Source organism: Sarcophilus harrisii, chromosome 4 (genome assembly GCF_902635505.1).
Source record: "Sarcophilus harrisii chromosome 4, mSarHar1.11, whole genome shotgun sequence".
Taxonomy (NCBI): Eukaryota; Metazoa; Chordata; class Mammalia; order Dasyuromorphia; family Dasyuridae; genus Sarcophilus; species Sarcophilus harrisii.
The window spans coordinates 358,409,442-358,694,143 of NC_045429.1; the positions used below are offsets into that span (position 1 = coordinate 358,409,442).

The window sequence follows — 284,702 nt, forward strand, 5'->3', positions numbered from 1 at the left end:
CAGGGAGTCAGAGCCAGTTAACAACAAAGCCCAGGCTAAAACCCAGGTCTCCAATTCCTCCCTTAGTACTTTCCTACATAACTGCTCTGTTTACCCGGCCCTATGCCCCACCCCTACACAGACAAAGAATCAAATGGAGGGGCTTACTTTCCCATTTTCTGTCAAAAGCTGGAGCCTCAGGAAGGGGAGGGTGGAGATCAAGCTGCTTAAGTCCCTGTCATTCACCTCAGAGCCCTAATTTTCCATAATTACTCCACAGATAGGAACAAGAAAAGCTTAGGGAGGCAAACAAAAAGGGGGAAGGAGGAAAATCCCACCTCCAGACACCTAGGAGGAAAATCCCTGCCCCAGGGTCCACTCATCTCCCTAAATGTGTCAAGTCTGTCCTATAGAATCTAAGGATCTGGTTCCCTTCCCCCTTCATCCCTTTATGCTCCCTGAGCCCTGTCTCAGGGGCCGGGTGCCCATGCTCTGTGCCAGGCAGTGCCAGCTGGCAGCTCCAATCAGGAAATGAGGTGGCACTAATGCTGGGGGGGGAGGGGATCTGGTGGGTGTCTGGACCCCTGTGGGGAATGGTAGTCTGGGATCAAGGAGAACTGGAAGGTTTGGATAGTAGGAACCTTCAGGGGAATATAGGTTCAAGAAGAGTAGAAACCAAGTTTCTGGGAATATAGGATTTCCATGACCCAGAAGCGACTAAACAGTGTTGATCTGGGGGACTCAAGTGAGTGGAGTGGATCTAAGGCCCTAGCAATCCCACCATTCACTTTTCCACACATACCAACCCCCTTAAGCTGCCCCCAGCTAATCCAACCTGGCTCCTTTAAGAGCTGCCTGGGAACTGGGGCACCAGAGGGGGCTGGCACCAGAGGACCTCCCCCTACCATGCCCTCCCTGTCCCGCCCCCTGCCTGATACAGACACTTCTGAGAGCCTGGACGCTTGGGTTGGGGTCTCTACTGCTGGGCAAGGGGTAAGATCTGGGCTTGGGGGAAGAGACCCTAAGTCTCTGGAGCTGGGGGCTGGGACATGTGCATGCCTGGATTTCTTCTTCTCTAACCCTAATTCAAGTTCCTGGAGTCCCTAGTTGGATTCCCAGTATTTCTGAATTCTTCGGAGAATACAGTTCCAGGACTGGAAGTTTTCGGATACTTGGGTACAAGATGGATAATTCACTGAGATCCTGAAAGACAGACACAAGGAGGTTGGGTGCTTGGATCCCCATCTTTACTGTTTTTCTCCACTCTTCATTTTATGACCCCCACCCCCTGCCAGATCTCTATTTCCTGGGTTCCCTCAAGTCTCAGCTCTAATCCCCAGGCATGCTAGCTTCCCCAAGATGAGGAAACTTAGACTGAGGAATAGAAGCAAACTAATAGCGATGAAATTGGTCTATCGGGAAAGTTGGAGTTTAGATGAAAGAAAAGGCTTCTCTCCCATGGGCCCAGGAAAGAAAGGATCCAAGTGCCCAGCTTACCCCAACCAATTCCTCCCTTGTGTCTCTACCCAAGGTCAAAGTCCTCACTCCCTTCTCATCATAATTTAGCTTCTTTCTTGAGTAGCAAGAACTGGGTCATAAGAAATCAACTGGGTAAACTGGAGTCAATCAATCTATTAACAAGTATCTACTGTTGCCAGACACTGTACTAGGGATACAAGCACAATAAATGAAGCAATTTCTACTAGTGAGTACCTTGAACTCTATTAGGGAAGATAACAAAGATAAAAATACATGAAGCATCAATCCAAATCCATAAAATAGTTAAATACAAGATTGTTCGGGAAGTGACTCAGATCTTGGGAAGATCAAAAAAGACTTCATATAGGAGATGGTACCTGAGCTTCATTTTAAGGGAATTCCAAAACCAAAGTCAGGAGGGAGTATGGCCAGGGTGGAGAGGATGGCCAGGGCAAAGGCAGAGGGGATGGCCAGGGCAAAGGTACAGAGATGGGAATTAAAGTGGCTGAGTGAGGAGTGGAGAGAAGGCCAGTTTAACTGAATCGCAGGCTATAGGAAAGGAAATCATGTTCAATAAGGCTGGAGAGAGGATCACAGATGTAGAGCTAGAAGGGAGTTCAAGATCCATTGAACTCAATCTCCTTATTTAAATGATGAGAAAATGAAGACAGCTTATTACTGTCAGTCTGAGGAAGAATTTCTCAGGGGGAAATCTGTTCTTCATTCTAATACCTTCCTTCTAAATCCAGTACCTATTTCTTCCAGTCATCATCTCCTTTTTATATTTCCCAGTCCTAAGTCCCAAAAAATAGGGCAGAACTGGGAGCATCCTTAGTCCCTCACCCAAACAAGAGCTCCACCCACAGCTTCTTATAATGTAGAATAAGGCAAGCTGGACAGGAAGTGGTGGAGAGAGAATGGGGGTCTAACTAATCTTCCCCTTTCTACCTTGCTCAGCAGGAAATTACTCATCTCCTAACTTTACCCCAGACTGCTTGCCACTTGAAAGGGGAACTGGGCATATTTCATGTAATCTTTGAAACTCCCTTCAAATCTGATCACACACACACACTGCACCCTTTTTCTTTTATTTCTTCCTGGAAATGCAGTGATTCTGAGAAAAAGCCCCAGCACCTCAAAGTCTCAAATACTTTGGACTCAACATTTTCTACAATGCTTTTTCTTTTTTCTTTTCTTTTTTTTTGGGGGGGGAGAGGGGAGGAAGGGGGCAACAGGATTAAATGATTTGTCTAAGATCACACAGCCAGTAAATGAGTGAGGCTGATTTTGAACTCAGTTCCTCCTGACTGTCAGGGCCAGTGCTCTATCCACTGGACCACCTAGCAACCCCTCTTCAACATTTTGTAGTGTTTTTACAAAGTACTTTTCCTCATACTTATTCTTGAGGTAAGTAGAACAGGCATAATTATCCCCATTCTGTGAATGAAGAAACAGCCTCAAAAAGATTAAGTGTGATAGTGGAAAGAGCATGGACTCTGGAATCTGAGGTGCTGAGTTCAAATCCTGATTCTGATGCTTAATACCTTTGTGACCCTGGACAAGTCAGTCCAAATCTGTAAAATGAGATGGTTGGACCCTGTGTCCAGTCTCCAGGGTCACTTCCAGTTCTAGTTTTATGATATGAAAATTTGCTTGTAGTCACACAGCTAGGAAATGTCAGAGCTTAGGATTCAAACCCAGGCTCGGCTCCCTGAATATAAGATTAGTGCGGTTTTCACTTTACCAAGTTCCAATATAATGGATCCTTAAAAAGAGAGAGAGAGATAGAGAGAGAGAGAGAGAGAGAGAGAGAGAGAGAGAGAGAGAGAAGAAAAGAAAAGAAACCTGGGAATTGGACTGGGATGAGGAAGTCGTAGGATAAAATAAACCTTGATTCCTAGGTCCTCTAACCTGATCCTGTCAATGCAGGGGGCCAACCTTTGTCTCTAAACCCATTGGCTCTTCCTCTTTCCCACCTGGCTAGATTAAGTTCTTTAAAGAAGAGAGTCCAACCCAAACATTGGGAATTACTTTCTGATATCTTCCTTCTGTCCTTATTTCAGTGCCATTCTGACTCCTTTCTTATTTGGGCATTGTTAGTGTGTGATCTAAAGATCTGAGGGTTGATGTGCTAAGGTCCCCTTTACCATCAAAAGCAGGTAAAAGAGGAAAAAAAAAAAAACTTCTTTGATTTTTAGACCAGAATGCTACTGCACACCACCTCATTTGCCTACTGATATACATATTTATTTGTATAGGCTATTACCATCCTTATTACCATACTAGTCTGGAACCCAGGTGTCCCATGTCTCAAACAGTCCCTTTGGGCATGGAGGGTTTGTAGGAGTGGGAGTAGTGAACTGAAAGGTCTGCATAAGAAGTATTGGCCACAGTTAGATTTGCTTGCCACATCTGGAGCACATCTGCACCTTGATCTGTGGAGAGGTGAGGGGGATGGTAGAGAATTAGATGCCTGGGGGATGCTCATACAATTTTCCCCCACATCTGGTTTTCTGCTGCAGAAGGTGGGGAGGTTTGGAGGAGAGTGATGGGGGAGATTATGGCCCCACCCCCCAAAGGAGATGCGGTTGCCATGGTGACATGAGGACCAGAGGGGCGGAGATGAGGATGCTGTGAGGGGCGGGGGTGTGGCAAGAACTGAGACAGAGGGAGATGGGAACATCCCGATTGCAAGGGGGAGGGAGGCTCGGAATTCCCAAGCTCCAGGTAAGTGCCATGGCGGGAGAGTAAGGAGACAGACAGTATGCTGAGAAGGTGGGGGCCATGTTATTGTCTGTTGCTGCTTCCTGTCTGAGGAAGAGATAGACTGAGAGGCAGGGGCAAAGCTATTGTGTGAAGACCCCAGCTTCCTCAGTGACATTGAATGTAAAGGATTGGGGAGTGGGGGAAAGGGGATAAGGTTGGAGAAATCATTCGGAAGAGAGGGGTTGGGGTTAGGAGACATTGAAAGGGAGGGAAAGAAGATGAAAAACACTGTGGAAGAAGGGAGGGGCTGAGAACATTAGGAAAGGGGATAGGGACTGGGGACATCTGGAGAGGAGGTCTAGCGGCTATGAAAATATCTAGGAATGAGAAGGGAATGTGAGGTTATTTAAACCACAAAGAAATCAAAGCTGGGAAAAGAGACGCATCCAACAGAAAAGGAGATCCTTTGGGACTTCCTGGATTCCCCTAGAGTGGAGGGCACCCCTTTCCCAGGTCAGATGGAAGGGGACCTAAGGGGGGGACCAATGGAACAAGAACCAGTATGGATTTTTCCATTTTCCCTATCAGCTCATTCATTGCTTTCTCTTTCTTGGAAAAGAAGATATGCTCCCACTGAGCTTATAGTAGAGTTCAGGAAGTTATCCATACCAAGATTTAGGTTTCAGAGGGAGCATGTGGGTTGTGGTGATTAACATAGGGAAACTAAGGATACCTGGGTCTTCACTCCCATCTCTACTCCCATTTTAGTCTCTATTGGAAGGCCATAAAGTGCAGACAGGAAGGGGTTAATATTTGATGTGGTCTGGGAGCTAAGGAGGAGGAGCTAAACTGTTCTAAGGCTTTCTATTTTAGAGTTTCCCAGAGCCTTTGGAGAGGTCTTTATGGTCAGTCCCCTGCTTCTGGGGTATGTTGTTGCTTCAATTTTATTCTGAAAATTCAATCTCTGCTTTCTAAGTGAGAAGGAGGAACTCCAAATCAGCTCCTCCCTTTTCCATTCACACTCTGGAAGATTTGGGGAGGGACTAGATTGTGAAAGATAGGTAAAGGGGAGGGGAAAAGGTGTTTTCCATTAGGGAAAGGGCAACTCATTTTAAAATCTTTGGGAGGGCGGTGATAATGACCTAACTCTTCTGAGGTTTCTGTTCCCCCTAAAGCAAGACAGAGGAAGAAGACATGATCTCTAGTTTCAGAAGACATGATGATCTCTAGTTTCAGAAGGCATGGGAATTTCCCTCACTGCACCCCCCTCCCACGTATCCCCAGGGTGAACCTCTAACTGGGGTTACCAGGAAAATGCACTTATCTGTGTGGGGGGGAGTTAGAAAGGGATGAAGGACCAAACCTGAGTCCTGGGGGTAATGGGGATTAAGATGCTTTATGTGAGAGGTGAGAGAAATTAGAGGTAACTTCTTAGCTTTCACCCTCCTCAATAGTGCTTCCTTCCCTCCTTTTTCCACTGGATTGGACCAGAGGAACCAAAATGACAGAATTGTATAATTGGAAGAGACCTTAAAGATCCTCTATTGCAACTTTAGCAGGAATCCCCAGACAGACACACACATACTATTCCTCTTGAGTGGCAAAGCAATCTTTGCTTGAAGACCTCTGGGAGTAAAAGTTTGTATTTAAGGGGGAAAGAGGAGCCACTACTTCCCACTTCACTTTTGGAAGGCTCTAATTGTGGGAGGGTTTTTCCTTATATCAAAGCTAAATCTCTCTTTCTGCAATTGCCCCTTATTGTTCCTAATCCTATCCTTTGAAACCAAACAGAGCAAGTGTTAATCTCTCTTCCACCGTTAGCCCTTCCAATATTTGAAGACAATTATCATACTCCTTACAGTTTAAACATCTATAGTTCATTCAACTGATCTTCATATGTCATTGTCTCCAGGATCCTTAGCATTCTGGGTACTGAGGAACCCATCTGAGGGGATCTGGGTTCTGCTGAGGGTGGAGTGGAACCTTCAACTCCACTTGTCCTCTCCCTTTCTCATCAGAACTCCTCCTAACTGACCCAGATGCATGAGTATCTCTTCAGATAGTGTTAGGGGAGAAGGGCAGGCACAAAAATCAGAATTGGGATGGATGAAAGCTGGGATGGGATGGGTATTGGAAGTTACCCAGTTTGCTTCAGTCCCAAGGATCAAAGGAGATAAAATGAGCCAGATATCTGGAAGTAAAGAGTAGGAGAGAGCATTTATACAGTGCTTTGCAAACTTAAAACACTCTATAAATGGCAACTATTATTATTACTACTACTCTGGGCAATAATTGCTGGGAAGAATGACCACGTGGGGCCCTGACACAGCCCCTCAGATGTATAGGAGGTCACAGAGGTGAGTTTAGATTCGGGGACTCCAAAAACAAGAGCATAAAACAGGGAGAGGAAATTGGCTTCCGATGTAGTTTCTTCCTGAGCTAGGATGGATTGATTTTATCCAATCTATGGAGGACACAGAACAAGAGGGGCTGATGCTACAGGAAAAAAAAAAAAAAAAAAAAAAAGAAAGAAAATAAAACCAAGCTACTAAACAAACAAGAATAGAGGTCAATGAGATACCTTCTCTTTAAGGATGATTCTCCTTTTGGGAGGAAGATTTAGCTGACACCTGTTAAGAGGTTTTTCAGGTACTAATCCACTTCTTTTACAAATGAGAAGACAGGCCTTGACAGGGAAAATGACTAATTTTCTCAAGATTCCCCAGTAGTAGCAGAACTGAGACTGGAATTGGTCTCTCTTTCTCTCTCAAATCTCTTCCCACTCCAATACAGCCTCCACACAGTTACCAAAGGAACTTTCCTTAAGTATTTCTTAAGTACCTACTATTCCCTAGGCACTGAACTAAACTCTGAGGATAAAAAGAAAAGAAAATGACAATCCCTGCCAATAAGGAGTTTACAATCCAAGGAGAAAGACAACATGCAAATAACTATGTACAAACAAGTTATATAATAGATAAACTGGAATTTATCAGCAGTGGGAAGCCACTAAAATGGCATTGGGGAAGACTTTCTGTGGTGAGTGGGATTTTAGCTAGAACTTGAAGGAAGCCAGGGAAGCAGGAGGCAGGAGGGGGAGCATTCCAAATATGGGGGAAAGCCAGTAAAAATGCCTAGAGTGGACAGATGGCATGATTTGCTTCAGGAATATGATCATGTATCACATTACATTACTCAATAAACTCCAGGGGCTTCCTATAACCTCTAAGAATAATAGAAAATATAATAAACTTCTCTGTTTGGCTTTTAAAATCAAAATAAGATCAGTATTATCAAAAGAGAAAATATATTTGAAGCATTTAGCACAAAAGCCTGGCACCCAGTAGGTACTTAACAAATACTTGTCCCTCCCTTCCTCCCTCCCCTTTATATCCTGTCTTTCTAACCTCTGTCTCTCTGGTTCTCTGGTTCTCTCTCTCCATACATACATATATACATATAGAATATATGACATAATATAAACATTATATGTGCTCACACCTACAGTATATACATGCATACGGATGTGTATATGTCTATGTATGCATACACATAAAATCTTCTATTCCTGAATTCTATGGTCTACTCACACTGGCCTTTTCTCTGTACCTCCCACATAGCACTTCATCTCCTATCTCCACTTTGTATTAGTCATGCCCTAAGCCTGGAATGCACTTCTGACTTAACCTTAGAATCCCTTACTTCCTTCAAGACCCAGAACAAGCACCCAGTCTTTCCTGATCCCTCAGCTGTTAGTGTTCTCCCTCTTAAACTACGTTGTATCTAACAACTTTGTACTTATTTATGCCATATAATTTTGCATGCTATATACTTTTTTTTGCTATTTATATGTAGTTTAATATATATATATATATATATATATATATATATATATATATATATAGTATATATAAAAATATATAACATATATTTAGGCTACATATCTATACTAATACATTGATTTTTGCAATTTGTCTTCCCTAATAAAATAAGCTCCTAGAGATCAGGGATCATTTTTTTTTGTCTTCGTTTGGGCCAAAGTCTAGAATAGTACTTGGCACATAATAGGCACTTAATAATAACTTCTTACTGATTGATAGGTTGATTGATGGAATACAAATCTTCTGACTCCCCCTCCAGGGCTCCTTCTACCACAGCACCATGGCTTTGGGGGCACAGAGGCAGAAGGAGGGCTATAATAAGACTTGACCCCCATACCTCCCATTCCTAGGAAGTTACAACCAGGACCCAGGAATTTTGTCCCTTAGCTCTGGGAATGAGGTGGGTCATGGGATCTCTAAGCACCCTTAACTGGCAATCCTGACATCATCTCTTTGCGGGGGTGGTAGAGGCTGGAGCTGACCTGGCCTGAGTGAATAGGAAGCTTGATTTATGGGCTACCAGGCCCCTGATCGAGGGATGCCTTGTTAACTTGGCTTTTATGAGTTTTTCCTTGGAGCCAGGAGTGAGGAGAAGAGAGAAGAGGATCCAGGGAACTGGAACCTCAAGAAAAATTTAATGAGGATGGTGGGTGGGATAGTATCCTGTCACAGACTTAGAGTTAGTTCATGGAACAGGGAATGAGGAGGAGACATTTTGATTGAGGGTGCCAAATGAGAGGGACTGACGCTGCAGCATGACAGACTGAGGTAGATATCAGGAAGGAACTACTATATCAAGCCTTACACATCATTTTCTGTATTCATATTATTATTTTTTTTTAAAGATCAGGACTGGGATTTATGCAGGCAGGATGGAAATCAGAACTCAGGAGGGACTTCCTGGAGTGGAGAAGTGGGGAAGACTCCAGATTGGGGTTAGATGAATTAGAGGCAATCAGAGGCTGTGTTGTTTTTCCTTCCTGAGAGATCTTGCGTAAGAGGAGATCAGGGGAGGCAGGGAAGGAGAGTAACTGCATGTTATAAAAGCAGGAGGATGGCTGATATGACCCTAGAGGGCTGTTTTTTGTTTTTGTTTTTTACCTTTTGAAGTTTGACTGGCTTTCTGAATGGCTGAAGGGGTGGGGCCCTTGGAGAGAAGGGAGAGTTTACTTCTCTCTCTCTCCTCCCAATCCCCCAACTTCCGGGTACGGATTGGGATCTGTAACAACTTGAGAGGCGGAAATTCTGGTTTGTTTGACTCACCCGCTCCACAACTCCCGACTTTGAAATTGGCATTTTCCTGGGCACCATGGGCACCCGGATTACTGCCCTTTTGGTTCGGCCAGATTGAGCCTACCCCTCCACTGCCCCACTGGGGCATTGAACCCCCCCAATCCTCCCCTTTTCCTCGTGTCTCCACCTGTTCTTGGATAGCCTTCCCGGCTGGGAGCCAGACCTTCTGGGTTCTTGTTGGGGGGCAGCTCAACATTTCATCTCAAGGGTATGTGAGAGTGGGAAGTACTGGGGGGGGTGGAGGGATGGGAAGGACTTAAGTGGGGAAAGGGAGGAGGGAGAAGTTAGTAAGGTAAACGATAGTATGAAGACAGGGAAATATAGGGGAGCATAGAAATAACAAGACAGAGAGACATTGAGAAAGGAGATACAGGGAGATGGGGTGACTTAGGGAGGGAAATAGAGAATAAGGAGAAAGAGCAGAGCAAAGACAGACACAGAGAAATAGCAGGCACCTCCTTGGTAGTTATGGCCCATATTCAGTTAAATGGACTAACCTATATGCTGGACCCATATCCTGTTTCCTGATGTTGGAGTGGGGGGAAGTGAGGCCAAAAAGACTTATTGATTTGCATTTAACTTGGAATTAATGTCAGAGAACTGCCTAAGCTCCACCACATAGGGAATTTCAATTAATTTGATTTAACTTGCAAGGAGGCGGGGAAAATTGGGGGTGGGGGTGGGGAACTGAGGAGGTTAGAATCCAAATTAGATCTGGTAAAGACAGAGTTATGCCCAAAGGTCATGTGTGGGTTGGGGGCCGGGCGGAGGGGGGGGGGAAAGGGGGGACTAATAGAGAGAGAAGATTAGAAAAAAGATGGAGGAGATGGGAAACTGAGTTATCTATGGACTGAATGGATGTGTGGCTCAGTGTCTGGCTTTAGAAGTCCCTGAGAGAGGGGGGGAAGGGAGAGGAGGGAAAATGAAGAGGGAAGGTGTCTTTATCCCAGAGATTCTTTTTTTTTTTTTTTTAAATGCAATTGGGGTTAAGTGACTAGCCCAGGGTCACACAATTAGTGTTAAGTGTCTAAGGACACATTTCAACTCAGGTCCTCCTGACTTCAGGGCCCAAGCAGTCCCTGAGATTCTGAAAAAGGATCCTGGAGAGACTGGGCAGTGTTAGTGCACCCCTCTACAGAGAGGAATGAGAGAGGATATCCCTTTAGCAGGAGGGATGGAATTAGACTTTTGCAGGAATAAGACTTGAATGTGGAAGTGGAGAAGCATCAAGGTGGCAGAGGAGACCTAGAGAAGATGGGAGCAAAGTTGGAGAACACTCAAATTTTAGTTAGAGGGTCTATTCCTCTATAATTTCTATAGTTTCCTCACCCTCAAATCTTTCCATATCATTCTCCTACCCCCCCCCCCCAATTTACCATTCACTTACTTCCTCCCTGAGTTGTGCCTCTTTGGGTTGGGGGAGGGAAGGTGTCGGGTGAAGGGGAGGGGGTGGGTAGAAAGGATGTGGGGAGGATTACTCAACTAGAATAAGTTTTCCTCTGTGTTTCTACAGAGCCTCCAAGTGACACTGGGAGCCACCATGGTTCATTTAGCCTCGAAGCCGAATTCCCAAATGCATGTCCTTCTCCTGTTTCCCTCCATGCTGCTGCTGCTGCTCCCTGGAGGTTTGGGACAGAGTCCTATGCCCAGGATCAAATATACTACAGGTGAGAAGGTCCTTAAGGTCTGCGCAGAGAGAGACGAAGAAGTAGAGGAAGAAAAAGTATGATTGGGTTAAAGATGGAAATGGGAGGGAGAACAAAGAAGAAGGCAGATAGGGAGAAAGATGCAGAAAAGTGAAAATGGGCAGCAACAGAGAAATGGAGGGCAGCAGCTAAGAAGAGGCCAGAGAGGGAGAGGGATGTGAAAAGAGATTCCAAGGAGAGAAAGTAGGAAGGTGGACAGATCAGAATAAGGAGAAAAAAATGGGAAAGCAGCAGAATGGAGCCAGAGAGATGTGGGGAAAAGACACAGAAAGATGGGAGAGACAAAGAAATGGGTGAGGACAGAGACATAAGGGTCAGAAAGAACTGGGGGAGATGGAGATGGAAGTCAGAGGAGTCAGAGAAAGAGAGGAAGGGTGATGGAAGAGAGAATGAGATGGAAGGAAAAGTGCTAGCAAAGATCCATCAGTCAATCAACAAACAATATTCAAAGTTCCAGGCAATAGGCTAAGTACCAGAGATACTAAGATAAAAGTAAAGTCCCTGTCCTCAAGGGACTTGCAATCTATATAGACAATATGTATATATAAACACACATACACACACACACACACATACACACATCTAATAAGAAGGCCAGTTTACCTGAACTGCCAATGTTCATGGAGGGGGAGAACTATATGAGACTGGAAAGGTATCATGGGGCCAGGTCTTATAGAGCCTTAAGTGCCACATAGAGGTATTTGGACTTTATTCTAGGGGTTATAAGAAGCTACTGGAGTTTTTGAATGGGGGAGTGGTATGGTTAAATCTGTACTTTAGGAAAATCACTTTGACAGCTATGAGGAGTATGTACCAGAGTATGAAAAGGCCTGAGGCAGGGAGATCAATTTTACAATAGTCCAGGCAGGAAGTAATGAGGATGTGGACTAGGGTGGGAACTCTTAGAAGTGTGTGATAGAGAGAAGGGAAAAAAACATGTGCAAAGTTGTGAAGATAGAAATAAAATTTGGCTACTGTGAGGTGACAAAAATAGAAGCAAAAAAGATGAAAAAAAGATAGTAGAGGAACAGGAAAAAAAATGGGTTGAGAAAGAGATCAGATTGATAAATGCTACAAGTGATAGTGATAAGAAAGAAAGAAAAAAGATGCAAACATTTGTTAAGCACCTACTATGTGTCAGGCATTCTGCTAAATGCTAGCGATATCAAAAGAAGTAAAAGATAGTTCTTGCCCCCAAGGAGCTTACAATCTAAAGAGAAAAACAAGAAGGAAAAAAAAAGTACAAACAAGCTATACACAGGGTAAAGGGGAAATAATTAAAAGAGAGAAAACACAAGAAGTAAGATCCTATAATAACCTATAAAAGATGAGATTTTAATTGGAACTTAAAGGAAGTCAGGAGATCTAGATGAGAGAGCAATTCAGGAATGGAGGCTAGGCCGTGAGAATGCCCTGATTTGGGAGATGGAGTATCTTGATTAAAGAACAACCAGGAGGCTAGTATGTAGCAGAGAATAAGATTTAAGAAGAGAATAAGATTTAAGAAGACTGGAGAGGTGAGAGGGGGCTAGATTATGAAGGGCTTTGGTTTTATATTTGATCCTGGAGATGATAAGTGATGGAAGTGATGTGGTTGAACCTTCATTTTAGGAAGATTAAATAGACAGCTGTGTACAAAATGGACTGAAATGAGGAGAGCCTTGTGACAGGGAAGCCACTCAGCCGGCTGTTCCAAAAGTCCAGGTGTGAGGAGATGAGAGTCTGCACCTGGCTGATGGCAGTGAGAGGAGGAGAGTAGGGGACACATTGGAGAGATGTTACAAAGTTAAAACTGGCAGACTTTGGCAAGAGATTGGATGAGGAGGGTGAGAGAGAATGAGGAGGTGAAGATGACATCTAGGATGTAAGCCTGGGGGACTGAGAAGATGGTGTTGCCCTCTTTTGTACCAGAAAAAGTAAGAGATGGGGAGGGTTTGTTGTTCAGTCATTTCAATCTGACTTTTCACAAGCCCGTTTGGAGGTTTTCCTGACAGAGACAATGGAGTGGTTGTGTCATTTCCTTCTCCAGCTCATTTTACAGGTGAGGAAACTGAGACAAAGAGGATAAAGTGACTTACTAGTAAGTCCTGATCTGAACTCAGGCTCAGCACTCTATCCCCCGTGACACCTGCTGCTATTACCCAGGGAAGGTTTGAGGGGGTGGGGAGAGAATAACAAATTCTGTTTTGGACGTGTTGAGTGTAAGTTGTCTACTAGACTTCCAGTCTGAGATGACTGAGAAGCAGCTGGAAATGTGAGAGTGAAGATCAAGAGAGAGGTTAGGGCAGGACAAGTAGAGATAAGTATGAGAACTGTCCACAAGGAGATGGTGATTAAATTCACAAGAGCCAATGAGATCCCTAAGGAAAGTAATAAAAAAAAAAGGAGAGAAGAGGTCTCAGAACTGAACCCTGAGGGCCATCTGTAGTTAGAGGATGTGGTCTGGAGGAGGATTCATAAAAAGAAACTAAGAAAGTGGTCAGACAGGTAGGAGGAAAACTGGAGCCCCCAAAACATAGAGATAGTCAAGGAAGAGAGAGAGATTAACATAGTCAAAACTTGGAAAGACATTGAAGAGGAGGACTGAGAAATTGGCAATTAAGAGATCACTGGTGGATAAGTCGACAGCAGATCCTACCTCTCCCATGACACATATTCAAATTTAAGGCTATGAAGCAGCATTAATACATTTGGAAAAACTTCTGGATTTGTAGTCAAAAGATTTGGGTGCAAATTCTACTTGTCATTTACTGGATATTGAGCTAAGCAAGTCACTTCACCTGTCTTGGACTTTGTTTCCAAGGGGGTTAGACCAGTTGACCTTCAAGATTCCCTCCAATTCTAGGTGTATGACCCTATGATCACACCAAGGGACAGAAAACACAGTAGACCAGGCACAAGGGTCACAACCACACAGCCAAGCCATAGAATAGGATTCTGGTCACCCTACCCACTGCCTGGAGGTCCCTGCTGCCCAGACTCTTATCTGCCACTCTGGAGGGATGTACTTCCTGTTGTCAATAAAAGGCTGGGCTATGATTTCTCCTTGAGGCATCTGGAATTGCTCATCCTTCTCCTTTGGGGTCAAAATTAGGGCCTGGCTGAGGCTGAACCTGAAGAGGTAATGGGGACACAAGAATTGGGGCTGCTTCGGCTACTGAGTCAAGAGCTAGGGAAGCAGTTAGCAGAGGAGGACTGAGATAATTCCCATCTCCCTCTGCGGTCTTAGTCATTTGAATGGATATAGTTTATAAAGGTTTGAGTGATTTGAGGGCAGAATATAACTCCCCCAACCCCTAATCCAGAGTCTCATATATAATAGAAGCTCAATGTTTGTCAATGGAGTGAATGTCTACTGCAAAGAGTATAACTCTGTTGAGCTAGCTATATTGTTCAAATGCCAAATGTATTTTGCCAAAAAGACCATCTTATGGAGAACTAACACAGGGCAAGCAGAGCTCACTTGTTGGTCAGAAAAAGCAACACGGACACAATGACACCCTCAAGATCTCTCAAGAATTATAGAATTGATTGGATGACATGGGAGACACTGGCACGGGACCACCCAACATAGCATGCCCTCATCAGAGAAGGTGCTGTGCTCCATGAGCAAATCAGAATTAAAGTAGGTCAAAAGAAATGTGATCTGCAGTTAGGGAATCCACCCCAAATGTTCATATGGACTATTTGTGGCCAAGCATTCTGAGCTCACATAGGTCTGATTAGCCACGCTTGGACACATTGTACCTTGACTCTAACATAGAGATGCCATTTCAGCCCTCTCTAAGAAGGAAGTATAACAAGCAACCAGCCAATCTACCTAAATCTTTGTCTGCCTGGATCAGGGTCAATATCTATGTGTGTCTAAGTCACTGTGTTTCTGCCAGGTTCAGAAACACAGTCTCTGATTGATTGTTCGATCTAGACTAACTTATTTCTGAACAAGATTGTCTTCTTCAAGGTACCTTACAAGGGCTCATTCACATGTTTGGTATTTATATATGTGTTTGTGTATGTGTGTGTGTGTGTATATATATATATATATATATATATATATATATATATATATATATATAACCTATAAACCCCTTAAAGTCAAGGATCTTGTCTTTATACTGTAAATGTGTCATATATGTGTGTATTATGTATATATATGTACACATATATATTTATATATATAATAAAACCTATAAACCCTTTAAAGTCAAGGATTTTGTCTTTTTACTGTTATATATGTGTCATATATATGTATTATGTGTATATATATGTATATATATATAAAACCTATAAACCCTTTAAAGTCAAGAATCTTGTCTTTATACTGTTTATACTGTTTTCCTTAATAGCATTTATATATTGTAGATGCTTGATAAAGTCAAATATTTGTCAAGCATCTACTAGTTGCAAGGCATTATGCTAGGCTCTGCATTATGCAGACAAAAAATATAGTTTTTCTTCTCAAGAACTGGCATTCTAGTTTGGAGAAAATATCTCTGTACACAGATAAATAAATACAAAATATATACAAAGTCATTTGGCATATATAAAGGCCTCTTGTAGGAGGTGGCAACTGAGCTAAGCCTTGGAGGGATGTAGTGTTTACTGAATTTGGATTGTGAATTTAGGATAACATTATTTCCTTTTTAATTAGGTACCTCCGCTTTCTACTTCTTGGGAGAATGTGGTTTACTTACATGTTTTCAAAACTAAATTTAAATTTTCACCAAACTAATCAGTTTTTATTTGTTAATGATAGAAAGGAAATAGAACTGGAAGTGATCAGTATTTGGATGAATGCTTCATATTGATTACTACTTATTATAAAGGTTTAGAACCCCTCCCCACAAAAATGCTCATTCAGCCTGTACTTAAAGACCTCCTCAGGGAGGACTCAGGGAGTCCATTCTTTAAGGAGTTCTAATTGTTGGCAAGATTTTTGTTACACCAAATGTAAACCTACAATTTATATTGCATTTCTTCTTTTTCTAATCCATTGGGCTAAACTTTGAAAGATCTCCTCGGGAATCCTTTTATATCTCCTAAAATATCCTCCATTCCCTAGGCTATCTCCTGACTATTTAGACCATATAGCCTTCATTCTGCCCCCATTTAAAAATATATTTTGTCTTAATATGCCATATAAAATGCCAACATCTTGTTTGCTTTATTTATTTTTTCAGATGTTTAACATATATTGAATTATTTGATGTCTAAGGGAGACGATGGAGGGAATATAGGAAGAAAAAAATTTGGGATTACAACAAGGTTTTGCAAAAGTGAATATTGAAAACTATGCATATATTTTTAAAATAAAAAACTTTTTTAAAAAAGAATTTAGCACAATACTTGGCATATAATAAGTGCTATCCATCTATATATCTATCTGTCTGTTTGTCTAACTCTACCATCTGTCTGTGCAGTGAAATCCTCCAACCTACCCAGCCCCTGAAAACAGTTAAATAATGTGGCATGGGTGAAGAACTGTGACTGAAAGTATCCAAAGTCTTACTCTTTAGCAATTTTCTTTTTTGAACAGAAAGGATACTTGGGTGTTTTCTTAGATATTACTAAAGATGCCCAGTGCTTTTGCCACTGGGCATTATCTGAGGCAAGACTTAAATAGAGGTCTTCCTGGCAGCAAGTTGCAAGCCCTACCTGGTCCTCCACTCAGCTACCTCAGGACCTCATCAGCCTTATTATCCTGGTCACATCAATTGACCTCTCAGCCTTTAGTTTCCTCATCTGCAAGACAGGAGTAATGATAGCATCCATCTCAAAGAGTTGTTCTAAAGCTATTTCCTTTTGTAATTGTGGTAATGATGTGTTGTTCTCTTGATTTTGCTTGTTCACTCTTTAGCGTTTCATTTGTAGCTTATTCTTTCACATTCAAGATTATTTATTTGCACTAATAATAGAGTATTGGAGGAAGGATCCCTCCCTCCCATCCTTTTCATACAGACACATGACAGACAGACAGACAGACAGACACACAATCCTTCTTTCTCAGGGAAGAGAGGCATACTTACAGGGACCTGTTTTGGTTGTCTAAAGCATACTCTAAGGGATGGTGAGTAGCTTGATCCAGGTAGGAGAGGAGGGAGCTCTTGGCAGGCTAAGACATAGGGGGAGATGTCTTTGGAAGGGGAAGCTACATGGTGCTGCTCAAATATCACACCATGTAGGCAGCCACCTACATAAACTCATCTGTGTGTCTGCCTGTTTATGATTCTGTCTGGGGCTATTTCTGCATTTGCTGTTCTGTCTGTGCTGATCCTATAGTTCTCTGTTTTTCTGCATATGCCTTCATGTCGATCTGTAAGAACATCTCTTTTTCTTTTGACATTTTAATATTATTTATTTATTTTTAAACATTCTTTTCTTTTTAAATTTTGAGTTCCAAATTCTCTCCTCCTACCTTCTCCACCCACTGAGAAGGCAAGCAATATGAAATCAGTTATATGTGTGAAATCATGCAAAACACATTTCCATGTTTAGAAGAATTGCACATGTTTAACCTAGAAGTATTGCACATGTTTAATCTGTCAGATTGCTTACTATCTTGGGGAAGGGGAAGGGGAAGAAAGAGAGAAAAATTTGAAACACAAGGTTTTGCAAAGGTAAATGTTCAAAAAGATCTTTGCATGAATTTGGAAAAGTAAAACACTTTAATTTTGGAAAAAATATTTTTCCATGTTAGCCATTATTTTTTAAAAGAAGTGAGAAAAATTATGCTTCAAGTTGCATTCAGAGTTCATTAGTACTTTCTCTGGAGGTGGTAGCACTTTTTCATCATGAGTTCTCTGGAATTGTCTGGGATTGTTGTATTGATGAGAGTAGTCAGGTCTTTTGCAGCTGATCATCATTATTGTGACTGTGCACAATGCTGTGAGAACAGCTCTTGATACCACTGCCTTCCTCCTAACGACCCCTTTGGTTTGAGACATTGAGTATATCTGTCTAACACCCCCCCACACACACCTTGAAATGCAGCTTTTACCTGGTCTCACTGTTGCTATCTTTCTTTATATGCCAAATGTGCAGCGGTAGGAGCCCTAGTACAGGAACTGGTTTCCAATCCAGGCTTTCCAACTAATCATTTGCATGATTTTGGCCAAGTCCCCTTCCTTCATTTCCCTCATTTATAAAATAAGGACACTGGGCTTTGATAAATTTGATTGTTAAGGTCCCTTCTGTCTCTAACATTGTTTCTCCTTTTGTCTGCTCCCTACGGGCCGGCCCCTCCTCGACTGTCCCCCTCCTCAAAGCTCTGTATTCCCCAGCCCCAGGGCTGTCATTACTCTGCCTTCTGGATGCCTGGCCCTCCAACACAGCTGGTTCTTCACACAAAGCAGGCATGGCTGCCAGCAGGATGGGGCAGCAGGAGGGGAACACTGATGCCAGAGCCTGGGTGGGGATGGCATATACTGCCAATCCCTTCCCCGTTCCCCACTCTCCTACTCTTCTGCTGCTTCCTAGCTGGGTCCTCCCCTTCCCTGGCCCCCTAACCACCCCACCAAGCTCTGACCTCTCTCCTCTCTTTGCCCTCTCCCTCTTTCAGGTGATAGGCGTCGTTCTGTGAGCCTCTTTAGCAAGGAGGGACTTCAGGATTTTGATGAACTGCTTCTAAGTGAGGACGGGTCCACTCTGTACGTGGGCGCTCGGGACTCCATCTTGGCCTTGAACATTGGCGAACCAGGCATCCCAGGTCTTAAGAGTATGGTGAGTGGCAGATTGAGAGGCAGGGGGACTGATGGAAGAAGACACAGGCTGATGGCCTCTGGGTGGGTTTTGTGGGGCATTCACTCATAACTAATTATTCAATGTTCTTGCATAATGCAACTAATTAATAAGCTAATTAGAGTGAGCATGCAATCACCTAAGATAATGAATGTTAGAATAATTATAATTATGTTAAAATTTGGCTAAAAAAGAACATCAATTTTACTTATTGATAGATTAATTATAGCCACTATATTCAGGAGCACAATGGCTTGGTAGAAAGAATAGTGGGTTTGAAGGCCAGCTCTTCTGTTTTGTTAGTTGGTGTGACCTGAGGTAACTCTATTCCTCTTTCTGAAAAATGGGGAAATCAGATTACAAAAAATCCCTTTTAGTTCTAAATCTTGTAAACATCCATAGTCACTTACCACAACACTTAAAGAAGAAGTATATGGAGAACTATTATAGTTCTATTTTATATTAATATTAAATATTATAATATATTATGATGTATTATAATATATAATGTGATATATTAATATTAAGAGAAGAATATTAAAAGTGATCAATAATTTACAGTTAAGTTGTTAATCGGGATGCTAATTAAAATTGCAGTTTTCATTGATGCACATTCTTTACAAAATTACTTTTACCTGATGGGCAGGACCTTTATAGGTGAAAGTGGTGGTCGTAGTGGTAGGGGCAGAAAGTTATGGTCCAGTGGTCTAATGAACTTGTGTCTGGACTCCCCCTGCTTCTTCTCTTTCTCCAGATTCCCTGGGAAGCCAGTCACAAGAAAAAAAGAGATTGTGTCTTCAAGAAAAAGAGCAATGAGGTAAGAAGATGTGAAGGAATAGAGGTCTAGAAGGTGAAATCTGGAACATTTGGGACTAAGACCTGTTTAATAAATGTTTGTTGAGTTAACTCGGTCTCTGGCTAAGTCCAGGCCAGGACATCAATGGATGGGTACCTATTTGCCTGCCAGTTTGGCTGTTACAGTAGTGTAAAGATGCCCATTGATAATCTCTGATCCAATCCAATTCAACAAAGGTGTTTATGCATGGTACCATATTAGGAGCTGGGAATCCCAAAATAAAAATCAGTCCCTGTCCTCAAGAAGTTTTATTGGGGACATTCAACATGTACACAGACAAGTAAGTTGCACAGAAGAGAGAGACAGAGACAGTGAGATAGAGAGACAGACAGAGAGAGAGAGAGAAAACTAATAACTAGAAACTTGAGAAAAAGTTTCATATAGAAGGGTCAAACCCCTAAACGAGGCCTAGAAGGAAGCCAGGGTTTGGAGATGAGAAGGGAATGTTTTCCAGGAATGGGATTTTTGCTGTGCCAAAACACAAGGAGTTAGAGCAGAAATGCTGAGTTCAGAAAAATATAACTATGCCAGCTTGGCAAATATAGCATTTGTGAAAGGAAAGCAATATGAAATGAGTCTTAAAAGAGCCAGACTCTGGAAAGCTGCTTGAAAAATAAGGAGAAAACAGTGTCAGGGAAGTCAAGGAAGGAGAGAATATCCAATAGGGATAGTCAACACCGTCAAAATTTAGAGGCAACAAATCAGATAAGAATCACCTGTTCCCCTCTCCTCTGTGTTTCCCTATCTTTTATCCCTCCCTACAATTGTTTCTCTATCTTTCTCAGTGTCTTCTCTAGTCCTTGCTGGTCTCCCCTGTGACCTCTCCTAGCTCCTGTCCTTTTTCTGCATTTTCTTTCTTTTGTTCCTTCCTTCCTTCCTTCCTTCCTTCCTTCCTTCCTTCCTTCCTTCCTTCCTTCCTTCCTTCCTTTCTTTCTTTCTTTCTTTCTTTCTTTCTTTCTTTCTTTCTTTCTTTCTTTCTTTCTTTCTTTCTTTCTTTCTTTCTCTTTCTTCCTTCCTTTCTTCCTTCCTTCTTTCCTTCCTTCCTTCCTTCTTTTCTTCCTTTCTTCCTTCCTTTTTCTTTCTTTCTTTCGGGATTTTGTTGACTTGTCCAAAGACATACATTTAGTAAGTGTCTGACACCAGATTTGAACTCAGTTTCATCTAGCTGCCCCTCTTGCTCAGTTTCTTAAAAAAAAAAAATAATAATAATAATTTTATTCTGCACAAGTATTATTGTATTTGCAGATCAATTTATTTCTTTGTGTGTATATAAGCTTCTTTTCTTTTTCCTCTGTTGTATTTTTTTTTTTTCCAAATACATGTGATGGTTTTCCTCCATTTCTAACTCTGCCCTACAATGCCTTCAACCCCCAGACCCTCCTCCTAGTGTTCTATGGTGGGTCATCCTGTTCTTGGGGGGACTCAGGAATCCAAGCAGATAACATCAAGAAAATATTGCCTTCCCTTGTCCTCCAGACTGAATGCTTCAACTTCATCAGAGTCCTAGTGGCTGTCAATGCTTCTCAGCTTTATGTCTGTGGAACCTATGCCTTCAGCCCAGCCTGTACCTACATTGTGAGTCCTCAGACTTCCTGACTTTCCCCTCTTACCCTTTTCCATTCCTTGAAAAATATTCCCTCCCTGCCCCCCAGACACAGAACATAGGCATCCTCCTCCAGATTCTAAGGCTAGTGCTCTATCCATTGCACCATCTGGCTGCCCCTGAACATAGACATCCTTAAGGCTTCTTCTCAGAGGGCTGTTACAGGATGAATAAGTCTATTACCCAGGCTTACCTCTCTCCTCTCACACACACACAAAAACTTCTTCATCCTCTAAATAATTCTCCCTGCCCCCAAACACAGAACACTGATTTTCAAACCCTGACCCCAGAGGTCCTAAGATTTAGCCATGTCTTCTCCATCCTCTCTAATCCAACTTGATTCCCAGACTTGAGTTTCCATGGATCTGGTTTCCAACCTTTCTTTTCCACCCTTACCCTCCCCCCTCCCCCAGGAGCTGAAGGACTTTTCCCTGGTCCCTATTCCAGAAGAAAGGATCCTGGATGGCAAAGGACAGAGCCCTTTTGACCCTGCCCATAAGCACACGGCAGTTTTGGTGGGTAAGTGTCAAGCTCCCTCTTCTATACCTAAGATTATTACCTAGGATCTTTCTCTTTGGGGTTCTCCAGGATTAGAATTTGGAAGGACATCCACACACACACACAAAAAGGATGGAAGCCATAAGTCCAGTCTCATATGTCTCCATTTCTCAGCCTCTGAATTTTAGAAAGGAGGAGGCAAGAGAAGATCCCAGAAGATCTTTGGAGAAAATGTGAGGGAAGGAGGCTAAAAGGAGAGATGGTAAGAGATCAATGAGATAAAGGGGAAGACAAGTCATGTTTCAGGGAAGCAAAATAAGATAAAAGTAATGAATTAGAGTGGCTAGGAAGCTATGATTAGTTTACATCATCTTAGGTCTCAGCTATCAGCGACTAGAAAACCATTGAAGGCTTTAGGGCAGTAGAATGATATAATAAGATAAATAATTTTAAATTGCTTTGGCTTCTGTAAGTGATCAGGATGGAGAACCGAATCACAGGAAGCAGCAGTATGGCTTAGTGCATAGAAATGGAACTACTAAAGTCTGAATTCAGATCCTAAATCCAATTCTTTTTGGGGGATGGCAGGGGGAGGGAAGCAATCGAGATTAAATGACTTGGCAGAATCACACAGCTAGTAAGTATCTGGTGCTAGATTTGAACTCAAGATTGGTGCTCTATCCATTGGATCACCTAGCTGCCATTCAATTCTTAATAAACTGTGTGACCATGGGCAAGGAGATTAACCTCTCTGAGCTTGAGTTTACACAACTGTGAAATGGAAATAACAATATATGCAGCATGTATCTCATAAAGTTATTGTAAAGATTAAATTAGATCGAATTATATGAAGTTCTTTACAAATTTTAAATTACTATATAAATGTCAAATATATTATTAGGCTTTTTGAACTGATAGAAATATTTTTATGTGGTAAGTTTATTTATTTTTAATACACATTGCTTTTTGAATCATATTGGGAGAGAAAAAATCAGAGCAAAAAGGAAAAACTATGGAAGAGATAAAAAACAACAACAACAACAACAACAAAAGAAGTGAATGTATCAGGTGTTGATTTACATTCAACCTCCTTAGTTCTTTTTCTGGATGCAGATGGCATTTTTTGTCCAAAATCTATTGGGATTGCTTTGGATCACTGAAGAATTGAGAAGAATCAAATCTTTCATAGTTGATCATCACACATTATTGCTATTATTGTGTACACTGTATTTCTGGTTCTGCTTGTTTCATTCAGGATCAATTCATGTAAATCTTTCCAGGCCTTTCTATAATCAGCTTTTTTATATAATAATAACCTTCATGTATCACAACTTGTTCAGCCATTCTCCATTTGATGAGCATCCACTCATTTTCCAATTCTTTGCTACCACAAAAAGAGCTGCTACAAACATTTTTGCACATGTGGGTCTTTTTCCTTCCTTTTTGATTTCCTTGAAATACAGACCCAGTAATGGCATAGATGGGAAAGAGGGTATGTGCAGTTTGTAGCCCTTTGGATATAGTTTCAGATTGCTCTCCAGAATGATTGGATCATCTCACAACTCTACCAACAATGCATTAGTGTCCCAGTTTTCCCACATCCATTCCAATAATTTATCATTATCTTTTCCTGTTATCTTAGCCAATCTGAGAGGTATGAGGAGGTTTTAATTTGCATTTCTCTAATCAATAGAGACTTAGAGTATTTTTTCATATGACTATTAAATAGCTTTAATTTCGTCATCTGAAAATTGTCTGTTCATATTCTTTGACCATTTATCAATTAGAGAATGACTTATATTCTTATAAATTTGACATAGTTCTTTATATATTTTAGAAATGAGACCTTTATCAGAAAGTCTTATATACTGGCTGTAAAATATACAGTATTTATATTTTACTGTATATAAAGTATATATATATATACTTTATATATAGCACAAATTTATATATACCAACTTGAGAAAAAAAAATCTTTACGAACAATTATGACTTGCCAATGCCCCATTGTGACCTCTGGTCTTTTATTCTCAATCCAGTGAAATAGAAGGGAGGAAGGAAGGGAAGAAGGGACGTAGGCAGAGCAATGGTCAAGGGAACCAAAGGAAAACAAAAAGCTGGCTTCCCCAGTCTCTCGTCCACCGAAGGAAGGCTAGAGGAACCTTGCCAAAGCCCGATCACTCTGTCCTTCCTATTCTCATCTCAGATGGGATGCTCTACACTGGCACCATGAACAACTTCCTGGGCAACGAGCCCATCCTCATGCGAACCCTGGGAACCCAGCCTGTCCTCAAGACTGATGCTTTCCTCCGATGGCTCCAGCGTAAGCATCCCTAAATCATTTGGCTCCTGGTGGCCTCAGACCTCAGCACAGGTCCCACAACTTTATCTGAATCCCAACCACAGCATCCTAGGACCCAGATGAGGCAGGGGAACCAACCATTCAGGCAACTTAGCTTCTGGGGTCCTTAGCATCATGGCTTTCACTGCGTGGAGGGACCTAGGCCTCTGGGCTCCCAGACCCTAACCCCATTTCCTCTTCCCCCCTGAAGCGGATGCCTCCTTTGTGGCCTCCATCCCCTCTACCCACGTCGTTTACTTCTTCTTTGGGGAAACAGCTAAAGAGTTTGACTTCTTCGAGAAACTCACCATCTCCCGAGTAGCACGAGTCTGTAAGGTCAGAGGGGACCTTTGGGATAGGATGGAAGGGCCAGTGGGTCAGGCTGACAGGAGGGGGTGCATTCTAAAACATGAGAAAGAAAGGCGTCCTAAGCTTTGACTCTCTTCCCCAGAATGATGTGGGTGGGGAGAAGCTACTGCAGAAGAAGTGGACAACATTCCTGAAAGCTCAGTTGTTTTGTGCTCAGCCTGGTCAACTGCCCTTCAACGTGATCCGCCATGCAGTACTAATGCCTGCTGACCCTCCTGCCTCTCCCAGAGTCTATGCAATTTTCACATCCCAGTGGTAAGAGGCTCAGGAGTTCAAGGGTGGAGAGGGGGGTTATCTGGTAATAGAATTCTCAGAGATGTGACTGGATCTAGTTTGGGAGATCTGGTAATTGATGGGTTGGATCACTCAAATTATCTGGGCTTTTAAATTTTTTTTTTTTAATTTTAAAGAGAAAGCCATTTGGTATTCCAACAGCTCTGTGTAGAGAACATCTAGAAATCTGGTTAACTGTAAGATCCTGGTCTGAGAGAGATCTGTGATCTGGTTCAAAGGGATATGGAGAAATCTAGCTTCCAGCATTCCCTATCTTCTGCTTCTGAGACTTTTCTGACAGCTGGGTTCTGTGTCTCTGCCAGTCTCTACCCCTCCCATTCAGCAGCTCAGGCCTGGGCAGAGCAAGCAAGAAGAACAAGAAGAGAAACACCTCCACCCATCAGTGCCCGCCACCTGCCCCAGGGCCTGAGCCCCAATTAATCCTCATTAAGGATAATGACACTTCAGATCATGTGCTGGGCAAAGATCCTGCCCCAGGCTGGGTGGCCAGCATTTCTGAAGGGATCTCAAAGTGCTGAGCACACTCTTCCTGCTGGAGGAAAGGCAGCCAGCCAGAGGCCCATTCAAACTTGGCATTTGTCTTCAGGCAGGTTGGAGAGACCAGAAGTTCGGCAGTCTGTGAGTTCTTTCTCTCAGACATTGAGAAGGTTTTCGAGGGGAAGTACAAGGAGATGAACAAAGAAAGCTCCCGATGGAACACATATAGTGGCCCTGTGAGCAACCCCCGCCCTGGCAGTGTGAGTTCCACCTTTGAACACTACACACCTGCCAAGTTCCACCTTTCAGGTCTGATAAGTATGGGCCAACCCCTTGTCTCTCTGCCTGCCCAAAATCTGGCCTGCCAGCCCTTACTATGTATGTTGGCAACTCCAAAGAGAGATAGAGAAAGCAAGGACATGGAGGAAAGCCTGAGCCAGGAATCCAAGTGAAGGGAGCGGGTAAAAAAAGACAAAGATCCTGCCTTTGAAGGGACTCCCAAAGGTCACCAGGACACTGTCTTGGGGTCCAGTCCCATAGTAAGTTGTTCCAACTGGTAGGGGTAGTAGCTGTATCTACAGTGCTTTAAGATTAAAACCGATAACAATAGTAATAATAATAAATAATTAGCATTTATATATCACTTTAAGATTTGCAAAATGCTTTACAAATATTTCATTTGATCCTCACAACCCTTACTATTCAATTTTATAGATATGGAAACTGAGAGAGTCAGTGCTCTGCTGGGGTCATGCAGTTAGTAAATATCTGAGGTGGGATTTGAATTCATGTCCACCTAACTGCAGGTCACTCTTATCCCCTATCCCACCTAATCTGCCAAGATTTATAAAGCACTTTGCATACATTTATCATTAACACATGATCTTCTTCCATCTGGGTTGAAAGCAACATGGAAAGAGGAACCCAGAGGAAGACAGTATGGGGAGTGAGTAGGGAGGGAATATTAACTGATAGATTTAAACAGGTAAATGACTTTGCCTATGTTCGGCTTCAGTGCTCGGTGGGTCCCTCCTCTGACAAAGCCTTGACCTTCGTGAAAGAACATTTCCTGATGGACGGAAAGGTTGTAGGGAAGCCCCTGTTGGTAAAACAAGATGTGGAGTACACCAAATTGGCTGTGGAGATGGCGAAGGATGTCAATGGAAAAGATCACTTGGTCATGTACTTGGGCACCAGTAAGTGCTTAGAGATTCCCCTCAGAAAAACTTGAATTAAAATCTCTACTGCTAGACAAAGGGGAGATTTGATATGGGAAGTTATAGATGTCTTCTAGAGATCTATTTATATAACATCTTGAGATTTAACAAGTTTTTCTTTCAACAATCCAAGGGGATAAGCAGCATAAACATTATTTTCTGCATTTTACAGATTAAGGAAAAGTGATTTGCCCCAAATCACAGCTAGGTGGTCCAATGGATACAACACTGGGCTTTGAATCTGGATCTAGCTGAGTTGTTCAAATCCACTTTCAGACACTTAGCTGTGTGACCCTGGGCAAGTCACTTAACCCTGTTTGCCTCAATTCCCTCATCTGTAAAATGAGCAGGAGAAAGAAATGGCAAACTGCTCCACTATTTTTGTCCAGAAAACCCCAAAATGAGGACCTGAATAGTCAGACACAACTAAAAAATGACTCAACAACAACAACAAAGAAATTGGAAAATGTCAAAAATCAAATTCAAATTCAGGACTCTGGATTTTAAGTATAGGGTTCTTTTTCTCCATTATGCTATGATCCTTTCAGATCTGGGGGTGGGAGAAACCAAAAAGGAAGGGATATACAGGGAAGAGAAGGCAGTAAGGATGGAACTTCTTCTTTTGTTCTTTTTTTTTTTTTTTTTTGCTGAGGCAACTGGGGTTAAATGACTTGCCCAGGGTCACATAGCTAGGAACTGTCAAGTGTCTGAGGTCACATTTGAACTCAGGTCCTCCTGACTTCAGGCTTGGTGCTCTATCCACTGCGCCACCTAGCTGCCTCAGGATGGAAATTAAGGAGGATTTTCTGAAGTCTATATTGTATCTTAAGTTACAAGAATTTTAGAGATGACTAGTAGCAGGATAAAAGTTAGACTTCAGAAAGAGAGAAAAACCCATCAACTTTCTTGATAGCTGGAAAGGAGAAGTCTAGGAAAATAGAAGGGTTTTTTTTTTTTTTTTCTCAATAGTATTTTGTTTTTCAAATACATGTAAAGATGGTTTTCAATATTCATTTTTGTAAGACTTTCCTCCCCTCTTCCTAAAATAGCAAGTAGTCTGATTTAGGTTAAACATGTACAATCCTTTTAAACATATTTCCGTATCTGTCATATGTCTCCTGGTTCTGCTCAAGAAAGAGTTATCTTACATGAAAAAAAAAAAAAAGCAGAGAATAAAGAAGAGGGAACCAGGGGAGCCAAAATCCCTTCTCCACATTCTGTTTTTCTGTCTCCCACTAGACACAGGTTCTCTCCATAAGGCTGTGGTAGGTAATGACAATGATACACACCTGGTAGAGGAGATCCAACTGTTTCAGGAACCTGAACCCATCCGAAACCTACTACTGGCACCTTCCCAGGTGAGAAGATATACAAGCCCTTTCTCAAGTGGGGAAGAGATGGAGGGAACTTTGCTAGCTTTGGAAGGGATTGCCTATGATAGTTGGGGGTCTTTCCTAGGGAAAGGAATACTTGGGTTGGGCTTGAAATGTCTGTGCTCAGGATGACATGACTTTCTATCCATCTGTCACCTAGAGAACACTATTTGTGGGCTACTCTGGGGGGCTTCTGAGGATCCCCCAAGCCAACTGCAGTGTCTATAGGAGCTGTATAGACTGTGTCCTTGCCAGAGACCCCCACTGTGCCTGGGACCCTGTTGAAAAAGCCTGTCGTATGTTTTTCAACACCTCCACAGACTTGTAAGTGACTTCCCAAAGCTTCACTCTTGCTCTAGGGATGGGGAATGGAAATGTTATTTTTCAATACCTCTCTATTCTGGTTTTCTTGCAAAGTGCCCTTGCATGGATGTTTTGAGGGGATCTCTTGTTTGAAGTTTACTCTAATTGCAATATATTGATTCAAATTCATTACCTTATTCTTTCAGCCCTTCTTTTTTCCTTTCCATCTTGGTTGTTTTGAGGCATCCCATCTTTGCTGTTTCTACTCTGAAATAACAGGACCTCTCCTCACCTTTTCTCCCCTACCTTTCTGGCTCCATTGCTTAAGATTTTAAAATCTTTGACCCACCCTACTCCTCTTGTTGTGATACCTTCTAGAGCCCCACCTGCTTCTTTTGCAGTTTCTGATCTCCACCCTTCCCTCTCCCCATCTGAACCTTATCATCTCAACTGTTTATCACCTAGACCTTCTTATCTCTCCAGATCTTCCTGGAAACAGGACATAAATCCCGGCAACCCAGCATGGACTTGTGTCAGTAGACCCATGGGCAGAAGTTTCAAACCCCAGAGCCCACCCCAGCTCAGTGAGTAAAGAATGGAACCAGGAAGAAAAAAAGAGGGTGTGGCGTTAGGGGGATGGAGGTTGAAGGATAATCCATCCTTTTCCTTGGCAGGAATATTATTCACTAAAACTCTTCTTGTTCAGTTTACCTGGTTATTTTGGGGACCTAGGCATCTGAAGGTGGGAATTGAACAGGCTAGTAGGAAATAGAACCAGAGCACTGTAGAAAGAGAGAGTGAAGATATTTGGTCCAAGACTAAAAGTTGGGGTAAGGATTGGATGAAAGGGAAAATTTGGGGTTAGAGCAGAGTCCAGAGTTGCATTTGGAGTTGGGGGAAGGAACTATCTAGCACTCTTCCTCCCCACTTGACAATTTCAAATGCTCCCCTCTATTTGTCAATCCTGCTCTGCTTCCCCATTGCCATAGGAATTCATACACAAAATAAAAAAAAAAATAAAATAAAGGAATCCAAGGCCAAATGTCAGAAAGTGATATGGGTTAAAGTTCTTCTTTCCACCTCCTTACTTTCCCTACTTTCATCTTTTTTCCTTCTTTCTCCATATAGTAAAAGAAGTCCTGGCTCCTCTTCACTCCATCTTAGAACTCCCCTGTCCCCAAACCTCCACCCTAGCCACCTACCAATGGACTTATCGAGCAACCCCCATTCAGACTTCCTCCTCAGCAATCTACAATGGTTCCCTCATGCTCCTTCTTCGGGAAGAAGTCAGAGGCCTCTACCAGTGTTGGGCAACGGAGAGCGGCTTTACTCATCCTGTTGTCTCTTACTGGATACAAAGCCAGGAAGACCCCCTGCCCCTGGATCCAGAATTAGCAGGGATTCCCAGAGAACGGGTAGAAACTCCTTTGACTGTTGGAGGACCCACCCCCCTGGTCACTCCCAGGTCATACTGGTCCCATTTCATCATTGTCACTGTCCTCCTGGCTTTGGTTCTCTCAGGGGCCCTAATCGGCTTTGTCTTTTGCCCACTGCGGGCACTCCAAGCACAGAGGAAAATCCAAGGCTGTGGTACCCTGCCTCCGGGGGAGAAGGCCCCATTGAGTGGAGAGCCCCCTCTCCAGCCTCCCAAGGACACAAGGATCCTGAATGGAGGGGGTGTGGATGCTGACAACAACCAGCTGGGGACTGAAATGGCATAGACTGCAATAGCACACATGAGATAATGAAAGATTGTAATGGATATTATGGTATGGCAAAGAGTTAGCCTTGGTTAAGCTGACCCTACCATAGGAGATTGTTGGGGTTACCCTACAATAACAAATGGGAAGGGATGGCCAGAGAAAGCCACCTTCCTCTTATCAAGAGGAGCTCGTCCTCCCTCTGCTACTCTGAGCCACTCTACGAAGTAATGAGGAGCACACCCAACAGCCTAAAACCATCCCTGGGACATGACCCATCTTGCCAGGACACGCCAGCTCTAAGCACTTTCCTCTGACCAAGAGTGTGGGGTGGAACCTTTCTTCAGGAGACTGCCCTGAATGCTGAACCAGTTTGGCAGTCAAAAATCATTCCAAGAGACCCTCCAGAAACAGACTGTGCTAGGAAATCCTTGTGATAATATTCCCAAGCAACACTGCTGTTGACCTTTGCTGGAAACTCAGTCCTAACTTGAGTTAGGACTCAGACCGTATCTCCAACTGGCATTCCTGTCCCACTTTGGTCTGCCGAGGCTATGCAGGAAGCTATGTCTGTGCTCATCCCAGTGTTCTCACGAATGACCCTCGGGTGTTTTCTCTCGACGTTTCACCTCTCCTGATGCAATGGGGAACAATTTTCAATTCCCCTTCCCCCCTCCATAGAATTATGGGGAGTGGGATAATCTGAGCCTTGCACATATCTGGCCAAACCTGGCCTCTCAACTTTGCCTCTGCCCTTCTCTTCCATACCAGTCTCCCCATAGATGCATCCGCCCCTCTCAACTCTTCTTCTTTGTTTTTTTGTCTTTGGAAATGTGTAGGTCTTGCCACAAACAGTTTATTTTTTATTAAAAACACAAAACCTTAAATGTGGCTACTTTCTTCTTGAAGACATGGTGGGGAAGTTGGGACAGAGAATCTAGGTAGGGTATGTGAGCTGAGAAGTTTTATAGTATTCTGGTTCTTATTTTGATCCCCGTGGTTGTCCATTTTAACTGCCTCAAATCTCTTGACTTTTTCCTTCACCAATCGCCAACCTAAGATTATTACACCTATCTGTTTTCTAGGCTACTATTGTAGCAGAGAAAAGTGGTGAATTCATTTGTTACACATTCATGCTACCCTGTTTCAACTGGCATTCCTTTTATTCAACCCTTATTCAGTCCTTTGCAAATCCCCCATGTAGTTTGCTTTTCTACCTACCTTCTTTTCTTCCTCAGAAGATGATTCATGGAAAAGATGGAAACCATTAATTTTTAAGCCAACAAGCATTTATTAAGTCTATACTATTTGCCAGGCACTATGCTAAATATTGGGAATATAAAGATGGGGGGGGGGGGGAGAATTCCTTGCTCTCCAAGAGCTTACATTCTAATGGGGACAGACAGCATGCAAATAACTGTATACAAAAAACATATGGAAAGGGTAAATTGGAAATAATCTTAAGGTCACAACATTAGCCTTAAGGGGGCTTGGGAAAGGCTTTTTGCTGAAGGTAGGATTTTAGCTAAGTCTTGAAGGAAGCCACAGAAGGCAGAGATGATGAGCAAGAGAATTCCAGGAATGGGGGACAGTCAGTAAAAATGTTTAGAATAGGGGAAAGGAGAGTCATGTAGGAGGAACAGCAAAGAGACTGTGTGTGTGGAGTGTGTGGAGAAAGGAAGAAAAACTGGAAAGGTAGGGGGCAGGAAAGTTAGAGCCTTAAAAAGACAAACAGGATTTTCTGTTTGTCCTGGAGGTAATAAGTAGCCACTGGAGTCACTATTGAGTGAAGAGGGGTTATAGTATACCTGTAGTATAGTGGAAGTAGGACAGGAATGAGGAAAAACTTGAAGCAGGAAGACCTAACCAGAGAAGGCTATTTCAGTAGTTTAGGTCCAAGGGATGAGGACCTGCACCAGAGCTACTGAAGCCAGATAAGGAAATATTTAGGAAAGCAGAAGGTCCAGCTTCAGCCCATTGTGAAGGCTTCATCCAATTCATCTTATCTGTTCTTTTTTTTTCCCCAGTAAGTTTTATTGATCTCTTTTGTATTTAATCACAGTCATTTCCAGATATACTCCACTTTCAGATGTCCCTCACCTCCCCATCCCAAATAAATATTACTCCTAAAGGATACACATTATCTCCTATTGACTTGAGTTTTTAGGTTTCATTAAAGAAAAAATATTTAATGCATTTTCCTCCTGTTCTCATGTTAACTGATAGATACAGACAGACAGACAGAACTATGTGAAGAAAGGAAGAAAGTCATGAAAGTAAAAATTATTCCTCTCTAGAAATTCTACTGAATGCAGTTCAGCACTAGTAAATCTTAGGGAGGAAATTGTTTGCAGGATATACTTTTAAGTTTAATATGAATTGTTAACATTTCCTTCATCATTTTCTTAGATCTAGACAGTCAACTAAGCAATAGGTCAAGTTCCTAATTGTAGCATTTTGCCAATGGTATAAATGGTTATACTGAAAATTTAGTAATCAGCTCTTTTAAGCTGATTTCAGGTGGGGCCAGCATACCACTATCAGAGAAGGAGGTTCTTCCTGGTTTTTTTTTTTTTTTTAATAGCCTTTTATTTACAGGATATATGCATGGGTAACTTTACAGCATTAACAATTGCCAAACCTCTTGTTCCAATTTTTCACCTCTTACCCCCCCACCCCCTCCCCTAGATGGCAGGATGACCAGTAGATGTTAAATATATTAAAATATAAATTAGATACACAATAAGTATACATGACCAAATCGTTATTTTGCTGTACAAAAAGAATCAGACTCTGAAATATTGTACAATTAGCTTGTGAAGGAAATCAAAAATGCAGGTGTGCATAAATATAGGGATTGGGAATTCAATGTAATGGTTTTTAGTCATCTCCCAGAGTTCTTTTTCTGGGCATAGCTGGTTCAGTTCATTACTGCTCCATTGGAAATGATTTGGTTGATCTCGTTGCTGAGGATGGCCTGGTCCATCAGAACTGGTCATCATATAGTATTGTTGTTGAAGTATATAATGATCTCCTGGTCCTGCTCATTTCACTCAGCATCAGTTCGTGTAAGTCTCTCCAGGCCTTTCTGAAATCATCCTGTTGGTCATTTCTTACAGAACAGTAATATTCCATAATATTCATATACCACAATTATTCAGCCATTCTCCAACTGATGGACATCCATTCAGTTTCCAGTTTTTAGCCACTACAAAAAGGGCTGCCACAAACATTCGTGCACATACAGGTCCCTTTCCCTTCTTTATAATCTCTTTGGGATATAATCCCAGTAGTAACGCTGCTGGATCAAAGGGTATGCACAGTTTGATAACTTTTTGAGCATAGTTCCAAACTACTCTCCAAAATGGTTGGATTCGTTCACAACTCCACCAACAATGCATCAATGTGTCCCAGTTTTCCCGCATCCCCTCCAACAATCATCATTATTTTTTCCTGTCATCTTAGCCAATCTGACAGGTGTGTAGTCTTCCTGGTTTTTAATGGCCAATCCTTTTTGATACAGATATCCTTTCTGCTATCACAGGGTCCAAGAGATTAACAAGAAGATTACTTTGTCATCCCAAAGCACAAATCCTTTAATGTGATAGAGCCACAAACATCTTCTGAAGTGGCCAGAAGACCCCATCTCCACTCCAAGCATTTAGTTAAAGCAGTTGATGAGCTCCTATTACTCTATCAATACCCACTTTCTCTACTTCTACTTTTATCAAAACCACAATCTCTATTCATGTGGAACTCACTACTTTCATCTTTGAATGGCTTTGGTTGCTAAGAAATTCTTCCTTATCTAGAACAAATTCAATTTTTCTCTCCACCTACTAATTCAGTTCTGCCCTCTGGAGGCAAGCAGAATAAAGATAACCCCTCTTCCACATAACTTTCTATATTCAAAATAATAATACTCGTTCATTTATATATAAGGTACTTTACAATTTACAAAGCACTGTCCTCCCAATAACCCACAGAATAGGTAGTGCAAAACCTTCCATTTTACAGATGAAGAAACTGAGGCTCAAAGATTTTCCCATAGACTCAAAACTAGTAAGTATATATCTAAATTCAATGCTATGCAGCTACACCCAAAGAAAGAACACTAGGAATGAATGTAAACTGCTTGCATTTTTGTTCTTCTTCCCAGGTTATTTATACCTTCTAAATCCAATTCTCCCTGAGCAACAAGAAAACTGTTTGGTTCTGCAGACATATATTGTATCCAAGATCTACTGTAATCTATTTAACATGTATAGGACTGCTTGCCATCTTTGGGGAGAGGGTGGAGGGAGGGAGGGGAAAAATCGGAATAGAAGTGAGTGCAAGGGATAATGTTGTAAAAAACTACCCTGGCATGGGTTCTGTCAATAAAAAGTTATTTAATTAAAAAAAAAAAAAAGAAAAAAAAATAAATTCAATGCTATGAGTGTTAACCTGGAGACAATCATAACATGCCCCCAAAATCTTCAGAGAAAAAAAAATCCTAGTTCTTTCAATAGATCCTTCTATAATATCACATTAAAGTCTAACATACTCTACAGGTGACCTCGTCTAACTTATTAACCATTTTTATGAAAGGTACCATGATCTGAACACTAGATAGGACCATTACTTCTTGTGGCTGCACATTCTTTCTTAATGATCTCATAGACTTCACAGTTCAATTATAAACCTTTTGCAGCTGACTCACAAATCAATATTTACAGAACTGACCTCTCCCCTGAAATTTCAATTGCTTCTAGATCCTGAACTTTCCCACTAGCCTAAAACTGAACAATCTAAAGCAACTTATCCTTGTGAAGGTGAGTGTTTCCACTCTCATCTCAATCAAGGTAATCACAAAAGCCAACCTAATCAGTCAATCAAACACTAAAGGGACTAAAAGGGACCAAAGTTTCATCGTTTTGGGAGGAGTGAAGTGTTTTGATCATTGCACCAAGTCTGATGACTTGCACATAACCTAATCCTATCTATAAACCTGAGCCAGCTAGTTCTGAATTAGGCATTCCTGCATCAGTGAACTAAGTGGGAGTTAGATCCAGTGGTAAAGACCTCCTGGAAGGGAATCTTTGCCTCTTCACCCTTATTTATGAGCTGATAATCTTGTGCATCCAATGATCTTATGAACTTGAAAGATGGGAAGATTTGGAATTTCCATAGATGTTAGGAGCGTCCCCCAGAGCAGCAGCTTTGGGCACTGAGAGACACAGCAAGGTCTGAGCAGATATAAGAAAGCTTCAGGATTCTAGAAGGCCACTGACCTTTAGAGATCAAGAGAGAGTTATAGTAAAGGGAGTTTCCTGACGGCAGTAAACAGGAACTGTGAGTTATCCTTTGACCACATGTGCTTTCTCCATTCAAGCACTTTCTATTCCCAGGAATTTCATAGGGATAGGGAGGAGTGTGTCTCCTGTCTGAGTCAAACATTAAGTACCTACTATAAATAGGAGATGCAAAGAAAGGAAAAAGATAATTCCTGCTCTCAAGAAGCAAATATTCATGGGGAGAAAGTTAGAGAAGAAGAACGCCAAAGGAGTGTAACTGATTGGGAGGAAAGGAGGTGTTTTTGTAATAACATATTTTGAGTCATATTTGCTTGATAAATATCATTTGGAAGCTAATTAAATCTGACTGATAATCAATGGAGACTATACCTGTGAGAGCTCCTGAGTAAGTTCAAGAATAACCCCAGATCTTCAGAGTTACTTCTAATATATTATGGAATGAAGTAGCAGTAAGCCCGACTTTGGGTATTTGGCTTGTCTATGTGAATGGGCATGGGTGATGTATTACTGGAGGGGCTATTATATCATCTTTCTCTGCCCAGCCTATGAGCAATAGTTATTTCTCCACACTTAGTTTTGTCAGTGTCACCAAGATTGCTTGGTCATTTGAGTTCAAAACCTGAGAGAGTTCAGTTAGAAACCATTTCTTATAGTTTCTTCTAAAAAAAGGATAATATTTTATTTTTCTCTAATTACATGTCCAAGACAATTTCTGGCAGTCCATTTTTACAAGATTTTGAATTATTTTTCTCCCTCCTCTCCCCTCTCCTCTTCTGAAATGGTAGATTATGCATGTGCTACCATGTATAACATTTCCATATTAATCAAAGTTGTGAAAGAAGAAAAAGATCAAAAGGGGGAAATCATACACACATACAAAAGAAAAAAATAAGTGAAAAAATTATTTGATTTGCACTCAGAATCCATCAGTTCTCAGGAGATCATTATATACCTCAACAATAATACTGTATGAGGATGTATTCTGATGGAAGTGGATCTCTTCAACAAAGAGAAGATCTAACTTAGTTTCAATTGATCAAGGATGGACAGAAGCAGCTATATCCAAAGAAAGAACACTAGGAAATGAATGTAAACTGCTTGCATTTTTGTTCTTCTTCCTGGGTTATTTATACCTTCTAAATCCTATTCTCCCTGAGCAACAAGAGAACTGTTCGGTTCTGCACACATATATTGTATCCAAGATCTACTGTAACCTATTTAACATATAGGATTGCTTGCCATCTGGAGGAGGGGGTGGAGGGAGGGAGGGGAAAAATCGGAACAGAAGTGAGTGCAAGGGATAATGCTGTAAAACATTACCCTGGCATGGGTTCTGTCAATAAAAAGTTATTTAAAAAAAAAAATTTTTAATTTTAAAAAAAAGAAAGAAAAAGAATCCATCAGTTCTTTATTTGGATGAAAAATAGCATTTTCCTTTTGTGTATCCTTTGTACTACTCTTGGATCATAATGTTGCTAAGAAGAGTGACATCATTCATAGTTGACTATCACATGATTTATCCATCATCTCTTGTAGCATCTATTAAATATGTCTCTTCCCTTCTTTTTCTTGGAATCAGGAAGACTTGATTAACATTTACTAGGTTTATGAATTTGGGAAAGTCCCTCAACCTCCCTGGGGCTGTTCCTTCATTTATAAAATGATGAGTAATACTTGTAGTAACTATCTGATTAGGTTGTCTTGAGGCTCTAATAAGATAATGTGTATACAAAGCACTTGGGAAACCTTAAGTTACTTTAAAAATGTCAGTTATTCTTATTATTTCCCAAGACCATCATGTACTCCAGGTCTTTTGTCCTTATGGCTAGTTTAATAGGTTCCTAATTGATCCCCTCCAGTTTCTAGTCTCCCCCCACCCCCCTTTCTTAGTTTTCCACCTCCTACCTCTGCCATAATCCATCTGACATTAAACTTCCCAAATAATTTCCAAAGGGATGAATACCTCTTTGGACAGTGGTATTCACTATGCAATATTTCATTATTATTAGTCCTATTTTATAGACAAGAGAACTAAGACAGGGAGGCTACTCAACTTGTCCAAGATCATACAGGTAGAAAGCAAGAAGATGAGCATTCTAATCCAGACCTTCTGAGTGTCTACTACATGAGGTTGTCACTCTTCCTTCAAAGTACAGCTAAGGGTCTTCACCCCTTGTACCTCCTGTCCCCATGAAGCATTTCTTGACCAATCTTGTCCTGAGTGATCACATCTTCCTCTGAATTCCTATATTGTATCTCATCATAAATGATACCATATACTTATATTAGCTTATTCTTCTATATTTCATTTTTTTAATGTATTTTATTTTCCAAACTAGATTGTGGATATCTAAGAGTAAGGACTGGTTCTCACACAACTTCAAAGTCTCCAGTTTCTAAGGCAATGCATTGTGAAAAGTATAATATTAAACTAACATTCCTCATGGCTAAACCTTGACTAACAGATCTATGAGATCTATGTCCTCCAAACAAACCAGGAAGGGATCAACTATCTGTTAATTTTCTCTTCCTCTCTTTAGCTCCTGTATTTCTTTTCCTTTGAGTTTTTCCTACTGACTAAACTCTACCCTTTTTTCTCATTAGCTTCAATGAAACTAAGCAAAATATCTTTTTAAGAGCTGGGACCTGGCTTTTTCTTCTCCAAATACAGTTCAATGATGATCTAACAAATATGAACTGATTGCTCACTCTGTATTAGTCACTGCTTGGAACTTTTTATACAAACAGGAAAAAAAAAAGACTCTCTCATCTTAAGAAGCTTCCAGTCTAATAGGGAAGGATGCAAAATGTATGGATACCTGTATAAGTATGGATACTTATGATGCAAGTATGGTATAAGTATGATGCAAAGCAGAATGTGATGAGTTCAAGAAAAGATCCAAATAGTTTAAACAGATATTTGAAGAGGGTAGGATAACAGAAGCTTTCCTGGGGAAGATGGCATTTAAGTAGAACCTTTAAGAAAGTGAAGGATTCAAGAAAAATCCAATAGATTTGGGATGGAAAATGCCACCTACATCCAGAAAGAGAAATATGGAGATTGAATGAGGATCAAAGAATAGTATCTTTAACCTTTTTTTGTTGTCTGTTTTTTCCCCTTTTTGGTCTGATTTTTCTTATACAACATGAAAAATATTGAAATAAGTTTAAAATAATTGTACACATTTAACCAATAGTAGATTACTTGCTATCTTGGGGAGATAAGGGAGAAAAATTTGGAACACAAAGTCTTACAAAAATGAATGTTAAAAACTATCTTTACCATTGAAAAATGAAAAAAAAAAATCACAGAGTAGTATCTTGTGGGAAGAGCAATAAGGGGATCAATGATCATAGAGTATGTGGAAGAAGGAAGGAAAACTGAAGAGTAGGAGTGGGGCTGGTTAAGAAGGGCTTTAAAAGCCAAATAGAGAATTTTTTTATTTGATCCTAGAAGCAATAGCCGTTGAATGGGGCTGTTATTTGCACTTCTTCTCAAAGAATACCATGACACCAAGGATGTGATGCCATGACATGAAAATAAGTTGAATTTAAGTGAGGGAGGGATGTACAAAGCCACCAGTCTCACTCTCTCCTCCAGAGTGAACTTGGTTGAGTGCCAAAACATAGATCAGGATGGGTGGAGATGGCTCTCTATTGAATGGGACATGGTGGTGGGGCTGTACTTCAGAAATAGCACTTTGATAGCTCAATGGAGGATTGACTGGAATGAAAAAAAGACTTGAAGCAGGGACACGAATCAGAAAAAATGCTGCTGCAATAGCTCAGGTGTGAAGGAATGAGAGCCTACACTAGGGTGGTAGCAGAGAAGAGAGGGAAGGAGATATTTATCCATCTAAATTTATAAATACATATCTATAGAACTATCTATATCTAGATATACCCTACCTATATATACGCATCACACACATATATACCCTATAGATCTAACTATAGATGTAAATGTCTATATCTACCTACAAATTTCTTTATAGATATAGATAATTATAGATCTCTACTGATATATAGATACATAAGAGATGCAAAGATAGAATTGACAAGACTTGACAAGAAATTAGATATAAAGGGTGAGAGAATGAGGCATCTAGGCAGATACCTAGGTGATAAACCTGAAGAACTGGGAAGATAAGGATACCTTCAACATTAAGAGTCAAGTAAGGAAGAGGAAAAGGTTTGGGGAGGTATATAATAAGTTCAGTATTGACCATATTAGGTTTAAGATGTTTGAGGAAGATCTAATTAGAGATGTCAAATAGATAATGGAGATGGAGATATGAGACTGGAGTCAGGAAAGACTAAATAGCCGAGTGAAATAATATAGAGGGAGAAGAGAAGAGGTCCCAGAACAAAAGTTTGAGGGCATGATTTGGATGAAGATGTAGCAAAGAATGATTTCTGAAAGAAGAAAAATTAGGAGAGAGCAGTGTCTCTAAGACCTAGAAAAAAAAAAAGAGAACATGAGGGAGAGAGTGATTAATGTATCAAAGACTGAAGAGAGGCCAAAAACTGATGAGGACTGAAAAAGAAAATGGTTATTAGATTTGGCAATGAAGATATCATTGGTATCTTCAGAAAGAAGTTTCAGTTGAATCATGAAGTTGGAAGCCAGACTATAAAGAGTTAAGAAAGAAAAAAAAAAGGAAGTAGAGGCACTGATTGTAGATGATTTTTCAAGTTTAACAATATAAGGGAAGAGAGATATAAGACCATTGCCAGCAGGGATGGTAGGATCAAATGAAGGTTTTTTTGAAGTTGGAAACATGGGTATTGAACTAACAATACCACTACTAGACACGAATCTCTCACAAAAAGGAAAAGGACTTTTATGTACAAAAATATTTATAGCAGCTCTCTTCTCAGGACATAAAATTGGATACTGAGGGGATGCCCATCAATTGGGGAATGGCTGAATAAGTTGTGGTATGTGATTTTGGTGGAATATTATTGTTTTATGTGAAATGATGAATAGGATGCTCTCAGAAAAGCTTGGAAAGTTCTTCATGAACTCAGACCAAGTGAAATGTACATAACAATGTTCTAGAATGATCAATTGTGAATGACTTTGCTATTCTTAGCAATACAATGATCCATGACTCCTCTGAAGGACTTATGATAAAAAATTCTATCCATACTCAGAGAAAGAACTGTTTGTGTCTGAATACAGATTGAAACATTAAAAACATATTCTCTCTTTTTTTTAACTTTATTTTTCTTGAGGGTTTTTTTTGTTTTTTTTTTTTAGGTTTTTATGTTTTCTTTCACAACTTGACTTTTGCATAACTCTTGCAAATGTTATGCATAACTTCACATATGCTTTCTTATTGGGAGCTGGGGGTGGGAATAACGAAGAAAATCTAGAACTTAAAAGTTTTTTATTATAGGTTTTTATTTAAAAGATATATGCATGGGTAATTTTTCAGCATTGATAACTGCCAAAGCTTTTCTTCCAATTTTTCCCCTCCTTCCTCCCACCTCCTCTCCCAGATGTCAGGTAGACCAATACATGCTAAATATGTTAAAGTATATGTTAAATACACTGTATACATATGTATACATAGCCATAGTTATTTTGCTGTACAAAAAGAATCGGACTTCGACATAATGTACAATTAACTTGTGAAGGAAATAAAAAATTCAGTCAGACAAAAACAGAGGGACTGGAAAGGCTATGTGGTGGTTCACACTCATTTCTCAAAGTTCTTTCACTGGGTTGTAGCTGGTTCTATTGATTATTGAACAAATGGAACTGATTTGGTTCATCTCATTGTTGAAGAGAGCCACGTCCATCAGAATTGATCCTCATATAGTATTGTTGTTGAAGTATATAATGATCTCCTGGTTCTGCTCATTTCACTTAGCATCAGTTTATGTAGGTCTCTCCAGGCCTTTCTGAAATCATACTGCTGGTCATTTCTTATAGAACAATAATATTCCATAACATTCATATACCACAACTTATTCAGGCATTCTCCAGTTGATGGGCATCCACTCAGTTTCCAGTTTCTGGCGACTACAAAGCGGCTGCCACAAACATTCTTGCAAATACAGGTCCCTTTCCCTTCTTTAAGATCTCTCTGGGATATAAGCCTAGTAGTAACACTGCTGGATCAAAGGGTATGAACAGTTTGATAATTTTTTGAGCATAGTTCCAAATCACTCTCCAGAATGGCTGGATGTATTCATAATTCCACCAATAATGTATCAGTGTCCTAGTTTTCCCACATCCCCTCCAGTATTCCAAGTTATCTTTCCCTGTCATTCTAGCCAATCTGACAGGTATGTAGTGGTATATCAGAGTTGTCTTAATTTTAATTTCTCTGATTAATAATGACTTGGAGCATCTTTTCATATGGCTAAAAATAATTTAAATTTCTTCATCTGAGAATTGTCTGTTCATATCCTTTGACCATTTATCAATTGGAGAATGGCTTGATTCCTTATAACTTAGAGTCAATTCTCTATATATTTTGGAAATGAGGCCTTTATCAGAACCTTTGACTATAAAAATGTTTTCCCAGTTTATTGCTTCCCTTCTAATCTTGTCTCCATTAGTTTTGTTTGTACAAAAGTTTTTCAATTTGATATAATCAAAATTTTCTACTTTGTGATCAATAATGATCTCTAGTTCTTCTTTGGTCACAAATTCTTTTCTCCTCCACTAGTCTGAGAGGTAAACTATCCTATGTTCTTCTAATTTATTTATAATCTCATTATTTATGCCTAGATCATGAACCCATTTGACCTTACCTTGGTGTATGATATTAAGTGTGGATCAGTGCCTGGTTTCTGCCATACTGATTTCCAATTTTCCCAGCAGTTTTTGTCAAACAGTGAATTCTTATCCCAAAAGCTGGGGTCTTTGGGTTTGTCAAATACTAGATTATTAAAGTTATTAACTATTTTGTCCTTTGAACCTAACCTATTTCACTGATCAACTAGTCTATTTCTTAGCCCATACCAAATGACATTGCTGCTTTATGATATAGTTTTAGATCTGGTACAGCTAGACCACCTTCATTTGTTTTTTTTTTTTTTTTTTTTTTCATTAGTTCCCTTGAAAGTCTTCATCTTTTGTTCTTCAAGATGAATTTTGTTGTTATTTCTTCTAGGTCATTAAAAGTTTTTTGGGAGTTTGATTGGTATAAGACTAAATAAATAGATTAGTTTAGGTAGTATTATTATCTTTATTATATTTGCTCACCCTATCCAAGAGCATTTAATACTTTTTCAATTGGTTAGATCTGACTTTGGGTGGAAAATGTTTTGTAGTTTTGCTCATATAGTTCCTGACTTACTCTTGGCAGATAGATTCCCAAATATTTTATACTATTGGCTGAAATGGGATTTCTCTTTGTAACTCTAACTTGGATTTTTTAGTGATATATAAGAATACTGATGATTTATATGGGTTTATTATGTATCTTGCAACTTTGCTAAAGGTGTGGATTATTTCTAATAGCTTTTTAGTAGAATCTCTAGGGTTCTCTAAGTATACCATCATATCATCTGCAGAGTGATAATTTGGTTTCCTCATTACCTACTTTAATTCCTTTAATCTCCTTCTCAACTCTTATTGCTGAAGGTAGCATTTCTAATACAATATTGAATAGTAATGGTGATAGTGGGCAACCTTGTTTCACTCCTGATCTTATTGGGAATAGTTCCAGTTTATCCCCATTGCTGATGGTTTTAAATAGATGCTACTGATTATTTTAAGGAAAAGTCCATTTATTCCTACACTCTCAAGTGTTTTTAATAGGAATGAATGTTGGATTTTATCAAATGCTTTTTCTGCATCTATTGAGATGATCATATGATTTTTGTTAATTTGGTTATTAATATGGCCAATTATATTGATAATTTTCCTAATATTGAACCAGCCCTGCATTCCTGATATAAATCCTACTTGATCATAGTGTATTATCCTGGAGAAGATTTTCTGTAGTCTTTTTGCTAATATCTTATTTAAGATTTTAGCATCAATATTCATTAGGGAGATTGGTCTATAATTTTCTTTCTCTGTTTTCAACCTACCTGGTTTAGGTATCAGTACCATGTCTGTGTCATAGAAGGAATTTGGTAGGACTCCTTCATTCCCTATTTTATCAAATAATTTATATAGCATTGGGGCCAATTGTTCTTTAAATGTTTGGTAGAATTCACATGTAAATCCATCTGGTCCTGGGGATTTTTTCTTAGGGAGTTGATTAATAGCTTGTTCTATTTCTTTTTCTAAAATGGGACTATTTATAGAACTTAAAAGTTTTAAAAACAAATATAAAAATTGTTTTAAGTGTAACTGGGGGAAATAAAAATTAAATAAGAAAAAAAGAAAGTGATTGAGAAAATATTAATAATGGGAATTAAATTTTTAAAAAAAGCGAAACATGGGTATATTTGTAGGCAACTGGGAAACAGTCAATAGAGAGAAACTGAGAAAGTGGGGATGACAGAGGAGGCAATGTATTGAAGAAAATTGGACAAAATGGTATCACTTGTGCATGTAAAAATGTTTGCCTTGGCAGAGAGAAGGCTTTTTATGAAACTGGGTGAAGGGAGAAATAGATGTCTGAATGACACAAGATGAGGGTGAGGAGAAAATGCTGGAGGAGAATATGCTGGGGAAAGGATTAAGGGAGATGAGGAGAATGGGGATAGAGAATGGAGTTTGTTCTGGAGGATTAGAATCACTAGAATGAGGACACTATCAGAGGATGGTAACATATTAACCATTGACAAACGAGTCCAGAATGCCAGTTGTTGGAGAGGTCTGCTGAGAAAGGCAGATAATTAGATTGTTCAAGGAACTTTGTCATGGCAGGTGGTGATGTTCTGCTAGTCTCACAGCAGCAGTCAGACAAAAGTGACTGGTATGGCTCAGGGGAGCCAGTCAGAGGTGGCAATGGAAGGTATGTCTGTGAAGCACAAATGCTAAACGCCAAAACGCAAAGGCTGACAAAAGGTCCTCTGAGAAACCTCAAGAGAAGGGGCCTGGAGGTGGACAGCCTGGATGTCAGGCTGGCACTGTTCACCACCCTCTCCTCCTGCAGACTCTTTCTTTCTTTCTTTCTTTCTTTCTTTCTTTCTTTCTTTCTTTCTTTCTTTCTTTCTTTCTTTCTTTCTTTCTTTTTCTTTTTCTTTCTTTCTTTCTTTCTTTCTTTCTTTCTTTCTTTCTTTCTTTCTTTCTTTCTTTGTTTCTTTCTTTCTTTCTTCTTTCTCTCTCTCTCTTTCTTTCTTTCTTTTTTCTCTCTCTCTCTCTCTCTTTCTTTCTTTCTTTTTTTTGCTGAGGCAATTGGGATTAAGTGACTTGTCCAGGGTCACACAGCTAGGATGTGTTCAATGTCTGAAACCAAATTAGAACTCAGGTCCTCCTGACTTCAGCGCTGGTGCTCTATCCACTGCACCACCTCGCTGCCCTGAGACTCTTTTTCTTCCTGTGGATTTCTGTGACACTAATTTTTCCTGGCTTTCCTCCTATCTTCAGCCTCCTTTGCTATCCCTTAACTATGGCTATACACTGAGTCTCTCAGCCTTCTTGTCTTCTCCCTCTATAATCTCTCTTTAGTAATCTCGTCAAATCATAAGCTTAACTGTCAATTCCCCAAAGATAATAAATATATAAGCCTATTGTATGTTTACATATACACACATACATACATGGTTGGTTGTTATCCTTGATTCTTGAAAAGCACCAAAATGATAGCATTATGTTGGGGTCTAAGTACAGAGCTTCTGACTGTAGCTGATCACCTCAACATGAGCTAAGAAGGAATAGTCCGCATAAATATTTGGAGCAGAGATGTTTCTAAATTCATGTCTCTTTTATTTATTAGATATGCTCACAGAGCACAGCACCTTTAGGTCAGGAAGTCCTGTGCTGGTATCTCCTATGTCTCACAACTGATTTCAAAATTCCTCAAGAGAATACATAGCACATAGAGAAAGCCCCTGTCTCTCTCCTGGGTTTCCGATCTGTATCACCGTTGTCCGTCTGTTTGTCTTACAGCAAACTTGTGAAGCAGGAACTACAAGTATTACACCTATTTTACAGATGAGGAAACTAAGGCTGGAAGAGTCTGAATGACTTGCCAATGGCCACAGGCTACTACTACTAAGGGTCAGAGTCCGCTCTTTCTGCACGCTGGTTACTAGACCACTGCGGCTCTCCAAGAAAACCTGGCTTCCCATCCCACTTCTGACCCTAACTTTCTGTGGCCACTTCCCTGCTCTCTGCCTCAATTTTCTCACCTGTAAAATGGACACCTGTAACACCTGCTGTACCTCATTAACCCTTCTGCCGCCCACCGGACCTTTGCTTTTTGTGGTTACGACTGGGAATGTAACAGGGATCAATTACATTTGAGTGTCAATTATTATTATTTAAAATTGATGGGCAAACTCCCACAAAAAAAAAAAAAAAACCAACTTTAGGGAAGGGGGATTCGAACCTACGATCGTTGTCCAGCCACAAGGTGACCGACGAGAAGAGGCTTTTTAAGAAGCATCTCGTGACTCGACTTTCATCAATTGCAAATCAGCCAAGTGAAACAAGAAAGACAAGCGGGTTGGAGCTCGCTGAAGCGGAAGGAGGCGGGGCATATGCCCTCTCCTAAGATGGCCTCCGAATCCGCCCATCATTCCCGCTCTTGGGCCCGCCCTCGAATTCACCTCTTCCATACCGAGTAGAGACTCCAGCGCGCCATTGGTCACGTTATCTGTCACTCCGCCCCACCTCCTTTTGAGCAGGCCCGGGGGGGAGGGGGAGGGGGAATGACAGCTTCACTTCCGGCTCCGGCAGTGTGGGGAGCCGGACCGATATGGAGGAAGATGCCGCTGAAGTCCGCTCGCCGAGAGCTGAAGCTAGGGCAGGATCAGCACCCTAGGAGTCCCGGCCCGCAGAGCGCCGGTATTGTCGACAGGGCCATTCGGGGCTCGGGAGGTAGGAAGTGATGGGTATACACGAGCTAGGGCTGCCGGTGGGAAAATTGGGGGGGAAGGGCGGGCTGTCCCTGGGGGCGGGGCCAGCGGCAGGGGCGGGGCCAGCGGGAAGGCCGAGCCTGTTGGTTTGTCGGGGTTGCTTTTGGGGCGTTCGAAGGGTAGAGTGGGTTTGAGTCTGGAGTCCGGGACGGGATGGAGCCTGTGAGGGCGATGCCTGGGCTGGTCGGTGTGAGGTCGGGGAAGGGGAAGTTGGGGACCCGTGGCGTTTGTTTGGGGGAGCGGAGTGGGGGTGGGGCGCGTAAGAGCTGCATGGCCTGGATGTGAATAACGTCCGAGGAGGGGAGTCTGCCCTGATGGTTTATGACAGGAGGGCTTACATAAGGTGGTTATATAAGGGCCAACAAAGCGGCGGGAGCCCGCTCGTTACTGTAAATGAAGTCCGGAATCAGCCCGGCCTTGGTGTGCCCGGGTCTTTGGTGCTGGTCTGGTAGAGATGGGTGGGAGGGGTTCCAGGCCCCCCGCCCAGGCTCCCCAGGGGACGCCAGCGCAGAGAAACCGGCCGGGGCTGAGGCGGTGCGAGGGCTCGGCCTGGAGACCGATGTCAAAAGCACCGACACTGGAGACCTGGGAAGGGGTGGAAGCGGACCGAGCCAGGCCGGTGGTTTGTAGACTTGGGGGGAGATTAGGAAACGGCGAGCGCTCTCCCTGGACCCAGTGTCTTCCCACTGGCTACTTTCCCAGCTTGGGTTGCCCGGGATGAACAACGAGCGGTGTTTGTATCCGGGGCTTCTTGCACCCCACAGTTGAGCAGCCCGGTGGTTGGGTTTCGCCCCGGGCCTGGGCCAGAACCTTACCGGTACCTTCCTTCTGAGGCACCTGCATTTCCGACACCTACCTTTGCTTCTCTTTTGAATCTTCCTCCTAAAGCGTTGAATCATTTCTGAGGAATGTCTTCTCTCTGCCTGTCAGATTAGAAACAGAATCAGAAATAGAAATAGAATTAGAAATAATCAGCAGCTTTAAGGATCCCTTCTCTTTTTCAGAAGTGCAGTTGAGAGCTAAGGAGGAAAAAGGGTAAGATAGAAGCAGGCATAAGAGAAGGGCTAGCAAATGAAGATTACTGTGATTTGCCATATTTTCCTCCCTTCTGAAATTAAACTCTTGATCTGATCCTGCCCTCAGCCAGACTCTCCTTACTTCCTGCCCTGGCCAGTGCATCTTCAGGTTTACTTGAGTATAACAGAAAGTCTGTCTTCTAGAAACCATGTTGTATTTGTCCTAGGAGAACAGCATATTCAGCCACTCAGAAAACAGGTTGGAAAAACAGGGAAAGGTACTGATTTTCCCAGGACAAACTGAAATAGTGCCTGGGCAGCTAGTCGGTCTTCAGGGCCACTCAAATCTGGAGGCCTGAAGGCCGCATTTCCACAGCTGTGCCTCCAGTTGTTGGGGAAGGAACTGAGAGGAAATACGGCATTGAGTGAACTACTGTGGCGTGAACTCCCACCACCCAGAGCAAAAATCCTAACTCTCAAGATTGGAAATTAATCCTCACACATACCTGTGTCCAGAAAGAAGAAATGGTAATGACCCCTTTCTCTTCATTCGATGGGATAGTGAATATCCTGTCCAGATATAGGGAAAGAAAGAAGTGGCTCCATCCTTTCCAGACCCTCTCTCAATATTGCCCAGATTTGTTTATTTTGATTTTTTCTTGTTTTTGACCAGTCAAAGAGGAGATTCTTTGCCTCAGTTGTCTCCTAGCCTTAATCACTGAATGGATGTAGCCTCTGTCAAACTGAGATCTGCTGAAGACCTTGGCTTAAAAAGGCCAAGGTCTCCCATTGCATCCAGGGCCATTTTCAGTGGTCCTGATCTATATCTGGCCACTTGGCTCAGATGGCTCTGGAGGGGAAAGTGGGGCAGGTGACCTTGCACTGCCCTTCCTCATTTAATTCCAATTCACTTGCATGTCATGGCATCAGCTCCCTAGTATTAATGGTATTTGAGAACAAAGGACAAACCACTACAACAATTATTGTCTCAACATTAGCATTTTCAAGTAGTTATACTTGATTCCAAGGTCCTCCCTGTCTCACTAATTTCATTTTCATACTCTTGTATTGCCAAACTTTTGTTTAAATTATTCTCCATTTCAAAAGGAATAGAAAGGGTATTTTTCCCAATCTATAATCCTTTCCTGCTTTCAAACTCTGTTTTATATCCCTTTCTTCCAAGAAAGCCTTCTCTAGAGTAACCTTGAATAACTGTGACCATTCATTACCTCTCTCATGTACTGTTTGCTCTACAAGTATCATTTGCTTCATGGAAGATGTGTTATAGCAAAGTTGAGATTAGGAAGCCAAGGGAAACTGGAAGATAGAGATAAGATGGGGGAGAATTCCAGGCATAGAGGATAGCCAGAGGAAATGCTTAGAAGCAAGAGATGGAATGGTTTATTCAAAGAACAGCTAGGAGGCCATTGTCAGATTAAAGAGTAAAAGGAAAGCATGTAAGGTACTAGAAGAGTGGAAAATTGGAGGGCGGGGACTTGGTTCTGAATGGCTTTGAAGGCCAAAAAGAATTTTATCTGTATTCCTAGATGTGACAGGAAACCATTAGAATGTATTGAGTAGCTGTGTGACATGATCAGATCTGTGCTTTAGGAAAATCAAAGTGGCTGTCAAATGGAGGACAGAGAGTAGGGAAAGGTTTGTGGCAGGCAGAGACCCACCAGGAGACTATTCCAGTAGTTTAGGTGTCTACACCAGGGAGGTAGCACCAGGGAGGTAGCAGTGTCAGTTTAGAGAAGAGGACACGTCTGAGAGATGTTACAAAGGTAAAATTAATAAGGCTTGGTAGTCAACTTGATAAAGGAGGTGAGAAATAGTGAAGAGTCAGAGATGATATCTAGGTTGTGAGCTTGGGGAACTTCTGGACCCTAATACACAACTGTGATAGGGAAATTTGAAAGGAAAGGGAGAGTTTGGGAGGGAAGATAAGTAACTCAGTTTCGAACTTCTCTTATAGGCAAGTGAAATTCAGGAGAATAGATTAGGTCTAAATAAGTTGATTAGAGAATCAGTAACATAGAATATGCAAATTTAATTCTTGGTAGTTGATGAGATCATTATGTTAAATAATAATCCATTGAATGAGAAGAGAACCTGGGAGGGGACAGAGCCTCTAGTTTGCCCACATTTAATGGGCTTAATCTGGATGATGCTCTGGCAAAGATAAGAAGATGAAGTCTGATAGGTGGGAGGACTAGGAAACAATAGGGTCCATAAAACCTAGAAACAAGAGAGAATATCAAGAATTAGAATTTTCACTGGTCAGAGACTACAGAGAGAGATCGGGAAGGATGAAGATTGAGTTTGGCAATTAAGAGATGACTGGTAACTTTGTAGAGAGTGGTTTTATTTTATTTTATTTTTTTATTTAATAGCCTTTTATTTACAGGATATATACATGGGTAACTTTACAGCATTAACAATTGCCAAACCTCTTGTTCCAATTTTTCACCTCTTACCCCCCCACCCCCTCCCCTAGATGGCAGGATGACCAGTAGATGTTAAATATATTAAAATATAAATTAGATACACAATAAGTATACATGACCAAAACGTTATTTTGCTGTACAAAAAGAATCAGACTCTGAAATATTGTACAATTAGCTTGTGAAGGAAATCAAAAATGCAGGTGTGCATAAATACAGGGATTGGGAATTCAATGTAATGGTTTTTAGTCATCTCCCAGAGTTCTTTTTCTGGGTAATAGTTGGTTCAGTTCATTACTGCTCCATTAGAAATGATTTGGTTGATCTCGTTGCTGAGGATGGCCAGGTCCATCAGAACTGGTCATCATATAGTATTGTTGTTGAAGTATATAATGATCTCTTGGTCCTGCTCATTTCACTCAGCATCAGTTCGTGTAAGTCTCTCCAGGCCTTTCTGAAATCATCCTGTTGGTCATTTCTTACAGAACAGTAATATTCCATAATTTTCATATACCACAATTTATTCAGCCATTCTCCAACTGATGGACATCCATTCAGTTTCCAGTTTCTAGCCACTACAAAAAGGGCTGCCACAAACATTTGTGCACATACAGGTCCCTTTCCCTTCTTTATAATCTCTTTGGGATATAATCCCAGTAGTAACACTGCTGGATCAAAGGGTATGCACAGTTTGATAACTTTTTGAGCATAGTTCCAAACTAGAGAGTGGTTTTATTTGAATGACTAGCTTGGAAGCCAAAGTGTAGAGTTAAGTGAGTATTAAGAGATGAGGAAGGGCAGGTATCCCACTTAACATTTTGTAAAATGAATTAGTAGTGCACTTGATTGTTTGAATTATTGTATGAAGTAAATTTAAATTTGAGGTGGGCAGGGCAGTACATATATATTAATGTACATTGTTCCCTACTGTTGTGTCTTACTTTTGTGTCTTGGAGCTATGTCTTATTTACTTTATCTAACTGGGAGTTCCCAGTTTTAACTCCCTGTACCTGGGAGTCCAGATTTAACTCCAAGTACCTAGCACAGGCATCTGCACATAGTGGATTTTTTAGAACTGGAGACATAAGGGCAAGAATCTAAATGACATATATAAGGAAACCTAACCAACCTTCCTAAACATTTGTTCCTTTCTTCCTTTCCCTGGAGTGTTTTCTAATAATTAAACATTGACCTTTGGCCTAACTTTGTTGTGAAAGAGACAGAGAGAAAGGACTCCATACCATACTACCATGATCCCTCATCCCCAGTTCTCTCTTCAGCAGGAGAAAATTTATAGAACTAGTGAGTGGTGAGGTGGATCCAAAGAAGGAAGAAGAGGAAATGAGGATATAAGGATCTGAAGGGCCCTTGGAAGTAGATTTAAATAACCAAAGAGGAATAACTGAGTTGCAGTGGGCTGGTTAAATAGTGACAATATAGATATCTAGCTATGGGGGGAAAGAGAAAGAGAGCATTATGTCAAGTAGCCCACAGGAGATAACCACAATGGGAGAAGCAATGACTCTTTCCCCATTTTGCTTAGGGACTTTCCATTAGATGTCTTCCAAGATGTCAATTCCTAGAACTCTCACCCACCAGCTGGTGGCCAGTCTGCTTCATTTTGGACCATATTGGGAAGACCGAGAAGAAAGTGACATAGTCCCTGCCCAGGGATGTACTGTCAGAATCCAGGCAGAAACAGGGCAAATTATCCCTCCAAGTATAGCTTTAAATCTAGGAAATGGTGAGCAGACTCAGAAGTGAAGCCTGGTAAAATAATTTGAGAACTTCTTAAGGGACAGCCTCTTGAAAACGGCCAGGGATGAACCTAAGACGGGGAGAATTTTGTCAGGATGAAGTAGTATTTGACTTGGGTTTCTAGAAGATAAAGTGTTAGTGTAACAGAATAAAGATTAGTTAATGGAATGGCATATTGGAAGGGGATATAAACTCAGAACTCAAATTGTAGAGACATTGGGCAGAGGAGTTCTGACCTCTTCCCTTCCCACTGTTTCTCTTCCTTTTTTTCTTCATCTCATTCCATCCCACTCCCTGCATTGCCCAGGCATTACGGCACTATGGAGGATAAACGCAACATCCCAATCATTGAGTGGGAACATCTGGACAAGAAGAAGTTCTATGTCTTTGGTTTGGCGATGACCATGATGATCCGAATCAGCGTCTACCCCTTCGCCCTCATCCGCACACGGCTCCAGATACAGAAGGGCAAGAGCCTCTATCAAGGAACCTTTGATGCCTTTGTGAAGATTCTGCGGACAGATGGGGTGTTGGGCCTCTATCGGGGCTTCTTGGTCAACACACTCACCCTGGTCTCTGGCCAGTGCTATGTTACCACCTATGAGCTCACCCGAAGGTTTGTGTCGAAGTACAGCCAGAGCAACACAGTGAAGTCACTAGTGGCTGGTAGCTCAGCCTCATTGGTGGCCCAGAGCATAACAGTGCCCATTGATGTGGTCTCCCAGCACCTGATGATGCAGCGCAAGGGCGAGACCATGGGCCGCTTCCAGGTGTATCGGTGTACAGAGGGCCGGGGGATAGTGGCCTTTGGCCAAACCAAGTATATCATTCAGCAGATCCTGCGAGCTGATGGAGTACGGGGCTTCTACCGAGGTTATGTGGCTTCTCTACTCACCTACATACCCAATAGTGCTTTATGGTGGCCCTTCTACCACTTTTATGCAGGTAGGCAAGGGTGAAGTGGGTAATCAATGAAGGGTGTAAATAATGAATAGTGGTTGTAGTTACCAATGGCATTCTGTAACTGAATAAGGATTAGCTAATGGAATGGTATATTGGAATGGGAAAGAAGTGTGAATTGACCATGGAGGGAATACCAAGTATAGATTATAAACTTCACTTTTTTTTTTTTTAAACAGAGAAAGAAACAGTAGCATGGGGAAGGTTTTATCTTACCTATTTCATACAAGTAGTTACAGAGTCTGAATTTGAATTCAGATCCTTTGGTTCTAGGTCCTGGAATCTTTACCATACCATTATGCCTTGCCTTCTTAGGCTGGGTATTTTTCTTTAGTATTGGTCCTGTTTTTAGATTTGAGGTTTAGATCTAATCTTGTACCTCCCTAACTCACATCCTTGGAATTTCTCTGCTTTACTCTTTCAGGGGCCTGAAGTATCTCTTTTCTAGCCTATCATTCACAAATTAAACTTAAGCTTTTCTGGCTCTGTTGAAACTATTCTCTCAGAAGTCAACATAAGATTCAGTTACCTTTTTTCAGTTCTCATCTTGGACAAGGCTATAGCATTTGAAGTTAACCCACCCATTCCTTCTAAAAAGAAACCTTTCAATATTGCTATTCTCTTGAGTCACCATGCTTTCCTTTTCCTTCTTTTCTCTACTTTATCATATTTCTGCATATAGTAAAGAACAGTATACAAGTTAGATAATGATGATTTTAACCTTGTTACCAACTCTTTAGCTTCTAAGAGCAATCTTTATTTATTGTCTTACCTTGAAATTATTTTTTTCCCTTGACTTTCATAATTATGTACTGTCCTGGTTTTTCCTCTCAATTTTTTTATTGTTGCTTTTGTCTCTTTTGTTTGCTTCTTTCTACTCTCTTATTTGTGAATGCTTCTCAGAATTCTGACCTGGCCTTTTTTTTTTTTTTTTTTTTTTTTTGGTTTATATTCTTGGGGATTCATTTAGTCTCACCTATCAAATGATCTCCAAATTTGTATCTTAGGTGAACTTCTCTATCCGATTGTCCTGCCAACTTCTTAAACTTGGCATATCCCAAATTGAACTAATCAATTAGTTATCCCCTATGAATGAGACCACTATCCCCCTGTCATTCAGCTTGAATTCTTAGAGACATCTTTGGCTCTGTCATCTCCAGTTATCAAGATCTATCAGTATTACCACTGTAGCATTTCAGACCTTGTCTCTACTATCTTATTTTCAGGATCATCTGAACCTCATTATATTTCTCTAGACTCTCCTAACTCATCTTCCCACCTCCATTAAATCCATCCTGCACGCTGCTTCCATATTAGTCTCCTTAAAAAGAAGGATCATGACTCTTCATGAATCAGAAGACTTTAGTTGCACTTTATTGCTTACCAAATGAAGTCCACTCCCTTCATATAACTTCACACACTAGCTAAATTAAACCCATTTCCTGTGCTTCCCTATCTTAATACATTTGTTTGTGCAATATCCTCTACCTAAAATTCCCTTCTTTCTCATTTCTTCTTGTCAAAATCTTACTTCAAAGACCATTTCAGATGTCACCTTCTCAACAAAGCTTTTTCTCATTCCTCTTTCCCCAACTAGAAATTATTTTTCTATCTTTTGAATATTTTTCTGTCTTCTGAATAGCACTTTATTCATACATCTCGTAGCAAGTATTTTGATATAATTACATTTTAATGAGTATCATATACTCTTTGAATGCAAGTATTCTTTTATTTTGTATCTTCCTCAAAATACTTGGCACATAGCAGGTATTTAATAAACATTTCATTGAATGAGTGAAAGGGGATGGTACTGGGATCTTTGCCATCTACTACTTTTTTTCCATTGTTTTCCTTTTCCTTTCCCTACTCTCTTTTAAAGTGAGAAATTGGACTTGTTTCATGCTCTAGCTTGTAAGTTTAGGAGCCAGCCCAGACAAGCCCATTTTGGATGGTGTTGCCAAACCTGATATTCTTTGCCAGTTGCATAATTTCTTTTCTCTGCTTTTTTTGAAAGAAATAGGACATTCAGACAGGATATAGTGTTGCCAATCCAGTTTGCTCTTGCTAGCCTACCATCAGCCTGAGTTTTGGCTCATGTACTGTTTTTTTGGGGGAAAGGTAGTTAGAAACTGGAGAATTGAATTATAGGAATTTTGCCATATCAGTTGTAATTCATTTATAATATCCCCACTACCCCCTCTCATTCTTAAGTAGTATAAGAACATTCCACCAAAACTGGAAGAGAGAGATGAGAGGCAGCAGAAGGTACCTTCTCTAGAAGTAATAGGAATTATGGTAACTCATTCTGAAGAAGAGAACACTGAAGGAAATCCTGACTCCATGTAGGTGGTGAGCCCTAATTTTTTACCTCCATGGAGGTTATGCTAAAAGGAAGTAGCTGCTATTATATTACAGTGGGACTATATAATGAGATTGAGGCTAGACTACAAGAATGCTTTACTAATCATCTAGAAATATGTATATTGAATAAGTGGCACCATCTCCTTCCCTAGAACTTTTGAAGAGTAAATATCTACTGACCTGGGCTTTGAGGAGGTTAATAGTTTTTCAAAACAAAGATTTTGCTGTTTAATTTGTAAATGGGAGGTATAGCAATAAGAAGCATAGGGGTGATATATAAGAAAGAACTCCCCATCTGTTATATGACAATAGGTAAGCAAAGTCATAGAATCTGTTTTCCCCAAGGGGATCTCGTCTCTTCAAATTAGATAATGTGATTACAATGATATTTGGAAAGGGTGGGATGGAAGAAGAAAAGGAAAAGGTGAGGGTGGTGGGATGAAAGATGGCCAACAGTGGAGAATAGTCATCTTCAGGCAATTAGAAGCAAGGAGCATAGGGGAATCACTTGCACGTCTTGCATCTTTTGCTTTTTCTCCCCACTTCAGAGCAGCTCTCCCATATCTGTCCTAAGGACTGCCCCCACATAATCTTCCAAGCCATTTCTGGGCCCCTGGCTGCAGCCACCGCCTCCGTCATCACCAACCCAATGGACATCGTCCGAGCCAGAGTACAGGTAAGAAGTCTCTTTATTATTGTTGAACCCTTTTGAGCGTGACTAAGTCCCATCTTCAGTGATGTCTGTATGCCTTTATTCTGTCCCATCTCCCCATATGTTTCATCATGATCCCTTCATTCTAGCCAGATTCCTTCTTGTGATATTTCACATTAACAGCCCATTCTACATTTAGATAGTTCTAATTATTAATAAGTTTTTCTTAAATGAAACTTAAATCTGTTTTGCAGTTTTGATGTTTCTAGCCACTCAAAAATATAATCTCTTTTCCACATGATAGCCTTTTAAGTACAAGAAGACTCTTTGGACTTTCCTAAATCTCTTCTTCAGGCTAAAGCTTTCTATTTCTCTTTCATTTCTTCCCTTGGTCTAATCTCAAGCTTCAGTATTATCCTCATATACCTCCCAGGGTTGCTCTCCAGCTGATTGATGCCCTCTCTAAAATGTGGTGTTCAGAATTGAACACAAAAATACTGATGTGGCCTGAGTATGGTAAAGGACAGAAGGACTATTATATTTTGAGTCCTAATAACCAGGGAATCTTTTAATGCAGACTAAGGTCACAGTAATTTTTCTGAATGCTGTTATACTACAGATTCTTAAATTTTTATTCCAATGAAATCCCCAGATCTTTGGCAAATAAACTCTCTGAGCTACATTTCCTCATCTATTTATGAAGTTAATTTTTCAAACTCAGACATAAGACTTTACATTGATCCCTATTAAATCTTATCTCATTACATTCATTCTAGCCTGTCAAGACCTTTTTGAACACTGATTCTGTTATCTAACATGTTAGCTGTCCCTCTTAGCTTTGTGTCATCTTCAAATTTGAGAAGTATACCAACTATCCATCCCTATATCCAAGTCATCGATAAAAATGTTATTTAGCACAAAGTGAATCACAGATCTCTTGAGTGCTCCACTAGAGTTCTCCCACAAGGCTGACATTCAACATTTAATCTTTGGTTTCAGTCAGTCTGCTCCACAGTCCATCTGAGCTCCCTTAGGAATGTGAATCTTGTCCCAGATGCTGAGAATTGGTCAGGGAATAGGAGTTTCTATCTTTAACGATTCTGCAGTTTGATAGGAGAAACAGGTCAGATACAAAGACTGGACAGATGATTGAGCTGAAAGATCTTTGGGAAAAATTGAAAGAAGCAGTCAGAGGAAGTTATAGAAAAGGCATCTGAAGAGAGTAGTGTGGAACAGGGCTAGTATTGTCTCATTTCTATAGTACTTTAAGGTTGGCAAAGCAGTTTACACATGAAATCTTGTGAGGTAGGAAGTTAAAATATTATCTCATTTTTCAGAGGGGGCAACTGAAAAAGAAAAGTTAAGTGACTAGCTATGGTCCCATAACCAGCAAGCGTCAGAAGTGAGATTTATCTAAATACCTACTGACTTTTCCACTATGCCAGGGTTAAGAATGTTAGGGATAGGGTTGGGTAGAGAGAAGTTGGGAAATTCTAGTTTTGAGCTAAGGAGAAATCTTCTATGAAGACTTAGGAGAGAATGAAGTCTAGAGAAGGAAGGGTTTTATCTTGCTATATGTCACCCTAAGCCACAGATAGTCTCCTAAAGATGGAGGTGCTTCTTGGAAACTATTCAGAGAAAGAATAAAAAAGATTAACTGTCTTCTAGAGTCCTTAGTAGGGAGTAAAACATATCTTTCCCATTTTTCTTTTTTTTTCTTTTTTTTTTTTTTTATTTAATAGCCTTTTATTTACAGGTTATATGCATGGGTAACTTTACAGCATTAACAATTGCCAAACCTCTTGTTCCAATTTTTCACCTCTTATCCTCCCACCCCCTCCCCCAGATGGCAGGATGACCAGTAGATGTTAAATACATTAAAATATAAATTAGATACACAATAAGTATACATGACCAAACCGTTATTTTGCTGTACAAAAAGAATCAGACTCTGAAATATTGTACAATTAGCTTGTGAAGGAAATAAAAAATGCAGGTGGACATAAATATAGGGATTGGGAATTCAATGTAAGTTTTTAGTCATCTCCCAGAGTTCTTTCTCTGGGCATAGCTGGTTCAGTTCATTACTGCTCCATTGGAAATGATTTGGTTGATCTCGTTGCTGAGGATGGCCAGGTCCATCAGAACTGGTCATCATATAATATTGTTGTTGAAGTATATAATGATCTCCTGGTCCTGCTCATTTCACTCAGCATCAGTTCGTGTAAGTCTCTCCAGGCCTTTCTGAAATCATCCTGTTGGTCATTTCTTACAGAACAATAATATTCCATAATATTCATATACCACAATTTATTCAGCCATTCTCCAACTGATGGACATCCATTCAGTTTCCAGTTTCTAGCCACTACAAAAAGGGCTGCCACAAATAATTCGTGCACCCCATTTTTCAAGACAAAAGTTAAAAAGAAGATCCAGCTAGCCAGAACTTTTTTTTTTTAAGTATCTTTATAAATACTTTATAAAGTATTTAAAGTATACTTTTTTTTAGTGTATCTGTTTATTTGATATATAATGAACTATACAGTCATAATTACAATTCAGCATAGAAACAACATGAACAGATCATCAGTAACTTCTTCCAGAACCTATTCGGATTTTTATGATAATACATATATGTTGATATATTAAATCTGCTAGGTGCTCAGTGGATAGAGCACTAGGCCAAGAGTTGGGAAGAGTTGAATTAAAATCTTAGCCTCTAATACTAGTGCTGGGTTATGGGGGTAGGGGAATCATTAAAAGTAAATAAACAATATAGCTTTGTTGATATGTCATCATAGATAGAATTCTAGGTTTGGAGGCTTCATATCTGGCCCTTGACACTGGCTCTGTTGTGAGCTTCAGTTTCGTCATCTGTAGAACAGATATACTTGTTCTATGTATCTTACAAGACTGCTATAAGAATCAAATGAGGCAATTTTGGTAAAGCCTTCTGTGTATTTTGTGTGTGTGTGTACACATATATGTACATGAATATATGTATTATACTGATGATGATTATTATTATTTATGTACTGATTCTTCTCCATGTTGTTTTTTACAGGTGGAGGGCAAGAGCTCAATCATCTTGACTTTCAAGCAGCTGTTGGCAGAGGAGGGGCCCTGGGGCTTCATGAAAGGTCTCTCTGCCAGGATCATTGCAGCCACACCCTCCACCATGGTCGTAGTGATAGGCTATGAGAGTCTTAAGAAGTTCAGTCTTAGGCCAGAACTGGTGGACTCCGGACACTGGTAATGAGTGGTGGGGAGAGGAGCCTGCCATGCCCTGAAGAGAGGGACGGAGAGAAAGCGGACAACACCCTCCACTGGCCATGCACACAGTCCTCAGCTGGACTGGCTGCCTGGAAAAGGGACACCAAGCTGCTCTAGTTGAATAGGCTTTGAGCTTGGATCTCCAGCTCTGCTGTTTTTAATTCTCTGGCCAAACTGAACCCCCTCATCCAGGCTTCCTTTTCTGATCCTTAGCCAATTCCTTTTTAAAAAGGGACTAGTTAAGGACCTTTCTCAGCTTTCTTCCATCACCATCCTTAGGCTGTACATAGGTTGCTTTTCACTCTTCTTTCCCCTTTGACTGCTTTTCCAGCCTTTAAGGGACCACGGTCATCTCTTGCCCTGGCCCCCTTTCCTAAGCCAGTTGATTCTTAATTCTTTTAGGATGGCGCTGCCAAAAATCTGTAATATCTTTCCCTCCACCATTGGGGGAGTGCCCGTCTCACTAAGGAGGGAGCAGCAGAGAACCTCTAGTTGTCTGGAAAATTCTTCCCTCTTTCTCTGGGGAAGTTGATAGTTTGGGATGAGAGAATGGGAAGAAAATCTCTATGGATTAATTTTATTTTTGTTAAAAATTTGTGAACCAGCCTGTTGTTTTTTAAGTCTGCTAGAACACCATTCCTGCAGCTAGATCCCATATCTGCCATAGCAGTTGGAATGTGTAATTTTTACCTCACCTGTGGCTCCTTATGCTCTTTGGATTCCCTTAGTTCGGTCCCCAATAGGTCTTAGGCAATATCTTTGACTACTGGTTCTTCCCCCAGCCTCCCAAATATTTTTTGTAATGGGCATTATGCCTGCATAACTGAACAGGCCTAAAGTAGCACCTTGAAAAGTTAGATTGATCATGTAGATTGAAAACAGAGAAGAAGCTTGCTGAGACAAAGGAGGGGAAAGCCTGTCATGGCAGGTCACATTCAGCTCTGAACATCTCCAGCCATCAATATATTTCTTCCATCAGTGATTCGATCTGTCTCCCATTGACATGTCAGCTGAAGGATAGGAAGCTTTACAAAGTATTGAGCTGATATATTCTCTTACCCTGTAATATTAAAAGTTAGCACAGACACTAAATCTAAAAGTATGATAATGGTAGTGGGGAGCAGGAAAGGGTTCTCAAAAGAGGAAAGGGTGCATCTTTCCTTTGTCTCCATACACAGCCATTTCACCATTTTACCAGCATGATACTGCCAAGATTTCCTATTGAAACCCTTCAAAAACCTGGGAAATTGAACCACTTCATTTCCCATTGCAACTCACACATAGTGAATGATAATTAGATTCAACCTTGCTGATTTTCCAGTGGGGCTACTGAGTTGGTTCCTGGCATGGTTGCTTTGTGTAGGACCTCTTGCTTCTCCCCACCCAGGAAAGGCTAGGATGCCTTTCTACTGAAGGGTGCTAGCTTCACAACAACTTTGATATTTGTCCTCTTTTCCTTCCCCCCCCCCCCCCCCCCCCACCCAGGTAGCCTGGAAACAACATCTATTTATGTTTAACTTTTCTGTGCATCACTTCTGGTTTCAATATCCATGGCTGTGTCGTCTTCACAAATTTGTCTTGTTCATGTCAGTCTCTCTTGTCCCTCCCTCTTCGATGCTTTGTTGAGGGCTTTCTTCTCCTGCTCTTTACTCCATCTTTGAAACACCCCCTCCCCCCATTCTGACCCGTACGACCCTTAGGCTTGGAATGACCCTCACAATGGAAACAGAATTGCTCCGTGTTCTTTACCATCAGTATAAAGCCCTTGCAGGCCTCTGTCCCGCAAAGACTGATTTCAGGCCCCTTACTCTGTGTAGCTGAGCAGAAATGCCCTGGGAACATAAGAGGTGCTCCCGCTGCCCTCACACCTCTCTTGTGCATCCCTCCCTACAAGCGCCTTGTGTCTTGCTGTTTTTTTGTCCCCTCCCCTCACTTCCCCTTGTCCCACACTGCTGTTCCTGACTGAGACCCGGAGCCCGGCAGTGGCAGGCGAGAAAAGGACTTTATGTCCTCCGGGGTAGCATGGGGAAGGCCGGAATGTGTGGGGGGTGACTCGGTCTGTTCGAGCGAAGTTCTCGAGGGAGGAGGGCCGAGAACCGCGTGGCCCTGTTGTGAGGGGCTGGGCCGAGAAGACGCAGCAGTACTCAGACAGCTGCTCTTTGACCATTTAATACTGAGTGATACGTAATGTGACTATTCAAAACAGGTTTCACTGTTGCACTGTAAGAAGTCTTTGTCGTAAAATTAAACATTTTTATTGTTTGAGCCTCTGGGTCTTGGTATTCGCCCATTTTCGGGGCTGAGATGCTCCCCCACGACAGAACTGTTTGCAGTCTCTTTCCGCCCGCCCCCGCGAGTCACCACCGCTCGCCCTGCAGCTGCGCACTGATCGGATCGCCCAGGCCAATGATGGGCGTTCCATCGTGTCCAATCGTGGGGAGGTGGTGGTGGGATCAACCAGTTGGGTTCCTTGGTAGGCGGGGCGGGGGCTGTCTCGTATTTTGGCGGTTTGACTTTAACATGGCGAACGCGAGCGGCAGTAACGTCGGCGGCAGCAGCGGCGAAGTGGTGGGAGGCGAGGAGTCGTCCCTGGCGGAGGGCTCGTCTACCGGTCGTATTCCGAAGGTGAAGGTTCTGGACACCGTTGTGGACACTTTCCTTCAGAAGCTAGTATCTGCCGGGAGGTAAGAACGGATACGTTCTGAAATCTCGCGAGTGTTCGTATTTGTAGTGGTATGGGAGGGAAGAGGCTAAAAGGAAAATCTCGCGAGACCTTAGGAGCCAGAATTCTCATGCGGTTTCTCCGTGGCAGGGCTCTAGCCTTATTTACCGATAGGGGGCTGTCGGTCCGAATGAGCCGTTCTTTCGCTGAGGCCTTGACAAGTTAGGCTCTGGGGGAACGCCTTCCGAAATGGGGGCCGAGCCCTATGCCTGTGGGTTAAGTCCCCGCCCTCGACAGCAGAGGGCGCATCTGCTCCAGTCTTGGAAGTTCTGGGAGTAACGCCCGTGAGCGGAGTTTTTGCCCTAAGAAGCTTTTCACGCAGTCACCGAGTCGGACTCCCAAAGTGTGCGAGGCGGGAGACTAACCCAGAATCGGGGCCTACGTGCGGGACGCTGCGTTTGGTGCCGGGAATAGAGACAAAAACGAACCGATCCCCCCCGTGAGAGTTATCCATTCTCATCTCTTCTTCCCCGCCCCCTGCTCCGGAGCTCGCTTGTCTTTGCTCTTCGGCCAAGCGCGAAGTGCTAACGCGATGCTGAGGAAAAGCGGTGCTCGCCCCCGTGCGGAGCCAAGGCCGCAGAGCAAGTGCCTTATTTGTGTTGCGAAGTGTTCGGACCCTCCCTGACCCCGCTGAGAGGCGGGAGCAGTTTGCCATCTTCTCCCGTCCATTTACAGGCGAGGAAGCCGAGGCGAGCGGGGCTGAGTGGCTGCGCGGGGCCACATGGCTAGTAAATGTGAGGAAAGTGCCCCTCCCCCGGAAGTGGCTCTCTTAGAGGCGGAGGTCGGGGCGCGCGTCAGGAAGCGGGGAGGGAGCACGGGGGAGGGGGGGGGGAATGCGCGTCTGCGTCTGAGGGTGAGGAAGCCGGGCTGGAGTTAGGCTAGGAAGACTACTGTTTGAGGGGCCAGCAGCAACCGGAGAAGCTGGCTGAGGAGGGGGCGGTAATCAGAACTCTGCTTTAGGGAATCCCTTGTGAAAGCGGGGCCACCGATCAGGAGCCCCCCGGCGGGCACGAGGAGGGAGGGGAGGAGGGATGAAAGCTGTGTGGTGAACTTTGGCAGCCGGAAGGAGCTGAGGCTGTCACTAAGATCTTGGGGAGGTGGAAAACTGAGCTGGTCCGAACTGAGCAACTCGGGACGCAAGACTTGAAAGAAATTAAAGTGGGATATAAGATAAGGGAGGTATTTGCATAGAGATAATATTTGAAGCCATGGAAATCACTGGGTAAGGAAGAATAGAGTGAGAAAACTCGCTCCTCTGCCACCCCCAAACATGCCCACCTCTAAAAATGCTTTTAAACCTCAGCACCCACAAACCCCTCCGTTTCCCCCTCCTTTCCTGGCAGGCCGTCGTTCTGACCGGCCTCTCTCGAAGCCAAACTCAGAAGGGCGTCTGAATACTCCTCAGCACACTTACGGACGCTTAAACGGGACCTCGGGAGGTAGCTGTTCCAACCTAGAAGTGAACAAGAATCTCTCCTTCAACTTTGCTGACGTGGTCACCCAGCCTTGGAAGCCTCCCTCCCGAGGCAATCCCCTTCACTTCTGGATGGCTCTAATTGTTAGGAAGTACTTCCTTGTACTGAGGCAAGGTTTGCCCCTTTGTAACATCCTCCTCTTGTTTCTGGGTCCTCTCTTCCGGACGAACAGAAAACCAGCCATCCCTTTGATAAGAGACTCTTTCGGACTAAACATCTCTAGTTATTTCAAACCTTGTGGCATGGATTTGAGGCTCTTCTGTGTTCATTTTCTAACGTATCTACATCCCTTCTACAATGTAGAATCGACGATTCACATGTGTATTCTAACTAGGGAAAAAGTGCGGTTTCCTCACCAGTTATAGACACTAACCTTTTCTGCTGTCTGGTTTCTAACCCCAGCTGGAAAATAAAATTACTCTTTTCAAAGGAAATTGCCTTTTTCAAAGATATAAAAGATATTGAAAGTGCCAGATCCAATCTTTTTTAATGAATCCTCCTTTTTACCTTTCTTTAGCTTTCAGCGCTATTGATCATCTACTCCTGGTTAGTCTTCCCTTCTTTGGCTTTTTGTGACACTGCATTCATTTCTCTCTTCTCTGTCTCTTCATTTCTTTTGCTGGATCCCTTGTTCATCTCTAACCTATTGACCATGGATATCTTCCAAGCTTTGTCCTGGGTTTTCTTATATTCTGTGACCTCATTAACCACTGTAGATTTGACTGTCATTTCTATGCAGATAAGTCCCAAATCTATATATCCAGCCTTCATCCCCTGGTTGCATCTCAACCTCAACATTTCCAAACAGAACTTATTTGTTTTTCCCCAAACCAACCTTTTTTGCATATCTCTTTCCTGTTTCTGTTGAAGTCATCCTAATCTGAACTACCTTACTGGTTAGCCACCTTTGCAAACTTGAGTCATCCTTGACTTTCACTTTCCAAGCCCCAGGTTCAATTAATTGCTAAGTCTTCTTGATGCTACCTCCATTACATTTCTTCATCTATCCCCTGCTCTCCTGTCACACTGACTTTACCTTAGTTCTGTCCCTTGCTAGCATATTGTAACATTCTTCTGATTGGTTGCCTTTCTCATTCTCTCCCCCTTCTGATCCATATTAGCATTCCTGAATTTTTTTACTCAGAAATCCTCAGAGACTCCTGTCACCTCTGTAATATAAAATCAGGACTCCTCAATGTGGCATTTAAAGTCCGCTACAGCCCACCTCCCCTTTCAGCCTTATTTCTTCTCATTTCCCCTTCATCAAGTCTTTGCCCTACCCCATCTCCTGCATTGGCCTTGGTTCTGATTCTCTCTCACTTTTCCCTTCATCTGTCAGGATTTCTTGTAGCTCCAGCAGCTCCTTTTCAAAGCCTTCCTTGGTTTTTCTAACTGTCTGTGACCTCTCCCTCCTGAAATTATCTTATATTTATTTTTGTGCACCTTGTACCCCCTCCTGAGAAAGTCATTTTCTCTTTTGGTTTTTGCTTTGTATCCCTAGTGCTTTACACTTTGTGGTGGGAAAGAGTAATTAAGCTTATTTTGTTTGATCCTAGAGGAATGGGTAGGTGAAATAATAATAACAACAATAACAATAATATACAACATTTGTATAGCATTTACAAAGCATCTTGCATCTATTATCTCACTGGCTTCTCAGAACAGTGCTGTGAAGTAGGTGCTATCAGAGAGACTGCACTGCCTAAGGAGGTCCTACATTCCCTCTCACTAGAAGCCTTCCAGCAAAAGTTGAATAATCTCTTCTCAGGTATGTTGTAGGCAGCCAGGTGGTTCAGGAGAGAGCCTCAGGCCTGGAGTCAGGAGATCTGAGTTCAAATCCTGCCTTAGACATTTCCTTGCTGTGTGACACTGGACAAGTCCTTTAACCTCTGCCTCAGTTCCCTCAACTGTAGAATGGGGCTAAAAATAACACTGGCCCCCCCAGGGCTGTGGATCACATGAGATGTTTGTAACCTGACACCCAGTAGGCCCTTGGTAATTGCTCATTTCCTTTTTCTTATGGGAGTTCCTGTTGAGATCCAGGTTAGAGCTGAGATTGATTTGTCCACACAGAGCCAGCACCACTGCTTGACTCTCCTGACTCCTAAAAGAAAGGCTCTTTCACCCTTTTTTCTTTACTCTTTTTTACTCATGAGGAGCAAAATGGACTCAGGAGCTTCACTATTCTCAGCTCCTTTCTGCCCCCTGCTGGGCTTGCTTGGTAGAAAAGGGAGAGAAGCCAAAGAGTTTAGGACCAAGCAAAACAAATACTTTAGCCCCTAAATCATCAGGACAAATTTTTGTGGAAATAAATATATCTAAATCAAAACCAGTCTATCAGCATATTGGCACATAAGACAAAAAAAAGTTTAAATAATAGGCCTAAAAACAATTGACCTGAAAATAATTGACATTTATTTAAAAAACAAATCATTTTGAATTTGTTAAAACTTCTTTAAAAAAGAAAAAAAGAAAGAGTTTAATAGCAAATTAGATGGATTAAGTTTAAAAAAAAAAACAACAGTTAAGCTCAAAAAACTTAATAAATGTGGTTGAAAAACCCCCAACTTTTTTTTAAGGCCCAAGTCAAATTTTCCTTGTGCTGTTCAATTTACAGAGGGTTTAATCTGGTTTCGTCCTATCACTGGCTCAGTAAGATTTCCATAGAGGTTGGGAAAGGGGCCATAGAGCCTCATCTTTAACTTTCTAGTATTTGAGATTCTGAAGTATCCTCCAGATACAAACTGGTCACTTTTTCTGCACGTATACATATGTGTGCTCATATGTATATTTATGCAGACATATGTATTATAGATATGTTTATGAATCCCTTGCCTTCAGCTGTCTTTAGAGGTATAGAGCTGAGAAGAAAACACATTCAAAAGCTTAAGCTCTGTTGCTAGTCATGAGAAAAGACTAGGAGGAACAGAAAAAAGGCTAAACCAGACTTCAGCCCACAATTACACAGGATGAGGTATCCTCATCTTCCCCTCTCCAATCCTCTAGCCACAGACTTCTTTTCTAGTGGGATCAGATGCAAACAACAATTTGGTTGGTTTGGCTGTTTGGGCCTTCACGTGGGTCAACAGGATACTTCTTCTTTTGCCAGAATGTGGGAGTTTTGTGACCCATATCCTGTATATTGTTCTTTTTTATTTTATTTTAAGCAAGGAGCAAACCCCTCAGGGAAAGCAGTATAGCTCTAATCTTACATAATTCTTAGATAGAATTTTATAGATCATCTTGTCTGAACTTTGATTTTACAGCTCAAGAAACTGACATTCAAAGAAAGTGACTTGTTCAAGATGATACAGTGAGGTAGTACAAGTGCCCAGACTTAAAATAGGTCTCATAATTCCCATTTAGAACACATTCATTTCAGTGGATTTCATGGAGGATGGCTGATTTTGTCATTCTCGCTTCTTATACTTGTACATGAATGTGAGGCAGGGGATTAAAAATCATTTGAGATGCTAGAGAGAGAATAGAGAAAGACATGTAGCAGCCTTTTCTCCCCGTTGTTGTGCTGGTATGCTTTTTTTTTTTTTTTTTTAATCCAGGTTTGATCCATACAGCCTGTTTCAGCATTAGCTTTCAATGAATCTCGTAAACATTGATTGGTCTGTCAGGAGTTTGACATTCAGGCAGTTATTAGAAAAGGACTATAGTACAAAGGATTGCCCAGTTCCTCTCTGGCAGCTTAGGCTCTTTTGGGGACAGTTCTGTGGCATTCCACATTTGTATGTTAGCTCCTTGTCCCACTCCCAGGACCAAGGTGCTTTTCCTGACTAAATTTGAATATTTCTTGGGGTCATCAGGAAAATGTACTATCTTGTAGTAGTCAGTGGAGTAGGAAAAGAAAACTCAAAGTGGTAGAGAAAATAGCGAATATAGTTCATTTAATTCCTTGTGTCTGAGGGAAAAGAGAGTTAAAAATATACTTGATTTGGGGGAGTGAGGAGGGCAGGGCAAACTGTTAAGAAAACCACAGATAATTAAAATGTTCAGAGAAATAATTTCCATCAACCTAAATCCAAAGCTGCATGCAGCATAGATTTAAATTTCTCTGTCTTTCCCACCAAGATGAGCAGGAAGCAGGAAAAGTGAGAGCCGGAATTCTCAGCCTGAAGATGACTAATGATGGTGTTGTTCATTTTTACAAGTTTGGTAATCAAATCAGTAACTGGGCATGTGCTCTGTAATGGTAATTTAACTCTCTTTTCTCATCCCTTTTTCCAGTTATGAGCGATTTGCCAAATGTTACAAGCGCTTCTACAAACTCCAACCTGAAATGACACGACTAATTTATGACCAGTTTATAACTCAGTTGCAGACATCCATCCGGGTAAGTGGACAAGAAACCCAGCAAATTCCCTTGATTTTCTAATTTTGCTACTAAATTTTTAAGTCCCTTGAGATTAGGAACTATATCTTATTTATCACTAGGCCTACTGCTTCACATATAGTAGATAACTATATATATTAGTTGGATGACGATGAGGAAGTGAGACTATGTGATATAGGAGAAAGGATAATGAGTCACAGTAACCTCTAGGATTTTGGGCTTTAACCTTCTCATTTTAAAATGAGAAGCTTAGCCTGAATGACTTTCCATGTCTTTTTTCAGATGTAAGTCCTATTATCTTATGAACAGTTCTTTTGTGGTTAGTGCCAATCACCTTCTCAGATAATATCATTGGTAACTGAACAGTTGTGGTATACCTAGCCCTTATGTGCTCCTGGTGATTGGTACAGTGGACAGATACAGAAGAAATGAAAGATTTTAGTTTCTGTCTCAGGAGCTCTGAAGAAGAAGATAGTGAACAACATGGTCCGTGGTATGGAAGACATTGATTGCTAGCACTGATACTTTATGATATTTAATTCAGTTGAGCAAATATTTCTGGAACCCTTACTGTGTTTCCAGCCCTGGGTTAAATGTTAAGTATCTTGAGGAATATATTCAATTAAATAGATATAGAATAATTAAGACAGTAAAGAATGTTAAAATAACAGAATATGGATTGTATTTAAAGATATTGAACAAAATCCACAAAGATTAGAATCAGTGAAAGCTTTGTGTTGGAATTTAAAAAGAGTAGGATATAGATTGGCCAGTTAGGTAGCTGGAGTCAGGAAGATCTGAATTCACATGCAGCCTCAGACACTTATAACTGTAACTCAGGGCAAGTCACTTAACCTTATTTGCCTCAGTTTCCTCATTTGAAAAGTGAACTGGAAAATGAAATGGCAAACCACTCTGGTATTTTTGCAAAAAAAATCCCAAGTTGGGTCATGAAGAGTCAGACATAACTGAAATGACCCAGTAGCCACAAAAAAGATTTGAATAGGCAGAGAGGGAAAAAGAGGGCATGTTAAGAGAAGGAGGAATCACAATGTCTCAGGATTGGAAGGGCCTGTAAAGGTCATCCAGTCCAGCTTATACTAGAATGGGAACAACCTGGTGGTATTCCCGAGAGCTTTCCATCCAAGCCTCTGCACAAAGATAAAAATGGAAAACTCCCTGCCTTTAGGGGCAGCCCCACTGCTGGTTTTTCTATGCTGTCTGTTCTTGTGTATTTTCTACCTGTTATTCCTGGTCCTGCCTTTTGGGAACAAGGAAAATAGTATCTTTCTTCTGTGCCAGAGGCCGTCACGTTCTTGAAGACAGCTATCTGGTTTACACTGAGTCTTCTCTTCTCCATTGCATCCAGGACTGTCCAGGACTGTCCTGACTTATATCTGGCCACTGGACCCAGATGGTTCTGTGGGAAAAGTGAGGCAGGTGACCTTGCCCAGGCCTCCCTCACTTAAATCCAATTCACTTGCCTGTCATGGCATCACCTCTCTGATGATCCTCTTGGAGAATGAAGAACAAACAGCATCTTTTCAAGAAAAATCTTTCAAGTTCTTTCAAATGCTCCTCATGTGGTGTGATCTCTGGACCTTTTAGCATCACCCTTTTCTGGATGTGTTGAAATTAATCAATGTCCTTCCTAGAATGTGGAAAAAATGATCCTGGCAATAGTGAAAGGAATGTGTTGCTGAGTAGGAGATGATAAGATTAGTCAGATAGAGGGCCTTAAATGCCAATAATTTGTAGACTTGGTCTGATAGGCAGCAGGAAACCAGTGGAGATTTTTGTGTACTTCCACATCGTTCTCTTCTTTTCTCCTTTATTCTCAGGAAGAAATTGCCACAATTAAGGAAGAAGGGAATCTAGAAGCTGTTTTGAATTCTCTTGATAAGATTTTGGAGGAGGCCGAGGACCGAAAGGAGCCAGCATGGTGAGAACTGATGGCTTGGAAGAGGAAAGGCCCTGAAACCCCTTTGTGTGGTAATTTTTAGGGAATAATTGGCTTTTCTTCCAGAGAGCTACAATTCAAAGGAAATAAAGGATGATAAAGTAGGATTAATCACCTTTATAATTAATAATAATCTTAAAGCTTTTATGTGTGGTACTTGAGAGATAGTTATACTGCCATGGCCCTTGGCTCTGTAAGAAATATACTAACATAGAAAGAGCAGAGGCCGCAGAATAAGAGTAGTAAACTAATATTTGGTTTAACATTTAAGTATTTTCTTCATACGGGAAATCCCCAAAATCTTAATGTGTGTGTGGTTTGTTTTTCTTTGTTGTTGTTGTTGTTTTTGGCTGATGCAATTGGGGTTAACTGACTTGCCCAGGGTCACACAGCTAGGAAATGTTAAGTGTCCGAGGTCACATTAGAACTCAGGTCCTCCTGACTTCAAAGCTGGTGTTCTGTCCTCTGTGCCATCTAGCTATGCCTCTTAATATGTTTATAAACTTAACTTCAGAAATATAAAAGCTATAAACTTACCAGAAAATTATTTAAATTTATTTAAATCTCCTTTACACTGATTTACTTTTGTGTACATTGTTTATTTTATTTTAATTTAAATTTTTAATTTTACTTCAGTTTTCTGGATGATACTTTTTCAGACCAATTCAGTAGAGAGGGTTCCTCTTGTTTAGCCACTTGCTCTATCTCCTTTAGATTCATGAGGTCACATCAAAACTGTCATGTATACATCAAAATCTTATTTTTCAGATGGTCTTAAGGCTAGGATTAAAAATACCTCAGAGACTGATAGAAAGGGTATATGATAGAGAGCTCATCAGAACTCTAAATACCAGTGGGGATGGAGAAAAGGAGAGGAAACCATGGTTAGGGAGGGGCAATGTGGTGAAGCTTGGAAGGGAAGAATGGAAAAATCTGATCAGTCCTAAATGAGATGAAAGAGGGTTAGAGTTGGGAAGAATATGATGGTAGATTTAATAGAAGTGACTGAAAGAATTTCCTAGTTAGGATGGTACAAGCTAGGGTCACTAGATAGTTCTGCCAATATAATAATCTATTGTGGCGTTATTAAAAATGACAGCTGGTAGAAGTCAATAGAAAAAACCTCAAAGCCTCAGTTGAGTTGGGCTTGAACCCAGAAAGTAATTTAGTCATTAGGAAAATACAATATCTTCTCCTCTCCCTATCCTACCTCTACCCCAGATCTCTTTATGTTTATGTTGCCAATTTTGAATTTCCTGACTAGGCGCCCCAGTGGGATTCCTGAAGATGATGTGCGCAGTACGCTGATACCCTACTTCTTACAGCAACAGTCATCCCTGAAGCAACTGGTCCAGGAGCAGGAGAAAGAAAATGTCAAACTAGCTGAAATGGTCCTGGAAGGGCGGAAGCAAGTGCTGGAGTTACAGCAACAGATACAGGCCCGAAAGCAAGCTTGGCAGGCAAGTGTCTTCTTTTCTCCTTTGTGCCCATTGAGTTCCAAATTGATGACATTCTCATGAGGGTGATGAAGATGATAGTAACAACTCTTACTGATATAGTGCTTTATATATGTTAATCTCATCTGATCCTCAGAATAATCCTGTGAGGTAGCTATTGTTATTATTTCCATTTTATAGTTGGGTAAACTGAGGCTGAGAGAGGTTTAAAGGACTTGCCTGGGGGGAGGGGTCACAGCTAGGAAGTGTCTGAAACCAGATTTTTTAATTCAGGTTTTCCAGCAATCTTTATCTACTTTGCCACCAAAGCAGAAACTTTATTACAAGAGCAATTATATATGGTAAGAATGCCAGCATAGGATTCACTGCTAGTTCCTTTCCTTTCCCTATCCCCATCAGTCATTGACATTTTGATGAAGTTTTATCAGAATTTCAAGAATGTTTACATGGGAGGCGTCATGAGAGTTGAAAACTTAACACACAGTGCTAGTCTCAGAAAAAAAGAACGAAGGACTCCTATATTTTGGGTAGGGTATGCTGCCTATTTCTGAGGTGGGAGAAGATGTAAAAGAACATCATTCACCCCAACACAGATAAAAGTCAAGGCTGGAGATCTTTTTTGGAAAGACGTGAGGGGAGATCTTAAAAAAAAAAAAAATCAACTCCATAAATTGAAGATGGGCAAGACAAGGATAAATAGCAAATTGTCTGAAAATAGTTTGGGAGCATAAATGGACTTCAAGTTCAGCATGAGTCTAGACTGTGATGTGTCAGCCAACAAAGTGACCCTAACCTTAGGCTGCCTGGGAAGGCCTATGTGATCTCATGTTCCTTGTCTGGGTTAGGTCACATCTGCTGCCTTGTATTAGGCTCCAGACCCTCCCCTTTGAAAGCATTCAGGGAAGGGAAGTCAAAAGAGAATTCTGTCATGGACACTTAGAAAAGAGAATGTCCAAGATAGGTGGGTTCATGGTTGGTCATTACACTGGTTAGAATTCTGAAGTTTTTGATTAATAACCTCTGTTGAGTGAGATTAGAAGTTTTCTTGCAGAGAGCTGAAAAACAGGTAGGAGAAGAGGGAAGGGGCAGCAAGGAACACAGCCACCTTTTTAATGAATTTATCTATGGATGTGGAGAGAGATGGGATAAAATGATAATCAAATGAGGGAATTTTATGTTAGGGAAAATCTAGATATGTTTGTAAGACAGTAGGGAAGGACTTGCAGATCAGAGGAAAATAGAGAAGATATTAGAGGGGAATCTTGTAGAGCAAACATATAAGAAGAAATGGGAGAGAAATAGGATCATGGGTATATGTAATATATCTGTTACATGGCAAGGAGTAGGAACATCTCTTCATCAGACAAGGGAGTAAAGGAAATAAGAATGGAGAATGTCAAGGGACTTTGAAATGTGTTGAAGGTGGCACCTCTCTCAGAATATATGAAGCAAGATCCTCAGGAGATTGGGTGTGGGAAGGGAAGGGAGAGCTGAGAGAAGAGGTTTGAAGAGCTACTGGCAGGAGTTCAACAGAAAGTCAATTAGAGAAATCCGAAGAACTCTTACATTTTCTATTTTTATGGAGTACCTCAGTAAGAACTCCTTCACTTAAACAAATTCTGCAGCCCTCCTCTCCTGGAATCCACATAGAACAGCCCCTGACCACAGCTGGACATGTTTGGATGTCAATTCCAGCAACATCTGTAGGAGTGCTACGTGCTCTAGGGAAGTGACCCTTTACCATCCTAGTCTCCCAAAATTAAATCCATACATCTTTGAGAATACCCAGAACACTTAAGAAATTCCCAGGTTGTTCATGACACCTGTGCCTGAGGAACTGGCATGTCAGCAAAGCCCAATAAAACCAGCTGTGGACCTTCTCTGCAAGGAGCAACATCCTCTTGGATGCTCCCATACTCTGCTCAGAGGCCATTTCCCTCTTCTTTCTCCCACCTTTAATTAATTCCTTTGATTAGGCAGCTTAGAAATTCTAATGTATGTTTTTTTTTTAAAAAAAGGAAAATGAAAGCAAAATACCCCAAATTAGGGGAAGAACCCACACTCTTTAAACTCTTTGTTGCTATGTGCTTCCAGTAGTTTTAGTAGCTTTGTTTACAAACAAAAATGAATAAACTTTGAGCAGCTTTTTTCTTTTCTTTTTTTTTTTTTTTTTTGCTGAGGCAATTGGTGTTAAGTGACTTGCTCAGGGTCACACAGTTAGAAATTAAGTATCTAAAGTCACACTTGAACTCAGGTCCTCCGGAATTCAGGGCTGGTGCTCTGTCCACTGCACCACTTAGCTGCCCCACCTTTTTTCTTTTAAAAGAAAATTGATTAGATAGAAGTAATAGACTTGCCTTGCTTCAATGAAATTAGATAATATAAATTTGAGGTGGGCCCAGTCTTTGTGGCTGTGTGACTTTTTCCAGCTTCATTTAAACTATATATGAGTGGATATGGATGAGGCAGATGAGAATAATCTGGGATAGAGATTTATAAGGCATCAGGAGCAATAGGACAAAGGAACAAGGGATGTAAGAACAGAAGGCAGTATAATATTGCGGAAGAAAAAAAAAGAGAAGCTAAAACAGGAGTGATAGTCTTCAGAAATGGATAGCAGGAGGTCATAGGTAAGGTTAGGGATGTTCTTAATAGAACTGAAGCATAGGGAGAAACAGAATGCTGTAATGGTATCATTAGATGAGAGAACTCTTAGTCATGGAAGTGGGATAATCATTTGTGAGTGAAAGTGAGATTTAAGGCTACCCCTTTATTTTATTTTATTTTGTTTTGATTTCTTTATTGAAAAACTGTTCATATCCTTTAACCATTTATCAATTGGAAAATGACTCCTTATAGATTTTACAATATTCTTTACATATTTGAGATAAGACCTTTAAGTGAAAAACTGTATATAAAAATTTCCCCTCAATTTGCTGCTTTCCTTATGATCTTGGCTACATTTGTTTTTTTTTGTTTTTGTTTTTTGTTGTTGTTGTTGTTGTTGTTTTGTTTTTCTTTCTTTCTTTTTTTTTTATTATAATAACTTTTTATTGACAGAACCCATGCCAGGATAATTTTTTACAACATTATCCCTTGCACTCACTTCTGTTCCGATTTTTCCCCTCTCTCCCTCCACCCCATCCCCTAGATGGCAAGCAGTCCTATATATGTTGAATATGTCACAGTATATCCTAGATACAATATATGTGTGCAGAACCAAACAGTTCTCTTGTTGCACAGGGAGAATTGGATTCAGAAGATAAAAATAACCTGGGAAGAAAAACAAAAATGCAAACAGTTTACATTCATTTCCCAGTGTTCTTTCTTTGGGTGTAGCTGCTTCTGTCCATCATTGATCAATTGAAACTGAATTAGGTCTCTTTGTAAAAGAAATCCACTTCCATCAGAATACATCTTCATACAGTATTGTTGTTGAGGTATATAATGATCTCTTGGTTCTGCTCATTTCACTCAGCATCAGTTCATGTATGTCTCTCTAAGCCTCTCTGTATTCATCTTGCTGGTCATTTCTTACAGAACAATAATATTCCATAACATTCATATACCACAATTTACTCAGCCATTCTCCAGTTGATGGGCATCCACTCATTTTCCAGTTTCTGGCCACTACAAAGAGGGCTGCCACAAACATTTTGGCACATACAGGTCCCTTTCCCTTCTTTAGTATCTCCTTGGGGTAGTAAGCCCAGTAGTAAGGGCTATCCCTTTAGATGTGGAATAGAAGAATGGGCCATGGGAGTCAAGAGTGACAATTTGAAGTTACATCATCCTGCACATTGAACTCTCCAAATATAAGAATAGGAGTTGGAGTAGAGGGAAAGACTGAGAGCTATGTAATGAACTTCATGAGAAAGGAGATGACTGCCCCCCCCCCCCAAAATCTGGTTTGAGTGCCATATTTGGATGGAGTAAAATTCAGAGGAATAGAAACCACTGAGTTATTGTGTCAGAAAAAATGGTAGTGACAGTAAGGAGCAAGAAATAGTCAACTCTTTGAGAACCACTATGTTGGAAGCAGGGTATGACAGAAGATGCAAGCAATACCAGAAGTTCTAGATGGCAGCATTATGCTATATGAAACAGGGCTTTGTGAGCTCTGGAAGATAAGACCACAAGAGGAAGAGGTGTAAAATGAAAGGTTTGTTAATGGTGTAACACAAATTCTGCGGAGAAGGCACAGATGCGCTGGGACCTGGGAGGAATAATGTTAAAATGGATGGAATGTGAAGTGGGGTAGTGAGGATTGGGGATTGAGGACTGATTCTTGGGAATTCAGCTGGGATTGGGAGAGTAAGAGATGGCCACTGGTGACAGAGCCAGGCAATAGATCCCAGGCTGAAAGCTCATGGTGGCTGTTGTGTCTGGGCTGTTTCTGCTGCTGAGCAGATGAGGATTAATTGAGGAATTGGGGGTGACATGGAATAGGCCTGGAGAAAAGAAGATTTGGGAGCACAGGGAAATAGGGTAGGTAGTTGTCTTCAAGGATCTGATGGTTTGTCATGGGAAAGAGCAGCTGCTCTGTTCTGCCAGCTCAGGCTCGAAGGTAGGAAGAATTTACTAACACTTAAAAGTGTCCTGGAGTAGGACGGGCCAGAGTGCTAGGCCTGTAGTGCTCCTTTTCAGGAACAGTTGAACTCGAGGCCCACTGAGATCTCTTCTGTAAGGAATGATTTTGAATATTACTTTGGTAAAGTCATAAGTAAAAAGGTTACATCAAAGGGAGTAATGAATAGCCCTCATCTTTTAAAGAGCTTTTTAAAAGTATTAACAAATTCCCTTTGGCAGAAAAGTCTGGGAGATTTGGAGTTAAATGGTTGTTACTTGAAATAGTAGAGAGAAGAACAAGGATGTTTATCCAAATGAGAGACAAGTCTTTGAATTGAAGACAAGGAGTTTAGGACAGACAGCTCCAGAGGCAGAACTGGTTGTGATTGACAGTGACAGTTGGGGAGACAAGCAGCTGCTCACAGTGCTGTATACCAGCAGCAATTTAAGTCATTCCTCTTTCTAATCCCTCTGCAGGCAGGGTCAGGACACTTGCAGCAGCTAATAGGACTATTTTAGCCGCTTTCCCTCCTGTGTCTTTGGAGCATAAATTATGCCACCAGCCCACCCCTCTTAGGGGGATGGGCAGAGATTAATTTCTTCATTTTCCTCATCAATCTGTTGAGAGAAATTAGGTTTCCATTAGCTTATGAAGTATTAAGAATGATCTTGAGTGTAGAGGCCAAGACAGCAGAGAAGCAGGTAAAAGGACTATATAGTCTCTCCCCTACTTCTCTCCTCAAAAAAATACCCCTCCTCCAAATCCTTAGAAACAGATCAAAAAAGTATTACACCGACTTCTGATCAGGCAACCCATGAAAAAAATCACAGTAAGTCACCTTTCCAGTCTGGGTCAGCATAGAGAGACAGAGAAAAGTCTGTGTGGGCATTGGAGATGGGGGTCTGGCCAGGAGCACAGGAGTGCAGGGAGAGGCTGTGTGTGAGGGAAAGAGCCGATTGTAGATCCAGTAGAGGGGCTTAAACTTGGACATGGTGCAAGAACAGGTGCTAATAGGCACTTCTGTCACTACCCTGTTCCAAGCTGAGGGGGGACCTGCACCTAGAGGTGACATTCCAGGGTAAGAAGCAGTTGTGAGCCCCAGGCTATGTTCCTAGAAGGGAGTAAAATCAGAAGTAAGCAACTGCTATGTGTGACTGATCCCAGGAGCAAAGCAGAGTCTCAGTCTAGTCTGAAGTTTGCAGCAGAGAATTCAGGGTAGGAATCCCAGACCAAAGGAGAGTTTGAACCAGCAGTTTTCCAACTGGTTTATAATGTCTGGGTCCAACAGAAGTCTATTGAAACTCCACACAAGATGAACTCACAGACCTGTAGCTCAGAACCAAACTCCAGGTCAGAAAATTGCAGACCTCAGGCAGGGAGATGGTGAGAAGACCTTCCTCTCATTTAGACCATTTTGGAAGTCCTGAAAGCTTGCTGGTCCATAGCTTGAGCTGTTTCTGAGAGCTAGGATCACACAATACTCCTAGTTATTCCTAGAAAGCAGCGATAGGAACAGTGCAGAAATTTCCTTCAGAAGTATAGAGCCTGGACCTAATATAAAGTCTTAAGTAAGAAAGTAGCTAGATGAATGAGCAGACAAACAAATCCCATCTATCATAAAAAGCAGTTATGGTGATGGGTTGCACAAGACAAACTCAGAAGAAAAGAATAATTCTAAAACATCTAATCAAAGCCTCAAAGAAAAACACACCTGGGGCATAAATTCAACTAGAATTCTTGGGAGAGATGAGAAGTTTGGAGTTTGGGGGTTTTTTTGAGTTAAATTATTATATGAAACGAGAGCACTAGAAACATAGCTGAACAATATTAGCTATTGCATGTCTGGAAGAAATAAGATGTGGTGATAACATTAGATTTCCTTAATGTCACTGAAAGGAATTGGGGATTCTTTGGTTCCATGAGGGATGCTTACCTTGGAGAAGAGAATATTTAGTGAGATGCAATCCTTGTTTTAAAATATTTGAAGAGCTGTCCTGTGGAAGAGCCTTGTTATAGCTAGGGCAGAAGGAAGTTACAGGAAAACACATCTCATGTTAACATAAGGAAAAACTTGCTAAGTATTAACACTGTCCAAAAATGGAACAGGCTGCCCCAGAAATGTTCTAGAATGGATTTGTGATGTAAGGATGGTTTACAGTAAAGGATCATAGATATCATGATTTTTTTTTTCTCATTGGATCCTCAATGAAGATGGAGCAGAGAATCCTTGCCTTTGCTGTCTAGTATAAATCCAAGTTCAGAGTAGAGGTCCACAGAGGCAAAAGATTCTATTTTTTCCATCACTTTTGATTTGTTTTTCTCTTTCTCCATACCCAGGCTCTTAGCAAAAATCAGAGAGAGCTGGCAGCCGTGCTGAAAGACCCAGAGTGAGGAGGCCAGCCAACTGGATTCCCACCCTTCTACTACTCTCAAGACTCTTTGTGGCTTTGGGGGGAGTGATACCATCTGGACAAGTTAAAGTTAGGAGCCATGGAAGTAGAACCTACAGGGACTGAAGTTCTGAGCTACTTTGGGAGGGGAAGCCAGCTAAGAAGAGGGCTATAGAAAGCCCAGAGACCCAAGGGATTAGCCAGGAGCCAAGGATGCAGGTTAAGGCCTCTTCCTATATTTTGGGCTTTTCTGGTACCATTCATCCTGCTCCCCAGCTCTGCTTGTGATTCCCTTCTGTTTCCACACCACTTGGGAGTAAGGTGGGCCACATGTTTCTGCTGCCCTTGGGATGGATTTCAGTACCTCTCTTCACTGAGCCCGGCCCAGTCCCTCCCCCTCTGCTCATCCCTCCCAGTCCAGACTGCCCCTGCCACAGAGTCCTGGAATCCTCTAATCATGGAATCTGTTTCCAATCTCCTCTGATTGCTGCCTTGCGAGGCAGGCTGATGCCCTGTCATGTTCTCCCCACATCTGTAAATAAAACTTCCTACACTACGCTGTCATTTCTCCACTCCCAAGATGTTTGCCCCTGTTGGCCTCGGCTGTCCCCGATTTGCTCTCCTTATGCTGCTCCCCAGGCTGCCAGGGAGCCTTTGGATCCAGGACTTTGAGTTCATTTTGCAAGGAGGGCGGTCTGGCTCCAATCATTTTTCTCAGTCTGTTGACTCTAGAGTCTCCAGGTCTGGGAGATAAGATGGACTTTAATTCTAGCCTTGTTACTAGAACAACCCCCCAGCGATATCCCAGTGACTGTAGGCATATAATTTTGTCATTTTGCTAACCTTGACCCTCACCCCATTTTTCCTGTTTCATGTCTAGGCCGATTCAGAATAAATCTACATAACTTAAGTAACTTGTTGTATGTAGTCTTCCTTGTGCGGGCGGATAAAAACAAGCTGATAACTCTCTAATAGACATCTTTCTCCCTTATTTTAAATCCTATTTACTTTTACTCCCCAAAATAAGGAAGAAGCAACCAAGGTAGCAGAATAGATTCATTTACATGTTTGTTAAATATATCCTATACATAAATAAAAAGCAAATCTCTTTCAGTAGCTTACAGTTTAGTAGGGAATGAGACAGACATAGAGAGAATGTTAAGTTAGAAAGAAAGCTAAGATAGAAGGAAGAACTACAGAATAGGCCAGAGAAATAATGATTTCATTTTTCATAGATACTGGGAAAAATTAAGATTAGATTGGAGTTAAGCACCATCAACAGCCAATTTCTTATCCACTCAATGATTCCAATCCCCAGGGGGAAAATGTGTTTGTTTACTTGGTAAGTCAGCCAGACTGTCTATCCCACCTCCCTATAGGGTTGATATATATAGAGTCCATATAGACTATATATATACATAGACTATACATATATATATACATAGACTATAGAGTCCAGACAGAGGGGACCCATGTGGCCTCTCTGCCTGAGCCTGTATCAGAAGGGAAAAGAAGATATTTTAGTACAGAATGTTTTTGAGACTTTGCCTTCTATTCCCTTTTGAAGACCCATCTTTGTGAAACTTAACCTGAACGTTCTTTTCTCCCATTATTCACCCCAAGCCCTTCATTCAACTTTCCATCTCCTGAGCCCCAGGCAGTCCAGCGCAAGGCTCCACTCAAGGTCTCGTCAAACTTTTTATTTTCTTATAAACCATACCCTGACTTTTGGCAAACAGAGGGGTCATAGGACCCGGGTAATCAAGGGCATTGCTTGGTGTTTTTCCTCTGGGGTTTGGCATCTTCTCACAGGACCTGAGCCACTAGGATCAGATTCATGGAAATCATAGGCTAGGAGAAGAAACAGAGCTGAACTTCGCTCATTGACCTATTTAAAACCCATCATCCCGAATTCCCTTCTTCCTCCCCTGGATCCCCATTATGCCTATTTAGGCTTCTGTTACACTTAGGGACAGGGAGGAGGTCTTGAAGGAGAAGGGGCTGGGATTAGGAATTGTGCTAGAAGAAGAAAGGAAATGTGGTAGAGACTAATGGCCAAGTGGAGAAGAGAGGGAATGACTGGAGGACTCGGTTCCCTTAGCTCCTTCCACATCTTTGTTCAATATTGGTCTCTGCCTGTAAAAGTGTTGGACTGCAGCATGGACGGCTCAGAATGGGATAATAGGAAAAAGGGGGCCCCATGGCACAACTGCATCCATTGAAATCTTCAAGTCTTCATCCTCCCATCCCTTGAACACTTGATGTGTCCCAAACCACAACATCCTTTGAGGTTTGGGCCTGTTAGTCCTAAAGCGGATAGCCTTCAAATAGAGCTGGCAAAGTTTACCTCAGGCCCACCCTTCTGTGGTCAGCCAGAGGTACGCCCCTGCCCTTGAGGGCCAGGGAGCTCAGAAGATATAAAGGATGCCCTGGAAAAGGGTGTAAAGGCACAGGACCAGTGTGGACTGAACTGCACCTGACCTCCCGCTGGACAGCTGCATCATGAAGATAGTCCTACTTTTCTCCTTGCTGACCCTGGCCACCCTCTGCCTCTGCAAGCAAGGTGAGTGTGGGGCTGAGGGAGGTAAAAGAGTCCTTGTGGAAGGAGCAGGGATCTTCACCCCCAGTACCCCATTCATCAGTTCCTCCTGTGCTTCTGCCTGGAGAAACAACCTAACAACCTATCTTGGATACTTGGATGCCAGCAGCTTCCCCTTCTAGGGACCAGTTGGTAGGATGAGAGCAGTGAGCAGTTGAGATAGTCCCCTCAATCATCCTCCTCTTCCTCCCTTGGCTTCTAGGCTGGCTAACCACATCCCGGTTTAGCTTGAGTGACATATCTTTTTCTCAAGATTTCCAAGGAGAAAATGGTTACTACCACTGGGAGTTCCATTTCTCAGCTTACCTCAGCACACCTCTTAATGCAATCCCTTTGATTTATTCTGTGTGGGGAAAAAAGGAACAGCTAAAGAAAAAGAATGAAGGGATCATAGGAGAAAAATGCTTAGGAGCATTGTTTATTATTGTCTTTTAGATGCTGAAGCTGGTCCCCAAGAGTCTGGCAAAAGAACAGGTAAGTAACGGGGACTTCAGGGAAGGAGGCTAATTTTCATTTGCCCATTCATTTCATGATGAAATAAAAAGGTTCCTGAGTGCTTCTCTGTCTCTGTGCCCCCCTTCCCTCCGTCTTCCTCAAGGACCCCAAGCCCCTGATGTTCTCCCGCCCACGGTCTGTCCTACCTTAGGCAGACTGCTCTGAAGCTCAGCTGGGAAGGCTGAGACTTCTCTTTGCTCCACCCCCAGCTTTCTACTCGATTGGGTTGAGGGGAGGGAGTCTGCGGCAGAAATTGGTTCCCTCCCAGTGGGTTATTACGGAGGGGTGGCCAGCACTGACCTGTCTCTTGCTCCCCAGCCTTTGCCTCCAAGCGTGAGAGTAGTGAGCTGGCGAGGAGACCAAAGCGCCAAGTGTACAACTGGCAAGGGTGAGTGTTTGGCCACCTGAGGAAGATGGACTGGAGATGAAGAGGCTGGGGAGTGGGGAGGCTTCCCTCGGGTCCAGTCAGTTTGTCCTTCCCTCTGGCTGTGTTGTGACCCCTTGTCATGAGATGCCCAGAATAATAGGGATTCCACTTTCCATTTGCCCATCTTTGAACTCTTGAGCCAGCCCTGAAGGGGGAGGTCAGACCTTCATAAGACTCTCCAGGTTGGAGAAGGCTTGCTCTGTTAGAGGCAGGGGGAAGAACAGACTAACCCAGCCCTCTCCCCTAGGCTTCCTGCCCCCTATCCTGACCCTTTGGAGCAGAAACGGGAGGTGTGTGAGCTTAACCCCGACTGTGATGAACTAGCTGACCACATTGGCTTCAGTGAGGCTTATCGGCGATTCTACGGGACAGCCTAGACCCCGGACACCCGCTCTCTCCCTCAGATGTACTCCCCAAGCTGTCTGTTCTGAGACACCAGATCCGCTTCTTGTTCCCAGAGCTCCCCCCACTCACCCACACCCAGTACATTGTCCGCTTCAGAGTTCCTGGCTTTTTCAGAAATAAACATGAGGGGGAAAGGAATCAGCTGGTCTGTCATTCTTTGGGGGGGTAGTGTGGACGTGGGTGTGTGGATGTGTTTGGGTTGGGAAGAATGGAGAGCTTTTTGAGCTTTGCCTCCCAAGCTAGGCAAACCTGGACTTGCCCCATCCTTTGCCCCCAAGTAAGGGAGTTGCCTTGTATCCCAGTCCAAGTCCCACACCCTCCCTCCAAGAAAAGATGCCTAAGGTCTGACTTCAGTCCTTTGTCCCTTTCTGTGTAGTTCTTTGTTCCCGGTCGCCTCCAGGGAGGAGGAAGCAGTTATATTGATCTTTCCTCCTTAGGACGCCTTCCACAGCTGAGCAGACCACACATCTCTGGTCCTATAATCAGGCATGCAAAGCTGTCTTTGGGGCTGCGAAAGAGGCTTCTCAGATCCACAGACTACCAGGCCATCTGAGAGAGAGAAAAATCTTTATTGGCAAGTAGGTGCTAGTAAAGCAGGTGCACATACCAAGGGGGCTGTAACTTATTTCAGTCCAGTTTCTCCCAGGAATCAATCATCGGTTCCTTTTTCCATTTCACCTCTCATCTTGGCTTGGAGATGATCATCTTCTGGTCATTTCAGCATGTCAGAGGGCTAGGTGAGTTTGGTCCCAAAGATTGGGGTTAAAGGATGGCCCCTTTGGTGAAGTCTAAATTAATGGCGTTAGTTTCCTCAGGAAGAGGTGATCATTGAACACCTGAACTCCAAGGGTCCCTAAAGACAGTTATTTCCCCAAAGACTAACCCAGATTCTCTGCATGATCCTGATCTTAATATTTGATAACCTAATGATCTCTAATACTTTCTCTAAATTGTTCTGACCTAGGTCCAGATAATAATCTAATAGATGGGGCCCCTATTAGAATCTTTAATATCTTTATAACACCTTACTCTGACCCAATCTGTGGGATCTTTTCTATACAGCTCAAAAGCAAATTCAGTTTGAACCCATCCCCCTGAGCTGGACACATCTTGGGGACCTGAGGGATCCTTGGGCCTTCTCCCATTAATCCATCCCATCTCTCACCCTTAGCACCTACTTCCACTCAAAACAACTGGTCTCCTGCTCCCTCTCCTCCCCTGCCCTTGCATCCCAGTCCCTCTGCCCTCTCCCAATCCCCATTTCCTCTTCTGTCTTTTCCTCTCCTTTCATACCCTTTCTTATAGGCTCAGGACTTTCTGCCCTCAGTCTCCAGAGCTGAGTCAGGATCTGGGCACCTGGATTCCTAGGTCCTTTATCTACTTCTCTCCTAGAGATGAAAAGACTACAGGGGAGAAGGGTGGCAGCTGATTGAGCTGGAATCTGGGGAGTTAGATGGTGGGAGAAGCACCTTCTGAGGTTCCTCCTCTTATTCCCCCTTGGCCCTGCCTATTGACTCAGGCTGGGTTTCTTGCAACAAGGGGCAGGCTTGGGGGGCACGAAGCAGGGCTGTTGTGAAGATGGCAATTATAATCAGGTTCCCAGTCACAGCAAGACCCATGGTGGCCACAGTGGCTGCCAGGGATAAGGGAGGGCTATGGGCTGAGAGCCAGTCCCGCCGTGCCCCCATATCAGCCAGCACCGCCTCCAGTTGGAAATGAGTTCCTAGCACTGCACAGATGTGGAACAGCTGGTGACTATGGCCTGTGGGAAAAGGCAGAAGCATTAGGATTTTGTGCACACCTCTGGACCTTTCTCTCTTCTCCATTTCTCTCCAAGTTTCTTTCTCCTACGGGTGTCTGTGATTAGTCTCTGAACAGTAGTTTTCTTTCTACAGAAGGGGACTAGATGAGTTCTAAGATCCCCTTTAATCTCCCTTTTAGCAATGACATTTTATGAATTTACAGGCTTCCTCCAACCCATAAACATGACTCACACATGCATCTGCTTAGCCCCAGCCCTCTTCTGAGGTGGAAGATGTTGTGGGGGGGGGATTTTTAAAAAACAAAACAAAATAAACTGCTAGCTATTAGAGAACCCGTGATTCCTGCTTCCTGGGAAAAGCAGCAGGGTGCTGACCTCAGGGCAGACTCTTGGGCTGAACAGTCTGGCCAGTGTGGTCGTGCTCAGACACCCAGATACCTTTCCCCTCACGGTTTATAGCCTCATTACACTTTGCAGCCTTGCTTAGTCCTAACAAATTTCAGGCTTATTGGGATTAACAAAGCTCCTCTTTGGGTGTGGAAATTCTGGGTGGTAGGAAAACTGCTTTGTAAGCTTTAAAGGGCCAAACAGATGGGAGTTACTGCTATTCCTGAGATGCTAAGGAAATGTAGCTTTATGTGAAAAAAGAGGTAATCTTGCAGAGTAGTAATATTTTTATACCATTAAGGATACATACAAGTGGATGAAAATGCGCACTAGTCAAGTAGTGATAATGAGATAGCAGATTATCCACAGAATTTTAAGATTTCAGTGGAGCCCCCAACTCCTTGGGTGGATCTCTCACTCATTTCTGAACCCCCAACAGAGTGGCCTCCAACCTCATCAGTCAGACAAAACTGCTCTCTCTAAAGTTACCAGTGATCTCTTAATTGCCAAATCCCGTGGCCTTTTCTCAATCCTCATCCTTCTTGACCTCTGCAACCTCTGATACTATGACGCATCCCTCTTATAGATACCCCCTTCTCTCTTGGGTTTTCAGAACTCTGTCTTCTCCTGACCAATTCTGAACGATGATAGCTTCATCCGTGGCATGAACACTGATGGGCATCCCACAGGACCCAACTTGCTCGCCCTCTCCTACATAATGTTATTTATTTCTTTCAGCTCTCCCAGTTCTCATCCTTATGCTAATGATTCTAAAATCTACTTAACCATCCTTATCCTCCTTGCTAACTTCTCACATCTCCAATCACCCAGGAGGCATCTCCAACTGGATCTTTTGTAGACATCTTCCCTTCCATACCTTCCTCCCTTTCAACCTCCCTTGGGGGCACCAACATCCCGGCAGCTCCCCAGACCCAAAACTTTGGGGGCATTTTAGATTTCTTATGCTCTCTCACCTCTTCCCCAATCTGTGGTCACAGCCTCTGCAGTCAGTCTCTCATTCTGGCCCACCACCACTGACACTGCCACCAACTCTTACCTAACTTACTGCAGTAACCTGCTGGGGAGTCTGCCTGCCTCAAGTCTCTCCCTGTGACAATCCATGCTCCATCCAACTGCCAAAGAAACCTTACCCTACCCAGTACCCTCCAGTGGCTCCCCATCAGCTCCAGAATGAGAGAGAAACCTGTGGGGTTCAGAGCCCTTCCTAATCTGTCCCCTTCACCTTACCCCCCATCCTCACTGCCTGCCGTGCCCCACCTGCTCTTGGCTCTAGGGACCCAGCCTCCTGCCTGTTCTTGGAGCATTGGATTCTTCCTCTCCCAACTCGGTATCATTGCCTGTCCTCCATATCTCAAATGCCCTTTTCTCTTTATCTCTATCTTCAAGTCCCAACTAAAACTCATCTTCTAAGAAAGCAGTTCCTAATTCCTTTTAATACTAATACCTTCCCTCTGTTAAATATTTTAAAATATTTTTTATTCTTTTTTTGCTGAGGCAGTTGGGGTTAAGTGACTTGCCCAGGGTCACATAGCTGGGACATACCAAGTGTCTAAGGCCACATTTGAACTCAGGTCCTCTTGATTTCAGGGCTGGTGCTCTATCCACTGCACCACCTAGATGCCCCATATTTTTTAATTTTAATAATTTAATTTTAATTTATTCTGTCTAAACATTGTTTGTGCACACTCACTTGCATATCAACTCCCTCATTAGACTGTGGGTGTCTGAAGGGCAGGGGGTGCTTTTCCTTGTATTCCCCCGTGTTTAGCACAGGGCCTGGCATATAGAAGGCACTTAATTCATGTTCATTTGGCTAACTGACCTCACCTGAGGGACATGGAGAAGAACTGCAAATGATAAGAAAGCATTGAGGGGTCGCAATCTGTACAAATGGAGGGAATGTCTGTATCACTAAGATCATGAAGCCATTGAAGGCTTGATTTATAATAACTCACATTTCTATAGCACTCTTAAGGTTTATAAAGAAAGCACTGTCTTTCCAGCAGTCATGTGATGTTGACACTTGGGAGCATTTTGGGGTAAACTGGCAAAATGAGAGGCTTAAGATAGAGAGTCACTGGAGAGGAGGACACAGAAAAGGAGATGGAAGCATATCAGACTTTCTAAATATTTTGTCTGGGGGTGAAATGGGAAAAAAGCACTTCCTTCTCCTCTTTTCTAAGGTCAACAGGGCATAGTCTCCAGTTTCCTGGTTCCATGTCAGGTCATTACAACTGGGAAGTATCATGGGATTTGTGTGTAGGGGGAAGAAGTACTAAAGGAAGGAAAGAAAAGAAAGGAAGAAAAAGAGAAAAAAATAAAGAGAAAAGAAAGAAAAGGAAGAAGAGAACAAAGATGCAAGGGAAGAAAGAAAAAAAGAGAAGGAAGGAGGGAAAGAAAGAAAAGTTGAGAGGGGAAAAAAAAGGGAAGAAAAGAAAGGGAGAAAAAAAAAAGGAACAAAAAATGAATACTGAATCTGGGATAAGATGAGCTGGGTTTTAGTCCTTAATGACACTAGCTATGTTAATAAATCATTTCCCTGAGCCTCAGTTTCCTTGGTAATCTGCATCATCTGTCCTATGGAGATCGTATCAGGAAGGTTCTTTGTAAAGGACTTTCTAAACACCAGCACTGGTTATCTACATTATCAGCTTCTGTATTTATAACATTGTTCTTAGCGGAAAAAGTGTTTTCCAAACAGCCAAGTTATAAACAAACCTTCAGATCATAGACTACATTGGGAAGTTCCTCCTGTTGTGTAGTCTTTATCTCTCCTAGGCCACATTTCCTCCTCTTTCACCTTCTAAGAAACCCAGGAGGTGTCTCCCCCATATTCCTGAGAGGTGTCTCCCCTGTACTCCCAGAGGTGTTTCCCCCATACTCCCAGGGGTGTCTCCCCCATATTTCTGGAGGTGTCTCCCCCATACTCCAGGAGGGTCTCCCCCATACTCCCAGGGGTGTCTCCCCCATACTCCCGGAGGTGTCTCTCCCATACTTCTGGAGATGTCTCCCCCATGCTCCCAGGATGGGGCACCCCCTCACCGATATAGTCGAAGCGGCCAGGTGCCAGACGTTCAGGGAGGTGGGAGGCAAAGAGGAAGCCAGTGAGCAGGGCACAGAGCAGATGGTAGCTGTGGTTGGCACTCAGAGCTTCTTGCCCACAGCTGAAACCCCCACTGGAGCACAGCAGGAGCTGGGGGAGAGAAAGGAACACGGTGGGTGAGGATGACTAGGATTTGGACTAGTGCCTTCAGGCTTGGATCCCTCAGTTCTGGGCTGAGATATGTGGACCCCTGATTGGACTTGGGAGGTCTGGACCCCAGGACTGGAGCTGTGGTTCTAGGTGAAGGTCTCAGAATGGGTTGGGTCTCAGAAGGTGGAGTCTGGGTCACAGGATGAAAGTTGAGGGGTCTCAGAACTGGGCCGGGGGCAGCAGGGTGGGGAGGTGGAAGAGAAAGGGGTTCTGAACGCCGGGGTGAGGAGCTGAGGCTGTGACCCCGGGGGTGGGCTTGGGGCCAGCCCCCACTTTACCCGATAGAAAAGCGGGAGGTTGTCGAAGAAGAAAGGGTAGGCAAACGCCACTGTGCGTAACACCTTACTCAGCCGCGGATTCTCCAGTTCTAGAAACCTGAGGGGGGAAGGTCAAGAGTCATTCTCCAAGGTCCACACCCCGGGGAGCATGAGTCCCTGTTTTCTGTGCTGAGTGGGGGGACATGGAGCAGGATGGGGCAGGAGGGCTCAGCGAGCGCAGCCACACCTGAGGCGGGAGGTACCTGGAATAACAGGAAAGGCAGGTGCACAGGAGGGAGTTGACTGCGGCTGTGGGCACGAATAGCTGATGCAGGGGGCTGTTGAGCCAGGAAAAAGGCATGGCATAGGCTCCATAGGTGAGTGCACAGCCTGGGGGAACATAGGGTGACCTTGTAATTACTCTTCCTGGTGTTCCACGGGGCTCCCAAAGGGGGTGCCAGGGCCCCTGGGCATGGGCTTGGGGAAAAGACTAGTGGAGGAAATCCTGGAGTTCTTGGTTAAAAAAAAATCTGAAATTTCAGGGAGCCGATGATGAGCAAGGCAAGGGGGGCTCATGCCAGGGTTCCACAGGAAAAAGCTAACCGTTAGGACGGGAGGGGTCCAGGCTCACCAAGGCTGTAGAGGCTGAGGGCACCATAGTCCAGGAAGTAGCAGATGTGGCGGGCTCGGGGTGACATGGAGCTGAAGGTGTGGGCGCAGCAGGACGTGAATGGGTACAGGCAGATGAGCAGCAGAAACACCAGCAGCGGCCAGTGGTATGGCTCCGACCAGAAGCCAGGACCCTCGGCCAGGGCCAGGAGCCTCCACAGGAAATACCTAGAACGGAGAATGCAGAGGGCAGGTCCAGAAGCAACATCGAGACATCTTCCTCCCCCAGTCTTTAGAGGTCATAATCCAACACAACTCTTTGTATTGACGTAATTTTAAAAAATTATTTGAATTTAACTTAATTTATTAATTATGTAATATAATAAAATATATTAATAATTTAAATTATTTAAATCTTGGTTCTCCATTTCTTCAATTGGAAAAGGAGAGAGAGGGTTCTGTGGTCCCAGTTCAACATTCTAAGATCCTGCAAATCACGGAACCTCTCTGAAGCTCAATCTATTAAAAGGAGATCATGATATCTATGTTGCTGGTCTGCATCCCAGGAATGCTGTCAGGAAAGTGCTTTGAAATATGGTTGTGGTTAACCTATACTGGATTACTTGCTGTCTAGGGGAGGGCAGGAGAAGAAAAATTTGGAACACAAGGTTTTGCAAGGGCGAATGTTGAAAAATATCTTTGCATGTATTTTGAAAAATAAAAAAAAATATATTTTTTTAAAGAAAAAAGATATATGATTGTTAGATCTATTAGCCTTGGTCTCTATTTTTCAGGCTTTGGCTTCCAAAGGAAGTTAAATTTAGACTAAACACCCACTGACACTTTAAATCTCACCCAAGGACCTGTTTTCCACACTTCATGTATCCCTGCTGCCCACCTCTCTTTGCTCGGTTTTCCTCCTCCTTTCTTTCTCTTCTTCTCTCCTTTCTCCTCCCCTCATACTATCCCCTCTACTCCTCTACTACCGCCCCACTATCCATGATCCCTCCTCATCACCAGGTAGGCAGGAAATGGGTCCAGATGTTGACAGTCTCATTTGTCATCTGGAAGGAGCTGAGTACACAGTCCAGGGCAGAGCTGGTGGGGTGGCGATAACCCGAGATGATTCCATCTTCCCAGAAGACCTAAGGCAGAAGAAGTCAAGAGCCCAGTGTCTGGAGTACGGTGCTACTCAAATGAGATAGGGATGGAGATCTGACAGGATTTAAGACATTTCCCAGTGAGGAAATTCCTTTTATTAATACAGACCTGCACCTTCTCTACAATTTAGAATCATTCAGTTTTTGAAAGTTGTCTAGTATCGTCTGTTATTGGAAAATATTTAGTTAAAAAAACCCAATAAAACACAGGTAATTTTAATATATAATTTTTAAAGTCAACAGGTGATTTGTAACAATCCTTATTTTTCAGTTCTTCCCATCTGTTTGTATTACTTATGTCTCATTTTACACAATACAACAGATAATATTAATATGTTTTTTTAAGTCAATGGGTAACTTGCAGCAATCCTTATTGTTCAGTTCTTCTCACCTGTTTACATTACCTAGGTCTCATTTTACATAGTAAAACATAGGTAATATTAATATGTGTTTTTCCCCCTGTGGGGCATTTGGGATTAAATGACTTGCCCAGGGTCACACAGCCAGGATGTATTAAGTGATTCACATTTGAACTCAGGTCCTTCTGACTTGAGGGCTGGTGCTCTATCCACACCATCTCACTGCCCCCTAATATGTAATTTTTTAAGTCAGTGGGTAACTTGTAGCAATCCTTATTGTTTAGTTCTTCCCACACGTTTCTATTACCTAGTCTCTACTATTATCTTAGTACCACATATGTTAATATGTGGTGTTTTTTTAAGTCAATGGCTGATTTGTAGCAATTCCTATTGTTCAGTTCTTCCCACTGATTTATTAGCCTTTGACACTAGGACACTGGGAGGTTAGGTGGGTTGCCCAGGACCGACCACCCCATCGGTATGTGTCCCAGGGAGCGCTTGAATCCAGACCTTCCCACTTTTGTGACCATCTCAGGCTGCCTCTAATGTCTGAAGGAAACAATGTTACTGTGTAAAATGAGAGCTTTTACTGTTATTACTAAGATTGATACAATGGAAGGAAACTCAGTCTGAGCAAGAAGAACCGGCTCAGATACTGGCCCCTGTGAAGGGAATGCTTTGCACCCTTGCCTTTCCTGGCTTCCTCCAATCCCAGTGAAATCCCACCTTTTGGGGGGAGCTCAAACGAATCCCTCTTTGTTCCAGTGCCTCCCCCTAATTGATTGTGCCCTCTTTATCTCTCTGTTGTCTGCCCTGTTAAATTATGAGCGGGTCCTGGGCAGGGACCTTGCCCCTTTCTTTGGGTCAATAATACCTCGCCCAGAACAGGCACTTCATAAATGTGTAACACCCTCCAATTCAGAGAAATCCTTGAGCTTTGATTTCTTCGCGGACGAAATGGGGCTCCACTACATATTTTATGGGGATCGGAGGAAAGTACTTCCCCCCCTTTACATGGCTGTATAAATAGGAACCCATAAACTTGCCAGAGTCATCTCTTTAAGGATGGTATCAGGAAGGGCTGATGCTATGACAGAATGATCGAAGGATGGGCTGCCTGAGGGACTTCCCAAGGATCAGGAAGAGGAAGATGAAAGAATGGAGAAGTAAAATTCTCTCTGGAAAGAGCCAATTCTCCCCCTAGTTTAGCTTGAGGAGACAGGAGAGAGGAGAGAAGTGGGGGGCTGGATTTAAGGGGACCCCTCTCTTACCCGAGGGACCTGATGAACCCGGAGTAGCTGTGGTAACTTGATGCTCAGCATGGTGGCTCAGTGGGGGGGCACCCCTGGTAGAGGGGCTGCCCCCCCTCCCTACCTCAGTCACAGTCGATGGACCCTGGAGTCCTAGAGACATGGAAAAAGGGGAAAAAACCCATTCTCACCCATAACAGCCAGTTGAGCCCCAATTACAACCAACCCACGCCCCTTATCCAGACCCTGAGCTGGAGGCAGGCAGGTACCTGGCACCTATTACCTTACTGGCGTACCTCTCCCTGGGATTCTTCTCCCCAGGGGCTGGAGAGAAAGGTTGCCTGGGACAGGGATTTGATGTTGTGTGTGTTCAGAGAGAGGTGCACCAAGAGAGAAAGCAGGGGCCCTTTCCCGCCCTGGTTTCCTGTAGGGCTGTGGGAAGCCATGCTTTAACTTCCTTTCAATTTGGGAAGGAGCCCAATTTACTTCCCACCTAACAATTGGTGTCTCTCCTCTCCCCACCTTTCATCCCCGACCCTAAATATAGCCTCTTTTCCCAGGACTGTAGCTCCCAACCCCCCCATCCCTTTCCCAGAGGTCTCAAACGTCTGGACTCATGACCTCTCCCTTTCAAACCCTTTCTTTCCCTGAAAGAAAACCCGATTTCTTTTCCCTTATTCAGAGGGAACTTAGACTGTCAAGCGTCTGCATTGCTCCCCCTTTCCCAGAGAAGACACAGAGGTTTGGTTTTTTGACCCTAATTACCTCCCCTATTTGCCTGGTCTCAGGATGGGGTGACTATCTCGTTTACTTGGCCCTGGGCAGTGCCCATTTCTCTGTGACCACTCCATTCAATCCTCCTTTGTCTATTATGGACAAGTACCCCATTGAGAGGAACTGGGCAGCCTCAGGGGACCTAGGCAAGGGGTCAGGGGCTGCGTGCCTAGTTCTCTCTCCCCTCCCCACCAAGCTGATTTCGGGCATGGGACCCAGGTGTTCTGGGCTCATTAGGCCCTGCCCTACGCTGCCCCACCCAGGAGCAGCCACTCACTCAAAAGGCAGTGTGCCCAGGGCCAGGGAGAACCCAGAAATCATCTCACAGGGGAAAGAAGAACCTAGGAATCAGAAAGTAGGCCTGCAGCTAGGAAACTGGGGCCGGACACTTGGGTCCTCTCTGGACTGGGGAGGAGTCTTGGAAGGGACAGCAACCAAGTCCAGTCTGGGATGGGGAATGGGTTAGGACCCAGATACCTGGAGGAGCAGAGACCTGGGAGGGGAGGCCAGAATGTGTGGGTCCTCTCTAGGATGGGGAGGACCCTGGGATACAGGATGTCTGGGTGTTCTTCGGGAAGGGGAGGGGCTGCACCCGGTCCCAATCCCTTCTGAACCCTTGCCCTCCCCTTTCCCTCTAGGCTCCCCCAGACCTGTGAAGCTGTCTCTCCGGGCTCCGTGGACCCCGTCTGGGCCCAGCTCTGTCCCAGGCTCCCCCACCCGCTGTTCTAGCCTCCTTTCTCAGGCACATTCCTTGGCACAAGTGGAGGGGCAGGGCCAGGCTGGGCAGGAACCGCCCCCGGGGGAGGAGAGATGTCACCCCCTCCACTCCCCCCCCCCCAGTCTAGCCCAGCCCAGTCCAGCCCAGCCCAGCCCTAGCCCAGCCCCAGCACATAAAACTTTCCAGTTCTATTCCTCGTTTGCCAACTCCCCTTCATCCTGGTAGCCTGGGGGTTCAGTTCTCCCTGTCTCCATTGGTATCTGTCATCCTTTTAACTCCTTGTTTCCCCTCCTCGTCTGACACGATTTGTTTGTTCTTCTTGGTCTTTCTGTCCCCCATCCTCATTGTTTTTCTCTGTTTGCTGATGTTCTCCCTGCTCTGCTGCTCATTCCCTCCAGAAAAATACCAGGGGAGTCAGGCACCCAATCCCCCCCCCTCCACTCCTCTCACCCTAATAGACCCCCAAGGCCCCTTTAGGACCACATCCTGTAGCACATCAGTAGATGCTCAAGGGTTGCAGAGGGAGGATGGGGGCAGGATGTGGGGCTCAGTTTACCCAGCCAAGACATGGAACCTATGAGTGTGAGTAGGCAGGGGAAGGGTTAAGAGTGGGGGAGCCAGGCACAAGCCTCGGAGAAGAGCATTGGGTTCAAATGTTTTAATTCTTCTCCTCCCCACCTTTAAATCTTAATATCACTCTGTCCCACAAGTGGAAGTTGCTAATAGTGCTTAGAGATCTTAGCAGATTGGGGTGGAGGAGACACCATCACCATGGAGAATGGGAGGGTGGGGGGGACTTATAAACTACTTCCAGGGAGATGACCGATCCTGAAGCCCGGTGAGGGCGGAGGCATGAGAATGGTCGGGAGAAGAGGGAGGCTAGGGGTCAGAGGACACCCGATTCCTAACTTTGAACTTCGATATCCCCAGAAAGGAGGGAGGAGCAAGAGGTACCTTGGAGGCAGGGAATAATAAAGTCCCTCCCTCATGAAAATATCAACCTTTTCTTACCAGAAGATGGTATGTCTGATGGAAAGGGGCTGATCTGGAATGTGTCTGGGATTGCTGTCCTGTTCCACCAGGAGGGAAGAATCCCACTGAGCCAGTGTTCAGGGAAACCTCAATGGCCTGGCTTCCTTTTCCTAGGCGCTAGGGGCTGGGGCAGGCTGGCAAATTTCTCTACTGGTACCAGAGGTCTGGGCTAGGAGGCAGGAGCTTGGGAGTGAAGGGGGAGGGGGGGGTAGAATGGGAAGAGAGACAAAGGGGGAACAATTCCTGCCTTGTCCTGCCTTGGTGGGACATGGTGTTACAGGACTAGGAGTTGAAGGAAGCAGAAAGGAGGTGGTAATGCAACCAATTGGAGGGCTCAGGCAGTGGGGGACCTTAGTCCCCTAGAGCTGTCAATCTGTACATCCCCATTAGCAGGCAGATCACTGCTGCCTGGCTCTACACATAGCCTGGGCCCTTTGCCCACAGGCGCCAGTCAGCCCTTTTTCCCCTCTCCATTCTGTTGGGGGTGGTGGGGTGGTGTGTGTGCAGGACAAAAACAAAGAGGGGACACCGGACTAAATTTGAGCCTTTCCTAATTAGGAGAGACTTTTTGGCTCAGTTTCATCCCAGACAGAGATGGTCAGGGAAACACTGATTTAATGTCTCATGAAGGTTTGAAATTTTTGCCATTTTGGCTCCATCTCCAAATCTACCTAGGTTTGACAAAGGAGTGCAGAACAGGGCTTTTTTCCTGTAAACCTGTTGCTAAAGTAGGGCTTAAGTTTAGACTGCAGGAAGCACTTCCCTGTGTCATTCTGTATTGTACCACACCCTGCACAGAACTATTTAAACAGCAACATCACTCAAAAGGATATTTATCATTTAATCAAGAATGAGATTCCAGCTTGTGTAGGGGAGAGATGACTGAAGGAACAGTGACACCATCTCTGATTTGGAAGGCCCGCTGAGACCAGCCGGCACGGGAACCTGCTCTGAATACCCAAGTGATCCCCCTGCTTTTGCTTGAAGACTACCAGATGAAGGGAGGAACTCTTGACGGTCCATTTTATTGTCTCCTGGAGGTCCCTCCAACACACCATCATCCGCGTCTCTCAGAAGCTCTGCGATCCATGTTTGCTCCTGACCTCCAACTTCCTAAGGCCCCCAGCCACGGGCATCTCATTTCCCCTCCAGCACTGCTCTCATTTCCTTTGTCTTCCTCTGGCTGTTTGTGGAGGGGCCCCTGACCTTCCCAGCCCCCGTGGCTCCCCTGACTTTGGACATCCCACAGACCTGTTGCACTCCTTTAGGAGTGGACTGCAAATGGAAAACTCCCTAAAGTTAGTGAGAGAAGCCAAGTTTGGATCGTGGCCCTGCCATTTGCTCTGTGGCCTTGCACAGTCACAATGTCCGTTTCCTTAGCTGTAAAAGGATATTGGAATTAGATTGTCTACTGTTCCTTTTAGTTCTGAAATACTACAATTAGGCACCAGTTTCTCCCATCAGGTCGAGCAGGTTCCATTCTTTCTAGATCTGATTCCTCCTCTGTACAATGAGGGGCTAGATGATCTCTAAGGTCCCCTCCGGCTTTAATCTTAGGATGCTGTGCAGAGACAGAGGAACAGGAGATACGCTTTAGGGCAAATTAAAGTACTTCCCTGCCTTATCTAGCCTAGGATCCCATTATATTTGGTTTCCCCTAACTCCTAAGGGGCCAAGGCAGAAGGCTCCCCAGGATTGACTCGGACATGCCTTAAGCTTCCAATCATTTCCCCCTCGGAGGGACGAGTCATCTTGGGATGACACTTTCTGTGGTGAGGATCCTTCAGCTTGCTCCTTGGTCCAACACCCTCTCCACCCCCACCCCCCCCCAGCTGGCCTCTTCTCTTTGACTCCCATTTCTCTGCGCCCGGCTCTGCCCCAGGACGGGCCTGTGCCGCTGACGGCATTCAGGACAAGATGCAGATGTGAAGGGCCGGTACTAATGGAACACAACGCGAGACACTCCTCTGGATTCACCCTCTGGCTGGTGGGAGGGGAAGGGACTAAGCTCTGGAGAAGAGCAGAACATCCAGCCCACTGCCCATTGCCTTTCTTTACCTCTAAGAATTCCATGTGGAAAGGAACTTCCAGGAGGCAGGGGCAGGGTTAGGAGGACTTTATTGAGTGATGTTTCAGTCTTACAGTCTTTGCTGTGGGGTCAGAGAACACCCCGCTCCTGCCCCCATTCTCCCAGGTTTGGCTTCTCAGAGGCGCTGGGCAGCTGTGCCCTCCTCTGGGAACCTCATCAGGGAAGTTGGTGTTGGGATCTGCCGGGGGCAAGAGGAGCAGCAGATTCTTCCTCTCCCTTCAGCCATCCCACTTGACTCGTCTTTCTCTGCTTTCAGTTCCTCTTGTTCTGGGCACTCACTTGACCCTCCCTGGGCCCCCAAGAAGACTGAGCTAGGGGAGGGGGAGTGAGAAGGAAGGGGCACTGCCATGCGCCCAAGGGTCCTGAGGAAAATGAAGAAAGGGGGAGGAAGGTAGGCCTGGGCAGTGTCTCAGTGTGCTCTTGCTGCCGTGATCTGCCCTCGATGCCCTGAGCGTTTACCATGATCTCTGCTCCTACTACCCCAATCTTGATCTCAACACCCCAAAAACTACCCTGCGGGGAGACAAGCCACTTGGCCAAGAAACCAGAAACCGACTTCCTTCCCCAGCAAGTCCCATGCTGATCAGGGCCTGAAGAGGCAGTGGCGAAAGGGAGGCCGGGACAGTTGGGGAGCCACTCTGGGCTTTCTTTATCCCCAGCCAATCAGCCTCTAGAACCAGGTATTTCTGGGTCCCTGAATTGTCACACAAGCAGGGAATCTTTCCTGCAATCCTCAGAGTGGAAGCCTGGCCCTGACCCTGGCAGAAGTTCCCCCTTCCCATAATTTCTGGTGTCAGGGGAGCCACTACTGTCCCCCCAGACTCCCAGCTCTGTCGCAACACAGCAGCCAAAAGGTTATAGCAAGAGGCCGAGGCTAGAACAGGAAACTCTGCTCAGGTTGAGGGTCAGACACAGTAGCCTATGGCTCCTGGAGCTGCCTCCAGTTTCCTGCCCCAGCAGCTATGGGGAGAGCCAGAAAGCAGAAGTGGGGGCCCAAGTTCCGGTGGAACACAAAGCAGGCAGGAGTGGAGTTAGAGCAGTAATACTGGAACCAAGGCCAAAGTCTTGCACAACCTGCCCTAGGAGCTGGGCTCCATTTCTGCCTTCTCTGTAGGCCCCTCTCTCTCTCTCTCTCTCTCTTTTTTTTGGCTCCTGAGCTGTTCTGCTCCCCCACCCCTACTCAGGGTAATGGAGGGAAAGGGAATAGGTACTAGAAGGGGAACAGGGGTCTGGGAACAATACCCCAAACACCCACTTCAAACCAACTCACCACCTCTGGGGGTTTGGGGGTGGGGGCCCAGTCATCCTCTCCTCCCCCCACTGCCCTGGATCTTGGGTAAGGAAGGAGAGGGGCTCTCTGATGTCCCCTCCTTGCAAAAGGTCCAGGAAATGCTCCTCAATCGGCTCCTGCTTTTGAATCAAATAAAATACAATCCCCTTTGTTTCCCCCCTGAGGGTGACGTTGGAGGCTGGGGTAGGTGAGGGTGCCAAGACCTTCCCGATTGGAGCAAAATAAAACGGGAAGGATTAAAGGAACCGGAGGCACTCTCCTGCTCCAAGGTTTCTTCCCCTTCTTTTCGGACACAGGTTAGGCTGGGGGAGGGCACCCCATCCTCCTAGGCCCCTCCTTTGCCCTCCCTGCTGCCTCTCTGCATGACCGGGGTAGGGACCGTGCCTGTGTGTGTGTCTGTTATGTATGAGTGTCTGTGTGTGTGTGTGTGTGTGTGTGTGTGTGTGTGTGTGTTTGTGTATGTTGGGGAAATGGTTGCTGTTGGCGGCCCCGGCTGCAGGGGAAGGGAGGAGAGATTGGAGTCAACCCCAGTGTGGGGTATGGGGGTAGTCTCAGCCAATCTCCTTCCACTGCTTGTAGAAGTCCAGCACATTCTTGATCTCAACACTGGCATGGGTGGCTGCTTGTATCGCTGCCTGCAAGGAGAGAAGAGGAGGGATGGGAGACAGGTGTCACGGGCAAGAAGCTAGGGACTTTCCTTTTTGGGTGTCTATGCAATGCAGGGGGTAGGGAGGACAGGTGGGCAGACCAGAGAACAAAGGTGAAAAGGGAAATGGGCTAACTAAGGAATCATTCAGAAACCAACTACAGCGATAATCCCAGGCCTTTATGGTATGGTAGCTAAAGTAACAGTAGTGTGCATTTACCCAGTGCTTTTGGGTTTACAAAACACTGTACAAGTAAGATCCCAGGAGATCCTCACCACAACCCCGCCAGCTCTGTGCAACTAACATTCCTACTCTACAGGCCTGGGGGGAGGACCCCAGGCCGACTGACTGGGCAGAGGCCCCAGCAGCAGGTCAGAGAAATCCTGACTTGGCCACTCGTTGGCCGTGGCCTGGTCACTCGCCTCTCTGGGACTTGCTTTTTCTAACTCTAGATTTTATTTCTCTTTATCCCCTGTCGTTATCTACTGAAGGATCTGTTTGGAGTGGAGAAGTGATCCTCCTAGAAGAACAAAAACAGGGGAAGCTGAGCTTGGAGACCTCCTGTTGAATGGGGTCCAGCCCCAAGCTCTGCTGATCTACTTACCTGCATGGAGCTGGAGAAAGTACTGGGATCATCCATCTGAAGACCAGTGACAATGGTCACCATGCCACTGGGGTCATCCTCTCCAATTCCCTGGGCCAGAGTCAATTGTTTGCAACTGTCCAGGATCTTATAGAGGGTCCTAAGACGGAGAGACAACCTGTCAGCCCATGGGGGGACTTCTCTCTAGAAAGCAATCTAATTCAGAGAGGAAGCAGAAATGGGATGAGGGGAGACTGGAGGACACAGGCATCCTGTGATGCATCCAGAGAGCTATATCCCAAAGAGATATGTTAGGGGAGAAGGGAAGTCAAGACTGAGTATCTCCGTAGCAGCAGAGCACAAAGCTGACAATTCAAAGAGCTGGAGGTCATATGGAAGGGCTTACTTTTCAACTATTAGAGGTACAAAATTCAGAACAGAGCTCTGAGGGAAGCTATGGTAACACCTTAAAAAGTGGAAGGCAATTTAGTTCTGAAGTGGGAGCCAAGACCTCTGAGAGTTGTTTTCTAGCTCTCAATGTTCTCTGCCACAATCCCAGGAGGGATGGGCAGGTGGCATCTCTTAGAACATGCTTCCTCCCATTTTAGGCTCTGGGGATGCTCAATCTATAACTTTACCAAGCGTCTACATCCTGCCTCTTCAGTTTATGTCGCTCAAAACTCTTCCCCAACTCTTTCTGGCATCGAATGTACCTGTAAAGGAGAGATAAGAGGAGGATGTTTGGTTCTCGAGACTGGGTGTGTTGGGGGAGGGCCTAACAGGACAAAGGGGGTCCTTATGAATCTGAGGGAATCAGTTTTCTATGAGGGAGGAGGAAGGAACCTTGTCCTCAGATCATTGAGTCTGCAAGGGCCACCTGAGGCTGCTTTCCTGCTGAGCTGAGCCCAGCTCACTTTTCCTCTTGATAACATCACCACTTTGGTTCCTCCCTGGGGACGCCCAGAGCCAGGAGGAGAAAAGCAATAGATGCTTTTGAAGTCAAAGCTTCTGAAGACAAGGCCTAAACAAGCCAGCTTTGTGCTGTTTCCTGACAGGGTGGGGTGGGGTAGAGAGGAGAGAGCCAGCTCAGCTGGCTGTTCCTTAATTAAGCGGGGGAGAGAGAGGGGGGAGAGGATGAAGGACAAGGGGAATTCTTTTTTTCCTCAGTGCCAGCCCCCTATCAAGCCCTCCCATAATGCGAACAATCACACAGTCCTAGTCTGTTAGGGGCAGTGCCTATTATGGGGCATGTGTTCTACAAAGCACTGACAGAGGTGAAGGCTTTGAAAGAATGACTATTTAACTCACAGGCACCTATGATGCCAGCCTGCATATACCATTTCCCTGGGGAGAGGTGAGAGGGAGGTAGGAGTTGGGGGGAGAAGGGGGATAGCGCTGTTAAATCACCTCCTAAGACTGATGATGATGAATGATCTAAGGCTCTCACTCTAGCTTCCAATCTCCCCCTACCCCATTGAAGGAAACCTGATAGAAACAGTAACCCTCGACCTAGCTCTTTCTCACTTTAAAATTGCTTCTTCTTCTGGACAAGTATCTGAGTTGGGAGGGACCTCAAAATCCAACCTGTACCTAAATAGACCTAAAGAATGAAGTACAGGTGATGGGAGGGAGACAGGGTGGATAAATTGGACAACTGGGCTGCTCCTTCGACTCTTGGATTTGCCCCATCAAAGAAAGCCCCACCCACACATGCACCAGCTCTCACCTGTTTCCTTTTTTAAACTCTGCTTCCAGGTATCGGATCCCATCCCGAGCTCCTGGATGTTCCTTCTTCAGCAAGTCTAAGCCATCAATCACTGATTCCCCAACGGTGGGAAAAACAATAGCTACCATTTATACAGTACCTTAAGGTTTGTAAAGTGTTTTAGAAATATCTCATTTAATCTCTACAACAACCTTGGTTAGTAGGAATCATAATTATTTTTACAAATGAGGAAATGGAATTTGCCTAATACAACATTTTAAATATAGTAGGAACTCAATAAAAATCTGATTAGGTATCCCTTGCAAACCTACTGGTAAATAGCAGAAACCTCAGACCTACCCTTTTCTGAAGCCAACTTATTACAAGGCTACAGCGAAGCCCCAAAGAGAAGGTTTAAGGGAGGATCATTTTTGAGTCTATAAAAGAAAAGTACCACATGGATGCATCAATGACTAGACAATCTCAGTCCCCAAAGCTACTGGAGACCAGTAGCGACTCTTTAAGGAGGCAAGAACTGTGAAATAGTTTTCTTCTGTGCCTTCAATTGGAGAGGGAGGGACCTGCAGTCCCAAATTCTGATCTCCCATGATCCAAGGATGAAAACTGTGGGAGGAGGGGGTAGGAAGTATTGAAAGGATATAATTAAATCTACTAAAGGGATGGAGGATGAGCAGGCAGAAATGTAAGGGTTTTGATAAAACCATGGATAACAGAGCCATAATGGATGATTAAAGACAACTGGAATGTTTTGGTGATAGGTTCTTAACTAGAAAGTATGACATTAGGAAAGGTCAGTTATTTATTTCCACAAAATTTATTAAGCACCCTTACATACAACACAGTGCTAGAGATTGGGAAGATGAAGACAAACACCAGTCTCCTGGCTTCTCTAAGCTGACACTCCGAATACAGACTAATTCCAAGAGGATCAGAAAAGGCTTTCTATAGGAGGCAGTGCCTAGGTAGGTCTTTGAAGGAAACTAAGAACTGTATGTGGTACCTTGCAAACCTTCTTCATCCACAGTGTGACCTCCAACCCCTCACTTCTCTAGGTCCCTCCTGCATAAGCTATATACTCTCTTCTTTTTCCCATCAGACCCCTTAGCAAATAGTTCCAAGTCTACACTGTCTTTTTCTGTTCAGTACTGGTTTTCTTATCACATCACTGATTGCATGCACCCTGTCAAATCTCTAGCCCTGAATCACTCCCAACATACACTGCCTTTCCATTTACAAATATGCTGCCAATTGAAAGTGAAGAAAACCACGCAACCCTTCTAACTGGGGCCACTCCAAATTTTCACAACTTCAACTGGACCCTCACTGCCACTAGGCAATCCTTTTCCACTTCCCAAACTGTCACCACCCTGTTCAATACAGTGGTTCTTCCAAAACTCTTCATCCCTCCTCAAATCTTTTAAGGCACTTCCTCCCTGCTTTCAGATGAGAATGCTGACTCATATTTTACTGAGCGTCCTCTTCTCTCATTCTCATCTTACACTATTTAGAGGCCTTCTGCCACTATCCTTTATCCCAATCTTGAACTTCCCATGGATTCAATTCCAATCCTGAATTCTTTTCCTGCCAAGACCAACTTCTTTATATGCTAAAATCATCCCATTCCATCCAGTTTCCTCTAACAGATTTTCTTCTCCATCATTTTTCTTCTCTCATCTTTAATCTCTTCTTACATGTTGCTTTCCTGCTGCCTAAAAACATGCCCACCCTCAAAAAACACTTACTCAATCCTTCCACTTCAACAAGTCTCTCATATCTCTTCTGCCTTTTGTGGACAAACTCCTTGAAAAGGAATTTCTGCCTTCTCAACCCTTCTTAACCTCTTGGAATCAGTCTTCTGATCTTATCATTCCAAAGATATCATTCTTTTCAATCTTCCAAAGATCTATTTACCTAATCCAGCGGCCTTTTCTCAATTCTCATTATTTCCAACCTCTTTGATATTGCTGATCACCTTCTACTTACTGACACTCTCCTTTCTAGGTGTTAAGATACTACTTTCTTCTGGTTTCCTGCATACCCATCAGACTGCTTCTTGTTTGGTTCTTCCTCCAGATCATGCCCTTCAACTACAGGTGTTCCTCAAAGTTCTATTCTGGGCTCTCTTCTCTTCTTCTCTATACTATTCTACTTGGTGAATTTATCAGCTTCCAGGAACTTAATTACCATCTCTATGTTGATGATTCTCAAATCTACCTATCTTGCACCATCCCAACTTCTCTGTTGACCTTTAATTTCATAGCTCCAACTGCCTTTCAGATATTTTGATGTACAGATTATCTTAACTCACTATATCCAAAATAGTGTCTTTCCCCCTACACTTTACCTTCTCTAATCCTATAGACACCATCTTCCCAGTCCCTTAAGCTTTTAACCTAAGAGTCATGCTGGATTGTTATCTCTAACCCCTCATATCCAAGTTGTTGCCAAAGCCTGTCAACATCTCCTCAACACCCCTTTCTCTTCCCTGACACTGCTACTACCCAGCTGGAGGTTCTTATCTCTTCACATTCCAAGCCATTTTCCAGTCAGCCAATAGTGATTTTCCTAAAACACAGGTCAGATCACAAAAACCCTCTTACTCAAATCAAGTTCAGTGGCTTTAATTGCCAGGGACAAACACAAAATGCCATTTGGTCCTTCATTAACATTGCCTCTTCCTATCATTCCAGTTTTCTTATATCTTGCTTACTTCCTAGCACATTCTCTTCAATCCAGTAACACTGGCTACCGGCTGTTCCACAATAAGACACTCCACTTCTGGGCATTTAATCTGGTTGTCTACCATGCTCGGAATGTTTTCTGTTCTCTGCTCCGATTATTGACCTCCCTGGCTTCCTTTAAGTTTCAACTCCAATACCACCTTCTACAGGGAGCCTAACCTCTCTGAATTCCAGTGTTTCCTCATCTTAATTATTTCCTATTCATCCTGTATTCAGCTTACTTTGTATTTATTAAGTTAGAATGTTGTTTTGCATTAGACTGCAAACTCCTTAAGGGCAGAGTCTGTTTTTTGCCTCTTTTGGTATTCCCAGTGCTTAGAATACAGCAGAGATTTTAAAATGTTTACTGAATTGAAAAAAGCTACCCTCTAAGAGTAGATGTCCCTCAGGAGTCTACCCTGGGCCCCTTTCATTTCTCCCTCTATACTATATCACTCAGTGATCTTCATTAATTCCCATGGATTCAATGTTTATACTAATGATTCTCAAATTTACTTATCCAGATCTAACTTTTCTACTGATTTTTAATCTTGAAATCTTCAACTGCCTATTAAAAGTGGATGTTTTGGGACATCTTTAACCCAACATGTCCAAAACTGAACTCATTCTCTCCTCTGACATGGCCACCACTCTAGTGCACATCTTATCTTCTCACACCAGGACCAATAGCCTGCTAGTAGGTTTGCCTGTCTCAAGTCTTTGCCCACTCCAATCCATCTTCCTAAAGCACAGCTATAGCTATGTTTCCCTCCAACTCCAACTGTAGCTCCCCATCAACCCCAGGATGAAATATAAAATCCTGTTGGGCATTCAGGGCCCTTGTCATTTATGGGAAATGGAGAAGGATAATAACATGAAGCAATTTTGGAAACGAGGTAGGCTTAAATATCAGAGTGAAGAATTTGTATTTTACTCCAGAGTAGGAGGATGGATAGGGAAGGGAGGGACTGAAATAGGGAGATTGGCTAGGAAGCCTAGTGAGGTAAGCTACATGAAGCCCCACAACACAGTCCTTTGACCCTCTATTAGAAATGGAATCCTGGGCTGAATGGACAATAGAATTGGTCCAGGAGGCATATGATGATGACAGTTCTGCCCTTCCAGCTCCCAAATCCTTACCTGTCCTAGGGATGATGACAATGAACCTGCCACTGCTGGCCAGCTGGCGAATGATGGGGAGGTGCTGGCAGAGAGCCTGAGTATCAGGGACGAGGTATGGGGACATTGCTGACTGAGCCTTGGGCTGCTGCAAACTGCCCTCCAGCTGGGACACCTCGAGCTGGTGAGAGAAGGGCAAAAGGCAGTGAATTGGGTGCCTTCCTATCCCTCTTCAAGGACTAACACTTCAGCAAGAAGGGTAAAAGTTGACTATTAGAATGTTCCTTGGGCTGTATAAGATGGCCATGGTTTTGAGGTAGAGGATGGAGAGAAAAAAGAAAGGAAAGGACAGAATAAGAAGTGGGAAGGTAAGACCAAAGCAGAAAGACTCAGTGAAATCTATGAAACGATGACAAATGAACCAAAATAAAGGAATGGAAGTTAAGACAGCATGGGGAACTTCTTTTTGGGAAATACTCTAATGGGAGAAATGAGGAGGAGGAGGAGGCTAGGATTCCTATTTTCTCACCTGCAGCCGAAGTTGAGCCATATCTCTCATCAGTCGATTCCGACGAGCCTCTTCCTGGGCCTGTTTATAGAAGAAAAGAAAAGATCAGCTAGAGAATAAAAATTAGACTAGGAAAATCTTCTTTACAAAACAAAATCCTACGAGAAATTCCTAGGATCCGAGATAAACAATGGCCTTGTAATCAATTATCTTTCAACTGTTTCTGCTGAGAAAAGGAAGTACAAGAAAGTCCATTCCTAGAATCAAAACCCCTATGCCAATCAGCTAACAATTACCGATCTAGTAGAATACAAAAAATTTGTTCTGTGCCCTCAAAAAACTTGCAATCTAGTTAGGAAGAGAAGGTATATTCATATAAAAATGAAACTAATTAAACAAGGAAGTACTTGCTAAGGACTATTTGGGAAGGATAGGCTTTAAAATAAAGAATGAAAACATTATGGTAGATCGAATTGTTGAGAGAAGGCTTCAAGAAGTGAAGACTTGGAAAAATTTTATCTACTCAGCTTTAGAGGAGAATAAAAGACAAGAAAGCAGGAACACATAAAGTGTATTAAATGAAATCAAATGTCCTATTCTGGCAGGTCTCAGGAGTAACACAATGGGAACTACTACTAGCAAAGCAAGTAAGGGCCAAAAATTGATCCTGAATACCAGGCAAAAATAGACTGGATTCTCTGAGGAATGGAGAGCCCCAAGAAGTTTTTGAGAAGAGTGACATGATTAGAGTAATATTTGAAGAGTAATCTAGCAACATTTGATTAGGATAGATCATGTAAAAAGTTTTTTTTTTTGGGGGGGGTGGGGGGTGGGAAGGGGAAGAGATAGGAAATGACTGAAATAATTCAGAAGATATTATCTATCTATATTATATAGATAAAATTTGCCTTTCAGAAAACTTTAGTTTGCAGTTATTGGTTTTGTGTAGGTGACTATAAGCAGCTACTTAAACTTTTTGTTTTGATGATTAAGTTAATAATAACAATTTTTTAAACAATAGTTTGGAAAAGGGATGATAAAGGCCCAAACTAGGATGAGTGCGTGCAGTGGGAATTAGAAAAATGCTAGATGCAAGAAATATACACAGAAGAAAAAGACAAGATTGTATGACAACATCCCATCAACACATACACAAGGTTCTCCTTTTTGTTAGGGTGAGGAAGAGAAGGTGCCAAGTCACTAACACAGAAACATTCAAGGGCAACATGGAATTCTGGCTATAGCAACTAATTCAGAGACCAGGGGAAAAGAACTGTGTATGAAAGGAGCAGTACAAAGTGGTGACAGAAGCTAGTATTTTACTTCCCTGGTACCCTTAGAGGGGAGAAAGGCAGGCAAAGGTGAAGACCTGCTATGGATGGGATGACAGGTCCATGGATTGTCTGCAATACCTGTATATCATTGTCCTTCAATGCCTCCTATATAAAAGGGCTTTCTCTTTTCCTCTTCTCCCTGTCTCCAGGAAATCTTCCTAAAATTGTCCCCATGCCCATTGACCTCACCACCATGTATGTACCTTTACTCTGATACTTCCCATCTCTTCCCCTATAATGACAGCTCTACCTCTGCCAGCTAGACAGTGCCCCTTATCTATAAGTGTAAGTGGAAGAGATGAATAGGAATTCAGGTTTCTGAAGGGGAAGGGTTAGGGAGAAGGATTAATACTTACCATCCTGAACTGGGCCTGGGCTTGCTGCAACAGATTCTCCTGCTCAGTCTGAGCAATGCTGATAAAGATGCCAACCTCAGAGTTAAACTGCAGGATGCTGCCTTGCAGATGGGTAATGAAATGGCCAAAGCTACGGATGCAACAGATTCGCACTACAGTCTGGATGGATATTGAGGAGAGATAAAAAGAAGACATATTACAGGAAGGGCATGGGGATGGGGAGGAGAGAAAGGCAAATCCAGTCCAATCTCCCCTATCTCAGCAAACTGTGCCCATTTTCATCCCTTTGTGCTTCCAGGTGCACATGTGGGAACCTCAGAGATTCTGAGGAAAGACTAGTGTGGGAGAATTTTAAAAACCTTCTTTATAGTTCTAATGAAAAGATTTCTCCAGTCTAAAGATCTTTCCAGAGCCACCTGAAGGAAAGAAACTTTTTTAAGCTTCTCAAGAAAAAATGTCTTTCACTAAAGTTCTTTCAGACCTAACTTTTTTAGGCAAATGTTTAAAAATCAAAGAATTAAAGCTAAAGCCCAAGAAAATGAATTAAAGGGGGGGGGGGGGTAACCAAATTTAGAATAAGAAATATCTCAAATTTAGTCAAGATCACTGCCTTCTCCATTTCCCCATGGAGAAATATTCCACCTAAAGGCAACTGCCTCTCCAAACCCTTTATTTCTAGAAGAGATCCTAAACTCTTTATTATTATTGTTCAGAGGAGCCAGAAGAGGCCCCCTGGATTATTTCACTAGAGATTAGCAGAGGGAACACCTCTTAAAGGAAGGGTCAATGAGAGATAAATGACTTTTCCCCAAGATGCAACAGCTAGAACAAAATGTTAACTTACATTTTATCAGTTACATTTATCTTATTCAAGATTCCTACATTTTATCACTTGCCTTCTCAATGGAAAGAAGGGAGGGAGATAATTTGGAACTCAAAATAAAATAAAAGGAATGTTTAAAAGATTCCTATGTAATTTCAAAATATCTAGTGTTAGAGAACTATCCCAGGGGATGAGAACACTATCAAGTTAAAGCTCAAGCTCATGCTTGAATTTTGTGACAAGTAATGTTAAATTACTAAATTATTTCTGGTAGAGCTGTAGCTCAAATGCAGACTTCAAGTATCAATATTTTTTCAACAAGAGGATAACAAAAGTTGTCCAAGAGAGAGTTTACTTCATATTCTTCTTTTCATTATAATGTGCTCATCTATTTGAGAGTATGAGATAGAGAGGCTGCTCTGCTTAGAACGAGGTAGTTCTACCCAGAAACAAGGGAATCAGTAAAAGTTCCCAAACCTTCAAGGTCCTGTGATTTGAAGTCTATGTGATTAACAAATGGGAACCAGGGATTCTCTCACCTCCTCCATGGGAGTGAGCAAAGGTCGATCCAGTTCAAAATTGAAGCGTTTATGGGCAGTTCGGAGTGGGGGTAAGTTGCGGAGAGCTGTGTCTTCTGGGAGCAGCAGGGAAGTAGGAAGGTCAGGTCGTTCACAACCCAGAAGGAGATCCTGTACCTCAGGACACAAGACAAGGCCTGGGGAAAGAAGACTATATTAATGCACCCACCCTCAGAATGCAAGGAAAGATCTAGAGGGTGACTCCTTGCCCTCAGGGAACTTCCAAATTAAAAAGGGAAAGATAGTTACCATCACTCCTACTCTCCCAACTTGGAAGTGAAGGAACTGCAGAAGCAAGACTGGAAGTATGGGTTAAAAAAAAAAATCAATCTGAGGAGATTCCTGGGAAGAGGGGAATATCAAACAAAGATGGTTTGAGAAAGAAGAATATGACAGGTGGGGTGGACAGTTCATAGGACAGAGAGGGTAAAGCACTGAAAAGAGACAAGCTTTCTTGGACTAGGGGGGATCAATCCAGACAGCTCCTTCCCAGGCAGCAGAGACAACTGTCTCCCAATCCGCATAGGCGCCACAGTGACATCAGTCAGTTGATCTCATTAGCCCCCCATTGTCTCTTTTCTCTTCCCCAAGGGAATTCCAAGTTGGATCAGGTTTGCTATCCTGTACCACACTGGAGGTAGTGTTTAGGGATGGGAAACAAAAGAGGCTGGAACCACAATGTCCTGTTGTATACTGTAAAGGGTGGAGGGATGAATCTCATTAACCTCTTTACTTTTGGGATTAGGTTAAAATGTAGCTGAGGAGAGCAGGTGGGTGAAGACCCACCTTCTTAATCTGTGGTTCGAGCAATACCACTGCTAAGTCTATATCCCAAAGATCCCTATACAGGGTTTCAAAATTATGATTTATTATCAATAAATATTTGATTTTTATACCTATCTATCCAGGGTCATGTAAAAATTTCTTGTGCAAAGGGTTTGTGAGTGGAAAAAGTTTAAGAAGCCCTGAGTTAAGACAGGATATAGAAGGGAAAGGGGCTGACTTACCAGGCTCCTGGAGTTCTCCAGCAGCTGGCAGAAGATTCAGTAACACAGAGAGACGATTCCACAGACTTTGGGAGCTCTGTAGGGACAGAAAACAAGGAAAAAGACTTAGCAGGATTAAAAAGAAAAAACTAATATAGGGAGTTTTCTATGACCACAGAGGGAAGAATGCATTTACAAAAGAGATGAGATTAGGCCACAGGAAAAACTGATTTCCAAATGTAGGATGATCCAGATTAATAAGTAAAAGAAAAAGTGTTCTTTCCATCCCCAAAATAAATAAATAAATAGATAGATAGATAAATAAATAAATTGTTCTCAAATTCCCAGGGGCAGCTTGTTGGTGCAGTGGATACAATGCTGGGTCTGGAGTCAAAAAGATTCCTTTTCCTGTCTTAAAATATGATCTCAGACACTATCTGTGTGACCTTGGTCAAGTCACTCAACTCTATTTGCCCTAGTTTTCTATGAGATAGAGAAGAAAATGGCAACCTCTCCAAATATCTTTGCCAAGAAAACCTCAAATGTAACATATCTGTCAGATTTATATATAAGGGAAGAATTAAGGACAAAATGAACACTTACAAAATGTAAGATTATATAAAATGAAAAAGTTTTTGCGCAAATAAAACCAATGCAACCAAAAGTATAAGGAAAGCACAAAACTAGAGGGACATTTTGTAACAAGTATCTCTAATAAAGGCCTCCTTTCTCAAATACATAGAGAAGTAAATCAGATTTATAAAAGTCATTCCCTAATTGATAAATGGTCAAATGATATGAGCAGGGAGTTGTTAAAGAAATCAAAACTATCTATAGTCACAAGAAAAATTCTTTTGATCATTATTGATCCGAAAACTGCAAATTTAAACAACTATGAGATACTGCCTCACACCTATCAGAGTCACTAATATGACAACAAAGGAAAATGTTGGGATTTTGGAGAGAATGTGGGAAAACTGGAACATTAAAGCACTGCTAATGGAATTGTGATCTAATCTAATCATTAGAGAGCATTTAATCTATTGTGATCTAATCTAATCACTGGAGAGCAATTTGGAACTGTCCCTAAAGGCAATCAAACCATGCATATCCTGTGATCCAATAATACTACTGCTAGATCTATATCCCAAAGACATCCAAAAAAGAGAAAAGGATCTATTTGTACAAAAATATGTATGGCAGTTCTTTTTGTGATGGTTAAGAACTAGAAATCAAAGGAATGCCCTTCAATTGGGGAATGACTAAATAAGCTGTGGTATGTAACTGTAATGAAATATTATTGTGCTATAAGAAATGATAAGCAAGATGATTTCAGAAAAACCTGGAAAGACTTACATGAACTGATGCATAGTGAAGTGAAGAGAACTAAGAGAATGCTGTACACAGTAATACAGTTAGATGAAGAACTATGAATGATTTAACTATTCTTAGTAATACAATGATCTAAGACAATTCCAAAGGACTAATGATGAAGCACATTATCCTCCCCCCCCCCAAAAAAAAAAACTTTATTTTTTCTTTAAGGTTAAATACGTGCAATTCTTCTACACTATTTCCACACCTGTCATTCTCTATACAAGAAAAATCAGATCAAAAGGGAAGAAGAAACACAAGGAAAAAAAACAAGCCAACAACAAAAAAAACCTATGCTTTGATCCACATTTAGTCTCCATAGTTCTCTCTGGATGTGGATGGCTCTATCACAAGTCTATTGGAATTGCCTTGAAACACCTTACTGTTGAAAAGAGTCAAGTTCATCGCAGTTGACATCATATAAGAAAGAAGTGATATTTACTGAATACAGATTGAAGTAAAGGAAGAAGAGAATTTGCAATTCAAAACTTTAAACCCCAAAGAGTCACAAAGTGTTGGACAGGACTGAAAAATAAGTGAACAACAAAAACCCAGACCTCCATTGTCCTGAAGACAGCTAAATGGTGTAGTGGATGTAGTGGTGGGATCAGAAAAGCCGAGTTCAAATCTATCCTTAGACACTTAATAGCTGTGTAATTTTGTCACTTAATCTTTGCTTGCCTCAGTTCCCTTCACCATAAAATAGGGATAATACTATTACCTATTTCCTAAGGTTTGAGGATCAAATGAAAGATTTGTAAAGCACTTAAGTGTCTGGACTATAGTAGGCATTTAATAATGCTTGTTCCCAGTTTACTCCAGTAGATGAGGAAATGATTAGAAATGTTCCTCTTTAGAGATACTGCCATTTTTTCCCCATTCTCCTAACTAGAATGATCTCAGTGATCTGAACTTCAGCTTCATCAACTTCAGTGATGTATCAGAAAATAGGAAGACAGAAAATCTTACATTGTATTCTATGAAGTGAGTATACATGGGAGTGATAAAAGGTATAAAATTATAGTACAATCCTGGTAATTATCATATAACCATAGAATTCTAGAATGAGAAGGGATCTCGGTAGCCATCTGGTCCACGCTATATCTGAAAAGGCACCTCCAATGGACAAGTGATCTTTCTGCTGCTATTTGAAGCTATCAAGTGAAGAAGCAGCCTTCCCCATTTATCTTTTGTGATAATTGACATAAAGTATAATTTTTTTTCTTTGCAGCTTTTATCCATCCACTGCTTTTGGTTCTATTCTAGAACCCAACTCTAGTTGCTCTTACATGTGACAGTCTTTCAAATACTTGAAGACATATATGTATCCCAATTTATCTCTCTTCCAGACTAAGTGTATCCAATTCCTTTAATGGATTCTTATATGATATGATTCAAGACTTTTAAAAAATCATCTTATATATCTTCAAGCTTGTGAAAATAATCATAACTAGTATTTACACATAGCACTTTAAGGTTTGCAAAGAGCTTTACATATATTATCTCATTTGTGCCTCATAACTATCCTGGGAGGAAGATGCTATTATTAAACCTGAAAGACAAACCTTCTTAAATTATGTTTACGACCTTTTTAAACTATGATACTTAGAACTGATCTGAACACAAATCCAAATGTGTTCTGACCTGCACAGAGAAAGCAGGATTATCACCTCCTTATTCCTTGAAGTTTATTCTTTCAATGGAGTCCCAGATCAAATTAGCAAGTAGCTAGCACATCACACGCTGACTCATATTGAGCTGGCATACATCAAAACCCTCAGGATTGTTTAAGACAAAATGCTGACTAATCATAGCTCTTTACTACTTACTTAAGGAGACTTTTTTTTTTTTTAACCCAATCATAAGATTTTGCAATTATGCCTAGTGAATATAATCTAAACAGGGGTCTTCAAACTCTGGCCACTGGGGGGGTGGAGGGGACGGTCAGATGCAGCAGCTGAAGACGTTTATCCCCCTCACCCAGGGTTATGAGGTTTCTTTATTTAAAGACCCACAAAACAAAGTTTTTGTTTTTACTATAGTCCGGCCCTCCAACAGTCTGAGGGACAGTGAATTGGCCCCCTATTTAAAAAGTTTAAGGATCCCTGATCTATGGTGTTAACCCTTTTCTCCCAATTTGCATCATCTGCAAATCTAATAAGCATGCCCCCTATGACTTTATCCAAATTACCAACAAAAATATGAAACAGTACAAGTTCAAGTACAGATCTCTAGGGCACTCCACTGGAGACCTTCTCTTGCAAACCATAAATGAATATTCTTCGAGTCCAGCCATTCAAAAGGTTCCAAATCCAGAACTAGAGCACCTTTAGCCACCCATTCTTCAAGAATATGCAATATTTTATCAAATGCCTCTGACATACTAATTTAGTAATCCAGTCAAAAAAAGAAAATTAGGTTGGTTAAGCATGACTTGTTCTTGATGAAGCTATTTAGTAATCCATTTCAGAATTTCCTCAGGAAACTAAGATAATCAAATGATAAGACCAGGCAGTTTTTTGATGAAGAAACCAAAACTATATATAGTCATAAGAAAAAATGTTCTAAATCATTATTGATCAAAGAAATGCAAATTAAAAAACTTTGCAATATCATCTTCTACCTATCATATTGGCTAAAATGATAAATGCTCCTCAACTGGGGAATGACTCAACAAACTGTGGTATACAATTGAGATGGAATACTACTATGCTAAGAAATGATGTTTGTTGATTTTAGAAAAACATTCAAAGACTTGGCCCTATGAAGCAAGATGTTATCTACCTGAAAAGAAAAAAACTGACAAACAGAAATCTGTATAGCATGATCTTACACACACACACACACACACACACATATATTTGTGTTTAATTGTAGCCTTCTCTAGGACAGGGTGGGAAGAGGAAGGGAAAAAAGTGCAGTTTTCTCAGTAGAGAAAAGAAAACTTATTTCCTCATTTTATATTTAACTTAAAAAAAAAAAGAAACTTTAAGCTGATAATTTGTAAATGTTATTCCTTCTTATAATGATTTTAGAATAAACAAACAAAAGAAATCATGACAATATATGCCCTTCTCTTGTCCCTTGAGGCACTTTTCCCATTTTCTACAATCTTTCATATTATACCAATGATGGCTCAGCAACCACACCCATTGTGTAATTCACTGAGCCAGATACAATTTTCTCATTTACCTTGGGTATTAACTTCCTAATAGGCAGTTTTGTTCTGCCATTCCCAAAAGCAGAGGAAATATGAAGCAAAATGAAAATTAAACAACCTACACTTTTTTATATGGTTGTTGACCATCACTCTACCCTCCCAAACTGAAATCCTAACCTTGATTCAATCTCCCAGCTCCCCTTTCCCCAGTTAAAAAAACCCAAAAACCTCTCTAACAATTGCTCTTAGCTTTGTTGGCCTGCTTAAACACATCTAGTGCTTTGGCACCTCAGATACGAGTTTTGCAAGATTTTGTATGCCAGTCTTTTGCTGATTTTCCCTCATTTGCTTCTACTTTCTGTAAATATTTTCTAAAATATAATAAAATATGATTGGAGAGTTCTCTAGTGCAGCTTTATCAGTCTCCCCCGATGACTCCTCTTCACTGGAATTGTTTTCCTTTTTAACTTTAAATTTTAATTCTTGAGTTTCTGAACACTGCTGGGCTGGCCTCTATTGAATGTTAGTCCATGGAATCTTACTGAACATTTCCTCTGAAACTACTGAAAACAGCTCCTTCTCACTTCCCATGCTAAGTCTACTATGTCAGATCCTGCCCGGGTTTTCTTCTATCTAATACAAATTCTGAAAAGCAGTGGTCTCTGTTCACCCTCCCCTTTAAGGTGATCATAATTTCCATAAGTATGCAAACAATTTTCCCTATAAAACTCAGATCCAGGGAAGAACTTCCCCTTGTGGACTCCACCACTTTAAGGATCACAGTATCACAAAAGCTTCTGAAAGAGACAGATGTATGGACAATACAAATATCCCATGATGTCTACCGTGACCCCTCTACTAGGTTTGTGATACTCCTAATCCATCTATTTCCTTTCTGTTTGGAGTGTTCTAGAGTACACTCCAAAGATAAAAACTACTTTATTAATCTTTATCTAAGTGCTCTCTACCATGCTTCATCCCTGCTTTTTAGATTTCCCCTCATGCCTTCTTAATAATACAATGAGTCTCAACCTGACCTTTTAGCTATCCTCTTTGTTATAAATATGCTATACATATGCAAAACCACATTTATTTCAGTCATAGGTCTTATCCCATAAAGTCTCAGTGCTAACAAGGGAAGATTTTGGATCCCTGAGATAAAAGCTACGGTTCCTCTTGCTTTTTGCCTAAATTTTGGCTATTTGAGGCCACAGAACTTGTTTATTATTGGTTCCTTTCTTAGATTCTGTGAATATCCAAGTGTTTCGATTGCTAATCTTTCATTGCATTCTCTCTATGGTATAGAGATTGGTGGATCCTTTTTCTAGTCTTTTTTAGTTTAGAGCTCTTTTGAATCCAGCAAATATATCCTTACAGGTCTTTGTTAGGTGAACTCCATCTTTTAAGAGGATTCTGTTATTCCTTTATCTTAAAAGTTATGGGTTCAGCAATACCAATCTCATTCTCATACACTACCTTTTGGCCAGTTGTTCATGTTACAAACTGATTTTTCTCTTCTGTATTCCTTGCCTTTGATAAGAAGCTGTGAAAACATTTTATCTTTGTCCCTGTACGGGAGCTTTATTCCTTGCCCATGACTTTACAATTTTTAGGAATATATTTTAGGTTTCTTTCTGGCTGTATCATTTGTGCCTCCAAGAGTTCATTTAAAGTGAATCATAATCATCCGTGATGATTTCCTTGGGTATTAACTTCCTATTAGGCAGTTTTGTTCAAAATATCAAGTTATCAATTGAATATGTGCCCTAGAACTACCAGGTCCCTAAAGATCTGTTTAGCATCCCCTGAGCAGGGAATTATAAACCACCAGGAGTCCTTCTGTTGACTCATAGTGTTTGGGATTGAAAAGGCAAATACTTGCTTAGATCTTATGGTGCAAAAGACTAAAGTTGGTCTTTGAGCAAAGTTGTGGAATGGTCATCTCTAAAGATTTTTTTTAACTCCTAGGATGACAGGAATAAAAAGCTGGGAAACAGTTATGAGATGACTCGTCAAGATTGAGTTCTCATCCCTTAATTCATCTGCAGACATATCAAGTTGTGCTTTCTCCATCTACATCCAAAGAGAGGACAATGGGAACTGAATGTGGACCACAACTTAGTATCTTCACTCTTTTTGTTGTTTGCTTGCATTTTGTTTCCTCCCTCCCCCACCCCCCTGCCCTTTTTGACCTGATTTTGTGTGTGTGTGTGTGCAGCATGACATTTGCGGAAATACGTATAGAAGAACTGCACATGTTTAACATATATTGGATCACTTGGCATTAAGGAGAGAGGGTAGGGGGAAAATAAGAAAACAAGATTTTGTAAAGATTCACCTTTACAATTAAAAATTATCCATGTATATATTTTGAAAGGAAAAGCTTTAATTTAAAAAACAAAACAAAAAGATTGCACTTTCTTTTGGGGAAGAAGGGGAACTAGAAGGAGAGGGAGAGATGAGACAGACCTGTGCACACATGATGATGAGGTCAGTGTTGGTCCGAAGCCAATCTAGGAAGACTTTCACAGCAGGAAGAAGTCCCTCTGCCATCAAGATGTGAAGTTTCTCCTGGATGCTCCTCTCATTATGACAGGAGCGTCCACTGGAAACACTTTCCTCTGACTCAGATCCATCATCAGATGCTAGAGAGCAGGAGGAAGGACATAGAGCTGAGATGAAAGACCTGGTGTCTGGTATCTTAAACCTGCCATCTAACCTCTCTAAATTCCAGCTAATGTTAGGGTTTCCTCAGGCATTATAGTGAAGTGCAGAGAACATTTGGACTCAAATGATGTGGATTTGAATCTTGATCCTGTCATTTTTACTTGTGTGACCTTGGTTAAAATCATTTAACTTCAGTTTCTTCATCAACAAAACAAAGGGGTTATACCAGAAGACCTCTAAGATTCTTTTAATAGGCAGCTCTAAATCTATGACTCTATAATCTCTGAGCTAGAATGAAGGACAGACTCCTGTCCAGCTTTCCCTTAACAATACTGATATTCAAATAAGCTTCAGTGTATTCCACTATGTGTCAGCTTTTCCAACCCTTTCAGGAGCCAGAGCTATAGACACAGCTGCCATATGTAAGATACAGAACACTAAGCTTAGGGACAAGAGTGATGTAGGAGCAAGAGGAAGAAAATGTTTGGGAGCTGGGGGAGTTGAGAGTATGAAACTAAGGAGAAGTAAAGAACAGAGGAAGTAGTATTCTAGGTCTCTTGTGAGTAAATGAGAGAATTGCCTACTACTACAGACGGAGGGAAGCAGTCCAGACTGCACTAAGGACTGCCTGATAAAGTGAGAAATATTTAAGATTAGGTTAACTTCCCAGAAGATGACAGGATCTCCCATTGGAATAAATTCCATTTGATACAGACATAAGAACCAAGTACCTGGTTCAGGTTTGTCCAAGTCCCCATTGATGCAGGTCCTGTTACCAGCAGAGGTCCGAGTTTCATTTGAAGGCTGTAGAAGGATGTTACTGAAGGTAGGGGCCAATCGGAAGCAGCGTTTAGTTTGGAACATCTGAGTGGACATGGCTTGCAGGTTACTGGCAATACTGGCCTCATTTGGACCCAATGGGCCATTGGAGGGATCAGAAGCTTCTGGCCTGGACCGAGGTGGGTCTAGGACCACAGGCCGTGTTCCCTCCTCGTCTTCCATGTCCTCCAGGTCTGAACGTGACTCCTGGCTGTTCATCTCTGAATCTGTTTCTGCATCAAAAGCTGTACCCCCACCCTCATCACTCTTATCTGAGCCACTATCTGAACCTTCACTGGCCCGGGCTGAGTCATGGCTGGAGTCTGAGTCAAAGCCTTCACTCAGGTCACTGTCGTCACCAGCCTTGGGTGGGTGGTGACGTCGCCGACGAAGGCAAGAGAGGCGGGAGAACTTACGACTCTTCTTGGTCTCACCCACTCTGGGTGCTGGGGGCGGAGGCTCTGGCTCTGGTTCTACTTCCTTCTCCAGTGGTTCTTTGGGCTCAGGTTCATCTGTGGGAAGAAGGGAGATGATTAGAAGTCTGAGGAGAGCTCAGGAGCAGGACTGGGGTCTTCTCCTTCCACCCAGTAGCACCTTTTCCTCAGGTCCCTATCCCTGACCACCCAGAGAAGTAGAGCACCTCAGTTGGAAGGGATGCCAGAGGCCACCTACAATGCATACTTGAATTCCATAGACAGATCTAGATATCTATCCTTCTCCATAACTCCTCCCCCTTTACCAAACGTCCCTTCCTCTGCTGACTTTGCTCAGTCCCTCCCACAGTTTCCACACCTGTCCCATCACTCTGGAAGGCTGGCACAGGGTTCTCTCCCTCTTCCAGCTCTGCCTGTAGCCGGATATTGACATGGTTGATAAGATGGGAGAAGAAAGCCAGGGTGAAGGCGATGGCAGCACTGTACTGCTTTGATCCTAAAATTAGAGACAGGGAAGGGCTATTAGGGTTATAGTGTAGACGCACCCTACATGTAGCAAGTAGCAGTTCATAGGAATTTTTATCCAATCCTCTCAAGTCTCTAATTAATTTTATCTACTCTGTATGCTGAGGTCCCCCCATCCTGTGACCTCCAAACAATGTTATACTTTTTGCTCCAGTTATAGCCTCTATTAATTTTCTAAATTCTTTAGAAATCCTATAAATTTCTTTAGCTTTAGCAGAAATTCTTTCCTGCGCTGTCTTCACACGAGTTATTTCCAGCAACCAAAGCCCCTCCATCTTTTCATTGTAGCCAATCTTGTTTCATTTCTCAAACCTTACCCTGGACTACAAGAAAAAGTTCTCCAGACTTATTATACCCTATTCCCTCAGTGGGATTGGAGAGAATTCTGGTTGGCTGGAACCAAAGTCCTTATTCTTGAGTCTGGGGACATATTGTCTCCTAACTGGAATCTATCTGAGAGCAAGATTTTTTTCCTCCTTCCTTAGATTCTACCACAAAGCTCTGTACAGGAGAATGAAAGGGGCTGCAAGGATAGGACTTACTGGCTCTTTATCTACACAAGGACAAATTACTGCAAAGAGGTATTCTATGGAGCCTAAAATCCAATTCGGGGCTTAAGGTGATAAGAAAATCTGATAAAATGGTTACCTGCTCTCTTCAAGCTGTGAACACTCATGAGACAAATGATAACCATACGGAAAATGAGAAGGTCAGGGAGAAAAGAATAGCCATTCTCATACTCCTCTTCATCCTCACTAGCCAGACTGAGGTTGGGTGAAGAGGGCAGGTAGAAGAGACAAAGGTTGAAGTCCTCCAGGACTGACTGGCAGAGTAATGTCAGCTCCGAGTCCAGGGTGCTAGATGCCAGGGAACATAGAAATGACAGGTCAATGGTGACCAAGAAAGCAGGAAAAGAGTTTTGTGAATGACATCCAAAAAGGAAGCAGAAAAGTAATGAGACCCTATACTCTAAAAAATTGTGTGAGACAGAATCATGTTTCATGGTTCTATCCACATGTAAGTGACTACTTTCCAGAGGGGAACTCTACCTAAATAGGAAAGGAATAGGATACTGTGCCCTTCCCAAGAATGAAAGCTAAACACCAAGAAGAAATTTCCTACCTATAGGCAAAGGATGTTAAAGTGAGAGGAAACCCTCTCTCCTTTCTGGCTTAGGGAAGGGGATTTCCCACACTTAGGTAGAATGTGGCAAGAACATTTCATCCCTTTCAGCTTTCCTCAGTCAGGGAACATTCCTAAATTGAGAAGGGGAAATGTACCTTCCTGTCCAATTTAGAGCTCACAGACTCTTGCACATACCTGCTCTTGGGTTGCAGAAGACTCTGCAGGTACATGAAGCTCACCAGCAGCCTCTTGATATCCTTACACCTGAATTGAGAAGGAACAAAAAGCAGTTGCTGAGGGCTCTGGAGTGGTGACTATAGTTTTACTTCTACAGAATTCCTCTGTCACTCTGCTCACCGCTTCTTGCTGGGAGAGAGTTTGCGTGTCTCACATTTCTTCAGCTGGTGGTACATTTTGGCTGCCTTGTCATACAGCCGCTTGAGATTTCCATAAGCCCCCTCAAAGGACACTTCTGACTGGATGCTAAGGGAGAGGCAGAAAGACATTATAGTTTTAATTTGACTAAGTTAGAGGAAAAAACAAAGTAAGGACTCTTAAGATTTTGGGAAAAGAGACTATATCACATGAGGAAAGAAGCACGAATAACCACAAATTGCTTTCATTCTAACCTTCCATGTCCAGCCAACTCTGGATCTGGAGATCAGTGCCATGAGGAAAAAGAAAATGCCAAACCAAAAATTTCACCTCCTTTAAAATGACTCCCCAGATGAATCAGACAAAGAACACGTCTTACCTTCATCTGACTCCCCTGCCAGAAAATGGTAAAACCAAAGCTATTCTTCCCTACCTAACCATGAACTTAACTCATTTCTGTTCCTAAAACACATTAACTTTGAATCCTATATAATACTTTAATACATATTTTAGCATTTTTTTTGGGGTTTAATGTTGTCATTTTTATTTGGTTCTATTCATCACATGTGTCTGCTCCTAAATCTTCTGCAAGTTTACAGAAGGCAGAAACTCCATTTAGGTATAGATTGTATAGTATGATATGGCCAACATAACAAACAGAATTTTAATCCTATGAACAATATAGTAAGGAACTAATTCAAGTTTCAGAATTCTAAGGCTCCTAATAAAGGGATGGGGACACACAACCACACACCCACACCCACACCCACACCCCCACACCCACAAACCTGCATGGAGGAGTTTACTCACCACCTTAGGTAGCAGTACATGGCTTCTACGTTGTAATACTTGCTGCCTGCCAGGGTACCCAGCTGATTGAAGGGCATACCTGGTAAGGAAAATAATCAGACAGACTAAAGTCAAAATGCCTTGACCAAGAAATGGGAGACTAACCCAAACAACTAACTACTGAGAAGAGAAAATGAGATGGAAGGACAACCAAATTCCGAGGAGAAATTCTCCTTTTGGTAATGAGAAGTTAATTTTGTTTTCTCTCTTCTTTCACTCCTATCCAACTTCAATTCCCCTGCTTCTTTCTTTCGGAACCTGAGTCCCTTATTTCCTACAGGTGGTCTAAGGCATTCCATTCTGCTTCTGTTCCTCCAGGTGAGGCCCAGCTCCTATATCTCTTTCACCATTCCATTTTGCTTTTTTTTTTTGTCCAGGCCATCTTTCCTGTTAATTTCCATCCCTTCCATTAGAATGGTTTTGTCCCTTCTCCATTCAATGGTAACAAGCCAAATATATCTTTTTCTCCAGAGAATCTTCCTTCAAAGAGTTATAAACATGGGTGTGATGGATCTTCCTAGTGATCTCTAGAATCCCCTTTAACATAAGGAGGAAACAGGAGAGAGAAACTAAAGCAAGGCAGAGTAAATACCAAGAGAAACATTTGTCAACAGAAGTTGAAGTTATAAAGTTATAGAGGTCAAGGGAGAGAAAGGGAGAAAGAAAGTTTGAACAGCTTCCTGATCTATTTTCAACCTTTAAAGGGAGCTCAATTGGCAATGTGTTTATTGATTTAGAAATTTTCTTACAAGCAAGATGATGCTGAATAGGAGAACAAATGGAACAAAACTTACCTATCTGAGGTGCCACGGACAAGGCTTGGTAATAGAATCTCTCAGCTAGTTGCTCTGTGTCCACACCAGCTAATTCGTTCTGATATCGGGCTGGAGGAAAATGATGAAGTTGAAAGTTAGCATTAGGTCCTTACTTTCAAAGGAAACTTCCCCTCATCTCAGACCTTATTCAGGGCAGGTGCAGCAAAAGATAAAAAAACCTGAGCTGAAATGCAGGTTATACCTTGGGTCCAATATACTGTGACTGTGGATAAGTTGCTCAATATCCTCCCCCACCTTGATAAACTATCCAAAAAAATAAGTGAGTAGGGGGAAGGGGGGTTAAATAAGAAAGCACGAGAGAAAAAAGAGAGAGAGCTAATTATTATTATCGATTTGTGAGTGGGAGATGGCAAAAACTATTATCAAGGATAATCCAAGCCAATGGACAACCTACAAAATTTCTACTTGGTTTTGGAATATATCATATGGCTGGTAGTAAGGAGTGGGGAGGAGGATGGGAAAGAAAAGACAGTATATTTAATCTTCCTAAATATGCTTTGCTTAGGCTCATATTACATGGTTTATATTCCCTAAGCATACACAACACTGAGTTGGGGACAGAGCAAGCTAAGGATTACACAATTGCAGCAAATAATCCATAAAACAGAAAACAGTCTTGGCTACTTAATAAATTTTGGTCTGGCCTGGAGAAAGGAGATAGAAGTGGACACTCTTTTGAGAGTGAGGAAGTTCTTAATGAAACCTGCCACTTCTTCTCTGATACAGAGCTAGTATATCTGAGGTTCCATGAAGGAAGATAGTAATTCCCTTATTCCCACACAATAATTCACAGGGACAAAAAATATCAGCATTGAAGTGATAAATATAAAATTAAACTGTCTCTAACCTACCATGGAAAAACTTTAACTTCAAATCTACTTTCTTTTCTTCCTCATCATTCACTAATCTTCTCTGCATTATTGAAAGATAGTGGGGAAATGGAGTTATAACAAAGGGGGAAGAAGTAGAAGCAGAGGTTAAAGTCCTAGACCACATAATAAACCAGGCAAAAAGGCAAAAATATAAGCAGCTTAGCTCTTATTCCAGGGCCTCACTGTTCCCTGTAGCTAAAAAGAGAAGATGTAAGGGAAAAAAAAGATGCAGTCTTACACAAATCTCCCAGATACACCAGACATCGGTGGCAAGCCATCTGAGCCCAGTCCATCTCTTTCCCTGAGGCAGATACTGGCTTCTTACAACCTGAGGAAGAAAAGTCTTTGAGTCTATTCTCTGACATCTCCTCATGCCTGTACCATGACTTGTAAGTGAGAGCCCTTTCCTAGGCACTGGAGGGGTGGGGGAAGGGAAAGAGTAGGGGTAGAAGGAAAAGATCCAGAAAAAGGAAGCAGTTTATGTGTCACTGGGAACTCCCCTGGCTAACAGGTAGGAAGGAACATACCCTAGGACACTGAGAGACAAGCATGGACTTTGCCAGGATTTTGGATAGCATTATTAGGAGACTAGGCTGGAACTAGGGGGAACAAACCTAGAGATTTCATTCTGAGGAAGTTTCTTGGAAGAGAAGAGGTTGAAATATGGTTCAGATGGATGGACAGGAAGATGTGAGCAAGGACTAACTTATTCGAAGATTTAGAAGGGGAAGGGAAGAAATTTGGAGTAGGTTTGCCTAGCTGAACCAGAAAATCTAAAAATGAGTTAACATTTATTTGAAAAATGAGAAGAGGAGAGGACCTAAGGAGAACTCTAATAGAAGAAAGCCTGGGAACCTAAATTAAGGACTTGATATTAAAGACAAGATACAGATGCACCCAATACAGATTTGGAGCCAGAGAAAATAATTATCAGTAACCAGGGGATGATGGTAGAATAATCAACAAGTACTCTTTGAGTTAATAAAAGTTCTTAGAACCTTCCTTTTGAGTTGCCTTGATCCTCAATTCAGAGAGCTATTGATTTTGGGGAGGAAGAAATGCTCTTTATCTCCCTTCCCTTGTTAGTGTGCCTTCCTGTTTTAGGAAGCCAGAGGTTAGGATTGTTAGGTTGGGAGCTAGGTTAAAAGGGGAAAAACTTTAATGGAAGAGCAACGAGCTGAACAAATCAGTATTGGGAAATTAATTTTTTAAAGAATAAGTTGGAGAACTAACTTGCTGGGTTTTTAAAATCTTTGTTTACAGAAAACCTCCTGAATGGGAAAGAGGAAGGGGTACAATTAGAAATGAATTTTATATAAAAGCAAAAGGTATGAATAAGTCTTTTTAGTGTCTTCTGCCTTAAAGAATGAGTCTATAAAAAGTTCAAAAACTGACAAGTTATCTATCTGGATTGTCAATCTTTTAATGGGGAAAGTAGGTGAGGTGGATAGAGAGAAGAAAGCCTAACTCTTTGGAAAGCAAACAGCCAACCTAGGAAGGGGTTAAGGATGATAGTTGCCAGCATACCTGTTGGCAGAACAGAAATTTGTGGTACTCTGGAAAATATCTATTAGTAATTTCCAAAGGTTTTCTTAAATAAACACTGGAAGAGAATTCCCAAAATGAAAAGGGGGGGGGGGGGGGGAGAGAAAGCTCTGGCTAAAAAAAGGATCAATATACTTTGTCAGACCCAGAGCCTACCCAAAGCCATCCTTTCATTTCCCCTTTCCTAAGTCAGGTTGCCACCAACCATCCCAAATGAATGGGGAGTCCCTTCTGTTACTTTAGATTTTAACATTTATATCACTGTGTTTTTGTTATGTTTGTACCTCAGAATCTTACCATTTTTAAAAACCAGCAGAACTTCATCCTCAAATTTTGATACAATTTCTATTATGTGACATGCTCTCCTAGCCCACATTCCACCTCCCACTAAAAGAGAAGTCCTTGAGACTCACTGACCTATTAGAGGGTCGGTGACATGAGTCCAGTCAATGCAGCATTGCAGTTCAAGCTGGTAGTGGGACTGGATGTAGAGGAGGAGATGCTGGTAGAAGCCAATACCAGCAACCAGGTGTGTCCTGTAGGCACATTCCAAGGTGCTCCGGCTGTGGATGTGCTGGGGGGCAGGTGGATCAGGGAAGGGGAGGGGCCGGCTAAGCAAAGGGCTCAGGGCACCGCCCCCCACCACCCTGGCCTCTTACACAGGGGGAATATGCCTATAGTTTTAAAGCCCAGGATGAAGTTTACCCTCACCACAACCAGATCATCTTTCTACCCCCTCCATCTCAGTTCTGTTCTCTAGCACTGGTTATCTTCCTCCCCTAACTCTTTAATTCCAGAGTGATATTACTTCCTCTTGATTCCCAACTATGTTTGCCACAGGCTCCTTCCCTACCCTCTGGACAGTATTCCATGTCCTCTCTCCCACCCTCTTTGGCCTTCAACTGGCTTTCCTTCTCTTTCACCATCTTTCCTCCCCCAGCTCTACCTCTCTTCTTACCTTTTTGTTGGTCTTGATAAGCTGGATAACCTCATAGTACACCTTCCTCCATAGCAGCTCCTCTGCTTTCCTCCCATAATCCACTGGATGCAGGAACATAAGCTTGACACAGAGTTCACGAAGCCTAGGAGGGGGCAGGATGGGGGTAACAAAGTTGTCTGAAGAGATGAACTGGCTACAAGGAAACATTTGATAACATACCTACTATACAGAAGACTGTGCTCTCACTTAAGAGACAAAGTCTAAAATGATACTGTGTATCAATGTTCCCAAAAAACCGAAGTCCCAAAAGACATGTAAGAATTTCAATAAACCACCCTTCTCCCTAGCATCCTGTTCTCTTTTTCTCTCCTTCACTCCAGGGTGAAATATAGACAATTCTTCATGATTCAAATGTGATTCCTTTCTCTACTCTATGGGATATGGAAACTGAAGGTGAAGCAAGAAAGGAGGACAAACTCTGGGAACCGTTTCCCGTTTTCTCTTCCCCTCCCTTCTGAAAAACCAGAGAACTTGGGCAACAAGATGAAGTCTTCCTTATCAGGCTATCAGCATACTTCAAAATTTGATGTGGCTTACAAGGTAAATGGGATGGGGCTGAGGGGTGGAAGGAAAGGAGAACTAGGAATTTATTGTTCAGAGGTTGGCCCAGCTTACTTGTTCCTTAGGCTAATGTTCTCTGGTTTGAACACTTCTTGGTAAGCAGTTTTGTTGCAAAGGATGAGGTCAAGTCGATGCACAGCCTCCACCACTGCCCTGCGGGGGAATATAAAACAGACAAACTTTGGGCCATGAGGAAGGGGTGACATGGGTAAAAGAACAAGGATTAGGAAAAAGGGAAAAGGTTAAGGGAGGCACCATTCAAACTGAAGAACCCTTGGAAGCTATCCTTTGCAAACCTATCATCTCTTAGTCACAAAGAAAAACCATTCTCAGTATCTTGCTTTGCTTTAGGGCAAAGCTTCATTGTGGTTGAAACTGGATGTGGGAGTTGCAAAATTATGACTTATTATCAGTAAATGTTTGATTTGTATACCTATTTTACATACCTATGTATCTATAACCACAAAAAAATTTGGAAGAAAAAGGGAAAAGTTTAAGAAGCCCTGTTTTAGAATAGCAACTTAAGAGGGTTGGTGAGGAGAGAGGATCCAAGAGTTATATTATACTAACAAGCAGAATAGCTCTCACCTCAACTACTTTGTCTTTGGGTTGTGGAGGGGGGTCATAGTTGTAGTCTTTACTGTTCCTCTGTGTTCACTGGAAGCAAAGACCAACCCTGCTGAGACTCCTAAGCAGACTAAGTTCAATTCCCCACTTCTGTCTCACTGTCAGTGGTCTGGCACCTAGATAGCTGTTTTGGTGCCAGCAGGGTAGCTGCCAGCACCTGGCTAAATGGCTATCAAGGTCTTTTAATAGGCAATCCAAGAGGTACCTAATATCGAGGAAAGGGACAGGAAGACTTCTGGCAGCACTTCATCCTGCATCAATAATTGTCTCCACAGGATCCCAACTACTGTCATCAATTGTTTTATTCTAACATACTGTCCCCTCTCTGGGTTTGGCTTTCCTAGCTATATGACTACTTCTTTGCTGGATTTTCATCCATGTTCAACTGATACCCACCATATTATATTTATAACCTACTACGTTTGCCCCAAACCTCTTTCCTAGGCCCTTTTCTCTTTCTCGCTATGCTCTCTCATTTGTTGATCTCAGAAACTCCCAAGGAGGTTTAATTATCTATGGAAATGACTTTCAGATTTATATATCCAGCCCCAGTCCCTCTGTCTTGAGTTCCAGTTCTGTACCATCAACTGGCCTTTGGATCTTTCAAAACAGACATCCCATTTCATGGAATCTCAAACTCAGTATGTCCAAACCCAAACCCATTGTTGTTCCTTCCAAAGCCAAGGCTCTTTCAAACTTCCTTATTGTTGCTAGGGTTGCCAGCATCATAACAGTCACCCACACTTGCCGTACTGGTGACACTTTCAATTCCTCATGTTCTACACATAATCTATTAGTTGCCAAAACTTGTGATTTTTATTGCCACATGTATTGGATATGTTGTCTTCACTCATATAGCAGATGTTTACATGTTACAGATGTTTAGGTCCCCCCAAAATTCATCTGGATCATTGCAATCTCCCTCCATTTTCCCTTTAGTCTTAATACATTTTTCCATACAGCTGCCAAAGTGATTTTTCTAAGGTGACAATTTGATAATACCCCTTATCCAATAAATTTCAGCAAGTCTTTATTGCCTCTAAAACAAACTCTCTGCCTTCTTCCCATCTTTTCAGTCTTTTTACACATTACCTCCTTCACACATTCCATGATCTAGCCAGACTGGCCTATTTGCTGTTCCTGACTCATGCTACATCTCTGTTTCTGTGAATACACTGGCTGTCCCCCAGGTCTAGAATGCTCTCCTTTCTCACTTCTGCCTCTCAGAATCTCGGGCTTCTTTAAAGACTCAGCTCAAACCTTTTGAAGGAGGCCTTTCTTAGTTCCCCCCAGTTGTTGGTACCTTCCCCTTTAAGGCTACCTTGTCTCTCCTTTGAATGTATGCATCCTCTATATATTTATGGTGTTCCCCCATAGAAGGTATGATTCCTGAAAGCAGCTTGTTTTTTCTTTTCATCCCCAGGGCTTATACCACATGGAGTCACAAAATAAAACTTTTAAAATGCTTGCTAACTTAATGGCTAGCTGTATATGTGTATGTCAAGAAAGGAGTACCTTAGTAGAGTGCTCCTACATCACTTCCAATATCCCTTTCCCTGCTTACTCATTAATTCAAATGGGTTGGGTTAGGGTTAGAGCTCCTTACTTTACATCTAAAGAAATTCAGGGTCAGAGATACAGGTCCTACACTTATACAAGGAATCTTTCCTCTGTACAGAATCTGAAAAGACATCTTATTCCCAGTTCTTTTGCCAAATGCCTTTGCTCCACATAGCCTCAAACTTCAAGTAGGAAGCCACGCACAGGAATGGAACTCCAATATCTGTACATCCAGGTACTAACAAACCAGTGTGAGCTTTTCAAAGTGGTGGTTTTTAGAAAGGACTAGATTCTGGATGATTCAGAAGAGGGTCAGAACAACTACCAGGTGCAGGAGATTAGAGAAATCTCGCCCAGGGCCTGCCCACGCTTTGTGTGACAGGCAGCGCTGGAGACACATGTGCCACCCCCAGCCTGCTCTTCATGCACTCGGGGACTGCTGAGGGGCAGCTCAAGGTGGGAGCCTCTGGGCTGCTGAATCTGATCACTGGACTATTTTTGGAGCAGCTTGTATCTCCCCATGCCCTCTGGCTGGCACAGCTGAAACAGGCACAATGCCCACTTGCAGAAGAAGACACAATAAGCTCTGACTCTGCTGCTGGGATGCAGCCTGAGCCTATGAGGATTTGTCTTCTCCTGTCCGGAGCCTCCAAACCAAAGCCAACTGCAAGAGCAACCACAGTTCAGGGATGGAGAAAACTCAACTGCAGCCTCACCCTGACCTCCCCGCCCCGTCTCCCCAATACCCCTTACTGAGGGGGAAGGGGACCCGCTCTTCTCCCAGGAAGGGACGAAAACCATGACCGTGAGGTTCTAAGTCAGGGACTGGCACAAAGTCCGCGGAATCAGCCCCGAGGCTGAGAGGAAAAGCAGGCCCCCGGAGCCTGCAGGGCCCCGAACCCATCAGCCGCTTCTCGCACTTCCCCAAGGCCCCCGTCCAATCCCAGCTCAGTTCCCAGAGGCAGTCGGGGCGCCCCGCTTCCGCACCTCCGTCCCCGGCTCTCCCCGATTTCCTTTCTCCCGCAGGTTGGAGGCCCCCCGCCCCTTCCTCCCCACCAAGGGAACGCCAGGGCTCTCGGGGTCACCAACACCGCTCAAGCCCTATTTTTATCTTCCCGCTGCAACTCCCCCGGGGGACTCAGTCCCAACCCCGAGGCCGCCCCACATTTCCTCCACGTGTCCAGGCCATCCCCCACCCCAACTACAACTCCCAGACCCTCACCCTAAGATCCAAAGTCCCGCCCCTCGCAGCTCCCTCCAAAATCCTACCCTCCTCTCCCCTTCTCCATTTGAACCCTTTCCTTGGAGATCCCGCCCCTTCAACGTGGTCCCGCCCTCGGCTGTCTTTTACCCCCTCCCCCCTCCGTACCCCTGCCCCCCTCAGCGGGTCCTCTCCCGCCCCGGTCCCTCTCACCGGTAAAGCCGCTTAGTATGCAGGACCTTGGCCTCGGGCTCGCTGCTCTCCGCTGCGGGGGGGCCCTGGCTCATGGTGCCCGGGGCCCGGGGGCAGCTCCCGGTTACAAGCCCCCGCCGCCCGCCGCCACCGCCGCCGCCGTCTCCGGCCGTAGCCGCCGCCGCCACCGCCGCCGGCCCTGCTCGGCCGCCATCGCTGTGAGGCGGCTGCCCGCGACGGCTCCTCCTCCGGCCACCAAGTCTCGCGAGAACAGCGCCACCACGCCGGCAACTTCACTGTCGCCAGATCTCGCGACATCCTCTCTCTTCCGGTGGCAGGGAATTGCCAATACTAACTCTGGGCAACATGGCCGCTTTTCTAGCTTCTCGTGCTCCGAGAAAAACTTTATTGACAAAGTCGAGGGAAAAGGCAGGAGACAATGCGGAGGGGCGGAAGCTAAGAGAGGTCAGGGCTGGTCGGGTCTTTTAGCAGGAAGGCTGCCTGTGACCCTCTTCTCCTATTGTCAAATTATTTCTGCTTTTAAAATCTGGTTGCAGTAGACGAAGACTCCCCTCATCTTCCAAAGATTTAGGGCCACTGGTTTCCCCTTCCGCGCCTCCTGCTGCATGACCTTCAGTCGGAGGAGAAGTTATCTCCCTGACTGGGGGGAGGTCACCTCACTCGGACCAGCCCAGCAGCACTTTCTCCTTTTTTTTAAGGACTTCTAGAAAAGGGGAGGAAGGATCCTTCATCCCCCTCTTATTTCCCTTCCGTAAGCCCCCCCCAGAGGTCTTGTCGCCCTTCCGCCTTGCGGGGATTCAGCCCGGTCTCTAGTCCGTGTCGGGATGGGAGCCCGTTTCAGGACCCACACACGGCGCGCGCATCTTAGCCAAACCACTTCGGGCAGTCACAAACGCGCCCTCCTGAGCATTTTCTCGGCCGTCTCTCCCGCACAGGGCCCGCCCGCAGAGACCGCTCCTGCCCCCGCCTAAAGCGGCCGCACCTGCGCCCTGCGGGACAGTGGCCCTTTCTCTCGCTCCCTTTTGGCTTTTTTTTTTCCCTTCTGTCAGACGGGAGGGTGGGGCCTTCCCCTTTAATCCCAGCCCCACCTGCTCTGGTCAGACAGGTTTGGAGCTGCGGGGAAAGGGAGGGAGACCCACGAAGAAATACTTGCAGAGCCAGAAGGGAGCGGGAGCAGCGCTTTTCCCGGATGGGCCCCGGGAGCCCCCTTGGGTCTCTCTAGATGGAAAGTAAGGGACCCTGTGGGTCTGGGGTGTGAGCGGGAGGGGGAGGTATGGAGAAGGAAGGGGGAAATCAGCCTAGTCAGTGGTGAGGAAGTGGAAGGAAAAGGAGGGAGGAGGAGGGAGAAATAGGAAAAGGGAGGGAGGAAATGGGCAGTAGTTGGAAAGAGATTTCCCAAGCGGACCACGATGGAACCTTAAACTTGATCAGTCAGAGAGGAAGTTGGCCAAGTGATCAAATGGGCTATTGCCGCGGTGGCCGGATTTCTGCCTGCCTCTTAAATCCTAACCACCGGCACTTTTCTATGGGGGCTATTCACTTCTCTGATATCCAGCTTAATCTCCTGCTGGGGGGGGAGGAGATTGGGAGTTTGGGTGGCTCCAGTTTTCAGCAGGGGGGAAATGGAGGGTATGGCTTTTTGGATCTCTGGAAAGATCCTGAGCAGGAACAGGATCGTCTCTTTGCTGCGGGGAACAGGATGGTGGCTTCTGGCCCTTGGGTGGTAGGCAGAAGGAGGGACTGAAAATACTGTATCCTCCATTCCATCTTTGATGTAAATGCTCATGGCCAAGATCACAGCAGTTTTGTGAACAGAGGGAAAGAGGGAACAGGCCCGAATCAGCAGGGATACTTGGGTTCTGTCTCTCTTAGTCATCCTTTCTTGCTGAGATGTCAAAATTTGATTCTATTTCAGGTTCCCCTTCCCAGGTTCTGCAATTTCCTTTCCACACTTTCTTTCCAACCCACAATGATTCTTAAGATTTAGGGGAAAAAAGGATTAGAATCATAGATATACAGAATTGTCAAATTAGGAGGGAATCTGAGTTAAATTTCCAGAGATGCAGAGATATCTCCTGCAGACCATTTTCCTTCAGTGCTTATCTTACTGACATGGGCAAAATCTTTGAGAGATTATGGGGACCTTTGCCCACCATAGGGGAGCAATAACTTAATTCTCTTTAACCCTTTCCCCTAATAGTGATCCCAAATTTCTCTTTCTCCTTATGATGAAGATTCTTAACAAAATCTATCTCTGCTCTTCCTAGGGTGACGACAGTCCAGTATTATATCCCAGAACCTAGGCATTTGGGGCCTTCCATGCACCAGCATGACAGAACCTGAAGTTTTGGCTATGCTGGAGATAAAGGGGCAAGATGCCCTTGAGAAGAATTTGCCCCAGCCCCTCATCCCTAATGGACTCAGACCAGAGGGGGAAGATGGGCAAGAGCTTGTTCCTTGTGAGAATGAGACAGGGAAGGTTGGCAGTGAAGCTACTACTTTGCCCTGGGTGAGGACATCACTGGATACTGGCCCCGAGCCCAGTGCCCCCTTCCCAGACACCCCTGATTGGCAGGGATGTGATAAAGAACCCATTCTAGCTGAACCACCGCTAAAGTTGGAGGAACCAATTGAGGAAGACGTTAACCTGATGCCTGAACAAGCAGCTCGAGCATTTGTTCCAATTGACCCACAGTGCATTGAGAGGAGACCCCAAGAAGAGCTCATTGTCCACTGTGACAAAAAAGTTGAGGGTGAATGCCAGGCTTTTCTGTTGCCTCGGGCTGCCCGATCCGAAGTCCCTGAAAGGAAATGGGCAGAGGCAGCAGTTGCACCTTCTTCCCATTGTGGGAGTTGTAGAGGCTGTGGCCGAGATGGATTGAGGGCCGTGGCCTCTTTTGGGGCTGCTCTCATCCTCTTCCCCTGCCTGTTATATGGAGCTTATGCCTTTCTGCCTTTTGATGCCCCCCGCCTGCCCACCATGAGCTCCCGACTCGTCTACACGCTCCGCTGTGGGGTTTTTGCCACCTTTCCCATAATTCTGGGTGAGTATTTGTAGGAAAGGAACAGGAATGCCAGGGGGACCACTGGAAGCCCATGGTAAGGGTGGCTTTTCAGGGAGGGTGAAGAAGCTTGATCTAGTACAGAGAAGGTAACAAAGGGTATGTTCGGGTGGTGATGGTAACGTTTAGACGTGGGATGTAGGGAAATCTGGGCATTGACATTCAGAAAGGACTACAGAGATTTTGACTATGAACCTTCCTTCCCCCATCTGTGTCTGGCCTATACCTCTTCTCATCCTAACCTCCCTCCCCCTTTCCTTATTGCATGCCCTTGTTCTTCCGTTTAACACTTTCTTACTCCCCGTTTCCATGATTTGACTGCCCATCCCACCCCAGCTTCTTAGACATTTGTTCTTCCCAAGGACCCAATCCATTTGTGCTCATCTCTTCATACTCTTCCCTCCCCCAACTCCAGTCTTTCTTCTTCCTGCTTTTCCTTGCTCCTTTCCTACCATCTGCCCTCATCTTCCTTCCCCATTCCCTTCATATCATGACCCCATTCTCTCTTAACCCAGGACTCCTGGTCTATGGCCTTTCCTTGTTGTGCTTTTCCGCACTCCATCCCTTTGGGGAACAACAGAGAGAAGTTGAAATCCACAGGCGATACGTGGCTCAGTCTGTCCAGCTCTTCATTCTCTATTTCTTCAACCTGGCCGTCCTTGCCACCTACCTGCCCCAGGATACCCTCAAGCTGCTACCTTTGCTCACTGGCCTCTTCGCCATCTCCCGGTGAGTTTGGGGTGAATTGGGTATTTGTGTAGTGTATGTAGAAAGATTGGCAAAGGGGAAGGGATGACCCAAATAATTCTAATCATTAAAAAGTCCTGTATAGCAATCTCTGGAGAGATTAGAAACAATTTATTGCCTCTCCCATGTGGCAGCTCTTCAGGTATAAAAATGTGGAACAGGGCTATCATGTCTTTCTTAAGTATTCTCCTTTCTGGGAGAAATATCCCATTATTGGAAAGATTTAGTTGATGATTATGTGAGATGATGTGAGATGACCTCATACTATCCTGGTCAACTTTTTTTTTTTTTTTTTTTTTTGACATACTAGTTTGTCAGTGTCCCCCATTTAAAAAAAAAAAATCTTGTATTGAATACAGTACACCAAGTATAGCAAAACTCTCTTTTTTTCAAAGCTCCATATATCTATTAATGCAACTTTAAAACACACTAGCTTTTCTGGCTGTCTATTAGACTGCTGACTCACATTGAGTTCATAGACATGTAAAACTTTCAGGTATTCACATGAATTGTTAAGCCAATCTCTTCTAATCCCCAACTTCTACTTGTATAGATTTTTTTTTTTAACCAAAATGTAGAACTTTACATTTGTTAAGTTCCAGCCTATTTTTTCCCCAGCTTGTTAAGCTCTTTTTGAACCTCCAATGAGCTGTGCAATGCATTAATTATCCTCCTGCTGTTCAGTCATGCTTGGGTCTTTGTGACTCCCTGTTACATACTGTCCATGGGGTTTTCTTGGCAAAGATTCTGGAATGGTTTGCCATTTCCTTCTCCGAGGCATTAAGGCAAACAGAGATTAAAGAACTTGTTCAGTCACAAAGCTAGTAAGTGTATGAGGTTGAATTTGAACTCAGGTCTTCTTGATTCTAGGCTCAGCATTCTACTGAGCCACCTAGCTGCCTCCTATCTTTTTAGATCCCTTCAATGTTACTTAATTCATGTTACCCAGAGTGTCCAAGAAGTTTTTAAAAACTCAAAACGATACTAAGACTTCCGAGAAATCTGGGTAATTCATGCAGTCCTCTAATATTGGCCATTTCCACTTCACTGTATATTGATTTGACCTACAAGATTGTCTTTACTATCAGTTCTCTACCAATAATAATTGTCATATTTTGTGTTTTAAAATAACACAGCATATATATTATATACATATATATATACACACACACACATACATATAAGTAGGATCTATCTTTTGAGTTTTTCTAGGAATTGGGAAGAACTTATGTAATATATATCGCTCCTTCCATTTATCCAATCTTCTTTGTGAGTTAACTTCAATATTTTTACCCTCCAGTATGTGTTGGTTCCAAATATATCATTTCAGTTCCTGTTCTTTAAAATTTTTACACCTCAATTAATCCTAACCTCCTACCACAGTTGCTTTATGGGGAATGAAGGTGGAATTGATTCTCACCCTGAAATCTTGAGCTTTTCCCTGACCTTCTCTCTCCATTGGAGCGTCCTTGTAATCTATCTTTGGCCCTCCTAAAAATGTGGGAGAAGAGCCAATGACTTGCCCATGACATACTTAAATTCAAAGATGAGCTGAAACTGGGAGGTCTTGTTAATATGTTGGCCAAAAGATCTCGAGGGACTTCAAGTATATGTTATACCAAGATGAAATTTGAGAGAATAATCCTATACTTGAATTATTTAAAAAAAAAAAAAAAAGTCAATTGTGCAAATAAAGGATGGAGTGGCTAGGCAACAGCTTACACCAGAGACTGGGACTTTTAGTGGATTGTAAGCCCAATACATAGCTGCCAAAAGATAATGTGTTTTTGGGCTGCATCAATAAAAACTTCTTGCCCAGAATGAGGAATGTGATCCCTCGGTTGTACTCTGCCCTGGTTAGGTGGCATATACAGTATTATGTTCAGTTTTGGATGCAACATCTTAGGAAGGATAATGTCAAGCTGAATTGAGTCTAGAGCAGGGTGATTAAGAAGGCCTGAAAACCAGGCCATATAAGGAAGTAGGGATGCTTAACCTGAATAAGAGAAGATAAAGGAGACATGATAGCCGTCCTCAAATATTTGAAGGGCTATTATGTGAAAGAAAGATCTGTTTTATTCTTAAGGTCCCAACAAGAACAAGGCAGAAGCAGATTCAGGCTTTATCCAGGCTGTCCCAAAAAGTGCAGTTTTAAGTCAGTAGCTTAATTCTTTTGAAACATCCTGTATAATGAAAAAAAAAAACCTTCCTAACTTTAGAGTTGTCTAAAAGTTAAACAGGCTACTTCTGAAGTCAGTGGGTTCCTTTTCACTGGAGATCTTTAAGCAGAGTAGTGTCTTTTAATTAAATATTCTCTGTTTTCCTCTTCCAGGCTGGTGTATTGGTTGACTTTTGCAGTGGGCCGGTCTTTCCGAGGCTTTGGCTATGGGCTGACTTTCTTGCCACTGCTCTCGATGCTGGTGTGGAATCTCTACTACATGTTCCTGGTGGAGCCTGAGCGGATGTTCACTGCCACGGATAGCCGGCTTGACTACCCAGACCACGCTCGAGTTGCTGACTATAAGCCACACCTCTGGGGGTGATACCAGCTTCTGTCTGGTCTTGATGTTCTCTGGTTTCCCTCTAAACTCTAGGGAATTGAGATAATCCAGAACTCTTCACTGAACACTTTGGATATGTAATCTCTGCCCTTTGGCTTCCCAGACTGTGACCTTTTAAACCTTACCAATCCTTGACTCTGATGTTGGGGTGGGTGGTGGGAGTATGAGGCAGGGAACACATGTAGCAGAGGCAACTTCATCCTAAAGCCCCTTGAGGCTTATTAACTGCCTTGATTTTTAGCATTGGTGCAAGGAATTCCTACCTCTTAGAGAGAATAAAATTAGGAAAAGCAAAATCCTTGTTTTTATTAGGTCTTAATTATTTTAAGAGATAACCTATGGGACAATTTAATAAAACATTTTGAAATAAGAGGTTGTCATTTAGTTATTTCAGTTGTCTCTTCATAACTCCTTTTTGGGGGAATCTTCTTAACAAAGATACTGGAATGGTTTGTCATTTCCTTCTCCAGCTCATTTTACAGATAAGGAAACTAAGGTACACAGAATTAAGTGACTTGCCCAGGGTTAACTGGCTAGTAAGTGTCTGAGGCCGATTTGAACTCATGAAGATGAGTTTTCCTGATTCTATGCCTGGTACTCCATCCACTGTGCCCCCCTAACTGTCCAAAAGAAATAGGAATAGGGGCTCTCAAAGCTGAGAGAAATTTTCTTATTACAACTTTATTCTGGGCTTCCCTTTAATATCCCCTTAGTGACCTTTGTATTTCAGCTAGAATAAACATCTCATAAACCCTCAGTTTTAGTGCTCTCACTTTTTAATTTGTAAGATGAGAGCATGAGACTCTAGCTGTTCCAGCTCTAAACCTAAACGAAGTCCAAACAGTTCCAATTTCACTGTTTTGGCGGGGTTGCCATCTTCCCCTTCTAATTTGGGCTGCCATAGTAACCCACTGATCTGTCTGCAAGTGGAAAAGGTCCCAAAGTGAGATGTGGCAGTATATGGCTGAGGTATTGATGTGTGTATGTGTGAAGAGGAGGCACAAGGAGGGTTAGGTGTTTTAAGACTGATCTGGTTGTGAAAAGGCATGTTGGAGAAACAGAACTGGGATGGTGTAAATCATCATGCTATTTCTCCCTTCCTTCTTTTCTGAAGAAATCTACTTGCTCAGTTCAAACCATCAGAAAACTCTGATGTACAACACTCAGTTTGTTTGGAGCACAGAACTTCCAATGGCCACAGGAAGACTCAATGTCCTCTGGGAATGTTCATCCCTGAAAAGCTTTTTTCCTCACATCTCTATTCCTCTTACTCAATATACATCAAGAGTCCACAGCATGATCAAAAAAATAAGTACATATTTCATTTTCACCCTTCTAGAAACCCAAAGATCAGGGGTTATCACAACAATTAATACTTTGATCCTGGTATAAAAGCTCACACTCCCAATCCAAATTCTAGAAAAAAATGGGGGAAAGGGATTCAAGAAGGCCAGTATTGGGCTAGAAGTTAAGTTCCCCATCCTCATTTTGTCATTAACCAGTTCTCCTGCTGTCCCCTTACTCAGTAGAGACCAGAAGAATCTGAGGTTTGAAGGCTCCATTTAAAAAAAGAAAAAGAATGAGGGATATTGGCATTAAGATGAAGACCAGGGTGCAGAAGAGTGGAATGAGGAACATGAGGTCCTTTCTTCCTTATTCCAAGTGAATCCTTGTTCTCATCCTAATATAGTGTAGGAAGATCTAGAAAGACACCCGGGGGAGGCCGAGATCTCAGTTGATTGATTCATACGCTGAGTAGCGCCTATGTCGTAGGAGCAGAAGGCCCAGGCCACCTCCTACCAGCAGAAGCCCAGGGGCCCCCAGAACCATTGCCATGATTCCTAGGGCCAGAGGTGAGAAGGATTCCACTGGGGGGACTCCTACGCCCAAGATAGCTGACCTAAGAGATAGGGAAAAATAAACAGAAAGAAAGCTTTGGGTTTCTCCCTTGTTCCTTCATCAACTTCCCATACTCTCCTTTCCCTCTCCACCTGCCCAACTGAGAATTCCCTTTCCCTCTCACCAACTGAGGTAGCGCTGGTCCCCATAGGCAGGACCAGTAGAGTCTCCAAATGTCAGGTTGAAGGTGCAGAAGTTAACGGAGGAGCCGAAGAAAGCTCTGATGATAGGTGACTGGGGAAGCTGGGTAGCCAAGGCAGGACCAGGAGGGGTTACTTGGCAGGGTAGGGCTGTTTTCCAAGTTGGCTGCTTCTGTGAGAAGGCTACTGGCCGCCACTGTAAGAAGCCTTCTGGTGGGGAATGCCACAGTAGCTGATCTAACTGACAGGAAAAAATTGTGGGGTGCAAGGGGGGGAGAGTAAATATGTAATATCTCCCCACTCCATACCTTTCCATCTATTATCACCTAAATACTTATTAGTAGGGTAAAGGATAGGGAATTTGTAAATGACACTTATAGAGCATTTTAAAAGTTCTAATAAGTGCTTTACACATATCTCGTTTGACAGAAAAAGATGCCTTTGGAGTATTTAAAAAACTGTTGACTACTCTCTCCCTGTGGCTGCTCTCCTCCCTGCATTTTCATGACACTGTTCAGTTGAGCTTCTCTTTCTATATTATCTGACTGATTTTTCTTAGTCTCCTTTGCAAGATTATCCAAATGCCCTCTCTATTCTGATGTGTACCAGGGCTCTGTGCTGGATTCTCTTTCTCTGTGATCTCATTAGCTTCCATGGGTTTTACTATCATCTCAATAGAGAAAACCCTCCACCGAAATATTTCCTATCTCTTAGAAAGGAGCTATACTCCCGAATCACCAACTGCTTGCTGGTTGTCTTTACCATAAGCATTTTAAACTCAACATATCCAAAAGGCTAAACCAACTTCCCTAGTCCTCTCAAGTATACCACTCTTTTAGTCACTCAGGTTTGTAATCTAGGAGTCATTAACTTTTCACTTTCATTCATTTCTCAGGGAAGAGGGAGGAGATGGGAGACAAAACAACAATAATAACAGCTAACATTTCCATAGAGCTTACTATGTACCAAGCACTTTGAAATTATTATTTTGGTCGATCCTTACAATACCCTGGAAGATAGATGCTTCTACCGTGATCTTGATTTCATAACTGAGGAAATAGGCAAAAAGATTAATTAGCTTTCCCAGGATCATGCAATGATGAAATATCCAAGGATGGATTTGACCTCATCCACTGGGTTGCCAAGCTGCCTCAAACAAGAGTTCAAGTCTTTGATCTGCTCTTAGCTGTGTGATTTACAGCAAGTTATTTAAATCTCTCTCAGGTGGATTTTCCTGATTGATTTATTAAATGAAGAGAACATCCTGCCTAAATTCATAGTGCTTCTGTAAGGTCTGTATAAAAGTGCTTTGTAAGCTGGAAGATGTTGGGTAATTTATTATTCTAACACCCTAAAGTCTAGTTATTGCCTTCACCCAAGCATCCCTAATAGGGTCCCATGTCTCCATCCCCTCAATGCCGTCTGACCTGGAAGACTGTAGGGCAATATTCATCATCGATGGATTTCTGCTGCTTGAGCTGGGGGCATTCAGAATCCAAAGCTGGAGCGGCTACTTCCAGCCCGAAAAGGGAGTGGTTCCCTCGTGGGACAACCCCAGACAGGACCAGTTCCAGCTGAGAGGTATCTGCTGTGTGCAAGAGTCGAGGGAGATGGGCGGGATGACCAGAAGCAGAGAATGCTTGAACCTGGGATTAAGGGGGAGAGTGAAAGTGAAAAAGAAGCTGAGAGGAGGGGGTGAGGACAGAGACAAGGCACAAAGAGCCCCATTCTCCCCGCTCCCCATCTCCAAACATTAGTGCTGCTGTCTATCTACTCAGACGGCGGAGACGGCCATCTCCGGGTAGACTCCATTTGTGGTTCCTCGGCCCTGATCACTCACCTTGAAAGCCAGGCTGCCATTGGCAAAGGTCCCCGAGGGGTCCCTTGAAAGACGACCTTGGAATACGGCACTCAACTTGGTGGGGTCTAGCGTGCTGTTGACATCCTCCCAGGAGAAGTCGGCCAGCGGGTAGGGTGAGTAAGGCTTTCCTGGAGACCCATCCTCGGATTCTGAACTGTTGGCACTCTCAAATTCAAAAAGCTGGCAGAGAGAAAAAGGAACGGGAGTCCTATTTTCTGCCTTCCACCGTCCCAGACTCCCCATCTCCACCCTGAGCCCCAGCGGGTCTCAGCCCATACCTTCCCTGCCCCCTCTGCTCACCCTGGGGAAGAGGAGGGCCGAGGAAAAGCGGACGCTGTCTGCAGGGAGCACCGCCACACTCCCTTCGGGGGCGGGAGACAGCAGGGAGCTCCGGTTGACTCTCAGGACACTGTGAGGAGTGTCTGTCCCCACCACGAGCACGGCGGGGGGGCCCAGGCTGCTCCAGAGGTAGTGGATTGTAGAGTTGGCTCCCACAGCCCGGATGTGCAGCAGGTTTACCAGGGGGTCCGTCCGCGCGGGGATGACCTCCAGGGATACCTGGGCCGAGGCGGGAGAGACCAGGAGAGGCTCAGACTTGTTTGTGAGAGGGAGGAGCACAGGGGGAAAGGGACGGGGCAGAAGCGCTGGGGGAGGAGGGGCTGGGAGGACAGCGGGGAGGACAGCGGGGAGGAGGGGCGGGGAGGACAGCGGGGAGGAGGGGCTGGGAGGACAGAGGGGAGGAGGGGCTGGGAGGACAGCGGGGAGGAGGGGCTGGGAGGACAGCGGGAGGAGGGGCAGGGAGGACAGCAGGAGGAGGGGAGGACAGCGGGAGGAGGGGCGGGGAGGACAGCGGGGAGGAGGGGCTGGGAGGACAGCGGGAGGAGGGGCGGGGAGGAGGGGCGGGGAGGACAGCGGGGAGGAGGGGCTGGGAGGACAGCGGGGGTGGGGGTGGGGGTGGAAGCAAGAACCAGCAGGCGGGTCCAGCCCCACTCCCGCTCCGAGGAGTGAGAGCAGGCGGCCCGGGCCGGCCGGCCCGGAGCGCGGCTCCGAAGGGGGCAGAGAGCGACGCCCGCCCTGACGCGGCCCCTCGAAGCGAGCCCCGCGACAGGCGGGGGCCGAAGTCCTCGGACTGCCCCGCCGAGCAGCCCCTCGCCCTTCCCCGTTCCGGCGCCCCCCGGAGCCCCTACCCGGCGCGTCTCCTCCCCGAGTAAGCCGGCGGGGGCGCGGAGCAGAAGCAGGCCCTGGAGCAGGAGCAGGGGGCGGCAGGGGGCGCAGAGCCCCCACGGTCCGGGGCGCTGGGCGAGCATGTCAGCGCGGCCCCGCGGCCGGGAGCGAGTCATGTGACTGCCGCCGGCCGTCGCCGCGCCCTTTAAAGGGCGGAAGCCGCGGCTGCTTCTTAAAGGGGCCGCCCGTGTCCTCCCGGACCCTGCCCGCGGAGAGATGGGCGAGCTGGCGCTGGAGGGAACGAGCTTGTGCAAAGGCGGGCTGCGGAGATGTTCCCATCCTGTCCTGCCCTTCCCGGGCCCGCGCGGGCTTTGGTTGGCACAGGCGCCAGCGGGGATAGTGCTTTCCTTCTCCGGCCCATTTTGCAGATGAGGAAACCGAGGCGGCGTTAGGTGACTTGGCCAGGGTCACGCCGCCACTCAGTGTGTGAGGCTGGATTTGAACTCGGGTCTTCCCCCCTGCGTGGGGCAGAGGCGAGGGAGACTGCCTGGGGAAAGTGTCAGGCGCTTGTTGGGGGAAGGGCGCGGAGCTTGCTCCCCTCATTTCCTAACTTGCAGGCATTAGTCCCAAACTCTGAGTCAGTCCTTGAGCATTCACTAAGCCCCCAGAGGTGGGCCGCCCGCTGGGCCAATCCGAGAGGGTGCAGCAACAAAAGGCAGGCCCTGCCCTCAGGGGGGGCCCAAGCCTAACTGCACCCGCATGCTAGGTATGTGGCAGATGGGCATAATTAACAGAGGGGAGGCCCTGAACGGAAGAGGGCTTCCTGCGTCCGATGGGCTTTCAGGTGGTACCCGAAGGGAGGCAGCAGGGAGAGAAAATGCCTAGCGCCGAGATGGGAGGCCTTGGGTCCCTGGCCAGAAGCAAGGTGTCAGCAGCCTGGAAAAATAGGGAGGGGCTGCATGAGGAAGGGCTTTAACAGCACCGATCCCGGGGTGATGGGGAGATACAGGACTTTACTGAGCAGAGGCCCCAGATTTAGGAAAATCACTTTGGTGGCGGAATGGGAGATGGATTGGAGTTGGGGGGAGACACCCACCAGCGGGCTATTGCAGTAGTCCCAGCGTGAGGTGATGAGGGTCTGCACCAGGGAGGGCCCTAGTGTCGGAGGAGAGAAGGGCCTATGTGAGAGGAGCCGCCTAGGAATTGAGCCACAAAGGACAGAAGGGATTTAGGGTGGTAATTATGAGGGACAGAAAGTCAGAGAGGGGTTTTTGAGGATGGGACAAACACAGGCATGTTTCTAAGCATAGAAAGGAGCCAGTGGACAGAAAGGGATTAGATGAGAATGGGTAATGCTAAGGAGGCAATCTTTGATGCAGGTGAGGGAATGGGATCTTTTCAGCGTGCAAAAGGATTAGCTTTGGTAAAGAGTAGGGCGACATTTTGGGGTGAGAGTGAAGGAGATAGTGGTAGAAGGCAACTGAGTGATTGAGGAAGTGGGAAAAAGAGAGAACTCTTAGTGAATCTTCTGTAAAACACGAAACATGTTTTTCAGCTGAGAGAGGAAGGGGAAGGGAAGCCCTGGGAGGTTGGAAAAGAGACGAAAAGCTTTGGAAGAGTGGAATAGGGCATTATCTGACCATATATTGCTTTTCCACCTTTGGTTTTCTCGGCTTTTCTTTCCAAACCCCTTTCCACACTGACCTTGTCTCTCAAGTCCTCAGTTCTCTCACGGATCATCATCACTATACTAGTCACCCTCTCTTCTCCACGTCTTAGCCTTTGGTGAGCCAGTTCTAGGCCCTTCTGTCTTATAGAATCCCTGGGCTCCCTTATTGTATCCTCACTTACATCAAAGCCAAAAATGACCTAGTATTCATTCTTTCACATATGAAAGGTTACTTTCCAACTCCCAAATTCTATGTCAACCTGTTGCCATCTTCTTTACAACTTGAGCTAAGAGCACAGAGTAACCTCTTGACTTGTCCAGAGTTCCAAAGCCAGAATTTTTTGAGAAATAAAAAGACTTGAATCCAGTTCTGCTTGATTATGAGGTAACTATCCTCTATGGCATATTCTGTATATGGTTCTTATTTATATCTTATATTTACTAACCAAAGAAATGTTGTAATCCCCCACTAAAATCTGTTCCATGACAGGGACTGTTCTTTATTCTTAAGGGCTAGAACAGTATTTGGCCTATAGTAGGCACTTTTAATAAGCTTTTTGGTTAGTCCTGAGAAGGGATACAAAGATTGGCAATCAGCATTCAAAGCAGGTAACTTGAAAGCATTGGTCTGAGTCTAAATTTGAACCTTTGCTTTCTTTACTCTGATGACCTTGGGCAATATGACCTCTCTATGTCCTTTCTTCTTCTGTAAAATGGGGATAATTACTTCTTGTGTTACCCTTTTGCAGGGTTATGAGGAAAGTTCATTGCGTGATGTATTATTAGGCCCTTGCATGTCTAATTAGCACCCCAAGTATGTTATTAGTCCTTTAGGGATAATATAAGGCAAATCAGTCTTGATGAAACTTTTTTCTTCCTGTGAAAAATGAATCAGATAAATTCATTTCCTTTCAGTTCTGTATAGATCTTTACATTCCTTTTTATCAAATGTGCTAAAGGAAAGAAAGGAAGATCATTTCAGCTAGGAATTTTTTTGTGGGGAGTGGAAGAATGCATTTTGAAGGGGAGCATGTTCAAAAGAGGCAGGAAAACTAAGATGTTTTGAGGAAATGAAGCTAATTTTAAGGATATTGTATGTGTATGGAACTTGTCCATTCCCTTTGATCCAGCAGTGCCATTAGTGGGTCTGTACCCCAAGGAAATCATAGAGGGAAAAGGATCTACGTGTGCAAAAATGTTTGTAGCAATTTCTTGTGTTGGCAAGGAATTGGAAAATGAGTAGATGCTCATCAATTGGGGAACCCCTGAACGTGTTGTGGTACATGAAAGTAATGGAATATTGTTCTATAAAACTGATGAACAAGCTGATTTTAGAAAGGCCTGGAAAGATTTTAATGAACTGATGCTGAGCAAAACAGGCAAAACTAGGAATGCATAGTATACCATAACAAGAAGAATGTGTGATGATCAACTATGAAAGACTTGGTTCTTCTCAGTGGTTCAGTGATCTGAAGCAATCCTAAGAATTTGGACAAAAAAAAAAAAAAAAAAAAAAAAAAATTTGGACAGAAAATGGCATCTGTATCCAGAAAAAGAACTAAGGAGACAATGTAAATCAACACATGCTAGGTTCACTTTTTTTTTCTCTCCCCCATAATTTTTCCCTTTTGCTCTTTTTCTCTCCTAACATGATTGATAAAACAATGTATATTAAAAATAAATAAGTTTACTAGGAAAAAAAAGGATTTTATAGTAGTCGAGTATATTAATAAAGACAATGAGAATGGGGAAGGATAGAGGCAGACTAGAGCTGTGAAGTTAACCTATCCAGCTGTTTCCTTGAAGGTTTCATGTAGCCTTAACTTGTAGCCACAAAGCTGAGGTTTAAGTAAAGGGGTGGAAAGAGAAATTTAACCTAAGATTTGGATCCCTTTCTTTTCTGGTAAGAACCTGAGTTCTGGGCAAATTTTTAAGAACCCAAGAAAATAAATGTTTTAACAAGATAAACAGTCTTATTTAAAGGCCCCTAGAATAGGAAAGGGAGAAAAGGCTGTTAAGAGTTGGGAAAGAAGAGAATGGGTAGGGGATAGGAGGTGGGGCCTCCAGAACTTATACATCTCACCTTTCCCCAAGTTTTGTCTCAATCTCCCTCTCTTCCCAACCTCCACTTATTACCTCTTAACTTTTCATGAACAAAGAAATCTTGCAGCTAAAGAGGAAGTTATAGAAATGACTCAATTTGTGAATCATAAGGGCAAAAGGGAAACTTAGAAGACCCAGCAGCCAAAAGGAAGCAACAGGGGGAAAAAAAATCAAAGCTGATGACTTAATTGGCTTCCCTTACTATTCTAGTTGACCAGAGATTTTTTTTTTTTATTACAGATTTTTATTTACAAAACATATGCATGGCTATTTTTCAACATTGACCTCTGCAAAAACTTCTGTTCCAACTTTTCTCCTCCTTCCCTGCACTCCCCTTCCTCTCCCCTAGATGGCAGGTAGTCCAATACATGTTAAATATGTTAAATCCAATATATGTATACACATTTATGCAGTTATTTTGCTGCACAAGAAAAATTGTATCTAGAAAGAAAGGAAAACAAAAAGGCAAGCAAACAACTGAAAGAATGGAAATGCTATGTTGTGGTTTACATTCATTTCCCATACTTCTCTCTCTGGGTGTAGCTGATTCTCTTCATTACTGAGCAGTTGGAACTGGTTTAATTGTTGAAGAGAGCCACGTCCAACAGAGTTTGATCAGATTTTAAATTAGTTATAAAATGTAAACAAGAAAAATTGGATCTAGAAAGAAAGGAAAACAAAAAGGCAAGCAAACAACTGAAAGAATGGAAATGCTATGTTGTGGTTTTACATTCATTTCCCATAATTGACTCTCTGGGTGTAGCTGATTCTCTTCATTACTGAGCAGTTGGAACTGGTTTGAATCATCTTGTTGTTGAAGAGAGCCACGTCCATCAGAGTTTGATCAGATTTTAAATTAGTTATAAAATGTAAATAATAAAAATGAAGATTTCAACTTGGAGAAAGGTAAACAAATGCAGAAGGGAAAATTATGCAGCCCAAGGACTTAAGAAAATATAAGCTCTAGAATAGGAATAGGAAACTTTGGTCATAACACTGGCTTTCTAACTTTGTAATCTTGGAAAAGCCACTTGAAATCTTAATTCCCTCATCTGGGATGCATAGACTAGAGAAACCTCTAAAGTTCCCAAGATAAGAATTATTTAGCCACAGGAAATCAGTTTCCATGAACTTATCTCCATTGTCTTTTTTCCATGGCCAAACAATTTTGCCCTTTCTGGTCAATATCCCATAGAAATGAATAAAAAAGGCTAAAAGCAAGACAGGACAATTTGTAACAAATTAAAAGATCAGGTTGAAAAATGGAGTTTCACTGGAAACTGAATGGATGTCCATCAGTTGGAGAATGGCTGAATAAATTGTGGCATATGAAAATTATGGAATATTACTGTTCTGTAAGAAATGACCAACAGGATGATTTCAGAAAGGCCTGGAGAGACTTACACGAACTGATGCTGAGTGAAATGAGCAGGACCAGGAGATCATTATATACTTCAACAACAATACTAGATGATGACCAGTTCTGATGGACCAGGCCATCCTCAGCAACGAGATCAACCAAATCATTTCTAATGGAGCAGTAATGAACTGAACTAGCTATACCCAGAAAAAGAACTCTGGGAGATGACTAAAAACCATTACATTAAATTCCCAATCCCTATATTTATGCACACATGCATTTTTGATTTCCTTCACAAGCTAATTGTACAATAATTCAGAGCCTGATTCTTTTTGTACAGCAAAATAATGTTTTGGTCATGTATACTTATTGTGTATCTAAGTTATATTTTAATATATTTAACATCTACTGGTCATCCTGCCATTTAGGGGAGGGGGGGGGGGGGTAAGAGGTGAAAAATTGGAACAAGAGGTTTGGCAATTGTTAATGCTGTAAAGTTACCCATGTATATATCCTGTAAATAAAAGGCTATTAAAAAAAAAAAGAAAAATGGAGTTTCAGTTTCCAATTGATCAATGATGGACAGAAGCAGCTACACCCAGAGAAGGAACACTGGGAAATGAGTGTAAACTGTCTGCATTTTTGTTTTTCTTCCCAGGTTATTTTTACCTTCTGAATCCAATTATTCCTGTGCAACAAGAGAACTGTTTGGTTCTGCACACATATATTGTATCTAGGATATACTATAACATATTTAACATGTATAAGACTGCTTGCCATTTCGGGGAGGGGGTGGAGGGAGGGAAGGGAAAAGTCGGAACAGAAGTGAGCTGCAAGGGATAATGTTGTAAAAAATTACCCAGGCATATGTTCTGTCAACAAAAACTTTTAATTTAAAAAAAAAAAAAAAAGTAAAGTTTAATGATGATTAACATGTTAAGGTTTCACAGAAAATTTCCTGTATTAGCTTCTAAAGAAAGCTCTGATAAAGGTGGTAGGAAAAGAAATATTGTGGGGTTCAATTAGTTAAAATTCATATTAAGTACTCAACTTTCACCTAGAGAAAGGTAGAAAAAGATCTAACCAAGTATCTTTTGCCAAACCTGTAGCATCTACCTCACCAAGTTGAATTAAATGATAGAATGTATTACCAAACCACTTACAAACATTAGCCATACAAATGTGAGGTACTACTTTTATCAATCAATCCCAGTCAAGGAACACTCATATTTTGGTCAAGCTCCTTTAGCTGTGACTTGAGGTATTGAATCTAAGTGATGGTTCCTAATTTGTGACACCAGTAATTTAATCCCTCCCAGATGACTGGTGAGGAAACTCATTATCAGATTATGGTCTTTTTGGAAAAGAACAAGTCAGTGACACACCCAATTCCCTTCTTGATGTGTATTTCCCAACACCCCCCTACCCTAGAGACAGTGGGTAAAAAGAACACAGAACAACTGGAGTCTCAAATGACTGAGATTTTAATCACTGGAAGCAAACTTAAATGAAAAGCTTACAATAAGAGTTACATGTCAGTGCCTTTTGCAAACTGAGCTGGGGCAGAAAGAGGCTGAGAGAGGTCTCTCAACCTAATCTCCACCAAAGACACCCATGTTTGCCCTGGCAGCCTGGCTCGGGGAAAGGATGGAGAAAACCTGCTGGTCCTGTGGGCTGTCATTTCAGCTGATGCTTGTGTTGTCAGCTCACTCCTGCCCTCCATCAGGGTTACCCCCTGACTGATTTTGATCATCACCCTTCTTTTTGTGGCCAGAGACAATATCATCAATCCGAAGTAGGAGAACAGCCGTCTGGAGAAGAGAGCCAAGAGCCAAGAGTAATGAGGGGTGGGGAAGAAGCTTCTCTGAAGGCAGCACTGGATCTCTCCCCATCCCCCACCATTAGAAAGATTCCTCTTGGCTGCTATGACAGCCAATGAATCTCTATGGAAGGTATAGGTATCGTATGTGCCGTTTTTCTGGGATTTTTCTTCTAAACTTAATTGTGAGCTGACACCCATTTTTTTTTTTGATTCCCACCCTCCAAATCTGGACTACTCTTTATTTCTTGCTCTAAGAAAGGGAAGGGAAGGAGCTGGAGCAAGCCCTGCTTGGTCAAGGCGGCCAGCTTTGATTCTGATTCTAGGGGTCCCTCACCTCCACAGCAGTCTTGTAGATCTGCAGCTTCACAGCAAGTGGTTCCCAGATGCCCAGTTCCTTCATGTCCACCAACGCTCCTGTCTCACCGTCCACACCCCAGGTCTCACAGTTCTCCTGGGTGTGCTTGGCCTATATGGTTGTCAGGGAAAGATACTCTCTCAGGGGGAAACTTGTTCGGGACAGGAAAATGGGAAATGTAAAGAAGTATTTTTAAGACTTTGAAGAATGGGGCAGAAAAACTTGGTTATATTAACAGGGATTTGGAAAAGAGAAAGATTTAGACAAAATGAGTGGTTTGAAAGATGAAGCAATTTATGAGAGTGTAGGGCAGAAATAACTACTACCTGGGCCCCAAGGGCATAGGAGAGATGGAATACAGGCTGAAGCAGCTCTTCCATTGGGTGAAAGGCATAGGGACTTACCCGAAGAGAAGTGAGTAGACGTATGGTACTGGCCCCACAGTTCTGGATGAGGGTCCGAGGGATGACCTCTAGGGCCTGGGCCACAGCCCGGTATGGCCACTGCTCAATGCCAGTCATGGCTTTGGACTTTTCTGTCAGGGCATGAGCTAGGGCCATTTCAGAGGCCCCACCCCCTGGTACCAGCAGAGGTTCTAGAAAAACATTCCGGCAGACCTGCATAGCGTCCTGGAGGTTTCGCTCCACCTCCTGGGGGAAGAAATGAAAAATGGGGTGAGATGCCTTTTGACCCAGAACATGTCTATATAACTGACCCCTTGGATTATACACTTTTAAGCCCAGTACAGTTAAGAGGATGGCCTGAAGCCAAATACACAAACTTTGCTGTCAGTTTAGTAAGAACCAAAAAACACGACTGCGAGGGGCCAATTTGGGATTGCAGCTAGTCTAGGCCTGCTTGATAGCCATGTGATTATCCCAGCCTCCATTTTGTTGTTCCCCCTTCCCAATATCCTGAGAGCTAAATCTGCCAGGCATTACTCAGGGTCAACATTTTTTCCTAAACTTTTGGGAACCTAATGTATCCCCAATATATTGGGCCAATAAATCCTCCACTAAAGAGAAGTCATATAGAAACTAATTTATCACTTTTCCCTTTCAAGGTTAAGTAATTCAAATTCTTTTATTTCATGGTTCAAGTTTTTATTCTGAGGACTACTTTTTCCCTTTTTAAAATCTATTTTATTTTCTTTGAAATCTAATACATTACCCATTAGAGCCCAACCCAGACTGAACATAAAATTCACAAGAGGGACATTACATTTTATCTCATGCAAACTAACTCTTCTTCACCAATATCTGAGTTGGGAAAAAAAAATGGGAAGGTTTCTACAGGATGCAGTTAAGGCAGCATGGTAAATAGTCATACCAGATATGGTAGTCAGGTAAACTCGAATTCAAATCCTGCCACAGAGACTTATCAGCTGTATGACTAGTTAAATCACACATCCTCCCTCAAATTTTGGTTCCCTCTTCTATTAGATGAGGATTGTGAGGACCAAAAGAGATATTACTTTTACATGCTTTGTAAACCTTAAACCACTATGTAAATATTAAGTATTGACACATCACTTGAACTGAAAAAAATACAAGAGACATGGGCAGAGAACTGAAATCCACTATAAAGGAAGGAAGGCATTTACCACTTTTCCCTGTTGCCCTTTGAGATAGAATAACTTGGTTTTATAACATATGAAGGAAAGAGTGACGGCTCACCGACAGAATCTCTTTGCTAGCCCCTCGAAGGAGAATGGTGCAGGCCTTGGGATCTTTGCATTCTGTGATGAATGTGAAGTACTCATCGCCAATCTTCTTAATTTCAAATAAGCCAGCACCAGTCCCAATGTCATCTTCTCTTAGTTCTTCTGGTCGGCTGGCAATCCGAGCCCCACAAGCCCTGCATAGGGAATCCAATGTTTTCAGAAAGGTTTCTTCTACCCATCCCTCACCCTCTGGAAATATGGTAGAATGTGATGCTGATCATGTTGGAAGACCCCCATTCACCCAAGAATGTATCTTCCCATACTCATAAACAAGATAACCAAGAGTAAAAAATGTATTTAAGCACATGTATACAAAACTCTTTAATTAGACATACTAGCAGAAGAAAGCAGTGATCTAGAAAACCCAAACCTCTGGACAATTCAATTTAGCTTTGTGATGTGACTTGATAATTTTGGCAGATTGATTTTGTTTTACTTAAATTAGCATTATGATAGGCATCGTCTTGAAGTGCACAGGTACTAGATAGAGGGTACCCAGGTACATAAAGCTAACTGACTATTTAACTTCTCTTCAACTAACTGGTATCTGCTGCTACATCAGAGACCCCACCAAAACCAAAGATAGAGGAAGAAGGCAGAGGAAGATGAGGTTGCTGGCACTCACTCACCTGGCGATTCGGTTGTTGTCCGTCTTTCGGACTCTGCGGATAGCTGTGATGTTGGCCCTCATGAGGTAGTGCTGAGCTAAATCTACAAAGCAGAATTGTGGACACATCAAGCGGGAGCTATGGTTGTGGGCTCAAAACTTGGCTTCTCTTCAAACAAGATAAATGTTCTCTCTCAGTGAGAGGAGATCTCCCCCCTATCCCCCCATCTCCAATTTTCTTTAAAGGAATGAGATCAGCTCACCCGAGATGCCTTTTTCTGTAATGACCACATCAGGTTTGAGGTGAATAATATCATCACAAAGTTGCTGAATAAATTCTTCTTCCATCTGCAGGATCCGGGTGAAATCTTCCTCTCGAGTTATCTCAATATCTGTCTATAAGAATGGAGACAGACATGGGTTTAAGCAACCAACCTTTCCAGGAGCACAGCATTCTCTGCCACATTCTCTCCTACCTCTTTTGTCCTCTAGGTAAGTCTGCAGGGCTTTGTTCCAGATTATCACAAGGTAACATCAAGCAGCTGCATAGGCTCCCAGGCCTTTAAATCTGAAGCCTTATTTATCATTTTCCTAATTCTAATGACCTCAATGTAACATTGCCATTCCACCCCTCTCCAAAAAACTCTACCGACTGAATCCTTTTTGGAAGCAGAAATTTTTTTGATATTTAGCATCACTGAATTCCATTGTTCCAGCTGAGGGGCTGATAAGAGCTCATAAAAGCAGAAAGCTGAAAACTAATATAAGTTTAGAAAGGAATAAACAATGTGGAAGTCCTAGGCTGAGTTGGTGGACAGGTTTAGTTATGCTTTAGGCAAGCCTCACAACTGGCTCCTGAGAGGGTGGTGGCAGGAGATCAGTTTAATGATACCTCTACATCCACCAATCTCCTTAGACATCAATGTATTAAACAAATAGAAAACCTTTTCTTGGAGATCTCAGTTTTGGCCCCCCGGGGATATGAATGAAGAGTAGAATTTACACAACCCTCCAAAGTCTAGGATGATCCTTAGTTTCCTTATCTTCTTCCCCTTGAGACATTTCTCTTCTCCCATTAGTTTTAACTATGGCCCTCACCTGGCTTTCTCCTTTCTTGTATTCCAAGGAAGAATCCAGTAATATAATCCGTGGATTCTTAATGTAGCGCCGCATTCGTGGATGAGTCACATCTTTGTTGATCATGACTCCACGTAAGACACAGGAGTCCTCAATGATGCCCCCAGGAATCTGTGCAGAACAAAAACAGTTTTCATCTGTATCACCAAGGTAAGGAAACTGCTTTTCTTCCAAAATATCATACTCCCCCATAAGACGCATGGTTTCTATCCTGTCTTTATGTGAAAAATCACATCTATCCTGTCTTTTGGGGATGGGGGAGGAAAGGAGGAGAGTAATGTGGAAATCGTGGGTCATGACTCACCAAGATATGGTGCCAAGGTGCCAGTGACTCATGTGTCAAGAGATTTTCAGTTATTTGTTATAGAATAGTATATAATATTTATCTCCTGAAGTTCCCTTTTCTATAAGGTAGGTAGAGTTCCATTCTGCTATTGTAGTTAAGTCTGCTCTTATTTCACTTAGAAAGTTAGAAGTTCTAAGCTTTCCTAAAACTACATTTGTCCAAAGATGAGCAACTGGGGTCCACAAAATATAGGAACTCAATTATCTGGGAACTAAGAGAAAGCCTCTACTTCCTCATCTGTAAAATGAAGGGTGGTCTCAATGACTCAGCAGTTTTCAACATGTAATCTCTGAGACACTTTTGAGAATCCAGGAAGTAAAAACTGTTTACAGAGTAATGCTATTTTCACTTTTAATACAATAGACACCAATAAATGTAACCCCATATAAACAAAATGTGATGGTAGTGGGAAGAGCTTCAAAAGAATGGGAAGGGGGTTCAGGTCACAGACCCAATCATTTTGTCAATTGCTGGAATAGGTAACTACTTCTCACTAGAAGTCTATGGTCCCTGTAGGTAAAGGGTGCAAGGGCTCTGGGCTCCCCCTGCTGGCCCTGAGGCACCGCAGTGACTGATCCGCTAAGAAAGCAAGGAGATTGGTATCTAGAATAAAAGTTTAAGGTTTCTGGAGTGGGCTAACCAATTTGGAGCTTAAATTATAAGGACAAGGTGTTAAATACTATTAATCTGCAGTTAACACTGCAAAGCTAAAAACTTTACCCCTTATTTTGAGCTTGTCTTTATGACTTTTTCAATTAAAAGCTCAATAGAAATTAAATGCCTTATGGTGGTATGTGTAGTAGTTGAGTTACATGCATAAGGATGCCCAAAGTCCCAAGTTTCAATTTTGCCTTCTTTTACTAATTTATCTACCAACAAATCTATGATCTTATGCTGAGTGTAATTGCAGGAATAGAAAATACTCTTTGCCGGCCTATAATTCACATAAGGGACAATCTAAATTGTCTATATGACCTGAATCTATACTTCTAAAGAGGAAGACTAAAGTACATTGGAGAGCATTACCTTTTCCACCTTAGCATACTTCTTAATGTCAATCTCTTTTCGGCCATTCTCCTCATACTGTACCATCTTCACTGCATCAAGGGCTATGGTGCAAGCCAAGGACGACCAGCGGCTGATTACCTTAGTACGAATGGCACTGTCAATGATATTCATCATTGTATCACGGTTGTTGATATCAACAGGAATACTGGGGAAGAGAAAGAAAGAAACGTGTTCAGGAGCCAGTTTGGAGGACATTTAAAGCCAAAGCTATTTGTTTGCAGCTCAGGTACCAACTGAGCTATTTGTTTGCAACTCGGGTACCAAGCTATTAGATAAGAGAGGGATCTTTTTTCCTTACTAAGTTATTGAAAAAAGTTTTAGAAGTTAATTTGTTCATTGTTCTATACTTCTGTCCATGTCTCTACCATCTCCCTCATCAGCTCCCCCAGCATCATTACCATCTTTGTGGAGATGACATATATATATATATATACGTCTATTATATGTATCCAGTCCATTATTTCTCCTGATTTTCAGTTCTGAACTACCAACTGCCTTTTGGTCATTTCAAAATTAGATGTCCTCTAGGCTGCTCAAATTCACTATGTACCAAATAAACAGATCAAACCTTCCCTTCTTCCAAACCTCCCTATTTCTGATGAAAATATCACCCGTCTTTCTAAGTTTCCCAGGTTCATAATGGAAGTATTATCTTCAATCTTCACTCTTACCTCACCTATCTATAATCAGTTATCAAAATTTTTGATGTCTATTACCAAGTTATCTCTTGCAGCCCACTCCTCTCCTCTCCTCTCCAGTCAAACAGAAACCACTTCACCACTTCAGCTCAAGCCCCTCACCTCTTGGCCAACCTTACTGGAAAGGCTTCCTAATATACCTCAAGCTCCTCTCTAATGTATCTCATAGTTGCCAGAATGATTTTCCCTTAAGTAATAACTATTTCATTCTTATAATCCCTCTAGTGCCTATAAGATAAAATATTTTCTGTTTTTAAAAGCCATTTACAACAACCTGGTCCTAACCTATTTCATCATCATTCATTCCTCCTGTCCCCCCCCCCCCCCCCCCATCCAGTTATACATTCATCTCTATCTCCGTTCCTTTGCAATCCACTTCCCCCATGTCTGGAATGTATTCCTGGTTCATCTTCATATCAAAAAATGCCATCTTTCTTTAAGATCCAGCTCAAGCACTACCTTCAACACGAAGCCCCTTTTGATAGCTCATTCCCCAAACTCTGATTTCCACATATTATCTTATTATATCTTCAGAGTATCTTTGGGAGGTAGGAAGAAAACAAACATTCATTAAGCACCTAGTATTATATGTCCAGACATTGTTAAAAAATTTTTTTTAACTTATAATTTCATTTGAGTCTCACAATGCTGGGGAGTAGGTATTCTTATTAATCTCATGTTACAGATGAAAAAACTGAAGAGGTTAAGTTCTTAATCCAAAGTCATAAGTTGTGAGGCAAGATTTGAACTCAAGTCTTCTTGATGCCATCTAGCACCCGATCCATTTCTGTCCTGCATAGGATTTGAACTAAGATTTTCTTATATGGAGGAAACTGCAGGATGAACGGACACACACACTCACACACACACACTCTCTCTCTCTCTCTCATATAAACACCTACCCACTCTAAATGGTTTTTCATTCTTCAAGGCTAAATTCAAACCCTACATTCCAGTCCTTACATTTCTCTAACCAACTTTAAAAGCTATTTTTTCCCCCAATCAATTAACAAAAGTTTATTAAGAACTTATGCTATGTGCCAGGTATTGGAAATATAAAGACACAAATTAAACAGAACCAATTATTAAGGAACTCACATTTTATAGGAGAGGGCAATATGTATATCTTAATTAAGTCTATACAAAGTAAAGGCAAAGTAGTATTTGGAACAAAGTACAAGCAGCTGAAGGTGAGGATGTGGTGGAAAGATCAGGAAAGGCCTCACAGAAGGCCATTCAATATATGATCTGTGATGGAAACTAGAGATTCCATCGGGCAAAGTCAAGGGAAGGAATATATATAAGAAATGGGGAATGGAGAGAGATGGAATGCAAGGTGGCTAATTTGGCTGAACTGAAGAGAGGGAAAAAGTAAAACAATATAGAAAGGGGCAGTCACGTGGTGCAGCAGACAGAGCACCAGCCCTGAAGTCAGGAGGACCCGAGTTCAAATTTAGATTCAGACACTCAACACTTCATAGCTGTGTGACCTTGGAAGTTACTTAATCCTAATTGCCGCAACAAAACAAACACACAACAACAATAACAAAAAAAAACCTCCCACCAATATAGAAAGCTGGAAAAGCAGCCTTATGTGTGTGTATGCGTATAGATACAGATATTTATATATAAGATTATGTATGTATATATAGTTATGTGTGTGTATGTAAAAAGATTATGTATGTAGTTCATTAGATGCCAGGAGTTTATTTGACTCTAGAAGTAACACAGAGTCAGTAGTTTTTAATGACCACCTACAGTAGACAATTTTAAAAGTTAATTATAGTGAGCACAGTAATCTATGCTTGTGGTATAGTGTGAAGAAAGCTGGGCTTTTTGGTGGACACCTAAATCTTGTCTCTCATAAATGAGGGTTGCTTTAGTTTTTAGCCTTATTTAACTTAGGAGTTGCTTAATTTTTCCTGGGTCTCATTTTATATCTATATATATAAAAATAAAAGGGTTGGAAGAAATTCTCTATATTTCTGTAAGCTCTAAGCCCTGTAATTTCTAAGAGTCTGAAATTTATTCATCTTTACACCGGGGAGGGCTAGTCTAGATGATCTCTAAGATCCTTTAACAGTTCTAAACCTATAGCCTCAATACAAAAAAAAAAATTGCTACAAGCAAACCACAGGCCTTAAAAACTATACAAAGGTGAATTAATAACATTTGACTAAGGATCTTATGAAATGGTTTCTGCTGCATCCGTATGATGAAACCAACTCCTCTGTATGCTTTTCCGAAAGCCATCCTTCCATTTAGCTATTTTTTAAAAGAAAACACAAACCACAAAAATTCCTCTTCCTTACTAAAAACAATACAAAAACCTTTTAACGGATATGCAGTGAAGCAAAATAGATTTTATTATAAGACACAACTGAATGTATCCAGGTTTTATTTACAGCAAGAATGTCAATATAGATATAATTACATTCCTTCAGGAACCAGCCACTCTGATCATTAGACAAAGATTATAGACTGTGTGCCAGCAGTTTAATGAACCTTTGCTGATGATGTAAAAAAGTAGATTATTAATAGCCCCATCCCACTTTTAACTTTTTTGCCACAGTCATTAGTGACAAGAAAAATGCTATGAAACATGGATCATATATGTTGCTTCCTTTCTGCCTCTCAATCTCAACCATTCAGCAGTTGGTCTTCTGGTAAGAAACCTATTTTACTCATGGTAAGGCTGATCTGAGAGTAGAAGCCACAGGACCTGGCAGAATTTCCATTCTGCTAGGATGGACTTTGAATCCCTTGGTCTTCTCCCTATGATTAAGACACTGGGACAGGATTCTCGTTGAGAGAATATCTGCTGATTACAAAACAGCATCTTTTCCTTAAAGCTTTTCCTCACACATGGTAACCTTGATGCATGTTAAGATCATACAAAATTCCACAAAAGAGGCATCATAGATAGATGTCGCCTTAAAGGAATCACAACAAAACTACTGCAGTTTATGCACCACTATCTTTTGTAGAAGAGAAATTCCAGGAAGGAGAGGGCAGCAGAAAGAGATCTCTAATTTTGTTAGCCTAGATGCTTCTCATACTGTTGTAGATCAGCTCTATTAGCTCAAATACTCATGCTTATTCTTACACATATGTACTTGTGCATATGCATGGTGTTTTTATGTTGTTCTGGCAGAAAAAAATATTATCTTGCATCTAAGTTGATTAGTTTCTGTAAGATAGGTTACTTGTTGAACAGATTTATAATCACTAGGAACCATATAATCAGCAAAGGTGCTTATTATCGTCATGAAGAATGCTCCTCTTGAAAGTTAAAAAAATTAAGGAATTTCCTAAGGACAGAAGAATCTACAGATGTTTCCATTTGTGGATTATACCGAGCCCAGGAACATTATGGGACCTTTTTAACAAGAGCCATCATCACTCAAAAGATATTGGCGTAGTCACACAGAAAAAACTAAATAATGAACATATATAGCCCTAAATTGTAAAATATAAATGGATGGGTAACCTGTGTTAGGTTATATGCACATACATTTAGAAAAGCACTAAACAGATATGCCAGACCCAGAGTACTTTCAATAACATTAAATTGTTCTTTGCCACAAAAGTCTAACTTTTCGATATGAATATGCTATATGGTTGCAAAGCATGGAACTTTGTAATTTCAAGACCACTAAAATTGCAGCAGACTTAAAGGGATGTGGAAAAATGATACAATCTGTGTATAAGGAGACTAAAATATGACTTCCACATGAGAATTGGTTTAAAAGATATTGAGATCACGCATCTTCTATTAGTTTTGTTTATTTCACAAGAATGCAAACTCAATGAGGGCAGAGGCCATTTAGAATTATTCAATTAAAGGAGTTAAAAGAGGCCTTGGACAGTTTTTTAGACCATTTCCCTACCTAAGACAAAGATTCTCTCCCCTTCCCTGACACATGCTCACTTGGACTCTGCTTAAATGTTTACAGGGATTTACTGTCCCACAGTAAAGCATCATTCTTTATTCTACAAGTTTAAATTTATCCCCAAGTTATATTCATCAGTCAAGTTTTGTGTATTAGAGTGATACAGAATAAATCTAATCCTTCCTGCTTAAAATATCCAAAGACGCTTAGATTTCTCCCATTTTCTCTCTAATATCTTAATCTCATTTAACTATTTTTCTTATCACATAGTCCCCAAATTTGTCACCATTCTGGTAGTGCAGAGGATGGTAGACTTACTACCATCCTTAATAAATAACAAAAACATCCACTGCCGAAACAGCCTGCGTATGTGAAATGACAGTTAAGTTCTTTCTTATGGGTAACTTAGATACTATATGCTCTCAACTTACATTCAAAAGAAAATACTTAATTACTATTGTGTGGAATTCTGAATGATCTTATATCCTTTTATATTCATCCATGTTCAGACTACATATCACTTTCTTTTCTAAACCTTCTTTCTTTCCTCGTATAATCCATCCCTCTCCATAACAGAGACAGGAAAAAGAGCAAATGAATGTGTAATACTTTCCTCCTTACCAATTTTCATTGTCATCACAATAGGTCCAGTTTAATTTTTCTTATCTATCACAGTGTATTGCCCCTTTCCCCAATACCTGATTTTTTTAAGTGTGCTGATCATATCATCCAATGCCTTTCGGTAGGCACTAATCACTACTGTTGGGTGCATCTGTTGCTCTAGGAAATGCTCAGCCACTGACAGCATCTCTCCAGCTAAAGGAAAGAAGAGACACATATCAGAGTCAAATTCAATAAAGTAATTATGACTGAGATGAAACAGAACTGGGTTTATCTTGTCAAATATGATACTACTTTTTGAGACTACCAGTATTCTCTTGAAATCATTGGTATCAAATACACCTATATATGAGTCAACTTTCTTATAATTCTCAGTTGAATTATGTCTTAAATTGATTCGACAGAAATTTTTATGACATCTAAGATCAGCTTTCCCTGATGTAGTTTCAACCATTCAGATTTTGAATTACTTTTGATAGTGAAATCCAACTTCCCTTTTACTGAATTAATAACTCACTCAAGTTTTCCTTAAAGCTTAGAACTGATCTTGACCAATGTAAAATTCTGAATAGAGTAGAGTAAGAGTAAAGATGCAGTCAGTCTTGATGACTCCTTAACAAGTTTCCATCCAATTCAACCATCATTACACTAGGCAATAATAATTCAGGTGGATATATAATTTGAGACATGTTTGGCAATACTGTAAAGTAATAATAATAAAAAAAAAATTCGAAGAATGTAGTCCCGAGGTAGAATACCTCGAAGAATGAGGTATATTTTTATTCAATTTTTCTGAGTTGTTCTATTAACAGTTTTTTAAATTAACAAGCATTTATGTTCTCTGTTCAACTTTCTCTTCCCAATGAAAAAATAAAAAAAATTTTTATAATAAACATTCATTGTCAAAGCAAAACAAATTCCCATTCTGGCCATGTCCAAAAATAATTTGTTAAACAAACAAAAAATATTATCTTGGAAGAATTCTGCAATCAAATAGAAATTCATATAATGGTATCATGTAGCAAAATGGTGCATAAAACTTCTGAAAGTTAAGAATACCAGAAATATTATGTGAAGTGGAAGATAATGGCTTTATTTAAATAAGTTACTTCCACATATGTGTATAATGTTTTACTCATTAATATTGTATTATGTTTTCCTTCAGTAATTTTCCTATATCTTACCAAGAATAATCACTGATGTAGTACCATCTCCAACTTCTTCATCCTGAGTTCGACTGATTTCAATCATTGATTTGGCTGCTGGATGCTGGACTTGAATCTGGAGAGGACAAAAACAATACCCAACATTTCTTGTAGAATTCAATCTTTACTTATCTATGTAAACCATTCCTTAAATTCTCTTTCTGGAAAATGTACCCATAGTGCCCTTGCCATTAACTGAATCTTCTTAGAAAAGCATGCTAATATCTTCCATTTTTGATACTGGATCACTTATGAAACTACAAGAAAAGTAAAATAAAAATCAAACCTCTCGGAGAATGGCGTTGCCATCATTGGTCATCACAATGCCACCCATCGGATCCAAAAGCATCTAGGACAAAATTGGAGGACACTGGTAATGTATGTTCACTTAGGGGTAGAGAAACTGCAGGCAATTAAAAAACAATTTGGGTGTGGCTAAAAGAGCTAAACTTACCTTCATCATGGATTTAGGTCCCAGACATGTTCGGATGACATCTGCAATAGTCTGATGGGGAAAATGGTATAGATAAGCAAATCCAATGTGACTTAAAAAATTGCCTACTTGAGTTTAATAAAAGTAATGGATAAGTTGTATACCAATTGCTTATTTGTAATAGTAAGAATTTTCTTAGCATGGAGTCCATATACAAAAAAGAAATCATGGACATTAAGAGGTGAGAGAGGAAGGAAAGAGGGGAAATAATATAAGCTTATATTCAAACTTCCAGAGTTAGCAATCTTTCGGATGAATATGTCAAACTGTTGTGAGACAGAAGGGCCCACACGACTGCTTTTGTCAATGAGGAAGAACACCCAACAAACACAGCTGAAAATAAATGGCAGATGAGTTTGAGGTCCTTTAGAAATATTTTCCTAAGTTTCATATTCCCAATAGTTAAGACACTGAAGGGACTGTATTCCATTCCATTCACAATCTGCCACACACTTGTCTTCTAAAGTACTAGTTTTCATTCACCTCACATGCCATCTTTGGCTTTGATGATTTATGTTTAATGTTCAAGTAAGAAAACATTCAACTATATCATTGAGGGTCGTTGTAATATTAAGTAAAAAAGGTCACACTGTAAGACTGAAACTAAAAACTACAAGTAAGGACTTAAAAATTACCTTGGCAGCACTTATGTTCCCTGATTGTACTTTCCTTCCAGATTCTCGTTTAGTACTCTGACCTGAAATGCATAAAAAAGAAAACAGTTCATGAAAATATTTCATGATTGCCTTTGTTTTTTCACTTGTGATAACGATTTATGGAGCGATTATTCATGATGAGTATTGTGCTAAGTGCTAGGGTTAAAAATACAAAATTGAGACAGTCTGCCCTCAAAGAGTTTACTTTCTAAGAGACAACATTAACATATCAAGGGAGTAGTAGCCAGGTTCTTTCCCAACATCACAGAGAAAAAACCCCATTCTGGGGGAGAGACCCTCAGAGGCTTGAGGTTATTTTTTACCATACCAAACTCCACTGACATTACAAGATTGTTTCCTATTGAATAGTACTAAAATGCTCGGCTGCATAATTCATCAAAACTAGCAAAAGACCACACATTCCAAGTGGGATCGTGTGGAGGTGACCAGGGCCGTGGGCGGTGACAGTGCCTGAGAGGGAACTCCCAAGGTTCCTTCCAGCTCTAGACCCCCGTCCGAATGATTGATTCTCCCTCTGTCACGCGGGTTTAATGCCTTCAAATCTTCCTACTTGCCGCAACCCAAGCTAAGGTCACAGATATGTAGGTCACAATTCCTAACGGGTTCGAGCCCAACTCTGGGCCCCATGAACACTGCGGACAGGGACGTTTCTATAACTCAAATGAGAATGGGAAGAAAATTATGCGAATTGATAAAGGAAGAACAACTGTGTGAGAGGATTAACAGCTCCTAGATCACTTTCACAAGTCACTCTCCTCCTAAGGAACCCCAGGAGGCGGATGTACGGAACGCAGCTTTCCTCCAACAGATGAAGAACCGAGGCTCGGGGAAGCCTAGGGCTTCTTTGGGGGGTCGGCCCTCGGTGTCTCCGATCCAAGGGCTAGAGCCCTGGCGATCTCTCCCAGGAACGAGGTGGGGGGTTGCGGGAGATGGGGGAAAAGCAGAAATCACGTGGGGGTGGCCATAGTGAATTGAGGCGGAGGAAGGTAGCCTGATGGGTGTCCCGGATCCTCTGTGGATGGGAACTCCTGGGGGGCGGGGGGAAGATAAGGCAGAAGAGGGAGTGCCTTCAGGGCCAGAGACCCCGCATTCGCGGGAGATTCGGGCGTTACTACGGACACAAGAAGCGACGCACTGAGAAATCGGTTAGAGAGATTCCTGACGACCAAGGACCTTCCGAGGAGGCTGTAGGGCGGCCTGGCACATCGGATCGGCCTCTAGTCCCCCACAACTTACTGAGCACGAGCACGGGGCGATGGCCCATCATGGCGGCGCGGAGCCGGGAACCGGGAGCTAGGCGAACCGGCGGAACCTTCTGGAGATGGAGCCAGATTGCGGAGCCCAAGCAGCGCTGCCGCTACAGCCCTTACAGCTAAACTTGATGTCCTTTGTGTCGTCGCCAATCCCCTCACACGTTTCATTGACAGGCACCAATATAAGCCAATAGATACCTGCGGTCCCGCCTCTCTCGCCCGAGCGGTTATACAAGCTAGGTAGAGAGATCACCGAGTGAAGGGGAGGGGCAGAACAAGCGCAGGCGCAATTTTATGGCCTCTCCCGGCTGGGCCGCGTGCACACTTTTGCATGCCAGTGCTCTTCACGCAGGCGCCTTAGCTCAGGCGGTTGATTGGTTGGTGTGTCAGCGCGCAAGCGCAACAGCTCCTGGGTGGGGCCCTGGAAGAAGGGAGGGTTTATGCTTTTGTTTTACATATAGCAGGTTTTGAGTTAACTGAACCATCTCTTCCGGCTCTACCAGGCCTCTGAAGAACTAGGAAGATATAACAGCCTTCAATCAGTCGGTTCGAACCCAGCAAAGGTGAGGGAATGAGATGGGGGTGGGGGACGTCAACCGGCACCTGAGACGGAAGCGTGACGTTTTGCCGCAGGGTGACATGGGAATTGTAGTTTTCTGGACTGGATAATAGTACAATCCCGGTACGTTCTGGGGTTTGTAGTTGGTTGCCCAGTTAGCTTTGTGACCGAATCTTTGCCTCCTTAGGCTATTGCTGTTTACGTGATATCTAGTAGTAACTCACAATTTTATGCCACTTTAAAGTTTCAGTGCACTTTTTTTGCAAAAATCCTGGGAGACATGTAGTTGGAGCACGCTCATCTTGCAGATAGTTTACAAATATTTATTAAGCACCGAATGCTGGGCACTGTGGATACAGAGACAAAAACAGAGACGCTCCTTTCTGGGACCTCTCATTCGAATGTGAAAGACAATATGCAAACCGCCGTGCACATACAGGTTACGTCTGGAGGTAGGGAGGAGGAGGGCAGAAGGTGGCTTTGGAGCTGTCTTGAGGGAAGCTACGAGGTAAAGGAGAATAATTATCATTAAGTGTCCACTAGATGCCAAGCATCGTGCTAAGCAATGGAGAAATAAAAAGAGATAAAAGATTCTGCCTTTGAGCGATTTACATGCTAATGGGAGAGGCAACATAAGCAAAGCCAGCTGTATACAGAATAAGTAGGAAAACATTGATGGAGAGAAGAAACTAGAATTAAGAGGGGCTGGTCACGGCTTCCTGTAGAAGATGGGATTTTAGTTGGTCCTCAGAGGAAGCCAGGGCGAGTGGAAGAGAAAAGGTCTTCCAGGGATGGGGCACAACCCAAGAAGATGCTCTGATTTGGGAGATAGAATTAAAAGCCAGGAGGCCCTAGTCATGGGCTTGAAGAATTGCTGGGAATAAAACGAAGACTGGAAAGTCTTAAATGCCAAGCAAAAACATTTGTTCATTGAGTCAGACCTGTGATTGAGGAAAATCTCTTTGGTTCGAGATGGAGGATGGATTGGAGTAGAGAGACATTTCGTTCAAGATGACCCACCCACAAGCTGTTTCAGTGATAGGGAAAAGAGGGGAGGAGGATGGTTTAGGGGGAAAGATGATGAGTTCTGTTTTCAACTTGTTTAGCTTAATATGTCTTTTGGAGCTATGAGATAATAGATTAGCAGAGAGTTTGGGTCCGGATACATAGATTTGAGAACCCTTAGAATAGAGATGATAATTAAATTCAGAGAAGTTAATGAGATCTTCAATTGAAGTGGTGTTGAGGGAGAAGATAAGGAGGTCTAGGAAAGAATTCCTGAAGAGATATCTGTGGGAATAACCTGTATGACAATCCAGCAAAGGAGACAGAGAAGGAGGGGGTAGTCAGACAGGTAGGAAGAGAACCAGGAGAGTGATGTCCCAAAAACCTAGAGAGAAAAGAGTTATCAAGGAAGGGAGACTGAGCAACAGTGTCAGACTTCAGAGAAGGCTAGGAGAATGAGGACTGGATCTGGTAATGAAGAGGGATTATTTGTAACTTTGGAGAGAGCAGTTTTAGAGGAAGAAGATGGGGAGCCAAACTAGGAAGGGTTAAGAAGAAAGCGAGAAGAGAGAAAGTAGAGATGTCTCTTGCAAACCATCTTTTTGAGGAGTTTAGTTAAAGGGCAAAAGAGAATGGGACATTACAGAGATAGAAAGATCAAGTAAAGCTGGGGAAAGATATGTGCCTGTTTGTAGGCAGTAGGGAATGGTCCAGAGTATAATAATAAATATTAGGAGTGAAGATAACAAAGCAGGTAATCTATTGGAGGAGAGAAGATGGAATGGAAGTGCTTAAATAGGTAGAGAGTTAACCTTGATAAAGGGTGAGACTACGTTATCATGAGACATGGGCAAAGAGGAGATGATGGCAGAAAGTGTCTTAAGTGATAGATGATGAGGAAGAGGTAAGATGAGGGAGTTCATAGTGAACTTCAATTTTTTTTTTTCCTTTAAAATGGAAGGCAAGTATTGCAGCAGAGAGGATGGCAGGAGGGGAACCCTGAAAGGTTTGAGGAGAGGGATGAAGGGGTTGGGAAGAGCTGATGTGGAGAACTAGACAGTGAATAGATGAAGGAAGCATAGTGGGATTGCCTAGCAACTTGAAAAGAACATTCCAAATCTTGGGGAACAGCCAGTGAAAATGCACGGAGTCTGGAGGTGGAGTTATTGTTCCATGAACTGCTACAAGACTGTAGGATTGTAGAGTACATGAAGGAGAAAATAGTGTAAGATGACTGAAAAAATTGGGAGGAAACAGCTGAAAAGGACTTTCAGAGACAAATAGAATCGTTTCTATTTAATCCTGGAGGAAACAGGGAACAACTGGAGGGTTTTTTCCAATAATGGGACGATAGGTCAAATGTGGTTGAGGCAGATCTCTTTGGCAGGAGGGACTGGAGTGAGGAGAATATTTGAAGAAGGGATGAACTCAAAGGTGGTGTACTACCCTCTGGTCATGTGATGAAGGCATGTTGGGGGGGGGTAGAGGGGTCATTGTGTGAGTGGAGGTTCATTTGTTTGGTGAATTACTCCATGGTCACAGCTACTAAGTGTCAAGACCAGAATGCTTCTATAATCCTTTTGTACAGGCATCTGTAAAAGTAAATGATAGTGATAGAGCATATTTGTATATCTATTTGTGCACTTTGGAGCTCTGTCCTAGGTATTGTTTGGGGGAAGTGTGTGAGTCAGCCTGCCAAGGTGGTTAGAGAGCTAACTTGTGATACATGGTAACTGAGTGGTGCTGGACAAAGCACTGAACCTCTGGGGATTTTAGTTCTCTTAAGATTATAAAATGCAGATAAGGTGTTGACCTGCAGAGTGGAGGTCGTTTCCCTCTGATTCCCATGACAATCACAGGTCCAATCCCTGTTCTCTGTTTAAATAATCTGAGATCTCACAGATCTTTTTTGTTGCTACATACTGATCTATTCCTTGTGAAAAGTCTGTGTAAAGATGGTTGGGGAGACAGTAGGGCAGCACTATTTTCTCTTTCCTTGTAGGATAGAAGAGGAAGGAAAGGGTGACATTGTCTTAAGTTAGCTATCCAAGAGTTCTTAGCTATAAAGGAAGACATGGAGAGCTACAGGTAGGGATTAATTTACAGAAATTTTCTTTTCAAGAGACTTATAAATCTGGGTTGGGATCAGTATACTTGTGCCCAGAAGCAGATAGTACTAGCGATCACCTCTGGATTATTTGTGTTTCTAGAGTGAAGGTGAGGCAATGATGCTCCCTAAGTAATAGATTATTTAAAAAATTAATGTATATCTGATTTTGTGATATAGTCACTGATGTGGAAATATGCAGTATCCTCCTTGTGGTGGCTCCCCTCCCAGGGGAAATGGCCTCTAACAACTATCAGGGTTATGGAAAGGAGGGTTCATAATTCACTAAGAATTCTATGTAGTTGTGATGAGAATCCTTGAAATAGTACAGAAGTGATGTGTTATCCAGGCCAGTGATACAGCTGTTCTTTCTCAGGAACCAGAACTTTGCTAATCAGATGGAGAAGCCAAAAAGTAACTCTGCCAAAAGAAAAGGTAAGTGGCCTGGAATGGGTCCCCTCTTTTGAGTCCCAGGCCCTCTTCATTACATAGTAATGGTATCTAATCTGCTGTCGGCTGGATGGATGTACATTTTTTTCTGTTGTGTTTATTTGCACATTTTTACTTTTGCTTTGTTTTATCCATTAAATAGTCATACCCCAGAGGATACTGTTTGTGCTTTTTTTTTTTACCTCCTTGGTGTACCTACTCGGAGGTTTTCTTGACAGAGTGATTACCAGATGCATGCTAATAACTTTCAGGCCATTAGACATTAGTATAGGTGGACTGGACCCAGTTACTGATGACTTGGGGTGACCTCTAGATAGCATTCTATGGAAAGTGTGAGACAAACACTGTCCCAGACTTCCATGAACATGACTGTATATGCAGGCAAGGAAGAATGAAGTCTTGTTCAGTGATTTGCCATAGCTAAGCCAAAGTTGCATATGTAGGTAATGAATATATATTTGCATGATGTGAGATACTTCACAAAGCTGTTTGCTCATTTCAGTTTATCTATAATTTGTACCTTAGAATTCTCATGAAAAATTTTTCCAATAGCCCAGTGGGCTTTAGGCCACTTTGGAAAAGGAAATGTCAAGCTAGAGACCTAGAATGGTCTAAAATTGAACCAGTGCCCATTCCCTACTATCACAACTTTGGAGGTTCAATCTGGAATTAAAAACTGTGAAAGAACTAGATCTTAACAAGTCTTTTCCTTCCTATTTTCTGGTAACACCTTTCCTTTCCCTTCAATTCTATTTTACTGTATAGTTTATATGGAAAAATATGACCATTTTGCGTAAATGATTCCTCAAACCTTTCATCACAGCAGGAAAGGCATTATTAATAATAGCTAACATTTATATTACACTTTGAAATTTGCCAACTGCTAGATATCCTAGGTTATCTCATGTGATTTCACAATAGCCCTGTGAGTTAGGCTGCTATAGCTTGTTATTCCCATTTTATAGATGAGAAAACTGAGCTTCAGAGAAATGAAGTGATTTGCCCATGGTTGTACAATAAATATCAAGCCCAGTTCTCACTTGAGTCTTTTTCATCTCATCATGTTATCTCTCTAAGCGAAGGCTCATGGGAGATTTTAAAATGTTAGAGTTATATTTCAGAGCAATAAGAGATTCAGAATTGGAACAAAAATGAATCTAAATTTCATCTCTTTTGTCTTGTACCCATCTTCTAATAAGTTGTCAAATGGCCAAAGATGGCCTAGTCTGGAGGAAGAAGGAAGAAGAGGCCTAGAGAATTCACAGACTGGACAATCACTTTATTCTTCTTACCATGATTAATTTAGGAATTAACTATATAAGCTTTAATAGCTTAACACTGAATTGACTTATGGAATGCACTGTATGGAAGAGTGACTTATGGAATGCACTGTATGGAAGAGTTTGGTTGAGATACCCTCATCTTCCAGAAATAGGGCATGCCAAGTTAAGGTATCCATTTACTTGTGCTCCTATCTTTTTTTTTTTTTCTGCCTCCTTAAAAGTATAAAAGTTTAACTGTAGCCAACATACAGAATGCTATCATGACACAGAGTGTCATGAAAAATGAAAATGGAGGAGGGTAGAAAAAGAAAGAGTTTATTGACTTGAACCAGATTCTTCTGCATTTGGATTAAAAGCACAAGGTACAGGTCAGGAGAGATATGGCCAGAAAATGCTTCCCATGAAGAAAAATAAACCACCTGATGGTATTAGTGGACTTCACTAAGAGTGTAAAAACCAAATTAATAGAAATGCAGCACCCCTTCATAGAAGCAGCGTGCATAACTGTTAGAGAACTGGCCTTGGAATTAGAAAGACCGGAGTTCAAATTCTGATTCTGACATTTACCAGCAGATTGTCACCCTTGGCAAGTCACCCCAGGGACCCTTTGTTTCACTTTCCTCATCTGTAGAAGGGGAAAAATGCATCAACTTTTACCAGGTATTCATGAAGATCAAATGAGATAATATCTGTAAAAGTGCCTAGCACATAGTAGGTACTAAATTACTTTTTTTTTTTTTTGAAGGGAGAATCTACTCCCTCCTGAGCCACTGCATTTCTACTTTTGGTCACTTCTAATTGTTGGGAAATTTTCCTCTACATTGAGCCTAAAACCTAAATCTGTCTACATCTTGCCTAGTTCTTTCCTCTGGGGTCAAGCAGAACAACGCTAATCCCTCTTTCAAATGATTGCCCTTTAGTGCTTGGAGACTTATCTCCCTACCCTTTCCCCCTTGCTCACTATTTTTCAGGCTAGTTTTGTCAATTCACCTACGGCATATTCTTTAGTCCTGTGACTCAGATGCTTGTTTTTCTCTAGATTTCCTCCACTTTTTCTCTTATCTTTCCTGAGAACTGTTCTACATATAATCTTAATAAAGAGAAAGAACTATTACCTCTTATCTTGTCCAGAGGCCCCTCTCAATGCAGTCTAGAACAGTATTCATTATTTTGTTTACCACGTCACATCACTAAAAGAGAACACCACTAAAAGGCTGTGATTAATTAGAACTAACAAGCTCTGTTCTAGTGGTGTCCAGCTGGTGATGAAATTCATCTTCTCAGTAGATATGTGAGGGACTATAGATGTGGGTATTCCACTAGGGACCATTCTACAAAATGACATTGACCCACTTGTTACTCTTCCCTTTGCTCTCCAATCAGAGGGACAGAGGGTATCGATGAGGTGTGATTACCAAGGCTTGAAGGATCTTGCCAAATAGTCCCGGAGTGGAGGGTGATGGGGAAGTCCAATGGAGGGAAATAAAGAGATGGTTGGCCTGGGAGCCATCTTAACAATAGTTTATTAAGCACTGAATTTGTTTTGTTTTTGTTTTTATTATTTTTTCAACTGAGAAGCATTTTCTCTCTCCTTTAAAGAGCTTTTGTAACAAACATGCATAGTCAAGCAAAACAAATTCCCACCTGGGCCATGTCCAGAAATGTCAAACACCTCATTTGAACCAAATGAGGAAGTATGATGTATTCACAATTCTGGTCTTGAGACAGGAAATTCCTAGGTTCTAATCCTGCCCCTGATAAATACATTCTTGAACTGGTAGTAAATTATTTAACTTCTCTGAATCTTATTCCTTTTCTGTATAATAGCAATATGTAGGGCCTACTTCATAGGGAGGTTTGGTCTGAAGATCTAATAAGATGCTGTTAGAAGCACTATGCCTTAAAATACTACATAAATATCAGAAATAACTTACTGTTATGAAGCAGTACTGTGAAGTGAAGAGCTTCTCCCCAAATCTTCCTTTAAGGGAAGTGCTTTGGCCAGCCATCTCTTCATTTCCCATCTAGGTGCACTCCTTTAAATTTCTCCCTTAATGCTCCTCACCAAACATTTTCTTTCTCCTTTTTTGTGTGTTATCTTCCTCCTCTTAGATTGTAAGCCCTTGAGGGCAGGGGCTATCTTCTTCTTATTTGTATATCTAGCATTTAGCACATTGCCTTAAAAAATGTTTGTTGACTGAATAAATAGAATTTTAGGTCTGATTTCCATTTTGCCAGCTCTGATTTCTTTTGTTTCTGCTTACTGTTAATGATTCTTGAAGGAGAGGGTGTTTGAGGTCAAGAGTTGGTACCTTTTTAAAAATACTGTCACACAGTCTTTAAGAAAAAATTGCTATCTTTTGCTTTTATATCACTTTCATTTCCATAATTATTCCCCTTCATTACTTTCCAAAGAGAGGCATTCTCTCTCTTTTTTTTAGTTAATTTTTAATACGCATTGTTTTATGAATTACATTGGGAGAGAAAAATCAGAGCAAAAGGGAAAAACATGAAATTAAAAATCAGAAAAAAGAACTGAACTTATTAGCATGTGTTGGTTTACATTCCCTCTCTTTAGTTCTTTCTCTGGTTGCAGATGGCATTTTCTATCCAAAATCTATTGGGATTGTTTTGGATCACTGAACTCCTGAGAAGAGCCAAGTCTTTCCTAGTTGATCATCGCACATTCTTGCTGTTATCGTGTACAGTGTATTTCTGGTTCTGATTGTTTCACTCAGCATCAGTTCATGTAAATCTTCCCAGGCCTTCCTATAATCAGCTTGTTAAAATCATCATTTTTTATGGAACAATAATATTCGTATACCACAGCTTGTTCAGCTATTGTTCCAGTTGATGGACAGCTACTCATTTTCCAATTCCTTGCCACCACAAAAAGCTGTTACAAACATCTTTGCACATGTGGGTCCTTTTCCCCCCTTTATGATTTCCTTGGGATACAAACCCAGTAATGGCACTGCTGGGTCAAAGGGTTATGTACAGTTCTATAGTCCTTGGGGTATAGTTCCATTTTGCTCTCCAGAAGGTTTGGGTCATTTCACAACTCCACCACCAATGCATTAGTGTCCCAGTTTTCTCACATCCCCTCCAACATCTATCATTATTCTTTCCTGTCATTTAGAGGCATTCTTTTTTACCAAAGAATAGGTGGGAAGGAGGACATTTAAGTAAAACTAAAACCAACATATCATTTTAATCTGATGGTATTTGCAATGTTCTCCTCCTTGTTCCCTACCTTTGCAGAGAAGGGAGAAAAGTACATTTTTTCTCATTTCTTCTGTTTCAGTAATTCTCAGTAGTAAACTAGTAAATCTAAAGTAGTAATTCCAAATATATAGCATTATTTTGTTAGTTTTTCTATTCATCCCATTTATGTTGTTAAAGTCACTGTGTAGATTGTCTTTCTGGTTCTGCTTATTTCATTTTGCATTAGTTCATATAAATCTTTACATGGTTTTTGCTATTATTCATATTCATCATTTTTTATGGTGTGATAATATTCTATTACAAGTATGTACCCAGTTGAATGGATATCTAATTTATCTCCAATTTTTTACTTTTATGAAAAGTGTTAAATATTTTGGTATGGCAACTTTCTATCAGCTCTTTGTAAAATGTACTTAGAAGTAGGATCTCTGAGTTAAAAGTTATACACTTTCTTATAATTCCTTATTATTGTCCAGAATACTTGTATCACTTCATAGCTCTACTACTCAATGAACCAGTGGGCTCTTTTTTGGTGAACTCTAATATTGACCATTTATACTATCTTGTTCTGAGGAACCTCCTCATCCTGCAGGATTACATCTACCTTGGAACTCCTACTTCCTCAATATTCTGTGCCCCTGGGATCCCTCCCTTCCTCTGGTTAGAGACAAGAGGATGGGAGAATGGGCTTTTCCTCCTAGATATTCCATCTAAGGAGGATGCCCAGGGCAGCTCTTTCTTCATTGCCCACTCAGCTGCACTCTTTTGGACTTCTTCTTTGGGATGTTTGCCCATTTGGGTTGCCTTCTCCCTTCTCTATTGAACCTCTTTTTCTTTCAGCATCTTGTCCATTAGATCTGAGTACAAGGACTGTCTTTTGCATTTTTTTGTATCTCCAGTGCTTAGTACAGGGTATGGCACATAGTTAGGTGCTTGATAAATGTTTGTTGACTGAGGATTTTGCCATCTTTGCCAAATTGCTGTGTGCATGAGGTGGAACCTCAGGGTTGTTTATTTCTCTTATTATTAGTGATTTGGAGCAATCTGTCACACAGTCTTAATTATAATGCTCTATTTTTATTGGAAGACACTGATTTAGTTGTCTCTAATTTTATTCCAGTTGAAGAGGAATGCAAACTTTTGCCTCTTTGTCGTGCTAAGCCCTCCCCAAGTTTCATTCATCTTCCAGCAACCAACCCAGCCACTTGTCAAAACAATCAGTCAGCAAAGCTACAAACAGGTAACCTAAAGAGAGAATTTCCCAAATAGAATAGACTTGGGGATCAAGGCATCCTGTTGACATTAAAAAAATTATTAAAAAAATACAGTTCCCTATTCTTTCCCTCCCTCTGTGTACCCTCTCTCACCATTGAGAAGACAAGAAATAGAATAACTTGCACATTTGAAATCATGCCATGTTCCAAAAGATAAAAAGGAAAAAAATTATTCTTCAATCTGTACTCTTAGTCCATCAGTTCTCTGTCTGGAGGTGGATAGCATTTTTCACCATGAGTCCTCCTATTGACTTGACTGCCAAGCCTATGTCTAGTCAATTCTCAATTTTTAATGGATAGTTTGTGGCTTATTCAGTGCTATTGCTTCTTCTTTATTCTTTTTTCCCTCCCTCTCCTTCCCCACCACTTCCCCAGGTTGAGTAATTTCCCTAATTGTTAGGACCTCCCTAGGGGTAGAAATTTAAATCTTGCCAGTTATATGCTGAATTAATTTTTTTAAAAGATAATAACAATTTACATTTCTAGAGCACTTTACAATCTTTAAAGTAATTTCCTCTCAATAACTGTCAGATAGTTAATGCAGGTGTTATCCCCATTTTATAGGTCAGGAACTGAGGCTCTGAGATGTGAAGTGATTTGTCTGAAGTCATAGAGCTAATAAGCAATAGAACTGGGGTTCAAAACCATATTTCTTGACTCCAAGTCCATTGTTTTTTCCAGTACACAAGAATACCAGTAAGTCAGAATACCTAGGAATTCACAATACTTCTTATCATCAGAGGAGTTTGAGACTACTAATTAAATTTAGGTTCTGGATTTACATTAAACATTCTCCTAATCTGGTTACAAAGTATTTTCTGGGTCAGAAACCAGAATCAGATCACAGCAGACATCTGATCCCTGCTCTTGAGGAACTCAAGAGATATCTAAACTTAATTAAAAAAATAGATATGATTACCACAACTAACTAAGAATTGACCATACATGAGGTAGTTGGAAACATTAGAGCAAAATTAGATGATAGGAAAATTGTCAGTGCTAATTGTCAGGGCACTGGAGCAGGTGAGGTGTCCCTCCAGTAGAGTTCTTGAAGCACACAAGAAGTCTTCACCTTCTCACCCTAATCTGTCTGAGACAGGGTGAGTGTGAGGAAGTCCAAAGTGCTGATCTTCTCAGAGCCTCAGTAATCAGAGGAAGATCATTTATGGGACAGCCAAAAATTTGTGTCTCTCCCCTTTTCCCCATCCCACTCTTCCTTCAGGAGTCGACATTAAAAAGCCCCAGGATTGCTTAGGTCTGCTTGAGTGTATGCACGCCAATCTCCAACTTCAAACCAAACTTGCCCAACAACAGATGGCCATCCTAGAAGATCTACAGTCCTCCATGACTCTGCTGATTCCTGGGGGGGAGGGTAAGGACTCTATGCTGCCAGCCATACGTCCAAATTTGCTGTTGACTTGCCAACCTCAAATCAGTAAATGAACTCTGGGACCTAGTCACTGTGTATGCTTTTTTCCCCTTCTCCCTCTGTAAAAGCCCATGGTGTAGGCTCTGCAGATCTTGTTTAGGTTTTTGGTCATGATTGAGTATATATTGAATGCCCACAGGATACATTACATATAGCACTGTACAAGACACTTGGGGTATAAATTTTAGGACAGACACAGTTTTATGGGAGTTCACCATCCTGATATGAGGTAATGTATGTAAAGTGCTATGTAAACAAAGTACTAGGAGTGTTAATTTTATTATTAATAGGGGATAGATGACAGAGAATTTTCCATGTGATCAAATAGGGATATGTTTAAAAAAAAAGATGAGTGAGCATGTTCTAGGAATCTATTCAAGTCCATATTCTCAAAGGCTTAAGTGGGATACCATGAAAAGGCTGGGTTCACATGGATTGTAAGGAATGTAAGGATGAGCTGGGAAATAGCAAGAGATGAGAGTACATAAGTATAGGGCATCCCAGATGAGAAGGATGGGTCACTCTAGTATAAGTCTTTGAAGACAGCAGTCAACCAACCCAGGCATAGTCTGAAATATGTATATTTTTCATCTAGAAGGAAATTCTGCAAGTAATAGAATCAAGGGAAAGTTTGAACCAGTGAGCAAAATATTTTGGAATGGAGAGAGGTTAGAAACTGGAAAGCTTAACATATAAAGTCCAGTGTGAAATCACTTGTAGCCCAGATAAGGAGACAGGAAGAATGGGTGATTCCAGCTACTCTGTGCAGAGATGACATGAAACACTGAAGATCATGTACATAATCAATGGAAATTCCCAATTTGGGAGATGTTTGGCTTTAAATAAGTATTGAGTTCCAACAGTTTTCCATATTTATGAAGAGGATTGAAACTGACTCAGCAGTCTAAGCCACATTAAGTCATCCTCCTTCCTTTTAAGGTTTTATTGCAAGGGTGGTTAGATACTCTTCCCTAAGGTCATTCTGGGCTCTATATTTCAGGGCATGCAGAGAAATTGGAAAGAAGAGTTAAAATGTATAAGTAAAGAGAAAAGGGAAGAAAGTTTGAGGTAATTAGGTTAAATGAAGCACTATCATGGTCTAAAAGCTGCTGAGCTCTGTACAATAGAGAGCCAGCTCTGGAGTCAGAAACTTTCAAGTCCTATCTCTGATGCTTATGCCTGGGTGATTTTAGCCAAACTACTCAATCTTTCTGGGTTTGTTTCCTCATTGGTAAAATGAGGGGTTGGAGTTGGAGACCTCTGAGGTCCCTTCAGCCCTATATCTTATGATTCAATAAATATGAGCCTATGATTGTATGAAATGGCATTCAGAAAGGACCCATCATTTCCTAAAAGAACACAGCAAGAAATTCTTTTTGTTAGTGACTCTGGAAAGAAGTTGAGGCTAGCTGTCAGGAAGAACTTCTATACTAGGCTATTGCACTTGGATAAGGAAGAGAGATCTATGTGAAGTCCTTTGGAGAGAGACTTCTGTCTGTGAAGATTGGATTAGGAGCATTTGGCTTGGAGGTAGAAGAAAAAGTGATCTTTATAAGCCCCTTTTAATTCTTTTCATTATAGTGTAAAGTCTCGCACTGTCACCATTTTTATCTTGGCCAGGTATTTCCCCTTCCATAGCAGCAAAGAGCAAAAAATAATTTAAAATATTTCTGGTATATATATATCAGGAAGAAATTTAATACTAAGATAATGAGATTAATAATTTCACGATTTAAATTGCACTAAATATATATATATATATATATGTATATCATTCTAAATATAGTAACATTAATTATTCCTCAATGGACAGGCCATACTGGTGGGCTTTGAAAACATATTTGACTGTAGGATAATAAAATCCAAAGTTTTTCCAAATTAAGCTGTCCTTTGGACATGTACATTAATATTATAGGTGAAATAGGATGTATGGACAAGGAGATATACCCTTCTTGTCCTCCTTGTCAAAATTTTTTTCCTGAGCTGCCCTCTCTTACCTGCCCTTCCCTCTCCTTTCCCCAATTAGAAGTTAGGAACTGGATTTTTTACCAATGCAGATTGCCAACTTCTCTGCAAATGCAGTCTTAGAGAACTGTCTGAAGCCTTGAGAGGTTCTGTGATGTGTCCAGAATGACAGCCAGTAAATATGAGAGATGGATCTGAAATTCTGGTTTTGAGATCAGCTCTCTACATACTATGCCTGACTCTATATACATTGTGTCTGACTAGTTAAAAAAAAAAAAAATGAACTCTTCCGATAATCCTCTTCCTTGGTAGGACATCTTAAAAAATATCTTGCTTTCTTTTCTAGTTCCCAATCTGACCCTTCTTTTTGGAACCAGATCTCAAGCCTCTACCAAGGACCAAAAAACCCCGCAAAAAACCGTGGAGAGGTGCTTCTCCTCCACTTTTCCTGGGTTGTGTTCTGCCTTTCATAGTTGGGGTGGCAAGGTGTAGCAGAGAAAGGAGGGGGGTAGACTAGTATTTGGGGCTTCCCCCAATGCTCAATTTTGGTCCTCTACACTTTTTTTAGTGATATTTTAGGTGGGATTCACCCTGGTTACCATTTAGAAAAATGTCTCCAGGGTTTAAATTTTCCATTTTAAAGAAAGGAGGGGGGAAGAGGTGAATGGTAGTTTCCCTGGAACCATCTTGTTCACTTGGGGACTCTCAAGATGGCATTCCAAATTCCTGCTCCCTAATCGGGCTTCTTTCTGTGGGGCTCCTCTGCGCATCGGGTTTGCCAAAGAAAAAATGATAGTCCAGTCCCTAGAGGACGGCTGGTGAGGAAAGGGAAGAATTGCTCCCCCTCCCATTCCAGTTGAGAGAGGGGCTCTCCGAAGAAATTTCTAGACCCACTTCTCCGTCCCCTTACGGCTTCATTTTCAAACCCCTGGGTAAGTAGGCTCGAATGCAGGGCACTAACCTTGCCCGGGCTGCGCTAAGGGAAGGGAGATCCGGGAAGACGGCACCTCCGGGCACAGTTTAACGTGGGTGAGGATCGTGGACAGTTCTGCTAGTGGTGGAAAAGCTATTTCTACAAGGAATCTCTGAAACCCTAATAAAAAGTGAAACCCGAGCTCAAGGAACAGAAGGTTTTCCCCACGTTCTGTCTGTGGAAGGGGACAGGACAAGGCAGGGCAGGGCCTTCCTGGAGCTCCAAGAAACTGGAATTCGCCGCCGCCGGCGGCCCGGCCCGGCCCCACCCATCTGCCCTCTTCCCCTGTGCTCCCCGGCTTCCCGCCCACCTCCCTTAGCAGTTTTCTCCAACCTGGGGCATCTGGGGAGCCTAGATGAAGGCTTTGGGAAGTGGGAATCGGGAGGCGCCCCGCAGGCCGGGCCGGTTAGGACAACCCCCCAAGAGGACTGCGACACCGGGAGGGGGACGCCTCCAGACAGCACCGCGGCGGCCCTTCCCGCCTCCCGGGGCTGCAGGGTCCCTTGGCGTCGTCACACCCCGTTCCCGGTTCTCCCTGGGGGCCTTCGAGCGAGGTAGCTCGGCCCGCAGCTGCTCCCGCCCCGGTCGGCCTCCGCCCACAAAGACGGCTTTAGCGGAGGAAAGGGCGACCGGTGACTAGGGCGCAGAAAGCCTCTAGTCACCGGTGCAAAAAGCCATCGCAGGAGTGCACCAAGACAACCGGCCATGACGGGAAAGCGGAAAACGGAACCAGCCTACAAACTACAACTCCCATCATGCACGGAGGTTCATGGGTGGCAGAAAGTGAGGAAGGGACCCGGAGCCGCGAATGAGCTTTAGCGCCGGAGGAACGGCCATCGAGCGCTTGTTTCTTGCCCCACCGCCAGGCGGCGTAAGCTGCCCGAGGTCGGCTTGCTCGGTGCGGAGAAGCGCCGCCACCCGGCGCGGAGGGCGTGCTCGAGGCCCGAGTGTGTAGGCGTGTCTGTGGCTCCGGTGGCAACGGCAGCAGCAGTGCTTCTCCCCGTCTCCTTTTATGCCTGTGGGGAAGGGCGTCCCGTTACTCTCTGCTCCAAGAGGGCGGCAGCTTTGGGGATAGGGTACCAAGAAGCAGAAGAGCGACGAGGTTCCGCTCGTAGCCGCCTGCTTTTCCACTTGGGCTCTCTCCTCGAGGAGCTAGAGATGGATCCTTGGGAAAGATGGGACCATCACTGCCCGGGTCATCGGCGGTATTGTTACCCCACCCCCACCCAATGACCGGAGAGGCTTCTCCCAGCTCCTTGGTTGCCTTGGGACTAGAATCTTGCAGGCCCCGCTCCTGGGGGGGCGGGGTTGGGGCTGGTAGATTGCTGGCGTTGGAGCAGCAGCGGGGCTGAAGCCGATGCCTGCGCCCGGGGAAGGAGGAGAGGAAGGGAGGAGGAGGGGAGGGAGGGGAGAGAGGAAGGGAGGAGGAGGGGAGGGAGGGGGAGGGGGGGGTCGGGAGTACTCCCAGGAGTACTGGCTCAGGCCACAGCTTCCGTGCGCAGGAGACTGCGCTTCCGGCCCTGGCGAGGCCGGCAGGTCCAGTCAAAAACGTCAGACTTTTACTTAACCGAAAGCTGTTCTGTCCCGGCAACAATTTATCACTAGAGAGAGATCAACTTCTCTACCTTTCCATCCACCCATAGATACCTATCTGTAGACCAATAACTCCCAACGCAACCTTCTCTGTTCTAGAGCCACCAGGAACTGTTTGACTGTTTTAACAGGTTATCTCTGACTGACTCCTTAATTCTCCTGTTTCTTTTTTTTTCCAGTGCTACCTTGGATATTGGCATATCTGAAGAATTAGATGTCGCCTCTGAAATGTTGAGGGTGGAGTGAAACAGCGTCATCCCATACACCCTCTCTATTCCATCCTGTTGTTTTTTGCTTCAGAGATCAAGATGTATTTCCTGGATGTGTTGAATTTAAATGATGGTGCAATTTAAACAATCGTCTAGGATTTGTATTTCTCTTTGGGAGATTGAAGTCATTAATATTTTATTCCTAGGTACACCGTTATGTTTTGAGATTTCAAATCATATATATGTATACTCACATATAAATATAGGTACACACATATATGCTTTATTAAGTTCTGCAGATTCAGGTCTAAACTCACATTGTCCTTGAATTTCACACCATCTAAATTTTCTTTAAGCACTTACTACCCTTAAGTCTTTTAATTAGTCTGACAGATAGAGATATGTGAAAAACGTTTTTCATAAACCTCCAAATACTCTCAGTGTGGGAAATGTTTTCCAAAGTCATTCCCAAGTGATGACATCAGTAGCCTAAATAAGTAAAGCGCTAATGTGGTGCATTTTAATTTTTTGTTTATTTGCAGTATGATTCCCCCAGGAATGGTTTTGTTTCTTTTAGGCCCTGGATTTGTGGATTTGGACTAATGTGCATGATTGCATAAAAACATTAGTAATAACATATTCCAGACACCAACTGTTTTGTTTTTTTTTTTTTTTAATGGAGCATGTTATAGCATGAAATTATGTTGCATTGGCCATCTTGTCAAAACTTTAAAAAATGTGCTTTGGAGATGACTATAATATTTAATATACTACTCCTGGCTTCAGATGTCAACCCTTAAGTACAGGTAGTTCCATATCAGCAAAATCCTCCTACCAGGTCCCTGTAGTTACAGGTACAGAAACTGACAGGTCTTCAACCTGATCTTGGCTCCTACATCATTGCTGGAATTGAAGAAAGGGTAGGTGACTGATTTCTTTCTGTCTTAGACCACAGCAGCAGGCAGCCTCAGGTCCAGATTTTTGAAACTTTGTCTGAACAAACCTTTTTCAGGAGATATAATTTTCATTCTTTTGATGGCCTTCCAATAAGTTATTAGCATGAAATAATTTTCTGCAAAATTGCCAATCTTTCCCTAATAATTTCCTACTTTTAGCATCTTTATTTTGTTAATAATGATGACATATCCTCCCAGTCACTGAAACTTGAAAGCTTAGAGCCATTTTTCACTCTTCCTTTTAATTCACTTCTATTTATTTTCTGCATTCTATTTATTGCTGCAATTTCCTTAATATCAATTCCTTCCTTCTCTAATTCAGACCCTCATCATCACCTCTTTAAACTATTGTAATAATTAATCTTAACAGTTCTAGATTCTCCATGCTATTCAACCCTCATCTTGAGGCCCAAGTAATTAATTAGCCTAAAGTCACTTGCCTACTTAAAAAACCTTCATTGTACAAATGTACAAACTCCTTAGTCTTGTCATGTAAGTCCCCCTACAGTTAAACTTCAATTAAGTTTCCAATTTCATTTCACATTACTTTACACACTTTACATTTGAGCCAAACTAGATTACTTATTTACTGTCCCTCATTTTAACCCTGCCCTTTCTCAATGTCATGCCTTTATTCACATCATCTTTATGGCCTGAAAAGAAGCAGCATCTCTCTCTCCTTCCTCCTCCCTCCCATTCACCACCACAAATCTCTGCCAAGTAAAATTCTTTTCTCCCCTTTCAGGGCCCAACTTGGACCTGGTTTCCTCTATGAAGCTCCTTAATGTGCCCAACTAGAAGTGTTTTTTTCCCCTCTCAGGTTTCCAGTAGTACTCTACTGTGTATTAAAATTATTTTGAGTTTTTGTCTCAACTTTCCTACTAGATTGTAAATTCCTTAAAAGTAGGGTCTGATTTCATCTTTGTTTCTCTAGCACCTGGGTGGTATCCTAATTATAAAACAATAAGTATTTGATGAATGATGAATGAATATTGGAAGATGGTTGAAGAAGAAAATTGTTTTTAGAAGAATTCCTTAGGAGAACAATTTTTAGGATCAAGTTACATTGGATCAGTTAATTTCCTTAAGTAGTCAAAAGAAGATTTCAGCTTTGGTCCATTTAACTTGAATGTGGTACATAATTGACCAGAATTATTTCAGGCAAAAATAGAGCCCACAAATCACTGGAAACTTTCACTTGAATTCTTCAAATCACCTCATCTTTCTTTTTTCTCTATTTTTAATACACATTGTTTTAGGAATCATGCTAGGAGAGAAAAATCAGAACAGAAGGGAGGGGGGTGGAACAGAAAAAAGAAGTGAACATTCGCATTCAATCTCCATTGTTCTTTTTCTGTATGCAGATGGTATTTTCTATCTACAATCTATGGAGATTACTTTGGAATCACCTCATCTTTAAATGTCAACAATAATAAAGAGAATAGAACTTTGGCCCTCATCTCAGAAAGATCTGAGTTCAAATTTAGTCTTTGACATTTACTAGCTATGTGATGCTAGGCAATTCATTTACCTCTAATGTCCCCTCCCTCCCAAAACAGAAACAAAACCCCAATAATTTAAAATGGTAATCATCATAATAGTGCGTGTATCAACTACTGAGATAAATCGAGACTTTATGACCCCACCTGTTTTCTTAGGTTTTTTTTTTTTTCTCCAGTAAGAGAATTACTGAAAAAATCTATGTTCACTATCAAATCTCAATGAGAGGTATTCCAGATCCTCTATTTATTCATTCTCTAAGAGGACCAATGTAATCACAAGGGCAATATCTTGGCTTGTTCATGACAGAGCTTCACGAAGTCATGTCTCTCCACCACTGAGCTGCTGCTATATATATATATATATATATATATATGCATTTAGAGGGGCCAAAGCCATCCACTGCATCCTGGGCCATTGCTAGTCACCAATCATCTTGACTTTTATCTTGCATGATTGTGTCAATCCTCAGAACATTGCAGAGTCTCATGAAAGAAGTCCGGAACCGCTCAAGAATTTGACAACGACCCACAAAAGAAAAATCAAATGGATAATGTTTGCTGTCAAGATTATGATATGCAGAAAGGGAAGGTGCTAAAATTAAGGGGATTGGGAAGGGCATCCTGTAGAAGGGTGGATTTTAAATGAAACTTCTGGGAAGCCAGGAGGTAGAGGTGAGTAAGGAGAACATTCACCTGCTGTGAAAGGCCAATGAAAATGCCCAACATTAGGAGGTGAGAGAATCTTGTGGAAGGAACAGCAGTTTCGTTAGATTGCAGAGAATATGGAGTGGTGGGAGGTTTTAAATAGTCAAAGATGTGCTGGTGGTAGGTTATGCGGGACTTTTGAATGTCATTCAGAGGATCTTATCTTTGATTCTGGAGATGATAGGGAGCCACTGGAATTTAATGAATTGATATGGTGGGGATTATTAAGTCGTTTCAGTGATGTTCTAACTCTGTCACCCCATTTGAGATTTTCTTGACAGAGATTTTGGAATGGTTTGCCATTAACTTCTCCAGCTCCTTTTATAGATGAGGCAAACAGGGTTAAATGACTTGTCCAGGGTCATATAACTAGTACTAAATGTCTGAGGCTGGATTTAGGAAAATAAATCTAACTTTAGACCCAGCACTCTGAACTGAATGGAGGATGGATTGGGGTTGGGAAAGATATGAAACAAGGCTGATCGTGCAGACAGGCTATTGTACAACAATCCAAGTGTGAGGGGTAGTAAAAGCCTTCACCAGAATAGTAGCAGTGTCAGCAACAAAAAAGTATGGTAATCTAAGGGTAATGCACAATAATACACAATAAGAGAGAGATGCAAGGTAGACCCCCTCTCTTGCATGCAGGACCTGCCATTGTTCCCATTGGTTCCTCCTGCCATTTGATCACTTTCCTTATCCCCATTTCCATCTTACCCTGATCTTGATGGAAAATGAAGAAGGAAGAGTTAGGCACTTACTGTTTAGGAAGGGCTGCTGTGCTTCCTACAGGAGTTACATTCTTCTTCTTTTAATTAAAGGCTTTTATTCTCTTTTATTATAGCTTTTTATTGATAGAACATATGCATGGGTAATTTTTCAACATTGTCCCTTGCAATCACTTTTGTTACAACTTTTCCCTTCCCTCCCTCCACCCCTTCCCCTAGATGGCAGGCAGTCTCCTCATACATATTAAACATGTTAAAGTATATCTTAAATACAATATATGTGCACACATCCGTACCATTCCCTTGTTGGCACAAGGAAAATCGGATTCAGAAAGGTAAAAATAACCTGGGAAGAAAAAGAAAAATGCAAGTAGTTCACATTCATTTCCCAGTGTTCTTTCTCTGGGTGTAGCTGGTTCTATCATTGATCAATTAGAACTGAATTGAATCTTCTCATTGTCGAAGATATCCACTTCCATCAGAATACTTCCTCATATAGTATTGTTTTTGAAGCGTATAATGATCTGGTTCTGCTCATTTCATTTATCATCAGTTCATGTAAGTCTCTGCAAGCCTCTCTGTATTCATCCTGCTGGTCATTTCTTACAGAATAATAATATTCCATAACTTTCATATACCACATTCTCCACATATACCACCCATTCTCCAGTTGATGGACATCCATTCAGTTTCCAATTTTTAGCCACTACAAAAAGGGCTGCCACAAACATTTTGGCACATACAGGTCCCTTTCCCTTTGATATCTCTTTGGGATATAAGACCAGTAAGGCCTTTTATTTCAAAACATATGAACAAATAATTTTTCAACACTGACCCTTGTGTTCCAAATTTTTTCCTCCTTCCCCTGACTCCCTCTCCTAGATGGCAAGCAATCCAATATATGTCATACATGTTAAAATATGTTACATCCAATATATGTTATACACGGTAAAATATGTTAGATCCAATATATGTAAATATTTATACAATTTATACAATTATCTTGCTGCATAAGAAAAATCAGAGCAAAAAGGAAAGAAAATGAGTAAGAAAACAAAATGCAAATGAACAACAAAAAGAATGAGAACGTTGTGAGTTACATTCTTAACCTTTTTTTTTCCCAAGCTGCTTCTACAATCTTAGAAAAGGGGCTAACCTGACTGCATCAATGGAAGAAGGAACCAGAGCAGTTTCTAGTCTCCACAGAGATTGGGAAAACAGTATTTCTTTCACAGCTAATTGACAGTTAATCACAGTCAATGCCCATTTAATGCACTTGTGTGGGCTGGAGTTTTCAAAGTTCCAAAGTCAGGGGTATTACCAAAGACAATTAGGATAGAATGTTGCCCTCAATGTTTCCAATTTGAAGGAGCTGCAAACTAGTGTGATAATGTTCCCTAAGTATGTGCTAATGACATTCTTTCTTGCTTTAGAGCTCCCTTCTGATCTGATCTGCTAATCAGCCCAACCTGGATCTGATGGGATGGGTGGGTGAGAAGTGTTTGGGAAAGGAGTATCAATGAAACCATAAGATTGTAAATTGATTTCCCTATAATCCATAAAAGATGTCTATTTTTTGTTTGAAATTTTGAAAAAAAAATTGGGTCAGAATCCCCTTTTTAGTTTTGTGGAGCCAGAAATTTATCCTAAAACTGAGAAATGGGGAAAAGAGTGATTGAGATGGCCCTGAAGAGAGGAGTGGTGAAATCATTTTTGAATAGGGAGTAGAGTCAGAACAATAAAATCAGAAAAAGTGCCAAGAAAGGACTTCTTCCTCTATACTGCTGAGCTTTTCCTTGTACTTCATCCCCTGATGTCTTTGGTTCTGCGGATTTTGTTTTTTGTTTTTTAATTGTTTTTAAACAGTAAGGGTGGCTCTAGAGACAGTAGTTAAGCAACAGAATGATTTATTTGTGCATGGGTAGGAGTATATGGGAACATAGAGGAAATGAACCCAGAAGTCAACCAGGACACAGCGCAGCCCCAAGTTACTCAGTAACCTTATTAACATCATACATCCCAATATATATCTAGAGAAGACAGCCAGAGGCCTGTTCCCTTCGGCTAATTCAGAGGTTGGGGACTGGTTTCAGCTGGGAAAATCTGCAAGTTGAAGGTATTTTTGACCATGATCCGATAAGGCCAGCCAGGGGACTAAAGAAATGAATGGATGAGACCATACCCACCTTCAACTCACCTTCTCTTCAAGAACATTCTCAAGTCCTATCTCATGTAAGATAAGGGAGGTCAGAAAAAGATCTTACACTGTAGAGCTCCTGAGTGCTCCATAGACTTAACAAACTTAACATATTCTCAAAATGTAAATTTTTAGGGCAGTTAGTTGGTGTAGTGGATAGAGTACCATCCTTGAAGTCAGGAGGATCTGAGTTCAAATTTGACCTTGGATACAACACTTTCTAATTGTGTGAGACCCTGGGAAAAATCACTTAACCCCAATTGCCTCAGCAAAATAAATAAAATTTTATTTTTAGGCATTCCCTAACTCCCATCCCTCCCTCCTTCCCTTCCACAGCCCCTTAGATGGTCCTATTTCTGTTGATGGTACCCCTATCCTCATAATTTTGAAATCATTTTTGACTCCCTCACATTGTCATCTCTAATTAGTTGCCAGACCTCATCAATTCTATGTTATTTTTCTCTTCTCTCCTCTCATGGAGCCACCATTCTAGTTTAGGCCCGTATAACTTCTTTGCTGTACTACTATAATAGCGCCTTAATTGTTCTTCCTGCTTCCAGTCTCTCATTTTCCAATCCAACTTTTCTACAGCTGCCAGAATCTCTAAGGCACAGGTCTAATCATGCCCTTCAAAGCTCACCCAACTGCTACCTTCTGCTTTGAGGCCTTTCCTCATCTGCCCAATTGCTAGTGTTTCCCCCTGAAATGGCCTTGTATTTATTTTGTACTCCTTTTGTATGTACATATTTCCCATTATATGATCTAAACTTTTTAAAAAATATTTTTCCAAATACACATGAAGATAGTTTTCAGCATTCATTTTTGTAAAACTTTGTGTTCCAAATTTTTTCTCTCTCCCTTCCTTACCTGGCCCCTTCCTCAAAATAGCAAGTATCTGATATAGGTTAAATATGTGAAGTTCTTTTACATATTTCAATATTTGTCATGTGCAAGAGAAATCAGATCTAAACTTCTTGAGGGTAGGGACTATTTAATTTTTTGTCTTTTTATCCCCTGTGCACAAAGTAGGTGTTAATAAATACTTATTGATTGTTCGGAGAACAATCTCACAACCTGCCTCCCTTCTACCTTTCCAAGTCTTCTTAGACCTTTTAAACCTTTCCCCCAATTCTATGATCCAATGACATCTCTTCCTTGTTTCTGATATAAGACTGTTCTCCATGACTGTAATGTTTTCCCTTCTTATTTTTCTTTCTTGGCTTCAAGTCCTAGCTAAAATTGCATCTTCTCTGAGAAGCCTTTCCTGATTCTCTTTAATGCTAGTGCCTTCCCTCTGAGGCTACCCCTAATTTATCCTGTCTATAGAATGATTGAACATAGTTATTATCTTCCCTGTTAGGTTGTGAGTTCCTTGAGAGCTGTTCAGTCATTTCAGTTGTGTCTCCATTTGGGATTTTCTTGGCAAAGATACTGGAGTGATTTGCCATTTCTTTTTCCAGCTTATTTTATAGATGAGGAAACTGAGGCAAACTGGATTAGGTGAATAGCCCCAGATCACATAGCTAATAAGTATCTGAGGCCAAATTTGAACTTGGGCCTTTCTGTCTCTAGAGCCAGTACTCAATCCACTCTGCCACCTAAGCTGTTCTTCCTTGAATGCAGAGGCTGTGGATTTGAACTCAGATCTTTCTGACTCTGAGCCTGGTCCTATATCCACTGGGCCACCTAGCTGTCCCAATCATGCATATAGTAGACACTATAGATAAGCTTATTGCCTTTCCTTTTCCTTTGAATCCCCAGCACTTAACACAATGTCTTATCACCTAGGAAGAATTACCTCTCACTTTTAGAACAAGTTTATAAATTAGATATTGGGACAGAATATTGAAAAAGCATTCAAAGAGGAAAAAGTTCTTCATTAGAGTCCTTCTAGATTCTGGAGACATCGGTAATTGTTAGTATGACAATTAACTATAAAAATGCCAGATAATTTGACTAGAGGTTTTGTTTTTTGTTGTTGTTGTTGTTGTTTATTTTGTTTTTAAGGAGCTATGGGAAAATCAAGAAATGGATACTTTACTATGGCATTATCTAACGATGTTACAAAACATTTATTAAGCCCCTGTGTAGAAGCTTTAATCTTTTAAATGCCTCAATGTAAATATAGCCTAAAAAAAAAATAGAAAGCATAGCATTTCATTTCCAAGAAGAAAAAGAAAACGGGGCTGTCTTTTGCTGAAGTACATAGACCGTTGTAGGCTCTTAATGCTTTTTGACTGCCTCACTATTCAAGGCTGTCTTTCAATCCTGCCTCTCTGAATTCTTTCTTTCTTTTTTTTTTTTTTTGTACTTCCCTTCACAAACTCTACTACACTTTAGCCTTACATTGGCCTGAATGGCCTTTCCCTAAACTTGATACTCCTTCTCCCACCTCTGTATGTTTTCATAAGGTGTTCCTATGACTAGAATGCATTTCTCCTATCTCAATGGCCCCTTTCCTTTAAGTCCAGCCCAGGCTTTGACTCTCCCTACAGTCTTTGCCATCCCCTTCATTTTCTTGGTGCTATACTTATTTATGTAGAATAAATGCTTCTTTAGGACATAAACATGAACAAAACTCATTGTTTGACTTTGTATATTAGCCCAGTACCTCGAGCACAGATTCAATCCACAGGTATTCATTAAGTGAATTAAAGACATCATTGTCTTTACTTGGAGAAAAACAATATGTTGATACCAATGTGTAATTTATAGGAGTAAGGACTGGATTTCATTGATCTAGGGAAGTTTGAGATGATGAAATTATTTCTACTAATGAAAGTAGGACTCTTTTCTGCAACTTATAGAGATGTCCTCTCCAGGGCACTGATTAGTAACTTGCCCAGGGTCACACAGTCAGGATACAGCAAAAGCTGGCCTTGAACTCAGGTCTTTCTGGCTCTGAAAGCAGCTCTCTATCAACTATGCCATGCTGCCTCTCATAGATATGTGTATTTATACCTAGAGGATCAGGAAGACTTTGAAGTGATTCTTAATGAGAGCTAGAAATTTTAAGAGAAGTAAAGGAAAGCAATCCAGGATTGGGGTTGGGGTGTGGGGAAGGGCCAACCTGTGCAGAGGCACAGTGGTGGAAGACAATATCCAGTATGGGAAACAGGAAGTAGGCCAATTTGACTGAAATATAGATTACTTCACATGAAAGTAGATTCTGGGACATTATTCTAGAATAGGAATCCTTAATCCCGGGTCTATTAACTTAAATTTAAAAATATTTTGATGACTATATTTCAATATAATTGGTCTCATTTGTAATCCTATGTATTTTATTTTCTTTTTTAAAAACTATGCTGACAAAGGGTCCATAGGATTTTCCAGATTGCCAAAGGGGCCCTATGGTACACACAAAGACCCTCATCTTGGATTGGTTGGAATCATATTGTATAAGGCCTTAAAGGGTAAACAGAGGCATTTGTATTTTATCACAGAGGCAAGGTTAATGGAGCTTCTTGAGCAGGGGTGAAACCTTTGCTTTAGAATGATCAGTTTGACAGCATTATGGAGGATGGATTAGAGAGAAAAGAGGCTGGATACCAATTAGGAGGCTTGTTGGACAGTCTAGGTAAGAGGTGATGAGGGGGTCTGAATGAAAGTGGTGGCCATGAATGGGTAGAAGGGGACAAATAAAAGAGATGCTATAGTGGTAGAATATAATACTTAGCAACTTGAATTTGAGTAAAGGAAGTGAGAGGCAGCTAATCTGTGACTAGGATGATGGTTATGCTCTGGGCAGAGATAAGGAAGTTAAGAGGATGAGTAGAGGGAGAGATCATAAATTCTGTTTTTGGTGTATGGAATCAGAGATGCCAGGTGAAAATGTCTAGTAGGTAGAGGTAATGACTGGAGCTCAGGAGAGAGAGGAAAACTACATATAGATCTGCAAGTAATTGATGGATGACAATTTAACCCCTGGGAAAAACTCAGAGACTCAGGCTAGTGACTTGCACAGGGTCATATAGCTATTGAGTATCTGATTTAGAGTTTGAACCCTAATCTCTTCCTGACTCCAAGCCTAGAACTCTAAGCTGCAATGTTAAGAAACACTACAATGAGAGACTGAGAAGATAATCAGAAAAACACTGAAAAAAATGGATTTTTTTCTAACAATTTTCTTTGTAGAATCTAAGTGAATAGATAAGAAGCTTTTTTCACTGATGCATTTTTAGTGTGACATTTTTTACCTTTTACTTTTCTAGACTGGCTTAGTAATTTTTGCTTGATAACATCCTAAATTATAATCCTGTTATTATTATCATATTATTTATTAATCCTATTATTCCTAAGCAAAGCTTAAAAAAAAAACCACTCATTTCCTTCTCCTGTTCATTTTACAGATGAGAAATAGGTAAATAGTAAATAGGTTTAAGGTAGATAGGTTTAAGTGACTTATTCTGGGTTACACAGCTAATGTATCTGAGACTAGATCTGAATTCAATTGTTCTTGACTCCAGGCTTAATATTCTCTCCATTATACCACTTAGCTGCCCTAATAACACCAACAAAATTATTATCAAGCAAGATTAAAAAAAAAAAAACCCAGATCTCTTTAAGTCCCAAGAACCTGGACTGGAAGAGACTGGGGACCAAGTGGGAGGTGGTATCCATTAGCTCTCTATTAAACAATGATTATCCAGATGATGGTGACCTGCTCTCTGAACAAAATAAGGAATAGTAGAGGTCAAGTTTCTTGATGACTAAGCATAATCAGATACAAAAACAGGCTACCACTGGAGACTGTGAAGAGGGATGACTATAGTAGCCTTCCTGAAATGAGTTCTGCTTGGAAGTGAGAAAGTTCTTTTCAATAGAAGGAGTTACTTTCCTACCCTCCAAAGTTGGCAGTTAGAAACCTGTGACAGTAGGAAAGACTGAATAAAAATTTATTCCAAGAGCAGGAAGGAAAGGAGAGAAAAGGAAGAAAGAAAAGGGGAAGAAAGAAAAGGAATGAAAGAAGAAGTGAGAAAACAAATTCTCTTAGGGGAAAACAAATTTCCCTAAAAATAGATCAACAAATCCTAGTTATCTGGGGCATCGATCCTATGTACATCCTCTTTTTTTCCATTTGTGAAAAAAAAAAAAAGGTTATCCCTTAAGTAGTGAACACTACTTGTCCTACAGGGACTCTTGTCTTGCATCTGCATTCATTCATCTAGAGGAATTTCTAGGTCCATTTGAAGACCTGCGCACTTTTGTGAACCACTTCAAGATTTTGCTTCCATCACCTTTTCCTAAATGTTTTTCCACAACATGTATCTCTTCCTCTCTTTATTGTTCCAGCAGCAAAAAAAGGTAGTAGTGTGGAAAGGCCAACTTTACCCTGATCCCAATAATCCTGGGGATTCAAATTTGCCTGTTACTTTTAAAGGTTGTGAGGGGTAGTCATGGGATTATGAGTCTGAACTATGAGAAATGAAAGATAATTAGAAATGAAAGAGGGAACAACTCAGGTTGCTGGAATCACAAAGAACCTGCCTCTTTCTCAGGCATTGGGGACTATTCTCATTGCTCTCTGTAAAATTTCTCCGACTACCAGGCAGAATCTGAATTCAGTGTTCTTGCCTGTTTTTAATATAAAGTCAACTGCCTCTTCTCACTCTGGAGTAAACCAGAAATTTCAGGAAGAAGATCACAAATTGTCCCCTCATCCTTCTAGACTTGTATTACCTGGTTTGCATTAATAAGACTGCTAGGTTTCCTTGTTTTGGCACCTTCCATCCTGTGTTTTTTGGGAAGATATGCCTAGAAATTCCTTACCTTTAATTTCTCGACAGGTCAGTTTGGGTCAGACCCTAACCCAGCTCATATAGGAAAGCTTCAAGACTAAGTAAATGGGGAAAGTTGGAAGATAGGAGAAAAATTGAGATAAAAGGGAAGAGGAAGGAAGCTGGGACCTAAGTGGTATGGCCAAGAATGCTGAACTGAGCCAGTTAATCATTAATGCTGGGAGATTCCCATCTGTTTATCTCTCTTCTTCATCTCTTTATTTTTTTTAAGCAATCAAAATATTGAGTAATTCCCCAATTCCCTTATTTTAACCCTGGAGATGACAGTGCCATATGTTTCCCGCAGGTGGCAACTGTCTATGAGTTTGTGGTCTTCAAAGCTCTCCACAGTTAAAGCTTTGGAGATGGAGCACATAATGGAATCTAAGCAGCTAGATTTCTCTGCTTGTCTTTTATTTAATGTTCTTTCCTAGGGAGCTGATACAAAGAACCAGACTTCCCAAATGTAATCTCTCTGTTGATTAATTAGGATCTCTGGTTAGACCATAGACACATCCTATGACTTTGTAACTATATGAGTTTGTAACTGTAACACCTGGATTTCTTGATTTCCCCTTTTCTTCTTCATAGAGTTGGCTGAATGAAGCTCCTGTTCATTCTTAGCAGTTTTATTTCCCTTGTCTTCCCTTGTCTAGACTCTGGGGAGGGGGAAGATGGGTTAGGGGGTGGATCTTTCTTCCAGAGTGGGAGTGGCCTCTGGCTCCCTAATGAAGCCACCCCACACTCCTGCTGAGTTTGTCTTTCAGTCTCAGACTCTTGGAAGCCAGCAGCTCCTTCTCGAGGTCCCATGGCCAGGAATTCCAGCCACACTGCAGGTTTGAGGGTGCAACTGCCCCTACTCTGCCTCCTCTTTCAGGCAGCCATCGTTATCCTCTTTTCATTTTTTGTCCGGTACAACCATGAGACAGATTCCTCCCTCTGGCACCAAAGCAACCACAGCATTATGGACAATGACTTTTATTTTCGCTATCCAAGTGAGTTTGGGGATTCCTAGAGATTAAGCAAGGGATGGGAGGGCAGTCCCCTGGGTGAAGGGAATTCACTGGTATCTTCCACTCCCATGTGGGACATCTGTAACTATTTCTTCCTAGGAATGAAATTCATTTGCCTGGTACTTGTCACTGTATAAATACTGCATACAATTATCTACATTAATGAAGGAGGAATGGTGGCTTGGGCAAATCAAAGACCATTTCTCTTTGACTTGGGGATGAATTCTGTAATGCTTTGGGGGAACAGATTTATCTTCCCAATTATGTTTTGTTTGGCTGATATTAAAATGAGCCTGCATTCCTGTGCATTTGTCTGATGATAGGGGCAGGCAGTTGGAAGGTAGCTGGGGGAAGCCAGCATGTGGTGAATATTTGGCATAAATAATACACAAATTGGATAGCTCATATGCAAATGATCAAGCAGTTACTATATCACGAACCACTTGTTGAGGATCTTGGCATCTAATACTCTCAAACCCTCTCCCCCCCCCCCCCCCCCCACCCAAATAGCAAAACTGAAAAAACAACCTTTACAATTTCAGAGTGCAATAGCGAATCATCCACAGGAATTTTTCCTCCCAGCACTCTTTCAGCGTGCCTGTATACCGATGCCTGTTCATTTGAGATGTCTTTCCCATGGAGAAATAAATTCAAAAAATACTGAAAGGAAAGAAAAGATATTCTTAATCTCCCATCCTAAAGACTAAAGTTATATAGTCTATAGCAGAAGCTTAACTGGGGAGAAAAGCTACTAGACTTCTATGTTGAACCTATTTTTATGATGGTTGCTGTTTAGGTGATTTTTTTAGACCAGTTCTTCCTATCTCTCATGGGCCAACCCCATGACACATCAGCATGGAAGCCTTGACCTGTTTCTTTCCTGACTTAGCCCCCTCTTAGACAGCCTGGTGGGAACCTGTTCCCAGGAGCTCCCCACATTGGTACTCAACTTATTGCAGATACCTGATCAGGTTTAGCTTTAATGAAACTCAGAACTCCTGAACTCAAGCAGTCCACTGACTTGGGCTTCTCCAACAGTACGAACTACAGAGGTGCCCCAACCACCCTGACTGTTTGTAGTAAACCATAAGTGTCTGAAGCAGATTTGAACTCATGAAAATGAGTCTTTTTGATTTCAATATAGACCTTAGATTTTCCCTACCTGAAAAATTAGGAAAAGCCTATTTTACTCCTCTCCTGGGCTGTGAGAATTTAAGGGGATGAGAATGTAATATATAACATTCTAGGGTATTATTATCATAATTTCTCTCATCAGAATTATTGGGAACACTGATCCCCTGGAGGTAAGTGAAACCCAAAAGGATGACAGAGTAGAGTGGGCAAAAATTTGCTTTAGGGAGGGAAGGACAGACTTTAGGCAACACCTGACAAATAAGGGATGTGATAGTAAATTAATAATCACTTTTATATGAACATAATTTTTATATGAACAAATATAAATTATATTACCATATCTTCTGAACATCTGGTTTTGCAAGCTCCACTTTTCTCCAGAGTAACCCATCTTTGCATTTTAGGAAATTATTGACAAAGTCTAACATTTATCTCTTTTACTAAAATTAGAATGATACTGGTGATTTCTCACTCATACATAATATGCATTAGGTGAATTGCCTTTGAAAGGATATCAGTGAAATTTCTGAGCCATCTCAAAAGCCCTCTTTCCACCCTTCCACCCCCCCCCCCCACCCTCCACCCCGCCCCCATTGTTCTGGACTTTTCTACTATGTGGACTTAGGACCTTAAGGGGTGGAATTCTTTTAAGAGAAGCTGAGAGTCCAGGGCTTTGATGGTCACCGTCGTGCACCTATTCCCATGACGTATGGAAAGATAGATGTATCCTTCGGACTCTTTCATTTGGAAGATTAAAGGGAGTTACTGTGGCTGTTGACTTCTCTGTGGAATTGGCCAATACCAATGTCATTGCCTTTGACTGAGAGTCTGCTGCCTTCACTTAGTCTGTGCTCTTACAATCATAGGACACTAATAAAGGACATAGTCCAACTCTCCCAGTACAGATGAGAAAACAAAGCCCCATAGAGGTTAAGTTCAATGTAATAAATATGTATTAAATGCCTACTGTGTACAAAGAATTATATTAGTTGCTGGGAGAGATATCAAAGATGTTATTTTCCTTATAACTTAATAGGAAATGATTAAAATTACTATAATTTATAACTTTAGATTACTGTAACAACCCTAGTTATAGTAATGACTATAATACAAATTAAGAAGCTATGTGATAAATACGTAAAAGATTTTTGTACTGTTCGTGTTATGAGGAAAGATCATATCTAACTAGACAGCTAGCAGGAATGGAGATAAAACCTTCTTACAAAAGATGTCTTTTCTGGGATTAGACTACAGAAAAGGCTGTGACACTGAAATGAGAGAGTTTTCAGTTAGATGTCAGAAACACCTTGATAGCAGAAGTCTAGGAAACCTGAAATCAGGTGTGTAGTGGGGTTAGGAATGGGGAGGCTATGGAATCTTCTTCAAGGAGGAGAATGATTAGTTATTGCATGTGTCTGAAATGTAGCTCTAGGAAAAGACAGTCAAAAAGGGGACTTTTCCAGGATTTCAACCTCTAACTTCCCTGCCTCTTCAGGCCTCTGTTATCTCCTTTTAAAGACTAGACCATGGAGAGTCTAGACTACAGAGAGTAGTATAGCAGCTGATTTAGTTGTGTCCAACTCTTTGTGAAACCATTTTCTTGGCAAAGATACTGGAGCCCTTTGCCATTTCCTTCTCCAGCTTGTTTTACAGAGATGGAAACTGAGGCATACTGGGTTAAGTGACCTGTCCAAGGTCATATAGCTAAAAAATATCTGAAGTCAGATTTTAATTCGGGACTTTCTGACTCCAGGCTCTGTAGTGACTATCCCTAACTCAGTGCTTTCTTGTTATAGAAGCTCTTTGAAGGCAAAGACTATTTCTTTTTATGTTTTTATGTTTCTAGAGCCTAGCACAGTAGCCTGCACTTAGTTGGTGCTTAATGATTGTTTGCTAAAGTGGAAAAGTGAGTCTAATCACAAAGATAGGAAAATTTCACCAGGAGAAAGAATAGTCTTCAGTCACCTTGTTCCAGTATTTGGGTTGTAGTTGAAAGAGCTTTGGGGACATGAGTTTTGATGCCAAACAAACCAAGTAGTGGTGTAAATATTATTGCCATTTTAAAAGAAATGACAGCACTGTTAGTCAAGCAGGAAATAGAATCTTGAACTCTCTTAGATAATTGAAGTCCAATTATCTAAGGTCCTGGCCTTAATGGGAAGAATAGCGAATCTTTTTCACTGTCTGTATATTCAGAACCATTCCAATGAATGCATTATAAGTATGAATTAAAAAAGAATCATGCAGTAGGCCTGAAAGAAATTGTTCTTATTGATTCCTTACATCATTTCCCACAACAACTGCTTATTTTTCTGACTTTGTTTCCAATCACACCCCAACTCCCACTTTTAAAGCAGATGATATAGTTTCTTCTTAACTGAGAACTCAGATGGAGGTCATCCAATGTGAGATTCCCTCAGGCTCTTCTCCATTTACAAAAATTTCCCAGTATTATCATCTTCTCTATCTTCCTTCCATTTAATCACAGAAGAACTCATAAAGAAGTCTCTAGTGAAGACGCCTGGGGGTCTGTGCTTTGCCCTGGGTTCAACATTATGATTTGGATAAAGACATGCTTATCAAATTTTGCAAAGAACATAGCTAAGAAAGATGACTAACCCACTAGGTGACAAAATCAGTTTTCACAAATATTTATACAGGTTAGAAAATGGATGAATTTAATGAAATGAAATTTAATAGAAATAAACATAAAGCTTTACATTCAAGTTCAAAAGGTTGAATTCATGAATACAAAATGACAGACACATGGTTACACAGCAATTTGTCTGAAAAAGATCTCAAGATTTTAATGAATTCCAAGATCAGAATTGGTCAACGATATTATATAGTAGTTTCATTGAAAGGAGAGCAATCAGATTGTTGAAGAACCTCATTATGATGCCATAGACAGACCTACCGAAAGAACTGAGAACCTTTAGTCTGGCTTGTATGGGACATGCTGTCTTCAGATCCTTGAAAGGTAGTGTTGTGGAAGAGGAATTGTTCCATTTGGCTTCATGGGTAGAATTAGGAGATATGGGTAGAAATTGCTAACAGGTAAGTTAGAGTTGCTATAGAGAAAAAACTTAACCATTAGAGTTATTAAAAAGTAAAAAGAGCTACTTTGTTAGGCAATGGGTTCCTCCTAATTGGAGTTTTTGAAACCATTATTGAATGAATATTTTTTGGAAAATTTTCTTCAGGTGTAAGTTATGGCTTGTGAGGTCTCTTTAAATTCTGAAAAAAAAATTCTAATTTTTCAAAGCTATCTCTATTTTTTACTAAAGTTAATCCCTTTATTTGGCACCCTTAATTCTATTCCTTCCAGACCTCACTCCAGTAAAGATTGGCCTCTGTAATGCATCTTCAATCTTTTCTTGTCCATAAACAAGATCACATCTTCTTCCATCCAGCTACCACATTATTTCTTTCCTTCTCCTCACTGTCTATCCATTTCAATTAAGTCTGACTCTTCCAGTCCCCATTCAAGGTTTTATTGGCAAAGACACCATACTAGATTATTTTATAGATGAGAAATTGAGGCAAACAGAATTAAGTGATTTGCTCAGAATTATTTAGCTATTAAGAGTTTGAGGCAGATTTGAACTCAAGATGATATCTTCCTTCTTATAAGCTCAATGCTCAATTGGGCCACCCAGATATCTTGAAAAAATATAAATCCTTTGTGACATTCTCTTCCTTCTCCTTCCCCCCTCCCTTCTTCCTTCCTGCCCCTACTTTGTTGAGACTACTTTCCAAAGTCACTGAGGCAGTTATGTAGAACATACCTGGAGTCAGAAAGGCTTAAGGTTTTAAAACCATAATTGAATGAATATTTTTTGGAAAGTCTTTTTTCAGGTGTAAGTTATGGCTTCTGAGGTCTTTAAATTCTAAAATGAAATTCTGATTTTTTTCCAAAATTATCTCTATTCTTCACTAAAGTTGACCATCTTACCTGGCAGGCTTCATCCTATTCCTTCCAGACCCTTGCTCCAACAAAAATCAGCATACTCTCTCTCTTTCATTTTCAATCAGATAGCCCTAGTGCAGAAGCAATTCTCTTGACTTTCTCCTCCCATCCAGCCACTATATTATTTCTTTCCTCTTCACTATCTAGCCATTTCAAATCTGGCCTCAGACTCTTGGCTGTATGACCCTGGGCAAGTCCCCTTATCCCAGTTGCTTCTCCCCCCCAATCATGAAGTCACCAATGATTCTGAATCACCAAATCTTTTTTTCCCCCCAAGTTTTAACCTTTCTCAGTCTCTCTAAAGCATTTGACATCATTGACCTATTCCTCTAACTAGATATTTCTCCTCTTAGCTCAAAGAGAATATACTGTTAACTTGTTTAATCACTTCTCTGTTTCTTATAGTTTCTTACTCTTCCTAACTCTTTAAGGCAAATGATCCATAAAGTACTGTCTTATGAATGCTCTCTTCCTTCTTTCTGTTCTTCCTTTCCTTGAATTTCATTCACTCTCAGAGCTTTAGCTTTTACTTTAACACAGTTAAATTCCAAATCTAGCTACATCACTGGCCTTTCTTCTGTATTCAGACCCTCATCTCCAAAGGGTTTCAAAACCTCAACATCTCAGATTCATTATTTTCTTTTTCTTTCTTTCCTTCCTTTCCTCCTTCCCTCCTCCTCTTTCTTTCTTTCTTTCTTTCTTTCTTTCTTTCTTTCTTTCTTTCTTTCTTTCTTTCTTTCTTTCTCTCTTTTCTTATTTCTTCTTTCTTTTTTCTTTTCCTATTTCTTCTTTTTTCTTTTCTTTTTCTTTTTTATTGTTTATAATTTTTATTTGTTTACTTGCTTGCTTGTTTTTGGCCAAGCAATTGGGATTAAATGACTTGCCCAGGGTCACACAGCTAGGAAGTGTTGGGATCCTCAAACTACAGCCCGCGGGCCAGATGCAGCAGCTGAGGACGATTATCTCCTTCACCCAGGGCTATGAAGTTACTTTATTTAAAGGCCCCCAAAACAAAGTTTTTGTTTTTACTATAGTTCGACCTTCCAATATGTTGTCTGAGGTACAGTGAACTGGCCCCCTATTTAAAAAGTTTGAGGACCCCTGTGAGACCGTATTTGAATTCAGGGCAGGTGCTCTATAAATTCATCATTTCTGAAGCTGCTTTTTCCTTAAAGCCTGTTCTTCTTTTTGACTTATCTCTTGTTTTTGTCAAGGGCACCACCATACTTATTCTTCTATGTGTATAATCTTGGCGTTATCTTTGACTCTTTCTACTGCTTCATCTGTCATAGTCAATCAATGACAAGGTCTGTCAATACTCCCTTTAGAACTACTCTTGCATCTCTCCTCTCCACTCTTATTTCCACAGCTGTCATTCCTTATCACCACCCACCTGCACTATTGCAGTAGTCTCATAATTACAACCATGTTACATGCTACTCAATTAACCTCTCACCTCTAGGATAAAATGCAAAATCACCTGTTTGGTGTCCAAAGTCATCCTCCTCCCTCAGTCCCTTCCACATACTCTTCAGTTCAGGGGCCCTGGCCTCCTTGCTGTTATAAGAACAAGCTATTCTATTTCTCAGCTCCAGCAATTGTGTCTGGCTGCCTCTGGCTCCCCAGCTTTCTTTTAGTCCCAGCTAAAATCCTTTTTTCTATAGGAGGCCTTTTCCAACCTTTTAAAATTCTAGTGCCTTCCCTCTTTTAATTATTTCCTACTTACCTTATAGATAACTTATTTGTACATATTTGTTAGCTTATGATCTCCTCAACTAGATCATGTAATGACTGTCTTTGCCTTTAAAAAAATATATCCCTTGTGTTATTATTAGCACAATGAGTGTCTGGCACATTTTTGTTGTTGTTCAGCTGTTTTCAGTCATGTATGACTCTTTGTGACCCTATTTGGGATTTTCTTGGCAGAGATATTGGAATGGCTTGCCTTCTTCAAATTATTTTACATTTGAGAAAATGGAGGCAAAAAGTGTTAAGTGACTTGCCTAGGATCACATAGTTGGTTAGTATCTGAGGGCAGATATGAATAAAGTAAGCTGAATCTTCCTGATTTCAGGTCCAGTATGCTATCCATCTATCTTAGCTGCCCAGTGTATGACATATGCTTAATAACTTAATAACTGCTTATTGACTGATAGATTCTTGAAAGGTCTTCTTGCCCCCATTCTTTCCCAATCCCGAGCCATTCTTGAGGTTCCTACTTATGTCACATTTCCTCAAAAAGTCTTCATTATCTTCATATTGGTTACTGGAATTCTAACATCTTAGTTTGCCATTCAAGGCTCTTCACAATTTAGTGTCATTCTGCTATTATCTCATAACAGGTTGACCATTCTGGCTCCTGAACACACACCTCTCCTCTCACTTAGATGCTTTTGTTTACACTATACCTTATGCCTATCATGTTCCTTCCCCCTCCTAAACTGCTGAATAGATGCTGTATGTTATAATAGAAAGAGGAATGAATTTGGAGACAAAAGACCTGGATTCAAAATCTACTTAGTCAGTTACTAGCTGTGCAACTTTGGGACAAGTCTCTTAACTCTGTGCCTCCATTTCTATATTGTAAAGTGAAAGAATCGAGTTATATTACTTTTAAAGCTTTAAATCTGTGTTGCTGTGAATTCCTTTCAATACCCATTCTTTAAAGTCTAATTGAAATGATTCCTCATTCATGGTTTTTTTGACACCTAAAAATGATGATGTTCTTCCCGCCTCTAATTTCATGTATCACTTTTTGTACTTTTCCAATCAATATCGTATCAAAATTATGTGTGTGTGTTAACCTACTACACTGAGAGCTCCCTGTGGGTGGGGTTCTCTTATCGAAACTGAATCTCCCTCAGCAACCATCCTTAGGTTCTGCACATAGCAGAGGCTCAATAAATACAAATTGATTTTCATTGTGGCTTCCTGTATGCAGGGTTTTAAGCTTTTTTTTTTTTTTTTAAACTTTCCCTAGGTGCCAGGAGATAGATAGTAGAGTGTGGTTACATCTGGGTGTGTTTGCTACAGGTAGAGTCTTGTTTTCTCAATAACTGGAAAGGTAGGAAGAGAATGGATGTGATGGAACAAGAAGAATATTTCGAAACCTGGGCAGGTCCAAGTCTATGGACTTATAGTCAGAATTGTGAACCTCTCTATGGATATGATGAATCTGCCTACATTTATATTCAATTATTAATTATATAAAAGTAAATTTCATCTGTTTTTTTGTTTCCTCTGATGTGGGTTTTTAATCCCAACACAGGCCTCTGTTCACAAACTTCCCCAAAATACCTAAACATTTCTCTTTACCTCACTTTCCAGAATCACAGAATCTGAGTTGGAAGAGACTTCAGATGTCATTTAGAACAAGTGATGATTCTAAACAGGAAACCATTCTTCTACATACCTGACAAGTGTGGGGTCATCTGACCCTTCCCAGATACAGGTTTCCTATGTTCTCTAAAGTTTTTCTCTTATTTTCTTTACTCTGTTACATGGACTCCTCCAAACTAAAGGTTCTTAGCATGGCTGTGTAGAAGGGTCCTAGGTCTCCAGAAAGATGACATTGGGTATTAGCCAAATTTTTATGGTCAGATTGATCAAAATACATTATCCCGTGCCATTTAAAAACCTACAAGAAACAAGTAACACATAACTTTGTTCTGTTCAGCTCTCCTTAGGCCCAGAAGTTGGACATAACTGGTAGATCTCTATTAGCATCCACATGTATAATAAAGAAAACCCTTCCCATATAAATCCATTCTTAGCATTTCAATCTATATCTGGAAACTTTCCTCATTCAATGGATTTCTGGAGAATACAAACTCATTTTAATATCTGTCTAGCTACAGTAGGAAAAGTAATTTTGCTCATAGAAAATCATATATTATATTCTAAAGCTAAATAAGTTATTATTAACAGTGTCTCTGCTACTTTTTTGAGGCAAATAATGAAATTTTATGAAATAGGCATATAACTGGAGGCCAAAAGGAAATATACAAAAATGGGGACAAGAGGAGAAACCTAGTAGTATTAAGGCAGAAGGGATACAGACAAAAGAAAGAACTTCCCAAAAGATAGGAATGCTTGAGTAGAGGAATGAGGGAGAGGAGAAAGGAAATCTCACGAAGTTCCATCTCTTAGAGTGAGAATGAAGATGTTGGCACTGGATCAAGGCAGATGAAGGTTATGCAATATTTAAACAGCTGACAATGTGAGAGATATGGGGACAGAGAAGGTGTGGTAGGGAATATTCCCAAAAAAATAGTTCAAATTTTCTTGCCTTTCAAAGTGGGATGATAACCCAGTCCTTTCTTTGTTATCCCAAAGGGTCTATGAATAGATTTCAAAGTGAGGGAGGGAATCTGTGAATTTGGGAAAAGTTATATTTTCACCTCAGTATTTCAATGTAATTGGCTTCTTTTGTAATCCTATGTTTGTTGTGCATTTGACTAATTTTTTTAATTGAAGCTTTTTATTTTTGAAACATATGCAAGGATAATTTTTCACCATTGATCCTGTGCATTTAACTATTATTCTTGCTAGAGGGGTCCATAGCACAAAAAGGGTTAAGAACCTCTCCTTTAGAGGGACCCAAGACTCATCTGAGGGATACTGGCTCAAACTGCCAGGCCCTGGGAAATAGTCAAAGGACAAAGTGAAGTCATTCACCCCCCACCCCTGCCACACTTGGGGAGTTTTATAGGCTCATTGTGCAGCTCTGAGGCAGTTCAGGCCAGCCTAAAGAGGAGAAAGCAACATGGGGAAGAAGGGCAGGAACTGGAGGGCCATTCGGGGCGTGGTGGAGGGAAGAGGGGCAGAGGGAGCACTTTCCTTTTAATTCGGTGGGAATCAATCTAATGAGGTCTCATGGTGTTTCTTCCAGATCCAAGTGTCTGATCTCAGATTCTTGCTTCTCCCTTTAGGTTTCCAGGATGTCCATACCATGATCTTCATCGGTTTTGGTTTTCTGATGACCTTCCTACAACGCTATGGATTCAGCAGCATTGGCTTCAACTTTCTCCTCTCAGCCTTTTCTTTGCAGTGGTCCACTCTGGTCCAGGGTTTCCTCCACTCCTTTCATGAAGGAAAGATCTACATTGGTGTGGAAAGGTGAGAGAGTGTGATGAAAGACCAGAAAGAGTTCTCTCTTCTCTTTTTCTTTTCCTTTAGAGCCACATTCAGGAGTCCATATGGTAACTTGTAGGTACATAGAACCTCCCTAACATCTATTTCTCCAGAAAGCTTCCCTGAATAGCCCATTTTTAAACACAAAGCTCTCTTGTATAGGTGAGGAAGGCAGAGGCTAATCAATTTTTGTTTTAGTTTGTTGCCTAATCCCTAGGCCCATTGCTTTATTATCCCACTGCTACTATTTTAAAAAATCTGTTTCTTTTAGCTATAGCATAGCTTTTTTTTTTTTCTATTTTGTTTGATAACTCATATTCTTTTTCCTCTGCTCTCTCTCCACCCCCAATCTGTTTCTTTGAGCTCTCCTCCAAGACTCTGATTTTTTTTTTAAGCTCCAGTATTAGAACTACGGTCAGAAGATCTGGGTTCAAGTGTGACCTCTGCCTCTTGGTTGGCAGCTAAAACAACCCTGAACTATTCACTATATTTCTCTCAGCCTAAGTTTCTTTTTGGTCAGATGATGAGAACATGGCAATATCAATTTCACAACATGTAGTTAAGCTCAAATGAGAAAGTTATTTAGAATATTTGGAAATTGAAAAGAACATTATTTCCTTGTAGCCCTGGGCAAGGATCAGTTTTTTCTTTCTTGAAGTGTGTTTTTGATTATTTCCTATTCCTACTGTGGAACACTCTCTCCTCCTCTTACCTTCCAACATCCTATTCTTTCCAGCATGATCAATGCTGATTTCTGCACTGGAGCTGTTCTGATTTCATTTGGGGCCGTGTTGGGCAAAACTAGCCCTGTACAGCTGCTGCTCATGTCTCTACTGGAGGTGACACTGTTTGGGATCAATGAGTTCATCCTCCTCAATCTTCTTGGGGTGAGAGCCTAGAATTATTTCTTCTCCCCACTTCCCTAGGATGTGACTATAATAATAATAGGGAGGGTAACATGTTAGATCTGAGAAGTTTTCAGGAAAAAGGGAGTGATTGACGTTTACAAAAGGGAAGGGAGGTAGACACTTGGTGCAGGGGACCAATCTCATTGAAAATCCGGGGGTGGAAAAAGTGAAAATAGAGGATTGGGAAGGAGGAAGGAGGCAGAACATTGGCCCTTCCCTCACTAGTTTCTTCCCTACCAGGTGAAAGATGCTGGGGGCTCCATGACCATCCACACCTTTGGTGCCTACTTTGGGCTTGTTCTCTCTAGAGTTCTTTACCGATCGCAGCTGGACAAGAGCAAACACCGGGAAGGCTCTGTGTATCACTCAGACCTCTTTGCTATGATTGGTAAGGGACCAGGGCAGGCCTGAGAACAGAGGAAGGCTCAGTATGGCTTACATGCCCTAGTGGGAACCAACACTTGAGAAATGATCCTAATGTTAATGCTCCATTCAGACACAACCTTTAATGTCTACTGGAAGGATTATTAGGAAATAAAATTAAGCTTCTGTGAGAAGCTCATGTGAAAAAGAGGTAAAGTATTTATGCCATTTTAAAAAAGTTTTTCAAAAATACAGTTCTTACCTCTTTTAAGAGGCAACTTTTGTATAAATGTACAAAACATTTTAATTCTATGTAAGGAAAAACTTAATGCTGTCCAAAAGTGGAATAGGCTACCTCCAGAAGTCATGGTTTCTCCATAACTGAAAATTAGCAAGCAGAGGCTGGGAAGAGGTAACATGATGTTGATGTAAGATCTTTGGGATCTTTGTTTTAATAATTTCTAGGATCTCAGTTGCACTTCCTTAAGATTCAGTTCTGGGGACAAACTTCATGAGTATGACCTCTTCATTTACTATATAGGTTTGAATGCTTCATCTACCATTTAAAATTTTTGCCTATGTGTGGTAGTATTTTCTAATTTGAAGATAACCTCATGCAGATAACAAAAATGACCAAAGGCTATAGAGATAATAGAAATAATTGGGAGCTCAGAGAACCTGAGCACAATTTTTACTCTTCCACTAGCCTTATTTGACCTTGAGCAAGTAACTTTACTTTTCTTGAGATTCATTTTTCCCATCTGTAAAATGAAGAGGTTGAACTGGATGATCTTGAAGATGCCATTTTATCTTTGAGTCTGTAATGCTATTATGAAAACAAAGCAGGAACAAAAAACAATAATGGATGTACTTTTCATGTGCTGTTTCCTAAACACATTTTCTCCAGATTGCTTTTATTTTTAATTGGTGGCAATCTAGCCTATGCTTACAGCTCAATTAGGAGTTGATTGCAGTTTGCAGCTCTGGTGTCTCAACAAGATTCCAGGGTTATTGCAGCCTTTGCCTCAGTGCTGGAAATTCCAGGGTCGAAGCTCTATGTGAACTTGACCAAGTTAATCATTGTAACCTTCCCCCTCTACATGAAAGTATTTAGGGCCTTATTATCTGATTGTGGTTAGTCAAGCCACCATAGTGGCCATAAAAGCCTCTTTTGTTCTCTTCACTCCATATATTCCACTCAGAATAAAACTCCAAAGGTAGAAGATGACAATTATCCAGACTCCTCCGATTTCCATGAATTATCTTCTTCTCCCATAGGCTATAATGTGACATGAGGCAAAAGTATGTTCCTTGCTTCCTTTTCTATCTATGGAGTCCAGGACTACACCATGAGACATAGTGAAAAGATCACTGAGCCTGAATTCTGACCTTATAATTTGCTAGCTATGTGACTTTAGGCAAGTAACACAATCTCTCCCAGCTTCAGTTTCCTCATGTGTTAAATGAGAATATTAATGTTTTGTACTCTCTACCTCATAGGGATGTTTTAAGGATAAAATATAAAGTCCTTTGTAACATTCATATGTACCATAAATGTGTTGTTATTCATATGTTTTGTCTTAACATTCAAGAGGAATTATTCACTAATTCCTTCAGTTAGTCCCTCTCCAGATCTGTTTCTTTTAAGCATGTATTAATACAGGACATCTCCGTTTGTTTTTGTTTTTCTGTCTCTCTTAATATAGATCATAATACAGACCTGAAGTATATCTTTTAATACTATTTATATTCATTGAATATTTATTTATATTCCCCATTCTTAAGTCTAAAAGAGGATCATAGAATATTCTACATTGAGATCAATATTTACTTGAAGTGTTTTGCAAACATTAAAACTTTATTTAATTGTATACAGTTGTATTTCATGATTGGTACAGTAAGACAGGCAGTATAGGTGAACTGTGGAGACAGGAAAAGAACTGCAGCAGTCAGTGGTACTAAGAAATGTACCACTTCTCTTGAATGTCAGTGGCTCACATCCACCTTACAAAAGGCAATTATTTTCAGTGCTGGGATTTGAAGACTGGTCTTCATCACATTGCTTGTTCAGGATGTGGTAAGAGGAGACTAGGGAGAGAATAGGAAACAGGTGGGTTCTTGTCTCAGAGAAGCAGCACAGCTGTTGGGTTTGTTATTCTATAAATTTAGTTTTGAGGCTGTGGGTATGATTTTCAGGGTACAGAAGGGAGGAGGAGCCATGTTACTGAGCTGCCCAAGATCTGGGATCATGAGATTAGTAATAGTGTGTCATAAAGTCACCAGAAGCTACATCTTCTACAGTATTTTCTACAGTCCACTTTTAGATAGCATTATTTTTCCTTACATAGAATTTCAGAAAAATTATAAGGTCAGAATTCAGGCTCAGTGATCTTTTCACTATGTCTCAAGGGGGATGTCTAATTGAAAGACTCTGGCAGACACATAGATTTATATCTTCCGTTTCTTTCCTCCAAAAAACATTCTAAAGTTTTTTTTTTTTAAACTTACTTTATGTGTATGTATGCCCCTTGAGAGAAAAAGTTCCTTTCTCTTGCTTTATAGGAACCATCTTCCTGTGGATCTTTTGGCCAAGCTTCAATTCAGCCATTACTCATACTGGGGATGGTCAGCACCGAACAGCCCTCAACACATACTACTCCCTGGGGGCCAGCACCTTGAGCACTTTTGCCTTATCAGCCCTCCTAAACAGAGAGGGAAAGCTGGACATGGTAAGAGCATTTAGCAGGACTAAACTTCCTAATTCTATGAGTTTGGATGCTATGAATGCTTCTCTTCTCAGCCCATGCCATTAAAGGAACAGAGAACAGCCATGGGAAGAAGGGAAGTACTGGGAATGCAAAAGGGAGCTTGAGGATTGGTTTCCACCATTTAAATGACTGAAAGATTCTGCAGGAAGATAAATTTGTATGGGCTTCATCTACACTTATGGCAATGGAAAGGATTGGTGTGATAGCAGGAAATGTGGAGATCAGATTGCAAAAGGGATATTTAGAAATGGGAAGAACCATAATAGGAGAGTCCTTGGGATGGGATGGGATGACAAAAATGTGTGGGGTTGAGGGGGAGCTCTTGATCACTGAGACGGGATGGATATAATGACTTTAGAAAGACTTTTCTCCTGATTTTCCACTATCATTTTAACTCCTCCTTTCTCCCATATCCTTTAAGGTCCACATTCAGAATGCAGCACTGGCAGGTGGGGTGGTTGTGGGGACTTCTGCAGAAATGATGATTACGCCTTTTGGGGCTCTAGTTGCTGGATTCCTGGCTGGGACCATCTCCACTCTGGGATACAAATTCCTCATGGTATAGTAGTCACTTTCTTCATCATGGGAAAACCAAGAGGTTGAAAGAGTCACCTAAGTCTAGGCCCCAAATGTCCCCAGCCCATATATTTAGCAATTAAATCACCGTGGGCCTGGCTCTTCTTATGGTAGGGAAGAAGGGAGTAGGAAGGAGGAAGTATGGTATAATAGAAAGAGCATTGTATTTGAGTCAAAAGAACTGGGGTTACATACTACTTAACTGTGTGTGACCTTGGGCAAATTAACTGAACTCTTTCTGGCCCCGAGTCTTCTTATCTGTAAAAGTATAGTATTTGGCTGGTTTTAATATTGATTCTGTGAATGGAGAGATTGGGGAGACCATGAAGAGTATGAAACACAGTCCAAAGACATTTATTTGTACAATATCTCTCCCTGGTGTTTCTCAGCCCATCCTTGAGTCAAAGTTCAAAGTCCAAGACACATGTGGAGTCCATAATCTTCATGGGATGCCTGGGGTCCTGGGAGCCCTCCTTGGTGCTCTTGTGGCCGCGTTGGCCACCCATCAAACCTATGGAGAAGGGTGAGTTTGTCTACCCCAAGAAGAGGATACTTTGTACAAGTGGTCAGTTGGGTAATGTTTCTTTGCTCTTTTCCAGACATAGATGCTTTTAGGTTGTCTTTTGAACATCTCTTTTTGGTATATATCATAATACACTAAACTGCTCCAAGGTACCTACTCTTAGTCTCCTATACTCACCATTAGTCTATGCACCTCTCTTTCTGGAATTTTTTTGCCCCAGTCCCAAGTTTTTTTTTTTTTTTTTCAGATTGGAAAAGATATTCCCCTTGGTTGCTAAAGGCCATCGAAGTGCAACATCCCAGGCTGTATATCAACTTTTGGGGCTCTTTGTCACCCTGGTGTTAGCTTCCTTGGGTGGAGGAATTGGAGGTGAGTAAAGAGCTCTCATGTCCACTACCTACTATTTTTGACTCACTATGATTCTGGGGGATAAAAGAAGGGAGGGATGGGTACTAGAATGAGTATAGAAGATGAAAGGAGTTAAGGGTTAGAGAAGAAAAGGGTTGCCACCCTGGAATCCATGGGAATTTTCTTGAGGGAGATGCCATGGGGTAACAACTTTATGGAGTTTAGGATGAAAGAAGCAGGAGGGATGCCAGTTAGATAGAAACCACATTGAGGGGCTGATGGCAGGATGGAGTGGTAGAATTTCTATTCTCATATTTTGGAGAAGAGACTCTTTTTGATATATAGAGTCAGGGTATATGATCTCCAAAGGTGAGGATCATAGCTTTCTACGTAACCTTCCAAGCTTTGCCCTCTATCTCCACCAGAGGGCAGTTCAATCTCAGGTAATAGGGCTGGAGGATAGAGGCACCGTGAATGGGGATGGGGAGAAAAGGTAGAATGAAAATGTCAAAAACCTGGAAATGAACAGAACAATAAACCCAATCCCATCATTTTACTTTTTGTTTTTTGAGATCGAATCTCCCTGTTCTGCTCAGTGGCCACTCAACAGTCCTGATCCCCTTGTTTAGATAGAAATTTTTGGCTGACTCAATTTCTGATCTATCCAATCCACGCCTTCTTGGGTATCCTGGTGACCTTCCTCACTGGAGCTCACTATCTTGGAGCTGGCCTTGGTGTGGACATCTGTTTGACTCTAGCTCAAGTGCTGTTCAGAACTCCCCCACTCAAGTGACCCGCTAGCTTTGGCTTTCCCAGGAGAAAGAATGACAGAGGTATCCATCACCATAACTGGCCCCATCATTTTTAAAGATGGGGAAACTGAGGCCCAAAGAAGGAAATGACTTAACTGGGATCAACAGAGTAAATTAGTGGAAGAGCTAGATCTAGAACACAGATGTTCTAGTCCAACATTCCGCTATTTTACACTGCTTCCCAAGAGATCAGAGCAGCCATGCAGAAATCGGTACATCCACTTCCCTATTCTTCATGAGATCGATAGAGATTTCCTTGTTTGAAAGCCTCTTAGAGATATAGACTTCAGGCAGATCTGAACTCTTCCCTTGTGCTTGACAGAAGAATTTGATCTGAGAATTCATTTCCTTTTGGTTTTCTCAAGTCCAGGATACTAAATTCCTATTCTTTTTACTTTGCAACTCACTTTCCTTGTTATTTCATTTTCTTTCTCTTCTAGTCTTTGTTCTTGTGGTGTCCTCCTTCCTCCACCCCTTCCATGGTGCCCGTTTGAGGAATTTTATGCCCTTCCCCTTCTCTTCTCAGGACTTCTGCTGAAGCTCCCCTGCCTGAGCTCCCCTCCTGATTCCCAGTGTTATGAGGACCAGATCTATTGGGAGGTATAACACAATTGATATTTTGAAAATGTGTCCCTTTGGGCTCTTTCTTTACTAGCATCCCTGTTCTACTCTCACTCTTATGTTCTCATTCCCTCTTTTTTGTGGCTTAAATTCTTTTTCTTAAATCAATTCTTTTCATTCTGCTGCTGAACTGCCCCTCCCCAGCTCTCACTCATGTAATTTTTAATAGTATTTTGTTTTTTTCTAATTATATTCTCTAATTATATTCCCATATATATGGGCTCTTCCTTTACCAGTATCCTTGTTCTACTCTCACTGACAATACATTCTCCTCCTCATTTTCACTTTTTTTTTTTTTAATGTGGCTTAAATTCATTCTCCAATCAATTCTTTTCCTGCCCTTCCTCAGCTCTCACTCATTTAATTTTTAATAGTATTTTGTTTTTTCTCATTATGTATAAAGGCAATTTTTTACATTCTTTTTTTAAACAAAATTTTGTTTCAAGTTTTTCATGCTTCTTGTCTCCTCCACTCTTCCTAAAATAGTAAAACATTTGCTACAGGTTATATATTGCAATTGTGTAAAACATATTTCCACGTTAGCCATGTTCTCTCTTGTCTTACATGTGGAAAGGGTACCACAGAGATGGGAAAAATCACTTCCCACTCCCAAAGCCCAGTATCTTGTACTCCTGACCTCTCTTTTTTCCCCCCCAGCTCTCTCTTTTTATCAGCTACCATTGTTCTGTTCCAGGTTCCTCTTGAGCATGAAGATGAAGTCCAGGGACACTTGAGGTCTGAGGATACAGAGACTCAGGCTTAAACTGTGAACCTTTGCAAGACTTATCATTCTTGTTTGGGGAACAGGGACTCCTATGGGACCTGAGGGATGATGAGGATGCATTATGACTCTTGAATATGGGAGAAGCTCACCTCTTTTGTTGGGAAGTTGTTTGATCTCTCTTGCTGCAAACAGAAATATTCACCAATTAACAGCAGTTCTTGATTGAGAAGAATTTCAGGGACTGGGCCAGAAAACCTACTATGGGAGTGATACAGGGAGAAATGAGACAAAAGGCAGGGAGAATGGGTGTGAAAAGAGCAGGCAGGAGAGAAAGGGCTGTGAAGGATGTAGTATCATTGGGCTGGGTGGAGTCATCATAGGGCAGGTAGGAGTGGAGGGGGATGACATGTCCATGGGATGATAAACACCCCTCCCCCTGATTTATCTGTCTTTCTAGTCTATCTGCTTAGACCTTAGAAATTGATTTATTTATCCCCTGTCACAGAAACACGTTAAATGTTTAACCTGAGACTACTGAAAACTGAGACTATGAAGGCGATTAAATCCCACATCATTTGTACATATCTGTCACTTCTCCTTATTCAATTGAATCTTGGAAGGCCTTCCCATGACCTAACCTCCTTCCATTCTGCTGAAACGCCATATTCCCTAATGTGACAACGAAGTCCATTTGCTATGAAATGAATGATATAGAAAACGGAGCCCCAGGAGATGCCAGACTGGATTCATGGACCCCATTGCTTGACTGAACTGACCCCTAACCTGATTGAAGTCCCTTTCCCTTGGTGGGGAGAATGAATGGGGCATTATGCAGACATTGGAAATGCAGAGATACCCCAGGAGTGGGGGTGGGGGGAAGGACCGAGGGGGAGGAAAGGCCTAAAGGTCACAGAGGCCCCTTCTCGGAAATCTCTGCTACATCACTGACCCATAGTGGTCACTAGAGGGAGCGCCGAGGCAGGCAGAGGAGGACATCAAGCTGGGGTCCAGGCCCAGCTCCCTTTCCAAAAGTCATTCCGGGCTTCCTCTGCCTCCACAAAGAAGGCTACATTCAAATTCCAGTCCAGATGGGTGAGAACATGGGAGCCAGCTCTTCCTTTCACTCCCTTGTTTCATTGAGTCTCCCTTTGGAAAATGTGTCCTACCAACTCAACTCCATCCTGTCTTTTCAATTTAATTCAATAAACACTTATTAGGTGCCCACTGGCAGCTAGATGTCTCAGTGGATAGGGTGCTGGGCCAGGAGGCAGGAAGCCCTGAGAGTGCAAATATGACCTCAGATACTAGATTCTGAGCAAGGCACCGTATTAACCCTGTCTGCCTCAATTTCCTGCAAAGCAGGGATTATATCAGAATCAACTTCCCAGGTTTGTTGCAGGATCAAATGAGGCAATATTTATAAAGCTCCTAGTCCAGTGTCTGACACATAATAGGTGCTATATAAATTCATAGGGCAGCTAAGTGGCTCAGGGAATAGAGTGCTGTGCCTGAAATCAGGAAGACTCATCTTAAATTCAAATCTGAGTTTAGACTTACTAGCTCTCTTAATGGGAGCAAGTCATTTAACCCTGTTTTCTTCAGTTTCTCCATCTGTAAAATGAACAGGAGAAAGACATGGCAAACCACTCCAGTATTCCTGCCAAGAAAACCCTAAATAGTGTCACAAAGAGTTGGACATAATTGAAATGACTGAAAAACAAATGTAAATCCTTATTTCCCCCTTGTTCCCTTGTATAGGATCAGGGATAGCTTGAGAGAGGAGATGGTGCTTAGAGGAAGGGAAAGATTTTAACACAGGCATGAGAGCATGGCTTGGAGAAAATGAGATCCAGGACCAGCTAGCAGTGTACTTTGGCTGGAACATGGGAGTGTTTTTGTTAAGAAAAAGGCTGAAATGAGGCTGAACAGGGAAAATTTGTGACTGATCGTAATAGACTATTTGGTCTGGAAATATCTTAATTCAATCCCTTTATTTTGCAAATGGGAAAACTCAGGTCTGGAGTGGGGAGAGACACAGTAAATTGCCTGATGACACAATGGCAGAGCTTAGATTAGAATCCAGATTTCTTTACTCAAAGACCTGAAGGAACAAGAACCTTTAACATAACACTAGAAAGCAAGGAATATGATTTTTTTTCAAGTGCTCTTTGCAAAGAACTGTCAAATGCATTGAAGATTCGAGGATGAACAACAGTTCCAGCTCTCAAGGAAATGACATCTTTCTAGGGGATACACACATAAATGGATAAGTGAATACAAGATAATTGGAGGAAGGAGAAATCTCCTCTTAACCAAGTACCACTGGCAGTGTTCAGAAGGAAGGACATAATCTGGGTCCCTGACTTTTTAGATCTCACCATTACAATGAGGAAGAAAACTATTATTGACAAACACAGAAGAAATACACAGAAAGATCACAAATAGTATACCAGTGATTATAGAGTTAAATATAATATACTCCACAAAAGTATAGATATTTGTAGGATAAATATTGGAAAGGAGAGTAAGACAATATAAGGGGAGAGCAGGCAAGAGAAGAATGTAGAAGGAGACCTGTCCCAGGCTGAGGCTAAGGAAAGCTACTGTCTCTCATCAGGTCAATCCAGGAAGGCTGTCTGAAGGAGGGGGGGGGGGGGGGCAGCAGAATAATTCAGGATGGGAAATAGAAATACAGAAGGAGGAAGGGATGTATATGATACAAATCACTTAATAGGATATAGAAGGGCTAGGTCAGCAAAAAGGCTTTGAGATAATGGGGAGAGGATGGGGACAGCAAAATCAAATCAAGGCATCAGCTCTAAACTGAATCCTGATTGCCTTATAGTCAAATTTTACAATTAAAGAGTCAGTGGGGAGGAGGAGGAGGAGGAAATGTGGACATTTCTCCATCATAGTGAGAATTAATTCTCTGAGCTCAGGGACCTTGGAGGATTTAGAACTATAAGGTACCATAGAAATCATTCCATCCAGACTCATTCTATAAATCAGCTGAGAAGCACAGACTAATAATTAGCAGAGCCAGGGTGAAGCTAGTGTCCTCTGTGTGACTCCAAATCCAGACCTCCTTCCCTACACAATACCATATATAATGTAGGAGGACCTTGTCTTGTCGTCCCCTCTGGTTCTGCCCCCAGTGCCCAGGACAGTGTTTTCCCTCCCACTTCAAACCCACATATTAGTCTGCCTTCTCTTTTAGCCACACCATTTTCTCTCCAGACTGGCCTTTCCATTCAGGCTGGGTCAGTGGGTGACAATGAACAAGGTCAACGAGTTGAACGGGAGCAGGGGGTTGAGGGGTGTTTCTTCTTCACCTCTCTAGGACAATTAGGCAGGCTGTCCCTTAAGATGTCCTGTCTGATTACAGCCATTATTCCCAACAATAAGGGACAATTGGACCACTCACCCTGCCCTTGAACTCACTCTCATTCCAACAGTATGGAGCAGCTCCTCTGGGCCTAGCTTTGGGGGTTGCAGGGAGGAGGAGGAGGCTGCGGTGGGTAATGAGGGAGGAGGAGACAGTCCCTGCCTTTGGGGAGTCCAAAGTTCGATAGGAGAGAAGGGACCCCCGCCTGGAACACTGATAGAAAAGAACATGGGGATAAACGACATCAATGGGTGGGAGGAGGTTGAGTGGAAGAAGAGCTGGTCAGGGAGAATGTAGGAAGCATCCTGGAAAGGGGTACCATGATTCAAGGTTACTAAGGACGGGAGGAATCAAGTTAAGAGAGAATCTGGCTTGAGGTGCATGGGTGGGTGAAAGTAAGATGTAGGCCAGGTTTTCCTGAATGGAGTAAAATTTGACATGGGGACCTGCCATCTCCAGCGGTCCTGATCTCCAGATGGCTCTGGAGGGGACCGTGTCACAGCATTCCCACCCCAATGTCATGATCTCCCAGGACAAACTAACAACAATGAGAGTTAACCGTTACGGAAGATGCTAAAAGTACAGTGAAGATACCTTAAGGTTAAGTTCTTGGGGATAGGGGTGCTGGGAACCCCAAAAGAAAGGTGGGGAAGCCCTACTTTCTGTGAGATTTAATTAAGAGGGAGTCAAGGCCCAGAAACAGAGAGCTGGAGAATTTGACCTCTTGGGGAATCGACTTTCCAGATTCCAACCAGCGGCCTGGGAAAGGACCTGAAAGTCCGGCCTATTGGAATTCACATCACGACGAACCAACCAGTGTCCCAGATAGAGCGGCATTAGACACGGCATGGGTGTCCAAAGTGAGGACGATGGATGGAGGGAGAAAGAGGAGGGAAAGAAAGACCAAGTTGGCTGGGCTTGAGACCTCTGCGTGGTCTCCCCGGGGTCTGCCCCCCTCCCACCGTCTGGCTCACCCCAAATCTCACAGCTTCCGTCTTCCTCCTCTCCCTCCCTCCCCCTCCTCTCCTCCTTTCTCCTCTTTCTCTGGCCTTCTGTGTTTGTCTGTCTCTCTGTCTGTCTTTGTCTCTGCCTCTCCCTCAACTCGTCTGTCTCCCCAGCTCCCTCCTCTCCCTCCTCCAGACCATCTCCCCCCCTTCTCCGGCTCCCCCCTCCCCCATTCCCTGTAGGCCCGATAAACAATGCCATCCAATGTCTGCTGGAGACAAGTTGGGCTATGCAAATGGACCAACGGCCTGTGAAAATCTCTCCCCTCCCAGGTTTCCATGGCCTGAATGGGGAAGGGTGGGGGTGGGGGAAGGCGGTCATTCTGCATACGGATGAGCTGCTGCCCCAAAAGCACTCAGGACAGACCGCCATTGTCTGAGGCGGCTGTTCGGGAGTTTAATCAAGCAGCCCCTGAGAAGAAAGACTGAGGAACAGTTTATTTCTACCCGGCCCATCTTCAGCCCTCCGAGCCCGGAGCTCTGCATTCCAGAACTACGCCACAAACCGCCCTTCCCCCACCGCACCCCACCGCACCCCACCGCACCCCTCCATCTCTCTGTCTCGTCTGGGTGTCCTTCCCCGTAATGAAGGACCTCCTTCCTAAGATCTAAGGCTTTTTTAATCTACGTAACATTCAGAGGAAAGGAGGACAGTGGGATGAAATGAAGGAGAATGGGGGTAGGAGCTGTTCTGAGGAGCTCTTTTGGGGCTGGATGGGACAGGGGGAGAAGATTGCAAACACTGTCCCTCCCTGGAATTTCCCTCACTCTCTTACAAAATGAGATCGGAAGAACCTGAAGAGGTCGAACCCACTAGCTTATTTCTAAGGTTCCTTCCAGCTTCAAATATAGCATCTTGGGTGTACATAGCTCTCCTTTCCTGGCATCCGGGCTGCATTTAACGCCTGCATTGACACCTCCCTTCTCCAGAGACAGTGGCCCACCTTGTTCCCAGATGTGGTGTCTACTGAAGATTCTCTCAGGCCCAAAATTGTAGGCTTTCAGTGTTTCTTCTCCTGAGGAAAAATGCCAGTAAACCCTCCACCCTGTTTCCCTGAGTTGCATTTCTAAGCTTGCAAGCCCAGCATCCCATCTCGGCTTGATTTCCTATTCCCTTGTTGTCAGGGATTTTACTGAGGGATAACTAGAAACCAGCTTGGGAGAGATATCAAGATATTTTTCTGGGAAGAAAGCAGGAAACTCTGGAGCTGGGGCTGAAACTGTCCTATTCTTTCTTTTTTCTTAAATAGCTTTTTATTTTTCAAAATACACTTAAAGATAGTTTTCAACATTCACCCTTACAAAATCTTGTGTAGAATTGTCTTTTATTATTACTATTTAGTTAGATTTTAATGTAAAGCTTTTTATTTTTAAAACACATGCATAGAGAGTTTATAACATTCACCCTCACAAAACCTTGCATTTAATAATTTTTTTTCTCCTGCCCTTCCCTCCCCCTCCAAACTGTCAAATAATCCAATATATGCTAAACATGTGCAATTCTTCTATACATATTTCCATGTCTTTCTTAATGAACTCGAAGGGAAAGAACATATTGAAATAAGGCATGATGCTTTCCACACAAAATCACTTAAAAGAGATAGGAAGCTGCCTTCTCTCATCCCTCCCCAACTCCAATCCCCAAATCTGAATGCACAATGGTACTTAACAGGCAGCAGACGCTATAAGTACTCCCTTAGAGAAAAGCATCATGGAGGACATAGATTTTACTTCTGACATATATATATATATATATATATATATATATATATATATGTATATATTTGGTTGTAGGATGTGTGATCTATGCATCTTATCACAGAAAAGTATCAGAAGGAAGAAACACCTGCAGGAACATTCCATTATAGTTTTGCTTATTGGAAAAATTCTTCATTTTTCTCTTTCTTGATCTTCCTTCCTTCTTCTTCCTCTACTTTTCCTTTTCCTTCTCCAAAAAAAAAAAAATCTGCGATTCTATCATTTGTAGGCATTCCCTCTGCCTAGGAAGATTAGAGCCCCTTCATGCCATATTTGACTATTTCAGGAATTGCCATGATGCCAAATTTTGAGCCTCTTAATATTTAGTTGGTCTCAAAGGGCACGGTGGCAAATGCTTATAACCTTTGCTGTTGGGGAGGTTTGAGCTAGATGTCTTGAGCTCTAGAGCCCTAGATTGCAATGAGCTAAGCTAATTGAGTGTCTCAACTAAATTCCGCACACATCCAGGAGACCGTCAGGTAATCTAAGAAGAAGAAAACTGTCTAAAAGCAGCTAGCAGTATAATGGATAGAGTGGTAAGACCTAAGTTTAAATAAAACCTCAGACATTTAACTAACTGCGTGACCCTGAATCACCTTTCTCTGGGTCACTTTATATCTCTCTGCCTTCTTTTTCTACAACTAACTGTAGGTATTCTACAATACCTCCTTTTTTTTTTTTTTTTTTGTTTTTGGTGAGGATCAGATAAAATATTCGTAAAACGCTGCCATCTATTAAGCACATAGAAGGTGCTTAATACATGCTTATGTCCTTCTACTTGACCTAAATTCCACTTTTTTAGTCATTGTTCAATTTATTCTACTGTTAGAAAAATCTAGTTATTGGGAATTCCTTCTTTACAACAAACCAAAACCTGTTTTCCTTTAGCCATGTATTATGTTTATATGTATGTATGTATAACTGTATCTATCTCCCTGTATATAACATCGACCCATTGGTTCAAATTCTCTGCTGCCAAGCAGGAGTCAGCTTCTATATGATGATTATTTTTTAAAAACGGTATTTTATTTTTCTAACTACATTAAAGACAGTTATTAACATTCATTTAAAAATTTTGAATTCCAAATTTTCTCCCTCCCTTTCCCCTTCTCTAAGATGGTAAGCAATTTGACATGGGTTGTATGTTTATAATCATGGAAACATATTTTCATATGAGCTGTGTTATGAAAGAAGAAACAGACCAAAAGGAAAAAATCCTTATGATAGCTTTTAAGGAATATGAAAAGAACATTCAGAGTAAGAACTGGAATGGAAATTAGAACACTGAATGTTAGGACAAAAGCACAGAATGTTAGAATTACTTTCAAAATAGCTCAAACACCACCTTTTCATATTTTTAAATTTTAGTTTCTTTTTTGATGAATGAAAATTTATTTTCTTTCCCTCCCTCTCATGATGGAGAAAAAAGAAAATCAAAACCCTGGCAGCAAATTATACATAATAAACCAAAGCAAGTTCTCAGATTGGACATATTAAAAAAAAATGTCTCATTTTGTATCCTGAGTCCATCATCTATTAGGAGGTGGGGTAGTCTTCTTCATGAGTCATTTTGGAATTAAGGTCGGTGATTGCATCAATCAGGGTTCCTAAGTATTTCAAAGATATTTGTCTTTATAGTGTTTTTACTGTCTAAAATTGTTTTCCTGGTTCTGCTTATTTTACTGCATCTACTTCCCAAGTTTCTCTGAAACTTCCCTTTCATAATTACTTATATAGTATATTGATATTACATTATATCTATGTCTTATAATTTGTATAGTGATTCTCCAATACATATCTCCCTCACTCCTTGCTTTACTTTCCAATTCTTAGCCACCACAAAAAGAATCTTTAATCAAAATATAGTATTTTCATCTTTTTTTTTTCTTAGTTGTTGTTAACTTGCTTTTTTCCCTTGTGTTCCTCCCCCTTTTGATCTGATTTTTCTTGTACAATTATGGAGAATATGGAAAAACGATTAGAAGAATTGCACTTTTTTTTTTTTTTGTGTACATTAGATTGTTGTCTAGGGAAGAGCAGGAAAGCAGGGAGAAAATTTTGGAACCCAGGGTTTTACAGGGGTAAATACTAAAAAACTATCTTTGCATGTGTTTTGAAAAATAAAAAGCTATTTTAAAAAAGAACCTCTATATTTTTGTGCTTTTGTGTCTTTTTCTTCTTTCTTTGATCTCTTTGGGAAAAAAACCTAGTAGAAGTGTCCCTGGGTCAAAGATCACGCACAGTTTTTTTAAACTTTGGCAGAGTAGTTCTGAATTGCTTTTCAGAGTGGCTAGACCAATTCATACCTCTTTTAACAACACATTAATGTGTCTTTTCCCAAAGTCCCTCTAGTATTTGTCATTTCCCTTTTTTGTTACCTTTGCCAATAAAGTCTACCTCCCACACAAAGTTTTTCTTGATCCCCATCCAACTACTTGGGGCCCTCCCTCTCTAAGCTACCTTGATTCATTTTTAGAGTTTGTTTTGTTTACATTATACATGTATAACTCATCTCTTTCAATAGAATAGAATTTCGTTGAAGGAAGGGACATTTTTCTCTTTTTATTCTCAGTGCTCACACAGTACCAAGCACTTTGTCAGCTTTTAACAAATGCTTATTGATTTATTGAGCCAATGATGGTGATTAAGCCCATTCCTCTCATTTTACAGCGTGGTAATAGAATATTTCTCTGGTTCTTTAAGGTTTGTTGTTCTGTTGAGTTTGACTCTTTGTGATTCCATGCATCATGGCTTATATTATCTGTGGCATTTTCTTGGCAAAGACACTAGAGCAGTTTGCCATTTCCTTTTCTGGTGGATTAAGGCAAAGAGCATAAGTGACTTGCCCAGAGTCACACAACTAATAAGTGTCAGATTTGAACTCAGGTCTTCCTGATTCCAGGCCTAATACTCTAGTCACTGAACTACCAAACTTCCTGCTTTAAGGTTTATAAAGTCCTTTTCCCATAACATCTCTGAAAGGAGGCATGACCAACATTATTAACCCCATTATACAGATGAAGAAATTGAGGTTGACAGAGACAGAGACAGAGAGATGAGAGAGAGAGATAGAGAGACACAAAAACAGAAATAGAGACAGAAACAAACAGAAAAGAGAGACAGAGAGAGAGCGAGAGAGATGAGAGATATCAGAGACAGAGACAGGCAGAAAGAAGAAAGAAAGAAAGAGAGATACACAGAGAGAAACAGAAAGATACACACAGAGCGATACAGACACACACACACACACACACACACACACACACACACACAGAATGATTTGGTCTAACTAGTAGATGGCAGAACCAGAACTCATACCAAGGTCTTTGGTCCTCCATTTCTCTGAGTTTCCTGCCATCCCACAGAGTTTGCTCTTTATAAAATCCTGAGAACTTTTGCCTCCTCTCCAATGATAGCATAAGTTTTGATTTTCACAAATATGACCTCTTCTCTCACTGTCCCCTCCTTCCTGGATGCCCAGGTGGTCCATCCCTACCTCCCATAGTGATGTCTCTCACCCACTACAAGTTTTGTCTACCCCATCTTCATCCTCCTAATTTCTGGCTATTTTTCAGAGAAGTAGACTAGGCTTTGGATAGAATGTCATTTTGGCCATTTGAGGTGAGGGTAGATCCCACTCTGGCCGTAGCATCTCAGAGAGAAACCATTGCAGGTCAAACCAGGAAATTGTCCTGATTCAAAAATAATCATCATAATCTCCCCCTCTTTCGTCTGTTTTTTTTTCCTAGTGCAGTAGCTTTCAGTCGTCCCTTCATGGTTTTTTAGCTGGAGTCCACCCCCTTTCATTTCCCCTAGGATGGGAGTTTAATTCTGCTCCCCCCACCTCCCCTTCTAACTCAGCACCATCCATCTCCATCTTTTCCGCGTGGAGGAGTGTGGATGTCTGGACACTGGCCCACTTGTTTCCAATCCCTTTCTAATTCATTTCACTTTGAGATTTCTCCCCCGCCCCAGACACTCGTCTCATGAGTTGCTGTCTGGGGCTCCGTTCTGAGGGGACAGACAGAGTTATCCGCCTCCTCCTCCCCCTCCTCTTCACCCCAATTTCTCACGCTTCATTTTGTCCCAACACCATTTCAAGGAATAGCAGCATTGGAGAGAAAGAGGGATGATAGGGGAAGGACGGCATCACTGGGACTGGAAGCTAAATGGCCAAAGTCTAATTTTGGCTTTACTCCCATATTGTTTTGAGACCCAGGATTGGGGTATGGAGGAGAAATCATAATTATACCTCTTATTAAACTAATTCATAGATCTCCAGTGCTTTAAAATTAACAATTCATTTTCCTCATTACTATCCACTAAAGTAGCTAATGTCATCACTATTATCCTGCTTTTTCAGATGAGAAAGCTAAGGCCCAGAATGGTTAGTAAATTTGCTTAAGATCACACAGCTGGTAATGTACCTCTATCTTCTGACTCCTTTTCCAATGATCTTTTCTGCAGTCACATTCCCTTCCCTATGCCTTTTGTTTTTTCATTTGTTAAAAATGGGTTTTGGACTAGAAAATCCCTTAGACCCCTTTCAGTCCTGACATTCTATGATTCTATATTTTCTAGCTTTTGAATTGTTTCTTCCATTATTAACCATGATCCACGTTATCCATTAAACTCCTTGGCCTCTGTGTCCCAGGAGCTACAGTCTGTCATTCCTAGTATTGGCTAGCATAGTGCAAAATTTTGTCACTTACTCACTGAGCCCTTTAATGACCTCTTCAAGGATGCCCCTTCTGAAGGTAGGCTTACTGCAGGGTCAGCTACACTTAACTCCAGGAGTACATTGCCCTCACTTCAATTTGAAAGAAGCTGTTTTTGTCTTTTTGGGATTCCCTGATTTTGAAGACTGGAGTAGTAGCCTTTTCAGTCCCTTTCTTGGTTCTAAGAGATGGGGAATTCTCAGAGAAAGAAGGGGGAAAGAAACTGAACTGGAAAGCCATATCTGCTCTTAACAGACCCCCAGTGGCTTAACTTTAAAGAAGTTGGGGGATTAAGAGGAGGGATATGTGTATGTGTCTATATGTGTGAAATATCCAGGACTGTCTCCCTTTTGACACTCTCCTGCTATTTTATTTCTCATTCTTTTTCTTCACTGATATAATTCATGGTGGTGGTTGGCCAGTGGGATGTTCTAAGGCTTCTTTCTCAACCTTATTGACCTTCTCTCTCCAAACACCCACCTTTATGTGGAGATGAGATAAATCAACCAAAAGAAAACTCTTAAGCAGATTTCAATTTTAAAGGAAATCAGGTTATTGTTAAATTATGTCCAACTCTTGATGACCTCATTTGGAGTTTTCTTGACAAAGATACTGGAGTGACTTGTCATTTCCTTCTCTGGCTCATTATACAGATAAGGAAACTGAGGCAAACAGTGTTAAGTGTCTTGCTTAGGGTCACACAAATAGGATTTGAACTGAAGAGAAGGTTGAGTTGTAGCTCAAGGCCCATTTTTCCACAGGGATCTTAGGAACTACTTTGACTCTTACCAATCTTTCCTTTCCCTCAATGTTATGGCTCTCAACTATGCCAAAGTTTGAAGTCTGGGAAGGCAGAGACCGTGTCTTATCCAAGATATACAGTATCTTTCCAGAATCTAATATAATTCTCTGTATACAGTAGGAGTCTCATAAGTATTTGTTGAATGGTATTAAATTGCATTCCATATGAATAACCATCTTGACCCACTAGAAGAAAAGTGGTTGCTTTTCCAGTCAGAGCCTACCTTTAGTTCTCAAAATAACTTCCCTACTGACTTTAATACTGTGATGGAGCTGTGAGCTTATTGACGTGAATACTTCCTCAAATAATGCAGATCACGATGCACTCCTATGCTCTCATTGTATGCTGTTCTTGCCCATGGCTTTCTTTAAGTTCTTCCCAGGGAGTTAACCCATCATACTGAGGACTTGTCCTTAGCTCTGGACACTGGGTGGGCGTCAAAGGAGCATGCTGGTTATCTGTAAGCTATCTTTTGTCTTCTTTCTACTTTTCCCTGATAACATACTTTACACTGCTTATTTTATCCAATTCTTTTTTGCTGGTATAGCCTATTCTTGCCCACAATGCACTTCTCCATTGCCTTTTGGACAACCCTCAATTTTAATCTTTTTGAGAATGGAGTTATTTTATGATTCAGATCCATGAAATATCACTGGAAGAATATTGCTGTTAAAAATACAGGCTATTAATAGATTTGGGCATTTTCTCAAGGCAATCAGGACCACCATTCAATTCTGAGTCTACTTTATTGTCTATTTGCAATTAATGTCTAAGATATGTGGTACTGATTGACCATCTCTATAAGCTGTCCATACAACTGATTATTACAGTCTGAAGACATCTCCCAGTGAATGAGCAGATGAGAACAATTTGTTCCAACAGCTATCAAGATAACTGAAACTGGCCTTGTAGAGAACTTAGAATTTGGTCAGACATTGAAGACACCAAGGTTTTATCTATTGTATTCTGACTTTTGTCCTGCCACTGGATGTTGATGACAGGAAGAAAGAGTGACTTTATGAGGCTCTGCATCACTTAAATTCCATTTACAGGCCAGTAAGACATCATATCATGATGTTATTGGTCCTCTTGGAAAAGGAAGGACAAACAACACAATCTGAATGAGAGTCATTCTTCATCTACTTAGTTTTTTCCAATGTGAATATTTAGGCTAAATGATTTTGAGTGTTTATGAATTTCACTTAGGAATGTTCCATTTAAATGTTCTAGAGTTTGGGGCAATCAATATAAGATCACCTCCCAGCAGGAACATCTGGAGGATTGCAGCATCTGTAGGGAATTCCTTTTCCATTTCCATTTGATCTTGAACATTCTCCATTATGATGGTAAACATCCATGGTAAGCATTATCTTTTAAATCTTACCTGATACTACTAATAAGATGGTGATTTAACACAGTTATCACTGGATTAAATCACACTGTAAGGAATCTTGTTTTATTTGGACAGATACATGGGAGGTGTCTTGTTGGGGAAGAGTCTTTAAAATAACATCTTACTCTACCAAATCCAGTGCTTTTTTGTAGTAGGCAAATAACAAACGTAGTGGGATCTTGTATCCTTTATGCCTTTTATTTAATGGTGTGGCTGTAAATGTTATTTATGGTCTACTATGGAATATAATTTATAAAAGATTAGTTGTTTCTTTCCTATACCTTAATCAACTATGCCCTCAATGCATGTATGTTCTCATAAAATATGTAAAGATGGGAAAATTAGGCATAAAGAATTATTTATATTCTCTCAGTAACTTTTTGGAGGGAGCAATGAAATCCAAAATTCCTTCCATGTCTTTAGTACTCCGCTCCCCCACTGCACCCCGTCCCCATTAAGTTCTTTTAAGAATGAATCTCTCAATGTCTTCAAAATTAGGTCATCTCCAGCATAGATCTTCTCTGTATGTATAGTTGGCCTAGTCTACTTTCTCTTCCCATCATTGTTTTCTTCAGTGCCATTTTTATTTCATCATGTAGCACAACAGTGACTGTGATGTTAGAGGAAAAATATTGTAGCTCTACTGTCATTGATGGGGGGAAAGTATTTTGGAAATCTTCATGGACTTTTCTCCTATTTTTTCCATCTTTTTATTGTCCTTCCAGTTTTATACTTAAAAGGTTTTGGGATCATTTTGCTTTGCTGGCCTTCTTCCAAAGCTTTCTATAATTTTTCCTCCTCTACTGCTTCTGTTTTACTTCTCCTAATCTCCCACCATCATCTTTTCATAAATGAGTTTATATTCCAAACCAGTCTTGCACTTGGCTGCCTATCTCTCTACTTGGCAAATAGCTCAAGTGTTTGCTGACTGAGGCAGTTTCCTGACTTTTTTGGTGTCCTCATTGTGGTGACTGGTTTATGTTAGTTAAACTTCCTTAGGAAATGGTAGTAGTCTGTGTCAGTGTCTATTATTTTATGTCTATAGCCTCAATAGCTTGTTTAAATAGGTAAAGTTTGAGGTCTTTCAATTGTATCACATGTCTTCTCTTATTTATTCTTTCTTTCACTTTGAAATTGATTTTGGTATTTGTCCCCAGTTGGTTAACTGTAGACACAGGCAAATGGTTTAGAAGTGACTCATACATCAGTAATGAATTATTTCCTTTCATTTAAAATATAATCAATTTCATTTACAAATATTATTTGGTGCTCACCATGTCCAAAAACTCTCTTCTCAGTTTTATTTTATTTAAAAATTTTAATTTTAGTTTTAAAAAAATATTTCTCCCATTACATATAAGAAAAAACTTAAACATTCATTAATTTTTTTAAAGCCCAAATTCTCTCCCCTTTCCCTTCATTGAGAAGGCAAGCAATTTGATACAGGTTATGCAAAACATATTTCCTTGTTGAGACTCTCTTCTCAAAAGATTCATGATATATAAGTATGAAGTGTTTATATAGTCTGCATGCCTTTGGTCTCTCTGATTTCTTACTTCTGAATGGTATTTTCCTACCTCTTCCCCACCATTTCCCTATACCATACCTTTGCAATTAAGTCACTAAGTATTAGAATTTATGCTGAATTAATTTGGTTATCATTAGGTTCTTTCTAGAATTTCTCTACCTCTTCATCCTTTGCAACAGATGGTGCATAGGCATCAATTATCTTCATGATTATCTTTTTTGGAAACGTTTATCGTAGTGGTGGATATAAGACCAAATATCTCATGAAGTGATATTTCTAATTGTTCTTGGAAATATCATAAACCCAATGCTACTAATTCCTTTATTTGCTTCCTAAAGAGAACTCAATGGAACTCGAGTTCCATTTATCTGCACCTTGCTTTAGTCTTCTGATTTAATTGATAGCAAGGATATCAAAATCAGATGGTTCACTTCCAGCAGAAATGGATCCTCTCACTGGCCACTGGACAAGGATTTTATATCAAGAGTTCCTGAGTTCAAATCCAGCCTCAGATATTTCCTAGTTGTGTGACTAGCAAATGACTTAATCCTGTTTGCCTCAGTTTCCTCAATTGTAAAATGAGCTGGAGAAGGAAATGGCAAACCACTCTAGCATCTTTGCCAAGAAAACCCCAAATGGGGTCACAAAGAGTTGGACCTGACTGAAACAAATGAACAACAGCAACAAAGAATCTACTGGAGATAAGATTATCTGGATGTCATGAGAAAGTGGAGTAGAACCTTATGGAAGAGTAGGTCTTTGTGGATCGTACCTAAAATTCCACCTATAAAATTAGTTCTTTCAGGGATTGCATGTTTCCCCCCCTCCCCAAGTTGACATATTTCGGTCTCTCCTACTAGGCTGAAAATTGTACTTTAAACTTCTCTGGTGTTCTCCTTTCCATCTCCTACCCCCAATACACCCCTTCATGCCTATACTCACAGCAGTATTTATCATGGGGTTGGATACATAACAGGGCCTTCTAATGGATACACAGAGGATAGGATGTTATAGTCGGGAGGGAGTTTGCTAATTTTCTTGTTCAGCACCTTTATTCTACAAAGCAACAGACTGACTTTGTGGAAACTGAATCTGGTCTAGGTTTCACCAAGCTTGTATGCTTATTTGCATGTAGATGGGTAGTGGGAGACTCTGATTGTGTTTTCTTTCCTGATAGCTAGTGTCTTTACTGAGGAAGACATCTCCAGCCTTCGTTCCTGACCAGCTAACAGCAGACACTTTAGCAGAGTCCAGCAGTCTCTGCTATTCATATTCACAGGAAAGTAAAAAAAAAGAGAGAGAAAGAAGTGGATGAGGGACTCAGGAGAGAGGGAGAGAGAGACAGAGAGACAGAGAGACAGAGACAGAGGGAGAGAGACACAGAGAGAGACAGAGACAGAGACAGAGAGACAGAGACAGAGGAGAGAGGGAGAGAGAGATAGACACACACACAGAGAGAGAGACAGAGACAGAGAGAATGATAAATAAGTAGGACAGACAGGAAGAATAAGGGAAAAAAGAGGGAAAAAAACAAAAAAGATAAATAGAGAACTAGAAAAATCCCCGAAGAAACATTGACAGGAAGAGAAAAAGGGACCTTGAAGATCATCTTCCTGGTCCAACTTTTCAAGAAGAGACGTGTCCAAGAGTTAAAACTGACTTTAAGCCCAGTACCTTTCTTTTTTTTTTTTTTTAATTTATTTTTGCCTTTTTTAAAATAAGTAATTTATTGTACAACAAAGTGATTAAATATATTTACAATTTAAAATTTTTCAAATTTTGAGTTTTGATGTCTTTTTTTCTATCACTTCCTTCCCCTTGTGGATTCTTCTTTCATTCTGGGAAACTGGTTTGGGTTAATATGGTAACTATGTTGGGTGCTGTCTGCAGATGGTGGCACTATTGTATACATTCCTCCTCTAACCTGGCTGCTCTGGCTGAGATGATCTCTGACAGAATAGGGACTGAAGAAGAGAGTATTTTGTTCTATATATTTTTTTTCATTCCATGAATCAGGGACAGGTTGGCAACGATGGGCTATGCCTCCTAATCCATCACAGGCACAGACAGGAGCTTCGGGCCATCTGTGATGAGCTTGTTGAATTGATGCTGGAGAAGATGAGACATAGTTGAAAGAACAAGAAATGGATTTGGAGTTAAAAGACTTCAGTTCAAAATCTGTCACTTATCCTTGTGTGATTTAGGGCAAGTCACATCTACTCTGGGTCTCATTTTTCTCATCAGTAAAATTAAGGGAGTTGAATGTGAACTTATTTTGTTCTTAATATATTGATAATTATTACATAATATAATTGGTTTCTTTTATAATCCTATACACTTTATTTTAAACATTTTAGAACATCATTCTGGGAGGGATTCCAATGGTTTTACTAGACAGCCCAAAGGGCCCACAAACAAAAAGGACTAGACTTCTCGAACATTGCTTCTTCTACCTCTAAATCCTCTGATTCTATGAACTAATTCCTCCCTTTCTATCACCATCCATACCAATCTTCCTGTGACCTAAGGCATATGGAAAGATGGGGGCTAGGTTTTTCTCCCAACATGAAAAAAAATTTGAGGAAAACAAACAATGTCCCCCACCCCCAATAACCTTAAAGTGGAGAAGCCTGGTGGGGAAGGCATCTAATCCCTTAATCCCTCTCAGATGGGCCTTGAGACGCTAATGATTTTCTTAATTATTCCCTTCTATTTTCCCATCATTCTGTAAGGACTTTCGAGAGGGGAGAAATTCCAGGCGGGGCAGTGGAATGAATGGTGGGGAGAGGGGCCCTCCTCACCCTGATTTCAGATAGGAATATTGGTCTGGAGGGGGATGGGAACTGGGGTGGGTTGCTCTGGGGGAGCAAAGCTCTCTTATCAGTCAAAGGGCAAGTGTTTATCATAACTGGCTCTGTACAAAGAGTCGGATTTAGCTTGGGAGCTAGGGGCTGAGAGCGCCAGGTGTGGAGGAGAATTGGCAGGGGAGGGGGTCCTCTCCTTAAATATCATTCAGTGTGAATAGCCCATTATCCAATGTCAAGTATTGGCAATGGAGGGTTTCTTTGTGTCCCCCTCGAAAAGCCCTTTTAGGTGATAATCACTATGGGAGTTGGATGGTACATTTTGTTATTGTTGGGGGAAGGGGTGTGGGTTTGGAGCGAGGTTGTTATTTTTATAATGGGGACCAGGCGCTGTTTAGAGAACAGTCAGCCATTCACAAACTAGCCTTTGGCTTGACACCCTTAGGGGGATCCCAGTCTCCACAGGATCACTCTATCACTGGACCCTTCTCACACTTTACTTGATACAACCTCAAAGGGAACCCAATCTTTACTGGGCCATTTAAATCATCAAGGCCTAGTGATCCACAGTGGTCTCAGTTTCTGTACTTGGGCAAGGCACAAAGTTTTTTTCTTGGTCCCAAGACTTTCCCCCACCTCTTTTTAAAAAATCAATTTCTCAACTTTTCAATGATACCTGAAATAAGAGGCAGCATAATGCAGTTAATCAGTTGATAAATAATCATTTAATAGGTGCCTATTTGTGCCAGACACCATGCTGAGTATTGGATTCAGTGGATTTAGAGACAGGAGGCTTAGGTTTGAATCCTCTGCTGTTCAGTGGCTTTGTACAAGTGTATACCGTTCTATAAAGTAAGGCAATTAAACTACATGATCACTGAGATGCCTTCTAGTTTTAAATCTCTGACCTTGTGATCTAATCTGAAACACTATAAGCTTCCTAGAGCTTCTTCCATCCCTGAGATAACTTGCTTCTCTGGGTTCAGATATTATCTGCAATGGACCTTAAATAACTTTACTATTTTTCCTATCATTAGACTATAATCCAACACCTGATTCTTCCTCTACTCCTTTTTTCCTTTTACCTCTTCATTCCATAACATCATCATCATCATCATCATCATCATCATCAGTGAATATCCTCAGCTTGGGGAGCTCTCAATGTAAATATTCTACCAAAGCATATCATAATCCATCTATTAAATCTTAGAGAGTTGCCTGGGTAACACAAATGTTAAGTTACTTGTCCAGGGTTACACAGCTGAAGTTTTCATGGCAGGATTTGAACTGGGCTTATTGATTCCAAGCTCAGTACTCTTTACTATTTCACAGTTACTAATGCCTACAATAACAATAATTGGTGTTTATCCAAGATATCCCAAAAATCTTAGTGCTGTTTAAAGCTTAAAAAAGCACTGTGACTTTTGGAATATCTCAAAAGGTTTGCAATATCCTTTACAAAAAGGAGTTCATTTGATTCTCACAGCCATGTAAAGTGGGTGCTATTATTACCCAGCATTCACAGGGACCACACACTGGTAAAACTGTCTTGGCAGATTTTACCAGTACAAACCAGGTAGGGAGTACCTGAGGGGTCTCAAGCCTCAATGAGTTAAGGATATATGTACCCCAAGTATGTGAAGACTTTCTCCAGTGGAATGGGCAGATGAGAACAATCTATACTATGGCCATGAAAGTGATTAAAGCAAATTGTGAAGAGCTTAGAGTTTAATCAGACATTGAAGACACCAAGGTCATCCACTGCATCCCTTGGATCATCACCATTTGTTTTGACTTAGTTTTGCCGCTGTACTTAGGTGTCTCTGGAAGAGAGAACGAGACCAACAACTTTGTGCCATTCTGCTTCATTTAAATCCAATTTACCACAAGTCAATTTTCTTAAAAAGCAAAGGACCAGGAACAATACCATATGCCAAACACTGTGCTAAATACTGGTGATACAAAGAAAAGCAAATTCTTTTTCTATTATACTTCTTCCTTCTCTCACCTATAAAATAAAGGACTGGGCTAGAGATTTCTAAAATTCTTCCAGGCTACAAATCCTCTGATTTCATTCCCTTCTTGGCAGTACTCTTGAGTAGAAGTGACTTGGCTACCATAATTTTTATTCTGGCATAGCTCCTAAGGCCTGGAGACTTTAAAAGGACTGTATGGGATGGTATATTACTTTGGATCACTGAACTATTGAGAAGAACCAAGCCTTTCATAATTGACCATCACAGAATGTAAACTCCTTGAGGGCTACCAACATTATTTCCTTTAGCACAGCCCATGCATGAAGTCACTTAATGAACTCTGTTGAATTAAACAGAAAGAAGATAATGATTCTGAAAGGGAAAAGCCTCTTCTCATTCTAAGTCCTATAATTTTGTATTCAGAAGCTTTTCTCCTCCCAGACTGATTCTCTTGTTAACATATTCTAGACCATCTTTTGCCTCTTTTCTTACCTAACCTTTAATTACTGAAAGGGTGTTGCCTCAGACAAACCAAGATCTGGAAAACTACTAGGTTATAATCTCCCACTGTATCCAGAGCCATCTCTAGTCATCCTGAACTATGTCTTGCCACTAGACTCTGATGATTCTGGAGGAGAGAGTGAGGCTGATAACTTTGCATAGCCCAAATCCAATATTTTTGCAAGTCAAGACATCACTTAACAATAATGTTTCCATAAGCTCCACCTTCTTCCCAAAGCCTCCTGGAGAAAAGTGTGGTTCAGCCTACATCAATATCATCCTGCAAGCTAATATGGCGTCTGCTCTTTATGTTGTGTTGGTCATTAACTATCCACAGTCTGCTGTTGTAGAATCTTAAATCACAAACTTTTAAGCTGGAAGGAAACTTCCTGGTAATCAATGATATATCTCCATTATATTAAAAAGGGAGAAACTGAGGCCCCAAAATTGAACATTACATGTCTCACTTCTCTATAATAATGTTATAGTTATCTTTATATCATTCATCATCATCATTGTAGCCAGCATTTATATCATGCTTTAAGGTTTTCAAAGTGCTTTGCAAATATCATTCCATCACAGTAACCCTGGGAGGTGGATGCTATTATTATTATTCCCATTTTGCAAATGTGGAATTTTGACATAAGATTTGAACTCACCTATTTCCCCTATGCTGCCTCATTGTAACCAGTACCAGGGAGAGTGATGTGCACATAGACCATGCTTACTTAGTAAATGAAGAGTATGATAAAAATGGACTGACAACATTCTTTATTTTGCTTCCAATTATTGATTTCATTAAAAAAACCTACTTTGGTGTTCCTGGGAATTTTCATCTAAGGGAGCTGGAAAGACTGTGATCATCATAAATCTGTTTTAAACATCTAGTTGTCAATACCATGTATGATTTTATAAGTACCACTTTTAGAGGACATATACTGCAGTATTCCAAAAGATCTATGATTTCATCAGTGAAATACAATTCCTCCAACCAGGGGTGTACCAATAAGCATATAATAACCAGCTTTCCCAAAAATGTATGTGGAATATACTTTTAAGTTTAATTTGAATGATTGACATTTTCTTCATCAGTTTCTTAATTCCAGACAATCAAATCAAGCTCTGATTTATATTTACCAATTTCCAACTTGTAAATGTTTACACTGTATATTTAACAATCAACTCTTTTGACCTGTATAAGCTGGCTCCAGCACACTTCTGACTCCAATTCTATAGACCATTTCCTTGAATTCCTGTAGTCCAAAACAAAAACAAAAACCCAATCCCAATTCATCACCTAATTGCAAACTTGATGAACTTACCACTTCAATTAGGTTCTTCTTCAATTGACTGTCTCTGAACCCAGAACCGGAACTAGGAATTTTTGTGCTTGAGGTAAGCACTACAAACTATACCTGAGACATTAAGCATAAAAGGTGCCTTCCATTGAGCTGGCAACAGGAGTTTGAGGAAAGGGGGATGACACTTCCCTGTAGTGGTGATTCAGAGTCTAGGATCCAAGAATGAGGAGGCTACAAAGGGCTTGGATCCAGCAGTGTCTCTACTGGGCCTGTATCCCAAAGAGATCATAAAGGAGGGAAAGGGACCCACCTGTGCAAAAATGTTTGTGGCAGCCCTTTTTGTAGTGGCAAGGAACTGGAAACTGAGTGGATGCCCACCAGTTGGAGAATGGCTGAATATGATATTCTCCCTTATGATATATGAATGTTATGGAATATTATTGTTTCATTAGAAATAATCATCAGGTTAATTTCAGGAGACTTGGAGGGGCTTACATGAACTGATGTTAAGTGAAGTGAGTAGAACCAAGAGAACACTGTATACAGTAACAACAAGATTAACTTGTAACAAGATTAACAGTAACAAGATCAATTGATGGACTTGGCTCTTTTCAACAATGAAGTGATTCAGACTAATTCTAATAGACTTGTGATGCAGAGAACCATCTGCACCCAGAAAAAGAACTATGGAGACTGAGGATGGATCACAACATATTATTTTCACCTTTGTTACTGTTGCTATTTGTTTGCTTCTTTTTTCCCTCATTTTCCCCCTTTTGATCAGAGTTTTCTTATATAGAATGACAAATGTGGATATATGTTTAGAAGAATTGCATATGCTTAACCTATATCAGATTAGGGGAGGAAGGAGATGGGGAGAGAGGGAGAAAGATATGCAACACAAATTTTGTGAAGGTGAATATTGAAAACTATCTTTCATGTATTTTGAAAATTAAAAAGCTATTATTTAAAAAAATAGAGATTTAAAAAAAAAGAATGAGGAGGCTACACTCACATGGAGAGAGAGAGAAACTGACTGAGGTAGATGGAGAATTTTACCTACTCTGACATTTGGTAGTTTACTATTTTAACTTTATTCTAGGTAATAAGGTACTAAGGTCTGAATGTGTGTTATTTTCCTACAGCTTTTTCCTTTCCTACTTTTCCAGACTTCCTATACATTCATTTTTTTCATAAACTGTATAATTCAACAAAAGGGGTCTTCTTTCTGTCCTTGAACATGACATCCCTGACTATCCCTTTTCTCTGGCTGTCCCCCATGCCTGGAATACTTTTATTCCTCACTTCCATCTTCTACCTTCCTTCAAGTCTCAAATCAAATGTCTCCCTTTACAGAAGGCTTTTCTTAGTCTCCTCTCCACTACTATAAATACCTTCTTTCTTGAGATTACCTTCCATCTACTCTGAATTGTATATCTAAAGTTGTTTGCATATTGTCTCTACCATTAGAATGTGGGTTCTCTGAAGGCCAGTACTGGGCTTTTGCCTTTTTTTGTATCCCTAATACTTAGCATTAGTGACTGGCACTTAATAAGCATTTAATGAATGCTTTGTTGACTGACATCCTTATTGACTAGCTATACTGATGAAAGATTGTAAGTGCTATTATCATTACTCTCTAAATGCAGTGCTCTGGAGCAAAGTCCCAGTTGCCTCATCCTAGTTATGACTGGCTAGGAGATCAGCCTACCAGCTTTTCCAGTTTAGAAGCATCTGCCAGAATCACTTGTTAGCCATGCGGTATTAGGCAAATCACAACCTCTGTGAGGCAGTTTCCACATCTATAAAATGGAAAAGGGAAAAAAACCCTGCATATTGGGGGGAAAGAGAGGAAAAACTTTTTGTTTGGTGTTTACTGAAGAATCATTTCCCTAAGTGAGACACCCTTTATGTACTATAGACCACAAGACTGTTTTTAAGGACTTGTATATACAGGAAAAAATATACAGATTCAGAAAATGCAGCAGGATAGAACAATTAGTTGTTCTATAAGAAAATGACACAATTCTAGATTCAGTTAAACTAGTCTATCCAGTTAGAGCTACCTAGACCTAGTTTGGCTTAGGACCCCCATACCACAGAACCCAAACTCTCCATGTAACCCAGAAGTGAAAGATCTCTTTCCCTCAGCTCTGACAAGTTTGGGAATAGCTCTCCTAAAAGCTCTAGTACTAGGCTCCTTCTCGGCCAATTAGGAAGACTCCTAAATGCATGGAAGACTTTGGAATGAATACTCTGTTCACATTCTGACCTAATTACTATGGAACTTTCCTTTTCTATCTCTTCCCACCACCAAGAGAAAAATGAGAACATGAAAGACAGAAAGGCAAAGCTCCCTTAACCTCTAAGATAAAATATAACTTCCTTCAAACCACACAAAGAAAAGCCTCCCTGGTTCTTCTCAAGGTAACTCTTTGTGACTACTACTGCCCAAAGGAAAAGTTGAACATAAGCTTCTTGAGAGTGGGAGGATTTAGTTTTCATTTTTGTACCCTAGTACCTAGCATAATGTCTTTTTTGGTATTAAATTGCTTTTATTTTGGGGATGAGCATGCATAATATCCTCTTCCATTCATAATAATATAAGCTTCTTGAGGGAAAGTACTATTTCCTTTTTGTTTCAGTGCCAAACCCAGCATTTTGCACTTAGTAGGCATTTAAGTATTTGTTAAATTGAACTGACATATATATGCATATATGTATATATACAATACCTATATAAACACATACATATATATATATATGTTAAATTGAATTGACATTTGTGCTAGTATGTCTTACACACAGTAGATTTTATCTACTTTGTCTATCTATTGCATTATATCACATTCCTATAGGCCTTAAGACATTTATATATTTATGTTGTTATCCATCCATGCAAATATGTGCTACTACTCTTATTATTATGTTGTAGATTGGAAATAAAATTCAAATTAGAGTCACAAGATCTTGATTATAATTCTGGTTCTCTCATCTGCTCGTGATGTGATTTTGGAGTCATAACAGCATACTATTATGCCATAAGAATAAACTAATCTGAGGAATTCGAAAGAAAAAAAAAGGGGGAAAACTTGTATGAATTAATCCAGAGCCAAGGAGATCCTTTTCTTTTCTTTAATAATGGAATAAATAGCCTAAGAGAATTACAATTGTAGTATATAATAAAAGACAAAGGAGGGAAAGGGCCAGGACATCCAGTTATGATATAAATAGGAACTTTGGGAGATCCACGACCAAAGTTATAGCATGAGTAGAACACTGTATTTTAGTCAGAACCAGACTGATCATTTTAGTTTAGAATATAGCAGAAGAACAGATTAAATAAATTAAACACAAAAGCAATAAAACCAAAGGTCTTAGCATTCAATAAACCCAAGAACATAAACTACCTGGCAAAGAACTTCCTACTCAATAAATAATACTGAGAAAATGGAAAAATAGTTTTTCAGAAAATAGGATGTGGTACTCAGTAATAGTAATTCCTGATGTTGAGGAGGCTGATAATGGTGGATTTCTTGAGCTCAGGAATTCTGGATTGTAAGACTCAGCCAGTTAAGTGGGCAATAATAAGTCAAGTACCAACATAGTAGAACCTTCCAAGTTGCTTGAAGAGGAATAAAATGGTTCAGGTTGGATACAGAATAGGTCAAATTTTCTCTTCCAATCAGCAATGTAGTCAAATCATGAGTAGCCCTTGTCTTTCCAATCTGGGTGAGAATGGAAGATGATGCTTCAAAAACAAATTAGCAAATAAATACGTAAATAAAAAAGTAGATTTTAGACTAACATCTTATTTTTATTTTATTTTATTTTTATTGACAGAACCCATGCCAGGGTAATTTTTTACAACATTATACCTTGCACTCACTTCTGTTCTGATTTTTCCCCTCCCTCCCTCCACCCCTTCCCCTAGATGGCAAGCAGTGCTATATATGTTAAATATGTCGCAGTATATCCTAGATACAATATATGAGTTTAGAACCTAACAGTTCTCTTGTTGCACAGGGAGAATTGGATTCGGAAGGTAGAAATAACCCAGGAAGAAAAACAAAAATGCAAACAGTTTACATTCATTCCCCAGTGTTCTTTCTTTGGGCGTAGCTGCTTTTGTCCATCACTGATCAATTGAAACTGAGTTAGGTCTCTTTGTCAAAGAAATCCACTTCCATCAGAATACATCTTCATACAGTATCGTTGTTGAGATATATAATGATCTCCTGGTTCTGCTCATTTCACTTAGCATCAGTTCATGTAAGTTAGACTAACTTCTTATACCATTTATCACAATAAGCCCCAAATGGATACTTGACCTACATATAAGAGATCATATAAAAAAAAGAACAGAAGAGGGAACCTCTGTGTCGAGTCATTTCTCAGAGGATCAAAAGTTATGAACAACTTTCAAAAGAAAAAATACAAATTGATAAATCACAACTTGAGGAACAAATCCTATGTTTTTTTGTATGGCCCATGAGCTAAGAATAATTTTTACATATTTAAAAATATGCCTTTCTTAGGCTGAACAAATGAGGCCGGGGAAGAGGGAGCACAAATTTGATTCTCAGATTATAGATTGTTGACCTCTGCTCTAAATCACTAATAATGAAAGAAATACAAATGAAAACAACTTTAAAGTTTTACTTGCCATTCATCAAAAAGATGATAAAGAAGGAAAATGGACAAAGTGAAAATGTCCATTCGAAGACAAACACTGACAAATTGTTGATGGTGCTTTAAATTGGTCCAACCATTCTAAAATTTTATGATAGAAATACCCTTTAAACCAACCATCTCACTACTGGTTTTATATCTTAAATAAGTCAAAGTTGAAAAAACCACCTATACATAACAAAATATTTAAAGTAGCAGGTTTTGTGATAGTCCAAAAAAAAAAAAAGACACAAAATGAGCAAGTGAATATAATAAAATACTACTGAGTCATAATAATTGGCTAACATGAGAAATTCAGAGAAACATGGAAAGACCTTAGGGAAATGGTGCAAAATAAAGACAAATAGCAGAACAACATTCACAATAGCTGTAGCAATGGAAATGCTACCACTAAAAAGCAGTTAAATTTATTGATTGCCTTTCCTTGGCTAAGAGGTGAGACATATTATAGTAAATAGTCTCTCCAACTTATTTTTGCCCTATGGTTTTGTGTGACTATTTTCTTTGTGATAAGGGACAATGAAATGTTTCACAAGGGAAGGGGGGTATGAAGAATTTCCTGTACTCTAAAAAAATGAAAGTCATAAATAAAATCTTAAATAAATTCAAAATACGTTAGGAAGGTAGCCTCTTAACTAGTTGTGTGATCTCAGGTGAGCCATTATAAATAACCTCTGTAAGTCTTAGTTTTCGCCTCTGTAAAAAGAGGACATTACCCTAGTTGATTTTTTAAAGTCCTTTTCAGCTCCATATCTTACATTTTGACCCTCTGACTCACCAGGAATTAATCCAAGAGTCTAACCTAATTCCTTCCTGCTGTAACAAAAGCTGTCATCTTCTGGTGGGGAAGAAAAAAGGGTAAAAAAGAGGAGGGGTTGAAGGGGGAAGACTCCCCTTCAGAGGCAGAACAGTTCAAAGTGAAGGAGGATGATTCCTTCCCCTCCACCCCAAAGCCCCTCCTCCTGAAAGGCTCCCCCAACCCCCAAGAAATATCCTCTACTCATTATCCAGAGCAGCAGCCCTATCCTTGGCTGAAGGCAGCAATTAGATCATTAACGCCAACCCCAACCCACCTGCTCAGAGGCCCCTGTTCCTCCAATGTGTTTTAATTATAATCCCTTAATCTTTCTCAGATGGCTGGTCTGGCTCCAGGGCTTCATTTTCCTCCCAACCTTCTCCCTTCAACTCCTCCCCCAATTAAGAATCTGGTCTTCTTCATGCTGGGATCCCCATTTCTCATCTAAAGGCCCCTAAGGCTAGGGACAAAGTCTTTTGGTCCAGTCTCCTGCCTTTCTGAGGGATAGTCTGGTTAGGTTTTGGGAGGTCTCTTGATATGGATGTTATTCGCTCTACCTGACTACCTGAAACACTTTTGCTGCATCCCATCTGGAACGGGACAGTGATTGTGATACTCAGACTATTCTATACTCTTCTCATATAGGATCAAATGATTTTGAAATGTAAAGAATTTATCTTTTGGCTCCCTGCTAATTTACTCCTGTCCAGATCTCTTTGTAATCCTCTCTCCATGGTCCTTCTCTAGTCCCTACTACGTTAAAGTGGACTGGCTCCTGGAATCCTAGAAGTTCAGATTTGGAAGAGACCTAACAATTGATTCAGTCTAGTCAGAACATTGGTCAGTCCTACAACAAGCAGTATTTAGGGATGCTTTTCACTAGAATTCCCTAGCTGGAGCACATGTATGAGGGATGGGGTTTGATGTGCTTGAACTATTCTTTCCTTCTCTTCTCAGATGGACTGAGAGAAACATCAAGTCAGGGATGACATTCTCTGAATCTTTTTGCCCCATCTCTGGTCAGCATAGTGCTCCAACATATCAGTCATTGAATAAATAAATGCCCAGGTGATTATTGGGAGGGAACCGTATGTCCATCCATGTAGTGGTTAGATAAGTGAAGTCAACGGCAACCACTTGGCTGATGAGGGGTAGGTGGAGGAGCTTCATGGTATAATGGAAAGTGTCCTGGCTATATAATCAGAGGACCTGGAATCAAATTGTGCTACTGAGAATTACTGATCTTGAGCCACTCACAATCCTAAACTCTTTTAGTTTTCTTATCTGTAATATGACAGTAGGTCCCTTCTAATTCTAGATCTATGAAAGCTACTAGGGTAAAAGCAGGGGTAGGGACTCAGTGATTCTCAAAAATCCTTCAGTATCTGAGAAGGAAATCCCAGTGTGTTGATTCCCGACACAAAAAATAAGAAGCATCAATTTCTAATTGACTTGCAAATGATTCATTTGTCTGGGAGATTCATAACTAGTGCTAAGAATTTCTCTTACCCAGCTCCATCGTGAAGTGGGGGGGAGGGGATGAAGGATTTGGTACAGGGTTGTGGGAGGTTCCTTTGGTTTCTGGGTTATCCTGTTCCTCCTCCTTCCCTGCTGGGGTCGGCAAGCTGGCCAAGGAAGGGGGGTAGGCAGAGCTGGGCACTGATGCCCAGCTGGCGATACAGGTTCCCACGGCTCCAGGGCCAACAGTGTGAAAGGCAAGGGGCCCGGGTGGGGGAGGGGTTGGGGGTCCCTTCCCTCCTCAGACCTTCCCCACACAAGCAGCCTTGGTCCCTTCTCACAGGCCAGAGCCAAGGAGACACCAGGAAACGGCAGGGAACTGGGGAGACAGGGAAGGGGGGCACTGCCATCAGCTCAGGAAGGAGGGCTGGGGGGGGCGAGCTGGCAACACAAGAGACACTGGGCATTATGAATGGAGCTCCTCACTCCCCCTTGCCCCCACCCCCAAGTCTCTAACAAGAAGGTCTCTCTTTGCCTACAATCCCTTCAGCACAAAGGCACCGGGACTGATCGGATGTGGGGGGTGGAGGCATCGGGGACGCCTTGAAAGCCATGGGTCTATGCTCAGCCCCCCACGATCGCCCCCACCCCGGGGACAGTGACGATGCCAGCCTGAGAATGGCTCAGTCACCATGCTTTGCTCTTGGGGAGAGAGGCTCTGAAGGCTGGAGGAAATGTATTTCTCAGCTTCTTTCTTCTCCCTGGCTCTCTCCTCTCCAGGCTGACAATACTGACCCCATCCCTTGTCCCTTTTAATCTCAGACTTGCCCACAAGAGGCAGTATAGAGTGAAAACGAGCATTGATGGTCAGGAGGATCTGGGTTTTGCAGATTTGAAGATTGCCAGAGCAGACTTTAGAGGTTGTTCGGTTCAGGGATTTTTAACCTTTCTTATCTCATGGGTTCCTTTGATAATTGGGTGAAACATGAGGACTCCTCGGAGTGTTTTTTAATAATATTTAATTTTTCCAAATACATGCAAAGATAGTTTTCAACATTTGCCTTTGCAAAACCTTGTGTTCCAAATTTTTTTCCCTGTTCAGAGATTTTTAACCTTTCTTATATCATAGGTCCCTTTGGCAATTGGGTGAAACATGAGGACTCCTTCTCAGAGTATATATATATTTTAATTTTGCTGAGGTAATTGGTGTTAAGTGACTTGTCCAGGGTCACACAGCCAGGAAGTAAATGTCTGAGACCAGATTTTAACTCAGGTCTTCCTGACTTCAGGCTGGTGCTCTATTCACTGCATCAACTAGCTGTCCCTTCAGAATACTTTAAAATAGTATTTTATTTTTCCAAATACATACAAAGGTAGTTTTCAATATACACCTTTGCAAAACTTTGTGTTCTAATTTTTTTCTTCCTGTTCAGTTTAGGGATTTTTAACCTTTCTGATATCAGGACACCTTTAGCAATTGGGTGAAACATGAGGACTCTTTCTCACTGTATTTTTAAGAGTATTTTATTTTTCCAAACACATGCAAAGATAGTTTTCAACATTGAACTTTGCAAATTTTTCTCCCTCTTTTCAGAGTAATGTTTTTAAATACATAAAATGAAATACATAGGATTACAAAGAAAACCAAAGCATAGTGAAAATAAAGATGTACCCCATACAAATTCAGAATCCCCTGGAATCTATTCTTAGATCTCCAACAAGTCTTTGGAACCCTAAATTAAGAAACTGTGATCTAATCTGTTAATCCTTTATTTTTAAAATAGGAAAACTGAGGCCTAGAGTGACTTGTCCAAAGATGTAAGCTAATAAGTGGCAGAAATGGGACTCCACTCCAGGTCTCTCGGTTTTCAATCTTTTGTTCTGCATTACATCATAGTAACCTCCCTAATCTGGGTTTTTCCATTTACTTTCTGGATGATCTTGGGAAAATCACTTTTATTGCTTCTGAGGCAATCATGTCTAGGAATTCTTATTCCTGGGACTGAATCAGTGATAGGGAAGGCAGCTTGTGATCCAGCTTACCAATCAACTATCTTTGACCCCTCTCTCCAGAGTGACTAAATATTATATACAAAGTCATATGTCCTGTCCTGAAGCATCTCTGTACCTGAAATGACCTGTGATATCCTTCTACCCAGGGCCTTCCTGGTCTAAACAAACAATAGCTTCCAGCAAATACAACCCTTCCTGCTCCCTAGTCTAGTGCTGACCTGCCCATAACCTGGACACTGCTTCCCTTCCTTTTCGCTAAGCAGAGGAAGCATGCCCTCTCCTTCTGCTCTCTAGCACAAAATGTTGATCTTTCCTGTGTCCCTGCACTAGTTCAGGCTGCTTCTAGGTTCTTTCAAATCCTGAGAGTCTATAATTCTGGGCAATCCTATCCCACCCTCCATGACTGAGGAAGGATCTGGATCACACTTTGCTCATTCAAATCCCTCTACATTCAAAATGCTGGTAGCCAAAGCACTGGCTGAATAGATCAGTTGCCTTCCTTCTTCCTCTCTCTATATCTCCCCTAATCTGAAGAATCTCTCAATCTCAAAACTAGAAGGGATTAGGGGAACCCTCTCCTTTAATCTCCTCATGTAACAGATTCCCAACTTCTTAAAAATGTTGTTCAGGACTCCAACAGGGTCTCATAACTGAGTGTGGGGTTGTGAAATTATGATTTATTACCAATAAATGTTTGATTTGTATACCTATTTTATATAACTGGTCACATAAAAATTTCTCTGGTGAAAAAAGGGTAGTGAGTGGAAAAAGTTATGATTAAGAAAAAGTCCCACAGAAATGAACTGATTGGGCAAGATCACACATAGATTGTTAACAAGCTTGCTGACTCGAACCCCAAATGTAGTAGACACCACCCAGTTTATCCTCCTTTTACTCCCAAAATAGCACAATACTCTAACATGGCAGTCATTGAATAAAACCTCAAGTGATGGGAGTGGGGAACTCTGTGTCCATCCCTGCAAGTGAGGTTAACTACAATCAAGCGACTGATGGAGGGCAAATGGATGTGCTTCATGGCATAGTGGAAAGTGCCCTGTGTATAATAAGAATTCAAATTTTGCTTCTGAAGTTTACTATGTGATCTGGAGCCAGTTCACTTACAGTCCCAACATATACACAGGCACCCTCAGGGCAGCATAGGAACTGGACTTGAGTGTCAATCCTGACTCTGAGCCAAATCATTTTGCTCTGTTTCCTCATTTATAAAATGAGAGGGTTAGACCCCATGGCCTCTGAGATGACTTTCAGCTCTAGAACTAGATCCCATGACTTTATGATCTCTAAGATCCTTTCCAAATCCAGATTCTATGATCTGATAGACGATATTTCTGGGCACTTCTTCCTCAGATAGGGGGTGATCTCCCCCATAATTATACACACACTCCTCCAGGGGACCTTCTGTTTTCCCGTTCAGTTCAGTTATACCCCCTGACACCTCCCACTGAGAGCTTTTGCTCCCGTCTGGCCCTCTAACTCTAGTTTCCAGCCACTCTCACCCTTGCCCTCCCTTTCCTAGCTCCCTTGTTCCCCGAGGGCCAGTATATCAATTTGTGATGTCTCCCCTACGATCTAACTAGCATCTCTCCTGCTTCAGAGCCCATGGCCCTCACTCTGCCCTCTTTGGACGTGGAGTCCCTTCAGAGCTCTCTCCCCTCCCCGCCTGGCTCTGGGGCCCTCCAAAGAAGGGGGTGGGGGTGAAGAAGGGGTCCTAGATCGGTGAGCTCTATGGTAACCCTGAGAAGAGAATGCCCCTTGGTCTCATTTGCATACAGACAGGTCTAATTTGCATACAGACGGACCTCATTTGCATACACATGGTGGGAATCTGGGATCTGCATTCCAACATGTCCCAGACTTCTCCCTCTGTCCCTTCTGGAACTGAAGCTCAATGAAAGTGGGGGTGGGGCAGGGCCCCATTTCTTCTTCACTTTTTTGCACCTAAAGACCCAGGCCTTCAATTATCAGAATTAAAGTTAGGATTAGGGATGGGGAGGAGCAGTAGAGAAGTCCCCAACCCAGGCTTCTCCCCTAACTCATTCTCATAATTTTTAGGCCCAATTCTTTCCCCAAAGTTGTCATTCAAATTCCTATTTATGGGATTGATACGAGATTTACTCCCCTATCCTGTCCCTTTACTTTCCTATTCTGTTCTCAGAGTCCCTATATTTTGGGGGAGAGAAGTTGTACTGTAAAGGGCCCTCCAGTGAGTGTGATAAACTCCCTTTGAGAAGTTTGAGGATTTAGGCCAGAATGTCAGCTAAGGTCTTTGAGATCTCCCCTCTGCCTCTTGATTGAACAGTACAGTGGAGCAAGGTTCTCAGCGTGGGGGACTAGAGGAAGTCCCTCACAAATATTCCCAAAGGCCTTCTGGAGAGCAAGTGAGATGAGGGGGATAGAAAAGCAGGCCGTGGGATGGGAATGTAATTGGTCCTGACCACCTCTAAGAACAGCACCCCCATCTCTTTGTGGCAGCTGCTGCTCATGAGTGTTCTGGAATGAGACCTCAGTGATTTATCCAGGGTCATACAAGATAGTTGGGATTTGAACCTAGATTTTTTTGACCCCAAAGTGAGCACTCATCCTATTCCACTGCTGGGTTCCAACCACAAAGACTTTGTTCTGTGAGTTTAGACAAATCAATTAGCCTCTCTTTCCTTCTCTGTAAAAGATGAGAGATTGGATTAGATGTTCTCTAAGTTCCCTTCCCAATATTTGGAGCTCCTTCTATCTGCTAGACCCCCAGTACACGGCACACACTGGCTGAAGATTGATGTTCCGCTGAACAAAGGGTATGTGTTGCCGATGACAGACGGCCAGGCCAGCCTGCAGCGTTAGGATTCCGGCACATTTACACTCCGGCCAGACACTGCCCAGCCTGCCCGCCCTCCCTCTTTAATTAGCACCCCCTGGCCCTGCTGACTCTCCGAAGTCAAAACTCCTTGACGCCCTGGGACTTTGTAACTGTTGATCACCCTCTAGCCCCCCTCCCTATACAACCAAACCGCAAATCTGGGGCTGTAGAGCTGGGAATTAAGGCCCTGGCTAGGAGAGCTTGGATATAAATTCATGCTTCAAAACCAACCTCCAAAAGACTGGGGGCTTAAGGGATGGCTGAGGATTCTCTTTCTGGGAGATCTTGGTGATGGAGGACACTTCCATTCCCATCACCTCCACCCCTATCCCTACATCTTTTGGTTAGATAGAAGGAAGGAATTCTTAAAGAGTAGAAGAAAGTCATTCAGAAATATAAGCAGTTTAGGATCATTACAATTCTTTCTTTCTTTCTTTTTTTCTTTGTTTCTTTCTTCTCCTCCTCCTCCTTTTTCTTCTTCTTCTTCTCCCTTCTACTTCTTCTTTCTGCTTTTTCTTCTTCTTTCTTCTTCTTCTCATGCTAGTTCCTCCTTACAAAGGGTCCAGATGAACTTTCTCACATTTCCCTACTGCTAGTAAGTGGAATCTGAAATCTAACCTTCATCCCTATTGTTGAAGTCAGATTTCATGGACATGGGAGGAGAGAGGGAAGCTGGTTGATGCATCAGCAGGAGAGATGTAGATTAGATTGCATGAAAGATTTCGTGGTCATGAGGGATGAGATGACAGTGCATGTGGGATCACTCTGGCTGCTTCTGTAGGATCTTTCACCCCAGGAGCAGTATTCCTATGTGGATTAGGTAATAGGTATTCCCATAGGGAAGCAAAAGATTGATGACCTTCTAAAGAGGAGACCCATGTCTATTTTCCTATCCTTTTGGTCCCTAGGAATGGTGTTTAGTATGTAATGGGTTCTCTGGATCTTCCTGGAAAATAAGGCATTTTTTTCTTGGCGACCTTGATACGAGAGACGTAAGGAGGGAGGATGATGTTATTTTTTCTAACATCTGACACTGTTATGAACAGGCCCCTTAATGTCTAATATCACCCTTCCTATAATAGGGTCAGTTTCTTCCATTGCCACTGTTATAGAAAGGTAACTTAACATGTCTCCCCTGCACATTGCTCTTTAGAATCAGGAATGTTTCCCATACCCAAAGGTTTTTCTCCAGATGAGGTCTTTAACCCCTCCTGCCTCCTTCTTTCTCTCCTTATCCCCAACTCTGAGTTTTTGGCTATAAAACGTTCTTCCCCAAGGACACTTTTCCCCAACCCTAATCCAAACACAAACTTCATCAGTCATCAGGATCTAAGAGCTTTTATTCAACACAGACTCAGGTCCTGCCCCCATGGGGCTCCCAGGCTAGTAAAAATACACAGAGATGAGATGTGTTAAGGTCAAATACTTTTTTTTTTTTTAAATTTAATAGCCTTTTATTTACAGGATATATACATGGGTAACTTTACAGGATTAACAATTGCCAAACCTCTTGTTCCAATTTTTCACCTCTTACCCCCCCCCTCCCCTAGATGGCAGGATGACCAGTAGATGTTAAATATATTAAAATATAACTTAGATACACAATAAGTATACATGAAGGTCAAATACTTTTATCCCGGACAGGAACCAGGCAATTCAAGGGCTGATGCTCTATGAATCCTGACAAACTTCCTGGAGGAGGGTGGATATCAGTGGAGAGGGTGACAGGAAGATCTCTTCACTTTCTCTCTCCCTGGGATTAGTAGCTGGCGTTATCTGTCCTCCAGTCAATCCTGGAAGGCTGCTTCAGGTACATGGAGGCCAATTGTGTTAAGGCTTCTCCCTCTGTATGCTATTGGCCCCTTGTCCTTTAAGTCCTCTTATTGTTCTGAAAAAGAGAAAAGAGACCTTTGAGAAGAGCACCATTCACAAAGAGAAAATTCAGCAAGGAAGATGGAAGGCAGAACACAGGAAGAATTTCCTGGCAAATTTGGCCCTTGGCCGGCTTTCTCTTTGTCCACCAATCAATTGATCAGTAAACATTTATTAAGCATCAACTGTATGCTGGATACTGTACAAAGTACTGGAGATACAAAAAGAGGCAAAAGACTAATGGCATATGAGGGTAGAATCATCGAGTTTCAGCTTAAGGAAGGGTCTAGAGTGAGAGACAGTATAGTGGGAAACAAGCTCCATGGTCTCACCCCATCTCAATGAGAGGGGTGAATTGGATGGGAACCCTTTCTGCATAGAAGGAGCCTCCCTGACCAGAAGAATGCCTTGAGGATGGTGACCTTCGATCTCAAGCATATGAGAGGATTAGATTTAAGGAAACAACTCTAATGAGGCACCAGAAGCTTAATTCCCTTCTTTTAGAGTTCCCCTAACAAGGCTGGCTTAAACATGGAGCTGGAAGAGCCAGTAACTGGATGGGATTTGGGGGAATTTAAGTAGCTCCAACTGCTGCCCTTTGCCCCACTTTCTGTCTTGGACCTGGCCTGAGACTTTGATAACTGACCAAGCCTTCCTGACAGGAATAATAATAATGACAGCTCATATGTATCTATATACATAGAGATTTTGCTTTAAGATTTGCTTTCCTCACCACAATCCAATGTGGTAGGTAATATAAGTAATACATGTATCAGTATCCCCATTTTAGGGAAGAGAAAACTGAGGCAATAAAGTTTTTATGTGATTTGCCCAAGATCACACAGCTAGGAAGTTTCCAGGACCCCAGAATCCAGATCTAGGTTCTCTCTATTTTACATTATTGCCTCCTCATGGGACATACCTTCCTGATTTCAACAATATATCCAAAGGATTCCCTTGCTGGTGATCTAGCCACACTCAATTTATGTCTAATTTTAGTCCTTCTTGATAAAGTCATAAATCTTTATTTCATTAGAATTGTAGGATTTTACAGTTGAAACTTCACTACCTCTTAGAAACTCTGACTTTCTTCAAAATTCAGCTCAAATGATACCTTCTACATAAAATCTTTCTTGAAGCACCTAGATATTAGTGCTTATCCTTATCCCTATCCCCAAATTAGCTTTGTAGATATAGACATATACATACACATGCATCCATTCTATATTCCTGTCCCTTCTCAATAAAATGTAACCTTCTTCTTTCTTTTCAGTTTTTGCAAGGCAAGTGGGGTTAAGTTACTTCCCAGAGTCACACAGATAATAAGTATCGAGTTTGAGGCTGTGTCTAAACTCAAGTCCTTCAGATTGCGGAGCTGGTACTCTATCCATGACGCCACCTAGCTGGCTCTAAATATGAGCTTCTTGAGGAAAAAGACAGTTCATTTTTGAGATCACTGGAGGTACAGTGGATAGCTTTCTAGATCTGGACTCAGGAAGATCTGAGTTCAGATGCAGCCTGAGATATGTATTTGCTATGTTTCCCTAGACAAGTAACTTAATCTTTGTCTCAGTTTCCTCAACTGTTAACTGGTGATAAAATAGTACCTACCTCCCTGAACTGTTCTAAGGATCAAGTGAGATAATATTTATAATATAGCATAGTGCCTGACAGAGAATAAATAGGTGCTATAAAAATGTTGTTCATTATTATTTTGTTCCCTTTTTATCTCCATTGCACGCTTGTTATTGGATTGATTCACTTATTGATTCTTAAAGGGCTATCGAAATGTGAGCTTTAGATTTGGGGAAGCTTGGGTCCAGAACTGTTAGATGATTTGTACAAGATCATTTCCTCATCTGAAAAGTAAGGAGGTTTGTAAGATCCTTCAAATTATAGATCCTAAATGGTTCAGCCTGTATTCAAACCCTGTCTTTGGACTTTAAGTACCATGTTCTTTCTATACCATTGCACTGCCTCTGGCCAGTCACTCCTCCCCATTCACAACCTTCATTCTGAGTTCCCATTGGAGCTTTCCCTGCTCTTAATTTATCCATTCCTCTCAGTAGGTCAGTAGAGAAAAGAGAAGTAAAGGCAAAGATGGCAGTGACGATAATGGAAGGGAGGGGGGAATTTCTGCCTTAATTAGACCAGAATCCTCCAACATGAACTCAAACCAAGTAACAGGACTGCAGAGAAATCAGGTATCAGGAACAGTCTACATGAAATAGTTTCAGACCCCAACATGACGGTTCCTCACTTTCTACTTCTTTAAACCCAGGAAGTGAACTGGGGAATTTTGACATTTGTACAAATCCTATATGTCCTTAAATCCCTCCCTTGGCCCCTCTCCCTCCTCAGTGGGAACACTTCTGAATGAGTTTAGAGATGGAGGCCCCTCTCCAATCCTCTCTCCCATGGCTGGGGTGGGGTGAGGAGGGACAAGTCCAGATGGAGTTGTTTCTGCTTGTTACCACTCCCTCCCTCTCCGCCACCCCAGCCATACATAGTGAGGATCTCCTAGCAACCATACAGTAGCAGGGGGCTGGGAAGGGGAAAGGGAGTCAGGAATATGGGAAAAGAGGAACAATGATATCATAAATTATCCCCCTGTCCTTGGGCAGCAGGGGAGGGCTGGGGAGCAAGTTTCTTTCTCTCTTCTCTCCTCCCAGCTTTCATTCTGCCCCAATTCTGAGCGACTTGGAGAAAATTATTCTTCCCACCCATCCGATTTATGAAAGCCTGCTGGGGTCATTGCAATCATCCCTTAGCCTACCTGACAGACTACAGTGAAGTGGTCTCTCTATATTCTAGAGACATAATCAGGTAAAGTGGAAAGAGATTTGTATCCTGATTCTGCTACTTTCTAGCTGTGTGATATTGGGCACATCCCTTTCTCTCCCTAAGCTTCTGCTGGCTTATCTCTAAATTGAGGGGAAATTCAAATTATAAATGGGATAATCTCAAAGTCTAAATAATCTCAAAGGCATCTTTCAACTTCAAAATACTGTGATTTTATGACTTTTCATAAGACTTTCTGTGGGAAATGGAGAAATCTTTGCTGACACTTGCCCTTCGTTTATCAAGATGGAAAGTGGCCATCTCCTACTTCCTTCAGGACCTGCTTCCTTTTCCAGACAGTCACTGTATGATCCTGTTCTCAGTCTAGCGTCTTTACGTGAGAAAACTTTAAATTTTAAATTGCCTTCTCCTCCCATCAGAACCTGAGGAGATCCCAAGGCAGAGAAAAGTGTACTTGACTCAGTACCCATGTGCCCTAATGTTCAGGCTCCAGACTTTTACAACAGAGCACAGGAAGCAAGCTTCAAGGATGGAAGCTGGATTGATTGGGTGTGACATCCACTCCACCTTTTTCTCTTGCTAGGTGAAACCCAGATGCAAAGAATTCAATGCAATAGAAAGAAAGTTGAATTCTTCATGGATGCAAGTAAGGGAACAGAATGACACTTCAAGTTTCTAAAACATAATGGTTGATCCTAAGTTCATTAGAACTGAATATACATATGAATGCATGTATATTTAATAGTAATATATTCAGTGACTACTAAACAGTACAATAAGTAGCAATGGTGACAGCTGTTAAATATTTATAATATATGTGTTTATATATACATATATATAAATGTTATATAATATTGATATTATTGATGTTATACAAGAATGGCATAGAGAGTGGATTCCCAGGTATCTTGCCTCCTAGTCTACAGGAACCCCACGGGAAGGTCCAGGCAAAGACAGAGCCAAGTACAAGATGGCGGCTAGTCACCATAGCAACAGTTCAAGAAGGGGACTGGTTGGTTAAAGAGAGTGGGGGGCGGCACAGGGGAGCCAGCTGGTCCCAGATGGACAAAGCCAAGCAGATGGCAGCCCCTCCCGGGTGAATCCCATGCCCCCTGTGCCCACATCTCTCCTTCCATATGCCAGTCCTAGCCTAGCCCTCCCCAACTAGGCTCAGATGCCCCATTGCTATCTATATGGTGTGATGCCAAACCCTTCCCCCCTCCCAATCCTGGCTCTTGAAACCACATGACATGGGGTTCCTGCTTAGAAACAAAAGACCTTCCATATCCAACTCCCTTGGCCCAGGGTACAGAAGGGATATGAATAGATTTGAATTCGGTTCAAATCCTAAATGAGCCACACAGAAGCTCCTCAGAGTCACAAAATGGCCTCCTGGGTCTACAAGTCTTGATTCTAAGGTGCCATCTTGAATCTCTTCAAGATAGAGGCTTAATCTGTTTTCTTTCTTTATTGCTCCCCCTTCCCCAGCTCTCTCTCTACCCCAATAGGCTTTAGATTCCTCTGAGAGTACTGAGATGAAGGACTTGCAGAACTTGTAGGAAAGGAGAAAATCTGCCCAGATGGGACAAAGGATGGGAAAAAAGGCAGGAGAGGAATATCCCACTGCTGTATTCTAATATTCCTGGCCAATTTCCCAATCACCACCATCACCTCCACTACTGTTACTACTTAATTATTATCCCTCTTAATATAAGGAAAGATGAAAGAAGTTGGTGTAATGAATTCTGGAAAAGATTGGAGGTAGGGGAAGGAGAGGAGGAAGTAGAATAGAAAGGATCAGAAGGGATAAAGAATTGATGAATTACTTCTTAATTTCTTTTGCTGAACAACTAGAATCTAATGTCTTCAGTAGTCTTCACTCAACTCCATCCTGTAACTATCCCTCTAGCTGCTAGAAGCAAAACTCTCAAACACTTTTTATCCTGTTGCTCAACTACTCAACTGCACCTTAAATGACTGTAGCCAACCTGTCAACTACCCTATACTGGTCCTAACTTTACAGAAGCAAAACTGTGTCACTCACCAGTGTCACAGTACCTTGTACAGGGCATTAGATACAAAGGGCAAAAAAAGAAAGCCACTTCCAGAAGATATAGCACAAAGACTGGGAAAAAGGGGTGGTTCATCAAACTTCACCAAATCATGAGCCCTTTCCTTTTTGAACCATGTTTCATGAGCCATTAGTAGGTGAGCCAAGAAGGGAATAAACATTTATAGAGCCCTTGTTATGTGTTAGATACCATGCTAAGTGTTTTATAATTATCTCAATTGATCCTCACTATAAGTCTGCAAAGTAGGTGCTATCATCCACATTTTACAATTGAGGAAACTGAGTCAGACAAAGATCAGATTGAGCCTAGATTTGCATACAGGACTTCCAGACTCCAGGACCATCGCTCTATTTTCAGAGCCATAAGCTGCTTCTATATGTGGAAAATCCCTGAGGTTCCTGGCAGCTCTGACATTCTTATTCTGTGGCAGAATTCCATGGCAGGGAGAAAATGAAGCCCACTAACAATTAGAGACAAGGGTTCAGGGACAAGGGGTCACAAAGGACAAAGGAAGAAATAGAAAGGCAGTGGCAATGGCACCAGACAGCCCTTTTTGGCTGGGACCAGATAAATTATAGGATGATGGTCTTTAAAGCCTCAAGAGATCTCAGGAGAGCACAATATCACAGATCTAGAAGAGACCCCAGAGACCCTCAGGTCCAGCCCTCTCATTTTACTGCTAAGGAAGTAAAGACTTGCCTGAGGACACTTAGCTAGGAAGTGGTACTGAGTCTTTTTTTTCAGTGGTGTACGGCTATGATCCATTTGGGGATTTCTTAGCAGAGATATCACAGTGGTTCACCATTTCCTTCTTCCAGCTTATTTTACAGATGAAGAACTAAGGCAAACAGGGTCAAGTGACCTGCCCAGGGTCATACAGCTAGTAAGTAAATTTGAATTCAGGTCTTTCTGACTCCAGACCCAGTGCTCTATCTATTGAATCACCCAGCTGTCCATAGCTGGGAATTAGCAATCAGAATTTGAACTCATGTTCTCTGATTCTGAATTCAGGGCTCCTTCCATTCCATCATGCTTTTCGGAGTAGACTTTTCTTCTATCTCTTCTAATGGCTTCTCCCCAAACTTTCCTCTAACAGAGTTAAGAGAGTAACTTACATAAACAATATTTTGTGCAGAAGCAGAAAACAGGAGGGAAACCTAAGGAAGAACAAGGATGGGAAATGTTATTTAAAAATTCCTCTGAGATTCCAACTTTTGGACCCTTTAGCCACATTTTCTCCCTTAGGGTCAGTATACAGGTTGTTCCCTAGACAATTTCCCTCTACTTCTTCCCATCCCTATACCATTCTTTAGGGAGTCTGAAGCCTTCTCTCATTCTCATAGTTCCTCAACTCTCTATCTCCTTTGTGTTTACACATTTCATTTGCACTATATTTATTAGATTACACAGAATTTTCTTTTAGAAATAACAGGGACCTGATTATTTGGTTCACTTATTTTATAGATGAAGAAATTGATATTTGTGTCTCCTTACAGTGCTTAGCATTGTTCTAGTTTTTTATTAAATGAATAAAGGAAGGAAGAAAAAAGAAGGAAGGAAGGAAAGAAGGGAAGAAAGAATGAAAGGAAGAAGAATGGAAAGAAGGATAGAAGGAAGAATAAAAGGAAGTTAGAAGAAAGGAGGGAAGGAAGGAAGGAAGAATGTTTGGAAGGAAGGAAAGAAAGAGGATGGATGGAAGGAAGATCTAATAGGTTCTCCCTATACACACACCCCCTCTTCATTCCCTTTCTCTTTTACATTTGGAGTCCTTATGGGAGCTGATTGTTATCCACAAGAGATACTTTTTATTGGACATACCTTTGACTTTTGTTGAACCATAATTTACGTCTGGAAAATTCTCTACCCATACCTCTGACTGGAGAAATCCTAGCTACCGGCAAAGCTTTCATGCTACCCTCTCCAGAAAGCCTTCCCTGAGCCAATCAGCTTGAAATTATTTTTCCTTCCTCTAACCACCCTTCTCCCATTATTATTTTCCTTCACTGTAATCCTTGTTACAACTTGCTATATATGATAGCTATTTGTTCACTTTTTGTCTTTCTTACTGGACTAAGAACCAAGGCTGTCTTAGTGATTTTTTTTAATCAGTGTAAATCATAGGACCTTGAATATGTATCTCACATGCATAATGAACATTTAATAAATATATATATATTTTGAATGAATCATAGAATCTTTAGAAACCCAGCCTCTACAGGGTGACAAAACTAGTTATCTGCCAAAAGTTCAAAAATAATAAAAGACAGTATTAAAGTGAATTTTAAATGAGAGACAGAAAAATACTTTAAACTCAGGGGATGTTCTCAACCTGTGAGAATTAGGAAAGGCTTTGTGAAGCAATAGAATCATAAGGGACCTGAGAGAACCTCTAGTCATAGGATCATAGATTGAAATTGGAGAGGGATGTCAGAAGCCATTTAATCCTATCCTCTCATTTTATATGTAGGTCTCAGATAAAATGATTTGACCAAGGTCACATAATGAGTAAACAGCAGAGCCAGAATTTGAAATCAGTTCTCTTGGATTTGGGTTTGTTTTTCAAGATGGGGCTTGAGCTCAGACTTGAATGAAAGGTAAGGATCGGCTAGGTAAGTGATATGGGAAGAACACTCTATGTAGGGAGTGCTATGTAAGCAAATACCTAGATGAGGAAAAAGAGTAGGACTTTTGGGTGATTTAAGTGGGAATTTGGGATGATCCCCCTGAGTAGTTAGTATTCTCCCTCTGGATTGTATGATCCTCCACCTACTTATTTGTGTATGTATTTTATTTCCCCAGTACAATATAAGTTCTTTGAGGCCACGAACTAGTACTTAGTAAGTACTTAAATGCTGTTTGAACTGAATTGGATTGGATACACTAATCTTTCTGGGATATAGGTTTTATAAGAAGGAAAGTTAGAAATATCGATTAGGGACTGACTATGGAAGACCTAGAATGCCATGCTAAAAAATTTGAACTTAAATGTGATCCCTGAGCTGGAGAGTGACCTTATGAAGATGACACTTGAGGAAGATGACTCTGATAGCTTCTATGAGATGAATGGTAGAGGAGAGGCAAGGAGGCAAATTAGGAAGTCATTATAGTAGTTGAAGGGAGAAGCAATGAGGAAGATTAGCATGATGAAAATGAAAGAAGGGATGTGTATCAAAATGTTCATAACAGTTTTTTGAGGTAGCAGAGAACTGGAAACAAGGTAAATGCTCATCCAAAAAAATTGTGGTTCCATGAATGTAATAGTGCATCATTTCTTTATTAGATGGATATGAAAATCTCAGGGAAGCATTAGAAGACATAAATTAAAGCAGCTTTTAGTCAACAGAACCAAGAAACAATATATGTGATCATAATAATGTAAATGGAATAAACAAAAGAAAAGCAAAATGGAATATTGTGTAATTATAGTGATGAAGTTTGGTCCAAAAGAAGGGTTGAGAAAATGTACCTGTTCCCTTTTTTTTGTAGAAGTAGAATACCATGGATATGGAGTATTGCACATAATGTCAGAACAGATGTGAAGGCTGGCTTTGATTAACTGATTTTTATTCCTCTTCTTCCTTTTAAAATCTTTGTTACAGGGATGATTCTCTGTAAAAGGGAAGGAAACGTGATATATTTGAAATTAAATGTGATATAAAGACAAAATGCACCAATATTTTTTAAAAGAAAAAAGAAAATGGAAAACAAAAGAAGTTGGCTGTTCAAAGGGTTTGGTTGTTTCTTTCAGTCCACGGAATAGAGAGGAAATCCGATCAACTCAGGTTTCAAGTCTAGATAACCCATCAAATAACTATGGTATTAATAGGGTAGTAGAAGTTAAGAAGAAAACCTGGTTTGGAAGAAAAACTAATATGCTATATTATAAACATATTGAGCTAGAAATTCTAAATAGATGTTTCAGTGGAGACGGCAGGTACAGATATAGCTCTGGTGCTCAGGAGAACTAAAGAGGAAATTATTAACATAGAGGTGGTTGTTGAAACCATAAAAGTTATTAAGGTTGACAAAGGAGAGTGTAGAGAAGCAAGAGTATAAGGGACAGAGAGGATTCAAGAGATAAGGATACTTAAGGGATGGCAGGGGAAAGGTATCACCAAGGAGCCAGAGGATCAGTCAGAGAGAAATGAGGAATATCATGACAGTATAATATTATTGAAAACTTTCAGAAAGGAAGGAATGGTGAATAGTATTAAAGGTTGCAAATTGAAGATAAGGTCTAAGGAAAGACATCTATATTTAGCAATTAGGAGATCAATAGTGACTTTAGAAAGAGTAGGTTATTACAATGGTAGGAAATTTCAAGGGGTCCAAAAGTGGTGGGGAAATGGAAGCAGTGATAAGTAGACTGACTACTTTTTGAAGAATTTTGGCTTGAAACTTCAGAGTCATCTTTGTCTTCACTTCTGCTTATCCCATGCCCCTTACTGTCCTTCCTAGTCCATCCTCAGTCCACAATACGGGCATCCAATATCACCTTCTCTCCTGTAGGGCAAATTCAATTCAATTCAATTCCACATTTACTAAGCTCTTACCAACAAGACACAAGATCACTTTTACCCACATCACTACTACCATTTCTGTGTTTCAGCTTCAAATGGTCTGAATCATTCTTCTTTTTTTCTTAGTGATCTCCAGTTTTATCTCTCCCTATCCTCCCAGAGATACACCTCTTTTTCAGGAAGTCTTTTCTTGGCCCTATGTTTCCAAATCCCTCCTCAATCAACCACACACCTGCCAACACTGATGCCTAGAACTCTGTCTAGCCAAATGAAATGCCTTGTCTTTGTGTCTTTCTTACAGTGTCCTGGATTAAGAGAAAATGGAGAAAATATTCTGGTTTCTCTAGCAGACTGAAAGCTCCCGTTAGTCCTTTTCTCTCCCCAGTATAAGACATTACTTTGAAAACTACATGCTGACCACATGCAACAATCAAACCACCAGTCCCTAGAATGTCCACAGTTCTCTTAGCTATGGATATGATGGCATTAAATGACCCAAATGCCTCATTAATATTTCTGAGAGCAGACATTCAGTGGTCTTGGAAGTCAAAAGCAAAATGTGAAACAATAGGTTTGTCTACCCAATTTTTTTCACCTAAATGGAGAATGTCCTCAGTCCCTCCTCTCTAGGTTCTAGCTTCCTAGCCCATTTCCTACTTCCCTCCTTGCTCTTGGACTCTTCCTCCTTTTTCTCTCCATTTTCTTTTTATAATTCTTCAGTCAGAAGGATTGTCAAAAACTCCCTCACCTCAGGGGCGTCCAGAGGGTCCTTCTCATTGTCCTACCTGCATAGTTAGGTTGAAAACCAGAGCCTCCTTGGAGACCCACACCCACTCACAGTCGGCCATTTTACGGGCACCAGCTGTCTAAGATGGTGGCCTTCTGCCTATGTCTTCTCTCCTATCTCTTTGCCCTCCCCAAAGACTTCTAGCCTTCAATTCCTGCCCATTTCTTCCCCACCTCTGTACCCATCAGAGTGGGAGGGAGGCAGTGAAGCCAGGGTTATGGGGGAAAAACAAAAAGGGAGAACAAAGTCGGTCCCTTGGCATCCCTATTTGGTGTTTGTGTCCATCACAGAGAGGAAGGGAAGAAAGACAGACAGTAGTGTGAGTTGTTCTCCCTGCTTGCTCCCCCCTCAGCTTTTATAAAACAAAATCTCTCCCCTTTTTTCTCTTTGCCACAACCCCCCCCCCACTTTTTCTGGCTCCCACTATGAGCCTCCTGGAATGCAAATGAGCTTCATTATGCAAATGCATGCAAATCAGGCTTAACGAGCGGAAGGAGGGGGCAGAATGCCTAATGAGTGATGGCTGTGGGTGCAGATGGAGGGCGGAGAAATGGCCTCCTCTTCTCCTTTCCCACAGCCTGCCCCCTTTAAAAATAAGGTGTCCACCATGTCTGGGAAATACAAAGTTTAGACCTCAGCTCCTCAGCAGAGAAGGTCCCATGGCTCTGTGTGTGGGGCTAAGTGCTGAGAATGGGGAACCATTCACACAAACAAGGGGTTTGGAATGGCATAAGTCCTTTCCTCTAAGGTTAAGCATCTATGTAACTAAGGGGATTAACAGGGGAATATGGTCATGGAGGCATGCAACCTCTTGATTTTATTGGAGAGTACAGATTATTTATGATCATATGTCATATATCAGAAAATATGGTAGCTGGAAGCTCTTGATTTCCATTGGAGGATTCCATTCAGGCCTAATTCTCCCATGGGATGGGATGGTGTGTGAGGGGGTGGGAGTTTTCTGTCTTTGTGTATGGGAGGGCTGTCATGGCAACAGGGCATGGAATGCCCAGCTTCTTATTCCCCCAGAGGACATGGGCATGGAGTTCCGGGGGAGGAGGGAATGCCACCCCACCACCTGGCACTGCCAGCCAGAGACGGCTGCGTCAAATCCTGGAGAGAATGGTCCTTTGTTTCTTGGCTTGAGGTGGAAGGGGGGGAGGGAGGTCAGGCAGGCCCAGGCACACACAGAGACCTCCCCTCGGTTCCCTTCTAGCCTGGGTGACCCCCCCCTTCACCCCATCCTGGCATCCTTTGCTCATCAGAAAAGCCTTTGGAACCTCCCTGGCAGTCCCCCTGCCTCCAAGCTCTGCCATGTCACAATATTATTCTTGGAAGGAGGAAACTCTTAGATACTGCATGGGAAAGAGATTCTATAGTTCCTCTGCCCTGTTTTCCACTCTTAGAAAGTTTGTTGTCTATCCTTCCCATTTTAATAATCACCAAACCCTGATTTTTTATTTCTCTCATGGAAAAAAATAATTCTACCTATTGAGATTGTAAGCTCTGTGGGAGGAGGGTCTGTATCATATCTATTTTTGCATATTTGTGCCTTATTCCTTGACTAGCTACACAACACATATTTGTGAACTGAATTAAAAATATTTTCCTTCTCTCCCTCTCTCTCCCTCCCTCTTCTTCTCTCCCTCTGCCTTTCTCTATCTCTCTCCCTCTCCCTTTCTCTCTCTCTCTCTCTCTCTCTCTCTCTCTCTCACACACACACACACACACACACACTCACATACCCCTACTGTCCCCTTTGAAAAAATATGTATATGGGTTCTTTGAAAGGTCTTCTTGTCTGGAGCAAGGTTGCCTTCCTACATCCTAAGAAAGGAGATCACTCCAAAGGCATCTACAGGGTATAGCAGAAGAAAATTTCTCTGTGTTCTAGTGCTAGGTATAATACTAATCTAGTGGGTGGTCTTTGACAAGTCACATACATTCTCTAGACATAAAATTTTCTTATCTCTAGAATAAAGGAGTAGACTAAATGATATCTAAAAATCACTTCTAAAAATCTGTGATCCTAGGGTTTCACACTCCCAGAAAAATATTTTCCCAATATAACTCCATTAATTCTTTTTTTTTTTCATTATAAGTCCCACTTGGTACACTTCTTTTACATGGAACCTGGTTCTCCAGCACAAAGAATGACAATACCCCCTAAATTTTATTTGCATAGAATTGTAGAGTCACAAAATCTCAAAACTGACATTATTTTAGAAATCATTAAGTAGAATATTTAATGTACTTAAGCAAGTACATTGAAAAAGAATTCTCTCTTACCCTGGAAATGGAGATTCAGAAATCTGAGGGCTTGGCCCTTGATTAAATAGAGACGTTATCCTCCCACTTCCCCATAGCTTTCCCCAACAAGCCCAAGGTCCATGGACTCACCATCCTGGCGCTGTCCAATGTGCTGAATACCAATATCAAACGTGCTGAGTTGTGCTGCAGAATGAAGAGAAGGAAGAGGAATGCCAAGACCAAATCAAATAGGAAGCTAGAGGCAGGGAAAGAACAAAGTTATTTGTAATAGGCAAGGGCTGAGGTAAAGGATACAAGCAATTTTTCACTTTTTCTCTCTAACATTGACCTAGTTAGGAGGAGACAGGACCACAAGCTTCCCCTCTCAATATAAATAATCTCTATTCCAATTTGCCCAAAGGTCCCTGTTCACTCCCTATTGGAAAAGCTTTATTTTTAGCTCTATTTTAACATGAAGAGGAAAGAGTATCTCTTTGATTGATCAGGAAGACCGTTTCTTCCTTCCAAATTTGATGAGTGAAACACAGTACTTGGTCTCTCCAGTCTGGTAAGGTAGACAGGACTTACAACCATTACCACTACTTCCAGAAAACATCTCTAAGTTCCCTTTTAGTTCTAAATTTTATGGCTGTTAATGAAATTGAGTAATGAACACGAGACAGAGGCAGATAGACAAACACAGAGTAAGGGAAAAAAGAACAGAGAAAAGTCACCTTGATGGAACTTCAAATATAAGAGTAATTAGGGCTGTGAATTCCTCCTGGAGGAACTGGGGAATATTATAGATTAAGTTTCAGAAGAAAGAGTAGGTATTGAAGGGTTCTTAAATAAAGTAATCTTCCTAGATAAAGATTTGAAAATAAGAAAATATGAGAGTGAAGAGATTATTACCCAATAGCAGAACCTAGAGGGAGGGAGGGAACAGAAAATGAAAGAACATAATGAGAAAATAAAAATGAAGGCATCTAAGCTCAGTTTCTCCTTCATTTCTAAACTTTCCCCTAAATAGGATCTGTTCAGATAGCCTGATCCAGACTGGTGGATGATCCAAGGTGAAGGACTGCATTAAGTATGTGTTATAAGTAGTAGGCTGTGAGCATTTGTTCCACCAGAAGCAATAAAGTTGAGCTATCTTCTCATGGAGGGTCCTAGCATGAAGGCAAAGGGGAATGGGTGCAATGACCCTGCTGAGGCTCAGCAATAGCCTTCACCCCTAGAGGTTCCCAAAGGAAGGTAAATACAGTAGTGACAATGATTCCTTTCAGAGTGTCCAGACTGGAGCCCTTCAGCCCAATTAGCAAACACAGCAAACACAACGATTCAGCCGCTTTCAGCTGCTGTCATAACAAACCCAAAGCCGCCTTAATAGGAGGGATTAGGACTGGGGGAGGAAAGGAGAGGGCCATTCTGAGACCTAGGAAAGAGAGTGGAGGGGACCCCCTCTCTCTTCCTTCATACCTTCTTCTTACATAGCTTTCCTTTACTCCATTAATCACAAAACACTAAAAAGTATAATATTTTAAAAGGATTATCTCCCTTCATTCAAAAATCTCAAAGCACTCATCCAACTTGAATTCATTCATCCCTTGTGATAGTTAGCTTTGGCAGGAAGTAGACTTGCCAAAAGTCAAAGTGTCATAAAACATTAGGTATGAAAGGGACCCATATAGGATCATCTAATCCAATCCTTTCATTTTACAGATATTCATTTACAAAATGAATCTGAGAGAGGATGTGAAGTGACTTACCTAAAGTCATATAGCTAATTAGTCATTCTATCCATTTCTCTGCCTCTGTGTGTAAATCTTTTGAATCAGCAAGTATTGGAAAACAGCAAAGAGTAAGGAAGAACAATTCATCCCCATGGATATGGGGATGGATATGGAATCATGAATACCCAGAATTCCAGTGTTCAGAGCCTAGTAAGAAGAAAAAATAAAATGGAAGGGGTTCAAGACAGACAGGAAGGATGATTTGACAGAGAGGAGTGCAGACAGAATTTCATAAGAACAGACTTAGAATCACAAGAGGAGAGCTCAAGTCTGAGCTCTGACACTTACTAGCAGAGTGACTTAGAGCAAATCATCTTTCTGGACCCCAGTTTTTTCATCTGTAAAATGACCTAGATGGACTAGAGAGTCTTCAAGATCATCATTTAGACCTGTCATTCAGATTCTGTTAGTTTCATCCAGGGGTGGAAAGAAATAGTTAGGCGAAAATAAAAAGCTCTTATATAATAATAATAATAATAATAAAAGAAATAGGCAGAGGTAGAGCTATGATAACTTTCCTAGGAATTCAGTGGTAGAGAACAGTCCAATTGCTTGTGGTTAGGTCCTTAATGCTTTCTTTTCCACCATAAAATTGGTTCTCCCACATAAAAAACATATTTCTTAAAAAAAAAAAAAAGGTGCAGAAGCAAAAATCTAGGATTTTCATTCATATACATCGTATCTCACAGAATTTCTGATTTGGAAGTGACTTGTAAGGTTATCCAAACCAAAGGGATATTCTCTACAACACCTATGGCTACTGACCATACTTATTGTCTCTGCTGGAAGGTCTTCAGTGGTGGGGACCCCACTCTCCTCAGAAAGGCAATTTGATTTTTAGAAAGATCCGATTGTTAAGAAAGCTTTTCCTCACATGTACCCTAAATCTGTCTGAGATTTATCCACTCAATCCACTCGTTGTTTATCTTTTCCCTAATTTACATGCTGCATTTTTCTGTACACAAATTGAAGCTCTACACAAATGGGGAAAGTGGCTGTTAACAGCAGGGCATAATGGTAAATCCCAGGCACCCCCTATTCCTTTCTCCTAGCTAAAAGACATTCTTTCCCCCAGGTTCTTTCCTCCTCCCCAGGGACTAATCCCTTTCAGCTGAGGATGCTAGTCTTCTCTATCCTCTGTTGTTTCTTTCTTGTGTTCTAAACTTAAAGAACACTCCACTGAATTCTAAGGGCTTGTAAGGAACAATGAAGCATGTTTATGCTACTAAGTGCTTTGAGATCTTTAGACTGGCAGCAAAGAGGTAATGTGATTTTCCCAAGACAAAGTGATTAATATATGGCATTTTGTGTTCAATCATTCAAACCCTGTCCTCTCCTATACTCAAAATATAGCCTCTTTTTCACTTCCTCCAACAAAAGCAGAGTTATCTCCTCTATTCCCCTCTCTGTGATGGTTCCTCCCCGCCCCCCCAATAGTATTTTATTTCTGTGTTGGTTTTAAAAGCCTTTCCTGGTATATACATCTGAATGTGGGGAAAAGACACATAAAAAATTCTTCCTAACTCCCAATTATCCATAATGGAGTCAGCCATCAAAGGTTGTGATTTTGGATAAGAAATTCAAGTAATTCAGAGAGAAGAAAACTTCTCAAAGAAGGTAAAGTGGCAATATTGTCGGTAATGGAGAAATTGTGTTTAATACATTAACAAGTCTTAGAGCTCAATTTTCTGTCCTCAAAGAGAAACTGCTGCTTCCTGAATTTCTGAATACTCGTTCTACCTCACAACCAGAAATATAGTTTAATAGCAAATGATAAAAGATCTTTCTTTAACCCCCCCACAAAAACCCCAAAATATATCTGCCTGTACTTGTTTGGGGCTGCCTGGCAAATCTGCTTTAAGTAGAAGACATGTTCTTCAGAGTCTATGAGCACTTTATTCTGGGAGCCCAGAATTGGTCAGAATTTGATAGGAGACTAGAAACTTGATGGGAGGAAGAAGGGTTAGTATTTGGTTTTGGATAGGGATAATAGCTACCTATTCATTGTTGAGCTTTAAAGATAGAACAGAAGAGAACAAAGTTGTACTAAGTGGAATTGAGATTCAACTGCAAGAAGAACTTTCTGATTTAAAAGGGTATGAGGCCATAGGTGGTAACTAGAATAGAAAAACCCGTTTTAGGATGTTTCTGACTCTTGCCCATCAGGCTTGTTAGAGGGAGGAGGTGAGTGAGGGATATGTGGCTCTATTCACTGCCTTGATTTTTGGTCCTATGCAAAGTTTCCCACAAGGGCCTCTGGCTCCAATTCAACTGGTTTAATATAATCTGAACCTGATGGGAAACAGCATATCCCTGGGAGGGATGGAATCACACACACAGAGTATATTAATAACTCACATTTTTAATATGGTTTATATGATTTAAGACATTTCAAAACAATTTTCTTAAAACAACCTTATAAGGTAAGTAGTATTGATATTATTACAAAAGCCCTTGTATGGATAAAGAAACTGAGACTCAGTGATTTCCTATGGTCACACAGATAATTGAGTGTCAAAGACAGGATTTCTTCCCAGGTACACTATGATGCCCCTTGATGGTAGCACATCATAAAGCAGTTACATAGTTACACACCACACAATCACATATATAGTTTTTATAGCATCACTAGACATATTATTATACCATGAACAGTCCCAAATAGTAATGAAAAGGTGAGGTCAGAAGAATACAGTTAAACTGGGCAATTTACTTTGCTTGACTATGTATACTTATTACATGTTTTTTTTTTCCTTTTCCTTTTTGTTGTTGGAATTTTTAAATTTTTTAAATTAAATTAAAAACATTATTTTCCCCAGTTACATATAGAAACAAGTTTTTTTTTTGGGGGGGGCGGTTATACATGTATATTCATTGTTTTTCTTTTTCAATGCTGGGGGTATGAGAAATGGGATTGAAAAAAAATTTAAGATGGTAGGCCAAGATTTTACTCTAACGGTTACCCAATTGTATGATTTGGGGCAATCTCTTGACCTCTTTGTATTTCAGCTTTAGTATTTGCAAACTGGGGTAATAAGACTGCTTATATTACCTACCTCACAATGTTATGAGGAGAATGCTTTGTAAACCTCATAATGCTAATAAAAATGAACTATTATAATTGGGTCACCTCACAATAGAGTCCACAATCACTCTCATCCCATTTCACACTATATAGTATATCTCACATATCGTTTCATACCACACTCACACATTCACTATACAGTAACAGTCACCTTGACCGTGATATTCACAGTCACATCTCTATCTTCTCTATAAACAGACACATACAAGAGAGAGACAAGCATATATTCTACTCCTTCAATTCTTCTATTCTGCCTTTCTAAGGTGATCCTCAATAGATGTTTGCTCAAGACTGGAGATGATTTCTCAGATCCCCTATTCCTTTCCCCAGTGCCTCAGGGCTTTCACCATCCCAGATTTTAGTTGTCTTCATGAGAACACAGCCTGTTCAGGGATGATAAGAGGGCATCTGACCTAAGAAGGGAACTAAGGATTCACTGTAACAATCTAGATCCCATAAACTTCATTCCTTAATTATCTGTGATTTCATTCTTGAAGGAAATGATTTTTTATCAGCTCAAAACACAACCCTTCTATACTTTAGTAGATGGTAACTTGCTTTATCCTTTGAATCTCAGTTTCCTCATCTGTAAAATGAGAGGGTTGATCTAGATGGCCTTTGAGATACCTTCCTACTTCTAAATCTATAATCTTACAATCTTTGAGAATTTCTGTGACTGAAAAAAAATTGCTTCATTCCATAGCCAGCCTAGTGATGAACCTCTCAGAACTTAGCTAGGCTGGTCCTTGAGAAATAGTTATTTCTATTTATCTGTCTTCTAGCTTTAAAGTCACGATCCCATGTTATCTATCATCACAATAAAAATTTACCACTGGTGAGCTGAGTCTGAGGAGATTACAAAGATACATTTATAGCCAGATATATAAGAAGGTCAAAAGATCTAAAACAAAAAATAATCCTTCTTTCCTGGTGCCCCTTTTCCAAAAACTTTTACTTCACAGTTTATGCCTTTGGCATTCTTTATCCTCCTAAAAGCTAAACCTGCATTTGTTCCCATCGTCCCTCTTTCATTCATGCTCCTCTAGCCCATTATCCTAGTTTCCATTTATCACCAATAACTGTATCTTATCTCCTGTCTTGTAACTTTCTCTTTCTTTATTCCTTCCCTTCTTCCAAACTCTGATCCATGCTCTCCTCATTCAAGAAACTTGCCTTGGTTGCTTCAGGATGAAAGTTAGATAACATTAAAGACTTTCCCAAAAAGGAGATCTTAAAGCAGAGGAGTAAATGATCTGAGGTAAATGAAAGCCCTGCTAAACTCTATCTATAGCTGGAAAAAGAAAGAACTAGGTTGCAGGTAGCAGAATAGAGACTAGACATTAGAAAGGACTTCCCAAATGAACAGAAAAGCTCAGGAAGGTGATAACAATAATTCCTTCTTCTCCAGAATATCAGAAAGTCAGGACACCCTTTGCGATACAACCATTCCTATTCCCTAGGTCTCCAGTACTGAATTTGTTTTCCACATTCCTCACTATAATAGAAAATCTGTTGGTTGTGAAATAAATCTGTACCCTGTGGTTCTAAGTGAGGCACAGAATCAATTGGGAACTTGGTTAATATATTTAAATTCTCCCATTTCCTTGGCAAGTATAGATACTACTTGGGTCAATGAATTAATATTCATCTTTAAATCTCCTTTCCCGCCCTGTATCCATTTTATCTGGATGTGATTTCAAAGAAAAACGGGGAGGGTGGATGGGTAGAGGAGGATTTTAGGTCAGTCAGTTTAGTCTATAAATTCCTGGTGTTTCTATACCAAATTTCAGGCCACAATCTAGATGGACAGTGTTTTTGAGATATTTATTAGGAAAAATCATCGAGCCTGAGATGGAGAAGGATCACAGTTCCCATTCTCCCATAGACCTGTTTCCAAGAAAAACCACAAAACAAAAGAAATATGATGTAATAGAAATAATTTGAAATCAGAAACCTTGGATTTGACCCAACCCTGCCACTAACTAGCTTTGTGACCTTAGGCAAGACACTTCATCTCTCTAGGTCTCAGTTTCCTTATTTGTCAAATGAGGTTAGATTAGATGATTTCTAAGTTCTCTTTCAGCCCCACAAACCTTTAAATCTTTGACCCTTCATCCACCTTGCTGGAAGACTGAGAAAAAAGAAAAACCTAACTTTAGATCTTCAATGACTGTCTCTCAATTAACCATCCTCCAATCATTCTCTCTTTTTGCATCCACTCTGCAGAAGAGTGGCTGCTGTCTACCTAACTAGGGAACAAAGCAAAGCTTGTTCTCCCTCCCAATCCTATTGAAGTCAATTCCAACCTCACTAGGTCTCCATTTCTGTCTTTGCAGGAGCCCAAGTTATTTGGAATTTGGGGAATGTCTTTTTGAGCCCCAGTTCTGGGAAGTCTACCGCTTTGGGACAGCAACTAGAGCTAGGGAATAGCAGCCTAGAGGCAGAAGGGAATTGACTTGGAAAACTGCTGTTTGAAAGAACCCTTACTGGAATCTCCTTGGGATTACAGAATGGAGATTTAGACTGTTAGAGCTAGAAATACCTTACCTAAAGCTAAAGCTTCTGAGCTAAAGCAGGAAGAGAAACAGAATAGAGTCTAATGCTCTCATTTTACAGAAGGGAACACTGAGGCTCAAAGTGGGGAAATAATTTGCTTGAGCCCACACAGCTATCTGTAGAAACAGAGCTAAAATCTTGGACTCCTGACTCGCAGGCCAGGGCTCTTTTCAGTATATCAGTGAGGATATTCTCTCATCTTCACAGTGCGAAAAGAGCTTGCTGCAGTAGCAGCAGGGTCGAATGGGACAAACTAAAGGAAGAAGGAGAGTCGATCAGAATGGCTCTTCCACAAGATGTGGAGAGCCCAAATCCTGTAATATTGAAGAGACAAGCGAGATATGGGAAAGGGATGACTCCTACCTTGGAGATGGGGAGGGGGGGACTGAGTGGCTGCCATCTCGGAAGTCCCACTAGAAGTAAGACGTCTTTTCTTCCTCTTCTTTTCCTTCTGATTTTCCTTTTTGGTCTCTTGGCTCTTGCTTCGGTTTCCCTCCCTTCCATCTCCTCCCTTTCCCCATTTCCCAGGATCAGCTCGGGGGCGCCTAGCTCCGGCCCGCCTTCCCTCGGGCTCGTGCTCCGCAGTGTATGGGGTTATTTTTACTTTCGGTTATCTAGCTTTATGAAGACTCGACACCACTCATACAGCTAGATAACCAAAGATAACAATCAACCCCGCCTCCCTGCTGCAGCCGCTGTCAACGCCACCGCCACCTCCAAGCAGACCCCTGGGCTCCACCGCCACCACTACTTCCGGGCATCCTCCGGGTTCGGATGGTTCCCGACCCTGGGTGGAGAGGTGGAGGGGGTGGAGGGAGGATGATATGAAGGAAGGGGGAAAAAGAAAGGGGAACGAGATACGACAAAGCCCTACCCAGTTCTGGTCCATCTCGCAGTCCTTCGTCCACTCTCATCCCCAATCCCAGTTTCCTCTTCTGTAAAAATAATGAATTGAGCTAGAGGATCTCAAAGGGCCCTTTCAGCTCCTGATCTTAGGTTTCTATGATCTCAATCTCGAGCCAGGAATGAATCTGGCTCGAAGAAGCGAGGAGCTCACGAGTGCCGGCTTGATATTTCGATTTATCAGGCAGGTTGAATGAAGGACCCACGACGGACAGGTCCCCACGATGCCGGCTCCCTCCTCTCCTTCTCCCCTGAAAAAAAGGGGTGGCCTTGGAAACCTGCCCCTTTGCCTCGGTTAGAAGCGAAGACCGAAATCTCAGCTCTAGTGAGGACCCAGTGTAGTACCATTAGTCCAACGAGGCGGGAATTCCGATTCTGAGCGGAGCCCTAAAGCCCAGCTTTGCGTTAAGGACTGTAGAGGAAAGAATAAAACACCAGGGATTGCTTCCACCCTTCCCTCACACATGCAGAGGAATCAGAGGGAGATTCTGAATCCCAGCGAGGCAGAGGCAGGCTCGAGAGGTCAAAGAATCGGGAATGGAAACTGGAAAGGTTGATGACTTGCGATGGTGGGGATGGGGCCGAAATCAGAGATTCTGGGGTTGGGACTAATGCGGGGGGGGGGGGGAAACGGGGAGACAGGAATAAGGATAGTGCGGACGAGGACGAGGATGTTATCTACTATAAATCCCGTATATAGTAAGTCTATAATAAATGTTTGTAGATTTGAATGGCAAAAACAGGAATAAGGATATGGTGGGGAAGGAGTAGACAGGGAATGGAGATGAGAACAAGGAAATCGTAATTATCGGAATCGGGATGATGTGGCTGGTGGAGAAGCGGGAGAGGTCGGGGGAGATAGGGATGGGCGGAAGGCCGAAAAGATTCGGCACTAAACTAAAAGGTAAGAGGCAGCTGCAGATATAGTGGGGATTAAGGACCTCGCCTCCAGGGCAACGAGAGAATCCGAAAAATAGGTTTCACCTATATGATTGCAATCCCTCACCAAAGCCACGTGTGGACGGTTGCGGGACACAAGGACCTAAATAAAAAGGAGTTGAACGGGATTGATGCCGGTCAGAGGGCCGCCGGGAACTGAGAGGTTCCTCACCTCTGGCCGCCCTTCCCTAGTGTGTCCCCTGAGTCCACCCTGCGCCCGGAAAGACCACTTACTCTGTGCTCCCTCTCCTGTCGATGGCTTCTCTTCTGCAGCGTCGGGTTCTCCAACCCTCCTTCTCTATGCCCCACCCCCAACACCGGGCATGTAATTCGGAGGCTGGGGGGTCGCAGGGGGGTGTCCGAAGCCTAGGAGAGGTGTATAAGACTCAGGAAGAGGAGCGTTGGTTCCCAGCCCCCTGCAGTCCCCCAAACCCCTTGCTTCGGCTCTCTGCTTGCAGCTTCTGTGCCCGGCGCGCTCTGGGCTCGCGACTTTTCATTCATCCTTTCACACTCCCTCCCGAGGTTGGCCTCGGATTGGCTTCATTCAGCTTGACGTCACCACTCTCTCCCTCTCTCTCTCTCTCTCTTGCCTTCTCCGCCCCTCTCCCCTGCAGCGTTCTGGACCAAGGAGTGCAGAATTGAGTTGAGGGGTGGGAACTGGGCTGTACAGATCGGTTTGGGGGACATAAAGATTCAGTCTCTCCCTACCTTCTTCCACTTCGAAGAAAACCCACTCCCCACCTCCAAATCAAAGACGATTGATTGTACGGGGCACCTCCAACCCTCCCTGTATTTTTTGGTAAGTCCTACAATTTACATTTGGATCCACGGTATTTGATGTAAGATCTTTACAAGACTATTTAAAAAGAGAGAAAGGATACATTTTTATTCAGATAACCTTTCCTCCACTATCACAACTCCTCCATTTCCTCCCCAACAGAACCGAACGCCTGTTGACTTTACCAAAACACCACTCCACCTCAATCCCCGCAGCACACACCCCAATCTAAGGAAATCAGGACCTGCAGGTTTAGGGAGCACCCAGACAGAAGGGGAAAGCGCCTCCCTCATCCTTTGGTCCCTAACTGAGCTTCTAACATCTGTTTTTAATGGCAAGTACTGGAGAAAGAGGGATATAAGGAATTTGCCTTTAATAAAGAGCGGAGGAGAAACTTGGTCGGGAAACCTGGGGATGGGAGAAGGTTCTCTCTAGCTAAACGGGTGGATGACAAAGGGACTAGGGAGTCTGGCCTTCCTCTCTGGAATGGGTACTGGTCTCTCCAAAGCTCTGAATGTAATTCCCAACTCTGAGGCTCAACTCTGTTGGTTTAAACGTCCCCCCCCCCCCCCTTCTTCAGAATCCTAAATTAAAATCTAAAGCAAACCTATGAGGAGGGTAGTGGGAAGAGGTTAAAAGACACTTTCTGAAACTGAGAAGAAACCTAGGCTTCAACCTTCGGCTCTAGCACAAATCTGTCTCTCCATCATGCCCTCCTCTCCCCAATGTTAAAATTACTGATAATATGCCTGAAATGTTGGTGCCCAAGCCAGGGCTTGCCTGGGCCTCTCCAGACAGAAATAGGACGCAGGGATGGACAATTGAATCCAGCTCCGGAAGAACTGGCTCATTTCACACACTCCACTCTGGCCCTGTGCACCACACCAAGGGTCAGTAAGGGCACAGGGCCACTCCCCCTCCCTTTCGGCCTAGTCCTTCCCGCCCTTCGGATAATCCACCCCTCTAAACACAGGACACAAAGGGGGGGGGGGGGGGGGGGGGGGGAGAGAAGACCAGAATTTCTCAACATCATACCCGTTTTGTCCTCCATATAACATAGCCCACATCTGGGAAATTGGGCAAGGCAAAGAAAGGGGGAGTCAAAATTTTAGGGGATGAAAAATGGGGAGGGAGGTATCTTGCCCTGTTCTCTGCTCCCTTTCCTCCCACTATTCATTTTCTGGACAATAATGCGCTTCGTCCACACCCTCGCACCTCAACCTTAGCTCCAGAGAAAGACATTATTGGGGACCGCAGTTCTAAAATCGAAACCCAGGAGATTCTCTCCTTTCTTAACCCACTCTTCTAGGACCAGGGCTTCCGCGGACTCTTCCTGTTTTTCCGAAGGCAGAAAACATCGACCAGAAACGTTGAAGCATCGACTGGAACATTTAGGGTTGGGATATTGTGAATCCCTCCCCCACTCCCAGCCCCATAGACGGCGGGTTTTATATTTAAAATGGTCACCAGATTTGCCAGATTCTGCTTTCTACTCTGAGGGCCTTGCATTACAGAGATTTCCACTTAACGGAGCTTGGGCAAGAAAACAATTGTTTGGATTGATGTCCAATTCGTTTTATGTTCATACACACTCCCTACCCGACAGCTATCCCAGGAAGCTTTGGGAAGATGCAAATAATGGAGTCCTGGCAGTGCAGTAGCAGCCAACTGCACGGCTAGGTCCTGTAGGTCTCCCTACCAGAAAACCAATTCGGTTTGTCAGGTTGAAAAACTAAGGGGTATCTGAGGCCCAGTGCCTTTTTCCAACCCCAGGGTCCAGGCCGGGAGCCAAGCTGTCCCTCTAGCCTGTCTCATATCCTGGAATCTTTGTTCTGGTATCACTCCCTCCATCAGGTTCACTCTTCTGGCAGCTTCCTTTTGGGAAGAGCCAGCCTCTATTCCCTTCCCCCACACACACTTTTTAGCCCTTCCTGGGCTTCCATCATAGAGGCTGGAGAAAAGAAGGTGGTGGTGGTGAGTTGGCTACAAAAACAAAAACGAGGTGAGCTGAAGTGAGAGTGAAGAAAAATAGGGGGATCTATGAAATGACCTAAGAGCCTCACTCTCTCATCTTTTATAATGGCACTCCATTTGACCTCTCTCATCCTAGCTTGGGCTTCTCTTTTTCTCCCTTGGCTTGAGCCAACACAGCTTGAGCCTGGGGGTGGGGGCCAGAAGCCTCCTGTCCCACTCTCTCCCTCAGTGCTTGGCGTACTAGCCTAGAGAAAAATCCTGGATTTTTAGTTTAGAGAAAAGTCCTGGATTTTGCGCTGTCCTCGGTAGCCCAGGCCTCAATCCCTCCTTGCAAGGAACCTTAACTTCTATGCACAAATGCTTTTGTAAATACCCTCTATTACTGCCCTTGAGTGCCTCCAAAATATTTTTCCTTCCCCCTAAGGCTACAAACACCCTTCATATAACACGCAAAAATATGTACATACAGTTACATACATGTATATACATGTAAAATCTCCTTTTATATACCTAACACTATCTAAAAGTAGTCTCCTAAAGGAGATGTCCCTCTGAAAAGTCTGTTAATAATCTGAATACCTGCTTACTCCAAAATATGTTCTCTATATTATTTAAACCCTCTTCATTTCCCCCCAGACACACTTTGCCCAAATTTGGCAATATTTCATTAGATACTCCTTCATTCCACCCTTCCTCTCTCCCAGATATTTCTGGAAGACATTTCTGGAAGAGAAGTTCTCTGACCAACTATCCTGTACCATCCTTGGGAATGTATTTCCATTGCAAAACCTAGTCCACTAGCCTTAGAGTAAGGATGAGCAGAGCAAGGGGCTTCGCACTCTTCCATGTCCTTTGACAAAGAATCCTCTTATCAATCCTTCCACATCCTAAGGCAGTGTCTATAGGGGCAAGAGGAGAGGAATCTGTGATTAGCATGAATCTAGCTACTTTAGTTATTTTTCCATTATCTCATCCTCTCACTAGCTTTGTTGTTGTTGGGGCAGTGGAGTAAAAGGTTCCAAAAGGGATTATCAATTTTCAGTGGCTTGCGGCCAGACATAAACAAACTTCAGTGAGGTCCAGTTTTTGGAATTTTTTAATGGGTACATTTTGCCGGCAATCTGGACTTTTCTAAATACTTAGATTTCCTCCAAATAATCCAGTTTTTGGAATTTTTTAATGGGTACATTTTGCCGGCAATCTGGACTTTTCTAAATACTTAGATTTCCTCCAAATAATCCAATTGACACTTTTGAAGACTTTTACTTTTTTTTTTTTTTTTTTTTTTTTTAGTAGTTATCTGCTTTACAATAGCCTCAAGGTCAAGGATAGTTCAGGGGAACTTTTTCTAGAAAAATCCATAGAATCTGGGGTCCCCTTTGGATCTATCAGTGGAGAGAGTCTCTTTACCTGGGGTACATATTTTTGAAGGCTGCCTCCAAAAAAAGGAATAAAAAATTGGCATATTATACTGACTCCAAGCCCCTATCATACTTCCATTCTTGAATAAGTCAATTTCCCACTTAACCTTGTGTGGACAGATGCTACTCACTATTTCAAGAATGAAGGAAAAAGAAATATTCCTTCATTTTAGAAAAAAAAAATAATGGCTACTGAGTTACAGATCATGCCTACACAGGCTTAATGAAGGAAAGATCTGCCAACTGAGTGACCACTTGCTATTATTGTATTAGGTTAAAAATTCCATTATTCATGTGTTAAAAAAACAAATAAAATCATCTTGTGTCCTAAAATATGAAGTATATTTATATGTATCTGGGCCTCCATGGCATGATATTGTAAATCCATGTTTCTTTATTGTATATATTGTGTATGCTTCTGTGTGTTTGCATTTTATGTTGTTTAGGGGAGAGGAAGGGTGGTACTTGAATTAAATTTCAGAACTTAGGTAAATTTCAGAACAAGGTAGTACCTTGTTCTACCTCTTCTCCTTGTGTAGTATAAATACAATTCATTCTTTCTGTGATTCTGGGCTGCTGCGTCACTGAATAAATGCATTATCTGGGAATTTGCATGGATTTTAAGATGGGGTGATATCTGAGCTCTCCCCTTCTCCATAGATCTCCTTGTCTTAATGAGACAATATATGACATATTCACACTTAGGATTATGAACCTTTGAATACCCCACACTATTAAACTATATTTCCAATAAATGCTCTTTGGACTAAATTGTTGAATAGGTCATTCAAGTGGGACGTTGAAGATTAGGGCACATAATTCAATACTAATTCGTAGTCTCAATCTTTGGTCTTCCCCAATAACAAATATTCTTTTTGACATGCACTCTTTCCACTTCTATTCCTGATGTCCACCCATTGTCTGTGTTCCTGCAGAATAACACTGTTTTCTGGGTACAGGTCTATGCACATAAATTATTGAAGTAGATCAGATACTACTTCCCTTACCCCTGCAAAAAACAACAATGACAAAAAAAAAAAAAAAAAAAACCCTAAATCAACCATATACATACACACTTTGATCTCATACTACTGTCTCTTGAAATGCTAGGGTACTTGAAGCAAAGATCTATTTTCCCCTCAAATAATTAAACTAAATTAAACTAATTTGAACATGTGTAGTAGACAGAAGTAAAGTGTCACCAGAGAGGGATTTGTATATATCTGGTTTACACATAAACATGTATTAATTATCACATGTATTAATATGTACTATGCTAAGAGATAATAGAAAGAATATCTATGAGATATTAGTAACTATCTAGGATTGAGCCAGATACCGTTAGCTACAAAAATCTAGAGTAAAGGCCTTTTGAAACTTTGTCTATATAGGCAGAGTGGAGCAGAGAACCGAGACGTAATGTAGATAATTTGACCCCTATAGATTCTGCCATCTCGTCCCCTGGGGATGTTTTTTTTCCCTTAGCTACAGAATTTTGGAGTCTGACTTATCCTGAGAATTCAATTCCCTCTGCTTGTACAAAACCTTCCCCATGCATTTAGGTTTCCAGACTGGGTGATTTCCATCCTTCCTTCCTTCTCTCAGTTTCATCTTGCAACATTCACCCAATCCAAGAAGATGTGAGCAAAAGGTAGAGGACAATGTGTGTTACTACAGGATGATCTAAGGACCTTCCCCATTCTATAACTGCATCCCTCTTCGGCCTCTCCCACCCAAACCTTCATTGCCTTGCCTCAGTCAGGGATGACTGGTTTGGGTAGCAGACCCTCTGTACTCTCAGAAATCAGTGAGACCATTCCCTTGAGGGACGCATATACTCAGAACCTCACACACAGCCACATACATCCCACACTCATGTAGACAGGAGCACACACACATAGACATAGAGACATAAGACATACATCCTTAGACACATAAACCAACCTTATAGGCATATGCAACATATACACACAGACAAATGTAGTTAACCCCGCCAAATCAATAGAATAACATACAGACAACCATCCATACAATAAGAATAATCCACCCCATATATATATATATATATATATATATATATATATATATATATCTCCTCACAAATACACTCACTCATGCATGACAGCCACTCTGCACTCCCAAATTTCTGTTCACATCACCCTGCCCCTCACTTTCTCTTCCAGTTTGGATTTCTTAGCCTCCCTCTCTGTTTTTAAGGATATAACTCTTCCCGAGAGGAGCAGAGTGGGGGAAGAAATCTTAAGGGCTTTATTCACCAGAGCAATCTTTTTTCTGTTTTCTAGAAAACTAGGCTTCATTTATTAACTGCCCTTTCTCTGTACCCCATATTATTTAGTATAGATCCTACTAAAAATTAAGTTAGCAGAGATCAGAAGATGAAGGACAGGGTTTGGGGTGAAGATGGGGTTGGAGAGTGTGAAAGGCAGAAAAAAAATTGGAATGTTGACTCAGTCATCCTTCCCCTCACTTCCCTCCACTCCCCCACCCTAAAACCCCACAACAAGACAATAAATACCCCAGCTGGAGAGCCGCCTACAATGGTACCAGAAACAAATATGGTTGCTTCATCTGGGTGTTGGTCCCCTGTCAAGGAGGAGAATACAAAGGTTAATCAGGCTCTCTGGAGAGGCTCTCACTCTCATGGCCCTTCTGGCTCCCTACTTCTCTAGCCACTCCCTTTCTCCCCACTCTGATGTCCTGTGGTCACCCCACCCCCATCTTTTTTTTTTTTTTTTTTTTTTTTTGCTAATATCAGCTCTATTTCTCAGAATTTCAGACTTTTCAAGGTTTCCTGACATAGAAAAAAATCTTATGGAGACCAATAAGCCAACCCAACCCAGAGAAAACCTCATGCTCTTTATCATGAGGTAAATCTCATGCTCTTTATCATACCTTATTTCCACATCCTTCCCAATACTCCCCATACAGAATCATAAGGTACTTCCTTAGACCTATTGATTTGACTATATAGCACTGATCGAAGGCCTACAAAACCCTGCTTCTATATCAGAGAAAGGTAATCATTGACCCCTAGAACATATAGACTAGAGTTCCCAAAAAGGATGGGATAATAAAGCTGGGATTAGGGTTTCATGCTTATCTGTTTGTCTTCCTATCTCTCCTTCTATTTATATACCTAATCTATTTTTTATCTATGTCTTTTTCTATAAACACATATATATCCTATAAAAAATAGAGCCATATCTATTGGTCTTTTCTTTTTCACACACATGTACCCCAAGCACGACTATAAAGTAAGAAGACTGATTTCTATGTGTGGTTGATAGAGAACCAGTCTCATTACTTTATAGACATGCCGCCTACATTGCCGTCTCCAGGGTAGAGCTGGTTTGGGATTAGGACATGGATTCCAAAGATAACTCAGCCTCCAGAAAGAAAAAAAAGAATAGAAAACAAGGAAGAATAGGATTGGATGAATATTTTTCCTCTTCCCATCACCCCAATCTCAATCCCACATCTGGGATTTTTCAAATGAGAGACCATTTTATGGGGGGAGAGATAGAAGGCGGGAGGTGGAGGGCAAGCAAAAGGATATAGCAAAAGGATGGAGGTGTTTCTAGCTCTCCATTGAGCCATGAAAGGAATGAAAGAGGACTGAGAATAGGGGCTTATACCCAAGTCTGCTTCTTCTCTGGATCTTTGGCCAGGGATATAGGGTGGGTAGTTAGGGATGCCTTAAACTCCCAATTTTATTCAGTACCTTATGTCTCACTTTTGCTGAACTATCCATTTTACAAAGGTATTTTTCAATCTGAAATTGAGGTTTTTACTCCAAAGTAAGTAAGGGGAACACCTCCCACTCTCATCTGCTGACATATTGGAAAATAGGAACAGGGAAAGCTGAAGAGACAGTCATCTCCCTTCCTCCACCCCAATGCAGTGTCTAAAGCAGATTTCATCAAGCTCCTGACCTCACTCTTCCCCAAAACAAAATGATTTAAAAATCTTTAAATATCAAGTGTGAGATGAGACTGGGATGTCAGAGAGAGGATAAGGGAAGGGCAAGGAGATCAGGTTTGCCTTAGCTACCATTTGTTCAGGTCCTGGGGTGAGAGGGTGCATCTCTATTGTCATCAGTTTCCCACAGGCACATGCACATGTACTCCCAATATGCCCTGGGTAGCATGCTACTGAGAAACATGGGTTATTTAGCCATGTAGCGTACATAGACATATAATATCTGGCACCATTGCCTCTCTCTTATCCCCATTCTATGAGGTTCTAGCAATATCTTATTTAGCTCCTTATTCTTCCAACCAAGAAAGGCCTGATTCTCTGTTTCCAGTTTGGGGGGGGGGTGGGGGTCATGTTTCTTGCTCAGATACCCTAACCCCTAAGAAAAGACTATTGGATGGACCTTGAAGAAGCCCTATAAGCCTCTTTTTATTTACAATTCTTAGCGTTAGCTCCTCACTCTAACCCTTTCTGCCGATGAGCTTCCCACACCTCTGGATAAGAGGGATGGAAAAAGAATAAACCCAAGGCTGTAGGATTCTTCTCTAATGCTTGGTTCTACCTTTCTTGTAAAACCCCACCCCCACATTCCATCGGAGCCTGAAATACAAGACACTTCACATCCCCAAAGATGGGAGAGGAGAGGAGAGGGAGGGAGGGAGGGAGGGAGAGAGAGAGAGAGAGAGAGAGAGAGAGAGAGAGAGAGAGAGAGAGAGAGAGAGGGGGGGGGGGGAGGATCTTATTCATAAAATGGAAGTGGATAGAGAACAAATTATAAATTAAGGGAGAGAGAGAGAGAGAGAGAGAGAGAGAGAGAGAGAGAGAGAGAGAGAGAGAGAATGGGGGCGGAAGGAGAATTGAAGATAAGAGTCCAAATTCGGACTCTGTTCTGACTCCTAGCTCCTTGAAAATCTCCCCTCCTTGCCTCCTTCAGTAGGAGCATTAAGATGTTCACTGTCTGTCTGGGCTGGGGGGTGGAGGGAGAGGGAAGGAGGGGCAGATTAATAGGATCAGTAGCACCGTGACCCTAAAGCCCCCCTGAATCCGGTTGACAAACTTAGTAAGCTGTCGGCCCACTGTTGGGGGTTGGAGGGGAGGGTTGGGTTAGAGAGGTTTTTTGAGTCGGCTGGGGAGGGTGGTTGTCTCTAGCCCATTGCTGAGAAACAGGAACCAGGCGACAAAATTCTATAGGTTCATCAGCTGCCCACCTCACCTAATTCTTTTGGGGTTCCCCCTCAAATTATGGACCAGCCTTTCCTGTCTGTCACCCCAGCCCCCATCAACCTCTGGGAAAAGTGGGGAGGGTAAAATAGGAGCTGATTAATTTTAGAGGATTCCCCCTTCTTTTCCCAGTCCCAGTTCCTGAGAGATGGATTTTTCCAGTATGGCAAGGGTCACTTACCCAGTTCCTGTGAAGAGGAGGTGTCTGTCTCTCAGGCCCCCACGGCTGGTCTGCTTCTCTCCCCCCCAGCTCCTAGCCTCTTGTGGAGTAGAGGCTGCAGCCCTGATGACGTAGCATCTGTCTATCCATTCAGGAATTTCGCTCCCCTCTCTTTCTTTCTCTTGCAGCTCTCCTTGGTAGACAGCAAAAAGGGGGTGCTGCCATTGCCTGAAGACCTCCCCCCTTAAAAAATAAAAGCCCATCCCACTCTGCCTCATTGAAACCCCTTTCTCCTCCCTTCCGATGCATGGACCAGAAGAGATCAGTGTCACCTCCACCAGTTCCCCCTTACCACCACCCCACCCCAACACAGCCCTTTCCAACCTGAGGCAGAAGGATGGGGGGAGCGGCACAACAACACAGCTATTGTTTCCCTTAACACCTCCCAGCCAATGTAAAAGTAGTCAGATGAGGGGGACCCACTCTGCTTCTACCTCCCACCCACAGGGTCCTCTTAATTTTTTTTTTTAATCCACAATGGGCTTAAAAGATGAAAATGTGGTTGTGCTTTTGAGGGGGGAAGGAGCCACGAGGACAGACATGCTTTGGAGATTTCGGGGCTTCTGCATGGTATTCAGAACTTAACTGTGAAGGGGGGACAGGGAATAGGAGATAAGGTGGGTGAGAAGAAAATAAATTTTCATCCAAATCTTCTTTGGGTTGTATATGTGTGTGTGAGGTGGGGTGGGGGGAAAGTAAGGGTGAGGAGGATGCAGTGTGCACAGACTAGAAGGAAAAAGTCTAGACAAGAAATGGGGCCACAAATTCAAAGTGGAAGATAAATTATCTTGTTCTTGTAGGAGGGAGGGAGCTTTGGGGGTTGGTTTCCAGGGCTGGGGTCCCAGTGCTTAGTGGAAGCTGGGGACCAGAATGGTACAATGGGCCGGTCTCTTTTCTCTTTTTCTCCCCTACCTCCTCAGCCCCTCCCCTTTTCTCCCTCCCTCCCTCCCTCCTTGGCCTGCATGGGAACTCGGCCGGGGCTCAACTTGACAGACAGCAGGCCTGCATGCTAATGAAGTCTGTCTCAAGTTCATTGTCAACCCCCCCCAATCTTCCCCTAATGCCCCCTCCTTGTGGCCCCCTCCTCTCCTCTCCCACACACAAATCTCCCTCCAACTTTTGTCCCACAGACCTGGAGGCCACTTGAGCCTCTGCCTGCTCCCCTCTCCCACCCTCCCCCACGACCCTCAGCTCCAGACTCCCCCCCACCCCAGGGGCTCTCTCCACTCTCCACCTCAGTCCCCTTTACACCACCTTCACCAGTACCAGGTTAAATTGAGTTATTCTGAAGGGAATCATACAGAATAAAACCTGAGTCTATAAATCTGACGACCCCCACTCTCCTCCCTACCGCAAAATGAAGAGAGTTTGGGGAGAAGGGGAGAAGGAAAGGGAGAGGAAGTCAGATTCTCACTACCCCAGGTACTTTGCCCCCCAATTTTCTGTCCTATCCCATCTCCTGCATTAGCCTTTCTCCCCCACCCCAGTTTCTTTCCATTATGATTATTTTTTTTTTTGCTCTCCCCTTGATTACATCTGCTTCACTAGCTCAGAAATAAAGATCCTTTGAGACTAATTTTCCCCCCCCTCCTCAGTTCCCCACCCCTTCCCTCCTCCCTTCCCTCAGACTAGGGCTCCTATTTGCTCCTTTCTCACCGACTGGAAGACATTGAGTTCCTTGTCTAGGGAGCTGGGGGGCTGGTGTGTGGAGGGGGGGTGTCAGTGAGATGAAGGGGGGGGGTCTCTCAGCTCTGGGACGTGTCCAGCAATCCAAACCTGTCCCTCTTTTGTTCCTGCAAATCTCTTCACACTGTCACCTCCCTTTGGAGTCTGCCTTTCTCCCAGCAACCATGGAATGGGAGGGGGGGAAAGAAAGGGGAGGAGGACCCTGTGCTCACCCCCATTCCACCCCCAATTCTAGGGGAGGGGGAGGGGGAGAAAAGAAAAATTTTTAAATCCCCCCTCATTAGCAGAAAGGAAGCGAAAAGGGGATAATTATAATTAAAAGCAGACAGCTGTAGATTGCATCTTTTATGTTCTTCATAGCTCCTCCCCATCCCCCCCAAACACCCCCACACAACACCCTGCAGATCTTCCTCTATGAAAAATGGGATGGGTGGAAATATTGGGTGCTTAGGGTGTTGAAGGGGATGACTGAAAATACTATATGAGGGAAGGGGGCCCTGGCTGCAGGATTGGCCTCCATTACTTCTCCCCATTGGGATGCACAATCTTAACCATTCCAGTAAGCTCTTGGAGTTCGGCCTTCTGTTCTTATCCCTCCCACCTGTACCTCAAAGTGGGGGCTGCAGCTGGGCTGGGGAAGTGATAAGAGCCAATTATCAAGCTCTTGGGCATCTCTGATTTTCCTAATAGTATTAGTAGGTTATTAATAATCATTTTAATACTGTGAATTAATTATAGCATCATATATACATCCTCGTGCCCATCTATTCACTTATCACTTTCCTTAGAAGTTTCATGGAAACACGAGTGAATGTCAGGAAGCCTAGAGTCTGGGTTTCAGAAAAAATTTGGGAAGGGAGACAATGTTAATTAAAAAGGCAGTTTGGATATAGGCAAGAGACAGACATGACATACTAGAGTTGAAAGCGTAGTCCATAGGCTATTAGAGCTAGATGGAACATTAAAATTAGCAAACATAATAGCCAGGAAGGTCCAGATGGGACCTTAGAGCATAGAATGATAGATCATAGGACATCAGAACTTAAAAATCATGGACCACTCTCCTCACTTTGAAGATATCTATATGTGCACATCCATAGAGCAGGTGTGCTTTGGGGAGGGAGGATATGGGGTGTGTTGCTAGGCCCAGATATCTTGCCCCTATATATTTATAGAACTTGATAGTAGGCCAGAGCAGCAGGGTAATTACAGACTAATTAGCATATATGCAAATGAAGCAACCTATATACACTGAATGGAGGCAGATTATTATTTATTTCTTTTTTTCTCTCCCCCTCTTCCTTCCCGGGTAACAGCTCCTGCTCCTCTGAGCTCCTACCAGCAATTATCTGACATTATAAGAGGGGCTGGAGTCCGGGAGGAGGGAGTAGGGAGAGGGAAAAAAAAAACCAACACTCGATTTATCTCATTTTACTTTATGTTATTCTCAGAAGAGTGGGCAGAGACTTAGTTAGAAGCCTCTGAATTAACAAAAAGAGACAAAGGTCAGGGGACTTGAGGGTGAGGTGGGAGTCAGAGATAGAACTGAAGAACAGAGAGACAGAGATAGAAAAATCCAGAAAAACGAACAAAAAGGGAAGACAGAGCACTAGGTAGACGGAAAGATAGGAAATCTAGAGACATGATTTGGAGATCATCTTCCCAGATTAAACTCGGGCTGAAAGCAGAGGAATATGAGGGATTGTCACCCACCCTATCCTTCCAGGCCGGGGTTCCAGTCTTTCCATACCTTGTTCCCCCCGCTTTTTTTTTTTAATCTCCATGCACAATCCTCCTACCTATAAAACGACTGTGGGATCTACAAAGCACTGGGGATGAGGGTGGGCTTTATTTCTCTCCTTTAGGACAGGGCTGGGGAGTTTAGACTCGAAGCGAATTCGCTTCATTTCTTTCCCCCACCCCCTCCCAGCTCCATCTCTACATAAAGACCAGCTTTAAGGCTATGTCCGTTTGCGTCTCTGCGCCTCGGAATGTTTTTGTTTTTTTTTTTAATGTTTTTCGGCCTCTGGATTGTCTTTTTATAAATTTCTGTCCACCTCTCCAAGTGGCTATTTATCCCCGCTCTTACGTTTGGAACACGGAATCTTTAAACTGTCAACTACTCTTTCTACCACCATTCCATATAAATAACAAGGAAAGAAGATTCGCTCCCTATCTGATGCTTCCAGATCCCGCCGCCCCCTGACTTGAACCCCTGAGCTTCTGGTCAGCTCCCCTGGCCGAGGCTCTGAAACGAGTGACTGGTGTTCTGAAAGGTAGCCTGTGCTTTTTCCTCGGTCCTCTGCCTAGTACGAAGCTCCCCAGAGACTTTTTCCTCGTGGGGAAGAAGTAATGAGGGTAGTAGGAGGAAAGGATCCCCGTCATCCCTAACCTGCCCCCAGCCACATATTCCCTTCCTTTCTAGTTAACATCCTCCCCACTTTTGTCGGTTCGAACTCGTTGGGTTTGTGTGTGCATAATTTGAGACAGGATCCTCACGGATCGAATTGCCCCCCCCCAAAAAAAATAATCCAGCCCCTACACCCAAACTCCAGAGAAGCGAGGGATAGTGGGGGCTGGTGTAGGGTGTGTGTGTGTGGGGGGCGCTGTGGCAGCAACTCCGTGCCCGTCCCAATCAGGAGAACCACATTAAATAGTAAACTTCTAAAGGAAGATTCCTAGCACAGCTACCCGTATACTGAAAAGGGGACAGTGACCGGGTCCGGACCCGGATAAACCGAAGCAGCGGCTGAGTCTACCCCGCATCAAACTCCCTTGGCAAAAAGGACAACTTCGGATGGGGGGGGGGGGAAGAAGGGAGGGAACTGATGGCATTATTCTTCAATATCTATATGTTTGACATTGCAGACGTGCAGCTCCGGCTAAGGCTAGACTTTTAGACCGCCATCAGTAAGGATGAATTTAACGCTCTGGGCGCCTATATTTGTTTATGAATGCCGGGTACTCTTGAATCCTTTCGAGAGTTAAAATTTTCCTTGGGTGTTATATCTCCTACTTCAGCGATCTGGAAGCAACCTGGGTTTGTCTCTTTGCTCCAGACTGGTATTTCTAAACAGTTATAGATGGGACATATTGGCCACTCTGGATCGATGCTCCTAATGATATAGACATCTGAATTTCTTCGTACAAAAAGATCTGCATTCTGCCCATTAAAAGATTCCTTATATTACCTCTCTCTCCCTCCTGCCCAACATAGTACATATACGTGCATTTAACAGGACATAGAGAAAGAGACACATAGATGGAAAGAGTTAAACAGAATTAAGATAAATAAAATGATGGATAAATGATAGAGCTATATGATCCAGTATTCTACCTTCCCCTCCCCCCTACACACACACATACCCAATATATACAACACTTTGCTCTCCATATGGATGAACTGTCTGTGTTTGTACATATGTCTCTTTTCCACAGTAGAGAATCGCTTGGGTTCCTATTTATATTCATATAGAGATCTTTTCTATATTTTCTTTCCTCCCCCCCCCCCCAACTCCTCCAAAGAAGTATATTTTTGAATAGATGCGACTGGATGGTTATTTAGAGACTCACATCCCATCTTCTAGATAAGGAATGACTAGAATGTATATAAATAGATCTATTTCCGCTAATGTGTCTCCTAGATAAACACATCTACATAGAGTCAAAGCTGGGCGTTAGGAACTAAAGATTCCATTATTTCATGACGTGTAATTATCAGGACCTTGTCTGTACATGCTGTATACGTGGAGTATGTATATGTTTGCTTTCCCCACCCCTGAATCGCCTACAGATGAGCGGCAGTACAACGGGTGCAGCGGGGAGCTGTCGACTTAGCCATGTGGCAGGCTAAAACGCTTTTTTCTCGGTGTGCGGAGGCCGGCTCCGTCTTGTGAGTGAGCTAGACACATAGTACCTTCCCTCCTCCCCCACCCTCGTGTGTCTTAGGACATGACAGTGATATCTATGAATTCCATGTATACGTGTATCTCTGAGGAAAGAGGTGAAATCTTCATGTAAAGCAACCGTTCCTCTTCTCTAACAAGGGAAACTGGGTCTAATCCCCTACTCTGTGTCCTCCCTCTAATCCGACTGGCATCTAGACTTTGTCACGTCTGAACCGAATGATATGCGGCACATATACTCTGTCTACACCCTCATCTCCAGAGAAATGTCCACAAGCTGAATAAATCCGTATTCATCACAATCTGTTTATTGCACATGATCCGATATATAAAATTGCATATTATATGAAACAGTATATGAAAATATACTTACCTTTCCAACTCCTTAAATCTGCTTCTATTTTGATAACCTCACTTACTCTCCCGCTTGTATCTCACAAACACAATTGTCTCTCTCTCTAGCTATATTTAAAGAGACGTTTGTGTCTTCTCTACACAATGTGATGTGGTAGCACTTAGATATGACATAATTATATCATGATTTTTGATTTCCTCAATGTAGCTCCAATATATGCTTATGTTTATATAAGTCCCACATCAGTTTCACATCATTGTTTCTAAATATATAGCTGGATATAGTTATATATACCTCTCTTCTTTCCCACTGGTACATTCTCCCTTTAACACAGAGATGACTTTCAGAGACCGATACATCAGATTAGAGTCATCAATCTCTTATTGCTTTCTTGGGTACAGACACCTGTATGCGATCTTTGGTATTAAAACACAGACCCAACCTATAGATACCTTGGGTATTACCGGCTCAGAGCACCTGCTATCACCCATCCACATTATGTTCTCTCTGTGTCTGTCTTTCAGTATGTATAGTCATGTATATCTATATAAATGTATATGTATACATTGAGATATTGATATACATATATGCGGGCTGTGAATGTTTACTTGACAGTAACTCTCTTGTTCAATTTGAGCCTCCGGAGAATACTACTGGTCTACTACTTGCATCTAAGAATGGATTCCTATACTCATATATGCATACATTTGATTACGTGTTTGCTTTTCTGAGATGATGTGTGAGATTAGGTTTGTGTGGATATGTGTGTGATTCTGGTTGTGTAAATGTGTGTCTAGATGTCTGTGATTAGATATGTATCCTTTATTTCTGTTTAGGTATATATAATCTGTATAAAAACACACACACATATCTGTGGCACATGGTGGGGGGAGGGAAGAGGTGAATGTGTACCTGTAGTATTTATATGCTTGTAGATGGATGCACCATGCCCTTCTCATGACCAATCACTTTCCGATCTCCAATTCTTGCAATGGCCCCATGGACTAAGTCCTGGCAATAAGTTTGCTCTCCCTGTCTCAGCTTTTGTCTCTGCTCCTTTATCTTCTGTACTCTCAGTGTCTCTTTCTTCTGTCGTCTCTCCCTGTTCCTGTCTCTGCTTCTACGAGTGCCAGGGAAGAGAGTCACGCCGCAGCTTCCCGGCTGCCCGCGTCGGACAAAGTGAGAGCGATTCGCTCTGCCCGGGCTTTGGTCTGAATGGGGGCAGGGTGTGGGGACACTTGTGTGTGGAAGAGTGCATAGAGAAGAGAGAGGAAGTCATTGGAGTCCTGCAGGAACTAGAGTAGGAAAGAAGACTAGAATTAAGGCAGGAGAAACGAGATGAATCTCTTAAAAGCAGATCAAACCCCCCAAATTCGAATGAGATAAACGTGCAGAGAAAGAAGTGAAACGAAATCCAGAGGAAATGAGATGCAAAGCGAAGAAACAGTAGCGAGATAAACCTGAAAAGAGCGAAGGGCCAGAGGGCTACCTGGGAAGGCTATGGGAGGGCAGGAAGCAAATATACCGGGTTGGGGGCTCCAAAATGAGGGCTGCAAAATTTAGACGGAAATCCCGCCCCCCCCCCCAGTCGTGAAACCGAGGGAGCTAGGGTAGAACTGAAGGATTACTCCAAATAGAGCCCAAGGTAACCAAGCTTCCAGTGGATCGTTTTGCAGAGGGGGGGGTCGAGGTCTGGAGGGAGAGAGAACTCCCTGAAAGCCCCAGCGTCCTAAGGAGTTGCACCTGGATTCAGCAGCCGGCATGAGACAGAATTTCCTCCACGCCCTCATCCTTAAATCTGGACACTTAGCCTTGTTCTTCCCTTCCCTTCACCCCGGCTCCAGCGAAAAAGTGCTTGGTGGGCATTTTCTGAGGATGTATGCGGGATTTGGCCGCATTTACAAAAACACCTAGCAGACAGGTTAAAATAAGAGTTGCTGTGGCCACGCAGACTACTCGTGTCTTTGGCATTCGCCACCGCACTCATAAACCCTAATTTCTTGAAGGCCTTAATTTCCCCAGAGGGCTAATCTACAAGGATTTTTGGTTAATTGTAGACACTTCTTCCAGGCTGTGAGATTAGATTTTTCAAAGGAAAACTGGCTCTGGATTGAAGGGCTTAGATTTGGTACAACCTCATGAGTAGCTGAACTTTCCGGCTAGCTGCAGAAAGAAAGGCGCAGATTGGTAAGGGAGAAAGCAATTCCGCAGTCTCCGAACCTGCCTCGTCCTTCTAACAAACCCTGCTCCCCCTTCCCTAGTCTGGATAGTAAAGATGGTCAATTTCTGACCATCTTGATAAGGAAGATTGTACGAAGTTGATAATGAGTTATGCTGGGAGCAGAGGTGGGGAGAGAGAGAAGAAAAACAAAGAAAAAAGAGGAGAGAGAGAGAGAGACAGAGAGAGAGAGAGAGACAGAGACAGAAACAGAGACAGAGACAGAGACAGAGACAGAGACAGAGAGACAGAGAGAGAGACAGAGAGACAGAGACAGAAACAGAGAGAAAGAGGCAGAGGCAGAGGCAGAGGCAGAGGCTGAGAAATACCCAGAGAGACAGAGACTGAGAGATCTGGGAGGAAAAAGAGACAAAAGGAAATGGAAAGGTAGAGAGAAAAACATAGGAAAAAGATATAGAAAGCTAAAGATAGGGAGAGGGAGAAATGACAGAGAAGAGAAGATCAAATACAGTCAGTGTGGGATTTGTAGATATGGGTATTAGGCTTGGAATCAGGAATACCTAGGTTCAAATTCCACCTTAGAGACGCACTAACTGGGTGATTTTCAAATCACTTAGCCTTTCTGTGCTTCACTTTCCTCATCTGTAAAATAAAGGAGTTGGAGTTGATGGCCTCTTTTCTGGCTCTGATTCTCCTTTAAGAATTAAAAACCCAGAAGAAAAAGTGAAGAGATAAAGACACGGTAGAGAGACAGAGATGTGTGAGAGAGTAATAAAGAGAGTAATATGAAGCAAAGGAAAAGATAAAAAGAGGGAGACACACTGAAATGGTGGGGGAAAGAATGTTGACAAGAAGTGGAAGGAAATTGGGGGGGGGAAAGAGGAGAGGGAAATTAAAGGATATTGTACTAAGTGCTCCCCAGCTGATTTCAGATGTACTGTAAGAACCCTAATTGCAGGAGGATTTAAGCCCCAAATGCAGAAGAAACCCCAAAGCATGAGAATTCAGAAACTGTCACAATCTGATGGGCCAGCTGGCATTTTTTCCCTTTGAGGCTATTTCCTCTTTTCACTCTAAGTGTATCAGGGCACTTGCTTATCCATTAGGAAGGATGGATCCTGAGAATCTACTCAGCCTCTGTTTCAGAGGACTAAGGGAAAAGATTAAGGGAATGAGGAGGCCATGGGTAAATCTCTGGTAGAGAGACACCAATTTAGACTGAGACAGGGAAAACAGACTGAGAGAAACAGAACAGACAGAATAGAGAAGAAAAGGGAGAGGGCTATACTCAGAGATAAGTACAGGTGGGGGAATTGTAGGGGGAATGACCGAGTTTGTCATTGTTACCATTAGGAAAGGCAGGTTTTTTTTTTTTTTCAGATATTTCTCTTTCAAATGTGCTTTCCATCTTTCTAAAGGTATTTTCCACAGCCATCCTTTTCTTTTTCTGTGATACATTCCTTGGGTTTGGGGTTGGTAATTGTAGGTCTGTAATTAGGGAAGAAGTAAGATGAGAAATTGTTGCCAAGAGAAGGAGAAAGGGATGAAAGAGAAAGTAAAGAAGAGGACAGTATACGGACAATAGATCTCTAGTTCATTTTTAACCCATGCTGAACTGAGGGCCAGGATGTTATTAATAAGATAATAACTTAAAACTTTTCATACATTTTAAACAAAATAATATTAGACTATAATGATTTACCCAATAAATCATTCTTTATGACCAAATGGAATTTATACTAATAATAGGAGTTCAATATTAAGGAAACAATCAACATCATTAATCACATTAAAAACCAAAGCATCCCAAATATGATCATATATGCAGAAAAAACCTCTGACAAAGTACATCATTCTTTTATGCTAAAAACCCTATAAAGTATAGGTATAGCAGAATCTTTTAAAAATATAATTTATCTAAAACTAAAAGCAAACATAATATGCAATAGGGATATATTAAAACCTTTTTCAATAAATATGGTAGTAAATCAAGGCTGCCCACTCTCACCACTTGTATTGGACATAATTCTGGAAATTTTGGAAACGGCAATAAGATATAAGAAAGAAGTTAAAGTAATAAAGATAGTAAAAAGAGAGATAGAGAAAGAGATAAAGCTATTCTGGTTTGTTGGTGATATAATGATTTATTTGGAAAATCCTAATGAATTAATAAAGATATTAATTAAAACTATAGTTTAAGTGGAGTTGCAAACTAAAAGTAAATCTTCAAAAACCAACAGCATGTCTATATAATAACACCCATTTCAAATAATTACCAAATGCGTAAAATATCTGAGCATCAACTTTTCAAAGTGCACAAATGTGTATGGATGGAATGACAAAGTTTTCTTTAAAGGAATAGAGAACAACTTAAATAATTGGAAAAACATTCAGTGATCACAGTTAGGTTGTGTCAGCATAATTAAAATGACAATATTACCAAAATTAATTTACACTTTTAATTATATATCAATTATATTGCCAAAGGAATATTTATAGAAGTTGATAAAATAATAAAATTTATTGGAAAAACAAAAGATCTAAAATAAAAAGGGAATTTATGAAAATAAGTAGGGATGAAAGGGGTATAGTACTTTCAGATCTCAAATTATATTATAAGCAGTAATCATAAAAATTATCTGATAATGATTAAAAAATAGATCAGTGGAACAGATTAAGGAGCATCAGAAATCATAAAACTCATTAATCCAGTATTTGATGAAGTGGAAAATATAAATCACAGAAAAAAACCTTTTTATTTTATTAAAAATTATTGGGAACACTGGAGAGCAATCTTGAAGAAACTGGGTTTAGACCAACATCTATACCACCTTCCAAAATGCATTCTAAATGGATATGTGATCTTAATATTAAAAATCATACTACTAAAGAAAATTAGAAGAAAAAGATCATATAGGATATGGATACAGATCATATAGGATAGGAAGCATATTCTTAACTAACCAAGAAATAGAAGCAATTACAAAAGGTAAAACAGATAACTTTGATTCTTAAAATTGAAAAGCTTCTGCACAGATAAAATCAATGTAACTAGGATAAGAAAATTCAAATGGGAAATAAACTTTGTATCAAATTTCTCTGATAAATATTTGGTATTCAACTTATATAAAATATATATGTATAATATATTATACATAAGACTAATATTCATTCCTCAATGGATAAATGGTTAAATGATATGGACAAACAGTTTTCAAAAGCATTGTAAAGTATTCACAATAATATTAAAAATGTTCCAAATCATTAATAGTAAGAGAAATGCAAATCAAAAACACTTTAGATACCTTGGAAACTGGCAAAAAAATCAATGTTAGAGGGATTGTGAAAGTATAGGCACACTAATACATTGTTGGTAGAGTTATGAAATTGTATAACTCTTTTGGAAAGCAAATTGGAATCATGCAAATAAAATGAATAAAATAACCATATCCTTTGAACCAGAAATTACATTAGTGGGATTATACCACAAGGAAACCATCAATAAGAAGGAAAACTTCTTGTTCATATTCTTTGGGCCATTGTCAGTTGGGGAATGGTTCTTATTTGGCTCAGTTCCCTATATATTTAA

General features: G+C 41.8%; 12 protein-coding genes and 1 long non-coding RNA gene across 43 annotated transcripts; 8 read left to right on the forward strand and 5 right to left on the reverse strand.

Annotated features, from left to right (window-relative positions):
- The first annotated feature begins 870 nt into the window (after window positions 1-870).
- On the forward strand, window positions 871-30,699 carry SEMA4A (semaphorin 4A). 4 transcript variants are annotated; one of them, XM_031966752.1, is made up of 15 exons: window positions 871-972; window positions 10,852-11,005; window positions 18,603-18,763; window positions 19,536-19,598; window positions 21,114-21,212; window positions 21,654-21,759; window positions 23,945-24,061; window positions 24,291-24,415; window positions 24,531-24,703; window positions 25,329-25,479; window positions 26,235-26,415; window positions 27,676-27,794; window positions 27,970-28,133; window positions 28,596-28,696; window positions 29,241-30,699. In XM_031966752.1, the coding sequence occupies exons 1-15, from the start codon at window positions 886-888 to the stop codon at window positions 29,831-29,833; spliced, it is 2,394 nt and encodes a 797-aa protein (XP_031822612.1). In that variant the 5' UTR covers window positions 871-885; the 3' UTR covers window positions 29,834-30,699. The 4 variants fall into 4 exon arrangements, with proteins under 4 accessions (XP_031822612.1, XP_031822614.1, XP_031822613.1 ...); XM_031966754.1 differs by lacking the exon at window positions 871-972 and adding an exon at window positions 3,789-3,903; XM_031966753.1 differs by lacking the exon at window positions 871-972 and adding an exon at window positions 4,117-4,185.
- Window positions 30,700-45,865: 15,166 nt separating this feature from the next.
- Window positions 45,866-60,836, forward strand: SLC25A44 (solute carrier family 25 member 44). 5 transcript variants are annotated; one of them, XM_031966760.1, is made up of 4 exons: window positions 45,866-46,069; window positions 51,633-52,270; window positions 55,195-55,322; window positions 58,363-60,836. In XM_031966760.1, exons 2-4 carry the CDS (start codon window positions 51,646-51,648, stop codon window positions 58,552-58,554), a joined length of 945 nt encoding a protein of 314 aa, XP_031822620.1. In that variant the 5' UTR covers window positions 45,866-46,069; window positions 51,633-51,645; the 3' UTR covers window positions 58,555-60,836. The 5 variants fall into 5 exon arrangements, with proteins under 5 accessions (XP_031822620.1, XP_031822622.1, XP_031822624.1 ...); XM_031966762.1 differs by having other exon boundaries at window positions 45,895-46,036; XM_031966764.1 differs by lacking the exon at window positions 45,866-46,069 and adding an exon at window positions 46,175-46,193.
- Window positions 60,837-61,036: 200 nt separating this feature from the next.
- Window positions 61,037-78,400, forward strand: LOC100935048 (polyamine-modulated factor 1). The gene is made up of 5 exons (XM_003768089.4): window positions 61,037-61,255; window positions 67,008-67,113; window positions 68,955-69,055; window positions 70,338-70,533; window positions 77,438-78,400. The coding sequence occupies exons 1-5, from the start codon at window positions 61,092-61,094 to the stop codon at window positions 77,489-77,491; spliced, it is 621 nt and encodes a 206-aa protein (XP_003768137.3). The 5' UTR covers window positions 61,037-61,091; the 3' UTR covers window positions 77,492-78,400.
- Window positions 78,401-79,181: 781 nt separating this feature from the next.
- BGLAP (bone gamma-carboxyglutamate protein) lies at window positions 79,182-81,415 on the forward strand. Its single transcript, XM_003768130.4, has 4 exons — window positions 79,182-80,053; window positions 80,525-80,563; window positions 80,903-80,972; window positions 81,259-81,415. The coding sequence occupies exons 1-4, from the start codon at window positions 79,993-79,995 to the stop codon at window positions 81,386-81,388; spliced, it is 300 nt and encodes a 99-aa protein (XP_003768178.2). The 5' UTR covers window positions 79,182-79,992; the 3' UTR covers window positions 81,389-81,415.
- Window positions 81,416-81,966: 551 nt separating this feature from the next.
- PAQR6 (progestin and adipoQ receptor family member 6) lies at window positions 81,967-93,097 on the reverse strand. Of its 3 annotated transcripts, none has more exons than XM_031966759.1 (8): window positions 92,978-93,097; window positions 90,496-90,627; window positions 88,723-88,850; window positions 87,728-87,933; window positions 87,360-87,486; window positions 87,118-87,214; window positions 86,629-86,779; window positions 81,967-83,178 (listed from the first exon to the last, which is right to left on the reverse strand). In XM_031966759.1, the coding sequence occupies exons 2-8, from the start codon at window positions 90,544-90,546 to the stop codon at window positions 82,904-82,906; spliced, it is 1,035 nt and encodes a 344-aa protein (XP_031822619.1). In that variant the 5' UTR covers window positions 90,547-90,627; window positions 92,978-93,097; the 3' UTR covers window positions 81,967-82,903. The 3 variants fall into 3 exon arrangements, with proteins under 3 accessions (XP_031822619.1, XP_003768138.1, XP_023358031.1); XM_003768090.4 differs by lacking the exon at window positions 92,978-93,097 and adding an exon at window positions 91,899-92,020; XM_023502263.2 differs by lacking the exon at window positions 92,978-93,097 and adding an exon at window positions 90,758-90,840.
- Window positions 93,098-95,099: 2,002 nt separating this feature from the next.
- On the reverse strand, window positions 95,100-127,637 carry SMG5 (SMG5 nonsense mediated mRNA decay factor). 3 transcript variants are annotated; one of them, XM_031966755.1, is made up of 22 exons: window positions 127,502-127,637; window positions 123,955-124,053; window positions 123,298-123,421; window positions 122,757-122,913; window positions 121,033-121,122; window positions 119,881-119,970; window positions 119,048-119,126; window positions 118,220-118,345; window positions 118,058-118,126; window positions 117,386-117,594; window positions 116,571-116,708; window positions 115,691-116,290; window positions 114,762-114,937; window positions 107,780-107,855; window positions 106,734-106,909; window positions 105,372-105,530; window positions 103,703-103,762; window positions 103,195-103,354; window positions 99,335-99,425; window positions 98,247-98,321; window positions 97,630-97,768; window positions 95,100-97,013 (listed from the first exon to the last, which is right to left on the reverse strand). In XM_031966755.1, exons 1-22 carry the CDS (start codon window positions 127,573-127,575, stop codon window positions 96,930-96,932), a joined length of 3,051 nt encoding a protein of 1,016 aa, XP_031822615.1. In that variant the 5' UTR covers window positions 127,576-127,637; the 3' UTR covers window positions 95,100-96,929. The 3 variants fall into 3 exon arrangements, with proteins under 3 accessions (XP_031822615.1, XP_031822616.1, XP_031822617.1); XM_031966756.1 differs by lacking the exons at window positions 123,955-124,053; window positions 127,502-127,637 and having other exon boundaries at window positions 122,757-122,875; window positions 123,298-123,415; XM_031966757.1 differs by lacking the exons at window positions 122,757-122,913; window positions 123,955-124,053; window positions 127,502-127,637.
- Window positions 127,638-127,750: 113 nt separating this feature from the next.
- On the forward strand, window positions 127,751-134,223 carry TMEM79 (transmembrane protein 79). Of its 2 annotated transcripts, none has more exons than XM_023502294.2 (4): window positions 127,751-127,945; window positions 129,769-130,545; window positions 131,079-131,292; window positions 133,643-134,223. In XM_023502294.2, the coding sequence occupies exons 2-4, from the start codon at window positions 129,831-129,833 to the stop codon at window positions 133,851-133,853; spliced, it is 1,140 nt and encodes a 379-aa protein (XP_023358062.1). In that variant the 5' UTR covers window positions 127,751-127,945; window positions 129,769-129,830; the 3' UTR covers window positions 133,854-134,223. The 2 variants fall into 2 exon arrangements, with proteins under 2 accessions (XP_023358062.1, XP_003768180.1); XM_003768132.4 differs by lacking the exon at window positions 127,751-127,945 and adding an exon at window positions 128,180-128,730.
- Window positions 134,224-135,087: 864 nt separating this feature from the next.
- Window positions 135,088-139,129, reverse strand: GLMP (glycosylated lysosomal membrane protein). Its single transcript, XM_031966765.1, has 6 exons — window positions 138,959-139,129; window positions 138,072-138,329; window positions 137,751-137,951; window positions 137,338-137,556; window positions 135,895-136,151; window positions 135,088-135,771 (listed from the first exon to the last, which is right to left on the reverse strand). The coding sequence occupies exons 1-6, from the start codon at window positions 139,109-139,111 to the stop codon at window positions 135,603-135,605; spliced, it is 1,257 nt and encodes a 418-aa protein (XP_031822625.1). The 5' UTR covers window positions 139,112-139,129; the 3' UTR covers window positions 135,088-135,602.
- A 6,404-nt stretch (window positions 139,130-145,533) lies between these two features.
- CCT3 (chaperonin containing TCP1 subunit 3) lies at window positions 145,534-160,049 on the reverse strand. The gene is made up of 14 exons (XM_003768091.4): window positions 159,949-160,049; window positions 158,671-158,732; window positions 157,997-158,047; window positions 157,829-157,891; window positions 157,522-157,618; window positions 156,415-156,532; window positions 151,084-151,270; window positions 149,673-149,822; window positions 148,838-148,970; window positions 148,597-148,678; window positions 147,921-148,101; window positions 146,649-146,894; window positions 146,224-146,355; window positions 145,534-145,878 (listed from the first exon to the last, which is right to left on the reverse strand). Exons 1-14 carry the CDS (start codon window positions 159,977-159,979, stop codon window positions 145,774-145,776), a joined length of 1,638 nt encoding a protein of 545 aa, XP_003768139.2. The 5' UTR covers window positions 159,980-160,049; the 3' UTR covers window positions 145,534-145,773.
- Window positions 159,992-171,325, forward strand: TSACC (TSSK6 activating cochaperone). Of its 6 annotated transcripts, none has more exons than XM_023502275.2 (6): window positions 159,992-160,205; window positions 160,469-160,528; window positions 163,532-163,617; window positions 164,013-164,071; window positions 169,715-169,834; window positions 171,091-171,325. In XM_023502275.2, exons 3-6 carry the CDS (start codon window positions 163,604-163,606, stop codon window positions 171,309-171,311), a joined length of 414 nt encoding a protein of 137 aa, XP_023358043.1. In that variant the 5' UTR covers window positions 159,992-160,205; window positions 160,469-160,528; window positions 163,532-163,603; the 3' UTR covers window positions 171,312-171,325. The 6 variants fall into 6 exon arrangements, with proteins under 6 accessions (XP_023358043.1, XP_031822630.1, XP_023358046.1 ...); XM_031966770.1 differs by having other exon boundaries at window positions 163,537-163,617; XM_031966771.1 differs by lacking the exon at window positions 159,992-160,205 and adding an exon at window positions 160,236-160,346.
- A 3,271-nt stretch (window positions 171,326-174,596) lies between these two features.
- LOC111720505 lies at window positions 174,597-177,429 on the forward strand. The gene is made up of 2 exons (XR_002770165.2): window positions 174,597-175,440; window positions 176,008-177,429. It is a non-coding gene; the product is annotated as an uncharacterized LOC111720505 (long non-coding RNA).
- Window positions 177,430-188,637: 11,208 nt separating this feature from the next.
- On the forward strand, window positions 188,638-207,465 carry RHBG (Rh family B glycoprotein). 5 transcript variants are annotated; one of them, XM_031966767.1, is made up of 11 exons: window positions 192,990-193,109; window positions 197,350-197,473; window positions 198,954-199,140; window positions 199,892-200,042; window positions 200,304-200,451; window positions 202,989-203,155; window positions 203,616-203,753; window positions 204,160-204,293; window positions 204,541-204,662; window positions 205,980-206,053; window positions 206,769-207,465. In XM_031966767.1, the coding sequence occupies exons 3-11, from the start codon at window positions 198,974-198,976 to the stop codon at window positions 206,835-206,837; spliced, it is 1,170 nt and encodes a 389-aa protein (XP_031822627.1). In that variant the 5' UTR covers window positions 192,990-193,109; window positions 197,350-197,473; window positions 198,954-198,973; the 3' UTR covers window positions 206,838-207,465. The 5 variants fall into 5 exon arrangements, with proteins under 5 accessions (XP_003768141.1, XP_031822626.1, XP_031822627.1 ...); XM_003768093.4 differs by lacking the exons at window positions 192,990-193,109; window positions 197,350-197,473 and adding an exon at window positions 188,638-188,900; XM_031966768.1 differs by lacking the exon at window positions 197,350-197,473.
- A 33,879-nt stretch (window positions 207,466-241,344) lies between these two features.
- On the reverse strand, window positions 241,345-273,224 carry C4H1orf61 (chromosome 4 C1orf61 homolog). Of its 10 annotated transcripts, none has more exons than XR_004233919.1 (7): window positions 272,950-273,191; window positions 270,088-270,155; window positions 261,900-263,744; window positions 254,253-254,358; window positions 250,917-251,048; window positions 250,012-250,154; window positions 241,345-241,687 (listed from the first exon to the last, which is right to left on the reverse strand). XR_004233919.1 is itself a non-coding variant. In XM_031966772.1 (3 exons), the coding sequence occupies exons 1-3, from the start codon at window positions 273,204-273,206 to the stop codon at window positions 241,670-241,672; spliced, it is 381 nt and encodes a 126-aa protein (XP_031822632.1). In that variant the 5' UTR covers window positions 273,207-273,224; the 3' UTR covers window positions 241,345-241,669. The 10 variants fall into 10 exon arrangements, 1 of the variants encoding a protein (XP_031822632.1); XR_004233921.1 differs by lacking the exon at window positions 250,917-251,048 and having other exon boundaries at window positions 261,900-262,851; window positions 263,613-263,744; window positions 272,950-273,184; XR_004233923.1 differs by lacking the exon at window positions 250,917-251,048 and having other exon boundaries at window positions 261,900-262,471; window positions 263,613-263,744; window positions 272,950-273,179.
- Window positions 273,225-284,702: the final 11,478 nt, after the last annotated feature.

Excerpts from the sequence above, each read along its gene's own strand:
- SEMA4A (XM_031966752.1), top strand. The coding sequence starts at position 886 with ATGCCCTCCCTGTCCCGCCCCCTGCCTGATACAGACACTTCTGAGAGC. Across the intron at positions 11,006-18,602 it reads CAGGATCAAATATACTACAG|GTGATAGGCGTCGTTCTGTG; the intron begins GTGAGAAGGTCC and ends TCCCTCTTTCAG. Across the intron at positions 28,134-28,595 it reads TTCAACACCTCCACAGACTT|ATCTTCCTGGAAACAGGACA; the intron begins GTAAGTGACTTC and ends TTATCTCTCCAG.
- SLC25A44 (XM_031966760.1), top strand. The coding sequence starts at position 51,646 with ATGGAGGATAAACGCAACATCCCAATCATTGAGTGGGAACATCTGGAC. Across the intron at positions 52,271-55,194 it reads CTTCTACCACTTTTATGCAG|AGCAGCTCTCCCATATCTGT; the intron begins GTAGGCAAGGGT and ends TCCCCACTTCAG. Across the intron at positions 55,323-58,362 it reads TCGTCCGAGCCAGAGTACAG|GTGGAGGGCAAGAGCTCAAT; the intron begins GTAAGAAGTCTC and ends TGTTTTTTACAG.
- LOC100935048 (XM_003768089.4), top strand. The coding sequence starts at position 61,092 with ATGGCGAACGCGAGCGGCAGTAACGTCGGCGGCAGCAGCGGCGAAGTG. Across the intron at positions 67,114-68,954 it reads AGTTGCAGACATCCATCCGG|GAAGAAATTGCCACAATTAA; the intron begins GTAAGTGGACAA and ends CTTTATTCTCAG. Across the intron at positions 69,056-70,337 it reads GACCGAAAGGAGCCAGCATG|GCGCCCCAGTGGGATTCCTG; the intron begins GTGAGAACTGAT and ends TTTCCTGACTAG.
- BGLAP (XM_003768130.4), top strand. The coding sequence starts at position 79,993 with ATGAAGATAGTCCTACTTTTCTCCTTGCTGACCCTGGCCACCCTCTGC. Across the intron at positions 80,054-80,524 it reads CCTCTGCCTCTGCAAGCAAG|ATGCTGAAGCTGGTCCCCAA; the intron begins GTGAGTGTGGGG and ends ATTGTCTTTTAG. Across the intron at positions 80,973-81,258 it reads CAAGTGTACAACTGGCAAGG|GCTTCCTGCCCCCTATCCTG; the intron begins GTGAGTGTTTGG and ends CCTCTCCCCTAG.
- PAQR6 (XM_031966759.1), bottom strand. The coding sequence starts at position 90,546 with ATGCTGAGCATCAAGTTACCACAGCTACTCCGGGTTCATCAGGTCCCT. Across the intron at positions 86,780-87,117 it reads ACCTCCCGCTTTTCTATCGG|CTCCTGCTGTGCTCCAGTGG; the intron begins GTAAAGTGGGGG and ends TCTCTCCCCCAG. Across the intron at positions 83,179-86,628 it reads TGGCCGCTTCGACTATATCG|GCCATAGTCACCAGCTGTTC; the intron begins GTGAGGGGGTGC and ends CTTTTCCCACAG.
- SMG5 (XM_031966755.1), bottom strand. The coding sequence starts at position 127,575 with ATGAGCCAGGGCCCCCCCGCAGCGGAGAGCAGCGAGCCCGAGGCCAAG. Across the intron at positions 105,531-106,733 it reads TGCTCACTCCCATGGAGGAG|ACTGTAGTGCGAATCTGTTG; the intron begins GTGAGAGAATCC and ends ATATCCATCCAG. Across the intron at positions 97,014-97,629 it reads CTTTCTCCAGCTCCATGCAG|GCAGCGATACAAGCAGCCAC; the intron begins GTAAGTAGATCA and ends CTCTCCTTGCAG.
- TMEM79 (XM_023502294.2), top strand. The coding sequence starts at position 129,831 with ATGACAGAACCTGAAGTTTTGGCTATGCTGGAGATAAAGGGGCAAGAT. Across the intron at positions 130,546-131,078 it reads CACCTTTCCCATAATTCTGG|GACTCCTGGTCTATGGCCTT; the intron begins GTGAGTATTTGT and ends CTCTTAACCCAG. Across the intron at positions 131,293-133,642 it reads GGCCTCTTCGCCATCTCCCG|GCTGGTGTATTGGTTGACTT; the intron begins GTGAGTTTGGGG and ends TTCCTCTTCCAG.
- GLMP (XM_031966765.1), bottom strand. The coding sequence starts at position 139,111 with ATGACTCGCTCCCGGCCGCGGGGCCGCGCTGACATGCTCGCCCAGCGC. Across the intron at positions 137,557-137,750 it reads ATGGCAGCCTGGCTTTCAAG|GTTCAAGCATTCTCTGCTTC; the intron begins GTGAGTGATCAG and ends CCTTAATCCCAG. Across the intron at positions 136,152-137,337 it reads ATTGCCCTACAGTCTTCCAG|TTAGATCAGCTACTGTGGCA; the intron begins GTCAGACGGCAT and ends TTTTCCTGTCAG.
- CCT3 (XM_003768091.4), bottom strand. The coding sequence starts at position 159,979 with ATGATGGGCCATCGCCCCGTGCTCGTGCTCA. Across the intron at positions 149,823-151,083 it reads AGTATGCTAAGGTGGAAAAG|ATTCCTGGGGGCATCATTGA; the intron begins GTAATGCTCTCC and ends TGTTCTGCACAG. Across the intron at positions 146,895-147,920 it reads CTAGCAAAGAGATTCTGTCG|GAGGTGGAGCGAAACCTCCA; the intron begins GTGAGCCGTCAC and ends TTCTTCCCCCAG.
- TSACC (XM_023502274.2), top strand. Across the intron at positions 164,072-169,714 it reads TAACTCTGCCAAAAGAAAAG|TTGAAGAGGAATGCAAACTT; the intron begins GTAAGTGGCCTG and ends ATTTTATTCCAG. Across the intron at positions 169,835-171,090 it reads GTCAGCAAAGCTACAAACAG|GAGTCGACATTAAAAAGCCC; the intron begins GTAACCTAAAGA and ends CTCTTCCTTCAG.
- RHBG (XM_003768093.4), top strand. The coding sequence starts at position 188,714 with ATGGCCAGGAATTCCAGCCACACTGCAGGTTTGAGGGTGCAACTGCCC. Across the intron at positions 204,294-204,540 it reads CATCAAACCTATGGAGAAGG|ATTGGAAAAGATATTCCCCT; the intron begins GTGAGTTTGTCT and ends TTTTTTTTTCAG. Across the intron at positions 206,054-206,768 it reads AGGACCAGATCTATTGGGAG|GTTCCTCTTGAGCATGAAGA; the intron begins GTATAACACAAT and ends GTTCTGTTCCAG.
- C4H1orf61 (XM_031966772.1), bottom strand. The coding sequence starts at position 273,206 with ATGAGGCAGAGTGGGATGGGCTTTTATTTTTTAAGGGGGGAGGTCTTC. Across the intron at positions 254,359-272,949 it reads CTCCTCTTCACAGGAACTGG|CTTCCTATTTGATTTGGTCT; the intron begins GTAAGTGACCCT and ends CCCTGCCTCTAG.